At 47.0% G+C, this 288,358-nt stretch overlaps 5 protein-coding genes across 11 annotated transcripts; 3 read left to right on the top strand and 2 right to left on the bottom strand.

The window, feature by feature from the left end:
- Window positions 1-49,360: 49,360 nt before the first annotated feature.
- On the bottom strand, window positions 49,361-67,433 carry SEC61B (SEC61 translocon subunit beta). Its single transcript, XM_038770397.1, has 4 exons — window positions 67,339-67,433; window positions 63,985-64,082; window positions 61,589-61,690; window positions 49,361-49,721 (listed from the first exon to the last, which is right to left on the bottom strand). The coding sequence occupies exons 1-4, from the start codon at window positions 67,339-67,341 to the stop codon at window positions 49,634-49,636; spliced, it is 291 nt and encodes a 96-aa protein (XP_038626325.1). The 5' UTR covers window positions 67,342-67,433; the 3' UTR covers window positions 49,361-49,633.
- A 2,039-nt stretch (window positions 67,434-69,472) lies between these two features.
- ALG2 (ALG2 alpha-1,3/1,6-mannosyltransferase) lies at window positions 69,473-86,137 on the top strand. 3 transcript variants are annotated; one of them, XR_005457059.1, is made up of 4 exons: window positions 69,473-69,815; window positions 77,818-78,593; window positions 85,400-85,736; window positions 85,831-86,137. XR_005457059.1 is itself a non-coding variant. In XM_038770507.1 (3 exons), exons 1-3 carry the CDS (start codon window positions 69,486-69,488, stop codon window positions 85,443-85,445), a joined length of 1,152 nt encoding a protein of 383 aa, XP_038626435.1. In that variant the 5' UTR covers window positions 69,473-69,485; the 3' UTR covers window positions 85,446-86,137. The 3 variants fall into 3 exon arrangements, 2 of the variants coding, with proteins under 2 accessions (XP_038626435.1, XP_038626434.1); XM_038770507.1 differs by having other exon boundaries at window positions 85,400-86,137; XM_038770506.1 differs by lacking the exons at window positions 85,400-85,736; window positions 85,831-86,137 and having other exon boundaries at window positions 77,818-79,736.
- An 18,391-nt stretch (window positions 86,138-104,528) lies between these two features.
- GLIPR2 (GLI pathogenesis related 2) lies at window positions 104,529-167,525 on the bottom strand. Of its 4 annotated transcripts, none has more exons than XM_038770527.1 (6): window positions 167,483-167,525; window positions 138,054-138,131; window positions 115,186-115,294; window positions 113,397-113,500; window positions 107,011-107,088; window positions 104,529-104,755 (listed from the first exon to the last, which is right to left on the bottom strand). In XM_038770527.1, exons 2-6 carry the CDS (start codon window positions 138,064-138,066, stop codon window positions 104,595-104,597), a joined length of 465 nt encoding a protein of 154 aa, XP_038626455.1. In that variant the 5' UTR covers window positions 138,067-138,131; window positions 167,483-167,525; the 3' UTR covers window positions 104,529-104,594. The 4 variants fall into 4 exon arrangements, with proteins under 4 accessions (XP_038626455.1, XP_038626457.1, XP_038626454.1 ...); XM_038770529.1 differs by lacking the exon at window positions 167,483-167,525 and adding an exon at window positions 145,870-145,925; XM_038770526.1 differs by lacking the exon at window positions 167,483-167,525 and adding an exon at window positions 138,346-138,602.
- Window positions 138,065-192,710, top strand: LOC119948806. Its single transcript, XM_038770295.1, has 11 exons — window positions 138,065-138,149; window positions 138,260-138,403; window positions 152,028-152,207; window positions 159,001-159,120; window positions 160,738-160,881; window positions 163,453-163,671; window positions 167,088-167,164; window positions 171,902-172,073; window positions 182,070-182,231; window positions 185,386-185,458; window positions 191,937-192,710. The coding sequence occupies exons 1-11, from the start codon at window positions 138,065-138,067 to the stop codon at window positions 192,379-192,381; spliced, it is 1,821 nt and encodes a 606-aa protein (XP_038626223.1). The 3' UTR covers window positions 192,382-192,710.
- Window positions 192,711-194,462: 1,752 nt separating this feature from the next.
- Window positions 194,463-276,655, top strand: RECK (reversion inducing cysteine rich protein with kazal motifs). 2 transcript variants are annotated; one of them, XM_038770416.1, is made up of 21 exons: window positions 194,463-194,539; window positions 208,699-208,757; window positions 212,125-212,199; window positions 214,332-214,368; window positions 217,071-217,156; window positions 218,558-218,605; window positions 230,227-230,260; window positions 232,560-232,757; window positions 233,943-234,210; window positions 240,045-240,224; window positions 242,814-243,026; window positions 245,729-245,865; window positions 248,758-248,898; window positions 249,962-250,150; window positions 250,664-250,786; window positions 252,955-253,126; window positions 256,494-256,686; window positions 257,587-257,797; window positions 268,011-268,084; window positions 272,766-272,921; window positions 275,560-276,655. In XM_038770416.1, the coding sequence occupies exons 1-21, from the start codon at window positions 194,464-194,466 to the stop codon at window positions 275,758-275,760; spliced, it is 2,871 nt and encodes a 956-aa protein (XP_038626344.1). In that variant the 5' UTR covers window position 194,463; the 3' UTR covers window positions 275,761-276,655. The 2 variants fall into 2 exon arrangements, with proteins under 2 accessions (XP_038626344.1, XP_038626345.1); XM_038770417.1 differs by lacking the exons at window positions 194,463-194,539; window positions 208,699-208,757; window positions 212,125-212,199; window positions 214,332-214,368; window positions 217,071-217,156 and adding an exon at window positions 219,575-219,617 and having other exon boundaries at window positions 218,590-218,605.
- The last annotated feature ends 11,703 nt before the right edge of the window (window positions 276,656-288,358 follow it).

The raw sequence follows: 288,358 nt of genomic DNA, 5'->3' as shown, positions 1-288,358 counted from the left end.
ACCTCCTTCCCTTCCCCACAGCACCTGTATATATGTATATATGGTTGTACATATTTATTACTCTATTTATTTATTTATTTATTTATTTTACTTGTACATTTCTTTCTTATTTATTTTATTTTGTTGGTATGTTTGGTTCTGTTCTCTGTCTCCCCCTTTTAGACTGTGAGCCCACTGTTGGGTAGGGACTGTCTCTATGTGTTGCCAATTTGTACTTCCCAAGTGCTTAGTACAGTGCTCTGCACATAGTAAGCGCTCAATAAATACGATTGATTGATTGATTGATTGACAGGGGCTCTATCCAAGCTGATTAGGTTGTATCTACCCCAGCGGTTAGAACAGTGCTTGACTCCTCGTAAGTGCTTTAAAAATACCATCATTATCAGCATTATTATTATTATAATCCACAGAGTTGATTTTTGAGACGGAGGGGAAAAGGCTTTTTCCTGATGAAAGAATCGATGCTTTTAGAGAAACAGCTCCACCAGAGCAACCCTGGCCACAGATAATAATAATAACAATAATAATAATAATAATAATAATAATAATAATAATAATAATGTTGGTCTTTGTTAAGCATTTACTATGTGCCAAGCACTTTTCTAAGTGCTGGAGGTAATAGTAATGGTATTTGTTAAGCGCTTACCATGTGCAAAGCACTGTTCTAAGCGCTGGGGGGATACAAGGTGATCAGGTTGTCCCAGGTGGGGCTCACATTCTTCATCCCCATTTGACAGATGAGGTCACTGAGGCCCAGAGAGGTTAAGTGACTTGCCTAAAGTCACACAGCGGACCAGTGGCAGAGCCGGGATTTGAACCCACGCCCTCCGACTCCCAAGCTCGGTCTCTTTCCACTGAGCCACGCTGCTTCTCTGAGACTGAGTCTTTCGGCACCCTGGCCTCTCGCTTCTTCTCTCTGAGGGGACAAGCTGCCTGAGGAGCAGTGTGGCCTAATGGAAAGAGCACAGACCTGGGGCTCAGGGGACCTGGGTTGTAATCCTGGCCCTGCTACTTACCTGCTGTGTGACCTTGGGAGAGTCACTTGAATTCTGTGGGCCTCAGTTATCTCATCTGGAAAATGGGGATTCAATAACTTTTCCCCTTCCCTTTAGACTGCAAACACCATGAGGGACAGGGACTGTGCCCAACCAGACTATCTTGTACCCACTGTCCACTTTATTTCGAGTCTTCCAACCTTGAGATGACATCAGAGAAGCAGCGTGGCTCAGTGGAAAGAGCCCGGGCTTTGGAGTCAGAGGTCATGGGTTCAAATCCCGGCTCCGCCACTCGTCAGCTGTGTGACTTTGGGCAAGTCACTTCACTTCTCTGGGCCTCAGTTACTTCATCTGTAAAATGGGGATGAAGACCGTGAGCCCCCCACAGGGCAACCTGATCACCTTGTAACCTTCCCAGTGCTTTTAGAACTGTGCTTTGCACATAGTAAGTGCTTAATAAATGCCACAATTATTATTATTACCCATCCCGAAGTCTAGTGCAGTGCTCGGCACATAGTAAGCGCTTCACGAATACCACAGTTATGAGACGCTGCTTGCCTGTCTGCCGGCTGTCTCTTGCTTTTAATAGAGGAAGCCAACACCCACCACATGCTTTCTCCACGCTGCTATCAATCGTACTTATTGAGTACTTGCCGTGTGCAGAGCAGTGTACTAAGCGCAGTCTGAATGAATGAATCATCATCATCATCATCAATCGTATTTATTGAGTGCTTACTCTGAGCAGAGCACTGTACTAAGCGCTTGGGAAGTCCAAGTTGGCAACATATAGAGACAGTCCCTACCCAACAGTGGGCTCACAGTCTAAAAGGGGGAGACAGAGAACAAAACCAAACATACTAACAAAATAAAATAAATAGAATAGATATGTACAAGTTAGAGTAACAAATATGTACAAACATATATACATATAAACAGGTGCTGTGGGGAAGGGAAGGAGGTAAGATGGGGGGGATGGAGAGGGGGACAGGAAGGAAGGGGCTCAGTCTGGGAAGGCCTCCTGGAGGAGGTGAGCTCTCATCAGCTGGGCAAATCAGCTGGGCAAACTGGACTTGAGGGAAGAGAACTGGGCAAACTGGACTTGAGGGAAGAGAACTGACCCCCCACCATGCCTGGAGATGGGGGAGCAAAGCAGAAGGGGGAGAGGAGGTGGTGGAAGCACCCCTCTTCTTCTGCTCTCCCCACTACCATCCTTCCCCCTACTTCTTCCACCGCCCCCTCTCCCCCTTCTGCACCTGCTGCTTTGCTCCAGTTTGCCCAGTTCTCTTCCCTCAAGTCCAGTCTGCCCAGCTGATTCATTCATTCAGCCCGCTCCGTGAGCAGGCACCCACGCGCCTGCTTCTGCCTCCCCAAATAGACCGGCGCTTCTCAGGGATCAGTAACCAGAGACGGGGAATAAACTGAAATGGCTTCGGTCCCTGGGTCGCCGGCTGGAATTGGGGCAGGCCATTGCTGCTGACAGTTTTGATCACCTGCCAGAGGTCAGGTGGCCCCTGGGAAGTGAGTCAGTGGCCCCAGCCCTCCCGAACGGACAGGCGTCCGTCCTCATGCTCAACGCGGAGTCTCAGTTGGCAGGGATGGATTCTCGAGGACGCTGGAGGCAAAGAGCGAGCGGGAAAGACAGGGCCAACTGGTCATGGCTGCTCTCCCACTGACCCTTGTCTGGAGGCCAAAAGAAAGCTGTGGAGGCCTCCTCAGCCCCCATTTCTCCCTCTTTCTCTCTGTCTCTCCCTTCTTCGTTCTTTCTCTCACTCTCTTTCTGTATTTTCCTGCTTGCTTTTCTCTTGGTCTTGCTCGCTCCCTCTCTCTGGGACTCTCAGTCTCTGCCTCTCTCTCTTTTCCAGAAGCAGCATGGCCTACTGGACTCTATATTATATTGATGGCATTTATCAAGCGCTTACTATGTGCATTGCACTGTTCTAAGCGCTGGGGAGGTTACAAAATGAACAGGTTGTCCCACGGGGGGCTCCCAGTCTTAATCCCCATTTTACAGATGAGGTAACTTCTCTGGGCCTCAGTTAAGTGACTTGCCCAAAGTCACACAGCTGACAATTGGCAGAGCCGAAATTTGAACCCATGACCTCTGACTCCAAAGCCTGCACTTTTTCCACTGAGCCACGCTGCTTCTCTAGTTGCTTCTCCTCAAAGTCAGAAGGATCTGGATTCTAATCCCAGTCCACTCCGTGGCTACTGTATGACCTCGGGCAAGTTACTTAATTTCTCTGTGCCTGTTACCTCAGCTGTGAAATGGGGATGAAGATTGTGAACCCCATGTGTGATAGGGACTGTGTCCAATCTGATTTTCCTGTATGCACCCCGGTGCTTAGAACAGGGTCTGGCACACTGTAAGCACAAATATCCCAATTATTATTATTATGATTTTCATCTTGGTGCCTTCCTGGGCTTCTGTCCCTCTCTGTCCCTCTGCCTCTGACCTTCCCTCCCCATCTGAACTGTGACGTAAAACATGAACAGAGCAGGCAGGGAGGCTAAGTGACGGTGGAAACTTTCATAATAATAATGATGGCATTTGTTAAGCGCTTACTATGTGCAAAGCACTGCTCAACTTGCCAGTTCCTGGCATATGGACTTGTGCCTGGGGCTTTCTAATCATACCATCTCTCACCTGCTGCCCGGCCTCAGTGTCAAGGAAGCCGAGGGCCAAGCAGGGCAGCGATTCTGTCCTCTTTCAATCAATCGCATTTTTTGAGGACTTTCTGTGTGCAGAGCACTGTACTAAGGGCTTGGGAGAGTACAATATAACACCCTCCCTGCCCACAATGAGCTTACAGTCTAGATGGGGGAGGATCTCTGCTCTGACAGCTGGAGAGGAATGGCTATCAGAAAGAGGCTCAGAGGCCCCCAGGGAGTGAGTGGCTTCCCTATCGCACCTGGGGTTCACAATCTTAATCCCCATTTTACAGTTGAGGTAACTGAGGCACAGAGAAATTAAGCAACTTGCCCGAGATCATACAGCAGACATGGGGTGGACTGGGATTAGAGAGGCAGCATGGCTCAGTGGAAAGAGCCCTGGCTTTGGAGTCAGAGGTCATGGGTTCAAATCCCGACTCCACCCACTGTCAGCTGTGTGACTTTGGGCAAGTCACTTAACTTCTTTGGGCCTCAGTCACCTCATCTGTAAAATGGGGATGAAGACTGTGAGCCCCCCATGGGGCAACCTGATCACCTTGTAACCTCCCCAGTGCTTTGCACATAGTAAGTGCTTAATAAATGCCATTATTATTATTATTATTATTATCATCATCCTCAGGCCCTGGCCCACTCCCGTCAACCCCAGCCCATCCCATGGGCCCTGGAGGAGGTCCACAGGGCCTCTCATCTCTGACACTTTGACCCAACTGGTCCACCCGTCTGAGTCCAAGGCTGCTCCAGACCCTGGGGCTTGGACTGTGAGCCCACTGTTGGGTAGGGACTGTCTCTATATGTTGCCAATTTGTACTTCCCAAGCTCTTAGTACAGTGCTCTGCACATAGTAAGCACTCAATAAATACGATTGATGATGATGATGATGACTGGGCAGGCCCCAGAGCAGTTGGAAGAGTCTTACCTCCTTCCCTTCCCCACAGCACCTGTATATATGTTTGTACATATTTATTACTCTATTTATTTTACTTGTACATATCTATTCTATTTATTTTATTTTGTTAATATGTTTGGCTTTGTTCTCTGTCTCCCCCTTCTAGACTGTGAGCCCGCTGTTGGGTAGGGACTGTCTCTATATGTTGCCAACTTGTACTTCCCAAGCGCTTAGTACAGTGCTCTGCACACAGTAAGCGCTCAATAAATATGACTGATTGATTGATTAAGTGTTGGGAAATAAATGCCAAGATCCCCGGGATCATGCCGGCAGAGAGAAAACATGAGCACCCCGTAGACCAGGCTGGGATGACTTCAGTACAGGGAAGGCTCGGGCCCAAGTCAGGGAGGGCAGGGAGGACCCTACCCGGGCTCTGAAGGTGGGCTGGAGTGAGAATCCCCTGCCGTTTCCCCACTGGGGGCTAGAGTGAGAAAGCATCATCATCAATCGTATTTATTGAGCGCTTACTGTGTGCAGAGCACTAAGCGCTTGGGAAGTACAAGTTGGCAACATATAGAGACAGTCCCTACCCAACAGTGGGCTCACGGTCTAAAAGGGGGAGACAGAGAACAAAACCAAACGTACTAACAAAATAAAATAAATAAAATAGATAGGTACAAGTAAAATAAATAAATAAATAGAGTAACAAATATGTACAAACATATATACACATATACAGGTGCTGTGGGGAAGGGAAGGAGGTAAGATGGGGGGATGGAGAGGGGGACGGGGGGGAGAGGAAGGAGGGGGCTCAGTGTGGGAAGGCCTCCTGGAGGAGGTGAGCTCTCAGCAGGGCCTTGAAGGGAGGAAGAGAGCTAGCTTGGCGGATGGGCAGAGGGAGGGCATTCCAGGCCCGGGGAATGACGTGGGCCGGGGGTCGATGGCGGGACAGGCGAGAGCGAGGTACGGTGAGGAGATTAGCGGCGGAGGAGCGGAGGGTGCGGGCTGGGCTGGAGAAGGAGAGAAGGGAGGTGAGGTAGGAGGGGGCGAGGTGATGGATGGACAGCCTTGAAGCCCAGGGTGAGGAGTTTCTGCCCGATGCGCAGATTGATTGGTAGCCACTGGAGATTTTTGAAATCAATCAATCAATCAATCGTATTTATTGAGCGCTTACTGTGTGCAGAGCACCGTACTAAGCACTTGGAAAGTACAAGTTGGCAACATACAGAGACGGTCCCTACCCAACAGTGGGCTCACGGTCTAGAAAGCACCCACCCCCATCCACCTGGGGACTGAATGGGCTGGGACCCGTCACCCTCAGGGAGCTGCCTGCCGGCCTCCGGTGCCACCCTGCGGGTTAGAACGAGATGGGAAACTCGCTCGCTTCCCCAGTTGAATCAAGAAACAGAGATTCCTGACAAATGCCATCTGCTGCGTTTTCAAAGAGAAGTTTCGGTGGTTCGACCAGCAGGTGCTCAGCCTTTTCGAGCGTGCGGTTCCCTAATAATCCCCATGGCAACCCTTTCGGGGCCGTTTTCCAAACAGATTTATGGCGAGCAGGGAAAACAGGCAGCACTTCCAAACAAGAATGAAGCAGCTCGCGTGCGGGGCCCTGGCTGAAAGAGTCCGCGTGTCCCGCCTTAGACGACATGGCCTAGAAGAGAAACGGCCCGGCCCGGTGGATAGAGCACGGCCCCGGGAGTCAGGAGGTTGTGAGTTCTAATCCTGAATCCTCCACTTCTCTGCTGTGTGATCTTGGGCACGTCACTTAACTTCTCTGTGCCTCAGTTCCCTCATCTGTAAAATGGGGATTAAGACTCTGAGCCCCACGTGGGACAACCTGATCACCTTGTATCCCCCCCAGCACTTAGAACAGTGCTTCACACATACTAAGCACTTAACAAATGCCACTATAATTAATAATAATAATTCCACTTCTCTGAGCCAGTTACCTCATCGGTAAAATGGAGATTTAGATTGTGAGCCCGATGTGAGACAGAGATTGGGTCCAATCTAATTTGCTTGTATTCCTCCCAGTGCTTAGTACAGTTTCTGGCACTTAGTAAACCCTTAACAAATACCGCAATTATTATTATTACTTCTGCTCCCCATCAGTGACCCCCCTCAAGGTCAACTTGGCAGCATCGGGAAATATGCCTTCTAGGAAACACACCCAAGGGAGCATGATTGGCCTCTTATTGGAGGGAACAACCTTTTCCAGTCCAGGATTTCCAGGACAGACAAGCCATAGAGTATGGAAGGGGGGTGCCAGCTCCAGTTCTGGGACCAAGCTGCCCTGCAGGGTCCAACCTGGAATTTCTGGGGAGAAGCAGTCCCAGCTCCCAGTAATGCTGTTGATGATGATGATGATGGCGTTTATTAAGCGCTTACTATGTGCAAAGCACTGTTCTAAGCATTGGGGATATTACAAGGTGATCAGGTTGTCCCACGGGGGGCTCACCATCTTAATCCCCATTTTACAGATGAGAGAACTGCGGCCCAGAGAAGTGAAGTGACTTGCCCAAAGTCACACAGCTGGCAACTGGTAGAGCGGGGATTTGAACTCGTGACCTCCGACTCCAAAGCCCGGGCTCTTTCCACTGAGCCACGCTGCTTCCCTGACCGGTCCCGTGGCTGCACAGTGAAGGCCCTGCAGGCTGGTGATGGTGCATTTGAGCCGCTTCCCCCTGGGAGGGAAAGTCTGCGGTAATTTGGGAAGGTGGGAAGGGGAGGGGCTTCCAGATATTAACACGGGATGCCAGCCAGTGGACTTTCCGTTCAGGTCAGGGCAGCTAGGGGATGGCATTTCAGGCCAAACCAGGCAGACTCTGTCAGGGCCACCCAATCAGCTCCCCCATCAGGGCCCTTCTAATAATAATAATAATAATAATAATGGCATTTGTTAAGCGCTTACTATGTGCAAAGCACTGTTCTAAGCGCTGGGGGGATACAATGGGATCAAGTTGTCCCACTTGGGGCTCACAGTCTTAATCCCCGTTTTTACAGATGAGGTAACTGAGGCTCAGAGAAGTTAAGTGACTTGCCCAAGGTCACACAGCAGACTTGTGGTGGAGCCGGGATTCGAACCCCTGACCTCTGACTCCAAAGCCCGGGCTCTTTCCACCGAGCCACGCTGCTTCTCTGGGAGCAGACTGGGAGCCCACTGTTGGGTAGGGACCGTCTCTATATGTTGCCAATTTGTACTTCCCAAGCGCTTAGTCCAGTGCTCTGCACACAGTAAGCGCTCAATAAATATGAATGAATGAATGAAAGAGGCCTGGGGCCTTGCATGGGCAGACCAGTAGGCCGCTTGTAACTCTCGGGCACATATCTCTAAACTCTGTTTCTTCTCCCCACCTGTAATTGTCTTTCCCTCTAGATGGTCAGCTTCTTGAGGGCAGGGTTCAGGTTTATGAACTCTATTCTCCCAAGGGCTTAGTACAGGGGTCTGCAGTCAGCTCTCGATAAATGCAAATGAAATTGCTGATTGATAGGAAGAATGAAACTGAGGCACAGAAGAAGAAAAATTGAACATCTGAAAGAGCAAGTCAGACTTCCTCTTCTTTTTAGACTGTGAGCCCACAGTTGGGTAGGGACTGTCTCTGTATGTTGCCAACTTGTACTTCCCAAGCGCTTAGTACAGTGCTCTGCACACAGTAAGCGCTCAATAAATACGATTGATTGATTGATTTCCCCAGCCTTGCTTTATGCAACCGGCCTAGGTCTCAATCAATCGTTAAATCAGTCGGTTTTATTGAGCACTTACTGGATGCAGAGCACGATGCTTAGTACTTGGAAGAATACAAGTGAGTAGACACAATCCCTATCCTCGAGGAGTTTCCGGGCTTCTGGAGAAATCGGCCTCTCCATGGCAGGATGGGGAGATTCCCAGATCACTTGCTCCCATAGCTGTGATTAGAGAAGCAGCGTGGCTCAGTGGAAAGAGCCCGGGCTTTGGAGTCAGAGGTCATGGGTTCGAATCCCGGCTCCACCACATGTTTGCTGTGTGACTTTGGGCAAGTCACTTAACTCCTCTGAGCCTCAGTTACCTCATCTGTAAAATGGGGGTTGACTGTGAGCCCCGCGTGGGACAACCTAATCACGTTGTATCCCCCACAGCGCTTAGAACAGTGCTTTGCACAGAGTAAGCGCTTAACAAATGCCATCATTAATTAATTAATTAAAGGGGCATGTTTACAAGAACACTGGAAAGAAACATTTGCCGTTCTCATTTGATGAAGCCGGCAATGATATCCCGGCTTTATGCAACCTCTTAATCTTCCGATTCTCTCTTGAAGGGTGGTAATAGTCACGGTAACAGTATTTGTTGAGTGTTTACTGTGTATGGAAGTAGTGTGGCTCAGTGGAAAGAGCAAGGGCTCGGGAGTCAGAGGACATGGGTTCTAATCCCGTCTCCGCCACGTGTCTGCTGTGTGACCTTGGACAAGTCACTTCACTTCTCTGAGCCTCAGTTACCTCATCTGTAAAATGGGGATTAAGACTGTGAGCCCCACATGGGACAACCTGATCACCTTGTATCGCCCCAGCGTTTAGAGCAGTGCTTTGCATGTAGTAAGCACTTAAATGCTATTATTATTATTATTATTATTATTATTACCCCAGTGCTTTAGAACAGTGCTTGGCACATAATAAGTGCTTAACAATTATTATTATTATTATTATTATTATTATTATTATTGTTATTATTATTATTATTAGGACAGGGTTCTGTTAGGTAGTGGGACCTGTGTAGGATTTGTGGCAAGATTTGGGAGGTGCTAATCTCAGAGTTCAGTGGCCCTTGAAGGAATCCAGGAAAGTGAAGGGAAAAACGAAGTCGGCGTTTTTGCCTCCAGAGAATCGATGAAGTTGTCCTGGGACTGAGTCTTCCGGCCCGAGGCTGTGCCCTTCATTTCCACCCAGTGGGTGGCCAGACCTCTTATACCCTTGTCCTTTTCTAAAGGGATAAAAAGCAGGAAAAAATGAATTTAGTCCTCATTGTAGACACTAATTGCAGAGTAGAGGCCGCCTTCCTTTTCTCCCTTTCTTTCCCTCCGGTGTGACGCACGTCTTCCATAATGAGCTTCTGTAACTGGGAGCCACTGAGGCTGTAGAGTAAGTTGAAACGGCGGCTATATTTACCCCTTTCCCCATTGAGATAAAGGCTATTTTTAACCCGAGTTCTATTTGTGGGACGCCCACGTCACACGGGGGGCTCACGTGCACTCCGGCATCATATGCTTGGGATTTTTGTTTACCGCGCCGGTGCCAGCTTCCGTCTGTTTTCTCGGGGAAGGGAGGCTGAGGGAGCTTGGTCTGGGCCAGCCCCTGAAAGCCCTTTTGTGCCACCGCAGACGCGCAGATTAGCGAAGGGAAGACAACTCAACGGGACGTTTGGCAAACTCGGGCTCGCTGGCTGCCACCGGTTGTCGCCTCGTCATCCAACCGCCTGCCCAGCCCGACAAACCTCCCTCGGCTGGAGGTAGGGCTTGGAAGGGAGGAGGAGGCCCAAAATCCTGGTGACCAGGAGTCCCCTGGGTCTCAAGAGAGACGGGCTAGGGCTTTGCCGGGAGCCTGAGGATCTATCGCTCCCCCTTGGGCCATGGGTTTCTGTGGTAGGATGACCACCCGTCCGGTTTTCCGCTAGACAGTTCAGTGGCCCGTATCAGATCCCTTTGTGGTCGGGATCTTTAGACTTCCAAAAAAAATTGTACTGGGTAAGTAGTTTATTTCCAATGTCAAGCCTTCCTCTGCCCCAGCTCCTGCCTCAGAGTGCTTAGTACTGTGTGCTCTGCATACAGTAAATGCCCAATAAATACGATTGATCGACCGAGTCCCGGGGCTTGGAAGTGTTTAAGAAGACCTGATTGGGGAGTGTAGAATTCACCTAGTTAGACCATCCTCAGCACTCAGGCACATATTTCTGTTCCCTTGCACATTCGCTTGCTGATCAAGTACGGTGCTCTGCCCTTGGTAAGCGCCCGATAAATACCATGGATTGATTGTTACCCCTCCTGGAATTTCATCGTGGCCTATTCTATTCCTTATTGGGTATTTGTTCATCCTGCCGTCGCGCCTGTTGGTTAAGATTAAGTCTGTTCATCTTCTCCACTGGAGGGTTAGCTCTCCGTGGGCAGGGAATAAGTCTTTTCCAAGCACTCACTACTGTGTATCACACTCAGAAGGCACTCAATAAATATCAGTACTTATTATTATTACTGATGCTACTGCTGCTATTACTACTAGTACTACGACTACAAGGGAGGCCGTGTGGCCTAGGGGAAAAAGCACAGGATGAGAAGTTAGGAGATTAGCTAGCTGCAGTGTGACCTTGGGCAAGCCACTTAACCGCTCTGTGCCCCAGTTTGGGGATATGCTATCTACTCTCCCTCCCTCTTAGACTGTGAGGGTTAGGGAGGACTAGGACTGGGTTTGATCTGATTACCTTGTTTCTATCTGCCTCAGGACATAGGACAACACTTGGCACATTCTGTGGTATTGTACTCTCCTAAGCGCTTACTACAGTGCTCTGCCCATAATAAATCTGCCTGACTGATTCCCTGCTTCCCCTTGACTTTGGCCGGGAGCCATGGTGTCCTGGCCCCTCTTGTCTCCCTGACCACGTGTCTGAGCCACGGTGGGAAGGGTGGGGGTGAGATTGGGATTGGAAGGAGGATTCTGACAGGCCTGGTAGTCTGGGGAAATGGTGGAAACCCAGCAGAGACCCTCAATCAATCAATCAATCATATTTATTGAGCACTTACTGTGTGCAGAGCACTGTACTAAGCGCTCAAGGACACAAACCCAAGGGACTTCTTCTCAATGGCTCTCGCATTCACGTCCGGGGGTGGGCCGGAGAGGGATCACCGAGGAAACTCCAAAGCTGGGCCACTCGTCTTGTGGGAAAGGATTTCTGGTCCCAGGAAGAGAAGGGAAGGCCGGGAGTGAGGAGGGTCCTTCTGCATGTATTTAATCCAAGATTTATCAGCCCCTACTGAAAAGGCTCCAGTACGAGAAGCAGAGTGGCCTAGCGTCAAGAGCACGGGCTTGGAAATCAGATGACCAGCTCTGCCACTTGTCTGCCTGTGACCTCGAGCAAGTCACTTTGCTTCTCTGGGTCTCAGTCACCTCATCTGTAAAATGGGGATTGGGACTGTGAGCCCCATGTACGACAGGGATTTTGTCCAACCTGATTACCTTGCATTTACCCCAGTGCTTAGGACAGTGCCTGGAACATAGTAAGCACTTAACAGGTACCATAATTATTATTATTCAGTGTCCGGCCTGTTCTGCAAATAGCAGGCTGAGCGGGTGAACCCCCACGAAGGCCAGGAGGGAGCCTCTGGCTCCACTACAGTCACTTTATATTCAACTGGACATTTCCCCTGGCTGCCCCGCTTCCAGAAAACGCATTCCTCCGAGTCTGAATTCCGCGTGTCTTCCTCTTGCCAGGGAGCACTCAACTCCCTCTCACACCTGGGCCCAGGGACCTGATTTACCGCTGATTTAAGATCCTTTTCCCTTACCACACATGGATAGCACTTGCTTCCTTGCTGGCAGAGTTTGTCTGTGGCAGCCCGTGCTTCTTGCCCCTTTACCGCTTTCGGTTGGAATAGTGTTAGTTTAATAATTTCCCCGAGTCTAAGGAGTGAGCTGCTTTGGCCTCTGACTCTCCAGGCTGGAAGCTCATAGTGGGCAGGGAAGGTGCCTGCCAACTCTGCTGTATTGTACTCTCCCAAGTGCTTAGTATAGCGCTCTGCACACAGTAAGCGCTTAATAAATACGACTCATTGACCGATCGGTTCCTGGAGCGCTCGTGCTTCTTTCCACGCAACTTCCCTTTATTAAACATAGGGACCGTGGACAATTTTGGGTCCGTTTCCATCGCCATCATCCTAGTCCCAGAATCCGCGGCCTGGGCTAACAGTGGGTAACCGGTGCTCGTGAAGAACTGCGTTAGCCCAGGCCGTACAGAAGCCTGCCTCCTCGTCCATCCTGGCGGCCTGCCTGGCGTCGGCTTTCTTCCCGGTCGGGAGGAGCCGGGCCCGAAGGCGGCTGCTCTTTGTGAATCCTCCTGAGGAGCGGAGCAGATTGCCTGGATCTTCTGCTGTTGTCCTGGCTCCCGTTTCAGAACTGAATGCTCCTTCTGCTCCGTCTGTCTCCGCTGTGACAGCGTGCCGGTGGAGCTGGAGGGAGGCCCGTGGGGAAGGGGCTCCGGCTCCCTCTCCCCGCCGGGTTTCCATCCGCCACCGGAGCCGAGCTGGGTACGGTTATTGTTTGGAGGCGCGGGGGTCGGGGCTGCCTCTCCGAAAGCCTTTGAGCTACTCCTTTCCTACCTGTCTCCCACCAGAGCGTGTGGGTCAATCGACCAATAGTGTTTATTATTGTTAAAAATAGCAGTAACAATTATTATTATGGTATTTGTTAAGCACTTACTAATGGAGAAGCTGCGTGGCTCAGTGGAAATCAATCAATCAATCAGTCATATTTATTGAGCTCTTACTGTGTGCAGAGCACTGGACTAAGCGCTTGGGAAGTCCAAGTTGGCAACATATAGAGACGGTCCCTACCCAACAGTGGGCTCACAGTCTAGAAGGGGGAGACAGAGAACAAAACCGAACATATTAACAAAATAAAATAAATAGAATAGGTATGTACAAGTAAAATAGAGTAATAAATATGTACAAACATATATACATATATACAGGTGCTGTGGGGAAGGGAAGGAGGTAAGGCAGGGGGGATGGAGGGGGGAGAGGAAGGAGGGGGCTCGCACGGGCTTTGGAGTCAGAGGTCAGGGGTTCAAATCCAGGCTCCACCAATTGTCAGCTGTGTGACTTTGGGCAAGTCACTTCACTTCTCTGGGCCTCAGTTACCTCATCTGTAAAATGGGGATTAAGACTGTGAGCCCCCCCGTGGGACAACCTCATCACCTTGTAACCTCCCCAGCACTTAGAACAGTGCTTTGCACATAGTAAGTGCTTAATAAATGCCATTACTATTATTATTAATTTCCCACAGCACTTATGTACATATCTGTCATTTACTTATTTATATTAATGTCTGTCTCCCCCGCTAAACTGTAAACTCGTTGTAGCAGGGATCGTGTCTGTTTATTGTTAGATGGTACTTTCTCAAGCACTTATTACAGTGCTTTGCACACAGTAAGTGCTCATAAATACGAATGAGTCAGGCACTGTACTAAGAGCTGGGGTAGATACAAGTAATCAGCTTGGAGACAGTCCCTGTCCTACAGAGCTCGTAGTCTTAATCCCCATTTTCCAGACGAGGTAACTAAGGCACAGAGAAGTGGAGTGACTTAACCAAGTTAATTGTTGCCAACTTGTACTTCCCAAGCGCTTAGTCCAGTGCTCTGCACACAGTAAGCGCTCAATAAATACAATTGAATGAATGAATGAACCTAGGGTTACACAACAGATGTATGGCAGAGCTGGGTTTAGGAGCCAGGTCCTTCTAACCTGTACTCTTTCCACTAAGCCATGCTGTTTCTCTATTTATTGAGCACTTACTCTTTGCAGAGACAGTTGATGTCAATGATGGCATTTGGGACAGGTACACGATAATCAAATTGGACACAGCCCCTTCCCCATTGATTCATAAGCTAAGAGGGATGGAAAACACGGGTCATATCCCCATTTTTCAGATGAGGAAACGGAACCACAGCGAGGTTAAGTGACTCGCCCAAGGTCACCCAACGGGCAAGGACCTGGATTAGAATTCAAGTCTCCTGACTCTCAGTCCTGCGTTTTTTCCGTTAGATACCACTGCCCCCTTCCTGTAGTTGTTAGAATAATAATAATAATAATAATAATAATAATAATAATAATAATGGTATTTGTTAAACTCTTACTATGTGCCAAGCACTGTTCTAAGTGCTGGGGGTACATACAAACTAATCAGGTTGTCCCATGTGAGGCTCACAGTCTTAATCCCCATTTTACAGATGAGGGAACTAAGCACAGAGAAGTGAAGTGACTTCACATGGCAGACAAACGGTGGAGCCGGGCCCAGAACCCACGTCCTCTCACTCCCAAACCCGGGCTCTTGCTGCTTCTCATGGAATGATTACTCTATCTATTTATTTATTACTCTATTTATTTATTACTCTATTTATTTATCATTACTCTATTTATTTATTTATTTATTTTACCATTACTCTATTTATTTATTTATTTATTTATTTTACTTGTACATATCTATTTATTTTATTTTGTTAGTATGTTTGGTTTTGTTCTCTGTCTTCCCCTTTTAGACTGTGAGCCCACTGTTGGGTAGGGACTGTCTCTAGATGTTGCCAACTTGGACTTCCCAAGCGCTTAGTCCAGTGCTCTGCACACAGTAAGCGCTCAATAAATATGATTGATGATGATGATGATGATAACCATTCCGGAGACCTGACATAACCGGCAGGCCCTGCAACCGGAGCTTCCCCGCCTGAGAATAGACTGCTGAGGCCTCAAGGCAGGCTTCCTCTCGAATTGGGCACGGGGTGCCCTGGCCGTCCCCAGCCCCAGGGGGTTGGCGGAGAGTAGAGGCTCGCGTTGCTTGTGCCCAGGAATCTGGTTGTGTGGACAGAGGTCGCTCCCACCCTGGCATGGCGGAGACAGCTGATGGTCTCATTTTCATCCCAGGAGCGAGGAAGCCCGGGGTCTCTAATTACCAATCCTGTGATCGGCTGCCCCGTCCAAGAGCGTGGATTGGAGCGGGTGACGATTCATCACACCCCACTGAGTCCGTTTGGCTCAAAAATCTGGGCTGGAGCCGGGAGGCCCCCTGTCCCCCACGATATGTCCCCCCTCCTCTCTACCAGGCAGACAGAAAGCCTCAGCCTTAGGAGAGACAGCGATGCGGACACATCAAATGCTAACCTTCTCACTGTCCTTCCATCTCGTCTATCTCACCCCTGACCCCTGGCCCACGTCCTCCCTCTGGCCACGGTGAACGTCCTCCCTCCTCAAATCCAACAGACAATTATTCTCCCCCCGCCTTCAAACCCTTATTGAAGACCCATCTCCTCCAAGAGGCCTTCCCCGACTAAGCCCCCCTTTCCTCTTCTCCCTTCTAATATAAATAATAATGATGACATTTGTTAAGCGCTTACTATGTGCAAAGCACTGTTCTAAGCGCTGGGGGGGATACAAGGTGATCAAGTGGTCCCACGTGGGGCTCACAGTCTTAATCCCCATTTTACAGATGAGGTAACGAGGCTCAGAGAAGTGAAGTGACTTGCCCAAGGTCCCACAGCGGACATGGGGCAGAGCCGGGATTCGAACCCACGACTTCTGACTCCAAAGCCCGGGCTCTTTCCACTGAGCCACGCTGCTTCTGCGTTGCATTTGGATTTGCTCCCTTTTTTCACCCCTCCCTCGACCCCACAGCACTTAACGTACATATCCGTCATTTATTTATTCTTATTAATGTCTGTCTCCCCATGTAGACTTTAAATTCGTTGTGAGCAGGGAGTGTGTCTGTTACGGTGTTATACTGTACTCTCCCAAGTGCTTAGCACAGTGCTCTGCACACATCAAGTGCTCAATAGATATGACTGTTGGGTAGGGACTGTCTCTATATGTTGCCAACTTGTACTTCCCAAGCGCTTAGTACAGTGCTCTGCACACAGTAAGCGCTCAATAAATACAATTGATTGATTGATTGATTGAATGACCCAATGAATGAATGAAGGCAGGACCGCTAACCTCAGGGTCATCGGAAAGTTTGGCTTCTAATTGGTGGGAATCACCCTCCTCCCCGGTGTGGGCCTTGCTAGCGAAATCTGAGAGGATTTGAGGGTGAAACCAGTGGCCCTCAGCCATAGATCAATCAATCAATCAATCAATCAATCGTATTGAATGCTTACTATGTGCAGAGCACTGTACTAAGCGCTTGGGAAGTACAAATTGGCAACATATAGAGACAGTCCCTACCCAACAGTGGACTCACAGCCATAGACGACCTCGGACCTCACATATTATGACAATAATGATATTTGTTAAGCTCTTACTATCTACTAAGTGCTGGATATAGTGCCCATGGAAGGATGGGAGGCTCAGGCTGGCTCAGGCTGTCCCTTGGGGTGTCTACACGGCCAAAGTAATAATAATAAAAATAATAACTGTGGCATTTGTTAAGGACTTACTATGTGTCAGGCACTGTACTAAGTGCTGGGGTAGATACAAGGTAATTAGTTTGGACACAGTCCCTGTCCCACATGGGCCTCACAATCATTTATCTCCATTTTACAGATGAGGCAACTGAGGTACAGATAAGCAAAATGACTTGCCCCAGGTCGCACAGCAGACTTGTGGCGGAGCCAGGATTAGAACCCAGGTCCTTTTGACTGCCAGGCCCGGGCTGTAGCCACTAGACTTCACTGCTTCCTAAGTCAAAGTCGACCGGGGAGCTGAAGCAAATGTAGCTTTTATTTCAACATCCTGGGTATTTCAGGCTAAAGCCCTTTTCCCCTCAGATCTCTCTCCTCTTTGCCTCGTCTCTCCTTCCTCCCTCTCTCTCTCTCTCCTCTTTTATACACACACACACACACACACACACACACACACACACACACACACACGCACACAACTCTGCCTCCACTCTTAGAGTAACCACATTTCTGGCCACCTTATAATAATAAAAAAATACCTTGAATTTGGATTGCATTTTGGCCTCATGACCCTAGAAAATAGAGAGAAGAAAATATTGTTGTCCCCACTTTATAGGTGAGGAAACCAAGGTTCAGGGAGGTTAAGTGACTTGCCCAAAGTCACACAGTAGGCCAAGGGCACATTTAGAATGAGATTCTGGGCTTTTGACTCCCAGAGAAGCAGTGTGGCTCAGTGGAAAGAGCCCGGGCTTTGGAGTCAGAGGTTATGGGTTCAAATCCTGGCTCCGCCAATTGTCAGCTGTGTGACTTTGGGCCAATCACTTAACTTCTCTGAGCCTCAGTTACCTCATCTGTAAAATGGGGATTGACTGTGAGCCCTACGTGGGACAACCTGATCACCTTGTAACCTCTCCAGCACTTAGAACAATACTTTGCACATAGTAAGCGCTTAATAAATGCCATCATCATCATCATCATCATCAGACTCTGCATGCAGTGAGCGCCCAATAAATACCATTGATTCCCAGTCCCGCTGCTCCGGGTTCCAGGTCCTATCCCGGGAACCGGAGAAATTGATCCCTGCTCATTCATTCATTCATTCATTCAATCATATTTATTGAGCACTTACTGTTTGCAGAGCACTGGACTAAGCCCTTGGGAAGTCCAAGTTGGCAACATATAGAGACGGTCCCTACCCAACAGTGGGCTCACAGTCTAGAAAGGGGAGACGGAGAACAAAACATGTTAACAAAATAAAATAAATAGAATGAATATGTACAAATAAAATTAATAAATGCTCCTTTAAGGCAGGAAGTTAGCTCAACAAAGAGTTGGCTTATTAATCAATCAATCGTATTTATTGAGCGCTTACTGTGTGCAGAGCACTGTACTAAGCGCTTGGGAAGTCCAAGTTGGCAACATATAGAGACAGTCCCTACCCAACAGTGGGCTCACAGTCTAGAAAGGGGAGACAGAGGACAAAACATATTAACAAAATGAAATAAATATGCACAAATAAAATAAATAAATGCTCCTTTAAGGCAGGAAGTTAGCTCAGCAGAGAGTTGGCTTATTAATGTTCTAAAGATTAGAGCTGAGAGCCTCTAGCCGGTGGGGAGCTGAGGGAGGAGACAACTGTGGGCCTCGGAGCTGGCAGGAGGCGGGAAGTCCTGCTGACTGGACCTTTGAGGACACCCAAAGCAGCATCTGGAGGAGCTGGCAGGGAGTCCAAAGCACAGGCCTTGGGGTGGCTACTGTGTCCACGCTGCAGGGTCTGTTTCCCCGCTGGTCAGGGCAGCCCCGCTGGGCCGAGCTGGACACAAGGGTTTCAGGAGGGGTGCCCCGCTTTTTGTGCTCTGCTCTGTATCGTCTCCCTTGTTGGTCCTCTCAATCAATCAATCAATCGTATTTGTTGAGCGCTTACTGTATGCAGAGCACTGTACTAAGCGCTTGGGAAGTACAAGTTGGCAACACATAGAGACAGCCCCTACCCAACAGCGGGCTCACAGTCTAGAAGGGGGAGACAGAGAACAAAACCAAACATACTAACAGAATAAAATAAATGGAATAGATATGTACAAATAAATAAATAGAGTAATAAATATGTACAAACATATATACATCTATACAGGTGCTGTGGGGAAGGGAAGGAGGTAAGATGGGGGGGATGGAGAGGGGGACGAGGGGGAGAGGAAGGAAGGGGCTCAGTCTGGGAAGGCCTCCTGATCACCTTGTAACCTCCCCAGAGATTAGAACAGTGCTTTGCACAAGGTAAGCGCTTAACAAATGCAATTAGTAGTAGTAGTAGTAGTAGTATGATGATTATTTAGTTTGGTGTTGGTGACAGGGCCCAGAACGGGCTGGGCCACACTGAGCGCATGACGTCCTGTCCTCTCCTGTCTAGACTCCCAGATTAGGCTTTTACAGCAATGGGGAATCAATCAATCAATCAATCGTATTTATTGAGCGCTTACTGTGTGCAGAGCACTGTACTACGCGCTTGGGAAGTACAAGTTGGCAACACATAGAGATAGCCCCTACCCAGCAGCGGGCTCACAGACTAGAAGGGGGAGACAGAGAACAAAACCAAACATACTAACAAATAAAATAAATGGAATAGATATGTACAAATAAATAAATAGAGTAATAAATATGTACAAACATATATACATCTATACAGGTGCTGTGGGGAAGAGAAGGAGGTAAGATGGGGGGGATGGAGAGGGGGACGAGGGGGAGAGGAAGGAAGGGGCTCAGTCTGGGAAGGCCTCCTGATCACCTTGTAACCTCCCCAGAGATTAGAACAGTGCTTTGCACAAGCTAAGTGCTTAACAAATCATCGTCATCATCATCAGTCGTATTTATTGAGCGCTTACTGTGTGCAGAGCACTGTACTAAGCGCTTGGGAAGTACAAGTTGGCAACATATAGAGACGGTCCCTACCCAACAGTGGGCTCACAGTCCACTAGGCCAAGCTGCTTTCCATCCTTTGCAGGGGCAAAATTTTTTAAACCGAGTTCGCGCTTCAGGCTCTGTGAACGATCGAAGGTCAGAGTTTGGATCACGTAGAGGAGAAAAGTTTCTTAGAACATGGAAACCTTAAATTGCTCCATTACTATAAGAGACAAGCTAAAGGCCGCCAGGCTAAAGTGGTGGTGTGAGAGTCCTACTGAATGGACCATGATTTAAGGCAAAACTTGTCACTGGGTTCAGGCGTGTTTTGGGGGCTGCCTGACGTGTTTTATTTAATTTGTAAGTTTGACATCAAAGGCTTTTCCCAACAGATTTGAGTGATTGCAGGTGGGAAACTATCCAGCTTCCCCGAAAACTTTCAGAGCTAACAAATATTTAATGACACCCTACCTCGAAACAGTAAATAAATCTGAATCGCCTTTGGACCCCCGTGGAAAAGGAGGATGAAAATTTTATAAGGGGGGGATTAATAAATCATAACCTAGCTGTTAAACTGGGAACCGCTCAAGATGCCCGACACCCTTTTCCTCTCTCCCTAATTAGGACCTGAAAATAAAGAAATAAACAAATGAGCTGGCTGGGTTCGGTCTGAGGTCTCACTCTAGTGCGGAGGTGAAGCTAATAGAATCTGACATCACTCCGGCTCGTCGGCCTTCAGTTACAAATGATCGTTGCTCCCTGTTGCCTAATGTATGGGCCAGGCTGGGGTACCTGGGACGTGGGCAGGGATTATTATTATTAATAATAATGGTATTTGTTAAGCACTAACTACCTGTCAAATTCTAATCCTGGCTCTGCTATGTGCTTGCCGTGTCAAGTCACTTAAATTCTCCGGGCCTCTGTTTCCACCTTTGCAAAATGGGGATAAAATACCGACTGTCCTTCCCCTTAGACTGTAGACAGAGGACTGTGTCTGACCTGGTTAGCCTGTCTCTCCCCCAGTGCATAGCACAGTGCTTGGCACAGAGTCAGTGCTGAACGGACTCAGTGCAGGGAAGCAAAGAGCACGGGTTGGAGTCAGAGGTCATGGGTTCAAATCCCAGCTCTGCCAATTAATAATAGTAATAATAATAATGATGATGACATTTATTAAGCGCTTACTATGTGCTAAGCACTGGGGATGTTACAAGGTGATCAGGTTGTCCCACGTGGGGCTCACACTCTCAATCCCCATTTTACAGATGAGGGAACTGAGGCCCAGAGAAGTGAAGTGACTGGCCCAAAGTCACACAGCTGACAATTGGCAGAGCCGGGGTTTGAACCCATGACCTCTGACTCCAAAGCCCGTGCTCTTCTCCACTGAGCCACGCTGCTTCTCTTAATTGTCAGCTGTGTGACTTTGGGCAAGTCACTTCGCTTCTCTGTGCCTCAGATACCTCATCTGTAAAATGGGGATGAAGACTGCGAGCCCCCCGTGGGACAACCTGATCACCTTGTAACCTCCCCAGTGCTTAGAACAGTGCTTGGCACATAGCAAGTCATCATCAATCGTATTTATTGAGCGCTTACTGTGTGCAGAGCACTGTACTAAGTCCTTAATAAATGCCATTATTATTAAATACCACATTTATCATTAAAAATGAACAGGATTCCTCCACTGCTGCCGGCACGGCAGCCACCCACATATACAGACATCGGAGCCTCTGTCTGGGCCTTACAGACGTAGCTGATTCAAGGTCATTCGTGTGGATTAATCCGTGAATTTATAGTCGGTTGACACAGATGCTTTATCTCACTCCTATTCAGCGCTCCACAAAGCCCTAGGTGAGCACTCCTCGTAGGGACTGTTTCTATATGTTGCCAACTTGTACTTCCCAAGTGCTTAGTACAGTGCTCTGCACACAGTAAGCGCTCAATAAATACGATTGATGATGATGGTGAGGAATTCTCCAAGTCAAGAGAGCCTGCCCCTTGCACAGCTATGAGATCCTCTGTGTTCTCCGGAGCGGGTCAATTCATTCAATCATATTTATTGAGCGCATACTGTGTGCAGAGCACCGTACTAAGCGCTTATCTCCACACACACCCTCCCTTTTTAGAGCTATTACTTTCTCTTCTCCCACAAGGATATTGACGGGCATTTGTGGAATACATTTCCTCCAGGTCCTGGGATTCATTTCCAGCAATCCACACATTCTATCGGCTGTGTCCATCTCCTGTCGCTTTGGAGTTAATTAAAAATCCCAAGACTTGAAGTTTCCTCTCGGCTCCTGATAGGCAAAAAGATCTTAAAGTCCAGAGCCAGAAATGCTTGTCAGTAAAAGCGGCGTGAGAAATACATTGGCACAGTGGATAGAGCAAGGGCCTGGGAGCCCGGAAGGTCATGAGTTCTAATCCCAGCTCTGCCACTTGTCTGCTGGGTGACCTTGGGCAAGTCACTTTACTTCTCTGGGCCTCAGTTGCCTCATCTGGAAAATGGGGATTAAGACTGTGAGATCCACATGGGACAGGGACTGTGTCCAACCTGATTACCTTTTATCTATCCCAGTGTTTAGTACTAGGCATGTAGTAAGTGCTTAATAAATATTATTAATAATAATAACAATAAAAGGCATCTCTAGATGGTGAGCTCACTGTGGGCAGGAATGTATCTGGTTGTTGTTACAGTGTACTCTCCCAAGCTGTTAGTACAGTACTTAGCATGCAGTAAGCGTTCAGTAAGTACGATTGATTGAATGAATGAATCCAAAGAAAATCATCAAACGTATTTATTGAGCGCTTACTACGTGCAGAGCACTGTACTAAGCGCTGGGGAAGTACAAATTGGCAACATATAGAGACAGTCCCTACCCAACAGTGGGCTCACAGTCTAAAAATGTCATCTGGGTGCTTGTGACCCCAATTTCATGCCCTGCCTCTTTCTCACTCAACAAAGCAGTCCTGTTTCTGTCCCAAACACCCCAGGATTGTGGGATCCATGTCAGTGGGGCAGAATCCTTGTTCATTTGCTTCAGCATTGGCACGTGGGTCCAGGTCTGCAAATTCTGCAATGCATTGGCGAACCATACGATGAAATGACAGTGGATTTCGTTATAATGCGTGCTCCGTGTTCTCGCTTCCTTTAAGGTGAGGTGATGCGGGCCCCTCATTTATTCTCATGTCGTGCTCTGCTAGCTCAGCATGTCCCTCCATTGCTCTCACCGCAACACCAACTTATTTCTTGCGTGATGTGAGAGCCCCGTCTCAGAAGTCCGGCTCCAGTCAGGCTGGGTTAAAATAGGGCGCCGAAGTTACGTAGCCACCCGGGAGATGGGGCAGAGGATGAGATTGATGCCAGGGAATGGAGGGAGCAGGAACCCTCCTCACCCTGGCCTCCAAGCCCCACTGGCTCATTTCTGGGTTTTCAGATTTAGAAAAATGGGCTTTCAGGGAAGCAGCGTGGCCAGTGGATACAGCATGGGTCTAGAAATCAGTCAGTCAGTGGTATTTTTTGAGTGCTTACCATGCGCAGAGCACTCTACTAAGCGCTTGAAGTCAGATGTTCTAATCCTGGCTCTGCCACTTGTCTGCTGTGTGACCTCAGGCAAGTCGCTTCACTCCTCTGGGCCTCAGTTCCCTTAACTGTAAAATGGGGATTAAGACTGTGAGCCCTAAGTGGGACAGAGACAGTGTCCACCCCGATTCTATTTATTTTGTTAATACGTTTTGTTTTGTTGTCTGTCTCCCCCTTCTAGACCGTGAGCCCGCTGTTGGGTAGGGACCGTCTCTATATGTTGCCAACTTGTACTTCCCAAGAGCTTAGTACAGTGCTCTGCACACAGTAAGTGCTCTATAAATACGATTGAATGAATGAATGATTACCTTGTATCTACCTCAGTGCCTGGCGCATAGTAAGTACTTAACAAATACCACGATTATTAGTATTATTATTCCCAGTGTCTTCCCGATCTACAGTGCCCTGTCTACCCTTGAGCCATACTGGAAATGTTCGGGAGGATGGGAGGGAGAGAGCCCGCTAGAAAATAGCAGCCTCAGCCTCTCCCGGCCTCACCCTCTTCGCAGTAAAAATCAATGTACGTTGTGCCCCAGGGCTGGCTCTATTTAGGCTGGTATTTTCCACTCACTCCCGCAGCTGTTTAGAGTCACAAGCCTCTGGCATGGAGGACGGCAGAGAGGGCCTGGCAGAGAGGGAGGTGTGAAGAGAACACAAGGGTGCATGTGAGCTCTCCGCTGTCTTTCGGCAGTGTCCTTCCTGAATGGGGGTGGCCGGGGCCGTCTTGGGGTTCGTATTTATGGAAAGGGTACATTCCCGGGGCTAATCCCGGGATGGGGAGGCGGCAGGCGGTGGAACGGAAGGCCCGTCCGGACACTACAGTGGAAGGGGAGCAGAAAGGGAGGCTCTCAGACGCATCTTGCTCAGACTGATCTCAAACGATGGCAAGAGCTGATAGTAGGATGGCCACCAGTTGGCCTGCCAGGTGAACAAGGAGTGTAACATAATAATAATAATAATAATGGCGTTTGTTAAGCGCTTACTACGTGCAAAGCACTGTTCTAAGCGCTGGGGAGGGGAAACAAGGCAATGAGGTTGTCCCACGTGGGGCTCACAGTCTTCACCCCCATTTTACAGATGAGGGAACTGAGGCTCGGAGAAGTTAAGTGGCTTACCCAAGGTCACACAGCAGACATGTGGCAGAGCCGGGATTCGAACCTATGATCTCTGACTCCAAAGCCCGGGCTCTTTCCACTGAGTCACGCTGCTTCTCATTCATCCGTTCATTTGTTCAATCATATTTATTGAGCGCTTACTGTGTACAAAGTACTAAGAGCTCGGGAGAGTAAGATATAACAATGAACAGACGCATTCCTTTCCCACAAGGAGCTTACAGTCTCGGTTGCACCATTTTTGTGGAAGCGCTTAGTACAGTGCTTGGCACCCAGTAAGTGCTCAATAAATAAGACTGAATGAATGAAGTGTGTCAAGTTCGCCTTCCACCAGGCCCATCTTCACAGGTCTCCAGGCACTTGTCCGGGAAGCATTCCAGGATTTTAACTTCCACCATCCTGGGGCACGTTATCCCAACAGCCAAGCTCCCCAGCTATAAATATGGTGAGATGCTTAGTGCTTTTGTGTGTTTTTTCTTCCCCCTTCTCCCACTCTTTGTAAAAAACTGTGAATCTGCCTGTTTCTTCCATTCAATCTTTGGGATTGTGCGCTGGGTCTTGGGGTCTTAGCACAATGTGGATGACAATGGTCACCCCTGCTTTTGCAGGCAGGATTGATTGGTTTTTACCTATCTCCATCGGTTCATTCATTCAATTGTATTTATTGAGTGGATACCGTGTGCAGGGCACTGTATTAAGCGTCGGGAGAATACAACACAACAATAAACAGACACATTCCCTGCCCACAACGAGCTAAGTCTTCACGTCCTGTTCTCCCACTCCCTTCCATGTCTCCCTTGTATTTGGATTTGCTCCCTTTTTTCACCCCTCCCTCAGCCCCACAGCACTTACAGACTTATCTGTAATTTCTTTATTTACATTAATGTAAATCCACTCCCTCTAGACTGTAAGCTCGTTGTGGACAGGGAACGTGTCTGCTAATTCTGTCGCTCTGCACATAATAAGCACTCGATAAATATGACTGATTGATTGATTGAAGCCCAGAGAGCTAAAGTGACTTGCCCAGAGTCACACAGCCGACCGGTAGTACAACCGGGGTTTAAACCCTGGATTTCTGAATCCCAGATTTGTGACTGGAAAGACAAGCCAACAAACTTCAGTAACTCTATAACATTCATTGTTTCATCTGGGCCATTATAGAGGTCCACGGCCTGTTCATTCCCAGCTCAACTTCCTTGAGAGCAGAGGTCAGAGGGTATTTGAGTATTTGATCAAAGCACCATGGTATCATTATTAATGTGTCATTGCCGTTCAATCAATCAATCAATCATATTTATTGAGCATATTTACTGTGTGCAGAGCACTGTACTAAGCGCTTGGGAAGTCCAAGTTGGCAACATCTAGAGACGGTCCCTACCCAACAGTGGGCTCACAGTCTAGAAGGGGGAGACAGAGAACAAAACAAATTGTATTAACAAAATAAAATCAATAGAATAGATATGTACAAATAAAATAAATAAATAGAGAATAAATAGAGTTTCATCAGTCCCTACCAAATGCCATCAAACGCTTAACAAATGCCATCATTATTATTATTATCATTATTATTACCAATAACAATGTGTTTAACTCCCTCCCTCCCACCACCCCTGGTCAGGGAGTCTGTCAGTCAATCATATTTATTGAGTGCTGTATTAAGCCCTTGGATGAGTACAGTACAGTAATAAACACACTGCCCGCAACGATTTTACAGTCTAGATCCCAAGGGTCATGAACCTCACTTAACAGAGATGGAGAAACAGAAGTCTGTTCTTCCGGCAATGATGCCTGATTGTTTCTCCCTCCAGTCTAAAGCTCCAATCCTTCTACCCATTGAGCAGATGGAGAAAGGAGAGAATCCAGAGCCGAAATAATTAAACTGGGGTAGGAGCCTCCACCTTGTAGCAGGAATATGCCACTGAGGCTCCTGCTACCCCTGCCTCGATTTCTGAGTCACCCGGGCCGACCCTCCCGCTCGGTCTGTGGAGACCGGCAAGCCGGCTGGGTCACGGTGGGCTGTTTAATCAAGTCGCTTGCTATTTTTTGGGAAAGGCAAACAAAAGCTCCCTTTGATGAAATCCAAATTGCCCAAATTAGATTGCATTCTATTCACATGCGTGATTTCCCTTGTTTTTATTAAAATGAAGTTTGCTCACTTGCCATTTCCCAGCTAGCTTGAAATTAGGGTCACCTCGTCTCCAAGGGAACGCGGTGGGAGTTTGATATGTGATCAGATTTTCCCCACCTAATGAAAAAGCTGCTGTAATAAGGTGCATTATTCATAGGGAGAGTCTTTTGAGCACATTGTCTCTCCACCTCTGACTTGGGATAAGTTTGTATTTGTGCCTGTTGTAGTCTCTGAGTTAGCCCACCTGGATACAGGCTCTCATCCTTCAAGGCTCAGCTCTCCCTCAGATGCGGGAGACTCCATTTCCCGTGACGAGCACGCGTGGCATTCATTCATTCATTCAATCAGTAAAGCACCGTACTTTGGGCTTGAGAGAGTACAGCACAACGACAAACAGACACGTTCCCTGTCCACGACAAGTTTACAGTCTAGATCTCAAGGGGCATCAGCTTCGCCCAACAGAGGCGGAGAAACGGAAATCCGTTCTTCCGGCAGTGACCCCTTCGCCTCCAAGGCACAGGGCCATGGGACAGAATGAGCCAGTTGGATTCAGGTATCCAGCTAGTGTGGGTTTTTCAGAGGCCCCAAATCACGCTCCCCTTTACGCCGAGAGGAGTGGGAAGCTGACGGAACATCCCGGCTCACAAGTGGAGAACCAAGACAGGTCTTCACCCCGCAGGCCTGAAGCCAAATATGTCTTCCTTTTGGGAGCTCAGGGCTCCTTCCCTGGGAGGCAAGATTTTTGGCTCCCTGCAGGACACAGAGGAAGGGAGATAGCCGACAGTTGTGATCTTATTTGGATATGGATGAAAGAAGAACGTGATGTTTAGCTAATTAAAACCTTGGTGGCGTTGCTAAGCAGAGCAGTTTTTGGGAGGTGCCGTAACAATCCCAGGAAACCCGATTTTCAGAATCTGTGTCCATCCTAACCCCTCTCAGGATTGCACCTGGAGAGTTTCCAGGTACTTGAAGGAGAGTTAAACAATGTACCCATTCCATTCCTAGCTGGGCAGTGGCTAGAGAGTGAAAGGAAATCTGCTAAAAGTCAAAATTCACCTGTGCTGGGCAGTAGTGACTTGGGAGAGAGTCAAGAGCAGATATTCAGGTTTATTGCGTGGAAGGAGACAATGGTAAGCCACTTCCATAATTTTACCAAGAAAACTCTACGGATACATTACCGGAACGATCGCAGATGGAGAGCGGGGCGTTCTGAGAGAGCTATGTCCATGGAGTCGCTATGGGTCAGAATCGACTTGACAGCATAAGACAAGTTCATTCATTCATTCAATTGTATTTATTGAGCGCTTACTGTGTGCAGAGCACTGTACTAAGTGCTTGGGAAGAGCAGAGAAGCAGCGTGGCTCAGTGGAAAGAGCCCGGGCTAGAGAGTCAGAGGTCATGGGTTCAAATCCCGGGTCCGCCACTTGTCAGCTGTGTGACTTTGGGCAAGTCACTTCACTTCTCTGAGCCTCAGTTCCCTGATCTGTAAAATGGGGATTAAGCCTGTGAGCCCCCCGTGGGACAACCTGATCACCTTGTATCCTCCCCAGCACTTAGAACAGTGCTTTGCACATAGTAAGTGCTTAACAAATGCCATCATTATTATCATTATTATTGGGAAGTACAAGTTGGCAACAACTTGTACAAGTCTATCCTAAAGTCTATCCTAAAGAAGGTAAACTGCAGGTTGCAAAGCCTTTGTTCAGATTTGATAGCCAAAACAGATGATAATAATAATAATAATAATAAGGATGGTATTTAAGCGCTTACTATGTGCCAAGCACTGTTCTAAGCACTGGGGTTGATACAAGGTAATGAGATTGTCACATGTGGGGCTCACAGTCTTAATCCCCATTTTACAGATGAGGTAACTGCGGCACAGAGAAGTGAAGTGACTTGCCCAAAGTCAAACAGCTGATAAGTGGCATAGCCTGGATTAGAACCCATGACCTCTGGCTCCTAAGCCCGTGCTCTTTCCGCTAAGCCACACTGCTTCTCTAATGAGTGGCGTGGGGCGTGTGGGGCCTTGTCAAACGTGACAACACAAACTGCCCCTCTTCCAGATGTTAAACACCCCATTAAGCAGGGAGGACGATTCAAGTTTCAAGAGAAGCAGAGTGGCTCATTGTGGAAAAAGCCCGGGCTTTGGAGTCAGAGGTCATGGGTTCAAATCCCGGCTCCGCCAATTGTCAGCTGTGCGACTTTGGGCAAGTCACTTAACTTCTCTGGGCCTCAATTCCCTCATCTGTAAAATGGGGATGAAGACTGTGAGCCCCTCGTGGGACAACCTGATCACCTTGTAACCTCCCCAGCGCTTAGAACAGTGCTTCGCACATAGTAAGCGCTTAATAAATTCCATCAAAAAAAAAAAAAGCGGCACTGGGTGGCCAGCCACACTGACAGGTCAAAACCTTCCTGGGCAGCTGGATTCACTACCAACACCCTAACCTTAGTGCCTTTCCCTTCCCAAACCTCCTCAACAACTGACTGCCTGATGAACACACATAAGCCATTCCCTCCGACACACACACACTTGAGCACACATTCCTTCTTGCAGAGGAAATTAATCTCTCCAAGCCCTCCTTTCCACCTCCCTAGTGAGAGGTCTCAGGGGCTTGCGGAGAAACCGCGGATTTTCCTCTCGGCCAAACCAGAGTCAATTCAGCCCCAGAAGCTTCCCGGGGCTCGACTTAGCTGTGGGGGAAATCCCTGTGGCTTCTTTCAGGCTCTGGAGTTGGATCATAATCTTGAGAACGCTAAGGCAGGACTCAGAGAGGTTCATTTGTTCCACCAGGAATGTGAGTTTTTGAATTGCCCATCATCCACTGCTTCGGTTACCAACAGATGGGCTTCCGCCATCGGCGTAGATAACTGAGAGTCGATTGTGAAAACCGACCAGAAGTGCAAATGAATGGTTTACTCTGTTCCAGCCAAGGAATCAAAAAGGCTCAAGAATGAGAGTCTGCGTCTTTGCCTCCAAGGATTTGGGGGCAAGCTTGCTTCAGAAGAACAGATGCAAATCATGCGGACTTCTCTAATATTATTGTCATTATTACTATCGTTGCTTATGATTGTGTTAGCTACTTCCAAAGTACCAGGCCCGCGAATAAGCGCAGAGGAGAGGTAAGAGGATAATGATTTCGATACCACTTCTGTCCCTCAGGGAGCTCACAGTCACTTGGGGAAAGAAAATCGTGGGAATTTCAGGTGAACAACGTGACCAATATAACAGTCCATCACCATAGGAAGGGTAGAGTCCTCAGGGTCATCACTCCAACCACCTGATCTGGCCCAGTTTTCCCTGGGTGCCAAATGTTTTCCGTGGAATTGGAAGTGATTGAATAAAAACGGTCACAATTCAGAAGAACCTTAAGACGGAGACTGCCCTTTTGGGGTAAGTCTGGGACCTACCCCAGTCCAGAAAGCTTGACTAACGATAGAAGAACTGCAGTGGCCTGCCTTCTTACCCAGGGACATCCATGTTGGAACTGAAGTGCAATGCTATTTCTGGCAGCAAATTCATTTACACTCCTTCACCCCAAATTTAAGAAGGCTGCCCCGAAGACCTACAGGTAACGTCGATGTCTGTACACATAGCTCATCGCTAGCAACGCCCTCTGCAAAGCAGTCAGTTGGAATGAATAAGAATATGTGCTGGAGCATAAGTAGATTAATACGTAGTCATGGCTGCCAGAGCCCGAGAGGTCTGAAGCAATTAATGGAGAAATCACGCATCTCAGGAACCACACTTTAAAGAGGAAAGCACTGGGTTCCTCTCATCTGACTTGGAGGTAGGTCAACTGAAATAAGTCTTACCTTCATCTCTTCTAGGCCCCTTTTATGAAGAATAGACCAGACAACCTCGACATAGAAGTCAGAATTCGATTCCGATCCACCGACATGCGATGCTGCCCTGAATTCCGCTACTTGGAAGCTGCTTGAGATGCACAGAGGGACAAAGCGCTTTGTGTGGTGTTTTGCACACAGTAAGTGCTCCATCAATACGATTGAATGAATGGACAAAGAATCAGAAAACCAAATTGAGAAGGCCTTGGAAGTGGACAGACAAAAGGCGGCACAGGCAACTTCACACTTCATTGAAGGTACGGGGTTCTGTTCCGTCAGATCAATAATTATCATCATCATAATACTAATAATACTTGTTAAGCACTTACTTTGTGCCAAGCACTGTTCTAAACGCTGGGGTAGATACAAGTTAATCACGTTGGATACAGTCCCAGTCTCACACTCTTAATGTCGAAGTCAAAGTTGAAGATGTCCTGAAAGACTCTATTTGTATCTCCAAGGGAGTAAAGCAGGGCTGTGTAGGAGATCCTGTGCTCTTCAACTTATTCTATACCATCGTGCTTGAAAATGTGATGGCAATTCAGAAGATGGAGTCAGAAGGGGTTTCTGCACTGGAAAACTCTTTTAACTCAACAGATTATGAGCACCATCTGTGTGTATATATATATAATTATAATATATATAATATGATATAATGTAATGTAATATAATATATTCGATATATAATGGCATTTGTTAAGCGCCTACTATGTGCAAAGCACTGTTCTAAGCACTGGGGAGGATACAAGGTGATCAGGTTGTCCCACGTGGGGCTCACAGTCTTAATCCCCATTTTACAGATGAGGTAACGGAGGCACAGAGAAGTTGCGGCTTGCCCAAAGTCACACAGCTGACAAATTGGGATAGATCATCATCATCATCAATCGTATTTATTGAGCGCTTACTATGTGCAGAGCACTGTACTAAGCGCTTGGGAAGTACAAATTGGCAACATATAGAGACAGTCCCTACCCAACAGTGGGCTCACAGTAGATGCAAGCTAATCAGGTTGGACACAGTCCACGCCCCACAAGGGGCTCATCGTCTTAATCACCATTTTACAGATGAGGGAACTGAGGCAGAGAGAAGTGAAGTAACTTGCCGAAGGTCACTCAGCACCAGACAAGTGACAGAGCCGGGATTAGAACTCAGGTCCCTCGGGCTCCCAGGCTCACGGTCCATAACACTAGACCGTGCTGCGTCTCTGCTTCTTGAACTGAGGAGTATCGATCTCTGCTACCAGATTTTCACATCCTGGTTTCGGACGGGGGGAAGTCCTGGATGTAATGAGCCAGGTGGCCGTACCCACTTGTCATGAGGCAAAAAAAGATGAGTCCGGGAGCCGAATTTCTCCTCTCCCTTTCCAGTTCCTCAAACCTCCTGTTCAAACCACAGGCTCTTACGTTCGGCCTCCCTGGTGACCTCAGGCTGCGGTGGGCGAGACAGAAGTCAGCGCCGGGGAAAAATCCCCAATCCTATCCCTCCTCCAGCATTAACCGACTCAGAGAGCCTCCCCCAATCCTTCTTCCCCATCGCCCATCAACTCCCACCTGGCAGAAGCGGCTGAGGGGAGAGCAGGACGGGGAGCATCACACTTCCTGTGGGGACTGACCGGAAGAGAAGGACATAATAATAATTATTATTATACAATATAATAAGTACATATATTATTATATTATATATTATTATTATATTTTAGACTGTGAGCCCAATGTTGGGTAGGGACTGTCTCTATAGGTTGCCAATTTGTACTTCCCAAGCGCTTAGTACAGTGCTCTGCACATAGTAAGTGCTCAATAAATACGATTGGTGATGATTATATAATAATAAACAGTTATCATCATCAATTGTATTTATTGAGCGCTTACTGTGTGCAGAGCACTGTACTAAGAGCTTGGGAAGTACAAGTTGGCAACACATAGAGACAGTCCCTACCCAACAGTGGGCTCACAGTTATGTGCCAGGCACTGTGCGAAGCGCTGGGGTGAATACAAGCAAACCACGCTGGACACAGTCCCTGTCCCCGTCTCAATTCCCATTTGACAGATGAGGTAACTGAGGCACAGAGAAGTGAAGTGACTTGCCCAAGCCCACCCAGCAGTCAGGTTGAATACAGTCCGTTCCTCGCACAGTCTTAAATCTCAGTTTACAGATGAGGTAACTGAGGCACAGAGAAGTAAAGTGACTTGCCCAAGCCCACCCAGCAGTCAGGTTGAATACAGTCCGTTCCTTGCACAGTCTTAAACCTCAGTTTACAGATGAGGTAACTGAGGCACAGAGAAGTAAAGTGACTTGCCCAAGCCCACCCAGCAGTCAGGTTGAATACAGTCCGTTTCTCGCACAGTCTCAAACCCCAGTTTACAGATGAGATAACTGGGGTCCAGAGAAGTAAAGCGACTTGCCCAAGGTCACACGGCGGAGAAGCGGCGGAGCTGAGATTAGGACCCGGGTCCTCCCAACTCCCGGCTTTATCCGTCCGGCCGTGCCGCTTCTCCCTTGCTGGCGGCAGGGCACCGTGCCCAGTTTGGACTCCCAGGAGAGGGCTCGTCTGCCCAGTCCTAGACCGGGCTTCGGATCAGAGTGATGGCAGCAGAATAGTGTCATACTGTACCCTCCCAAGCGCTTAATACAGTGCTCTGTGCACAGTAAGCTCTCAAAAAATGCGATTGAACGAACAGAATTGAATCAATAACAATAATAATAATAATAATAATAATGGTGGCATTTATTAAGCGCTTACTATGTGCAAAGCACTGTTCTAAGCGCTGGGGAGTTTACGAGGTGATTAGGTTGTCCCACGTGGGGCTCACAGTCTTCATCCTCACTTTACAGATGAGGGAACTGAGGCCCAGAGAAGTTAAGTGACTTGCCCAAGGTCACACAGGTGATGTGGCGGAGGTGGGATTTGAACCCATGACTTCTGACTCCAAAGCCCGGGCTCTTTCCACTGAGCCGTGCTGCTTCTCTACCAGCCTGCCGCCCAGGCGAGGCGCTTTTTGTCTTTGGCCTGTTGCATCCCTTGCTCCCAACCCGTCTCACGGGCCTTCTCGGCACCCGGTGCTATCTCTTTCTTCAGTGGGGGCCTCTGGAAGAGGGACAGGGAGAGGAGTGTCCAGCCCTCATGGACTGTACTAGACAGAACAGCTGCACGGTCACGTGTCCCGGCCTCTAGAGCCCAGGGGACAGTCCGCCCTTTAGCTCCTGCTCCGGATCCCTGGAGACCACCCTCCCTTCCTCCAGGAAAACCCACCAAGGTGCTGCTCTGTTGCCATCTAGCTAACTTCGGCCGGAATTCTTACCCCCCGCTAACCCTGGCACCCTTTCCCTGCGTGGCCATTCCCCTGGCGCTACCCTTCCCAAGTATAATAATAATAATAATGGCATTTATTAAGCACTTACTATGTGCAAATCACTGTTCTAAGCACTGGGGGGGATACAAGGTGATCAGGTTGTACATAATAATGGCATTTGTTAAGCGCTTACTATGTGCAAATCACTGTTCTAAGCACTGGGGGGGATACAAGGTGATCAGGTTGTCCCACGTGAGGCTCACAGTCAATCCCCATTTTCCGGATGAGGCAACTGAGGCTCAGAGAAGTGAAGTGACTTGCCCAAAGTCACACAGCAGACATGCGGCGGAGCCGGGGTTCAAACCCATGACCTCTGACTCCAAAGCCTGTGCTCTTTCCACTGAGCCACGCTGCTTCCCTAATAATATAATAATGATGGTATTTGTTAAGCACTTATTTGGTGCAAAGCACTGTTCTAAGCGCTTGGGGAGGTCACAAGGTGATCAGGTTGTCCCATGGCGGGGCTCACGGTTTCAATCCCCATTTTACAGATGAGGGAACTGAGGCCCAGAGAAGTTAAGTGACTTGCCCAAAGTCACCCAGCTCTTTCCACCGAAAGTACCGCCGGCCATCCTCTCCTGGCTTTCTCCGGACTTGAAACTCCACACTTCCCCTCTTCCTTTCCTTCGCTTTTAACTCCGCGCATTGAGGGTGTCCTGGGATGAGGTGGTTGGATTTGGGGGCCTTGTCAGCAGGGATCCCGAGGAGGATTTAACGGGCTCAGGTGCGAATCACTGCTCTCAGGCATTCCCTCTTTCCCCTGATCCAGGGATTCACCAGACTGGGAATCCACCTGACGGTCTGGGTGGGATGTGAATGCTGGCCGAGGTTATCTGGGAATCAGTGCTGGAAAGAATAATAATAAGGGTAGCAATAATAATAATCTTTCATTCAATCATATTTATTGAGTGCTTACTCATCATCAATCGTATTTATTGAGCGCTTACTGTGTGCAGAGCACTGTACTAAGCACTTGGGAAGTACAAGTTGGCAACATATAGAGACAGTCCCTACCCAATAGTGGGCTCACGGTCTAAAAATTGAGTGCTTACTGTGTGTAGAGCGCTGTACTAAGCGCTTGGGAGAGTACAATCCAGAAAAAACAGGCACATTCCCTGTCCACAGCGAGCTTACAGTCTAGAGGCGGGGAAACAGACATCAGTAGAAATAAATAAATGACAGATATGTACGTAAGCGCTGTGGGGCTGGGAGGGCGGATGAATAAAGGGAGCAGGAATGGGAGAAGAGGAAAGAGGGAAAGGCCTCTCGGAGGAGATGGGCCTTCAATAAGACATTGAAGGTCAGGAGAGTAATGGTATTTGTTATGTGCTTCCTTTGTGCCAATCGGCCAAAGCCCCTGTCCCACATGAGGCTAACGCTATAATGGGGAGGGAAAGCCGGTATTGAAGCTCCATTTTCCAGCTGGGGAAACTGAGGCACCAGGAAGTAAAGCGATTTGCCCAAGGTCACACGTGGAATTAGAACCCACGTCCTCTGACCCCCAGCCTGTGCTCTTTCGACTAGGCCGCTGCGGGTCTCATTTTAGAAAGTCCACTTCCACTTAGCCTCCCGCACTTCACTCTGTGTGCCTGGAGGGTTTTTTGGTAGTCAATCAATCAATCGTATTTATTGAGCGCTTATTGTGTGCAGAGCCCTGTACTAAGCGCTTGGGAAGTCCAAGTCGGCAACACATAGAGACGGTCCCTACCCAGCAGCGGGCTCACAGTCTAGAAGGGGGAGACAGAGAACAAAACCAAACATGCTAACAAAATAAAATAAATAGAATAGATATGTACAAGTAAGATAAATAAATAAATAAATAGAGTAATAAATATGTACAAACATATATGTGTATATATATATATAGTCCCCTACAAGCCCCACAAATCCTGATGGCCACCAGGGAAATTGGGTGATCAGGAATGTTGTTTACTTCCTGTGATGTTGAGGCTCCTGCTCCTGAGTTGGGATGGACTTTCTCCTAAAGAGAAGCAGTGTGGCTCAGTGGAAAGAGCACAGGCTTTGGAGTCAGAGGTCATGGGTTCAAACCCTGGCTCTGCCACTTTTTTTTTTTGATGGCATTTATTAAGCACTTACTATGTGCAAAGCACTGTTCTAAGCACTGGGAAGGTTCCAAGGTGATCAGGGTGTCCCACGGGGGGCTCACAGTCTTAATCCCCATTTTACAGATGTGGAAACTGAGGACCAGAGAAGTGAAGTGTGTGACTGTGAGCACACTGTTGGGTAGGGGCCGTCTCTATATGTTGCCAACTTGTACTTCCCAAGTGCTTAGTACAGTGCTCTGCACACAGTAAGCACTCAATAAATATGATTGATTGATTGATTGATTGAAGTGATTTGCCCAAAATCTGTGACTGTGCGCCCACTGTTGGGTAGGGACCGTCTCTATATGTTGCCAACTTGTACTTCCCAAGAGCTTAGTACAGTGCTCTGCACACAGTAAGCGCTCAATCAATACGATTGAGTGATTGATTGATTAAAGTGATTTGCCCAAAATCTGTGACTGTGAGCCCACTGTTGGGTAGGGACCGTATCTATATGTTGCCAACTTGTACTTCCCAAGCGCTTAGTACAGTGCTCTGCACACAGTAAGCGCTCAATAAATACAATTGATTGATTGACTGATTGAAGTGACTTGCCCAAAATCTGTAACTGTGAGCCCACTGTTGGGTAGGGACCATCTCTATATGTTGCCAACTTGTACTTCCCAAGCGCTTAGTACAGTGCTCTGCATACAGTAAGCGCTCAATAAATACAATTGATTGATTGAAGTGACTTGCCCCAAATCACACAGCTGACAATTGGCGGAGCTGGGATTTGAACCCATGACCTCTGACTCCAAAGCCCGGGCTCTTTCCACTGAGCCACGCTGCTTCTCTAAGCCACTGAGCCACTTGTCATCTAGGTGACTTTGGGCAAGTCACTTAACTTCTCTGTGCCCCAGTTATCTCGTCTGTAAAATGGGGATTAAGACTGTGAGCCCCACATGGGACAACCTGATCACCTTGTCCCCTTCTAGACTGTGAGCCCACTGTTGGGTAGGGACTGTCTCTATATAATAATAATGATGGCATTTGTTAAGCGCTTACTATGTGCGAAGCACTGTTCTAAGCGCTGGGGGGGAATACAAGGTGATCAGGTTGTCCCACATGGGGCTTACAGTCTTAATCCCCATTTTACAGATGAGGGAACTGAGGCTCAGAGAAGTTAAGTGACTTGCCCAAGGTCACACAGCTGACAAGCGGCGGAGCCGGGATTCGAACCCATGACCTCTGGCTCCCAAGCCCGGGCTCTTTCCACTGAGCCACGCTGCTTCTCTATATGTTGCCAACTTGTACTTCCCAAGCGCTTTGTACAGTGCTCTGCACACAGTAAGCGCTCAATAAATACGATTGATGATGATGATGATGATGATGTTGCCGACTTGGACTTCCCAAGCGCTTGGTGCAGTGCTCTGCACACAGTAAGCGCTCAATAAATACGATCGAATGAATGAATGGATGAATAAAATGCCGAGCCCAGGAGCAGGCAGGCCAGGAGGCCCAGAAGGGGGACCGCTCCCACCCACCCCCGGGAACCCACCAGCTCCAGAGCCACAAATCCCGTCCAATTTCCCTGCCCTGAAGGAAAACTTGGGCCTTTTCCTGCTCCCTGGGAACTATCAGCCTCCAGGAACATCCCTGTCAGCTGTGGCCGGCAACCTGGGCTGGGGCGGCAAGTCATTGTGACACTGGCCTAGTCACTTAACCTCTCTGAGCCTCAGTTACCTCATCTGGAAAATGGGGATTAAAAATAAAAAAAATAATAATAATGATGGCATTTGTTAAGCGCTTACTATGTGCAAAGCACTGTTCCAAGCGCTGGGGAGGTTACAAGGTGATCAGGTTGTCCCACGGGAGGGCTCACAGTCTTAATCCCCATTTGACAGATGAGGGAACTGAGGCACAGAGAAGGGAAGTGACTTGCCCAGAGTCACACAGCTGACAATTGGTGGAGCCGGGATTTGAACCCACGACCTCTGACTCCGAAGCCCGTGATCTTACCACTGAGCCACGCAAGATTGTGAGCCCCACGTGGGACAACCTGATCACCTTGTATCCCCCCCAGCGCTTAGAACAGTGCTTTGCACATAGTAAGCGCTTAACAAACGCCATTATTATTATCATTATTATTATTATCCCGGCTCTGCCACTTTGCTGTGCGGCACTGTCACTTCACTTCTCTGGGCCTCAGTTCCCTCATCTGTAAAATGGGGATAAAGATTGAGAGCCCCACGTGGGACGACCTGATCACCTTGTAACCCCCCCAGCGCTTAGAACAGTGTTTTGCACATAGAAAGCGCTTAACAAATGCCATTATTATTATTATTATCCCAGCTCTGCCACTTTGCTGTGCGGCACAGTCGCTTCACTTCTCTGGGCCTCAGTTACCTCATCTGTAAAATGGGGATGAAGATTGTGAGCCCCACGTGGGACAACCTGATCACCTTGTATCCCCCGCAAGCAATTAGAACAGTGCTTTGCACATAGTAAGCGCTTAACAAATGCCATTATTATTATTATCATTATTATTACTATTATCCCGGCTCTGCCACTTTGCTGTGCGGCACAGTCACTTCACTTCTCTGGGCCTCAATTACCTCATCTGTAAAATAGGGATTAAGATTGAGAGCCCCACGTGGGACAACCTGATCACCTTGTATCCCCCCCAGCGCTTAGAACAGTGCTTTGCACATAGTAAGTGCTTAACAAATGTCATCATTATTATTATTATTATCCCGGCTCTGCCACTTTGCTGTGCGGCACTGTCGCTTCACTTCTCTGGGCCTCAGTTACCTCGTCTGTCAAATGGGGACGAACACCGTGGGCCCCATAGGGGACAAGGAGTGAGTCCAACCCGATTTGCTTGCTTAGTACAGTGCCTGGCAGTGCTTAACAGGTACCACATTTCTTATTATTTTTAGGTTGTGGAGAGGGGACGGGGGAGGCCGCTTCAGACCTGTCATCGGGTAGGACGAGCCAGGCTGGCATCCGCAGGGCAGCGTGACCGCTAATCCGGGCGAATGTCGGCGGCCTCGGTGCCCCAAACTTGCCCCGGGCAGTGACAATGTGACTGCCAGTGGTGGCTTCCTGCTGGCTCTCACATGATGCCCAAGGCCCCGGGACCCGGCGGGCACAGCCTGCTCCGGTGTCACCCACCCGACAGTCCCCGGAAAAATAGGGAGCCTTCGTTCCTGGCCCTGAGCCCCAGGGAGACCTTCCCGCTTCGCACGCGGTCTCTGGAATCCCCTTCCCAAGCGGGATCCAGGGAAGGCGGTCAGTCATGCCCCCTTTTTCCCTCTCACCCCGGACGGGAACACGATACAGGCCACATCTGATTCTCAGACCACTCACCTGCTCAAATCCCGGCTGGCAGGAGGGGACGGTCATTCTGCAAACGGCCAAGTTCACTCAGCAGATTCCCGGTGAGTGTGGGCGTGTACGATGTCCCCATATGCGTCGACGTGTGTCCGTGAGTCTGTCGTCGTGCCCACATATTTATGTGTAAGTCTTCATCTATATTTGCGAGTATGTGCGCTTATTTCTGTTATATGAGCCGGTGCCCGTCTTGGTTGGCGAACCAGATTTGGCAACTAAAACCACACCACCTGGAAGTCTGTGAGCTATATAGTCTGAAGGGGTTGTTTTTTACGGTATTTGTTCAACACTTACTACGTGCCAGGGACTGTACTAAGCACTGGGACAGATGCAAGCAGGAGACGAAGAAGAAGAGAAGCGGCGTGGCTCAGTGGAAAGGGCACGGGCTTTGGAGTCACAGGTCAGGGGTTCAAATCCCAGCTCCGCCACTTGTCGGCTGTGTGACTTTGGGCAAGTCGCTTCGCTTCTCTGGGCCTCAGTTCCCTCGTCTGTAAAATGGGGATTAAGATTGTGAGCCCCACATGGGACAACCTGATCACCTTGTATCCTCCCTAGTGCTTAGAACAGTGTTTTGAACATAGTAAGCGCTTAATAAACGCCATTATTATTATTATATAGTCTGAAGGGGTTTTTTTTACGGTATTAGTTCAACACTTACTACGTGCCAGGGACTGTACTAAGCACTGGGACAGATGCAAGCAGAAGAAGAAAAAGAAGAGAAGCATTATTATTATTATTATTATTATTATTATTTCGCTTGGGACCAAAGAGGAACTGAAGAGATTTTTCTCCGGCTTCCAAAGAACTATAAGAGCCCGGGCTTTGGAGTCAGAGGTCATGGGTTCAAATCCCGGCTCCGCCACTTGTCAGCTGTGTGACTTTGGGCAAGTCACTTCGCTTCTCTGTGCCTCAGTTCATCTGTAAAATGGGGATTAAGATTGTGAGCCCCAAATGGGACAACCTGATCACCTGGGATCCTCCCCAGCGCTTAGAACAGTGCTTTGAACATAGTAAGCGCTTAATAAATGCCGTTATTATATAGTCTGAAGGGTTTTTTTTTTACAGGATTTGTTAAACACTTACTATGTGCCAGGGACTGTACTAAGCACTGGGACAGATACAAGCTAATCAGGTTGGACACAGTCCCTGTCCCACATAGGGCTCACAATCTAAATCAGAAGGAGGGGGATTTAATCTCGGTTTTACGGGTGAGGTAGCAGAGAAGTGAGGTGACTTGCCTGAGGTCACACAGCAGACATGTGGTGGAGCTGGGATTCGAACCCGGGTCCTCCCATTCATTCATTCAATCGTATTTATTGAGCGCTTACTGTGTGCAGAGCACTGTACTAAGCGCTTGGGAAGTCCAAGTTGGCAACATATAGAGACGGTCCCTACCCGACAGTGGGCTCACAGTCTAAAAGATGGATCCCACCGCTCACCTCCCCTCTCTGACCTTTCAGGGAAGGTCTGTTTGGGCGTTTCATCCTGAAAATCCCCGCCCGAGCGCTTGAGCCGGTAAAACCACTGGACGCCCCATCACCTCAGGACTGACCAGAGGCCCCGTCCGGCCCTCGGGAGCGGGGAGAATAACTTGGCAGGGTTGTAATACAGACTACTATTGAAGTTGGCTGTTGTGATGAAGCTGGCAGTTGTGATGAGAGATGGAGGCCCTGACGGGGATGAGACTGAGGGGAAGATCATCATCATCAATCGTATTTATTGAGCGCTTACTGTGTGCAGAGCACTGTACTTAGCGCTTGGGAAGTACAAGTTGGCAACATATAGAGACGGTCCCTACCCAACAGAGGGCTATTAATCAATCAATCAATCGTATTTATTGAGCGCTTACTGTGTGCAGAGCACTGTACTAAGCGCTTGGGAAGTACAAGTTGGCAACGTATAGAGACAGTGGTCAGAGCCGCGATTCTTCCCGGTGCCTTTGCCAGGGCGGCAGAAGCCTCCTGGGATGGGACAGAGCAAGGCCCCTGGGAGCTGCTCCGTATTTTTTTTTATCCCTAACCGCGTGTTTGGACCAGAAAAATAACAGCTTTACTCTTGGCGGCTAGAGTTTACTTCTCCGGTGTTAGCAGCCAAGGCGTAAGCTGTCAAACCTCCTCCCAATCTTCACAGCTTTTCCTTTTCAATTAGAGCTAAATCTGTCCCTCCCGCGGGGAGAAGAGCCGTGGAATCGCAGGAGCGGTTTTGCCTTTGGAATCCGGCCTCCCCCAGTGACGCCTTCGGCTGTCGGAGACGTGGCTGGCTCTTCTTCTGTCCGATAACCCACTCAAACTTGGCTAATAACCCCTTCTGTCCCACCCTCCTCTAATAATAATAATAAGGGTGGTATTTATTAAGCACTTACTATGTGCAAAGCACTGCTCTAAGCGCTGGGGGGGATACAAGGTGATCAGGTTGTCCCACTCGGGGCTCACAGTCTTCATCCCCATTTTACAGATGAGGGAACTGAGGCCCAGAGAAGTTAAGTGGCTTGCCCAAGGTCACACAGCTGACAAGTGGCAGAGCTGGGATTCGAACCCATGACCTCTTTCCACTGAGCCACGCTGCTTCTCCCTTTCCATTCCCCTTTCCTCTGTCGCAAAGCGGTCCGCTAGGGCGCTTAGTACAGTGCTCTGGGCTAATGCATGACGTAATGGAGAGAGCACAGGCCTGGCAGTTAGAAGGTCATGGGTCCTGAACCCGGCTCCGCCACTTGTCTGCTGTGTGACCCTGGGCAAGTCACTTCACTTCTCTTCTCACCCCTCCTTCCTCTCCCCCTCGTCCCCCTCTCCATCCCCCCGTCTTACCTCCTTCCCTTCCCCACAGCACCTGTATATATGTTTGTAAATATTTATTACACTATTTATTTATTTATTTTACTTGTACATATCTATTCTATTTATTTTATTTTGCTAATACGTTTGGTTTTGTTCTCTGTCTCCCCCTTCTAGACTGTGAGCCCACTGTTGGGTAGGGACTGCCTCTATATGTTGCCGACTTGTACTTCCCAAGCGCTTAGTCCAGTGCTCTGCACACAGTAAGCGCTCAGTAAATACGATTGATTGATTGATTCTCAGGGCCTCAGTTCCCGCATCTATAAAATGGGCATTGAGACTGTGAGCTCCACGAGGGACAGGGACTGGGTCTTTTAGCCTGTGAGCCCACTGTTGGGTAGGGACCGTCTCTATATGTTGCCGACTTGTACTTCCCAAGCGCTTAGTCCAGTGCTCTGCAGACAGTAAGCGCTCAATAAATCATCATCATCATCATTCGTATTTATTGAGCGCTTACTGTGTGCAGAGCACTGGACTAAGTGCTTGGGAAGTCCAAGTTGGCAACATCTAGAGACAGTCCCTACCCAACAGTGGGCTCACAGTCTAAAAGGGGGAGACAGAGAACAAAACCAAACATACTAACAAAATAAAATAAATAGAATAGATATGTACAAGTAAAATAAATAAATAAATAGAGTAATAAATATGTACTAACAAATATACATATATACAGGTATATATATATATACATGTATATATATATATAAATACAATTGAATGAATGAATGAATGAATGGGTCCAACCCGATTTATATATATATTTTATATATATATATTATATATGTGTATATATATATATAAATACAATTGAATGAATGAATGAATGGGTTCAACCCGATTTTTTTTTAAATGGCATTTATTAAGCGCTTACTATGTGCAAAGCACTGTTCTAAGCGCTGGGGAGGTTACAAGGTGATCAGGTTGTCCCACTTGGGGCTCACAGTCTTCATCCCCATTTTCCGGATGAGGGAACTGAGGCACAGAGAAGTGAAGTGACATGCCCAAAGTCACACAGCCGACAGTTGGCAGAGTCGGGATTTGAACCCGTGACCTCCGACTCCAAAGCCCGGGCTCTTTCCACTAAGCCACGCTACTTCCCATCCCAGCACTTAGTACAGTGCCTGGCGCAGAGTAAGTGCTTAACAAATTACTATTATTATTATCAAGTGCTGTTGAGTCGTTGCTGATTCGTAGCGACTCCGTGGATGTATTTTCTCCAGGATGTCCCGTCTTCTGCCATAATCCTTAATCTTTCTATCAGTTCTTCCGCTTAACAAAAACCATTATTATTATTATTATTAGTGGCAGAGTAGGATGGGCCGCCAGGTGCTTCTTCCCACCCTCATGGAAAACTCCACTTCGACTTTTCTTTTAGTTTCACGGAGCTCACACGAGTGGAGCGCCAAACTGCAGCTTGGCAGGGCTGCGCAGAAGGAGAGGAGCCTCGTGGAGAAGCGCTTGTGGCAAGGCACCCATCCAGAGTATTTTTTTTTTTAAATAGCATTTGTTAAACGCTTACTATGTGCCAAGCACTATACTAAGCGCCGGGTTAGATATGTGGCGGAGTGGCTAGAGCACAGCCTTAGGAGTCAGAAGGTCTTGGTTCTGATCCCGGCTCCACCGCTTGTCCGCCGTGTGGTCTTGGGCAAATCACTTCGGTTCTCTGGGCCTCAGTTTCCTCATCTGTAAAATGGCAGGTTTTTTTTTAAATAGCATTCGTTAAACGCTTACTACGTGCCAAGCACTATACTAAGCGCCGGGTTAGAGATGTGGCGGAATGGCTAGACCACAGGCTTAGGAGTCAGAAGGTCACGGTTCTGATCCCGGCTCCACCGCTTGTCCGCCGTGTGGTCTTGGGCAAATCACTTCGGTTCTCTGGGCCTCAGTTTCCTCATCTGGAAAATGGCAGGTTTTTTTTTTAAATAGCATTTGTTAAATGCTTACTATGTGCCAAGCACTATACTAAGCGCCGGGTTAGATATGTGGCAGAGTGGCTAGAGCACAGGTTTAGGAGTCAGAAGGTCTTGGTTCTGATCCCGGCTCCACCACTTGTCCGCCGTGTGGTCTTGGGCAAATCACTTCGGTTCTCTGGGCCTCAGTTTCCTCATCTGTAAAATGGCAGTTTTTTTAAAAAAATAGCATTCACTAAACACTTACTATGTGCCAAGCACTATACTAAGCGCCGGGTTAGATATGTAGCGGAGTGGCTAGAGCACAGCCTTAGGAGTCAGAAGGTCACGGTTCTGATCCCGGCTCCACCGCTTGTCTGCCGTGTGGTCTTGGGCAAATCACTTCGGTTCTCTGTGCCTCAGTTTCCTCATCTGTAAAATGGGGGATTAAGACTGTGAGCCCTACGTGGGACAACCTGATTACCTTAATAATAATAATAATAATAATAATAATAATAATAATGATGGCATTTGTTAAGAGCTTGCTATGTGCCAAGCACTGTTCTAAGCGCTGAGGATTTTACAAGGTGATCAAGTTGTCCCACGTGGGGCTCACAGTCTTCATCCCCATTTTACAGATGAGGTATCTTGTATCTACCCCAGGGGTGTCTCCCCCTTCTAGACTGTGAGCCCACTGTTGGGTAGGGACCGTCTCTATATGTTGCCAACTTGTACTTCCCAAGCGCTTAGTCCAGTGCTCTGCACACAGTAAGCGCTCAATAAATACGATTGAATGAATGAACAACGCTTGGCACATAGGAAGCGCTCCGCAACTACCATACTAATAATAATTATTATTATGATAAGCCTTCCCTTTATTATACAAGCTCACCAGGTTGGATCCAGTCCCTTCCCAGATAGGCCTCCCACTCTTAATCCCCATCTTGCAGACGAGATAACTGAGGCACAGAGAAGTGAAGTGACTTTCCCAAGGTCACAGCAGCAGCCAAGTGGCGGAGCTGGGATTGGAACCCAGGTCTTTTGACTCGTGCTTTTTCCAATCAATCAATCAATCAATCATATTTATTGAGTGCTTACTGTGTGCAGAGCACTGTACTAAGTGCTTGGGAAGTACAAGTTGGCAACATATAGAGACGGCCCCTACCCAACAGTGGGCTCACAGTCCACTAGGCCAAGCTGCTTTCCATCCCTTTGGCTAATCTGTCCACAATCAACCAATCAATCAATCAATCGTATTTACTGAGTGCTTACTTTGTGCAGAGCACTGTACTAAGCGCTTGGGAAGTACAAGTTTGCAACATATAGAGACAGTCCCTACCCAACAGTGGGCTCACAGTCTAAAAGGGGGAGACGGAGAACAAAACCAAACATACTAACAAAATAAAATAAATAGAATAGATATGTATAAGAAAAATAAATAAATAGAGTAATAAATCCGTACAAACATATATACATATATACAGGTGCTGTGGGGAAGGGAAGGAGGTAAGATGGGGGGGATGGAGAGGGGGACGAGGGGGAGAGGAAGGAAGGGGCTCAGTCTGGGAAGGCCTCCTGGAGGAGGTGAGCTCTCAGTAGGGCCTTGAAGGGAGGAAGAGAGCTAGCTTGGCGGACATTAGCTTGGGAGATGGTGACATTCAGAGAACTTGAAAAAGGCATCGGACACCGAAACCAATAAATCCAGCTCTTCAACAAAAAAACGTGCAGAAAAGACTTTTGAAGTCTTCTCTTCCCCCCTTCCACACCCATGGATAAGATTTTTCCCCCTTTGGGCAAGTCACTTCACTTCTCTGGGCCTCGGTTACCTCATCTGGAAAATGGGGGGTTAATAATAATAATAATAATAATAATGGCATTTATTAAGTGCTTACTGTGTGCAAAGCACTGTTCTAAGCGCTGGGGAGATTACAAGGTGATCAGGTTGTCCCACGGGGGGCTCGCAGTCTTAATCCCCATTTTACAGATGAGGAAACTGAGGCCCAGAGAAGTCAAGTGGCTTGCCCAAAGTCACACAGCTGGCAATTGGTAGAGCCGGAATTTGAACCCCTGACCTCTGACTCCAAAGCCCGGGCTCTTTCCTCTGAGCCATGCTGCTTCTCCAAGGCTGCGAGCCCCCCGTGGGACAACTTGATCACCTTGGAAATTCCCCAGTGCTTAGAACAGTGCTTGGCACATAGTAAGTGCTTAATAAATGCCATTATTATTATTATTATTACTAAGTGACTCTCCCAAAGTCACACAGCTGACAAGTGGCAGGGCCGGGATTAGAACCCCCGACCTCTGACTCCTACGTCCGCGCTCTTTCCTGAAGATACTTGGCAAATTCAGCGCTTAGAACAGTGCTTTGCACATAGTAAGTGCTTAATAAATGCCATTAAAAAAAAAATTCGTGAGCAGTGGTGATAGGTCATTGCTAGCCTTTTTTGACCAGGGAAACTGAGGCAGGGACTCCTGGACAGCGAGGTGGAAGGTTTGGCCCCCTTTGCCTTCTGTCTCTCTCTCTCTCTCTCTATCTCTCTCTCCCCAGACTAGAAGCTGCCAGAATGCTAGCCTTTTTTGACCAGGGAAACTGAGGCAGGGACTCCTGGACAGCGAGGTGGAAGGTTTGGACCCCTTTGCCTTCTGTCTTTCTCTCTCTCTCCCCAGATTAGAAGCTGCCAGAATACTCATCCTCAAATAGCCTCCGGGACAAGGGGTGGCGACTTGCAATTCTCTCACCAGCTTAATGGAAAAGAAGAAAGGAAGTGACGGCGAGTGTTTCGAGCGAAAATAACTAGAATTAATCTCTGTGGGTTGGGAAGGGCTGTAAATTATGGGCAGGGACAAGTTTAAAGAGTTTAACCGCATCGGCGAGAAGTAAATTGAATTGAGAGAAATGAGAATTTAATCTGGAAAGAAGACGGTTTTCCAAACTGTGATGGTAAAGTGCAATTAAAACCAATACGGCTGAGAAATTAAGGGGGCTGGTAGGAGCCGGGGAAATGAACCCCGCAGGAAAATGCAGCAGGAACCAGGAACGAAAAAAAAGGGCGTCCATCCAGTTTGGAGCGGGGTCCCGGGAAAACAAAAATGGACTCCTCCCCGTCCCCCACTTTCCTCTGTTGCCCGTCCCCCAAATCCCAGTCCGATTGAGAGAGAAATGCCAACTGCATTCAACAAGTCTTCCCATGGATTTATGAGAAGCATGGTCCTGGGAATCAGAAGGACCTGAGTCCTAATCCCGGCTCCGCCACGTCTGCTGTGACCTCCTCCTCTTCTCCCTCTTCCCCATCCGGGCCTTTCTTTTCTTTATTCCAGGCCCGGTTGGCCCCTTCCCTGACTGCAGCCTTCCTTGGGACGTGCGTTCGAGTGCGGGCACCACGGATCCTCCCTGAATCGTCTTTCATTCAACACGCGGGTAAAATTTGACTTTGGCGAGCCCCGTTATCGCGACTATCTTCCCTCTGTATTTAGATTCCGTGGCACCTTCCCTCTGAGGAGCTGCCTGGACATTGGAAAATGGAATCGGCAACTTCCCCTCGGCCATGTGGCACGGGAGCAGCAAAGCGATTAGCTAATTCAATTGTCTGACCGGACAAAAGGCACCAGAAAATGTTTTTGGTCGGTTTTCGACTGGGCCGGAATGGAAATGCTATTAAATAAATGCAATCCAAGTCCCAGTCCATATCCTGTCAGGTACCGGCGGCTCTGGGACCCCCACAGATTTCCATTCAGCCCCAACTTCTGCCCTGATTTATCTCCGGGGTGGCTGACTTCTTCTCAGGAAGGATTCCCTGCCTGTGGCCCTTCCTTCACTGGGAAAGGGAGCGGGAGAAGAGGAAATGACTCCTGGAGGAGACATTTCTTTGGTGGAGATGTGGAAAGGGCAACGCGGATGCCCGGGAAATCCGCAGGGTTGCCCAGCCTCGCATGCCGGAGGGCAGAAAACACGCTCCGGTGGTTGGCATCTACTTCGAAGCGGCGATGGAGGTGTGGCAGCCGCCTTCCCTGTGGACGTTCGCCTCTTTGCCATCAGTTCGGACTTGGCTTTTCTCTTCGGGGCACCAGTTTTGCCCCCTTTAAAAAATATGTATTAATATTTAGTATTTTGGTCGGAATTCTCTTAGCCTTTTCTAGTGAAACTCAAGCCCTGTTTTCACGTGTTTTTAATCTGTGACAATAAGCCTTCCTAGACAGTCCAGTGAGACATTAAGAGTTTGTTGTTCCAGTTTGTACCTGATTAATAATAATGAGGCATTTGTTAAGCGCTTACTATGTGCAAAGCACTGCTCTAACACTGGGGTGGATACAAGGTGATCAGGTTGTCCCACGTGGGGCTCAGTTTTAATCCCCATTTTCCAGATGAGGTAACAGGCACAGAGAATAGTAATAATAATAATAATGATGGCATTTATTAAGCACTATGTGCTGGGAAGGTTACAAGGTGAGGAGGTTGTCCCAAGGGGGGCTCACAGTCTTAACCCCCATTTTACAGATGAGGTAGCTGAGGCCCAGAGAAGTTAAGTGACTCACCCAGCTGACAAGTGGCGGAGCCGGGATTAGAACCCATGACCTCTGGCTCCCAAGCCCGGGCTCTTTCCACTGAGCCACGCTGCTTCTCTACTTTTTCAACTAAGCAGCAGTGGGACCAAGTGAATAGAGCACAGGCCTGGGCGTCAGAAGGACCTGAGTTCTAATCCCGGCTCCACCACTTGTCTGCTGTGTGACCCCGGGCAAGTCACTTCACCGCTCTGTGCCTCAGTTACCTCACCTGTAAAATGTGGACTATGACCATGAGCCCTATGTGCTTAACCAGATTAATGCGTTTCCACCCCAGCACTTAGTACAGTGCCTGGCACGTAGTAAATGCTCAATAGCATCTATTAAAAACAAAAACTATCTAATAATGCCTCCAAGTGCCCTTTGTGTTTTTCCAGTTTTTGCCTAGAACATTTCACACTCTTGTGTTTTCCTCAAATCTTCCATTCTGACCGTGCTCCTGTGATTCCAGTCTCCTGAGCAGTGCATTTTTTTTGAGTAGGCGGTCATTGGGTGGAATTTGTGGAAATGAGTCAAAAACTGGAATACTCACTAGAATTATAAGCTCCTCAAGGGCAGGGATCATGTCATCAAATATTCTTCATTTTCTTTTTTTCCCCCACTATGGCGTTGCCCTGATTTGCTCCTTTTATTCACCGCCCCCCGCCCCACAGTACTTAAGTACGTTATCTGTAATTTATTGATTTATTTATATTAATGCCCGTCTCCCCCTCTAGACGGTGAGCTCACTGGGGGCACACAGTAAGTGCTCAATAAATACAGTCTGTTGATGGATTATTCAAAATAATCCTGCTTGGATTGTGAGCCCCCGCGGGATAGGGACTCTGTCCAACCTAATTAACTTGAATTTTTCTGGAAGCTGACAGTTTACTGGCCTCAGGAGTTCGGTGTGCATGGTAGCCCTACCTCAATTTAGCCTCACCAAAGGCTACACCTGAGGAGAAGCGGCTTTCGATGGTGCAATTTCCATCCAAATCTGCTCATTCAAAAATGATATAAAGATAGAAAAAGAGTCCTAGCATACAAAAAATACTGTTCTGTTCGGCGAGACGGAATTACGGGCACACGGTCCTTTTATGCTTTTATTACAATACGGGGAAGCTTACAGATACAGAGAAATGGTCAATAATTTGTCATCAAAAGGCTCCATTAATCGCGTTTGATATCGTGAGTTAGAAAGGTCATTTGCTAGAGTCAAATTAAAAAAAAAAAAAGATTTGGGGGGGGGGGGGGGTTGTTTGTTTTTAAAGACTCCCCTGCAACGATAGTTAGCGTTCAGAAACCTTCTTCATCTAAGCCCTGCTTTTGGTCCACGATGCACTTGTTGAGGATGAAGCCGGTCTACGAGCGCGTGTACTTGCCCCAGATGTGCAACATGAACACGGAGGCGATGAACAGAAGGCTCATAACCAGCACAGGAACGGGCCCGCTGAAAAGGCAAGAAGGCAGCCAGCGTCAGATCTGCAAGTCTTTTCGACAGGGACTGTCTCTCTATGTTGCCAACTTGTACTTCCCCAGCGCTTAGTACAGTGCTCTGCACACGGTAAGCGCTCAATAAATACGACTGATGATGAAAGTACGTAAGAACGCCACCGAGGGACTAGCTGGCTGTGAAAATCCACTGGGAATGTGCGGGAATAACCAGCACTGGAACGGGCCTGCTGAAAAGGCAAGAAGGCAGCCAGCGTCAGATCTGAAAGTCTTTTGGACCGTGAGCCCACTATTGGGTAGGGACTGTATATGTTGCCAACTTGTACTTCCCAAGCGCTTAGTACAGTGCTCTGCACACAGTAAGCGCTCAATAAATACGATTGATGATGAAAGTACGTAAGAACGCCACCAAGGGACTAGCTGGCTGTGAAAATCCACTGGGAATGTGCGGGAATAACCAGCACTGGGACGGGCCCGCTGAAAAGGCAAGAAGGCAGCCAGCGTCAGATCTGAAAGTCTTTTCGACTGTGAGCCCACTATTGGGTAGGGACCGTCTCTATATGTTGCCAACTTGTACTTCCCAAGCGCTTAGTACAGTGCTCTGCACACGGTAAGCGCTCAATAAATACGACTGATGATGAAAGTACGTAAGAACGCCACCGAGGGACTAGCTGGCTGTGAAAATCCACTGGGAATGTGCGGGAATAACCAGCACTGGAACGGGCCCGCTGAAAAGGCAAGAAGGCAGCCAGCGTCAGATCTGAAAGTCTTTTCGACTGTGAGCCCGCTATTGGGTAGGGACTGTCTCTATATGTTGCCAACTTGTACTTCCCAAGCGCTTAGTACAGTGCTCTGCACACAGGAAGCGCTGGATAAATACGATTGATGATGAAAGTACGTAAGAACGCCACCGAGGGACTAGCTGGCTGTGAAAATCCACTGGGAATGTGCGGGAATAACCAGCACTGGAACGGGCCCGCTGAAAAGGCAAGAAGGCAGCCAGCGTCAGATCTGAAAGTCTTTTCGACTGTGAGCCCGCTATTGGGTAGGGACCGTCTCTATATGTTGCCAACTTGTACTTCCCCAGCGCTTAGTACAGTGCTCTGCACATAGTAAGCACTCGATAAATACAGTTGATGATGAAAGTACGTAAGAACACCACCGAGGGACTAGCTGGCTATGAAAATCCACTGGGAATGTGTGGGAAAGAGTCACCGGAGCCACCCGAGAGACAATCTTAACGCCGCCTAACCCTCTTGGGGATGCAGACTACGCGGGGTTTTCAAAGGCTCGCCCATAAACAATCGGACTGGGGACACCACTAACCCGACAGGCTTTCGCTATTCACGGTGAGTACGCAAATTTTAAAACACCTGGGCACAATTTACTAGCTTTCTTAGAGGTGGAACCATCATCAATCGTATTTACTGAGCGCTTACTATGTGCAGAGCACTGTACTAAGCACTTGGGAAGTACAAATTGGCAACTCCCGCCTCTCCTCGCTCCTCTTACACTTCACTTCTCTGATGCTCACCTTCTCCCTGTACCTCCATCTCGTCTATTTCCCTGCCAACCCCTCCCTCACATCCCTCCCTCCTCGTATCTTTTAGACTGCGAGCCCACCGTTGGGTAGGGACTGTCTCTATATGTTGCCAATTTGTACTTCCCAAGCGCTTAGTACAGTGCTCTACACATAGTAAGCGCTCAATAAATACGATTGATGATGATGATGATGATATCCGACAGTCACTTTTCCCTCTTTTCAAAGCGTTACTCCGAGGCCTTCCCTCACTAAGCCTTCCTTCCCTCTTCTCCCACCCCTTTCTGTATCACCCTGACTTGCTCCCTTTACCCACCCCCTCTCCCATCCCCACAGCGCTTATCGATCAATCAATCGTATTTATTGAGCGCTTACTGTGTGCAGAGCACTGTACTAAGCGCTTGGGAAGTACAAGTTGGTAACATAAATGTTGGCTTATGTGCCTAAAAGTCATTTATTCATTCATGTGTCTGTCTCCCCCTCTAGACTGCAAGTTTGTTGTGGGCAGGGATTGTGTCTGTTATATTGTGATATTGCACTCTCCCAAACACTTAGTATTCATTCATTCATTCATTCAATCGTATTTATTGAGCGCTTCCTGTGTGCAGAGCACTGTACTAAGCGCTTGGGAAGTACAAGTTGGCAACATATAGAGACAGTCCCTATTCATTCATTAATTCAATCGTATTTATTGAGTGCTGCCTGTGTGCAGGGCACTGTACTAAGCGCTTGGGAAGTACAAGTTGGCAACATATAGAGACGGTCCCTATTCATTCATTCATTCAATCGTATTTATTGAGCGCTTCCTGTGTGCGGAGCACTGTACTAAGCGCTTGGGAATTACAAGTTGGGAACATATAGAGACGGTCCCTATTCATTCATGCATTCAATCGTACTGTTGAGCGCTTCCTGTGTGCGGAGCACTGTACTAAGCGCTTGGGAAGTACAAGTTGGCAACATAGAGAGATGGCACCTAGTCATTCATTCATTCAATCATATTTATTGAGCACTTCCTGTGTGCAGAGCACTGTAATAAGCACTTGGGAAGTACAAGTTGGCAACATATAGAGATGGTCCCTATTCATTCATTCATTCAATCATATTTATTGAGTGCTTCCTGTGTGCGGGGCACTGTACTAGGCGCTTGGGAAGTACAAGTTGGGAACATATAGAGACGGTCCCTACCCAACAGCGGGCTCACAGTCTACCCAACAATGGGCTCACAGTCTAGAAGGGGGGACACAGACAACAAAACAAAACATGCGGACAGGTGTCAAGTCCTCAGAATAGAATTAAAGCTAAATGCACATCATTAACAAAATAAATAGAATAGTAAATATGTACAAGTAAAACAGAGTACAGTACAGTGCTCTGCATCCAGTAAGTGCTCACTAAGTAAGAGTAAGCGCTCAATAGAGAAGCAGCATGGCTCAGTGGAAAGAGCCCGGGCTTTGGAGTCAGAGGTCAGGGGTTCAAATCCCAGCTCCGCCAATTGTCAGCTGTGTGGCTTTGGGCGAGTCACTTCACTTCTCTGGGCCTCAGTTCCCTCATCTGGAAAATGGGGATTAAGACTGTGAGCCCCACGTGGGACAACTTGATCACCTTGTATCCCCCCAGCGCTTAGAACAGTGCTTGGCACATAGTAAGCGCTTAACAAATACCATCGTCCCAGACTGAGCCCCCTCCTTCCTCTCCCCCCTCCTCCCTTTCCCCATTCCCCGCCCCCCCCCCTCCGCCTTACCTCCTTCCCCTCCCCACAGCACCTGGATAGATGTTTGTACATATTTATTACTCTATTTATTTTACTTGCACATATTTATTCTATTTATTTTATTTTGTTAATATGTTTTCTTTGTTGTCTGTCTCCCCCTTCTAGACTGTGAGCCCGCTGTTGGGTAGGGACCGTCTCTAGATGTTGCCAACCTGTAGTTCCCAAGTGCCTAGTACAGTGCTCTGCACACAGAAAGCGCTCAATAAATACGATTGAATGAATCATTATTACGTATGACTGACTGACTGGTCCTGGAGCGAAAACGTGAGATTTCCTCTGTCCCCTCCAAATTCAGATAATCCCAGGCTGGACCAGCTCTCCCCCTTCTAGACTGTGAGCCCGCTGTTGGGTGGGGACCGTCTCAAGATGTTGCCAACTTGGACTTCCCAAGCGCTTAGTACAGTGCTCTGCACACAGTAAGCACTCAATAAGAAGCAGTGTGGATCAGTGGAAAAGAGCCCGGGCTTTGGAGTCAGAGGTTATGGGTTCAAATACCGGCTCCGCCACTTGTCAGCTGGGTGACTTTGGGCAAGTCACTTCACTTCTCTGGGCCTCGGTCACCTCATCTGTAAAATGGGGATTAAGACTGTGAATCAATCACTCAATCAATCATATTTATTGAGCGCTTACTGTGTGCAGAGCACTGGACTAAGCGCTTGGGAAGTCCAAGTTGGCAACATATAGAGACAGTCCCTACCCAACAGTGGGCTCACAGTCTAAAAGGGGGAGACAGAGAACAAAACCAAACATACTAACAAAATAAAATAAATAGAATAGATAGGTACAAGTAAAATAAATAAATAAATAAATAGAGTAATAAATATGTACAAACATATATACAGGCGCTGTGGGGAAGGGAAGGAGGTAAGATGAGGGGGATGGAGAGGGGGATAATAATAATAATAATAATAATGGCATTTATTAAGCGCTTACTTTGTGCAAAGCACTGTTCTAAGCACTGGGGAGTTTACAAAGTGACCAGGTTGTCCCATGGGGGGCTCACAATCTTAATCCCCATTTTACAGATGAGGGAACTGAGGCCCAGAGAAGTGAAGTGACTTGCCCAAAGTCACACAGCTGACAATTGGCGGAGCCGGGATTTGAACCCATGACCTCTGACTCCCAAGCCCGGGCTCTTTCCACTGAGCCACACTGCTTCTCCAGCATGATGAGGGATGAGGGGGAGAGGAAGGAAGGGGCTCAATCTGGGAAGGCCTCCTGGAGGAGGTGAGCTCTCACTAGGGCCTTGAAGGGAGGAAGAGAGCTAGCTTGGCGGATGGGCAGAGGGATTGGGGGCATTCCAGGCCCCCCTGTGGGACAACCTGATCACCTTGGAACCTCCCCAGTGCTTAGAACAGTGCTTTGCATGTAGTAAGCGCTTAATAAATGCCATCATTATTATTATATTATTAATAAATACGATTGAATGAATGAATGAATGACCTCTGACTCCCAAGCCCGTGCTCTTTCCACTAAGCCACGCTGCTTCTAAATAAAGTATATATTCTAAATATAAATTTGTGGAGGCCTTCCCAGACTGAGCCCCTTCCTTCCTCTCCCCCTCGTCCCCCCGCCATCCCCCCCATCTTACCTCCTTCCCTTCCCCACAGCACCTGTATAGATGTATATATGTTTGTACGGATTTATTACTCTATTTATTTATTTATTTTACTTGTTCATATCTATTCTATTTGTTTTATTTTGTTAGTATGTTTGGTTTTGTTCTCTGTCTCCCCGTTTTAGACTGTGAGCCCGCTGTTGGGTAGGGACCGTCTCTAGATGTTGCCAACTTGGACTTCCCAAGCGCTTAGTCCAGTGCTCTGCACACAGTAAGCGCTCAATAAATACGATTGATTGATTGATCGATTGAATGGTGAAGCTTCAGAGCAGCAGAGCCCCCTAGTGGCCCAACAATTACACACCCACACACCAACCCTCTACCTTAATTTGCAGGCTCAGATTTACATTTCCATCAGTGCTATTTACTAAGCGCTTACCCCGTGCAGGGCACTGTACTAAGCGCTTGGGAGAGCACACTACGGAGAGAGCTGGTAGAAGCGTTCCCTGCCCACAACAATTGAGAGGCAGCGCGGCATCGTGGATAGAGCAGGGGCCGGGAGTCGGAAGGTCAGGGGTTCGCACTCATGATGATGACGGCATTTATTAAGCGCTTACTATGTGCAAAGCACTGCTCTACGCACTGGGGAGGTTACAAGGTGATCAGGTTGTCCCATGGGGGGGCTCACAGTCATTCAGTCATTCATTCAATCGTATTTATTGAGCGCTGACTGTGTGCAGAGCACTGGACTAAGCGCTTCGGAAGTACAAGTTGGCAGCATATAGAGATGGTCCCTGCCCAACATTCATTCAATCGTATTTATTTATTTATTTATTTTTTGATGGCATTTATTAAGCGCTTACTATGTGCAAAGCACAGTTCTAAGCACTGTTCTAAGCGCTGGGGTAGATACACAGTAATCAAGTTGTCCCACGTGGGGCTCACATCATCATCATCATCATCAATCGTATTTATTGAGCGCTTACTATGTGCAAAGCACTGTACTAAGCGCTTGGGAAGTACAAATTGGCAACATATAGAGACAGTCCCTACCCAACAGTGGGCTCACAGTCTAAACGGGGGAGACAGAGAACAAAACCAAACATACTAACAAAATAAAATAAATAGGATAGATATGTACAAGTAAAATAAATAGAGTAATAAATATGTACAAACATATATACATATATACAGGTGCTGTGGGGAAGGGAAGGAGGTAAGATGGGGGGGATGGAGAGGGGGACGAGGGGGAGAGGAAGGAAGGGGCTCACAGTCTTTAATCTCCATTTTCCAGATGAGGGAACTGAGGCCCAGAGAGGTGAAGCGACTTGCCCAAAGTCACCCAGCTGACAGGTGGCGGAGCCGGGATTTGAACCCATGACCTCTGACTCCAAAGCCCGGGCTCTTTCCACTGAGCCACGCCGCTTCTCTTATTGAGCGCTGACTGTGTGCACAGCGCTGTACTAGAAGGGGCTCGCGGGGCAGACGCAGCTGGGGACGCTTCGGGGCGCGCAGCCGCAGAGGAGGGGCTCAGGGAGTAGTCATGGCGGGCAGTAATAATAATAATAATAACGATAATAATAATAATAATGAATAATGTTGGAGACAGACAACAAAACTAAACCATAATAATAACAATGATAATAATAATAATGGCATTTGTTAAGTGCTTACTAGGTGCGAAGCACTGTTGTAGACAGGTTACTTTCTATCTCCCCCAGGGCTTAGAACAGAGCTTGGCACCTAGTAAGCACTTAACAAATGCCATTATTGTTATTATTATTATTATTATCGTTGTTATTATTATGTTTTGTTTAGTTTTGTGGTCTGCCTCCCCCTTCTAGACTGTGAGCCCCCTTTTGGGTAGGGACCGTCTCTAGATGTTGGCAACTTGTACTGCCCAAGCGCTGAGTCCAGTGCTCTGCACACAGTAAGCGCTCAATAAATACGACTGAATGAATGGGTAGGGACTGTCTCTATATGTTGCCAACTTGTACTTCCCAAGCGCTTAGTACAGTGCTCTGCACACAGCAAGTGCTCAATAAATATGACTGAATGAATGAATAAATACGATAGAATGAATGAATAAATGACAGGTCACAAAGCAAGTAGTGGAGTGGGGATTAGAACCCAGGTCTCCTGCCCTCCGTAACAGAATCCTTGTGGGTCTGTTGGTGCCTCTCATAGGGGTGAGAAGGAGCAGGGGGAGAAAGTGAGTAGGAGTCTCAAGAAGAATTTCCAAAAGCATTTTCCAGTGCAAGAAAAGTGAAGGACAAGGACATTTTTTCAGGTGTTGAATGTACCTGTTTCCTGCTGCCTACATAATATACACCTTGGATAAAATTCGTTAGGGCCTGTGAGCATCTTGGCTATATTAATGAGGGTAGCACATCTCTGAATTTGGTTGCTAAAGCTCCTTGTGTGAGAGAAAAAACAAGAAGCTTTACTAGAATATTATGCAAATAAAGAAATTTATAGTTTAAAACAGGGACTTTGGAACTAATGGAGTAAATTGCAGTTCAGGTACATCCATAGTCTGGGAGAATTTTATTTCTGAAGCAGGGTAAATTAGGTGCATTTTTAAAACTTAGGATCTCAGGCTTAATTATTTGTTCTGGACTAGGAAAATGGTCACACAGACCACTCCATGAATAGAGTTCTGAATGGTGTTAACGTGGGGTACGACAGCTTGGATTTATCTGCTAATGGCATGAGAGCTTATAAACTGAATCACAATTATTTGACTGGTTGTGTCTATCCAGCGGCCTCCCCATTCTAGGTATTCTCATTGGGTAGGGACTGTCTCTATATGCTGCCGATTTGTACTTCCCAAGCGCTTAGTACAGTGCTCTGCACATAGTAAGTGCTCAATAAATACGATTGATGATGATGATGATGAATGAATGAAGAAGGGGGAGGCAGACAACAGAACATATTAACCAAATAAAAATCAACAGAATAGTAAATTTGTACAGGTGAAACAGATGGACGAACCCCCATTTTACAGACGAGGGAACTGAGGCGCAGAGGCGTTCAGTGACTTGCCCAGAGTCCAAATCCCGACCACACCTGTGTGAGTGCGCAGGGTGTCAGGCAAAAAGATTTGTTGAGTGCTTACTGTGTGCGGGGCTTTGTGCCAAGCGCTTGGGAGGGTACAACACGACAACGAAGGGACACATTCCCCGCCCTCGGAGATCCAATTCCCAGTCGAGTGGTCACTCCCATCATTCACTCTCCCAGTGCGGCTTGGAGAAATAGAATCAAGGGCGGAATAATCGGATTACACCGTTTCCCCTGCAGTTTTCTGCCGCTCCCATTATTTACGGTGACACAGCTAGATGAGGGGCTCCTTCTCCCCCGCAAGCAGCACGAGATGCATGAGGAAATAAGCCAAAACCGTCTAATCTGTTGCTGTGCGGCCGCCCCGAGGATGCCATCCTGGATTATGGAGGAGGAGAGGGGAGAGAGGGCAAACGTGCCCTTCTATCCTATAATGATGGCATTAATCAATCAATCAATTGTATTTATTGAGCGCTTACTGTGTGCACAGCACTGTACTAAAAGCTTGGGAAGTACAAGTTGGCAACATATAGAGACAGTCCCTACTCAACAGTGGGCTCACAGTCTAAAAATGAAGCGCTTACTATTTGCACGGCACTCTTCTAGGCGCTGGGGAGGTTACAAGGTGATCAGGTTGTCCCACGGGGGGCTCACCGTCTTCATCCCCATTTTACAGATGCGGTCACTGAGGCACGGAGAAGTGCCCAAAGTCACACCGGCGGAGCCGGGAGTCTATCTTGTCTGACCCCAGGGTAAGGGGCAAGTTACCCGCCGGATTCATTCATTCAATCGTATTTATTGAGCGCTTACTGTGTGCAGAGCGCTGGACAAAGCGCTTGGGAAATACAAGTTGGCAATATATAGAGACGGTCCCTACAAAGTGATCAGGTTGTCCCACGGGGGGCCCACCGTCTTCATCCCCATTTTACAGATGCGGTCACTGAGGCACGGAGAAGTGCCCAAAGTCACACCGGCGGAGCCGGGAGTCTATCTTGTCTGACCCCAGGGTAAGGGGCAAGTTACCCGCCAGACTCATTCATTCAATCGTATTTATTGAGCGCTTACTGTGCGCAGAGCGCTGGACTAAGCGCTTGGGAAATAAAAGTTGGCAATATATAGAGACGGTCCCTACAAAGTGATCAGGTTGTCCCACGGGGGGCTCACCGTCTTCACCCCCATTTTACAGATGCGGTCACCGAGGCACGGAGAAGTGCCCAAAGTCACACCGGTGGAGCCGGGAGTCTATCTTGTCTGACCCCAGGGTGAGGGGCAAGTTACCCGCCGGATTCATTCATTCAATCGTATTTATTGAGCGCTTACTGTGTGCAGAGCGCTGCACTAAGCGCTTGGGAAATACAAGTTGGCAATATATAGAGGCGGTCCCTACCCAACAGTGGGCTCAGCGTCTAGAACATTATCTGATCCCCTGAAATGCAGGCTTTTCTGTCCTTGGGGACACTGAGGCAGGGTCAGAATGCCTAGTCTACTTTTCAGGAACTGATCTAGTGCTTGACATTGCTTGTGCAATGTGCAAGTCCATTGCAGGTGGGCTTAATGATCATAATTACCTCCTTACTTACCCATAATTACCCATCTTACCTCCTTCCCTTCCCCACAGCACCTGTATATATGTATATATGGTTGCACATATTTATTACTCTATCTATTTATTTATTTTACTTGTACATTTCTATCCTATTTATTTTATTTTGTTGGTATGTTTGGTTTTGTTCTCTGTCTCCCCCTTTTAGACTGTGAGCCCACTGTTGGGTAGGGACTGTCTCTGTGTGTTGCCAATCTGTACTTCCCAAGCGCTTAGTACAGTGCTCTGCACAAAGTAAGCGCTCAATAAATACGACTGATTGATTGATTGATAATTTTGGTATTTGTGAAGCGCTTACTATGTGCAAAGCACCGTTCTAAGTGCTGGGGAGGATACCAAGTGATCGGGTTGTCCCACGTGGGGCTCACAACCTTAATCCCCATTTTACAGATAACTGAGGCCCAGAGAAGGGAAGTGACTTGCCCAAAGTCACACAGCTGACAAGCGGCAGAGCCGGGATTTGAACCCATGACCTCTGACTCCAAAGCCCGGGCTCCTTCCACTGAGCCACGCTGCTTCTCTATGCTGTCCACATGTTTTGTTGTGTGTCTCCCTCTTTTAGACTGTGAGCCCGTTGTTGGGTAGGGATCGTCTCTAGATGTTGCCGACTTGGACTTCCCAAGCGCTTAGTAATAATAATGATAATAATAATGGCATTTATTAAGCACTTACTATGTGCCAAGCACTGTTCTAAGCGCTGGGGAGGTTACAAGGTGATCAGGTTGTCCCATGGGGGGGCTCACAGTCTTCATCCCCATTTTACAGATGAGGGAACTGGGGCCTAGAGAAGTGAAGTGACTTGCCCAAAGTCACACAGCTGACAACTGGCGGAGCCAGGATTCGAACCCATGACCTCTGACTCCAAAGCCCAGGCTCTTTACACTGAGCCATGCTGCTTCTCTTGGTACAGTGCTCTGCACACAGTTAAGCGCTCACTAAATACGATTGAATGAATGAATGAACTGCTGTTACCCAAACAGGTCGTCTCAAGCTAAAAATAGCTGGAATTTAAAAAAAAAAATAAGAAAAAAAGAAAATCAATCATGGGGGCAATGTTACTACCATTGGGGAAGCAGCGTGGCTCAGTGGAAAGAGCCCAGGCTTTGGAGTCAGAGGTCTGGAGTTCAAATCCCGGCTCCGCCAATTGTCAGCTGTGTGGCTTTGGGCAAGTCGCTTCACTTCTCTGGGCCTCAGTGACCTCATCTGTCAAATGAGGATGAAGACTGTGAGCCCCCCGTGGGACAACTTGATCACCTTGGAACCTCCCCAGCGCTTAGAACAGTGCTTTGCGCTTAATAAATGCCATCATCATTATTATTATTAATTATATGTGGCTGAACATTCTTCCCCAGTGAGCGCTTAATAAATGCCATCATTATTATTATTATTATTATTATTATGAAGAATTCTCTGTGGCCGAACATTCTACCTCAGTGAGCACTTAATAGATGCCATCATTATTATTATTATTATTATTATTATGAAGAATTCTCTGTGGCCGAACATTCTACCTCAGTGAGCACTTAATAGATGCCATCATTATTATTATTATTATTATTAATTCTCTGTGGCTGAACATTCTACCTCAGTGAGCGCTTAATAAATGCCACACTATTATTATTATTATTATTATGAATTCTCTGTGGCCGAACATTCTACCTCAATGAGCGCTTAATAAATGTCATCATTATTATTATTATTATTATGAGTTCTCTGTGGCCGAACATTCTACCTCAGTGAGCACTTAAAAGATGCCATTATTATTATTATTATTATTAATTATCTGTGGCCGAACATTCTACCTCAGTTAGCACTTAATAGATGCCATTATTATTATTATTATTATTATGAATTCTCTGTGGCCAAACATTCTACCTCAGTGAGCGCTTAATAAATGCCATCAATATTATTATTATTATTAATAATTTTCTGTGGCCAAACATTCTTCCTCAGTGAGCACTTAAGAAATGCCATCATTATTATTATTATTATTATTCTCTGTGGCCGAACATTCTACCTCCGTGAGCGCTTAATAAATGCCATTATTATTATTATTATTATTAATAATTCTCTGTGGCCGAACATTCTACCTCAGTGAGCGCTTAATAAATGCCATTATTATTATTATTGTTATTAATTCTCCGTGGCCGAACATTCTACCTCAGGGAATCCAGGACTTTGAAGGTATTTACGATCCCCGTGTCTTCGTGATGGGAGACGGCGCTCTCCCAAAACACGCCAATCTCCTTTATGCTTTATTCGTAGAGGACGTTGAGATTTGTTTGAAAGCTGCCTGTTTTTTTACTGCGTTCTCTGCTTCAGCTATGACTTACACTTTGAGTCCCGGGGAATCCTCGGTGTAGAATCTCCACATTCCCCCAGTTCCCGCCGAAGTGGTTCGACCTGTGCTTCTTGTTCCACAGCTGGCATTTTTCCTAGGAAAAGACATCGCAGTATGAGTTATGTCGAAAGGAAAACGTAAGCCCCTCGAGGGCACGTATTCTATCTTATTCCCACTCTCCCAAATGCTATGAGCTGTAGTTGGTGCGTCCTAATGGAAAGCGCCCAGAACCAGGAGTCGGGAGCCTTGGGTTCTAATCCTGCCTCCGCCACTTTCTTTGTGTGACCCTGGGCATGTCGTTTCACTCCTGGCCTCATCTGTAAAATGGGAACTGAGACAGGGAGCCCCAAGTGGGACAGGAACTGTGTCCAACCGACTTGCCTGTAATAATAATGATGGCACTTACTAAGCGCTTACTGTGTGCAAAGCACTGTTCTATCCACCCCAGTGCTTACATAGTAATTGCTTAACAAATACCAAAATTATTATTATTATTATACAAGCTTAGTCCAGTGAGGAGTACACAGTAAACTCTTAATGCCATTAAAAATAAAAAAAAAGCTTAGAGGGATCCAAGCTCAGCGGTCAGGGAGGTGAGGGGTGGAACCATCAGGGAGAGAAGGATGCAACAATCAGGGAGGAAAGGGATGCAACGATCAGGGAGGAAAGGGATGCAACGATCAGGGAGAATAGGGATGCAATGATCAGGGAGAATAGGGATGAAACGATCAGTGAGGAAAGGGCTGCAACGATTAGGGAGGAAAGGGGTGCAACGATCAGGGAGGAAAGGGGTGCAACAATCAGGGAGGAAAGGGGTGCAACAATCAGGGAGGAAAGGGGTGCAACAATCAGGGAGGAAAGGGGTGCAACAATCAGGGAGGAAAGGGGTACAATGATAAGAGAGATGAGGGGTGGAACAATCAGGAAGGAATGGGATGCAATGATCAGGGAGGAAAGGGACGCAACGATCAGGGAGGAGAGGGGTGCAACACGATCAGGAAGGAGAGGGATGAAACGATCAGCGAGGAAAAGGGTGCAATGATCAGCGAGGAAAGGCGTGCAAGATAAGGGAGATGAGGGGTGTAACGATCAGGAAGGAAAGGGATGCAGTAATCAGGGAGGAAAGGGGTGCAATGATCAGGAAGGAAAGGGATGCAACGTTCAGGAAGGAGAGGGGTGCAACGATCAGGAAGGAGAGGGATGAAATGATCAGCGAGGAAAGGGATGCAACGATCAGTGAGGAAAAGGGTGCAATGATCAGCGAGGAAAGGCGTGCAAGATAAGGGAGATGAGGGGTGTAACGATCAGGAAGGAAAGGGATGCAGTAATCAGGGAGGAAAGGGGTGCAATGATCAGGAAGGAAAGGGATGCAATGATCAGGAAGGAGAGGGATGCAACGATCAGTGAGGAAAAGGATGCAATGATCAGTGAGGAAAAGGATGCAACGATCAGTGAGGAAAGGGATGTAACGATCAGTGAGGAAAAGGATGCAATGATCAGTGAGGAAAAGGATGCAACGATCAGTGAGGAAAGGCGTGCAACATAAGGGAGATGGGGGTGCAATGATCAGGAAGGAAAGGGATGCAGTAATCAGGGAGGAAAGGGGTGCAATGATCAGGAAGGAAAGGGATGCAACGATCAGGGAGGAGAGGGGTGCAACGATCAGGAAGGAGAGGGATGAAATGATCAGTGAGGAAAAGGGTGTAACGATCAGTGAGGAAAAGGGTGCAAGATAAGGGAGATGAGGGGTGCAACGATCAGGAAGGAAATGGATGCAGTAATCAGGGAGGAAAGGGGTGCAATGATCAGGAAGGAAAGGGATGCAATGATCAGGAAGGAGAGGGATGCAACGATCAGTGAGGAAAAGGATGCAATGATCAGTGAGGAAAAGGATGCAACGATCAGTGAGGAAAGGGATGCAACGATCAGCGAGGAAAAGGATGCAATGATCAGTGAGGAAAAGGATGCAACGATCAGTGAGGAAAGGCGTGCAACATAAGGGAGATGGGGGTGCAATGATCAGGGAGGAAAGGGGTGCAATGATCAGGAAGGAAAGGGATGCAACGATCAGGGAGGAGAGGGATGCAACGATCAGGGAGGAGAGGGATGCAACGATCAGGGAGGAAAGTGATGCAATGATCAGTGAGGAAAAGGATGCAACGATCAGTGAGGAAAGGGATGCAACGATCAGTGAGGAAAGGGATGCAACGATCAGTGAGGAAAGGGATGCAACGATCAGTGAGGAAAGGGATGCAACGATCAGTGAGGAAAGGCGGGCAAGATAAGGGAGATAAGGGGAGCAATGATCAGGAAGGAAAGGGATGCAACGATGAGGGAGGAGAGGGATGCAGCGGAGGAGGATGGGGAGGGTGGAGGAAAGGGTGGCACCTCTGCCTCACGGTGGATCCGGCGGCCCGGGCGGCTACGGCTTTGCTGGGGGAGCGTCCGGAGGCCCCCACGTTGGTTCCGCTGGGCGTGGGGCCAGGCTGCGGAAAAATGCCAAAACATCAATCAATCAATCGTATTTATTGAGCGCTTACTGTGTGCAGAGCACTGTACTAAGCACTTAAGTGCTTTGGAGTCAGAGGTCATGGGTTCAAATCCCGGCTCCGCCAACTGTCAACTGGGTGACTCTGGGCAAGTCACTTCATTCATTCATTCATTCAATTGCATTTACTGAGCGCTTACTGTGTGCAGAGCACTGGACTAAGCGCTTGGGAAGTACAAGTTGGTAACATCTAGAGACGGTCCCTACCCAACAGCGGGCTCACAGTCTAGAAGGGGGAGACAGACAACAAAACAAAACATATTAACAAAATACAACAAATAGAATAGTAAATATGTACAAGAAAAATAGAGTAATAAATCTGTACAAACATATATCCAGGTGCTGTGGGGAGGGCAAGGAGGGAGGGCGGGGGGGATGGGGAGGAGGAGAGGAAAAAGGGGGCTCAGTCTGGGAAGGCCTCCTGGAGGAGGTGAGCTCTCAGTAGGGCTTTGAAGGCTTCATTCATTCATTCACTCAATCGTATTTATCGAGCACTGACTGTGTGAAGGCTTCATTCATTCATTCATTCAATCGTATTTATCAAGCGCTGACTGTGTGAAGGCTTCATTCATTCATTCATTCAATCGTACTTATTGAGCGCTGACTGTGTGCAGAGCACTGGACTAAGCGCTTGGGAAGTCCAAGTTGGCAACATATAGAGACGGCCCCTACCCAACAGCGGGTTCACAGGCTAGAAGACTTCTCTGGGCCTCAGTTCCCTCATCTGGAAAATGGGGGTGAAGACTGTGAGGCCCCATGGGGACAACCTCATCACCTTGTAACCTCCCCAGCGCTTAGAACAGTGTTTGGCACATAGGCCTCACTTTCATCATCTGTCAAATGGGGATGAAGGCTGTGAGCCCCCCGTGGGACAACCTCATCACCCTAGAACCTCCCCAGCGCTTAGAACAGTGCTTAGCACCTAGTGAGTGCTTAATAAAGGCCATTATTATTATTATTTTCTGGGCCTCACTTTCCTCATCTGTCAAATGGGGATGAACAGTGAGCCCCCAGTGGGACAACCTCATCACCTTGGAACCTCCCCAGTGCTTAGAACAGTGTTTGGCACATAGGCCACACTTTCCTCATCTGTCAAATGGGGATGAAGACTGTGAGCCCCCAGTGGGACAACCTCATCACCCTGGAACCTCCCCAACGCTTAGAACAGTGCTAGGCACCTAGTAAGCGCTTAATAAAGGCCATTATTATTATTATTCTCTGGGCCTCACTTTCCACATCTGTCAAATGGGGATGAAGGCTGTGAGCCCCCAGTGGGACAACCTCATCACCCTGGAACCTCCCCAGCGCTTAGAACAGTGCTAGGCACCTAGTAAGCGCTTAATAAAGGCCATTATTATTATTATTCTCTGAGCCTCGCTTTCCTCATCTGTCAAATGGGGATGAAGACTGTGAGCCCCCAGTGGGACAACCTCACCACCCTGGAACCTCCCCAGCACTTAGAACACTGCTTGGCACCTAGTAAGCGCTTAATAAACTCCATTATTATTCTTCTCTGAGCCTCACTTTCCTCATCTGTCAAATGGGGATGAAGACTGTGAGCCCCCAGTGGGACAACCTCATCACCCTGGAACCTCCCCAGCGCTTAGAACAGTGCTTGGCACCTAGTAAGCGCTTAATAAACACCATTATTATTATTATTCCCTGAGCCTCGCTTTCCTCATCTGTCAAATGGTGATGAAGACTGTGAGCCCCCAGTGGGACAACCTCACCACCCTGGAACCTCCCCAGCGCTTAGAACAGTGCTTGGCACATAGGCCTCACTTTCCTCATCTGTCAAATGGGGATGAAGACTGTGAGCCCCCAGTGGGACAACCTCATCACCCTGGAACCTCCCCAGCGCTTAGAACACTGCTTGGCACCTCGCAAGCGCTTAATAAAGACCATTATTATTATTATTCTCTAAGCCTCAGTTTCCTCATCTGTCAAATGGGGATGAACAGTGAGTCCCCAGTGGGACAACCTCACCACCCTGGAACCTCCCCAGCGCTTAGAACAGTGCTTGGCACATAGGCCTCACTTTCCTCATCTGTCAAATGGGGATGAAGACTGTGAGCCCCCAGTGGGACAACCTCATCACCCTGGAACCTCCCCAACGCTTAGAACAGTGCTAGGCACCTAGTAAGCGCTTAATAAACGCCATTATTGTTATTCTCTGAGCCTCACTTCCTCATCTGTCAAATGGGGATGAAGACTGTGAGCCCCCAGTGGGACAACCTCATCACCCTAGAACCTCCCCAGCGCTTAGAACAGTGCTAGGCACCTAGTAAGCGCTTAATAAACGCCATTATTATTATTATTCCCTGAGCCTCGCTTTCCTCATCTGTCAAATGGGGATGAAGGCTGTGAGCCCCCAGTGGGACAGCCTCATCACACTAGAACCTCCCCAGCGCTTAGAACACTGCTTGGCACATAGGCCTCACTTTCCTCATCTGTCAAATGGGGATGAAGACTGTGAGCCCCCAGTGGGACAACCTCACCACCCTGGGACCTCCCCAGCGCTTAGAACAGTGCTTGGCACATAGGCCTCACTTTCCTCATCTGTCAAATGGGGATGAAGACGGTGAGCCCCCAGTGGGACAACCTCACCACCCTGGGACCTCCCCAGCGCTTAGAACAGTGCTTGGCACATAGGCCTCACTTTCCTCATCTGTCAAATGGGGATGAAGACTGTGAGCCCCCAGTGGGACAACCTCACCACCCTGGGACCTCCCCAGCGCTTAGAACAGTGCTTGGCACATAGGCCTCACTTTCCTCATCTGTCAAATGGGGATGAAGACTGTGAGCCCACAGTGGGACAACCTCACCACCCTGGGACCTCCCCAGCGCTTAGAACACTGCCTGGCACCTAGTAAGCGCTTAATAAACTCCATTATTATTCTTCTCTGAGCCTCACTTTCCTCATCTGTAAAATGGGGATGAAGACTGTGAGCCCCCAGTGGGACAACCTCACCACCCTGGAACCTCCCCAGCGCTTAGAACAGTGCTTGGCACCTAGTAAGCGCTTAATAAAGGCCATAATTATTCTTATTACGATGGAATGAGTGAATAAATCCTATTAATGAATGAAGTAGGCGCTCAATAAATATTAAGGAATGAAGGAGAGTGAAACGGGGAGCCCCCCACAGGCCCTCAAAGCGCGCGCAGGCGCAAAAACGCGTGCGCGCGCGCCTTACCATGCTGCAGACCTCAGGCGGCGGGCGGCAGAAAGACCTCAGGCGGCGGGCGGTGACGTCACCCCCTCGCAAGGACCCCGCCGGGGCTGCCCGCCGACCCGCCCACCCCCAACCGCCCAATCCACGGCCGCGGAGGCCGATCAGGCAGCGCCGAGGGCAGCCCCGGGCGCTAGGCTGAGGTGGCTTTGCCGACGGACGGACGGGGGCGGGGCGAGGACCCCGAGCGAAGCCTTACGTGGCGGGAGAGAAGGAGCGACTGCGCAGGCGCGGGGGGGGGGGCGGCTGGAAGGAGCGCGCAGGCGCAGTGTCGCGGCCGGATTCATTCATTCATTCATTCATTCATTCATTCATTCATTCGTATTTATTAATAATAATAATAATGCTGGCAATACTATGTGCCAAGCACTGTTCTAAGCGCTGGGGAGGTTACAAGGTGATCAGGTTGTCCCACGGGGGGCTCACACAGTCCCCACAGCACCTGTATATATGTATATGTTTGTACATCATCATCATCATCAATCGTATTTATTGAGCGCTTACTGTGTGCAGAGCACTGGACTAAGCGCTTGGGAAGTACAAGTTGGCAACATCTTGAGACAGTCCCTACCCAACAGTGGGCTCAGTCTAGAAGGGGGAGACGGAGAACAAAACCAAACATACTAACAAAATAAAATAAATAGAATAGATCTGTACAAGTAAAATAAATAAATGAATAGAGTAATAAATATGTACAAACATATATACATATATACAGGTGCTGTGGGGAAGGGAAGGAGGTAAGATGGGGGGATGGAGAGGGGGGCGAGGGGGAGAGGAAGGAAGGGGCTCAGTCTGGGAAGGCCTCCTGGAGGAGGTGAGCTCTCAGTAGGGCCTTTAAGGGATTCATTCGTATTTATTATTAATAATAATAATGATGGCATTTATTAAGTGCTTACTATGTGCCAAGCACTGTTCTAAGCGCTGGGGAGGATACAAGGTGATCAGGTTGTCCCATGGGGGGCTCACACAGTCCCCACAGCACCTGTATAAATAATAATAAATAATGATGGCATTTGTTAAGCGCTTACTATGTGCCAAGCACTGTTCTAAGCACTGGGGAGGTTACAAAGTGATCAGGTTGTCCCATGGGGGGCTCACACAGTCCCCACAGCACCTGTATAAATAATAATAAATAATGATGGCATTTGTTAAGCGCTTACTATGTGCAAACCACTGTTTTAAGCGCTGGGGGGGATACAAGGTGATGAGGTTGTCCCACGTGGGGCTCACAGTCTTCATCCCCATTTTACAGATGAGGGAACTGAGGCCCAGAGAAGTGAAGTGACTTGCCCTGAGTCACACAGCTGACAATGGGCAGAGTTGGGATTCGAACCCATGACCTTCCTCTCCCCCTCGTCCCCTCTCCGCCCCCCCCCATCTTACCTCCTTCCCTTCCCCACAGCACCGGTATGTATGTATATATGTTTGTACATATTTATTACTCTATTTATTTATTTATTTTACTTGTACATATCTATTCTATTTCTTTTATTTTGTTAGTATGTTTGGTTTTGTTCTCCATCTCCCCCTTTTAGACTGTGAGCCCACTGTTGGGTAGGGACCGTCTCTATATGTTGCCGACTTGTACTTCCCAAGCGCTTAGTACAGTGCTCTGCACACAGTAAGCGCTCAATAAATACGATTGATTGATTGATTGATTGATTGATTGATTGATTGAGCAGTGCCGTCGGGGGCGGCCTCCTGCCGGGAGGAGTGCGCAGGCGCGGCGTCTCCGCGTTGGGGGGGGCCGCTCTTCGGGTGGAGCGCGCATGCGCAGTGTCGCCGGGTAGGGCGGCGACGAGTCGAGAGGGGCTGCCTGCCGGGCGGAGCGCGCAGGCGCGGCGTCGCCGAGTTGGGAGGGGCCGCTCTCCGGGCGGAGCGCGCAGGCGCAGTGAGGTCGGGAGGGGCCTCCTGCCGGGCGGAGCGCGCAGGCGCAGCGTGGCCGAGTTGGGAGGGGCCGCTCTCAGGGAGGAGCGCGCAGGCGCAGTGCGGTCGGGAGGGGCCTCCTGCCGGGAGGAGCGCGCATGCGCGGCGTGGCCGGCTTGGAAGGGGCCCCGTCCGCGAGGAGCGCGCGCAGGCGCAGCGTCGTGGGCGCGTGTCCGTCCGTGATGGCGGCGGGGGAGGCGCGGGCCCCGTCGGTGGTGTTCGTGCACCCGGACCTGGGGGTCGGGGGCGCGGAGCGTCTGGTGGTGGACGCGGCGCTGGCGCTGCAGGCGCGGGGCTGCCGCGTCAGCGTGTGGACGGCGCACTACGACCCGGGGCACTGCTTCGCCCAGAGCCGCCAGCTGCGGGTCACGTGCGCCGGCGACTGGCTGCCGCGGAGCCTGGGCCGCGGCCGCGGGGTGGCGCTGTGCGCCGCTCTGCGCATGCTCTATCTGGCCTGCTGCCTCGTGCTGCTCGGGGGCCTCGACGGCGTCGACGCGCTCGTCTGCGACCAGGTCAGGCGGAAGCCCCCTTTACCACAGAATAATCATAATCATAATAATGATAATAATAATAACATTTACTAAGCAATTACTATGGGCCAAGTACCGTTCTAAGCGTTGAGGGGGGTTCCAAGGTGATGAGGTTCTCCCCTGTGGAGCTCGCAGTCACCATCCCCGTTTTCCAGATGAGGGAACTGAGGCCCGGTGAAGTAAATTAATAATAATGATGGTATTTATTAAGTGCTTACTGTGTGCAAAGCACTGTTCTAAGTACTGAGGGGGTTTCCAAGGTGATGAGGTTCTCCCCTGTGGAGCTTGCAGTCGCCATCCCTGTTTTCCAGATGAGGTAACTGAGGCCCAGTGAAGTGAATTAATAATAATGATGGTATTTATTAAGCGCTTAGTATGTGGCAAGCACTGTTCTAATAATAATAAGGGTATTTATTAACCGCTTACTATGTGCAAAGCACCATTCTAAGCGCTGAGGGGGGTTCCAAGGTGATGAGTTTGTCCCCTGTGGGGCTCACAGTCGCCATCCCCGTTTTCCAGATGAGGGAACTGAGGCCCGGTGAAGTGAATTAATAATAATGATGGTATTTATTAAGCGCTTAGTATGTGGCAAGCACTGTTCTAATAATAATAATATTTACTAAGCGCTTACTATGTGCCAAGCACCATTCTAATAGTTGAGGGGGTTCCAGGGTGATGAGGTTGTCCCCTGTGGGGCTCACAGTCGCCATCCCCGTTTTCCAGATGAGGGAACTGAGGCCCAGTGAAGTGAATTAATAATAATGATGGTATTTATTAAGCGCTTATTATGTGCAAAGCACTGTTCTAAGCCCTGAGGGGGTTTCCAAGGCGATGAGGTTGTCCCCTGTGGAGCTTGCAGTCGCCATCCCTGTTTTCCAGATGAGGTAACTGAGGCCCGGTGAAGTGAATTAATAATAATGATGGTATTTATTAAGCGCTTACTATGTGCAATGCACTGTTCTAAGCGCCGAGGGGGTTTCCAAGGTGATGAGGTTGTCCCCTGTGGAGCTCGCAGTCGCCATCCCCGTTTTCCAGATGAGGCAACTGAGGCCCGGTGAAGTGAATTAATAATAATGATGGTATTTATTAAGCGCTTAGTATGTGGCAAGCACTGTTCTAATAATAAGGGTATTTATTAAGCGCCTACTATGTGCAAAGCACCATTCTAAGCGCTGAGGGGGGTTCCAAGGTGATGAGGTTGTCCCCTGTGGGGCTCAGTCACCATCCCCGTTTTCCAGATGAGGGAACTGAGGCCCGGTGAAGTGAATTAATAATAATGATGGTATTTATTAAGCGCTTAGTATGTGGCAAGCACTGTTCTAATAATAATAATATTTACTAAGCGCTTACTATGTCCAAAGCAGAGTTCTAAGCGCTGAGGGGAGGTTTCCAAGGTGATGAGGTTGTCCCCTGTGGGGTTCACAGTCGCCATCCCTGTTTTCCAGATGAGGGAACTGAGGCCCGGTGAAGTGACTTAATAATAATGATGGCATTTATTAAGCGCTTACTATGTGGCAAGCACTGTTCTAATCATAATAAGGGTATTTATTAAGCGCTTACTATGTGCAAAGCACAGTTCTAAGCGCTGAGGGGGTTTCCAAGGTGATGAGGTTGTCCTCTGTGGGGCCCAGTCGCCAACCTCATTTTCCAGATGAGGGAACTGAGGCCCAGTGAAGTGAATTAATAATAATGATGGTATTTATTAAGCACTTACTATGTGCAAAGCACTGTTCTAAGCGCTGAGGGGGGTTTCAAGGTGATGAGGTTGTCCCCTGTGGGGCTCACAGTCGCCATCACTGTTTTCCAGATGAGGGAAGTGAGGCCTAGTGAAGTGAGTTAGTAATAATGATGGTATTTACTAAGTGCTTACTATGTGGCAAGTACTGTTCTCATAATAATAATATTTATTAAGTGCTTACTATGTGCAAAGCAGAGTTCTAAGCGCTGAGGGGGGTTCCAAGGTGACGAGGTTGTCCCCTGTGGGGCTCACAGTCGCCATCCCCGTTTTCCAGATGAGGGAACTGAGGCCCGGTGAAGTGAATTAATAATAATGATGGTATTTATTAAGCGCTTAGTATGTGGCAAGCACTGGTCTAATAATAATAATATTTATTAAGCGCTTACTGTGTCCAAAGCAGAGTTCTAAGCACTGAGGGGAGGTTTCCAAGGTGATGAGGTTGTCCCCTGTGGGGCTCACAGTCACCATCCCCGTTTTCCAGATGAGGGAACTGAGGCCCAGTGAAGTGACAATAATAATGATGGCATTTATTAAGTGCTTACTATGTGGCAAGCACTGTTCTAAGCGCCGAGGGGGGTTCCAAGGTGATGAGGTTGTCGCCTGTGGGGCTCACAGTCGCCATCCCCGTTTTCCAGATGAGGGAACTGAGGCTCAGTGAAGTGAATTAATAATAATGATGGCACTTATTAAGCGCTTACTATGTGGCAAGCACTGTTTTAATAATGGTATTAATGGTATTTATTAAGTGCTTACTATGTGCCAAGCACCGTTCTAAGCACTGAGGGGGGTTCCAAGGTGAAGAGGTTGTGTCCCCTGTGGGGCTCAGTCGCCATCCCCATTTCCCAGATGAGGGAACTGAGGCTCAGTGAAGTGAATTAATAATAATGATGGCACTTATTAAGCGCTTACTATGTGGCAAGCACTGTTTTAATAATGGTATTAATGGTATTTATTAAGTGCTTACTATGTGCCAAGCACCGTTCTAAGCACTGAGGGGGGTTCCAAGGTGAAGAGGTTGTGTCCCCTGTGGGGCTCAGTCGCCATCCCCATTTCCCAGATGAGGTAACTGAGGCCCAGTGAAGTGACTTAATAATAATGATGGTATTTATTAAGCGCTTACTATGTGGCAAGCACTGTTTTAATAATGGTATTAATGGTATTTATTAAGTATTAATGGTCTTTATTAATGGTATTTATTAAGTGCTTACTATGTGCCAAGCACCGTTCTAAGCATTAAGGGGGCTTGCAAGGTGATGAGGTTGTCTCCTGTGGGGCTCAGTCGCCATCCCCGTTTTCCAGATGAGGTAACTGAAGCCCGGTGAAGTGAATTAATAATAATGATGGTATTTATTAAGCGCTTACTATGTGGCAAGCACTGTTCTAATAATAATAATATTTACTAAGCGCTGACTATGTGGCAAGCACAGTTCTAAGCGCTGAGGGGGGTTCCAAGGTGATGAGGTTGTCCCCTGTGGGGCTCACAGTCGCCATCCCCGTTTTCCAGATGAGGGAACTGAGGCCCGGTGAAGTGAATTAATAATGATGTTGGTATTTACTAAGCGCTTACTATGTGGCAAGCACTGTTCTAATAATAATAGGGGTATTTATAAAGCGCTTACTATGTGCAAAGCACAGTTCTAAGCGGTGAGGGGGGTTCCAAGGTGATGACGTTGTCCCCTGTGGGGCTCACAGTTGCCATCCCCGTTTTCCAGATGAGGGAACTGAGGCCCAGTGAAGTGACTTAATAATAATGATGGCATTTATTAAGCACTTACTATGTGGCAAACACTGTTCTAATAATAATAAGGGTATTCATTAAGTGCTTACTATGTGCAAAGCACTGTTCTAAGCACTGAAGGGGTTCCAAGGTGATGAGGTTGTCCCCTGTGGGGCTCAGTCACCATCCCCGTTTTCCAGATGAGGGAACCGAGGCCCAGTGAAGTGACTTAATAATAATGATGGCATTTATTAAGTGCTTACTATGTGGCAAGCACTGTTCTAATAATAATAATATTTATTAAGTGCTTACTATGTGCAAAGCACTGTTCTAAGCGCTGAGGGGTGTTCCAGGGTGATGAGCTTGTCCCCTGTGGGGCTCACAGTCGCCATCCCCGTTTTCCAGATGAGATAACTGAGGCCCAGTGAAGTGAATTAATAATAATGATGGTATTTACTAAGCGCTTACTATGTGGCAAGCACTGTTCTAGGCGCTGAGGGGGGTTCCAAGGTGATGAGGTTGTCCTCTGTGGGGCTCAGTCGCCATCCCCATTTTCCAGATGAGGGAACTGAGGCCCAGTGAAGTGACTTAATAATAATGATGGCATTTATTAAGTGATTATTATATGCAAAGCACTTGTCTAAGCCCTGGCGGGGGTTACAACGTGATGAGGTTGTCCCCCGGGGGGCTCACAGTCTTAATCCCCATTTTCCAGATGAGGGAACTGAGGCCCAGAGAAGTGAAATGACTTAATAATAATGATGACATTTATTAAGCGCTTACTATATGCACGGGGGGCTCACAGTCTCCATCCCCATTTTCCAGATGAGGGAACTGAGGCCCAAAGAATAGTAATAATAATGATGGTTATTAAGCGCTTACTATGTGCAAAGCACTTGTCTTAGCGCTCGGGGAGTTCCAAGGTGATCAGGTTGTCCCCTGTGGGGCTCAGTCTCCATCCCCATTTTGCAGATGAGGGAACTGAGGCCCAGAGAAGTGAAGTGACTTAATAATAATGATGGTATTTATTAAAACCTTACTATATGCACGGGGGGCTCACAGTCTCCATCCCCATTTTCCAGATGAGGTAACTGATGCCCAGAAGATAATAATGATGGCATTTATTAAGCGCTTACTATGTGCAAAGCACTTGTCTAAGCGCTGGGGGGTTACAAGGTGATGAGGTTGTCCACGGGGGGCTCACAGTCTCCATCCCCATTTTCCAGATGAGGTCACTGAGACAGTAATAATAATAATGATGGTTATTAAGCGCTTACTATGTGCAAAGCACTTGTCTAAGCGCTGGGGGGGTTACAAGGCGATCAGGTTGTCCCCCGGGGGGCTCACAGTCTCTATCCCCATTTTCCAGATGAGGTCACTGAGACAGAGAATAATAATGATGGATATTAAGGGCTTACTATGTGCAAATCACTTGTCTAAGCGCTGGGGGGGTGCGGTTGCAAGGTAATGAGGTTGTCCCACGGGGGGTTCACAGTCTCCACCCCCATTTTCCAGATGAGGGAACTGAGGCCCAAAGAATAGTAATAATAATGATGGTTATTAAGCGCTTACTATGTGCCAAGCACTTGTCTAAGTGCTGGGGGGGGGGGGGTTACAAGGTGATCAGGTTGTCCCCTGGGGGGCTTACAGTCTTTCTGCCCATTTTCCAGATGAGGGAACTGAGACACAGCGAATAATAATAATAATGATGATGGCATTTATTAAGTGCTTACTATGTGCCAAGCACTGTTCTAAGCGCTGGGGAGGTTCCAAGATGATCAGGTTGTCCCATGGGGGGCTCACAGTCTCCATCCCCATTTTCCAGATGAGGGAACTGAGGCCCAGAGAATAATAATAATAATGATGATTATTAAGCGCTTACTATGCGCAAAGCACTTGTCTAAGCGCTGGGGGGATTACAAGGTGATCAGGTTGTTCCCCGGAGGGCTCACAGTCTCCATCCCCACTTTACAGATGAGGGAACTGAGGCCCAGAGAAGTGAAGTGACTTGCCCAAAGTCACACAGCTGACAGTTGGTGGAGCCGGGATTTGAACCCCTGACCACCGACTCCAAAGCCCGGGCTCCTTCCACTGAGCCACGCTGCTTCTCCTGATAATGATGGGCATGGGATTTGTTAAGCGCCTAGCACAGTGCTGTGCACACAGTAAACGCTCAATACGATGGAATGAATGGAAATACCCTCATTTTCAGTGCTTAGAACAGTGTTGGGCTCTTCATCATCATCATCATAATAATAATGCTATTTGTTAAGCGTGCAGTGCTCTGCACACAGTAAGCGCTCAATACGATTGAATGAAGGAATGAAAAATACCCGCATTTTCAGCGCTTAGGACAGTGCTGGACACATCATAAGAATAATAATAATAATGGTATTTGTTAAGCGCTTAGTACAGTGCTCTGCACACAGTAAGTGCTCAATACAATTGAATGAATGAGGGTATCCTCATTTTCAGCGCTTAGGGCAGTGCTGGGCACATCATAATAGTAATAATAATAATGGTATTTGTTAAGCGCTTAGTACAGTGCTCTGCACACAGTAAGTGCTCAATACAATTGAATGAATGAAGGTATCCTCATTTTCAGCGCTTAGGGCAGTGCTGGGCACATCATAATAGTAATAATAATAATGGTATTTGTTAAGCGCTTAGTACAGTGCTCTGCACACAGTAAGTGCTCAATACAATTGAATGAATGAAGGTATCCTCATTTTCAGCGCTTAGACCAGTGCTGGGCACATAATAATAATGACAGTATTTGTTAAGCGCTTAACAAAATACCCTCATTTTCAGCGCTTAGACCAGTGCTGGGCACATAATAATAATGACAGTATTTGTTAAGCGCTTAACAAAATACCCTCATTTTCAGTGCTTAGACCAGTGCTGGGCACATAATAATAATGCTAAGCACTGGTCTAAGCGCTGGGGTGGATACAGGGTTATCAGGTTGTCCCACACGGGGCTCATAGTCTTAATCCCCATTTTACAGATGAGGTCACTGAGGCCCAGAGAAGTGAAGTGACTTGCGCAGAGTCACACAACAGACAAGAGGCGGAGGCGGGATGAAAACCCACGGCCTTTGACTCCCAAACCCAGGCTCTTGCCATTCATTCATTCATTCATTCAATCGTATTTATTGAGCGCTTACTGTGTGCAGAGCACTGTACTAAGCGCTTGGGAAGTACAAGTTGGCAACGTATAGAGACGGTCCCTACCCAACAGCGGGCTCACAGTCTAGACACTAGGCCCTACTGCTTCTAGGCAAGTGACAAAGTCAGAATCAGGGGAAGGTCCGTGGGAAAGAGTCGGTAAACTGTCAGAAGGAATTCATTCATACTTATTGAGCACTTACTGTGTGCAGACCACTTTCATTCATTCATTCAATCGTATTTATTGAGCGCTTACTGTCTGCAGAGCACTGTACTAAGCGCTTGGGTAGTACAAGTTGGCAACATATAGAGATGGTCACTACCCAATAGCGGGCTCACAGTCTAGAAGGGGAGAGTACTGTGTAATAATAATAATGATGATGGCATTTATTAAGCACTTACCATGTGCAAAGCACTGTTCATTCATTCATTGTCGTATTTATTGAGCGCATACTGTGTGCAGAGCACTGTACTAAGCGCTTGGGAAGTACAAGTTGGCAACATATAGAGACGGTCCCTATCGAACAGCGGGCTTACAGTCTAGAAGGGGGAGACAGACAACAAAACAAAACATATTAACAAAATAAAATAAATAGAATAAATATGTACAAGTAAAATAAATAGAGTAATAAATACGTACAAATATATATACATATATACAGGTGCTGTGGGGAGGGGAAGGAGGTAAGGCGAGGGGGAGAGGAAGAAGGGGGCTCAGTCTGGGAAGGCCTAATGATAATGATAAGTCCTCCTCATCATCATCCTAGTGCTGGGGAGTTTACCAGGTGATCAGGTTGTCCCAAGCGGGGGCTCACAGTCTTAATCCCCATTTTCCAGATGAGGTAACTGAGGCCCAGAGAAGTGACTTGCCCAGAGTCACCCAGCTGACAATTGGCAGAGCAGGGATTTGAACCCATGACCTCTGACTCCAAAGCCCAGGCCCTTTCCATTGAGCCACGCTGCTTCATAACAATAACACGCTGCTGTATAACAGTAAACAGACATATAGACAGGCTCCCCTGGCCAAAAATAGGGGAGGAGCTGAAACGAAGATCAGGCAGGGGACCTAAAAGCTGTGGGAGAGCCGACTTGAATGAACCTGTGGCTTTCCCCACCGCCCACGATTCACTTGCCGCGATATTGCACCCCAGCCACCTTTTCCACCGCGCCCGGTCCGGCCAGAAGGAACCAAATAAATCTTAATAATAATAATAATAATCTCCCTCCCGGAGAACCCCTACGGGACGAGCGATTGTGAAGGCACAGCAGCACACAGCCGGCGGCGGGTGCGATTTTCAGTGCCGTTGAAATAGGGTTAAAGGAACAGTCCACGTTCTCAACGGATTTCCTTTCTCCCGCCAGGTCTCCGCTTGCATCCCGGTGTTTCGGCTGACCAGACATCGGAAGAAGGTTGTCTTTTACTGCCACTTCCCCGACCTCCTCCTCACCGAGAGGAATTCTCTGCTGAAGCGACTGTACAGGGCCCCGTTGGACTGGTTGGAGGAGCGCACCACCGGCATGGCCGACCACGTTGTCGTCAATAGCCATTTCACGGCAAGCGTCTTTAAGAAGACCTTCAAGTCCCTGGCTCACATAACCCCAGATGTCCTCTACCCGTCTTTAAACTTCAGTAGCTTTGACGCCACGGCTCCTACGGGTATAGATGACACGATTCCCCGGGGCAAGAAGTTTTTGTTCCTGTCCATCAACAGGTACGAACGGAAGAAAAACCTAAGTTTGGCTTTGGAGGCCCTGGTTGATCTACGGGGAAGATTGGACGCCCACGAGCGGGACACAGTCCACCTTGTTATGGCAGGTGGTTATGACAAAAGGGTTTTGGAAAACGTGGAGCACTACGAGGAATTGGAAAGCCTGGCTACCGCATTTGACATCAGCCAGCACGTTACGTTCCTCAGGTCGTTCTCGGACCGGCTGAAAATCTCCCTCCTTCGTAATTGCACGTGCGTCCTGTACACCCCGAGCAACGAACATTTCGGCATAGTCCCCTTGGAGGCCATGTATATGCGGTGTCCCGTCATTGCTGTCAATTCCGGGGGCCCTCTGGAGTCCGTCGTGAACAACGTGACGGGATTTTTGCGGGAGCCCGATCCGGCGCAGTTTTCCGAAGCGATGGAAAGGTTCGTGAGGGACCCCTCCCTAAAACCCGCGATGGGAGCGGCTGGAAGAGCCAGAGTGAAGGAGAAGTTTTCCTCAGAAGCATTTACAGAACAGTTGTACCGATACATTAGTAACTGACTGAGTTCTCACGGGGAAAACCCTCGCTGCCTCCATCAGCTGCAGGGAGACAGTCCACCGTGCTTTTGAAAAATATTGCAGGACTCAGATATTTAGTGCAGAATGAGTGGGTCCTTACAGTTTTTACTTTTACTAAGGCACCTTTTTGAACTCGGGCTACTGTCGATGGGTCTTACCGAGAGGACTTCAGACGTGGAAAATCAGAAATCGATAAATGTAAAGCGCAGTGGAAAATCAGAAAGCGATGTTCTGATTGAGGAACTCTGATCGCTTTAAATGGGTTGCTCCCATGGATCGAGCACTGTACTAAGCATGCAGAGTGCCGCGTGTACCGTACTGTGTGCAGAGCACTGTGCCAGTCATATCGTCGTAACAGTATCAGTGGACCTTTTAAACTGCACGATCTTTATGTGGGAACTAGTGTCTGGTTTTGAAATTTACAATCTGAAGAGGCAGTTTGTCGTTGGGTAATTAGAACAGAAAATAGGGGCTATTTTAATCACACTGCGTCTTCGTATTTAATTTCACGATACCTTTTTGCTTGGACGCTTTCTCGGGCCCGGGTACCTCGTGACAGGTTACTTATATTTGTCCCAGCCCACGCACGCTACACTCTGTATTCCACCGACACAGAGCAGCCCCCAGGTGGGAGGGAACCCTCCTCGGATAATGGAGAGATTCCTCCCGGGGGGAATGAAGCGGTTTTAGCGCGCCTCTCTCAAACATCCCCTTCGGCTTTAGGATATCGGAAATGGGAGCCATCTCCAGCAGGACGGCTCTGGTTTGGCTGATGGGAAGACAGATCTTGAGAGCCAGAGAGGTGCCGATGAGATGGGCGGTTGGTAGGTTTGAGGCAGTTGACGACGAGTGACGAGAACTGCCCAGATAAGCGGGCAATAGAAAATTTCCCTGCCCTGGTGGAGCGATAAAGACTTGATTAAAAGAGGAAGTAACGGATGCAGAACAAATAAAGATGATTTGAAGAATTGAGTTCCACTTGCGTTTTAGGCTAACAGTAGCGTTTCTAGGAGGAGTTTGGCATGTCTGCAATAGCATTTTCCTGTCGAAAATGTGAGTCCTCCAGTTTCTGGTCCTCCCTACTCAAAGCCACATCGTCGGAGGCTTGTCTTTTCCGAATCTTTAAGTTCTTCTTCTCCCACTTTTTTCAGTAGCCCCGTTCCATACCTACAGAACCTGGGCAGCCCACTGTCATCCATTCTCCCGCAACCTACGCAGTTTCAGAAATAGGAGACGCTTGCCGAACAATGTTTTTGAAAGGTGAACTGTGAAGTATGGACTGGAGAGGAGAGGGAATGGAAGCCAGTAGATCAGCCAGGAGCTTTGAAACCGATTCATGCTGAGCTTCTGTTCAGCTGTGACACAGACTGCCTCCGTCTTGCATCGTCCCTAAATCCACTTTCCCGTGTTTTTATGGAACCGTTTTCCAGTTAGTCAAAATCACTTTGAATTCCCTTCTAAACTCCAAAATGCTAGCTGTGTACTGGATTCTTTGCTCTGGGATGTCACGAAAGCTATCGACTGGGGCCAATCCGGGAGATAGCAGTGTGGCTTAGTGGAAAGAGCACGGGCTGTTACAGAATGGCAAAGTAACCCGTTCCCTGCCAACGAGGAGTGGAGACTAATAGGTGGAAGGCTATTCCCTGGGGGATTCTCAGAGGAGCTTAGTACAGTGCTCTGCACACAGTAAGCGCTCAGTAAATACGATTGATCGATTGGAGCCTCTGGGTGAGACTTCCCAGCCAGCTCTGCCCCTCTAGCAGTACTGTATTGTAGACAAGCAGCGTGGCCTAGCGGATAGAGCACACAGGCTTGGGAGTCAGAAGGACCTGGGTTCTAGTCCCGGCTCCGCCACTTGTCTGCTGTGTGACCTTGGGCAAGTCACTTGACTTCTCTGGGCCTCAGTTACCTCATCTGTAAAACGGGGATTACGACCGTGAGCCCCATTGGGACACGGACTGTGTCCAACCTGAATAGCTTGTGTCTACCCCAGCACTTAGAACAGTGCCTGGCACATAGTAAGCGCTTAACAAGTGCCACAAACACAAAAACCTAGTCTGCACCTCACTGTACCCCGATTTCATCCATCTCACCCACTTCCTTCCTCTGGCCTCCCTCCTCGTTTCCAACAATGACTCCCCCACTTCAAAGCCTTACTGAAGGCACATCTCCAAGAAGCCTTCCCTGACTAAGCCCTCCTTTCCTCTTCTCCCTCCTGTCATCCTGACTTGCTCCCTTTATTCGTCTTCCCTCCGGTCCCCAGAGCACGACTGTACATATCTAATTAATTTATTCATTCATTCAATGGTATTTATGTTAATGTCTTTCTCCCCTTCTAGACTATAAGCTCGTGGCCGGGGAATGTGTCTGTGGTATAATTATATTGTACTCTCCCCACTGTTAGTACAGTGCTGTGCACACAGTAAGTGCTCGGTGAATACGATTGACTGAGCAACTAGTACAATCAAGATAACTTTCTCCTTTTTGGTAAAGGAGGTAGAAGGGGCAGAAGCTTCATGAAATGCAGCTTGGTCACATCCAGCCTAGTCCTGTCACTGTCCTAGAAGGACCTTGTACTTCCCAAGCACTTAGTACAGTGCTCTGCACATAGTAAGCGCTCAGTGAATACGATTGATGATGATGATGATTTGGTCACCATCTGCTCTTCCCAAAACCCTAAGCACTATCGGCTGGTTGCAAATTGATTATTTGCTTAGGTGTTCCACTGTCTTCCCCAGGTTCAGTGTCACTTGGGCCATAATTGACTTGAGTTGTCCTTTCCCCCTTTTAAAGATGGGCTCAATATCGGTCCTCTGGTCCTTGTAGTTGCCCTCTACAAGTTCTCCAAAATGCACTAACGTCCGCCCAAGCCCTCTAGGCTACCGGCAGGCCTCTCCTCAAACCCTGAAGATTGAAGTTCTGTATGCTTAGTTTCTTTTAATTCCCATTAGCGTTCAATTTAAATTGTTTTTGGAAAGGGAGATGCGAGAAAAGTTTCAAAGCCTTCATCAGAATCACGGGGTTGCCAGCTTTTCTTTCAGACAGTCATTTACTGAGCACCCAGCTCTTAGAACAGTGCTTTGCACATAGTAAGTGCTCAATAAATACGATTGAATAAATACTAGAACAGAATTGGACACAGTGAGCTTACAGTCCTGTCTAGTGGAGAGTCGGGAATGGAGGGGAGAGACATTCTCCCCTGGCCTCATCTTTGGTTTGTTGAAAAAAAGAGTTTGGGTTTCTTTTTATGTTAGGTACTAAGTGTTAGGCGTTTGTTTTGTGCAGCCTCTCTGGAGTGACAGGTAGGTAGAGGTCTTTCAAAGTGCTACCTCCCCCGAAGATGTGAAGCACGAGAGCATCTTTCAGATTATAAAGGAGTAAAAACAGAGAAATGAGAGTAAGGAAGACTGCAAGGTCACCCAAGGGTCGATCCAGCACTTAGAACAGTGCTTTGCACATAGTAAGCGCTTAACAAATACCAACACTATCAGAGATCTAGCTGCGTGTGGATGTGTGTGTGTGTTAACTTCCTTATAGTAAGGATTCCAAGACAAGGATTCCTTTTCCTTTTCCTTTTCCTTCTCGTCCCCATAAACACTCCTCCGTGGCCAGAGCCATGGAAGCCTTGAAGAAACGGAGAAAGGTAGGTTGAAACGGAGAGTCGTCATCCGTGAGCAGCCCCAAGGAGGAGGGGGAAAAAAATGAAAGGAGAAATGGGAAAGACTTGCTAATGTCATGGCCCAAATACACGTCGACAGTTCGCTTTAAATGGCAACAGGAAAAAAGCACAGTTTTTAAAATGTTTTTCTTCATCAATCGTATTTATTGAGCGCTTACTGTGTGCAGAGCACTGTACTGTCTTCACGTGAACAGAGAGAATTGGCCCATGAAGACTGTCTGCCCAGGGTTAATCAAGTTTCATAATGTGGCTTTAGTTTTTTTTATTTCTTTAAGTTGCTATTTTATGCAACTTCATGATATGCAAAATTTATAGACCAACATTTCCAGACAGGCTATAAAAACCTCATTCTATATTACCATATTGTTAAACTTTGTCTCCTTTTATTATGACTTTATTATTCACTTTTATGGGTGAAATTACTGATATTTTATTTCAGCCTGTAATTTATTATGCAGTTAATATCACAGGGGGATATTTAGTGAAACAGTGACCACAAAACGGAGAGAAAAATATGAAACCGGAATCCCCAGTAGACCAAATTGTACAGAGACGGGTAACTAGATATTAATTGTAGTCACCTCCATTTGCTTTTATAATTTAAAATCTTGTAGCTCCGTAAAGGAACGTGGTTAATTTACGTTGACCCATGAAAGCCTGATTATATATTACTGTGGTTTTTTTTATTAGAATCACCAGTTTGATTCCACTTTTACGACTTCAGCGTTTGCTCTGAGGAAATCGCCCCAGTTGAGTTAGGGATGTAAATGGAGATGACACGAGATGGGACGGGAATAAAATTCCAAGCGACTTAGATAAATGAGAGAAATAGGTGTGTTAAACGGGATGCAAATCCGTAGAGATGAAGCGACCTAATAAGCCGGGGCGGGAAACCAGCGAGCCAGACAACAAGAACAAAACAGAAAAGCTTGCGTGAGGGGTTGGGGCGGGGGTTGGTCATAGTGGACCATGAGCTCCAATCAATCAATCAATCAATCAATTGTATTTATTGAGTGCTTACTGTGTGCAGAGCACTGTACTAAGCGCTTGGGAAGTCCAAGTTGGCAACATATAGAGACAGTCCCTACCCAACAGTGGGCTCACAGTCTAGAAGGGGGAGACAGAGAACAAAACCAAACATACTAACAAAATAAAATTAAAATAAAATAAAATAAATAGAATAAATAATAAATAGAATAAACGAATCAAAATGATTCGTCTGTGAAATTGGGAAGAACTGAGAGTGCTCTGCACTCAGTAAGTGCTCAATAAATACGATTGATTGATTGAGAGTGAGAATGTCATTAGAAAACAGGAAAATGGAAAGCAGGATACATACTGATAATGCACCTGGGAAAGTCTCCCTTCTACTGCCCTAAGCCACCGATCAGAAGTATTTGTTGAAACCCTCAAAGTATGTAGAGCACCATACTATACTACTACTACTACTAATAATAATAATAATAATTAAACTGTGAGCCCACTGTTGGGTAGGGACTGTCTCTATATGTTGCCAGCTTGTACTTCCGAAGCGCTTAGTACAGTGCTCTGCACACAGTAAGCGCTCAATAAATCATCATCATCAATCGTATTAGTGCTTGGGAAGTACAAGTTGGCAACATATAGAGACGGTCCCTACCCAACAGTGGGCTCACAGTCTAGAAGGGGGAGACAGAGAACAAAACCAAACATACTAACAAAATAAAATACAATAGAATAAATAATAAATAAAATAAATAGAATAAACGAATCAAAATGATTCGTCTGTGAAATTGGGAAGAACTGAGAGTGCTCTGCACACAGTAAGCGCTCAATAAATACGATTGAGAGTGAGAATGTCATTAGAAAACAGGAAAATGGAAAGCAGGATGCATACTGATAATGCACCTGGAAAAGTCTCCCTTCTACTGCCCTAAGCCACCGATCAGAAGTATTTGTTGAAGCCCTCAAAGTATGTAGAGCACCATACTATAATAATAATAATTAGACTGTGAGCCCACTGTTGGGTAGGGACTGCCTCTATATGTTGCCAGCTTGTACTTCCCAAGCGCTTAGTACGGTGCTCTGCACACAGTAAGTGCTCAATAAATCATCATCATCATCAATCGTATTTATTGAGCACTTACTGTGTGCAGAGCACTGTACTAAGTGCTTGGGAAGTCCAAGCTGGCAACATATAGAGACAGTCCCTACCCAACAGTGGGCTCACAGTCTAAACGGGGGAGACAGAGAACAAAACCAAACATACTAACAAAATAAAAGAAATAGAATAGATATGTACAAATATGATTGATTGATGCAATTGATTGATAATTAGCGTGGCTCAGTGGAAAGAACGCGGGCTTTGGAGTCAGAGATCATGGGTTCAAACCCCAGCTCTGCCAATTGTCAGCTGTGTGACTTAGGGTAAGTCACTTCACTTCCGTGTGCCTCAGTTCCCTCATCTGTAAAATGGGGATTAAGACTGTGGGCCCCACGAGGGACAACCTGATCACCTTGTAACCTCCCCGGCGCTTAGAACAGTGCTTTGCACATAGTAAGCACTCAATAAATGCCATCATTATTATTTGTTAAGTGCTTACTATGTGCCAACTTGTACTTCCCAAGTGCTTAGTACAGTGCTCTGCACACAGTAAGCGCTCAATAAATACGATCGAATGAATGAATGAAAGTGGCAGAGCCGGGATACGAACCCATGACCTCTGACTCCCGAGCCTCTTTCCACTGAGCCATGCTGATAGTTGGCTGGAGCCCGGGGTTGGGAGTCAGAAGGACCTGGGTTCTAATCCCACCACCACCTGTCCGTTGTGTGACCTTGGGCCAGTCACTTCTCCGCGCCCCAGTTCCCTCACCTGAGGAAAAAAAAGGGAATTAAGAGCGTGAGCCCCATGCGGGACTGGGACCGTGTCCAACCTGATGAACTTAGGCTTGGCACCTAATAAGCACTTAACAAATACCGTTATTATTATTATTTTTATTATTGTTATTAAGCTCCTGCTCGGCTGGGAAGTGGAACCTGCTCCGGGACCCTACCTAGAATAATCATCATTCAGCGCCTCTCCTGACGTGCGAAACAACATCCAGATATTCACCGCGCATCTGTGCCAGGCAGATTAAGTATTAGCAATTCAAATCCAGGCCGGGCACCCGCGGCCCCCCAAAAAGGCGGCTGTTCGGGTGAAGCGCTTCGTCGTCTGGGACGGATAATAAGGGCACCTCGGATTAATCTTGGAGAACAATCGGCCCATCTTGAGAAGGTGACGGCCCACATTCACTCCTGCCCCGATGGCGCTGGAACAATGGCCCTGTGATGCGCTCGACTCAGCTGGTAATAAAATCTGCTTTTGATGAGCAGCCGTGGCTCGTGTCAATCACCGCCTGGCGTGCCACTGTCCTTTGGCCCAAACTCACTTTATTTACAGGGAAACAAAAGGCTTCGGGGGAATCCGGCCCCCGCTCGGAGATGGCAAAATAGATTGAGCTGTCAGCCCCGCGCGCTGGATGAAGATTAATGAGCGGCGCGGACAATAAATATGAAGCGCCGACCATAAATATGCTAATAGGTATTGTCCACATGCACTCTAATTGCTCCCCAAATTAAAAGGTAGTGTGAAGGAAGTGGGTCGGGGGTGACGGGTAGATAATCTCGGATGCCTGAGACCCTCAGTTCGGGTGGATTCTCTACAGGTTTATTTTCACCAATTAAACCCAAGAAAAGATTCATTGTTGAAAAGCCGCTGCAATAATCTCGCTTGGAACCGCGGTTTTGTGGAAAAATGTCTCCGCGCAAGTGCCGTGGGGTGGGAGTGTTATTAGAATGAGAAAGGTGACGATCAAAGGCAGAGATTAATATCGCAGAGTTGCCGTCGAGCTTAATTATGAGGCGGGGACGGGAAGAGGCACACTCAAAGGATCAATTGCTCTTCCTCCTAATTGCTCTTCCTCCTCCTCTCCCACCTTAAAAGCCATATTTAAGGCCCATCTCCTCCAAGAGGCCTTCCCTGACTAAGCCCCCCTTTCCTCTTGTCCCATTCCCTTCTGCATCGCCCCGACTTGCTCCCTTTATTCATCCCCATCATCATCAATCGTATTTATTGATGATGATCCCCACAGTACTTATGTACTCATTTGTAATTGATTGCTTTCTAACCATGTCCGACTCCCCCTCTAGACTGCAAGCTCGTTGTGGGCAGACAATGTGTCCGTTTATGTTATTCTCTCCCAAGCGCTTAGTATAGTGCTGTGCACACAGTAAGCGCTCAATAAATATGGCTGAATCTGGGTTGGCTACTTTGCGGGCCACCCTGTGGGGAGGAATATTCAGACCTTAGTGAAGAGCCCATTTATGGGTCACACTGGTATGGAAGGAACTTTTCATTCACTCATTCAGTCGGATTTATTGAGCTCTTACTGTGTGCAGAGCACTGTACTAAGCGCTTGGGAAGTCCAAGTTGGCAACATATCGAGACGGTCCCTACCCAACAGTGGGCTCACAGTCTAGAAGGGGGAGACAGGGAACAAAACAAAACATACTAACAAAATAAAATAAGTAGAATAAATATGTACAAGTAAAATAAATAGAGTAATAAATATGTACAAACATATATACAGGTGCTGTGGGGAAGGTAAGGCCGGGGGATGGAGACGGGGAGGAGGGGGAGAGTAAGAGTGCTGTAATGCGCGTGGCTCAGTGGAAAGAGCACGGACTTTGGAGTCAGAGGTCATGGGTTCAAGTCCCAGCTCTGCCAATTGTCAGCTGTGTGACCTTGGGCAAGTCACTTCACTTCTCTGGGCCTCAGTTACCTCATCTATAAAATGGGGATTAAGAGTGTGAGCCCCCTGTGGGACAACCTGATCACCTTGTAACCTCCCCAGCACTTAGAACAGTGCTTTGCACATAGTAAGCGCTTAATAAATGCCGTCATTATTATTATTATTCTCTGTGCCTCAGTTACCTCATCTGTAAAGTGGGGATTAAGACTGTGAACCCCATATGGGACAACCTAATTGCCTTGTATCTACCCCAGCACTTTGAACAGCACATAGTAAGTGCTTAACAAATACCACCATTATTATTATTATTACTACCCCAGCACGCAGAACAGTGCTCAGCCCGTTGTAAGCACTTAGCAAATACCATAATTATTATTATTATCTGTATTGTACTCTCCCAAGTGCTCTGCACACAGTAAGCACTTGATAAATGCGGTTGAATGAATGAATAATAATGGCATTTGTTAAGCGCTTACTATGTGCAAAGCACTGTTCTAGGCACTGGGGGGGATACAACGTGATCAGGTTGTCCCATGTGGGGCTCACAGTTAATCCCCATTCTGCAGATGAGGTAACTGAGGCTCAGAGAAGTGAAGTGACTTGCCCAAGGTCACACAGCAGACATGTGGCGGGGCTGGGATTCGAACCCATGACCTCTGACTCCAAAGCCCGTGCTCTTTCCCCTGAGCCACGCTGCTTCTCTAATTAATGAGTCCTGGAGTCCAAGAGTAGGGTTTTTATTGGGAGAATCCCCCCGTGGGCAGTGAACATCTCTTGGGTGCCTGTTCCAAGCGTCCAGTACAGCGCAGTGCACCCAGTGGGTACTCAGTAAGTGCTTCAGACCTTTGTTTCAGACTTTGTTGAATAGGCAGCCCATGTGCGCATCAGGCCCAGTGATAATTGGGATTTACCTAACTGAAACACGAGTAAGAATAAAGGGACACAACTACCAGAGAGTGTTCGAACCCCGTCCCTCGCCGCGATTGCTACCGTCTAAAGTTATCTATTTGAAGAGAAACTTTTGCCGATGGAAAAATCGGCAAAATCGGACACCTTTCAAACTGCGAGGGATCGGTTCGCCCTGGGAAATCAAAGTGAATGAGAAAACAGTGGGAATTTCAGCGGGGAAATCAACTGGTCCGAGTGAGGTTTGCGCCCGAAAAGCCCCAGGTTCAGGGCCACGTCATTTTCTGCGCGGGCCGAAGACGGACAGCTTTAATAGCATTTCAAACAAATCAATTCCCTCCCAGCCGTTCAGGGGAGCAATGCCTTAATCAAGTGTATTCTGTTAAACGAGCAAATATTTGTCACCCGCCGCGTCTTGATTTCTGAAAATGTCCGCTCCCGTGGCACGCGGCCCTTCGGAAAGACTCCCTCAGAGCCCGGCCTGTAGGATTTTCCAAAAAACCTCGAATTCCGTTTAACCCATTGGTGTGCTGGCCTCGGAAAGCCTCTTCTTTATAATAATAATAACTGTAATATTTGTTAAACGCCGGCTTTGTGGCAAGCACTGCTCTAAGCGCTGGGGAAGGGAAAAGGTAATCAGGTCAGACAGAGTCCCTGTCCCACACAAGATCCGCAGTCTAAGTAGGAAGGAGAACGGAGATTGAATCCCCGTTTTACAGATGAGGTAACCGAGGCACAGAGAAGGGAAGTGATTTGCCCAAAGTCACACAGCTGGCTTGTGGTGGATGCAGGATTAGAACACAAGTCCTCTGAGTCCTTGGTCTGTGCTCTATGCAATAGGCCATACTATTGACTATTCTATTTATTTTATTTTGTTAATATGTTTTGTTGTCTGTCTACCCCTTCTATTCATTCATTCATTCATTCAATCGTGTTTATTGAGTGCTCACTGTGTGCAGAGCACTGTACTAAGCGCTTGGGAAGTCCAAGTTGGCAACATATAGAGACGGTCCCTACCCCACAGTGGGCTCACAGTCTAGAAGGAGGAAACAGAGAACAAAAAAAACATATTAACAAAATAAATAGATAAATAAATAGACTAATACATACAAACATCTATACATATATACAGGTGCTGTGGGGAGGGGATGGAGGGTTCAATCGTATTTATTGAGCACTTACTGTGTGCAGAGCACTGTACTAAGCACTACACTGTGAGCCCACTGTTGGGTAGGGACCGTCTCTAGATGTTGCCAACTTGTACTTCCCAAGCGCTTAGTACAGTGCTCTGCACACAGTAAGCGCTCAATAAATACAGTTGAATGAATTGAATGCTCCTCAGCTGCTCCTCTTCATTCTCAGAGAGGTTAGCCCTTTCCTGCCTTTTCAGATTAATTTCCGAAATGTTAAGTAAGGGAAGTCTATGTTGCCAACTTGTACTTCCCAATCGTTTAGTACAGTGCTCTGCACACAGTAAGCGCTCAATAAATACGATTAAATGAATTGAATGCTCCTCAGCTGCTCCTCTTCATTCTCAGAGAGGTTAGCCCTTTCCTGCCTTTTCAGATTAATTTCCGAAATGTTAAGTAAGGGAAGTCTGTGTTGCCAACTTGGACTTCCCAAGCGCTTAGTACAGTGCTCTGCACACAGTAAGCACTGAATAAATACGGTTGAATGAATTGAATGCTCCTCAGCTGCTCCTCTTCATTCTCAGAGAGGTTAGCCCTTTCCTGCCTTTTCAGATTAATTTCCGAAATGTTAAGTAAGGGAAGTCTATGTTGCCAACTTGTACTTCCCAATCGTTTAGTACAGTGCTCTGCACACAGCAAGCGCTCAATAAATACTGAATGAATGAATAAGTGAGCTTCTCTGTGCTTTCCAAGCACTTAGTCCAGTGCTCTGCACACAGCAAGCGCTCAATAAATACAATTGAATGAATGAATTCAGCACTCAATAAATACGACAATGAATGAATGAATGAGTGAACTTCTCTGAGCCTCAGTGACCTCATCTGTAAAATGGGGATTGAGGCAGTGAGCCCCGTGTGGAACATGGACTGTATCCAACGTAATTGGCTTGTATCTACTCTTGCGCTTAGTACAGTGCCTGGCACATAGTAAGCACTTAACAAATACCATAAAAAACCCTCAGACATCTCTGAAGGCCCAGGATTTTGAAGGTTCCTTCTATCTAGCAAATCTAGAGAGGCTGGAGCCTCTCTTTGCTGTGCTTGGAGATAATAATAATAATAATAATGGTATTTATTAAGCGTTTATTATATGCCAAGCATTGTTCTAGGTGCTGGAGCCCACTGTTGGGTAGGGACCGTCTCTATATGTTCCCAACTTGTACTTCCCAAGTGCTCGTCCAGTGCTTAGTACTTCCAGTGCTCGTCCAGTGCTTAGTACAGTGCTCTGCACACAGTAAGCGCTCAATAAATGCGATTGATTGATTGATTGGGGTAGATACAAGGTAATCAGGTTGATTATAATAGCGTGGCTCAGTGGAAAGAGCCCAGGCTTTGGAGTCAGAGGTCATGGATTCAAATCCTGGCTCCACCAATTGTCAGCTGTGTGACTTTGGGCAAGTCACTTCACTTCTCTGGGCCTCAGTTCTCTCATCTGTAAAATGGGGATTAAGACTGTGAGCCCCCCACTGTGGGACAACCTGATCACCTTGTAACCTCCCCAGTGCTTAGAACAGTGCTTTGCACATAGTAAGCGCTTAATAAATGCCATTATTATTATTATTATTCTCTGTCTCCCCCTTCTAGACCGTGAGCCCACTGTTGGGTAGGGACTGACTCTATATGTTGCCAACTTGTACTTCCCAAGCGCTTAGTACAGTGCTCTGCACACAGCGCTCAATAAATACGATTGATTGATTGATTATTATTAATCCCCAATTTACAGATGAGGAAACTGAGGCGCAGAGAAGTTAAGTGGCCTGCCCAAGGTCACCCAGCAGACGAGTGGCGGAGCCAGGATTAGAACCCACGTCCTCTGACTCCCAAGCCCGGGCTCTTTCCATTAGGGCTGACCACCTCTAATTCCCACCTCACCAATGGGGAAGCAGCGTGGCTCAGTGGAAAGAGCCCGGGCTTTGGAGTCAGAGGTCATGGGTTCGAATCCAGGCTCTGCCAGTTGTCAGCTGTGTGACTTTGGGCAAGCCGCTTCACTTCTCTAGGCCTCTGTTCCCTCATCTGTAAACTGGGGATGAAGACTGTGAGCCCCCCTGTGGGACAACCCGATCACCTTGTCACCTCCCCAGCGCTTAGAACAGGGCTTTGCACATAGTAAGCACTTAATCGCATTTATTGAGCGCTTACTGTGTGCAGAGCACTGTACTAAGCACTTGGGAAGTCCAAGTTAGCAACATATAGAGACAGCCCCTACCCAACAGTGGGCTCACAGTCTAAAAGGGGGAGACGGAGAACAAAACCAAACATACTAACAAAATAATAAATGCCATCATCGTTATTATTATTAGTATTATTGTTGCCTTGATTGTGATTGAGTTCCCTCCCCGTGTTGGGGAAAGGAGAGCGGCAGAGAGGTCTTGATTGGATTCCGCCGCTGCAGGCCACGTCCTAAACGGGTTACAGGTTGGCAAACAGGGAAGGCGATCAATATGTCTCCTTGCCCGCACTGACAAGCCCATCATTTCAGTAAACATTTCATCAGGCCCTGCCACTCGTACACGTCCCCGCCATGGAGCTTGGGGGGCCGGGGGTCTGAGGCGGGGGCGGTAGAGCCTGGGAAAAGCCCACTTCTACAAACGGGTTGTTGATGCTTGTACATATTTGTTACTCTATTTATTTATTTGTTTGTTTGTTTGTTTGTTTGTTTGTTTATTCAGTCATTTATTTATTTATTTCTATTCATTCATTCATTTATTTTTATTTATTTATTTATTTTCATTTATTTATTCATTTCTTATTCATTCATTTATTTATTTATTTATTATTTTTTTGTTTGGTCATTTATATTTATTTATTTACATTTATTTATATTTATTCATTTATTTTTATTTATTGATTGATTGATGTTGTTGTTGATGTTTGTGCATATTTGTTACTCTATTTATTTATTCATTTTTTATTCATTTATCTATTTTTATTTATTTATTTTCATTTACTTATTCATTTTTCATTCATTTATTTATTTATTCATTTATTATTTTTATTTATTTAGCCATTTATTCATATTTATTTATTTATATTCATTTATATTTATTTATTTATTTTTATTTATTGATTGATTGATGATGTTGTTGTTGATGTTTGTGCATATTTGTTACTCTATTTATTTATTCATTTTTTATTCATTCATCTATTTTCATTTATTTATTTATTTTCATTTACTTATTCATTTTTCATTCATTTATTTATTTATTCATTTATTATTTTTATTTATTTAGTCATTTATTCATATTTATTTATTTATATTCATTTATATTTATTTATTTATTTTTATTGATTGATTGATTGATGATGTTGTTGTTGATGTTTGTGCATATTTGTTACTCTATTTATTTATTCATTTATTTATTTTCATTTATTTATTTATTTTCATTTACTTATTCATTTTTTATTCATTTATTTATTTATTCATTTATTATTTTTATTTATTTAGTCATTTATTCATATTTATTTATTTATATTCATTTATATTTATTTATTTATTTTTATTTATTGATTGATTGATGATGTTGTTGGTGTTTGTGCATATTTGTTACTCTATTTATTTATTTTTATTCATTTATTCATTTATTTATTTTCATTTACTTATTCATTTTTTATTCATTCATTTATTATTTTTTATTTATTTAGTCATTTATTTATATTTATTTACTTATATTTCTTTATTTATTTTTATTTATTTATTTATTGATGATGTTGTTGATGTTTGTACATATTTGTTACTCTATTTTTATTTATTTACTCATTCATTCATTCATTCATTTATATTTATTTATTTTTATATTTTTATTTATTTATTTATTTATTTATATTTCTGTATGTATGTGTTTATTTATTTATTTTGCTTGTACCTATCTATTCTATTTCTTTTATTTTGTTAGTACGTTTGGTTTTGTTCTCCGTCTCCCCCTTTTAGACTGTGAGCCCGCTGTTGGGTCGGGACCGTCTCTCGATGTTGCCAACTTGGACTTCCCAAGCGCTTCGTCCAGTGCTCTGCACACAGTCAGCGCTCAATAAATGCGATTGATGATGATGATGATGGCTAATGTTCTTTGGCCCTATAGCTCAGGGGTTAGAGCATCTGGCCTTGTAACATTATAATTAGTATTTATTCTGATGACACCGACGCCTGTCGACTTGTTTGGTTGCCTGTGTCCCCACTTCTAGACCGTGAGCCTGTCGTTGGGTAGGGACTGTCTCTGCTGCCAAATTGTACTTCCCAAGCGCTTAGTACAGTGTTCTGCACACAGTAAGCGCTCAATAAGTACGATTGAGTGAGTGAGAGTGAGTGGGTAAACCAGGGGTCATGAGTTCAAATCTCACTAGGGCCTTCTATACCATTTTCCTCTCCTTACCTCCTTCCCTTCCCCACAGCACCTGTATATATGTTTGGACGGATTTATTACTCTATTTATCCCCCCTTCTAGACTGTGAGCCCACTGTTGGGTAGGGACTGTCTCTATATGTTGCCAACTTGGACTTCCCAAGCGCTTAGTACAGTGCTCTGCGCACAGTAAGCGCTCAGTAGATACGACTGAATGAATGAATTGTTGTCTGTCTCCCCCTTCTAGACCGGGAGCCCGTTGTTGGGGAGGAACCAGCTCCATCTGTTGCCAACTTGTACTTCCCAAGCGCTTAGTACAGTGCTCTGCACACAGTAAGCGCTCAATAAATACGATTGATTGATTGAGAAGCAACGTGGCTCAGTGGAAAGAGCCCGGGCTTTGGAGTCAGGGGTCATGGTTTCGAATCCCGGCTCTGCCAATTGTCAGCTGGGTGACTTTGGGCGAGTCACTTAACTGCTCTGTGCCTCTCTTACCTCATCTGTAAAATGGGGATGAAGACTGTGAGCCTCCTGTGGGACAACCTGATCACCTTGTAACCTCCCCAGCGCTTAGAACAGGGCTTTGCACAGAGTAAGCGCTTAACAAATTCCATTATTATTATTATTATTATTATTATTATTGAGGCCCTGAGAAGTGAAGTGACTCGGCCAAGGTCACCTAGCCGAGAAGTGGAGGGGCCCGTGCTGCTTCTTTAAGGGAACGGAAGACTCAAACACCATTTACGGGGGCAGAACAAACTGGAACGGCAAATGAGCTATTTATGTTTATGAGCTATTTATGTTAGGAACATTTTCCTTAGTACAGTGCTCTGCACAGAGTAAGCGCCCAATAAATACGATTGATTGATCATCATTATCGTGAAACAGCGTGGCTCAATGGAAAGAGCCCGGGCTTTGGAGTCAGAGGTCACGGGTTCAAATCCCGGCTCCGCCACTTGTCAGCTGGGTGACTTTGGGCCAGTCACTTCACTTCTCTGGGCCCAGTTCCCTCATCTGGAAAATGGGGATGAAGACTGCGCGTCCCACATGGGACAATCTGATCACCTTGTATCCCCCCCAGCGCTTAGAACAGTGCTTGGCACATAGTAAGCGCTTAAGGAAGCCCCTTCCTTCCTCTCCCCCTCGTCCCCCTCTCCATCCCCCCATCTTACCTCCTTCCCTTCATCATCATCATCATCAATCGTATTTACTGAGCGCTTACTGTGTGCAGAGCACTGTACTAAGTCCAAGTTGGCAACATATAGAGACAGTCCCTACCCAACAGTGGGCTCACAGTCTAAAAGAGGGAGACACACACAGCACCTGTATATATGTTTGTGCATATTTATTATTCTATTTATTTATTTATTTTACTTGTACATGTCTATTCTATTTATTTTATTTTGTTAGTGTGTTTGGTTTTGTTCTCTGTCTCCCCATTTAGACTGTGAGGCCACTGTTGGGTAGGGACCGTCTCTATATGTTGCCAACTTGGACTTCCCAAGCGCTTAGTCCAGTACTCTGCACACAGTAAGTGCTCAATAAATGCGATTGATCGATTGATTAACAAATACCAAAATTATTATTATTATTATTGTGGTGCACAAGATGGACTCTCCTGTTTCCAGATGCAGGGAAGGAGGCTGTTGGGGTCTGCAGGGAGATTTTAAATAGAAGTGGGGGAGGGAAGGTCTTTGGGAGCTGCTGTTGGGAGCCTGAGGAACAGCCAGCTTATAGTTTGGGGGACGAAAAGAGAGAGGGGAGGGCAGGGCTAATTACCTAATTAGCCCCTAATTAGCCCCTAATTAGCCCAGAAGGTTGGATACTTTCCCGTCCGAGCTCCTAGCGCCCTCTGGCGGGAATCCTGGTTCCTTCCTTCATTCATTCATTCATTCATTCATTCATTCATTCATTCATCCATCCATCCATCCATCCATCCATTCATTCACTCAATTGTATTTATTGAGCGCTTACTGTGTGCAGAGCACTGTACTAAGCGCTTGGGAAGTACAAATCCATTCCTCCATCCATCCATTCATTCATTCCTATTGAGCGCTTTAATAATAATAATAATAATGGTATTTATTAAGCACTTACTATGTACAAAGCACTGTTCTTACTATGGCTCTATTTATTATTACTCTATTTAGTTATTATTACTCTATTTATTATTACTCTATTTATTTTACTTGTACATATTTATCCTATTTATTTTATTCTGTTAATATGTTTTGTTTTCTACCCCTCATCCCCCTCTCCATCCCCCCATCTTACCTCCTTCCCTTCCCCACAGCACCTGTATATATGTATATATGTCTGTACATATTTATTACTCTATTTATTTATTTATTTATTTTACTTGTACCTATCTATTCTATTTATTTTATTTTGTTAGTATGTTTGGTTTTGTTCTCTGTCTTCCCCCTTTTTGACTGTGAGCCCACTGTTGGGTAGGAACCGTCTCTGTATGTTGCCAACTTGGACTTCCCAAGCGCTTAGTCCAGTGCTCTGCACACAGTAAGCGCTCAATAAATACGATTGATTGATTGATTGATTGATTGTTTTGTTGTCTGTCTCCCCCTTCTAGACTGTGAGCCCGCTGTTGGGTAGGGGCCGTCTCTATCTGTTGCCGATGTGTACTTCCCAAGCGCTTAGTACAGCGCACTGCACACAGGAAGCGCTCAATAAATCCTGGCTCCACCGCTTGTCAGCTGTGTGACCTTGGGTAAGTCACTTCTCGGTGCCTCAGTTCCCTCATCTGTAAAATGGGGGTGCAGACTGTGAGCGCCACGTGGGACAACTTGATCACCTTGTATCTACCCCAGCACTTTGAACAGTGCTTGGCACATAGTAAGGGCTTAACAAATACCAACATTATTCTTATTTTTATCATTATTACTATCAAGCGATATCGACCCAAGCTCGAGGCCTTGCATAGTCAGCTTCTCCTGGCCCTGAAAAACGGAGAGGCCATGGGCGAGCAAATCGGATCACCCTGGATTTTAGCCACCTCGGTGCCTTAAAAACATACAAAAGTGAAGTTTAATTAACATTTACCAGTCCGAGGAAGGGCTTAACATGAAACATTTTCCCCATAATTAATGGCCTCCTTTGGGGTTATTCGGTTAGTAGGTGTCGGTCCGGAGGACTTTCATTTCATCGCCTTTCCAATTAAGAGCAGCTTTGTTTGGTGTAATGTCCACTTAAAGTAATTGGGAGCGCGGACTCGAATGGCACATTCGGGAGGGAAATGTTGTTCCCGAGGCTGGGGGTTAATTGCCGGGTACCGCTGCTCACGCAGGCTCCTTTCAGTTGATTAATGAGATCGGAGGACGGAAGGAAAACGTTTAGGGCCTCTGGTAATAATAATAATAATAATAATGGCATTTGTTAAGCACTTACTATGTGCAGAGCACTGTTCTAAGCGCTGGGGGGGATACAGGGTGATCAAGTTGTCCCACCGGGGGTTCACAGCCTTAATCCCCATTTCACAGATGAGGGAACTGAGGCTCTGAGAAGTTAAGTGACTTGCCCAAGGTCACACAGCGGACATGTGGCCTTCCTCCTTCCTCTCCCCCTCCTCCATCCCCCCCGTCTTACCTCCTTCCCTTCCCCACAGCACCTGTATATATGTATATATGTTTGTACATATTTATTACTCTATTTATTTATTTTACTTGTACATATGTTTGTACATATTTATTACTCTATATATTTATTTATTTATTTTACTTGTACATATCTATTCTATTTATTTTATTTTGTTAGTAGGTTTGGTTTTGTTCTCTGTCTCCCCCTTTTAGACTGTGAGCCCACTGTTGGGTAGGGACTGTCTCTATATGTTGCCAATTTGTACTTCCCAAGCGCTTAGTACAGTGCTCTGCGCATAGTAAGCGCTCAATAAATATGATTGATTGATTCTATTTATTTTATTTTGTTAATATGTTTGGTTTTGTTCTCTGTCTCCCCCTTCTAGACTGTGAGCCCACTGTTGGGTAGGGACTGTCTCTAGATGTTGCCAACTTGGACTTCCCAAGCGCTTAGTACAGTGCTCTGCACGCGGTAAGCGCTCAATAAATACGATTGATTGATTGATTGATTGATGTGGCGGAGTTGGGACTTGAACCCATGACCTCTGACTCTAAAGCCCGTGCTCTTTCCAATGAGCCACACTGAGGCCATTACATGTCTGAGTAGCTGGGTGGGGAGGGCGGAAGGGGATCCGGACGGGAGGTTTGGATCAGAGATGTGGGGTTGGGGCACAATAAATAATAAATAATTACGGTGCTTGTTAAGCGTTGACTATGTACCAACCACCGTTCTAAGCCTGCAGTAGATACAAGTTAATCAGGTTGGGCACAGCCCCTGTCCCACATGGGGCTCACAGTCTTATCCCTGTATATATCCCTGTATGTATATACCTGTATATTTGTATATATGTTTGTACATATTTATTACTCTATTTCTTTATTTATTTTACTTGTACATATCTATTCTATTTATTTTATTTTGTTAGTATGTTTGGTTTTGTTCTCTGTCTCCCCCTTTTAGACTGTGAGCCCACTGTTGGGTAGGGACCGTCTCTAAATGTTGCCGACTTGTACTTCCCAAGCGCTCAGTACAGTGCTCTGCGCACAGTAAGTGCTCAATAAATACGATTGAATGAATGAATGAATGAAAAGGCTCTGAGAGATTGGCACATAGTAAGCGCTTAACAAATGCCATCATTATTAAATCTGGGATGGGGCAGGCTGGGGATTGAATCCCCATTTTACAGATGAGGGAATGGACGCAGAGAAGCTGAGCGTTGCCCATTATTTAATGTCATTATATATTTTAATGATGCTATCATTTTGTTAATGATTTGCATGTTGCCTTAATTCTATTTGTTCTGACGATTTTGACACCTGTCTCCATGCTTTGTTTTGTTGTCCGTCTCCCCCTTCTAGACCGCGAGCCCGTTGCTGGGTAGGGACCGTCTCTAAATGTTGCCGACTTGTACTTCCCAAGCGCTCAGTGCAGTGCTCGGCACACGGTAAGTGCTCAATAAATGCGATTGAATAAATGAATGAATCAGTGAATGAATGAATGAATGAATGAATGAATGAATGAATGAATGAATGAGAAGCAGGCCCAAGTGCCCGGGAGAGAAAATGAACAAATGGGTTTTCCCGAGTTTTGCCACCGCTCCTTGGAGCCGAAAGGCAATGGTGTTGCTAATGGGAACTGGTGAAATGGCGGGGGTGGCTACTACATGGCTGAACCACAGAGACCCCCCTTTTAGACTTTGAGCCCAATGTTGGGTAGGGACTGTCTCTATATGTTGCCAATTTGTACTTCCCAAGCGCTTAGTACAGTGCTCTGCACGTAGTAAGCGCTCAATAAATACGATTGATGATGATGACTGGGGGTCAAAGGGGTGGAGGTTGAGGGCAAGGGAAATCCCACAACTGCCCATTCAGGTGGTAGGACAGGGTGGCCCACTGTTGCGTAGGGACTGTCTCTATATGTTGCCAACTTGGACTTCCCAAGCGCTTAGTACAGTGCTTGGCACACAGTAAGCGCTCAATAAATGCGATTGATTGATTGATTGATTAGCACAGAGACGGATAGGGACGTACACGCTCCTGGGCCACAGGCTTTGGCTGGTGGGATCCCCTCAGGCTCCTGCCGACCCCCTTCCCGTGGCCCTCGCCTTTCCGTTGACGACGGCCGGCGATCGCCGCCTCCAAATAATCAGGATGATTCAGTCCAAGATGTACTTTGGCTTCAGTTAACCATGTTGATTTTGCTTGCCTGCGGTATCTGGACGACTGAGGTCGTTTTCAGGGCTCAATGATTCCAATAATTTTCCCGGGAAGATTCAGGCACCACCCTTAGGTTGCGTCGGGAAAGACCGTGGCAAGAGAAAGGTCAATTTTAGTTCAGTTCCAAGTTTCACGACACGACGGAGGTGACTTGCGTCCCTCGGGGGCTTTCCCGGAGAAAAACACCTTGGACTTTTTCATTTTAATAAACCCCACATGTAGATTCGACTACTCCTCCTCAGATAATCAATCTGGAAAACATAGTGCAGATCAATGGCGATAGTCCACCCTCTGGAAAGTCCACTAGCTATGTCACATCTGAAAGAAATCCATCCCTCACCAGAGTCTACTCGGCACGAAACGAACGGCACTTGCAACGGCCTATCCGTTCTGCAACGTGGAGGACGCACGTGGCTGAGTTATTGGCTACTTATTGGACGGTTCAAGGGACGGGGTGAGCAAAGACCTCAGGTTTTCAGGTTTCACAGAAAGGTTCGGTTTGGAAACAGTCGCCTGCCCCTTCCTTGTTGGAGAATTTAATAATAAAACCAATGGGAGAACAGGGGAAAGTGGGCAGGCATGGGGAGATAGAGAAGCAGTGTGGCTCAGTGGAAAGAGCACGGGCTTGGGAGTCAGTGGTCATGGGTTCAAATCCCGGCTCAGCTGGGTGACTTTGGTCAAGTCACTTCACTTCTCTGTGCCTCAGTTCCCTCATTTGTAAAATGGGGATTGACTGTGAGCCCCCCGTGGGACAACCTGGTCACCTTGTATCCCCCCCAGTGCTTAGAAAAGTGCTTTGCACATAGTAAGCGCTTAATAAATGCCATTATTATTATTGTTATGGATGGATGGATGGATGATCGGTGCTCATTCAGCCCACAGTGGGTAGGCAATACTCTGGGCCCCTTGAGAGAGGAACTGACAGGTTTGTTTCAGCGTGGCTCAGTGGAAAGAGCCCGGGCTTTGGAGTCAGAGGTCATGGGTTCGAATTCCGGCTCCACCAATTGTCAGCTGCGTGACTTTGGGCAAGTCACTTCACTTCTCTGGGCCTCAGTTCCCTCACCTGTAAAATGGGGATTAATGTGAGCCCCCGCCGTGGGACAACCTGATCACCTTGTAACCTCCCCAGCGCTTAGAACAGTGCTCAGCACATAGTAAGCGCTTAATAAATGCCATTATTATTATTATTATTATTATTTGTTAAGTATGCTCGCTATGTGCCAAGCACTATACTAAGCACTGCACTAGACACAAGATAGTCAGGTTGGACACAGTTCCTGTCCCACATGGGGCTTACGGTCTTAATCCCCATTTTACAGATGAGGAAACCAAGGCCCAGGGAAGTATGTCAGAGCAGCCCCAGGGCAACCCTAGGAAGTAATAATGTTAAGAAGTAATAATTATAATAATAATAATGGTGTTTGTTAAGTGCTTACTATGTGCCAGGCACTGTACTAAGCACTGGGGTGGATAGGGAAGCAGCGTGGCTCAATGGAAAGAGCCCGGGCTTTGGAATCAGAGGTCATGGGTTCAAATCCCGGCTCCGCCACCTGTCAGCTGTGTGACCTTGGGCAAGTCACTTCACTTCTCTGGGCCTCAGTTCCCTCATTTGGAAAATGGGGATGAAGGCTGTGAGCTCCACGTGGGACAACCTGATTACCTTGTATCTACTCCAGCGCTTAGAACAGTGCTTGGCACATAGTAAGCGCTTAACAAATACCAACATTATTATTATTATTATTATTATTATTACAAGCAAATGAGAAGCAGCGTGGCTCGGTGGAAAGAGCACGGGCTTTGGAGTCAGAGGTCATGGGTTCGAATGCTGGCTCCGCCACATGTCTGCTGTGTGACCTTGGACAAGTCACTTCACTTCTCTGAGCCTCAATTACCTCATCTGTAAAATGGGGATTAAGACTGTGAGCCCCACATGGGACAACCTGATCACCTTGTATCCCCCCCCAGCGCTTAGGACAGTGCTTGGCACATAGTCAGCGCTTAACAAATGCCAGCATTATTTATTATTAAATGGGGCTAACAGTCTCAAACCCCATTTTACAGATGAGGTAACCGCGGCCCAGAGAAGTGAAATGACTGGCCCAAGGCCACCCGGCACACACGTGGCGGAGCTGGGATTAGAACCCAGATTAGAAGCAGCCCGTCTGTGTCCACTGTCGGTGCCTGCCCTCCGCTGACCCGAGCATCCTCTTGGTCTAGACCGAGCCGACCACCACCGGGCTCTGGGGGAGGAAAACAGAGCCCGGTGGGAGTCTCGGTGCGGGCCCACCTGAGAAACGACAGGGACTCCTCGAAGAAGAAGCTAGCCGTACGAAAATAGGTTTTATTTCACAAAACTCTCTAGGACGTGCTCAACCCCTGAATTACATTTGAGAACACACGAAACACCGCGGAAAAACCAGCTTGAGCAAGGCCGTCAGGAAAGCGGGTTCGACAACCCTCCCAACGGGAACTCCGGGGTCATTTCTCCGTCTCCCCCTTTTAGACTGTGAGCCCACTGCTGGGTAGGGACTGTCTCTATGTGTTGCCGACTTGTACTTCCCAAGCGCTTAGTACAGTGCTCTGCACACAGTAAGCGCTCAATAAATACGATTGATGATGATGATGATGATTTAGGGGGAGTGAACTCCCCCCGCCCCCCGGCCCCCAAGTTCCTATGACTGCTTCAGAGCAGGGGAAGGGATATTAAGGGAGAAAGCTGGGGGTGCCCACCATAAGCGCTTAGTACAGTGCTCTGCACACAGTGAGTGCTCAATAAATATGATTGATGATGATGATGATGATTTAGGGGGAGTGAACTCCCCCCGCCCCCTGGCCCCCAAGTTCCTATGACTGCTTCAGAGCAGGGGAAGGGATACTAAGGGAGAAAGCTGGGGGTGCCCACCATAAGCGCTTAGTACAGTGCTCTGCACACAGTAAGCGCTCAATAAATACGATTGATGATGATGATGATTTAGGGGGAGTGAACTCCCCCCGCCCCCCGGCCCCCAAGTTCCTATGACTGCTTCAGAGCAGGGGAAGGGATACTAAGGGAGAAAGCTGGGGGTGCCCACCATAAGCGCTTAGTACAGTGCTCTGCACACAGTAAGCGCTCAATAAATACGATTGAGGATGATGATGATTTAGGGGGAGTGAACTTCCCCCTTTCCCCGGCCCCCAAGTTCCTATGACTGCTTCAGAGCAGGGGAAGGGATACTAAGGGAGAAAGCTGGGGGGTGCCCACCATAAGCGCTTAGTACAGTGCTCTGCACACAGTGAGTGCTCAATAAATATGATTGATGATGATGATGATGATTTAGGGGGAGTGAACTTGCCCCTTTCCCCGGCCCCCAAGTTCCTATGACTGCTTCAGAGCAGGGGAAGGGATATTAAGGGAGAAATCTGGGGGGTGCCCACCATAAGCGCTTAGTACAGTGCTCTGCACACAGTAAGCGCTCAATAAATACGATTGATGATGATGATGATTTAGGGGGAGTGAACTCCCCCCGCCCCCCGGCCCCCAAGTTCCTATGACTGCTTCAGAGCAGGGGAAGGGATATTAAGGGAGAAAGCTGGGGGGTGCCCACCATAAGCGCTTAGTACAGTGCTCTGCACACAGTAAGCACTCAATAAATACGATTGATGATGATGATGATTTAGGGGGAGTGAACTCCCCCCCGCCCCCCGGCCCCCAAGTTCCTATGACTGCTTCAGAGCAGGGGAAGGGATACTAAGGGAGAAAGCTGGGGGGTGCCCACCATAAGCGCTTAGTACAGTGCTCTGCACACAGTAAACACTCAATAAATACGATTGATGATGATGATGATTTAGGGGGAGTGAACTCCCCCCGGCCCCCAAGTTCCTGTGACTGCTTCAGAGCAGGGGAAGGGATATTAAGGGAGAAAGCTGGGGGGTGCCCACCATAAGCGCCTAGTACAGTGCTCTGCACACAGTAAGAACTCAATGAATACGACTGAATGAATGAATTAATCAGTCCTCTCTGAACCGGAGGTAAATGCAGGCCCCAGCCCAGTCCTGTCTGCCCCCTCTTTGCCAAGCATCTGCCTTGGCCTCCGCCATCCTCGCTCCTGGCCTTCGGAAGAGCCGATGCCCGGACCTGCTGTGCTACTCTGGAGGCAACTGAACCCTTGACCCCCAAACCCACCCTGCCCCTGCTTCCAGAGGTTGTTCTGGAGCTGTGGAAGACCTCTAGATGGGAAAAAAGGGGATGGTGATCTTCCTCTCGCCGCCGGAAAGGGTCATTTTTCACATTCCAGCAGTCTCTCCCACTTCTTCCTGGCCGGGGGGAACATGTCATCATCATCATCATCATCAATCGTATTTATTGAGCTCTTACTGTGTGCAGAGCACTGTACTCAGCGCTTGGGAAGTCCAAGTTGGCAACATCTAGAGACAGTCCCTACCCAACAGTGGGCTCACAGTCTAAAAGAAAAGTCGGAAAAGTCCTTAGTGCGGAACGTGAGGTCTTGGGGCTTGGGGGTGACCCATTTCTGGTCAGAAAACACGCCAAGCGGACAAGCAGCCGGACTGGAGTCTCTCCCGGGAACCGCAGGAGGTTCTTTTAGGATGGTTCATGGAGAGTGGAAGGTTGAACTCCACTGTGATTTCACGTGTACCAAGGAGAGGGATGGTCTGAGGAGGCTATAATGGGATACTGTGATCACAGAAATGGGCTATTCTTCCAGTTAGAGTCCCTCAGCCTGTCTGTACGTTGTTTTGGCCTGCCGTCCAGTTTAGGGTGGGCCACTTTTATTCCCCAGGAAGGTAACATATGCCCCGGTCTCTAAGCAAAGATCCCACACGCTAGGGATTGAAAACCCGAATGACACAAGGCACCTGTGACTATTTTTGTTAGTGAAGGAAGTCTGTCTGTCAGAAAAACAGCTCTAAGAATCCAACGTCCTTTACAGACTTCACAGAATTACCGTTTCGCTTGTCCCAGATCAGACATTTCTGGTGTTGGTACTTCTGAAACGAATTAGGTCTAAACTTGTGTATCTCTCTCTTTCTCTCTCTCTCACACACACACACACACGAACGCAGAGAAAGGCTGCTGTCTTTGAAGCGACAGGCAATTAGTAGCACCAAGCCTTCGGTTTTGTATGCATTTTACTTCTGAATCCCTCCAGTCCAGCGCACTCCCTCGGGTCGGGGAAGTTACTTCCTCGGCGGCAGGACGTTGTCTTCGAAGAAGCCCTGGTTGACGACATTTCCGGCGGGCAGGTACCGGGCCACGACGAACGACGAGCCGTCCGAGGTGGAGGCCTTCCCGACGCCCATCTTCTTCGTGCTCTTCCACACCATGGCCGTGAAGTGGCCTGTGGGGAGGTCATCGCAATAATAGCGATCATAATAATGGTATCCGTTAAGCGCTTACTACGTTCCAAGCACCGTTCTAAGGTCTGGGGAAGATACGGGTTAATCATCAATCATCATCATCATCATCAATCGTATTTATTGAGCGCTTACTATGTGCACAGCACTGTACTAAGCGCTTGGGAAGTACAACTTGGCAACATATAGAGACAGTCCCTACCCAACAGCGGGCTCATAGTCTAAAAGGGGGAGACAGAGAACAAAACCAAACATACTAACAAAATAAAATAAATAGAATAGATATGTACAAGTAAAATAAATAAATAGAGTAATAAATATGTACAAACATATGTACATATATACAGGTGAATTCATTTTGTTTTGCTCGTTGGACTGTGGACTCCTAGGCTGGCACGGCCTGTACCCTTTTAAACACTTAATACTGCTGTTCTAGCCATATTCACTCATTCATTCATTCATTCAATCGTATTTATTGAGCGCTTACTGTGTGCAGAGCACTGGACTAAGCGCTTGGGGTGAGTCAGGGACCAGAGCTAAGCTCCGACGGTGCAGTCCACACGTCCACCTCTGCCGCCCTTCTCTACCATCGGCCTGTCCCTCGACAGAGTGAAGGGACTTGAATTGGCAGCCATAATAACAATAATAATGATGCCATTTATTAAGCACTTACTATGTTCTAAGCGCTGGGGAGGTTACAAGGTGATCAGGTGGTCCCACGTGGGGTTAATCAGGTTGGATACGGCCCCGGTCCCACATGGGGCTCACCCTCTTATCCCCGTTTTATGGATAACGGAGACACAGAGAAGTTAAGTGAGTTGCCCGAGGTCACTCAGCAGCTACGTGGAGGAGCCGGGATTACAACCTAGATCCTTCGGACTGTCAGGCCCGTGCTCTATCCACTAAGCCACACTGCTTCCCAAGTTGCGGTGACGCGGCCATCTCAGCTTCCTCAACCCAGCGGCACACCACGCGGCCTCAAACCCGCCCGACTCACTTCATTTCTTTCGCTTTTCAACTCCAGATTCTGAGCTGGGAAGGAGGTGGGGCCCACGACAAACGTTAGCCTTTTTTATGGTATTTGTTAAGCGCTTACTATGTGCCAGGCACTGTACTAAGCACTGGGGTAGATAGAAGCTAATCGGGTTGGACACCGTCTGTGTTCCACATGGGGCTCACAGTTTTAATTCATTCAGTCAGTCACCACATGGGGCTCACAGTTTTAATTCATTCATTCATTCAGTCAGTCATCACATGGGGCTCACAGTTTTAATTCATTCATTCAGTCAGTCAGTCATTCGGTCATATTTATTCATTCATTCAATCATATTTATTGAGCGCTTACTGTGTGCAGAACACTGTACTAAGCGCTTGGGAAGTACAAGTCGGCAACACATAGTGACGGTCCCTACCCAACAATGGGCTCACCGTCTTTATTGAGTGCTTACTGTGTGCAGAGCACTGTACTAATCAATCAATCAGTCAATCGTATTTATTGAGCGCTTACTGTGTGCAGAGCACTGGACTAAGCGCTTGGGAAGTCCAAGTTGGCAACCTATAGAGACAGTCCCTACCCAACAGTGGGCTCACAGTCTAAAAGGGGGAGACAGAGAACAGAACCAAAGATACTAACAAAATAAAATAAATAGAATAGATGTGTACAAGTAAAATAAATAAATAAATAGAGTAATAAATAGGTACAAACATATATGTATATATACAGGTGCTGTGGGGAAGGGAAGGGGGTAAGACGGGGGGATGGAGAGGGGCATAACCAACTCTGCCCCGGGACTGTAAGCATCTCCACAAGGTGTGGCCGCACTTGAACCTAGGCCGCTTTTCTTTCTCGACCGGGTGGAGCCCATTGTTGGGTAGGGACCGTCTCTATATGTTGCCAACTTGTACTTCCCAAGCGCTTAGTACAGTGCTCTGCACACCGTAAGTGCTCAATAAATACGACTGAGCGACGGGGCAATGGACACAGATTCAGTATTACTTGGCCATTACTACCGTGCTCTGCACATGGTAAGTGCTCAATAAATGCCCTTAGTTTGGAAAAGAACAAGAACCTATTTTCCTCAAAGTACCACTGCAAAAAATGGTGTCACGGCTGCCTTCTTCGATTGGAAAAGTAAAATCCAGGGAACCGGGAAATTGTATGACGGTTTTATCTATGGCCCCGTGACAAGAAAAGATTCCCTCTCCAGTCCCTTTGAGAAAGCCCCGGCAAGGTACTCACCTGTTCCGGAGGTAAATCCTGGATTTTGAAAGTTGTAATCTTTTATTTCATTGTACCACCTGTCAGCTACTTCCTTTCCTGAAAAAAAAAAGAGAACCAAATCATACTTAAACCCTATGAGGGAAGTCAACACAATGTATTCTTGACAATCCCCTTTTAAATCTCAGAGTTAAAAATATTAATAATTACTCACTGTGTTATTTGTTAAGCGCTTACTATGTGCCAAGAACCGTACTAATCTCTGGATTAGATAGAAGATAATCAGGTCCGACCTGGGGCTTACATTCGAAGTCGGAGGGAGAATGGGTGTTGCATCCCCTTTTACAGATGAGGGAAGTGAGGCACAGAGACGTCAAATGATTTGCCCAAAGTCTCACGGCAGACAGGTGGAGGAGCTGGATTAGAACCCAGGTCCTCTGACCCTCAGGCCTGTGTTGTTTTCACTAATAATAATGGTGGCATTTATGAAGCGCTTACTATGTTCTAAGCGCTGGGGAGGTGACAGGGTGATCAGGTTGTCCCACGGGGGGCTCACAGTCTTAATCCCCATTTGACAGATGAGGTAACCGAGGCCCAGAGAAGTGAAGTGACTTGCCCCAAGTCAGACAGCTGACAAGTGGCGGAGCCGGGATTTGAACCCACGACCTCTGACTCCAAAGCCCGGGCTCTTTCCACTGAGCCACGCTGCGTCTCTAGGTGCTGTTCTAATAATAATAATAATAATAATGGTAATGGCATTTATTAAGCGCTTACTATGTGCAAAGCACTGTTCTAAGCGCTGGGGAGGTTACAAGGTGATCAGGTTGTCCCACGTGGGGCTCACAGTCTCAATCCCCATTTTCCAGATGAGGTAACTGAGGCCCAGAGAAGTTAAATGACTTGCCCAAAGTCACACAGCTGACAATTGGCGGAGCCGGGATTTGAACCCACGACCTCTGACTCCAAGGCCCGGGCTCTTTCCACTGAGCGCCGCTGCTTCTCTAGGTGCTGTTCTAAGCGCCGGGGAGGTTACAAGGTGATCAGGTTGTCCCACGTGGGGCTCACAGTCTTCATCCCCGTGCCCAAAGTCACCCAGCTGAGAAGTGGCGGAGACAGGATTCGAACCCACGACCTCCCCCAAAGCCTGGGCTCTTTCCCGCTTCTCTAGGTGCTTCCCACACCGAGCCTGTCTTTAGTCATTCAAACAAGGATTGAGTAATAAGTTTAGATCACTCCACCTTAAGAGGACTATTAACAGCGTTACCCAACGTCCTGTTCTCGAAGGGAATTTCTCTGCAAATTTCCTTCCCAGTAGGAAACAGGCCCCGGAGAAATGGAGAAATGACCCAATGTTGTGAGTGATGAGTAGATGTTCTTGGTGAAATGCTAACGTGTTTTCCCTCTTCTAGACTGTAAGCCCACTGTTGGGTAGGGACCGTCTCTATATGTTGCCAACTTGTAATAATAATGATGGCCTTTCTTAAGCGCTTACTCTGTGCAAAGCACTGTTCTAAGCGCTGGGGAGGTTACAAGGGGATCAGGTTGTCCCCACGTGGGGCTCACGGTCTTCATCCCCATTTTAACAGATGAGGTCACTGAGGCCCGGAGAAGCGAAGTGGCTTGCCCAAAGTCACACGGCTGACAATTGGTGGAGCCGGGATTTGAACCCATGACCTCTGACTCCAAAGCCCGGGCTCTTTCCACAGAGCCACGCTGCTTCTGCTTGGGAACTTGTACTTCCCAAGTGCTTAGTACGGTGCTCTGCACACAGTAAGCGCTCAATAAATACAATTGATTGATTGTGTTTTAGCAACCCCATGTCATCATCATCATCATCAATCGTATTTATTGAGCGCTTACTGGGTGCAGAGGACTGTACTAAGCGCTTGGGAAGTACAAGTTGGCAACATACCCAACAGTGGGCTCACAGTCTAAAAGAAACTCTAGAAAGAAACGAGGCTTCGGTACCAAACAGCAGACGGAGAGCCAGAGCGAGGACCTTGATGGAAACTGGAAGACAGCCGGCCGCTCCCCTGCCGGCCCTGGTGTCTAGATGAGCAGCACACACTCTCAGGTGGGATTTTTTTTGTACTTCCAAGAGTGGCCGTCGTGGTTTTCCACCGGGAAAATCTTCCTTTCCCACCGCCTGCCTCTCCGCCCGCCCCGATCCCTCCGCTCCGACCGACTGCATCCACCCTGGAGCGCTCCCACTGTACGCCTTGGGGAGGAAATTCCATTCGCACGTGCCGTAAAATCGCCAAGGGTAAGCGGAGCGCCTGCTGGGATTCAAGAGGCGAAACCGGTCGGAGTTTCTGTACGATTTTCCTTTTTATGGCGGCAAAAATTCCCAACTCCGGTCGTCTCCCCCTCGTCCACCTCTCCATCCCCCCCATCTTACCTCCTTCCCTTCCCCACAGCACCTGTATATATGTATATATGGTTGTACATATTTATTACTCTATTTTACTTGTACATATCTATCCTATTTATTTTATTTTGTTAGTATGTTTGGTTTTGTTCTCCGTCTCCCCCTTTTAGACTGTGAGCCCGCTGTTGGGTAGGGACTGTCTCTATATGTTGCCAGTTTGTACTTCCCAAGCACTTAGTACAGTGCTCTGCAAACAGTAAGCACTCAATAAATACGATTGGTGATGATTTTATTTTGTTAGTATGTTTGGTTTTGTTCTCCGTCTCCCCCTTTTAGACTGTGAGCCCACTGTTGGGTAGGGACTGTCTCTATATGTTGCCAATTTGTACTTCCCAAGCGCTTAGTACAGTGCTCTGCAAATAGTAAGCGCTCAATAAATACGATTGGTGATGATTTTATTTCGTTAGTATGTTTGGTTTTGTTCCCTGTTTCCCCCTTTTAGACTGTGAGCCCGCTGTTGGGTAGGGACTGTCTCTATATGTTGCCAATTTGTACTTCCCAAGCGCTTAGTACAGTGCTCTGCACATAGTAAGTGCTCAATAAATACGATTGGTGATGATTTTATTTTGTTAGTATGTTTGGTTTTGTTCCCTGTTTCCCCCTTTTAGACTGTGAGCCCACTGTTGGGTAGGGACTGTGTCTATATGTTGCCAATTTGTACTTCCCAAGCACTTAGTACAGTGCTCTGCACATAGTAAACGCTCAATAAACACGATTGGTGATGATTTTATTTTGTTAGTATGTTTGGTTTTGTTCCCTGTTTCCCCCTTTTAGACTGTGAGCCCGCTGTTGGGTAGGGACTGTCTCTATATGTTGCCAGTTTGTACTTCCCAAGCGCTTAGTACAGTGCTCTGCACATAGTAAGCGCTCAATAAATACGATTGATGATGGTGATGATGATGAAGTGTCTGTGCAAAACTGGGGCCCATTTTAGTGGGAGGAAATGGAAAGGCCAGAAAAATCTACATTTTGTGGGATGTGAAGGGTTCCAGGCCAGGGTGAGTGCGAGCGAGAGGTCGCTGACAGGAGAGATGGGCAGGAGAGACGAAAACGAAACCCACCGAGTAGAACCAAGAGGAGCAAAGAGTGGAGAAAAGAGGAGAAGAAAGTAGCAGCTGAGAAGCAGCGTGGCTCAGTAGGAAAGAGCCCGGGCTCTGGAGTCAGAGGTCATGGGTTCAAATCCCGGCTCCGCCAACTGTCAGCTGTGTGACTTCGGGCAAGTCACTTAACTTCTCTGTGCCTCAGTTACCTCATCTGGAAAATGGGGATTAAATCTGTGAGCCCCACGAGGGACAGCCTGATCACCTTGTAACCTCCCCAGCGCTTAGAACAGTGCTTTGCACATAGTAAGCGCTTAATAAATGCCATTATTATTGTAGTTACATAGGTGGGAGACACATGATTGAGTGAGATGTTTCTTGTCTGTTGTATGGCCTTGGGCAAATCACTTTTAACTTCTCTATGCCTCAGTTCTCAGACTGAGCCCCCTCCTTCCTCTCCCCCTCCTCCCCCTCCCCATCCCCCGCCCTACCTCCTTCACCTCCCCACAGCACCTTATATATATATATATGCATATATATATATATATGTTTGTACATATTTATTACTCTATTTATTTTACTTGTACATATTTATCCTATTTATTTTATTTTGTTAATATGTTTTGTTTTGTTGTCTGTCTCCCCCTTCTAGACTGTGTGCCCGCTGTTGGGTAGGGACCGTCTCTATATGTTGCCAGCTTGGACTTCCCAAGCGCTTAGTCCAGTGCTCTGCACACAGTAAGTGCTCAATAAATACGATTGAATGAATGAATGAATGGATGGATGAATGAATTAATGAATGAATGAATGCATGAATGAATGAATGAATGAATGAATGAAAGAAAAATGGCATCAGGAAAGAAGGGGTGGGTGCGCTGCTGAAGAAATACCTTGCCACACTCTGTCTCAATCGGGCAGAACTTCCCGATTTAAGGTCAAACCACGTGCCGCCGCCTGCTCAGCGGGGCAACTGAGGAAACGTCCCCTTGTCCCCTTCGGCCCTCCCCATCCCTTCAAGCTGGGCCTTGCTGCCACTGAGTCCGGGCGGGCCTCGCCACCCGGTCCTTGGGGAGCCGCTGGGAGCTGGGGTGGCATTGAGTCCTCGCAGCCATTTTAGCCGCCCAAGGTCAGGCCGGAGATCATCATCATCAATCGTATTTATTGAGCGCTTACTATGTGCAGAGCACTGGACTAAGCGCTTGGGAAGTACAAATTGGCAACACATAGAGACAGTCCCTACCCAACCGTGGGCTCACAGTCTAAAAGGGGGAGACAGAGAACAAAACCAAACATACCAACAAAATAAAATAAATAGGATAGATATGTACAAGTAAAAGAAAGAAATAAATAGAGTAATAAATATGTACAACCATATATACATATATACAGGTGCTGTGGGGAAGGGAAGGAGGTAAGATGGGGGGGGATGGAGAGGTGGACGAGGGGGAGAGGAAGGAAGGGGCTCAGTCTGGGAAGGCCAGCGATGGGGGCTGGGGAGATGGGGGTCACTGAGACTCCTCAATCAATCAATCAATCAATCAATCAATCGTATTTATTGAGTGCTTACTGTGTGCAGAGCGCTGGACTAAGCGCTTGGGAAGTCCAAGTTGGCAACATATAGAGACCGTCCCTACCCAACAGTGGGCTCACAGTCTAGAAGGGGGAGACGGAGAACAAAACCAAACATACTAACAAAATGAAATAAATAGAATAGATAGGTACAAATAAAATAAATAAATAGAGTAATAAATATGTACAAACATATATACACACATATCCTCCCACAGAGACCTCCGCCCCAAGTCACATAGAAACACTCAGGCTCACACCACCTGCTGTCTTTACCGTCAATCAATCAATGGTATTTATCAACCAATCAATCAGTCGTATTTATTGAGCGCTTACTGTGTGTGGAGCACTGTACTAAGCGCTTGGGAAGTACAAGCTGGCAACGTATAGTGATGGTCCCTACCCAACAGTGGGCTCACAGAAGAGAACTAAGCACTTGAGACAATACAATGGAATCGGTAGTAGACAAGATCCCCGGCCTCGAGGAGCTTGGAATAACTTTCCAGACTGTGAGCCCCTTGTTGGATAGGGACCGTCTCTCTATGTTGCCGACTTTTACTTCCCAAGCGCTTAGTACAGTGCTCTGCACACAGTAAGCGCTCAGTAAATACGATTGAATGAATGAATGTTGCCAATTTGTACTTCCCAAGCGCTTAGTACAGTGCTCTGCACACAGTTAGTGCTCAATAAATACAATTGAATGAATGTTGCCGATTTGTACTTCCCAAGCGCTTAGTACAGTGCTCTGCACACAGTAAGCGCTCAATAAATACGATTGAATGAATGAATGTTGCCGATTTGTACTTCCCAAGCGCTTAGTACAGTGCTCTGCACACAGTAAGCGCTCAATAAATACGATTGAATGAATGAATGTTGCCGATATGTACTTCCCAAGTGCTTAGTACAGTGCTCTGCACACAGTAAGCGCTCAGTAAATACGATTGAATGAATGAATGTTGCCAATTTGTACTTCCCAAGCGCTTAGTACAGTGCTCTGCACACAGTAAGCGCTCAGTAAATACGATTGAATGAATGAATGTTGCCGATTTGTACTTCCCAAGCGCTTAGTACAGTGCTCTGCACACAGTAAGCGGTCAATAAATACGACTGAATGACTGAATGAACTTAGACTTGCCACTTGCCTGCCGCGTGAACTTGGGCACGGCAACTTCGTTGTACCTCAGCTTTTCAATCTGTAAATTGGGAATTAAATACCCGTTCCGTATGGGACAAGGACTCTGTCTGGTCTACCCCAGTGCTCAGAACAGTGCTTGGCACATAGTAAGCACTTAAGAAACACCACAATTAAAGAGGGGGGTGGGGGGGAAACAGAGACAGAGAAAGAGAGATACACCGTGTGTCCCACTCACCTGGTTGGTCATAAGAAGCCCATGCTAGGTTTTCACCGTATTGTCCCCTGCTGGATTCAGGACTGTGTTTGAGGACTTTTGTGCTGGCCAAGGCTTCCGCATACCTAGCCAAGAAACCCACAGCATTTACCCCCGGCCCACGTCATCCCCCGGGCCTGGAATGCCCCCAATCCCTCTGCCCCTCCGCCAAGCTCGCTCTCTTCCTCCCTTCAAGGCCCTGCTGAGAGCTCACCTCCTCCAGGAGGCCTTCGCACACTGAGCCCCTTCCTTCCTCTCCCCCTCGTCCCTCTCCATCCCATCTTACCTCCTTCCCTTCCCCACAGCACCTGTATATATGTATATATGTTTGTACATATTTATTACTCTATTTATTTATTTATTTATTTTACTTGTACATTTCTATCCTACTTATTTTATTTTGTTGGTATGTTTGGTTCTGTTCTCTGTCTCCCCCTTTTAGACTGTGAGCCCACTGTTGGGTAGGGACCGTCTCTATGTGATGCCAATTTGTACTTCCCAAGCGCTTAGTACAGTGCTCTGCACATAGTAAGCGCTCAATAAATACGATTGATTGATTGATTGATTGATTACCAAAAAGGGCTCGCCAAGGGAACAGAAACTGTGCCCATCACTGGAAACAGCACAACAGCCGAAACATCTCTGAAATGCGCACTGCCCCACGGTCAGTTTGAAAAATCAATTCTGATTCTGACCTCTCCCATTATGAAACTTTCCTCAACGGCTCCATGTCCTACCCGCTTGCCGCTTTTTACCTTCTGACCCCACCTGTCTTCCCACGAGCCCTACATTTGTTTCCCGTACACCCCCTGCTCCTCCTAAACCTCTGTGTCCGTAGCTCTGAGGCACACGCCCCATGCCTAAAATCCCCTCGGCACCATCTCCACGGTCCCCGGCAATCAGCTCTTCTTTTCCAACTTTTGCCTTCGACGACCCTGACCCAGTTCCCTCATCTGTAAAATGGGGGGATTAAGACCGTGAGCCCCGCGTGGGACAACCTGATCACCTTGTAAACTCCCCAGCGCTTAGAACAGTGCTTTGCACAGAGTAAGCGCTTAATAAATGTCATTATTATTATTATTATTATCCCCGACGCCCAGGGAGAGTCAGGCGAAGACTTACCTCCTTCCCTTCTTACCTTCTCCCCATCTTACCTCCTTCCCTTCCCCACAGCACCTGTATATATGTATATATGGTTGCACATATTTATTGCCAACAAACCAATTTGTTGCCAATGTGTTGCCAATTTGTACTTCCCAAGCGCTTAGTACAGTGCTCTGCACATAGTAAGCGCTCAATAAATACGATTGATCGATTGATTGATTACTCTATTTATTTATTTATTTATTTTACTTGTACATTTCTATCCTATTTATTTTATTTTGTTGGTATGTTTGGTTTTGTTCTCTGTCTCCCCCTTTCAGACTGTGAGCCCACTGTTGGGTAGGGACTGTCTCTATGTGTTGCCAATTTGTACTTCCCAAGCGGCTCAGTCCAGTGCTCTGCACATAGTAAGCGCTCAATAAATACGATTGATTGATTGATTGATTGATTGAGGAAAGAAAAATCACTTAAACGGCTTGTGTGGTGGAGAGACGGGGACCCCAGGAGGGATTAGCAACTCCAAAAAGCCTCTCTGAGCAAACCCTCCTCAACGAGAACCATTTCCACGGGCACGGGACAGATCCTCAGATGTATTCACCCTAGGCTAGGAAATCCAGCCATCTGCAGAATAAAGGCCTCAGCGCGGCCCGAGAGAAGACCGACTCACTGTTGAGCATCCCGGTTGAGTTTCTTGCAGAGCTTTAAGGAAGGGACTCCGTGCTTCTGCCTGTAGTCGTTGTGGGCGCGCAACACCTCGTCAGCGAATTGCTTGGAAGCTGAAACCGTTTGAAATGTTGGAGCGTTAGTGGGAAACAGAAATCGTCATCATCATCATCATCCATCGTGTTTATTGAGCGCTTGGGAAGGACAAATTGGCAACATATAGAGACGGTCCCTGCCCAACAGTGGGCTCACGGTCTAAAAGGGGGAGACAGAGAACGAAACCAAACATACTAACAAAATAAAATGAATAGAATAGATACGTACAAGTAAAATAAATAAATAGAGTAATAAATATGTACAAACATATATACATGTACAAACATATATACATCAGGAAACATATATACGTCAGTCTAAAAGGGGGAGACAGAGAACAAAACCAAACATACTAGCAAAATAAAATGAATAGAATAGATACGTACAAGTAAAATAAATAGAGTAATAAATATGTACAAACATATATACATGTACAAACATGTATACATCAGGAAACATATATACATCAGTCTAAAAGGGGGAGACAGAGAACAAAACCAAACATACTAACAAAATAAAATGAATAGAATAGATATGTACAAGTAAAATAGAGTAATAAATATGTACAAACATATATACATGTACAAACATATATACACCAGGAAACATATATACATCAGTCTAAAAGGGGGAGACAGAGAACAAAACCAAACATACTAACAAAATAAAATGAATAGAATAGATACGTACAAGTAAAATAAATAAATAAATAGAGTAATAAATATGTACAAACATATATACATGTACAAACATATATACATCAGGAAACATATATACATCAGTCTAAAAGGGGGAGACAGAGAACAAAACCAAACATACTAACAAAATAAAATGAATAGAATAGATACGTACAAGTAAAATAAATAAATAGAGTAATAAATATGTACAAACATATATACATGTACAAACATATATACATCAGGAAACATATATACAGCGGTCTAAAAGGGGGAGACAGAGAACAAAACCAAACATACTAACAAAATAAAATGAATAGAATAGATATGTACAAGTAAAATAGAGTAATAAATATGTACAAACATATATACATGTACAAACATATATACATCAGGAAACATATATACATCAGTCGAAAAGGGGGAGACAGAGAACAAAACCAAACATACTAACAAAATAAAATGAATAGAATAGATATGTACAAGTAAGATAAATAAATAAATAAATAGAGTAATAAATATGTACAAACATATATACATGTACAAACATATATACATCAGGAAATACACACGAATTTTTTAAGGCCATCCAACCAGTCTGAGCACGGGATACTCTCCCTCCCTTCCCCAATCCACGGAGGAGCCGGTGGCCTCCAGGACTCCTGGCAGCCCAAATCCCACTCTTTCCTCTCGGAGCGATGCGGAAGGAGCACCGAGGCTTTGCGGCCACGGGCATCACTACCAAGCGTGCACATTTCAGGGTGGACGGGTGCTACAATCAATCAATCAATCAATCGTATTTACTGAGCGCTTACTGTGTGCAGAGCACTGTACTAAGCGCTTGGGAAGTACAAGTTGCAACAAATAGAGACAGTCCCTACCCAACAGTGGGCTCACAGTCTAGAAGGGGGAGACAGAGAACAAAACAAAACATATTAACAAAATAAAATAAATAGAATAGATATGTACAAGTAAAATAAATAAATCTTTGTTTCCTTCCCTTGAAAATCGGCAATGGACTTCATCTTCCCAGATCACCCAACCGGCTAAATGGGAGGCAGGAACGGGGCTTCTTGAGTCTCTTCCCCTGCGGGTCTCGATCTCGGGGGAGAAGTTGGAACATTTCGAATATTTCCGCCGTTCCGTACCAGGCCGCTACCAGGCTGATCCATCACTGACATTTATTGAGCGCTTACGAGGTGCCGAGCGCCGTACTATGCGCTTGGGAGAAGACGAGGCAACGGAATAATAATAATAATAATAATAATAATGGCATTTACTACACCGCGGAGATGGGCACCTCAGATGCCCAGCAGAGACAGGTTCAAATCCCGGCTCTGCCAGTTGTCAGCTGCGTGACTTTGGGCAAGTCACGTCACTTCTCTGGGCCTCAGTTTCCTCATCTGTAAAATGGGGATGAAGACGGTGAGCCCCACGGGGGACAACCTGATCACCCTGTAACCTCCCCAGCGCTTAGAACAGTGCTTTGCACATAGTAAATGCCGTTATTATAAGGCGTGCCAAGGACCAGTGGGTTTCAGGCGAGGGTCCTCAACCCCGTCATTTCCCCCGCAACATCTCAAACCGATTTCTGACCTGGATTGGGGTCAAGGCAAGGTTTCCTCTTCTTCATTTAGACCGTGAGCCCACTGTTGGGTAGGGACTGTCTCTATATGTTGCCAATTTGTACCTCCCAAGTGCTTAGTACAGTGCTCTGCACGTAGTAAGCGCTCAATAAATACGATTGATGATGATGATGATGATTCCCACCTCCCAGAGTGCCCTGACTGAAATTTCGGGCTTGTAGGGTAGACTAAAGGGCATTTTGCTTCCCTTGCAGCCCCTCCAGTTAAGGGGGAGAACAAAGGGCAGAAACCAGGGATCGCTTCTGGAACTCTGACTCAAAAAGAAAATGTCAACAGGGTCTTCAGCTACACCCACCCCAGGGCTCTTGGGAAGTCTTACCCCATCCACTTTTTTCTTTTAAAATTGTACTTACTAAGTTCTTACTATGTGTCAAGCACTGTGCTGTCTGGACTGTGAACCCACTGTTGGGTAGGGACCGTTGCCAACTTGGACTTCCCAAGCGCTTAGTCCAGTGCTCTGCACACAGCAAGCGCTCAACAGATACGAATGAATGAATGAATTGTTGTCTGTCTCGCCCTTCTAGACCGGGAGCCCGTTGTTGGGGAGGAACCAGCTCTAGATGTTGCCAACTTGCACTTCCCAAGCGCTTAGTACAGTGCTCTGCACACAGTAAGCGCTCAATAAATACGATTGAGTGAATGAATGAATTGCTGTCCGTCTCCCCCTTCTAGACTGGGAGCCCATTGTTGGGGAGGAACCAGCTCTATATGTTGCCAATTTGTACTTCCCAAGCGCTTAGTACAGTGCTCTGCACACAGTAAGCGCTCAATAAATACGATTGAGTGAGTGAGTATATGCTGCCAACTTGGACTTCCCAAGCGCTTAGTACAGTGCTCTGCACACAGTAAGCGCTCAATAAATACGGTTGAATGAATGAATGAATGAGTACGGGGTAGGTACAAATCAACCAGGCCGGACAGAGTGCCGTCCGTCCCTCAAGGGACGCGCAGTCTAAGAAGGAGGGAGAACAGGTATTGAATTTTCATTTGACAGTTGAGGAAACTGAGGCCCAGAGAAGTGAAGTGACTTGCCCAAGGTCACACAGCAGGGCAGTGACAGACCCGGGTCCTCTGACCCCCAGGCCTGGGCTCTTTCCACTAAACCACGCTGCTTCTTCCAATTGCATCCTGTATATATGTATATATGTTTGTACATATTTATTACTCTATTTATTTATTTATTTTACTTGTACATATCTATTCTATTTATTTTATTTTGTTAGTATGTTTGGTTTTGTTCTCTGTCTCCCCCTTCTAGACTGTGAGCCCACTGTTCGGTAGGGACCGTCTCTATATGTTGCCAACTTGGACTTCCCAAGCGCTTTTAGTACAGTGCTCTGCACACAGTAAGCGCTCAATCAATACGATTGATTGATTGATTAGTACAGTGCTCTGCACACAGTAAGCGCTCAATAAATACGATTGATTGATTGACTGATCCCGAACCTTTGGTGACCCCTACCCTAAAATCCTTGACCCCACCGGGCCCCCTTGATTATCCTGATCCTGATTATCTTATATCTACCCCAGCGCTTAGTACAGTGCCTAGCACAGAGTGCTTAACAAAAAACAATTATTATTATTATTATTATTATTATTACTATTACTGTTGTTAATGGGGCCCTTCTCCAACCTAGCTAGGGCTCTGCTTCCTCCTCCTCCTCCTCCTTCTCCTCCTCCTCTTATGGCCTCCGTGTCCTTTCCGGAACTTGAAATGAACTGATCAATCAATCAGTAAATTAATCAATGGCATTTATTGAGCACTTACTATGTCCAGAACACTGTAATAAGCACTTGCGAGAGTACAATATAACAGAGTTAACAGATAGAGTCCCTTGCTCATGAAGAGCTTATAATCAATCAATCAATCAATCAATCAATCGTATTTATTGAGCGCTTAACAGTCCAGAGGGGGAGGCAGATATTGATATAAGTAGTTTATAATAGACAGCCACAGCTGGGCAGAAAACTTGTGAGGGGAATCAATCAATCAATCGTATTTATTGAGCGCTTACTGTGTGCAGAGCACTGGACTAAGTGCTTAATAAATGATAATGATAATGATAATAATGAATGGTAATAATAGCGTGGCTCAGTGGAAAGAGCCCGGGCTTTGGAGTCAGAGGTCATGGGTTCAAATCCCGGCTCCGCCAAGCGTCAGCTGTGTGACTTTGGGCAAGTTGCTTCACTTCTCTGGGCCTCAGTTACCTCATCTGTAAAATGTGGATTAAGACGGCGGGACAACCTGATCACCTTGTCACCTTCCCAGCGCTTAGAACAGTGCTTTGCACATAGTAAGCACTTAATCAATGCCATTATTATTATTCTGGTATTTGTTAAGCGCTCACTATGTGCCAGGCACTGTACTGAGCCCTGGAGCAGATCCAAGCAAATCAGGTTAGACACAGGCCCTGTCCCATGTGGGGCTCACAGTCTCCATCCCCGTTTTACAGACGAGGTTACTGAGGCCCCGAAAAGTGACTTGCCCAAGTTCGCACAGTAGAGAGAAGCAGCGTGGCTCAGTGGGAAAGAGCCTGGGCTTTGGAGTCAGAGGTCATGGGTTCGAGTCTCGGCTCGGCCAATTGTCAGCTGGGTGACTCTGGGCAAGTCACTTAGCTTCTCTGTGCCTCAGTTACCTCATCTGTGAAATGGGGGTTAGGACTGTGAGCCCCCTGTGGGACAACCTGATCACCTTGTAACCTCCCCAGCGCTTAGAACAGTGCTTTGCACATAGTAAGCGCTTAATAAATGCCATTATTATTATGTCCTTATCTGTAATCTATATTAAAGTCTGCCTCCCCCTCTAGACTTTAAGCTCGTTGTGAGCAGGGAATGTACCTGTTATATTGTGATGTCATGCTCTCCCGAGCACTTAGTACAGTGCTCTGCACACAGTAAGCGCTCAATAAATACGACTGACTGACTGACTGACATTGGGCCCATTTTCCTGGCAAAGGGATCACCACAACCATTCCTGCAGGAAAAATAGAAACATAGAGAGCACTCCTCATCGGGACATTATTAATAATGACTGTGGTATTTATTAAGCGCTTACTATGCGCCAGGCACTCTACTACGCCCTGGGAGGGACAAGCAAATCGGTTTGGACACAGTCTCTGTCCCTCATGGGATTCGCAGTCTTAATCCCCGTTTTACAGATGAGGGAACTGAGGCCCAGAGAAGCGAAGTGACTCACCCAAGGTCACACAGCAGAGCAGTGGGGGATTAGAACTCAGGTCCTGCTGGCTCCCAAGGCCAGGCTCTATCCACGCTGCTTTATAATGACTATTTGGGAAGTAGAAGAAATAGCCAGACGTTCCTGGATGTCAGTACTGATGTAAGTTTGCTCATAATTTCTGGAATTTTTTGAAGGAGCGTTGCTCGGTAGAAAGAGCCCGGGCTTGGGAATCAGAGGACCTGAGTTCTAATCCTACCTCCGCCACTTGGCTACTAGGTAACCTTGGACAAGTCACTTGACTGCTCTGTGCCTCAGTTACCTCATCTGAAAAATGGGAATTAAATCCTCCTCCTTCTGATTTAGACTGAGAGCCCTTTGTGGGCAGGGAGGGTGTCCAACCCACAGTGACTGGCACATAGTAAGCGCTTTACAAATATCTTTAGCGAAAATTACAAAGATCCTCTTCCTTTCACTGTGCTCAAACTTTCCTCATTGGGAGAGAGAGAAGAAGGGGGGAGAAGCAGGGAAGGAGGAAGGAGAGGGCAGATGTTGCTCTGTGTTTTTCATTCATTCATTCAATGGTATTTGTTGAGCGCTTACGGTGTGCAGAGCACTGTACTAAGCACTTGGGAAGTACAGTTCATTCAATCGTATTTATTGAGCGCTTACTGTGTGCAGAGCACTGTACTAAGCGCTTGGGAAGTCCAAGTCGGCAACATCTAGAGACAGTCCCGACCCAACAGCGGGCTCGCAGTCTAGAAGGGGGAGACGGACAGCCGAACAAAACTTATTAACAAAATAAAATCAATAGAATAGTATTCCTTCAATCCAATCTATCGTGGGCCTAAGATTCCTGAGCGGGGAACCTCCCCCTCCTTTCGGAAAAGCCCTCCGGATTCTCCCGCAGTCCTGGGGCGGATTGCGGAAAAGTCCCGTCCTCCCTAACTCATCTGCTTAAACAAATAGTATTTAAAAAAAAAAATCTGAAAATGAGACAGTGTAAAGAGGGCGTCCTTTTTTGTTATGGTATTTGTTATGTTTGTTATGATTATAACGGTGCTTCACACACAGTAAGCGCTCAATAAATACGATTGATTGATTGATTGATCTGCTGCCCCAGCGGGAGCAGAGAATAAGGGGAAATAACTAAGTCCATCTCCACTTTCCACTCAACTTCGTATTTCACCATTTCTCACCCAACCCATCTCTGGTCTCTGGGGTTTTGTGACTCACAGGAAACCCCTCCTGCCCTTTGCCTCCTGAGACCTTAACTCTGTTTTGGTGAGGGAGGATCATCTCCGCGGCAACCGGCTGGGCTCGAATCCAGGCCTGTGACACCGGGGATGCTTAAACAGCCAGAAGTCCTACAGCGGAGGCGGCCGAGGGGAAGACGGAGGGCCTCTCTGGAAATTGGAAGACAATGCCGTCCGCCCAAGCCCACGTGGCTTTTCCCCAGCAAAAACCTTCCTCTTCCATAAACTCCAAGAGCTCAGCGGGATGAGGCCAGGACCCCTCTAGACTGTCCTTTTTTGTACATATCCAGAATTTCTTAATATTAATATCTATCTCCCCCTCTAGACGGTAAGCCTGTGGTGGGCAGGGAACAAGTCTGTTATATTGTTACATTCAAGGCCCTATTGAGAGCTCACCTCCTCCAGGAGGCCTTCCCAGACTGAGCCCCTTCCTTCCTCTCATCATCATCATCATCAATCATATTTATTGAGCGCTTACTATGTGCAGAGCACTGTACTCTCTCCCCTTCATCCCCCTCTCCATCCCCCCATCTTACCTTCTTCCCTTCTCCACAGCACCTGTATATATGGATATATGTTTGTACATATTTATTACTCCATTTATTTATTTATTTTATTTGTACATATCTATTCAATTTATTTTATTTTGTTAGTATGTTTGGTTTTGTTCTCTGTCTCCCCCTTTTAGACTGTGAGCCCACTGTTGGGTAGGGACTGTCTCTATATGTGGCCAACTTGGACTTCCCAAACGCTTAGTACAGTGCTCTGCACACAGCAAGCGCTCAATAAATACGATTGAATGAATGAATGAATTGCCCTCTGTCTCCCCCTTCTAGACTGGGAGCCCGTTGTTGGGGAGGAACCAGCTCTAGATGTTGCCAACTTGTACTTTCCAAGCGCTTAGTCCAGTGCTCTGCACACAGTAAGCGCTCAATAAATACGACTGATCGATTGATTGATTGCATTTGACTCTCCCAAGCGCTCGATACGGTGCTCTGCACACGGTAAGCGCTCAATAAATACGATTGATTGATTGATTGATTGATTGACAGACACGCACCCTCTCCCCTCCCCACAAAAGGAGGCTGGCTCTGACCTTGGGAAGATTGGCTAGGAGAGGACGGGGCTGGAGAAGCAGTGTGGCCTAATGGATAGAGCACGGGCTTAGGTGTGACCTTGGGCAAGTCACTTAGCCGCTCTGGGCCTCAGTTCCTTCATCTGTAAATTAGGGATTAAAATTGTGAGCCCTATTTGGGCTCTGGACTGTGTCCAGCCTGATTTGCAGCTACACTTAGGACACATAGTGAGTGCCATAACAAAATAATATAATGATATTATTATAATTTGTTATAATAATATAACATGTTTGTTATAATATGTTATAATAATAATAATGGCATTTGTTAAGCGCTTACTATGTGCAATGCACTGTTCTAAGTGCTGGGGGGGTACAATGTGATCAGGCTGCCCCACTTGGGGCTCACAGTCAGTCCCCATTCTACAGATGAGTTAACTGAAGCTCAGAGAAGTTGTCATCATCATCAATTGTATTTATTGAGTGCTTACTCTGTGCAGAGCACTGTACTAAGCGCTTGGGAAGTACAAGTTGGCAACATCTAGAGACAGTCCCTACCCAACAGTGGGCTATAAGGGGGAGACAGAGAACAAAACCAAACATACTAACAAAATAAAATAAATAGAATAGATATGTACAAGTAAAATAAATAGAGTAATAAATATGTACAAACATATACAGGTGCTGTGGGGAAGGGAAGGAGGTAAGATGGGGGGGAGACTTGCCCAACGTCACACAGCAGACATGTGGCGGAGCTGGGATTCGAACCCATGACCTCTGACTCCAAAGCCCGTGCTCTTTCCACTGAGCCACGCTGCTTCTATGTTATATGTTATAATATGTTATAATATGTTTGTTATAGTAATAACAACCATAACAAATACCATAACAAAAAAGGACGCCCTCTTTCCACTATCTCATTTTCAGATTTTTTTTTAAAATATTTGTTTAAGCACTTACTATATTCCAGACACTGTACTGAGCACAGGGATAAGGAACTGGGGCCCAGCCAGCAAAGAAAAATGGGGATTAAGACTGTGAGCTCCACGGGGGACAACCTGATCATTTTGTATTCCCCCCAGCACTTAGAACAGTGCTTTGCACATAGTAAGCGCTTAACAAATGCCATTATTATTATTATTATCACGTGGCACTTTTCCCATTGATTTCAAATTGACTCCGGTCCCCCTCAGAGATGCTGCTTCCCCAGGACGTTTCTGGATTTATTTATTTCTTTACTTAATGTATATTAATGCCTGTCTCCCCCTCTAGCCTGTGAGCTCATCGTGGGCCGGAATGTGTCTGTTGTTACACTGGACTCTCGCAAGCGCTTACTACAGTGCATTACAGTACTACAGTACAGTAGTAGTCTCTTACTACAGTAATAATGATAATAATAATAATAATAATAATAATAATAATGGTATTTGTTAAGCGCTTACTATGAGCAAAGCCCTGTTCTAAGCGCTGGGGAGGTTACAAGGTGATCAGGTTGTCCCACGGGGGGCTCACAGTTTTAATCCCCATTTTCCAGATGAGGGAACTGAGGCCCAGAGAAGCGAAGTGACTTGCCCAAAGTCACCCAGCTGACAAGCTGCGGAGCCGGGAAGCAGCGTGGCTCAGTGCAAAGGGCCCGGGCTTTGGAGTCAGAGGTCATGGGTTCAAATCCCAGCTCTGCCAACCGTCAGCTGTGTGACTTTGGGCAAGTCACTTCACTTCTCTGGGCCTCAGTTACCTCATCTGGAAAATGGGGATTAAGACTGGGAGCACCCTGTGGGACAACCTGATCACCTTATATACCCCCAGCGCTTAGAACAGTGCTTTGCACATAGTAAGCGCGCTTAATAAATGCCATTATTATTATTATTATTATTATTATTGCACATAGTAAGCGCTCAATAAATACAATTGAATGAATGAATGGGACAGCACTTTAGTTTTCCATTGGGGCTTTTCTCCACAGCCCCTGAGCGCTCCGAAAGTAAGCACCCCAACATGGGTTTGAGTTTGGTGGAGGGTAATAATAATAATAATGATAATAATGGTATTTGTTAAGTGCTTACTATGTGCAAGCACTGTTCTAAGCGCTGGGGGGGATAGAAGGTTGTCCCACGTGGGGCTCACAATCTTATTCCCCATTTTCCAGATGAGGGAACGGAGGCCCAGAGAAGTGAAGTGACTTGCACACCGGCGACAAGCGGTGGAGTTGGGATTAGAACCCATGACCTCTGACTCCCGATCCCGAGCTCTTTCCAATCAATCAATCAATCATATTTATTGAGCGCTTACTGTGTGCAGAGCACTATACTAAGCGCTTGGGAAGTCCAAGTTGGCAACGTATAGAGACAGTCCCTACCCAACAGTGGGCTCACAGTCTAGAAGGGGGGGAGACAGAGAACAAAACAAAATACATTAACAAAATAAAATAAATAGAATAGATATGTACAAGTAAAATAAATAAATGAATAGAGTAATAGTAATAGAGCTAAGTTTTCACTTGGAAAGCCACGCTGCTTCCCAATGCCGTCCTGGGTTCCCTCCACTCAGGCTTCTCTTGCTTCTTTTTAGACCGTGAGCCCACTGTTGGGTAGGGACCGTCTCTATATGTTGCCAACTTGGACTTCCCAAGCGCTTAGTACAGTGCTCTGCACACAGTAAGCGCTCAATAAATACGATTGATTGATTGGTTACGAAAATTAGATGCGGATCTTCTTTTTCGACATCCACTCTGTCTTCTAGACTGTAAGCTCGTTAAGCGCAGGGAACACGTCTGCTAATTCTGCCGTAGTGTACTTCCCCAAGTACTCAGTAATAATAATAATAATAATGATGATGGCATTTGTTAAGCGCTTACTATGTGCGAAGCGCCGTTCTAAGCGCTGGGGGGGATACAAGGGGATCAGGTTGTCCCACGTGGGGCTCACAGTCTTAATCCCCATTTTACAGATGAGGCAGCTGAGGCACAGAGAAGTGAAGTGACTTGCCCAACGTCACACAGCTGACAAGCGGCGGAGCCAGGATTAGAACCCACAACCTCTGGCTCCCAAGCCTGGGTTCTTTCCGCTGATCCACGCTGCTTCTCTCGCGCCGTACAGTGTACAAAATGAGCTCTGTGGATGTGGAAGTGGGTCCACGTGGATATGGCTTCCCCCCCAGCGCAGAGAAGCAGTGTGGCTCGGTGGAAAGAGCCCGGACTTTGGAGCCAGAGGTCATGGGTTCGAATCCTGGCTCTGCCACTCGTCAGCTGTGGGACTTTGGGCAAGTCCCTTAACTTCTCTGGGCCTCAGTTCCCTCATCTGGAAAATGGGGATGAAGACTGTGAGCCCCCTGTGGGACAACCTGATCACCTTGCATACCCCCAGCGCTTAGAACAGTGCCTTGCACATAGTAAGCGTTTAATAAATGCCATTAAAAAAAAAAATCCCGGCTCCGACACTTGTCTGCTGTGTGACCTTGGGCAAGTCGCTTAACTTCCCTGTGCCTCAGTTACCTCATCTGTAAAATGGGGATTAAAATTGTGAGCCCCAAGAGGGACAACCTGATAACCTTTAGTACAGTGCTTGTACTTCCCAAGTGCTTAGTACAGTGCTCTGCACACAGTAAGCACTCAATAAATGCGAATGAATGAATGAATGCTAAGCACTTAGTACAGTGCTCTGCACCCAGTAAGCGCTCAATAAATACGATTGAATGAATTAGTGCTTGGCACATAACAATAATAATAATGATGGCATTTGTTAAGCGCTTACTATGTGCAAAGCACTGTTCTAAGCGCTGGGGGGGATAAAATGGGATCAAGTTGTCCCAGGTGGGGTTCACAGTCTTAATCCCCGTTTTTACAGATGAGGTCACTGAGGCTCAGAGAAGTGAAGCGACTTGCCCAAGGTCACACAGCAGGCTTGTGGCGGAGCCGGGATTCGAACCCCTGACCTCTGACTCCAAAGCCCGGGCTCTTTCCACTGAGCCACGCTGCTTCTCTGTGAGCCTATGTAGTAAGCACTTAACAAATACCATTGATTGATTGATTGATCTTTTAGACTGTGAGCCCACTGTTGGGTAGGGACTGTCTCTATGTGTTGCCAATTTGTACTTCCCAAGCGCTTAGTACAGTGCTCTGCACATAGTAAGCACTCAATAAATACGATTGATTGATTGATTGATTAACTGATTAACCAGCTCAGTGCCATTTCCTATTGCTTATTTCAGCTTCTCCTTGACCACATCCCTCTGACATAAAAGCAACTTGGGGCAGCGTTCATTTATTTTTTTTTTAGCGGTATTTGCTACGCGCTTACTACGTATCAAGCACTGTTCTAAGCGCTGTTCTAAGCAACTTAATCGGGCCAGTTTCAATCCCTGTCCCACATGGGGCTCACAGTCGAAGTAGGAGGGAGAACAGGGGGTTGAATCCTCATTTTGGAGCTGGGGAAACCGAAGCACAGAGAAGTTGTGTGACCTGCCCAAGGGCACGGAGCAGGCCTGTGGTAAAGTTGGGATTTTAGACTTTTAACCCCCTGTTGGGTAGCGACTGTCTCTATACGTTGCCCTCTTGTACTTCCCAAGCGCTTAGTCCAGTGCTCTGCGCACAGTAAGCGCTCAATAAATACGATTGATTGATTATTCATTCAATCATATTTACTGAGCCTTTTCTGTGTGCAGAGCGCTGGAAACAAATAGCATTTGTTAAGCGCTTAAATCCCGGCTCTGCCAATTGCCAGCTGTGTGACTTTGGGCCAGTCATTCTCTGGGCCTCAGTTATCTCATCTGTAAAATGGGGATTAAGACTGAGAGCCCCGCCCCGTGGGACAGCCTGATCACCTTGTAACCTTCCCAGCGCTTAGAGCAGTGCTTTGCACATAGTAAGCGCTTAATAAATGCTATCATTATTATTATTACTAGTATTGTGCCCTGCCCTTTGAGACAACCTGATCACCTTGTAACCTTCCCAGCGCTTAGAGCAGTGCTTTGCACATAGTAAGCGCTTAATAAATGCTATTATTATTATTATTATTATTATTATTGTGCCAAGCACTGACTAAGCTCTGGATACAAGCCAATTGGGTTGGACACAGTCTCTGTCCTGCATGGGACTCACAGTCTCAATCCCCATTTTACAGATGAGGGAACTGAGGCCTAGAGAAGTGAAGTGACTTGCCCAAGGTCACACAGCAGACAAGTGGAGGAGCCGGGATTAGAACCCATAACCTTCTTACTCCCAGGCCCGTGCTCTATAATAATAATAATAATAATAATAATAATAATAATAATAATAATAATAATAATAATAATAATAATAATGATGGCGTTTTCTAAGCGCTGCGGTGGGGGGGGATAGAGAAACAGCGTGGCTCAGTGGAAAGAGCCTGGGCTTTGGAGTCAGGGATCATGGGTTCGAATCCCAGCTCTTCCACTTGTCAGCTGTGTGACTTTGGGCAAGTCACTTCACTTCTCTGGGCCTCAGTTCCCTCATCTGTAAAATGGGGATTAAGACTGTGAGCCCCCTGTGGGACAACCTGATCTCCTTGTAACCTCCCCAGTGCTTAGAACAGTGCTTTGCACATAGTAAGCGCTCAATAAATATGATTGATTGATTGATTATTCATTCAATCATATTTACTGAGACTTTTCTGTGTGCAGAGCGCTGGAAACAAATAGCATTTGTTAAGCGCTTAAATCCCGGCTCTGCCAATTGCCAGCTGTGTGACTTTGGGCCAGTCATTCTCTGGGCCTCAGTTATCTCATCTGTAAAATGGGGATTAAGACTGAGAGCCCCGCCCCGTGGGACAGCCTGATCACCTTGTAACCTTCCCAGCGCTTAGAGCAGTGCTTTGCACATAGTAAGCGCTTAATAAATGCTATCATTATTATTATTACTAGTATTGTGCCCTGCCCTTTGAGACAACCTGATCACCTTGTAACCTTCCCAGCGCTTAGAGCAGTGCTTTGCACATAGTAAGCGCTTAATAAATGCTATTATTATTATTATTATTATTATTATTGTGCCAAGCACTGACTAAGCTCTGGATACAAGCCAATTGGGTTGGACACAGTCTCTGTCCTGCATGGGACTCACAGTCTCAATCCCCATTTTACAGATGAGGGAACTGAGGCCTAGAGAAGTGAAGTGACTTGCCCAAGGTCACACAGCAGACAAGTGGAGGAGCCGGGATTAGAACCCATAACCTTCTTACTCCCAGGCCCGTGCTCTATAATAATAATAATAATAATAATAATAATAATAATAATAATAATAATGATGGCGTTTTCTAAGCGCTGCGGTGGGGGGGGATAGAGAAACAGCGTGGCTCAGTGGAAAGAGCCTGGGCTTTGGAGTCAGGGATCATGGGTTCGAATCCCAGCTCTTCCACTTGTCAGCTGTGTGACTTTGGGCAAGTCACTTCACTTCTCTGGGCCTCAGTTCCCTCATCTGTAAAATGGGGATTAAGACTGTGAGCCCCCTGTGGGACAACCTGATCTCCTTGTAACCTCCCCAGTGCTTAGAACAGTGCTTTGCACATAGTAAGCGCTCAATAAATACGATTGATTGATTGATTATTCATTCAATCATATTTACTGAGCCTTTTCTGTGTGCAGAGCGCTGGAAACAAATAGCATTTGTTAAGCGCTTAAATCCCGGCTCTGCCAATTGCCAGCTGTGTGACTTTGGGCCAGTCATTCTCTGGGCCTCAGTTACCTCATCTGTAAAATGGGGATTAAGACTGTGAGCCCCGCCCCGTGGGACAGCCTGATCACCTTGTAACCTTCCCAGCGCTTAGAGCAGTGCTTTGCACATAGTAAGCGCTTAATAAATGCTATCATTATTATTATTACTAGTATTGTGCCCTGCCCTTTGAGACAACCTGATCACCTTGTAACCTTCCCAGCGCTTAGAGCAGTGCTTTGCACATAGTAAGCGCTTAATAAATGCTATTATTATTATTATTATTATTATTATTGTGCCAAGCACTGACTAAGCTCTGGATACAAGCCAATTGGGTTGGACACAGTCTCTGTCCTGCATGGGACTCACAGTCTCAATCCCCATTTTACAGATGAGGGAACTGAGGCCTAGAGAAGTGAAGTGACTTGCCCAAGGTCACACAGCAGACAAGTGGAGGAGCCGGGATTAGAACCCATAACCTTCTTACTCCCAGGCCCGTGCTCTATAATAATAATAATAATAATAATAATAATAATAATAATAATAATAATAATAATAATAATAATGATGGCGTTTTCTAAGCGCTGCGGTGGGGGGGGATAGAGAAACAGCGTGGCTCAGTGGAAAGAGCCTGGGCTTTGGAGTCAGGGATCATGGGTTCGAATCCCAGCTCTTCCACTTGTCAGCTGTGTGACTTTGGGCAAGTCACTTCACTTCTCTGGGCCTCAGTTCCCTCATCTGTAAAATGGGGATTAAGACTGTGAGCCCCCTGTGGGACAACCTGATCTCCTTGTAACCTCCCCAGTGCTTAGAACAGTGCTTTGCACATAGTAAGCGCTCAATAAATACGATTGATTGATTGATTATTCATTCAATCATATTGATTGAGCCCTTTCTGTGTGCAGAGCGCTGGAAACAAATAGCATTTGTTAAGCGCTTAAATCCCTACTCTGCCAATTGCCAGCTGTGTGACTGGGCCAGTCATTCTCTGTGCCTCAGTTATCTCATCTGTAAAACGGGGATTAAGACCGTGAGCCCCGCCCCGTGGGACAACCTGATCACCTTGTAACCTTCCCAGCGCTTAGAGCAGTGCTTTGCACATAGTAAGTGCTTAATAAATGCTATCATTATTATTATTATTATTGTGCCAAGCACTGACTAAGCTCTGGATACAAGCCAATTGGGTTGGACCTCATCTGTAAAATGGGGACGAAGACTGTGAGCCCCACGCGGGACAACCTGATCACCCTGTATCCTCCCCAGTGCTTAGAACAGTGCTTTGCACATAGTAAGCGCTTAACAAATGCCAATTATTATTATTATTATTATTTACCATCGGCTTTAAAACGTTCAAATAATAATAATAATGATAGCATTTATTAAGCGCTTACTATGTGCAAAGCACTGTTCTAAGTGCAGGGGAGGATACAAGGTGACATTATCTATTCTATTTATTTTATTTTGTTAGTATGTTTGGTTATGTTCTCTGTCTCCCCCTTTTAGACTGTGAGCCCACTGTTGGGTAGGGACTGTCTCTATGTGTTGCCAACTTGTACTTCCCAAGCGCTTAGTACAGTGCTCTGCACACAGTAAGCGCTCAATAAATGCGATTGATGATGATGCTGATCAGGTTGTCCCGCGCGGGGCTCAGTCTTAATCCCCATTTTACAGATGAGGTCACTGAGGCCCAGAGAAGTTAAGTGACTTGCCCAAAGTCACACAGCTGACAAGTGGCGGAGCCGGGATTTGAACCCATGACCTCCGACTCCAAAGCCCGGGCTCTTTCCACTGAGGCATGCTGCTTCTGATGCCCTCCCTCTTCATGTCTGGCAGATAATCGCTCTCTCCACCTTCAAAACCTTACTAAAAGCACAACTCCTCCAAGAAGCCTTCCCTGACTAAATCCTCATTTCCTCTTAATAATAATAATAATAATAATAATAATGGCATTTATTAAGCGCTTACCATGTGCAAAGCACTGCTCTAAGCGCTGGGAAGGTTACAAGGTGATCAGGTTGTCCCACGTGGGGCTCACGGTCTTCATCCCCATTTTACAGATGAGGTCACTGAGGCCCAGAGAAGTGAAGTGACTTGCCCAAAGTCACACAGCTGACAAGTGGCGGAGTTGGAATTTGAACCCAGGACCTCAGACTCCAAAGCCCAAGGTCTTTCCACTGAGCCACGCTGCTTCTCTTCTCTCCCTCCCTTTTGCGTTGCATTTCCTCCCTCAATGTCCCACCCCTCACCTCCAGCACTTAGTCCAGGGCAGAAATCTGTGCATTTAAGCGCAATTCCGTAATTGATTGATTTATTTTAACATCAGTAAACTCCTTGAGGGCAGGGATCATGTCTACCAACTCTGTTATGTTATTCTTTTAGACTGTGAGCCCACGTTTTAGACTGTGAACCCACTGTTGGGTAGGGACTGTCTCTATATGTTGCCAACTTGTACTTCCCAAGCGCTCAGTACAGTGCTCTGCACACAGTAAGTGCTCAATAAATACGATTGATTGATTAACTGTCTCTATATGTTGCCAACTTCTACTTCCCAAGCGCTTAATACAGTGCTCTGCACACAGTAAGCGCTCAATAAATATGATTGATTGATTGATTCTCTCCCAAGTGCTTAGTATAGTAATAATAAAAATAACAGTGACATTTATTCAGCACTTACTACGTACAAAGCACCGTTCTAAGCGCTGAAGTACGCTGCACACAGTAAGTACTCAGTAAATACAATTGATCGACTGATGATGATGGCATTTCTTAAGCGCTTACTATGTGCAGAGCACTGTTCTAAGCGCTGAAAACTGGGGATGCCGGGGATCGAACTCGGGGCCTTGTACACGCAAAGCAGGCGCTCTGCCACTGAATTATATCCCCAACACTGACATCAGCCACATAAGGTGAGAAAGATTGGCAGTCCCACTTGGGTTTTGTCAGCCACACTGATGCAATCTCACCGGCGGAAGCTTCATCTTCAAACGAAAAGTGCCGCTAGAAATATATTAAAAGAAGGCGATGCAAATACGCTTGTAAAATCACTTTAAAACAACCCCCAGCAGGAAAGACACGCTGCATTCTCATTCTTTGCAGGAGAAGCGGAAACAACGCGAATCTCAACTGAGGATTCAGCAATATGAGTTATTATCGAGTTGAGCTCCAATGGAAACCGTTTTCCTCTATAGAATAATAATTTTGGTATTTGTGAAGCGCCTACTATGTGCCAAGCACTGTTTTAAGCGCTGGGGGAGATACAAGGTAAACAGGTTGTCCCACATGGGGCTCACAGTCTTAATCCTCGTTTTCCAGATGAGGTGACTGAGGCACAGAGAATAATAATAATAATAATAATTTTGGTATTTGTTAAGCGCTTACTATGTGCAAAGCACTGTTCTAAGCGCTGGGGAGGATACAAGGTGATCAGGTTGTCCCATGCGGTGAAGTGTCCCATGTCCCATGAAGTGTCCCATGTCCGCATGTCCCATGCGGAGAAGTGAAGTGACTCGCCCAAAGTCACACAGCCGACAAGTGGCGGAGCCGGGATTAGAACCCACGACCTCTGACTCCCAAGACCGCGCTCTTTCCACTGAGCCGCGCCGCTTCTCTATATAACATTGTATTCAAACCAGTACAGATAAATAAGGTAGTTTTTTCTTAGCATTGGTATTTACTGAGCGGAGAGCAGTGTATCAAACACTCGGGAGAGTACAACGGCACCGTGGCTTAATCAATCAATCAATCGTATTTATTGAGCGCTTACTGTGTGCAGAACACTGTACTAAGCACTTGGGAAGTCCAAGTTGGCAACATCTAGAGACGGTCCCTACCCAACAGTGGGCTCACAGTCTAGAAGGGGGAGACAGAGAACAAAACCAAACATATTAACAAAATAAAATAAATAGAATAGATATGTTCAAGTAAAATAAACAATAATAATAATAATGGCATTTGTTAAGCGCTTACTATATGCAAAGCACTGTTCTAAGCGCTGGGGGGATACGAGGTGATCAGGTTGTCCCACACGGGGCTCACAGTCTTAATCCCCATTTTACAGATGAGATAACTGAGGCTCAGAGAAGTGAAGCGACTTGCCCAAGGTCACACAGCAGGCATGCGGCAGAGCAGGGATTCGAACCCACGCCCTCTGACTCCAAAGCCCGTGCTCTTTCCACTGAGCCACGCTGCTTCTCTGAGTCACGCTGCCTCTCTAAATAAATAAATAGAGTAATAAATTCGAACAAACATATATACAGGAAAGAGCTCGGGTTTGGGAGTCGGAGGTCATGGGTTCTAATCCTGGCTCTGCAATTTATCCTCTGGGTGACTTTGGGCAAATCACTAACTTCTCTGTGTCTCAGTTACCTCATCTGTAAAATGGGGATTAAGACTGTGAGCCCCACCTGGGGCAACCTGATAAGCCTGTGTCTCCCCCAGTGCTTAGAAGAGTGTTTGGCACATAGTAAGCGCTTACCACATACCATCTTTATTGTTAGTATTAAAAAATGCACCCCAGCCCTTGAGGGGTTTACAATTTAATAGGGGAGACACTCAGACCGAGATTACATACGGATAGTGGAACTATTCAAATTTTCAATAAATAATAATAATAATAATGATAGCATTTATTAAGCGCTTACTATGTGCAAAGCACTGTTCTAAGCGCTGAGGAGGCTACAAGGTGATCACGTTGTCCCACGGGGGGCTCACAGTCTTAATCCCCATTTTACAGACGAGGGAACTGAGGCCCAGAGAAGTGAAGTGACATGCCCAAAGTCACACAGCTGACAATTGGCAGTGCCGGGATTTGAACCCATGACCTCTGACTCCAAAGCCCGTGCTCTTTCCACTGAGCCACGCTGCTTCTCATACACATATATAAATACACTTTTTTACCTAAGTGCTGAGGTGTGGGCGTAAAATACCGAAGGGCAAAGTCAACACGCCCTGGGAGGATGTGAATTAATTTGTTGAAGACTTCCTGGAGGTGGTGGACTTTTCAGGAGGACTTTGAAGATGGGGAGAGCCGTGGGCTGAATGATGGGGTGGGGTGGGGTGGGGAGAAGAGGATTTCTAGGCCAGGGGGAATAAAAGGGGAAGAGGTGGGAGGCTAGAGAGAGATCGGTCCAGTTAAGGAGGTGAGCTATCGATGGTATTTACTGAGTGCTTACTATGTGCAGAGCACTGTACTGAGCGCCCGGAGCACGGTACAACAGAGGCGGCAGACACGTTCCCTGCCCACGGCGAGCTTACAGTCTAGAGAGGGAGCTAGGGAGTAAAGGGTGAGGAATTCATCATCAATCGTATTTATTGAGCGCTTACTATGTGCCGAGCACTGTACTAAGCACTTGCGAAGTAGAAATTGGCAACATATAGAGACAGTCCCTACCCAACAGTGGGCTCGCAGTCTAAAATTCTGATGTGTAAGTTCGGGAGAACCATTGGAGAATCCTGAACCCAACTGGTAAGGGGTTTTTATTTGACGAGGAGGACAATGGGCAGCTCTTTTAGGCTTTTGAGGAGTGCCGGGCTGTGTTCCAAGCAACATTTCGGGATGATCGATGGAGCGCTTTCTGTGCGCACAGTACTGTACTAAGCGCTTGGGTGGGCACAATACAACAGAGTTGGTAGATGTTGATGATGATGATGGCATTTATTAAGCGCTTACTATGTGCAAAGCACTGTTCTAAGCGCTGGGGAGGTTACAAGGTGATCAGGTTGTCCCACAGGCAGCTCACGGTCTTCATCCCCATTTTACAGATAATAATAATAATGATGATGATGGTGGCATTTATTAAGCGCTTACTATGTGCAAAGCACCGTTCAAAGCGCTGGGGAGGTTACAAGGTGATCAGGTTGTCCCACGGGGGGCTCACGGTCTTCATCCCCATTTTACAGATAATAATGGTGATGATGATGATGGCATTTATTAAGCGCTTACTACGTGCCAAGCACTATTCTAAGCACTGGGGAAGGTACAAGGTGATCGGGTTGTCCCATGGGGGGCTCACGGTCTTCATCCCCATTTTACAGATAATAATAATAATAATGATGATGATGATGGCATTTATTGAGCACTTACTATGTGCAAAGCACTGTTCTAAGCGCTGGGGAGGTTACAAGGTGATCAGGTTGTCCCACGGGGGGCTCACGGTCTTCATCCCCATTTTACAGATAGGTTCCCTGCCCAGGTAGCAGCATGTAGTTCCAATTAAAGCGGGGAGACTGTAAGCCCCCTGTGGGCACGGATCATCAACTCTGTTGTACTTTCTCAGGCGCTTAGTCCAGGGCAGAGTGCACAGCACAGAGTAAGCGCTCAATGGGTTGATCGCCCGATTGATTGAGAGGCTGATACGGCAGTCAAACTTTGGGGGACCCTGTGAGGGTCCCTTCCCCACAGCACCTGTATATATGTATATATGTTTGTACATATTTATTACTCTATTTATTTATTTATTTTACTTGTACATATCTATTCTATTTATTTTATTTTGTTAGTATGTTTTGTTTTGTTCTCCGTTCCCCTTTTAGACTGTGAGCCCACTGTTGGGTAGGGACTGTCTCTATGTGTTGCCAACTTGTACTTCCCAAGCGCTTAGTCCAGTGCTCTGCACATAGTAAGCGCTCAATAAATACGACTGATTGATTGATTGATTGATTGAGGGGAGCCATTCCATCCCGTGGGGAGATGTGTGGATAGAGAAGCAGCGTGGCTCAGTGGAAAGAGCCCGGGCTTTGGAGTCAGAGGTCACGGGTTCAAAGCCCAGCTCGGCCAACTGTCAGCTGTGTGACTTTGGGCGAGTCACTTCACTTCTCTGGGCCTCAGTTCCCTCATCTGTAAAATGGGGATTAAGACTATGAGTCCACCCCCATGGGACAAGGTGATCACCTTGTAACCTCCCCAGCGCTTAGAGCAGTGCTCTGCACGTAGTAAGCGCTTAACAAATGCCATCATTATCCAGCCCTTAGTACAGTGCTCTGCACACAGTAAGCGCTCCATAAATACGATTGATGATTATTAGAGTTTGTACTCTCCCAATCGCTTAATACAGTGCTCTGCACAGAGTAAGGGCTCAATAAGTGCGATCAAATGAATGAAGGAATGCACCCCTCCTCCCCCACAGCTCAGCAGGCTCCTTTGGGGGTTGTAAGGGCTTCCCGCCCTCTTCCTACAGCTCAGGAGTTGGGGGAGGGCGTCCGCAACAGGGAGGCCAGCTGCATCTGGCTTTTCCTCAGCGCCTTCCAAAAGCCTTTATGGAACAGCTGGGAAGGGCCCGGCCTTTGGCCGAGAGCGCTGCGGGGTCTCCTGATGAAATGTGACCTCATGTCCACGGCGGCGATGGAATTGTTCGCTGCAGAATCCCTCCCAACCCCCAGTCCTCCGGGAGCTCTCTCGGATGACAGCATCTCTGGCTCAGGGAAAGGCCATTCTTCCCTCCACAGCTGCCACACCCTGGCAACGACGTTGGGGTCCCTCTGCCCGTCCCCCGCTGAAAGATGCCCCCGGGGAAATATCATCATCATCATCACCAATCGTATTTATTGAGCGCTTACTATGTGCAGAGCACTGTACTAAGCGCTTGGGAAGTACAAATTGGCAACATACAGAGACAAATATAACTGGCTTCCCGCCCGGCCTGGCACCCCTTCGACCGTCCAAGACGTGAACCATTTCCGAAAACTGCCCCTACCGCCGTTTCAAACATCACCCCGGGCCCGCTCCGCAACTGCCATGAAATTTTCACACGTTCCTTTTTTACAAGCATTCGGATGTCATCCGTTGGCGGGAATCCGTCTCCAGAGCACTCTTGGTTCTTAGAACAGTGCTTTGCACATAGTAAGCGCTTAACAAATACCAACCTTATGAGAGTCAAAAGACTCTCCTAACAAATACCAACATTATGATTATTATTATTAAAAAGACTCGCCAAACAGTCCTGCCGGAGGGAGCCGTCCCCGTCGTCTCCCGGACAAGATCATCATCATCATCATCATCAATCGTATTTATTGAGCGCTCACTATGTGCAGAGCACTGTACTAAGCGCTTGGGAAGTACAAATTGGCAACATATAGAGACAGTCCCTACCCAACAGTGGGCTCACAGTCTAAAAGATAAGATCCCACGCTACGGTTGGGCCTCCCGCTCCAACCTCAAGCTGAGATTCCGGTCTGAAGCATCCCTTCTCCGGTTTGGGAAGTTGCAAGAAACCCAGCCCCTGATCTCCCTTTAAAGAAATCAGTGGCGGGGACCAGAGGAACAGGCCTCGTGCCAACAGTGTCGCTCACCTGATTTTCCCATGATCTCTTTGTTGCTCGCTTCGAGTTCTTCCTCCTGCTCGGTGAGCCGAAAGCTTTCAGAGCCGCCTGTGTGGAGAAGAGACCGTCTGCCGTTAGCTGGAGCTCACAACACAGTGAAACCGTAACCACCCATTCCGATCACTCCAACCGGCTCATGCCTTATAAGGAATAAAGAAACTATTTTTCTTAACAAGATGCCTGTTTCGGAACAAGGCTTATTTATCCTCCAGAGAAAGCGAGCGGATCGGGAAACTCCATATGGACTCACATTCCAACTCACTTTAGTAATTATCAGCGAGGTTGGGGCCGGCAGTATGGACAAAACAGCTTCGACCGCGGTACGTGAGCTGACAAAAGAGGAAAAATGGGGAAGGGGAGTTGGGAAATTCAGAGCTCGCCTTGCGGCTGTGACGAAGCTAACTTGGTCTGGGCCAGAGTGAACTTAGATTGCTAGGGGCTTTCTGGTTGGTTTTGTTTTCAATTACCGGCGCTAACATTTTGCAAATCTTTTGCTTTCCCTTGACTCTTTACGCTCTGTTGCGACGTTTAATGCGACGCAATTTGGATAAAGCCCATTTCAGGATGCTCAGAAATCAGAATAATGGAATCGCAGCCGCTTGGTGAAATTCAAGAGAAAGTGCTTCAAACTGTGAATCCTAAGTCCAAAGTGAACTGATTTTACTTTCTCTTCCGCGGAATCCCCCCAGATCCAAAAAAAAAAGGCATGCACTTTACTTTTATTTGATATAATTAAGGTTGCTATCAAGGATTTAAGATACAAGAGGAGCAGTTCAAAGGCGTTTTCAGGTTAATGACTTGAACCCTGGCATCCAACCTCAGGCAAAATGCCACAAGCTCGCCAAAGTTTCCCCAAGCACTGAAACTTCTGCCTGGGCCAAGCTGAAGTGGTGACTGTTGGCTTAGCGCTTAGAACAGTGCCTGGCGTATACTAAACGCTTAACAAATGCCATTTTTTTTTTAAAAAAAGGGACACATGGGAAGCTAAATGGGCCATGAGCTCCTTGTGGGCAGGAAATGTAATCAATCAACAAAGGAGCAGCGTGACCTAATGGGTAGAGAACAAGCTTGGGAGACAGAGGACTTGGGTTCTAATCCCAGCTCTGCCACTTGTCTGCTGTGTGATCTTGGGCTAGTCACTTCACTTCTCTGTTCCTCAGTGACCTCATGTGTAAATGGGAATTAAAACTGTGAGCCTGATGTGGGACAAAGGGACTGCGTCCAACCCGTTTAGCTTGCATATACCCCAGTGCTTAGAATAATGCCTGACACATAATAAGCGCTTAAAAAATGCCATAAAAATTGCTATTTATTGAGCGCTTAGAACAGCGCCTGGCACATAATAAGTGCTTAACAAATGCCATTAAAAAATCATTGATATTTACTGAGCACTTAGAACAGTGCCTGGCACATAATAAGTCTTAACAAATGCCATTTAAAAAATCATTGATACTTACTGAGTACTTAGAACAGTGCCTGGCACATAATGTCTTAACAAATGCCATTTAAAAAATCATTGATACTTACTGAGCACTTAGAACAGTGCCTGGCACATAATAAGTGCTTAACTTATGAGAAGCAGCGTGGCTCAGTGGAAAGAGTGCGGGCTTGGGAGTCAGAGGTCATGGGTTCGAATCCTGGCTCAGCCACTTAGCTGTGTGACCTTGAGCAAGCCACTTAACTTCTCTGTGCCTCAGTTACCTCATCTGTAAAAGGGGGATTAAGACTGTGAGCCCCCCGTGGGACAACCTGATCACCTTGTATTCCCCCAGTGCCTAGAACAGTGCTTTGCACATAGTAAGCACTTAACAAATACCATTATTATTATTATTAACAAATGCCATTAAAAAAATCATTGATACTGAGCGCTTAGAACAGTGCCTGGCACATAATAAGTGCTTAACAAATGCCATTAAAAAAAATCATTGATATTTACTGAGCGCTTAGAACAGTGCCTGGCACATAATAAGTGCTTAACAAATGCCATTAAAAAAATCATTGATATTTATTGAGTGCTTAGAACAGTGCCTGGCACATAATAAGTGTTTAACAAATCCCATTAAAAAAATCATTGATATTTACTGAGCGCTTAGAACAGTGCCTGGCACATAATAAGTGCTTAACAAATGCCATTAAAAGAATCATTGATACTTAACTGAGCGCTTAGAACAGTGCCTGGCACATAATAAGTGCTTAACAAATGCCATTAAGAAAATCATTGATACTTACTGAGCGCTTAGAACAGTGCCTGGCACATAATAAGTGTTTAACAAATGCCATTAAAAAAATCATTGATATTTATTGAGTGCTTAGAACAGTGCCTGGCACATAATAAGTGCTTAACTTATGAGAAGCAGCATGGCTCAGTGGAAAGAGTGTGGGCTTGGGAGTCAGAGGTCATGGGTTCGAATCCCTGCTCAGCCACTTAGCTGTGTGACCTTGGGCAAGCCACTTAACTTCTCTGTGCCTCAGTTACCTCATCTGTAAAAGGGGGATCAAGACTGTGAGCCCCCCGTGGGACAACCCGATCACCTTGTATTCCCCCAGAGCCTAGAACAGTGCTTTGCACATAGTAAGCGCTTAACAAATACCATCATCATTATTATTATTATTAACAAATGCCATTAAAAAAATCATTGATATTTACTGAGCGCTTAGAACAGTGCCTGGCACATAATAAGTGCTTAACAAATGCCATTAAAAAAATCATTGATATTTACTGAGCGCTTAGAACAGTGCCTGGCACATAATAAGTCTTAACAAATGCCATTAAAAAAATCATTGATACTTACTGAGTGCTTAGAACAGTGCCTGGCACATAATAAGTGCTTAACAAATGCCATTAAAAAAAATCATTGATACTTACTGAGCGCTTAGAACAGTGCCTGGCACATTATGTCTTAACAAATGCCATTAAAAAAATCATTGATACTTACTGAGCGCTTAGAACAGTGCCTGGCACCTAATAAGTCTTAACAAATGCCATTAAAAAAATCACTGATACTTACTGAGCGCTTAGAACAGCGCCTGGCACATACTGAGTGCTTAACAAATGCCATTAAAAAAATCATTGATATTTACTGAGCGCTTAGAACAGTGTCTGGCACATAATGAGTGCTTAACAAATGCCATTAAAAAAATAATTGATATTTACTGAGCACTTAGAACAGTGCCTAGCACATAGTGAGTGCTTAACAAATGCCATTAAAAAATAATTGATATTTACTGAGCGCTTAGAACAGTGCCTAGCACATAGTGAGTGCTTAACAAATGCCATTAAAAAAATTGATATTTACTCATTCATTCATTCAATCATATTTATTGAGCGTTTACAGTGTGCAGAGCACTGTACTAAGCGCTTGGAAAGTACAATTTGGCAACAAATAGAGACAATCCCTGCCCACAACCGGCTGAGCGCTTACTGTGAACTTACTGGTAAGTGAATCCAGGCCAAATCTAATGACTGTGGACTGTAAGTTCGTTGTGGGCAGGGAATGTGTCCGTTTACTGTTATATTGTACTCTCCTAAGCGGTTAGTACAGTGCTGTGCACATAGTAAGTGCTCAACATGTGATTGAAAATGTTGAATTTCACACACACTTGCCCAAGTCCTGCCGATCAAACAAGCAACAGCATTTACTGAGCGCTCACAGTGTTCGGCATGCTCAGTGAGTACAGCTAGACTGCACGTTTTGCCGGCTGTGTGACCTTGGGCAAGTCACTCAACTTGTCTGTGCCTCAGTCTCCCACCTGTAAAATGGGGATTTGATTCGTTCAGTTACTCAATCGTATTCATCGTGAGCTGGCTGTGTGCAGAGCACTGTACTAAATGCTTGGGAGAGTCCAATAGAACAATAGACAAGCCCGCAACAAGCTCACAGTCTAGACATTCAGTCCCAGAGTGAGTCTAGCCAGTAAGCCTTGCTTGCTCTGTGATCTCGGGCAAGTCACTTAACTTGTCTGTGCCTCATGTTTCCCACCTGTAAAATGGGGATTCAATCCTTGGTCTCCCTCCCATTCGGCCTTTGCTTTCCCTACATAGGGTGGCAGGGACTATGTCTGACTGTAATCAATCAATCAATCAATCATATTTATTGAGCGCTTACTATGTGCAGAGCACTGTACTAAGCGCTTGGGAAGTACAAATTGGCAACATATAGAGACAGTCCCTACCCAACAGTGGGTTCACAGTCTAAAAGGGGGAGACAGAGAACAAAACCAAACCTACTAACAAAATAAAATAAATAGAATAGATATGTACAAGTAAAATAAATAAATAAATATATAGAGTAATAAATATGTACAAACATATGTACAAGTAAAATAAATAAATAAATAAAGAGTAATAAATATGTACAAACATATATACATATATACAGGTGCTGTGGGGAAGGGAAGGAGGTAAGACGGGGGGATGGAGGAGGGAGAGAGGAAGGAGGAAGGCCACATGTCCGCTGTGTGACCTTGGGCAAGTCACTTAACTTCGCAGAGCCTCAGTTCCCTCATCTGTAAGCCCATTGTGGGCAGGGAATGCAGCTGTTGACTGTTGTGTTGTCCTCCCTGGAGTCCTTAGTCCAGTGTTCTGCACTCGGTAAGTCAATCAATCGCATTTATTGAGCGCTTACTGTGTACAGAGCACTGTACTAAGTGCTTGGGAAGTCCAAGTTGGCAACATATAGAGACAGTCCCTACCCAACAGTGGGCTCACAGTCTAAAAGAGGACTCGGTAAGTGCTTAATAACAAAAATTATTATTATTATTCATTAATTCAATTTTATTTATTGAGTGCTTACTGTGTGCAGGGCACTGCACTAAGCGCTTGGGAAGTCCAAGTTGGCAACACGTAGAGACGGTCCCTACCCAACAGTGGGCTCACAGTCTAGAAGGGGGAGACAGACAACAAAACAAAACATATTAACCAAGTAAAATAAATGGAATAAATCTGTACAAGTAAAATCAATCAATAAATAGAGTAATAAGTCTGTACAAACATATATACATATATCCAGGTGCTGTGGGGAGGGGAAGGAGGTAAGGCGGGGGGGATGGGGAGGGATGATTTGTCGATCAATCAATCAATCAATTGTATTTATTGAGTGCTTGCTGTGTGCAGAGCACTGTACTAAGCGCTTGGGAAGTCCAAGTTGGCAACATCTAGAGACGGTCCCTCCCCACCAGTGGGCTCACAGTCTAAAAGGGGGAGACAGAGAACAAAACCAAACGTACTAACAAAATAAAATAAATAGAATAGATATGTACAAGTAAAATAAATGGAGTAATAAATTTGTCCTGTCCCAAGCGCTTAGTCCAGTGCTGTGCACACAGTCGGCGCTCAGTGAATCCGGTGGAATGAGTGGATAAAGTAGAAATCCTCAGTGCGGGCTGGGTGGCGAGCGGCTGGGTCCCCCGGCGGGTGGCAGGGCGCCGGGCCCGTAGTGAGCGCCCAGCCGGGGGGCTGGGGGCTAACGGCTGGGGCTGGGGCGGGGTCAGAGGTCAGGGCGCGGGGGCCGGGAGAGGAGAGGAGAGGAGAGGAGAGGAGAGGAGCGGGCTGGGCGGGAGAGGGTTCCTGGGTCCCCGGGTCCCCGGGTTCCTGGGTCCCCGGCCGGCCGGCCTCTGTCGGGATGTTTTTCCTGCTGGCCGTGCTGCTGGGCGGGGGGACAACCGGTGAGTGGCCGGGGACGGGCCCGGGCCCGGGGGAGGGCCAAGGGGTTAGGCCTGCCGCCTCCTCCTCCTCCTCCTCCTGCTCCTCCTCCTCCTCCTCTTCTCCTCCTTTTCTTCCTCCTCCTCGTCTGTCCTCCTCCTTCTCTCCTCCTCCTCCTCCATTTCTCCTCCTCCTCCTCTCCTCCTGCTCTTCTACCTCCTCCTCTTCTCCTCCTTTTTCTCCTCCTTCTCTTCTATCCTCCTCCTCTTCTATCCTCCTCTCTTCCTCCTCTTCTCCTTTTCTCCGCCTCTTCTCTTCCTTCTCTTCTCCTCTCCCTCTTTCTCACCCTCCTCCTCCTCTTCTCCCCTCCCCTCCTCCTCTTCTATCCTCCTCTCTTCCTCCTCTTCTCCTTTTCTCCGCCTCTTCTCTTCCTTCTCTTCTCCTCTCCCTCTTTCTCACCCTCCTCCTCCTCTTCTCCCCTCCCCTCCTCCTCTTCTTCTCACCCCCTCCTCCTCTTTCTCTTCTCCTCCTGCTCTTCTACCTCCTCCTCTTCTCCTCCTGCTCTTCTACCTCCTCCTCTTCTCCTCCTCCTTTTTCTCCTCCTTCTCTTCCATCCTCCTCTTCTATCCTCCTCTCTTCCTCCTTCTTCTCCTCCTTCTTCTCCTCCTCTTCTCTTCCTTCTCTTCTCCTCATCCTCCCCTTCCTCTTTCTTACCCTCCTCCTCCTCCCATCCTCTTCTCCTCTTCCTCCTCCTCCTCCTCCTCCTTCTCTTCCTCTTCCCCCTCCTCCTCCTTCTCTTCTTCTCCTCCTCCTCTTCCTCCTCCTCCTCTCCCTCCTCCTCCTTCTCTTCCTCCTCCTCTTCCCTCTCCTCCCCCTCCTCTCCTCCTCCTCCTCCTCTTCTCCTGTTCCTCTCCTCTCCCTCTTCTCTTCCTCCTCCTCCTCATCTTCCCCCTTCCCCCTGATGGACCTGCCCCCACCCCCACCCCCACCCCCGGCCGGGGGGCTTCTGGCTTCTCCCTCCACTACCTCCCTCCTTTCCCGGCCTCCCCCCCGTTCTCACCCTTCCTGACCCCCCTTTTGGTTCCCCCCCCCCCTTAGTTCTCTCTCCCCTCCCACTAGCCTCCCTCCCCCTCTTCCTGGCCCTCCCTTCCTGCCCCCCCTTAGTTCTCCCTCCCCCTCTTCCTGGCCTCCCCCCGCCCCCCAACTGCCTCTCTTCCTCCTTTCAAAACCCTGTTGAGAGCTCACCTCCTCCAGGAGGCCTTCCCACACTCAGCCCCCTCCTTCCTCACCCCCTCACCCTACCTCCTTCCCCTCCCCACAGCACCTGGATATATGTTTGTACAGATTGATTACTCTATTTTACTTGTACATATTTACTATTCTATTTACTTTGTTAATGTGTTTCGTCGGCTGTCTCCCCCCTTCTAGACTGTGAGCCCGCTGTTGGGTAGGGACCATCTCTATATGTTGCCAACTTGTACATCCCAAGCATTTAGTATAGTGCTCTGCACACAGTAAGCGCTGAATAAGTACGATTGAATGAATGAATGAACTGGCAGACTCCTTCCCCCCCTTCCTGGCTCTTCACCCACCCACCCACCTGCTGGCCTCCCCCTCTCCTTCATTCATTCATACATCCTGCCCCCTCACTCCCCCTCTTCCTGCCCCCCACATGCCAGCCTCCCTCTCCCTCCTGGTGGTCCCCCCCCCCCCCCCAGCAACGTTGGCCTCCTGGCCTCCTCCCTCCCCCCTCTAACCTCCATCCAACATCAGCCTCCCCCCCAACACAGGCCTCAGGCCGGCACTAACTCAGTGGAGCCCACACCCAGGCCTTGCTGAAAGCGGGCATCATCAGCAGGCGGGCATCAGCGTGGCTCAGTGGAAAGAGCCCGGGCTTTGGAGTCAGAGGCCATGGGTTCGAATTCCAGCTCCGCCACATGTCTGCTGTGTGACCTTGGGCAAGTCACTTAACTTCTCTGAGCCTCAGTTCCCTCATCTGTAAAATGGGGATTAACTGTGAGCCCCACGTGGAACAACCTGATCACATTATATCCCCCCAGAGCTTAGAACAGTGCTTTGCACATAGTAAGCGCTTAACAAATGCCATTATTATTATTATTATTATTATTATTATTATCAACCTACCACGAGCTGTCGAGCTTCAGTAGGGGGCCGCTGGAGGAGGAGGAGGAGGAGGGAGGGGGACAGCGGAAGGCAGAGCTAGAGTTTGGGTGGACCGAATTATTTTGAAAACTCTTTGCAAAACTCCACCAGCTAAAATTAACCCAGGCTCCGTCCTTCCTCATTCTTGCCACTGAAGAAATGGAACACCCCCCCGCCCCACCCTCCACCCCTCCTTTTTCCTTACCTTATGACTTGTGGTTTGCCATTATCTGCTTATGGCCCCTGCCACACCTCAATATGCTTGTCCGCCGCTGCCCTCAGCTCTGGCAGCTTTTAACGTCTCCATGAGGGATCAAATTATCCTCTTTTGTGCCTACCGAAGATCACCATCGTCAATAGGAGCGAGAATAAGGTAGCTGTAACAGATGGCCAGCTGGCACTAGAAATGTCCATCAGTGGTATTTATTGAGCTCTGACTATGGGTAGAGCACTTGGGAGCAACAGAGTTGGTTGTTGTGATCGCCCCCCACAAGGGGATTACAGTCTAAAAGGGGGAGACGGATATTAATCAGTCAATCAATCAATCAATCAATCGTATTTATCGAGCGCTTACTATGTGCAGAGCACTGTACTAAGCGCTTGGGAAGTACAAGTTGGCAACCTATAGAGACAGTCCCTACCCAACAGTGGGCTCACAGTCTAAAAGGGGGAGACAGAGAACAAAACCAAACATGCTAACAAAATAAAATAAATAGAATAGATATGTACATACATCGAAGAGCCCCCTTCCCTCCAGGGCGCATGCGCGCTGCTAAATAGAGTAATAAATATGTACAAACATATATACATGTATACAGGTGCTGTGGGGAAGGGAAGGAGGTAAGATGGGGGGATGGAGAGGGGGATGAGGGGCAGAGAGTCACGTGCTCCAAAAAACCGTCGCCCCAACGCATCACCCACTATAATCTATATTAAAATAGATTAGGAATGGGAGAAATAGAGTATTCACTCCATAATAAATACGATTGATTGATTGATTGATGGTTAAGGTCTTTTTTCATGAGGCCTTTTCAGATTAGCTCAATTTTACTGTATATAAAATGCCCCAGAAGCCACCAGCCCTTGGGTAGATCTCCATAAACCATGAATATATCTGGGTAATCTGGGGGCAGTTATTTAGGCTTTTAGACTGTGAGCCCACTGTTGGGTAGGGACTGTCTCTATATGTTGCCAACTTGTACTTCCCAAGCGCTTAGTACAGTGCTCTGCTCACAGTAAGCGCTCAATAAATAAGTACGATTGACTGATTGATTGATTGAAGACGGGAAATGTGTCTACCAACTCTGTTCATTCATTCATTCAATCTTATTTATTGAGCGGTTACTGTGTGCAGAGCACTGTATTGTTGTGTTGTACTCCCCCAAGTGATTAGTACAGTGCTCTGCACACAGTAAGTGCTTCATAAATCCATCTATTGATTGAATGGAGGGACAGCCAAGCACCGTATTAAGTGCTTGGGAGAGTACAATACAGCTGCTAGATACAATCTCTGCTCTCAAAGAACTTCCAGTCAAACAGGGAGAGACAGACATTGGAATAAATTGCGGGTTAGGGAAGCACCTGGAGTAATGAGACAAATATCCTCTCAGCCTTGGTTTTCCTAAGACCTGAAGGGCTGTATCCATTTCTGTTTGTCCTCACATGAAACCGCTCCATTTCCCTAACCATCTTGGTCCCACTTCTCTGCACTCTCTCCTGCGGTATCATTTTTAAGTTATAATGAACGGACAACGAATACATGTAATAAAGAATGGACTCTCAATTCATTGGGTAAAGCCTCCTGGAAGAAGTGGGATTTCAGGAGGTTTTGGGGTTTTTTTGATGAGTTGAAGGGGGAGTGAGCTCTAGACAAGAGGAAGGCTACGAGTCAGGGGTCGTAGGACCCCCTGGGAGAACCGAGAGCAAGGTACGGTGAGAAAGCGAGTTTGGGCGAAATGGAGAGGGTATGCTGGGGTGTAGTAGGAGAAGAGAATTGATAGGTAAGAGAGAGAGAACAGGTAGAGTGCTTTAAATTTTCTGTTTGACGCAACGGAGTTTTTGAGGAGTGGAGAGGCATATACAGAATGACATTTTGGAAGCAGTGATCCGAACCGCAGATTAGGGGGAAGAGGGCAGAGGCTGGAGGCAGCAAGACCAGTGAGGAAGCTGATACAGAAGTCAATCAATCAATCAGTCAATCAATCGTATTTATTGAGCGCTTGCTGTGTGCAGAGCACTGTACTAAGCGCTTGGGAAGTACAAGTTGGCAACGTAAAGTCAACCCTGGATATCATAAGCACCCGGACCCTGAGGTGGTGGCAGTTAGGATGGAAAGGAAAGGGCAGATCTCGCCCATGTCCTGCTTGGAACACCCTCCCTCCTCATATCCTACAGACAATGACACTCCCCCCACCTCAAATCCTTACTGAAGGCCCATCTCCTCCAAGAGGCCTTCCCTGACGAAGCCCTCTTTTCCTCTTCTCCCAATCCCTTCTACATCACCTTGACTCACTCCCTTTATTCATCCCCCCCCCCCAGCCCCACAGCGCTTACGTACGCATCTGTAATTTTATTTATTTATATGAATGTCTGCCTCCCCCTCTAGGCGGTAAGCTCGCTGTGGGCAGGGAACGTGTCTGTTATATTGTATTCTCCCAAGTGCTTAGTACAGTGCTCTGCACACATTAAGCGCTCAGTAAATGCAGTTGACTGACTGCCCGGCTGGGAAATGTTGTGACGGGGAAACTGACAAGATTTAGCAACAGACTGGATGTGAGCTGAGAGCTAAGAATCAAAGATAATGCCAAGACTGTGGGCATTTGAACCAGGGAGGAGGCTGTTGGCGTCGGGAGAGAGATCGGTTTTGTGGGGAGAGAAAGGGATGAGGGTGAGATGGCTGGCCAGGAGGCTGTGATCGGAGAAGGGGATTTCAGAGTAGGTGAGTTTAGAAATGATCCAGGGGTGAGGGATGATGAGATCAAGTGTGCGCATCTAAGTTGGTGTGTGGGTGAGGTGGGTTGGAGCAGGAGGTCTGCGCATTAGAGGAAGCGGGTGGCTGAGAGGTTCTCGGGAATATCCATGTGGTTATCGAAGTCCCCAAAAATCAATATAGCAGAGAAGGAAGGAAAGAAAAGCATCAAAATGGTACCCATGTTCATTGCTTTCCAACCTTTTTGGCAAGGGCGCACACTCCCACGGATAAGTGATCTTGGAGTGGGGAAGAAGAATTGCCAGGCCATTCTGCATCATTCCTCTCACCCTCTTCCCCGCCCCTCTGGAAAACAGAGGGGAAAAGGTGGTCCTTTATCTGTCAGTCAGTCAATTGTATTCACTGTGCGCTTACTGTGGGCAGAGCACTGTACTAAGCACTTGAGAGAGTACAATATAACAGAGAAACATCGTGGCTTAGTGGATAGGGCTCGGGCTTGGGAGTCAGAAGGATCTGGGTTCTAATTCCATCTCTGTCGTGTGACAACTTCTCTGGGCCTCAGTTATCTCATCTGTAAAATGGGGATTAAGACTGGGAGCCCCATGTGGGACAGGGGCTGGGTCCAACCTGATTAACTTGTATCTACCCCAGTGCTCAGAACAGTTAAGCACAGTAAGTGCTTAACCACGATTATTATTATTACCATTATTGATAATAATAATGATAACAGACACATTCCCTGCCCTCAACGAGCTGTGCAGAGTCATGGTCCTCAGTTTGAGGTGCCGGCTTCTTTGACTTCACACATGCACGCGTGCAGTCCCCTAGTAAAGGAGCACACCTGCAGATTCATGGTGAAATCAAAGGTGATTGTGCACAAAAATCCTTGGGATGGACTCCAAGTTTTCTAAAAACTAGCTTTGAAAGGGAATCCATACTCTAGATTGAAAACTGGGGTGCCAGCAGAAGTAGCTCATTTACTTCCTGGGAGTAATTTGTGTACCAAGGGAGCCTGGCATCAGCGTCGTTGATAGGAAATCTGAATTTAAACTTGAATCACTAAACTCTGTCTTTAATTTACTGGCAAAAAAGTAGAGATTTTAGTATTGCCAAGTGCGGGGAGAAAAGCAAGTCAAAGAGTTTTGGAAAATCTGAATTTTAATCTGCTACAATTATTTTTTTCCCCAAGATAGTACTTCTTAGAAATAAATTTCCCTCAAAAGATTTTCCTCATATTTTCTTTTAAATCCTGTCTTTTCAAAAACGTGTAGACAATTAGGAAGTGCTGGTGTATTTGAAGACAGTACATAAAGCTTTTGTTCATTTGAAGCGAACTGGGTTTGTTCTTGGCTGCAATTTAATTTGCTGCCCACCTTTAAACCAGACAGGACCCATGCTAACATAGAAACAGCAAATCCTCAAGGCAGCCACTTTGCTGTGGATACCCACAAATCAGGTCAATTGTGGGCATGCCGGTCCTTAAATTTTTAAGGCATCTCTTCATTTAGAACATTATTATTTCCCTGCTAGGACTTGAGACTGGCAGATCAGGTATTGGTGAGAAGCCACAGGGTGAAAGGAGAGCTAAATGAGTTCCCAATCTTTTCCTCAGAGCCCCTTTTACTCTATAATAGTACCATATTAAAATAGCCCATCAGTTCCACAAGCAAGGCAAATCTTTGTGGGGTATCCATCCCACCCCTTGAGTCCTTTCTTCCTATTCCCAGCATCTTTTCCCTGTCTCCATCATCATTTTACAGTCATCTTCTCCTACCTTCTTTCCACCGCCTCATCTCTCCACCTTCCTCTGCTTTCTCTGGAGATGGGCTGAAGTCTTCATTATATAGGTTCATATAGGTACCTCGCTGTGTTTATCTCCGGCCTCCTTCTGCTACAGGCTCCGGCAATTAAGACTACTCTTAATCAGCAACCCTTCATGATCCCTGAAGTGAAAAAAAAAAAATCTCCAGGGTTTGGGGTTGCTTATTTACCAGGGACAGACTGTTCATAAAGATAACAGGGTTCATAGCTAGCCTTCCCTTTTATTTTGCAGCAGCTTTCCATCATGACCCCAGACCTGGTTTTGGAGAGGAAGGCAGAGGAAGAAAGCCAATCACCTGACTTTACTATTAACTCCAAAATCTCAGAGTTTTTCCATAGGGAGGAGTTCCAGAACTCAGCCGGAATTAATCGAGCCCAGACACCGGGCAGGTCTTTGCTATGGGAGAGGAATGGGGTTATTTAGACTCTGGAGAGAAATAATCAGATCTATATACTAATCGAGTGAAACGTCAATCAATATTATTTATTGAGAACCTTTTGTGTGCAGACTGCCGAGACTTAAGGAAGAGTGGCAAAAATGATTTAGGTGTCTTTAATTTCTCATCTCGTTGTGGGCAGGGAATGTGTCCATTTGTTGTTACATTGTAATAATAATAACGGCATTTGTTAAGCGCTTACTATGTGCAAAGCACTGTTCTAAGCGCTGGGGAGGATACAAGGTGATCAGGTTGTCCCACGTGGGGCTCACAGTCTTCATCCCCATTTTACAGATGAGATAATGAAGGCCCAGAGAAGTTAAGTGACTTGCCCAAAGTCACACAGCTGGGAATTGGCGGAGCTGGGATTTGAACCCATGACCTCTGACTCCAGAGCCCGGGCTCTTTCCACTGAGCCACGCTGCTTTTCTCCCAGGTGGTCAGTACAGTGCTTTGCACACAGTAAGCGCTTAATAAATGCAATCGAATGAATGAATTCATCTATATGGACAGTTTTATGCAATTTGTAATGCTACTATGTTGAAAAATATGGATAAGGTTTTTGTGTGAAGTGCATTTTAGAACTGGTTTGTGGTAGTGAGTTGAAAGTGACTGGTCCCTAAGTTTGGAAATCTTAGGAGATTGCTCAGAATCCACTCTATCCCAACTGTCTTCTGAATAGGATACTGCCCTGCTCCCCCCGAGAAAACCCCCCACTATTTTTCAGATTTACAGCTTTATAGGATTCACAAAAGGTAATTTAATCTGGCAAGTTCCGTTGTCATGAGCAGTTGGAGGTGCAACTCGCCAATGTGACAAGTGACAGCGCATTTCATTTTCCAGACCAGCAGCTGTTTTCATGCAGAACTGAAGTTTGTAAGTAAACGGAGTCTGATATTCCAGGGGCGTATGTGTGTTTCATCGCTTCTTTCTTTTTTTTCATAACCGTCTAGATGGAAGCCTCTGTTTTTTGAATCCCTCTCACTGTGCAAAAAGCAGAGTGGCACTCGCAAAGCGGGAAAGTACAGACAAGGTGGAAGCACCTTCAGAGGCGGAGGAGATTGTGATGGTCACACCTATACCAGATTCCACGCCACCCCCTCAACAAATATTAGGAATAGAAGGATCAACAGGTAAGCCAACAAATACCTTGAGGATTAGAATTAGCCCGAGGAACCCTTAGAGTGGTGTTTCACGCACAGTAAGTGCTCAATAAATATGACTGAATAAATGAATAGACCCTGATTTCTCTTTAATCCAGACCCCTCAAAGATCCCTGTCTCCCTTCCCTGGGATTACAATGGCCATTCCCAAAGGGGAGGTCCAAACCGGCCTCGAAGCAGTCCGCCCCTGTGAACGGGAGAGTTGGTGGTCGGATTTGAGGCTGATGGTATTTGTTAAGCGCTTACTGTGTGCCAAACACTGTTCAAAGTGCTGGGGTAATAATAATAATAATAATAATAATAATGATGATAGCATTTATTAAGCACTTACTGTGTGCCAAACACCGTTCTAAGCGCTGGGGTAATAATAATAATAATGATAGCATTTATTAAGTGCTTACTGTGTGCCAACCACTATTCTAAGCGCTGGGGTAATAATAATAATGATAGCATTTAATAATCGCTTACTATGTGCCAAGCACTGTTCTAAGCGCTGGGGAGGTTACAAGATAATCGGGTTGTCCCACGTGGGGCTCACAGTCTTAATCCCCATTTTACGGATGAGGTAACTGAGGCCCAGAGAAGCGAAGGGACTTGTCCAAAGTCACACAGCTAAGTAGCGGAGTCAGGATTAGAACCCGCGACCTCTGACTCCCAAGCCCGGGCTCTTTCCACTATGCCACGCTGCTTCTCTTGGAAAAGCAACATTTGCCCTTCAAAGAACTGCTGTGGTACATTAGTGGAGCTGTTTCTACACAAAGCGTTGGCAGGAAATGCAAGTAGGGCAAATAATGTAATCATCGGTGGTATTTATTGAGTGCTCCCTATGTGCAGACACTGTCCTAAGCCCTTGGGAGAGTACAATCCAACGGAATTAGCTCACATGCTCTTTTTCTTTTCTCCGACTCCTTTCTATGTTACCCTGACTTGCTCCCTTTGTTCATTTCCCCGACCCAGCCCCACAGCACTAATGTCCATCTCTGTAGTTTATTTATTTATATTAATGCCTGTCTCCTCCCTTCTGGACTGTAAGCTCACTGTGGGCAGGGAAAGTATCTGTTTATTGTTGCCTTGTACTCTCCCAAGCGCTTAGAACACAGCTCCGCACAAAGTAAGTGCTCAATAAGCACGATTGAATGAATGAATGAATGAATGAATTTACCGTCTAAAGGGAAAGACCTACATTGATATAAAGAAATGCATTCATTCATTCAATCGTATTTATTGAGTGCTTACTGTGTGCAGAGCACTGTACTAAGCGCTTGGGAAAGAAATGATTTATAGTAGCGAGTTGAAAGATAGGTACAAAAGTGCCGAGAGGCCGAAGGTGGGGGCAACCATCAAATGTCCAAAGGTCACAGATCCAAGTGAATGGAGGATGCAGAAGGGAGAGGGAGGGCTTAATTGGGGAAGGTTTCTTGGAGGAGATGTGACTTTAATATGCTTTGAACCTAAGAGGTGTCACTTTAGACTGTGAGTTCCCTCTAGACTGTAAGCTCCTCGTAGGCAGGAATGTGTCTGTTTATTGTTATATCGTATTCTCCCAAGCACTTAGTACAATGCCCTGTATGCAGTAAGCGCTCAATAAATACAACTGAATGAATGAAAGTGGCAGGCCCAGCTTCTCGGGGACATTGTCTTGGATGTGGTCACCTTAGTCGGCCAGTTTTATTTATTGAGCGCTTACTGTGTGCAGAACACTGTACTAAGTGCTTGGGAAAGAAATGATTTATAGTAGCGAGTTGAAAGATAGGTACAAAAGTGCCAAGAGGCTGAAGGTGGGGGCGACCATCAAATATCCAAAGGTCACAGATCCAAGTGAATGGAGGATGCAGAAGGGAGAGGGAGGGCTTAATTGGGGAAGGTTTCTTGGAGGGGATGTGATCTTAATAATGCTTTGAACCTAAGAGGTGTCACTTTAGACTGTGAGTTCCCTCTAGACTGTAAGCTTCTCGTGGGCAGGAATGTGTCCGTTTATTGTTATATCGTATTCTCTCAAGCACTTAGTACGATGCCCTGCATCCAGTAAGCGCTCAATAAATACGATTGAATGAATGAAAGTGGCAGGCCCAGCTTCTCGGGGACATTGTCTTGGATGTGGTCACCTTAGTCGGCCAGTTTTATTTACTGAGCGCTTACTGTGTGCAGAGCACTGTACTAAGCGCTTGGGAAAGAAATGATTTATAGTAGCGAGTTGGAAGATAGGTACAAAAGTGCCGAGAGGCCGAAGGTGGGGGCGACCAGCAAATGTCCAAAGGTCACAGATCCAAGTGAATGGAGGATGCAGAAGGGAGAGGGAGGGCTTAATTGGGGAAGGTTTCTTGGAGGAGATGTAACTTTAATATGCTTTGAACCTAAGAGGTGTCACTTTAGACTGTGAGTTCCCTCTAGACTGTAAGCTCCTCGTAGGCAGGAATGTGTCTGTTTATTGTTATATCGTATTCTCCCAAGCACTTAGTACAATGCCCTGTATGCAGTAAGCGCTCAATAAATACGACTGAATGAATGAAAGTGGCAGGCCCAGCTTCTCGGGGACATTGTCTTGAATGTGGTCACCTTCGTCGGCCAGTTTTATATATTGAGCGCTTACTGTGTGCAGAGCACTGTACTAAGCGCTTGGGAAAGAAATGATTTATAGTAGCGAGTTGAAAGATAGGTACAAAAGTGCCGAGAGGCCGAAGATGGGGGCGACCATCAAATGTCCAAAGGTCACAGATCCAAGTGAATGGAGGATGCAGAAGGGAGAGGGAGGGCTTAATTGGGGAAGGTTTCTTGGAGGGGATGTGATCTTAATAATGCTTTGAACCTAAGAGGTGTCACTTTAGACTGTGAGTTCTCTCTAGACTGTAAGCTCCTCGTAGGCAGGAATGTGTCCGTTTATTGTTATATCGTATTCTCCCAAGTGCTTAGTACAATGCCCTGTATCCAGTAAGCGCTCAATAAATACAGTTGAATGAATGAAAGTGGCAGGCACAGCTTCTCGGGGACATTGTCTTGGATGTGGTCACTTTAGTCGGCCAGTTGTATTTATTGAGCACTTACTGTGTGCAGAGCACTGTACTAAGCACTTGGGAAAGAAATGATTTATAGTAGCAAGTTGAAAGATAGGTACAAAAGTGCCCAGAGTCTGAAGGTGGGGGCGACCATCAAATGTCCAAAGGTCACAGATCCAAGTGAATGGAGGATGCAGAAGGGAGAGGGAGGGCTTAATTGGGGAAGGTTTCTTGGAGGAGATGTAACTTTAATATGCTTTGAACCTAAGAGGTGTCACTTTAGACTGTGAGTTCCCTCTAGACTGTAAGCTCCTCGTAGGCAGGAATGTGTCCGTTTATTGTTATATCGTATTCTCCCAAGCGCTTAGTACAATGCCCTGTATCCAGTAAGCGCTCAGTAAATACGATTGAATGAATGAAAGTGGCAGGCCCAGCTTCTCGGGGACATTGTCTTGGATGTGGTCACCTTAGTCGGCCAGTTGTATTTATTGAGCACTTACTGTGTGCAGAGCACTGTACTAAGCTCTTGGGAGAGTACACTTTAACAATATAACAGACACATTAGCCCTTCTGGGCCAGGCCTGAGTTTCCAGAACTGTTTTCTGTAGCAGCTGACAATCAATCCATCAGTGGTATTTACTGAGTGCTTACTGTGTACAGAGCGCTGTATATCAAATGCTTGGGAGAGTAAAATACACCGAGTTCGTAAACTCTACCTCCTGACACTGCCTTAGTACGATAACGCTCAGTCCTCAAATCAATCAATCAATCAATTGTATTTATTGAGTGCTTACTATGTGCAGAGCACTGTACTAAGCGCTTGGGAAGTACAAGTTGGCAACATATAGAGACAGTCCCTTCCCAACAGTGGGCTCACAGTCTAAAAATGACAGGAGTGTCCACCCCACAAGCCCACTGTGCCCCGTCGGGAGTGAAAAGCCAGAAACGCAGCCGTGTGAGTTGACTTCTAACCCTGCAGCGGAAAAGAAAAATAGAGGCAACATTGTTCGTGAGCATCAGAATTATTTCCTGAGAGCTTCCGTTTCCATTACACCGTGCCAAAACGCTAGGGGATGTTCAGAGAAGAAAATAATTTTAGATGAGCCCTGTCTTTAAGGAGCCCTCAGATGAGGGAGAAAGGCAAATTTCGGACTAATTAACTGTTGAATATTACGGCTTCCCGTTCCAATAATTACACCCGGGCTTCCTGGCGAGTGAACCACATCCCAGCAGTCCATAAGCAGCATGGCCTGTTGGAAAGAGCTTGGGCCCAGGAGTCCGAGGATCTCATCATCAATCGTATTTATTGAGCGCTTACTATGTGCAGAGCACTGTACTCTGGATCTGGGTTCTAAACCCGGCTCTACTACTTGTCCGCTGTGTGATCTTGGGCAAGTTACTTCACTTCTCTGAGTCTCATTTCCCTCATCTGTAAAACGGGAATTCAATACCGGTTCTCTCTCCTACTTAGACTGTGAGCTCCACGTGGGCTCTGATTACTTCGTATAAACCCCAGTGCTTTGAGTGCTTGGCACACAGTAAGCGCTTTACAAATACTATTGTTATTTATAATAGCAATAATAATAATGTTTATAGACTATCTGAACATTTTAAGCTTAATCAAGTCTAAAGCCCAGCTCCACTTGCCCTCTGCTCCTTTGGGGGAATTTGGGCATTGCAATAATAATAATAATAATAATAATAATAATAATGGCATTTATTAAGCGCTTACTATGTGCAAAGCACTGTTCTAAGCGCTGGGGAGGTTACAATGTGATCAGGTTGTCCCATGGGGGGCTCACAGTCTTAATCCCCATTTTACAGATGAGGTAACTGAGGCACAGAGAAGTGAAGTGACTTGCCCAAAGTCACACAGCTGACAACTGGTGGAGCCGGGATTTGAACCCCTGACCTCTGACTCCAAAGCCCAGGCTCTTTCCACTGAGCCACACTGCTTCTCTAATAATAATAATAATAATGATAGTATTTGTTAAGCACTTTCTATGTGCCAAGCACTGTTCTAAACACTGGTTGCAGATACAAGGTAATCAAGTTGTCCCACATGAGGCTCACAGTCTTAATCCCCATTTTACAGATGAGGTAACTGAGGCCCAGAGAAGTTAAGTGACTTGCCCCAAGTCACACAGCTGGCAAGTCAGATAGCCTGAGATCTCAGAGCCTCTGTGTACCCCAGCCCTCAGGGGAAGGCTGAATGTCAATCAATCCATGACATTTATTAAGTTAATCAGTTAATTAGTCATATTTATTGAGCACTTACGGGATGCAAAGCACTGTACTAAGTGCTTGGGAGAGCTCAATGGCCTTATAGTGTAGAGGGGAGACAGGCATTAATATAAATAAATTGCAGATATGTATGTAAGTGCTGAGGAGTTGAGGGAGGGATGAATAAAGTGTGGAATGGGAGAAGAGGAAATGAGGGGTTAGTTGGAGAATACCTCTTGAAGATTTGCTTTTAATAAGGCTTTGAAGGTGGGGAGACTGATCATCTGTCGGATATCAATCAATCAATCAATTGTATTTATTGAGCACTCACTGTGTGCAGAGCACTGTACTAAGCACTTGGGAAGTACAAGTTGGCAACATATAGAGACAGTCCCTACCCAACAGTGTACTTCCCAAGCACTTAGTACAGTGCTCTGCACACAGTAAGCACTCAATAAATACGATTGATGATGATGATGATAAAAGGGGGAGACAGAGAACAAAACCAAACATACTAACAAAATAAAATAAATAGAATAGAATAAAGCAGATAGAATAAAATAAAGAGGGAGGGCGTTCCAGGCCAGAGGCAGGACGTGGCTGAAAGGGTCAGCAGCGAGACAGACAGAATCGAGGTAACAATGATAATATTAATAATAATAATTGTGGTATTTGTGAAGCACTTGCTCTGTGTCGAGCGCTGCGTTAAACGTTGAGGTAGATTCAAGATCATCAGGTCCCCATGGGGCTCACAGTCTAAGTAGGAGGGATAACAGGTATTGAAACCCCTTTTCACGGATGAGAGAACTGAGGCACAGAGAATAATAATGGTGGTATTTATTAAGTGCTTACTATGCGCCAATCACTGTTCTAAATGCTGGGAGTGAAATGACTTGCCCAAGGTCACACAGCAGGCAAGTGGCGGAGCCGGGATTAGAACCCAAGTGCTTTCGACGCCTAGGGCTGTGATCTATCCATTAGGCCACACTGCTTCTTGAAGTTGGGGATCGAGGCTTCCAGGGCTCCCAGAGAGGATATTTTCACCGACAGGAAGGAGGAAAAACAGCCTCATCAAGCCCAAAAAGAAGTGACTGTTTCAAGGATGATTCCAGTGAAAAAATATATATCATCATCATCATCATCATCAATCGTATTTATGGAGCACTTACTGTGTGCAGAGCACGGTATTAAGCACTTGGGAAGTACAAATTGGCAACATATAGAGACAGTCCCTACCCAACAGTGGGCTCACAGTCTAAAAGGGGGAGACAGAGAACAAAACCAAACATACTAACAAAATAAAATAAATAGAATAGATATGTACAAGTAAAATAAATAAATAAATAGAGTAATAAATATGTACAAACATATATACATATATACAGGTGCTGTGGGGAAGGGCAGGCTCAGTCTAGGAGGTCCAGCCCCAGATAAAATGTCCCGTGTGAAATCTAAGGTTTTATTTTGAAACGATGTACCCACGTGAGCAAAGCCCGTGGATCCAGCCTTGAATTATTGTAACGTTTTGCTTTCCATTTTCGTTTCAGTCCTGGTCCTGATTCATTCCAAGGAGCTCATTCTTAAATGTTTGACTGAAAAGCTGAAGGGGCAGAGAATGCTGGATCCAAAATACCAATGGACCGGTCCCGTCGGCTTGATAACCCCAGGTATATCCGCATCGAGTTTGTCACAGAAATTTCCTTTATGGGACTGGGGTTGGGGCACCGCTGAGCCTGCTGGTGAGGGCACAACCAGCTTAGCTTTTTGTTTTATGGTATTTGTTAATAATAATAAATTTATTTATTTATTTTACTTGTACATATCTATTCTATTTATTTTATTTTGTTAGTATGTTTGGTTTCGTTCTCTGTCTCCCCCTTTTAGACTGTGAGCCCGCTGTTGTGTAGGGACTGTCTCTATATGTTGCCAATTTGTACTTCCCAGCGCTTAGTACAGTGCTCTGCACATAGTAAGCGCTCAATCAATACAATTGATGATGATGATGATGAATAATGCGGGCATTCATTAAGCGCTTACTATGTGCAAAGCACAAAGCACAAAGGAGAGAAGCAAACTGAAGAAGATGCCAATAATAATAGTAAATAATTGTGGTATTTGTCAAGTGCTTACTGTGTGCCAAGCACTGTTCTAAACCCTGGGGAGGTTACAAGGTGATCAGGTTGTCCCACGGTGGGGGGCTCACAGTCTTCATCCCCATTTTACAGATGAGGTAACTGAGGCGCAGAGAATAAGAATAATAATAATAATGATGGCATTTGTTAAGTGCTTACTATGTGCAAAGCACTGTTCTAAGCGCTGGAGAGGTTACAAGGTGATCAGGTTGTCCCACGGCGGGGGGCTCGCAGTCTTCATCCCCATTTTCCAGTTGAGGGAACTGAGGCCCAGAGAAGTGAAGTGACTTTCCCAAAGTCACACAGCTGACAATTGGCGGAGCCGGGATTTGAACCCATGACCTCTGACTCCCAAGCCCGGGCTCTTTCCACTGAGCCACGCTGCTTCTCTTACTTTCCAAGCGCTTAGTACAGCGCTCCGCACATAGTAGGTGCTCAATAAATATGATTGAATGAATGATGGAATGAACGGTCAACCCCCAAACTGCTGCGTGGAGTCATGAGAGCCCTGTCACGATCCAGCTGGGCGTTGGTATCCATTTTATTATGGTATATGTTAAGCGCTTACTATGTACCAGGCACTGTACTAAGCATTTCGGTAAGTACGAGTTAATCAGATCGGACACAGTTCCTATCCCACGTGGAGTTCACAGTCTAAGAAGGAGGGGAAACGGACATGGAGTCCCCATTTTACAGCTGTGAAAGCTGAGGTCCAGAGAAGGTCTGTTAGCATTTGGCAGAGGCGAGATTAGAACCCAGGCCTGGCCTCTTGCTACCAGGCCAAGCTGCTTTTCTAGGATAATGTCATCAATCCTGTCAATCACCTCCTCCTGTCAATCATGCAGGCAGGTTGACATCCCAATTCCCGGGGCAAACTCCGAAACCCTTTGGGGTTTTCAGGCTGCAGCTGGAAAATGATGGCTTTACCCCTCAAACGTTCAGGAAAAACAGGAAATTCTCTTCAGAAACCATTCCTGGTCTGAGCACAATCCGTCCTTCCCTTCAAAGAAGCAAACTGAGATGAGGCTTTTTACCTTTAAGCAATTACCGAGGCTCCATGAAAGTTTTCAGTCCTTTTTGAACAAGGGTTTACTTTACAGTTTTAAAAGGCTTTGTAGTAGGATCATTGCAGTCTTTTATATATCTTTCCAGAATCACAAAGATTTATTGTAACCGATGAAGGAAATCTGGAGTTTTTTAACATTCGTGGAAGTGACTCAGGGAATTATATTTGCACTATTGCCTATACCCATGGAGATGTGCATATAACCACAGAGATTCATTTCCTTGTCTATGGTAAGGGATGCTTTCACTTGGCTGTGGCTTTGAAAAGTTCCTATTTTCCTGCTGTTTTGCCGGTCTGGTTAGAGGGAAAATATTTGCTTAATCCATCAGTGGTATTTATCGAGCGCTTACTACGTGCAGAGCACTGTGCTAAGCACTTGGGAGAGTACAAGTGCTTAGTACTTAGAGAAGCAGTACTTCTCTAAGCAGCACTTCTCTAAGAGTACTTAGAGAAGCAGCGTGGCTCAGTGGAAAGAGCCCGGAAGTCATGGGTTCAAATTCCAGCTCCGCCACGTCAGCTGTGTGACTTTGGACAAGTCACTTCACTTCTCTGGGCCCCAGTTACCTCATCTGTAAAATGGGAATTAAGACTGTGGCCCTGTGGGCCAACCTCATCACCTTGCAACCTCCCCAGCGCTTAGAACAGTGCTTTGCACATAGTAAATGCCTAATAAATGCCATTATTATTATTATTATTCTTATTATTATTATTACAATGTAACGGACTTAGCGGACATGTTCCCTGCCCGTAATGAGCTTAGAAAAATCGGGGCTACAAGTTAGGTAGTTCACCAGATTTGCCCACTTACTAGTAAAGCCACCGTGGGCACCAACTTCATCGGGAAGTAGCCACCAGGGCACTCAAGCTGTGGTGCAGAGTGTATGAAGGTAATCAGGTTGTCCCCCGTGGGGCTCACAGTCTTAATCCCCATTTTACAGATGAGGGAACCGAGGCCCAGAGAAGTTAAGTGACTTACCCAAAGTCACACAGCTGACAACTGGCGGAGCCGGGGTTTGAACCCGTGACCTCGGACTCCAAAGCCCGGACTCTTTCCACTGAGCCACGCTGCTTCTACTGCCTGAGGACAGGGACTGGGTCTTTATCGTACTCTTCCAAGCACCTATTGTAATGCTCTGTGCAAGCCCCTAATATTCATTCAGTCATATTTATTGAACGCATACTGTGTGCAGAGCACTGTAATAAGCGCTCGGGAGAGGACAATATAAAAATAGACACATTCCCTGCCCACGACGAGCTTACAGTCTGAGTTGACAGGGAACGTGCCTGCTAATTCTCTTGTATTGTGTACTCTCCCAATTGCTTGCACATAGTAAGCACTCAATAAATACCACTGATGGATTGTACTCAGTAGGTGCTCAATAAGTACTATTGAGTGATTGAATGAACTTTTCCCCAACTAAGCCCTCATTTCCTCCTTTCCCACTCCTTTCTATGCCACCTTTCTATTTAGATTTGCACCCTTTATTCAACCGTCCCTCAGCCCCACGGCACTTATGTCCATATCTGTAATTTACCTATTTATATTAATGTCAGTTTCCCCCTCTAGACCGGCTCGTTGTGGGCAGGGAACGTGTCCACCAGCTCTGTTATATTGTACTCTCCCCAGCGCTGAACACAGCGCTCACCACACAAATAAGTGCTCAGTAATTATGATTGATTGATTGATTGCTTGATTGACAATCCAACACCCCAGCTTTTCCCTCTATATTCCTAACTTTTCCTCCAGGGAACGCCCCAATGAGGCTTATCAATGGCTTCCTTGACTTTCCTGATATTTTCTGCCTGGCTCACTAAACTTTCCTTTACTTTCTTAATAGTTTTCCGCCTGAGACACTTCCTGTGGCTTTGAATTTCATACACCTACCATCTGCAGGTTGAAGAAGTTGTTTCTTTTTATGTGTTTGGACTACGCCTTTCAAGCTCCACTGCCTGCCTTCCCCGGGTGTCTCCTTTTCCTGCTGATGTGGGATTGGTGATAACAGTTCTCTGCTCTCCCAGATTACACCGTTCCCAGATAAACTTGGAAACTAGAGGCTAAATCTAAATTTCAAGCAGTTATGATTCTTAGCAAATAAGAGCAGATAAGGAGTGGCCCCAGTCGAATCACCCTGACCCATTCGAGGACACAGTCTCACAGAAAACCGAACAAAAAATTCTTGAAAGACCGTGGGCACGGACCTCAACCTGATTATTTTTAGTTGGTCAAACGGAGCCATGCCTCAGATGAAAATCCCTCATTTTGGTATTGAAAACAAAGCTTCTCTCACCTGAAGGAGACATCAATCAATCAGTGGTATTTATTGAGTGCTTATTATGTGCAAAACACTGTACTAAGCATTTGGGAGAGTACAAAACAGCAGATTTAGCAGACACATTCCCTGCCCACAACAAGTCTACAGGGTCTGTGATGCCTATTCGGGGTGGAGGAGGGCAGTTGAAAACACTGTGATCAAACAGTGTTTATGACAAAGCCAGGTCTACAGTGAAGTTAATTTCCAGTTAATTCTTTTTCCAAGTGTTTGTTTACTGTCGTACAGCCATGATGATTTTGTGCCATCGTAATCGACCTGACAGTATGTTGTCAACCAACTTTAATAGATGTAGTTTGCAGAATTACTTCCCCAGGGAGAGATGTGGAATAAAGGTACATTTATTTGAGCAAATGAAAACATTTTCTCAATATTATATTCACTCTTTACATTGTGTTTGTGGAAAAAAAGGTCCCGAGGAAGTCTCTACCGTAAATAAATGAAGCGATCCTTTCTTTGCTTCCGTGGTAGTGTATCACACCCCAGAGAAGAGCATAAATCTCTCGGCTGAATTTGAAACGGACACATGTGAAAACAACGTCATTGCCTCGTTTGAAAAACGCCTGTTGAAAAACTTAGAGGCCCTGGTCCGCGACTTGCACTGTGAGATAAGAGAGTGGAATTCCCAGTGCCATTCTGCTTCAGACGCGATGTCTTTGTTAACCCACAAGCTGACATTTATGTTTGTAGGTGAGTCTCAAGTGGATATTTTGGTATTTTGAAGTACAACAGAATGGGATGTTTGTACACGGTCATGGAGGGCAATGTGGGATAAGAATAATAATAATAATAATGATAATGGCATTTGTTAAGCGCTTACTATATGCAAAGCACTGTTCTAAGCGCTGGGGGGGGATACAAGATGATCGGGTTGTCCCACGTGGGGCTCACAGTCGTAATCCCCACTTTTCAGATGAGGGAACTGAGGCTCAGAGAAGTGAAGTGACTTGCCCAAGGTCACGCAGCAGACGTGGCAGAGCCAGGATTCGAATCCATGACCTCTGACTCCAAAGCCGGTGCTCTTTCCACTGAGCCACGCTGCTTTGGTAACCCTCTCCCAGGCTGATTCTGATTCCCCAGATCTCAAAGCAGCGTGGCTCAGTGGAAAGAGCCCGGGCTTTGGAGTCAGAGGTCGTGGGTTCGAATCCCGGCTCCACCAATTGTCAGCTGTGTGACTTTGGGCAAGTCACTTCACTTCTCTGGGCTTCAGTTACCTCTTCTGTAAAATGGGTCTGAAGACTGTGAGCCCCCTGTGGGACAGCCTGATCGCCTTGTAACCTCCCCAGCGCTTAAAACAGGGCTTTGCACATAGTAAGTGTTTAGTAAATGCCATTATTATTATCACTCCTGCATACCAGCCCCCAGCTAGCGAAGGGCACTGTGACCACTCTCTTTGTGCCAGTGGATTGGCGAAGGAGTGAACCAGAACCACCTTCCTATGTGCAACCCCGTTTGAAGAAGGTGTAAGCTCGTATCATCTGTAGGTAATAATAATAATGGCATTTATTAAGCACTTACTATGTGCAAAGCACTGTTCTAAGCGCTGGGGAGGTTACAAGGTGATCAGATTGTCCCATGGGGGGCTCACAGTCTTCATCCCCATTTTACAGATGAGGTAACTGAGGCCCAGAGAAGTTAAGTGAGCTTCCCAAAGTCACACAGCTGACAATTGGCGGAGGTGGGATTTGAACCCATAACATCTGACTAAGCGCTTAGTACAGTGCTCTGCACACAGTAAGCGCTCAGTAAATACGATTGAATGAATCTGACTCCAAAGCCCGGGCTCTTTCCACTGAGCCACGCTGCTTCTCCTGCTTCTTTTAGACTGTGACCCCATTGTTGCGTAGGGACTGTCTCTATATGTTGCCATCGTGTACTTCCCAAGCGCTTAGTCCAGTGCTCTGCACACAGTAAGTGCTCAATAAATACGATTGATTGATTGATTGATTCTCCAGGTAGTCCCTGTTCCTTGAGACTGGAGGTAAATCGGACCAATATTGAGAAGAAGTGTGGCCTCATTATTATTATTAATAATGCGGATAAACCTCTCCTCCTTGATTTTCTCCTAGCTTTTCTTGAAACTACTGACGTTTCAACGTGGAATAATAAATTCCATTCATTACCACATAATTCCATTTGCTTAACCAATGAAGGTTGGGATGATAGAAGGTGTTTTTTTTTTTAAAAAGAAAAATCTCAGTTCTTTAAGGATAATTCTGATAACCCTCTTTCATGCTGACAACAGTGATTTGTTCTGTTGTCTTGGAAAGTGACTCGAGTCTGCTAACCTGGACAAATGATCTTTTTAAACCGTAAATCCCATTATGGATCTTGGACTGCTAGATACTAATGAATCATACTGATAAAGGTTTTAGAGGTCCTTAGAATAAAGGTACGTAGGTATATGTCTATAAAGAACTATAGCATACCCGGTGTTATATTTTAAAAGTCATTTCACTGAATAAAATCTGGGTCATTTGATCTACTTCATTAAAAAAAAGATCATTAAAAATCTTTCTGGCAAAGATAGTGATTTCTTTTTAAGCTTGTTGAGATCCGGTAGAAATGATAGAAGAGATCCCTAATGGTCTCTGGTTGTTCTGAAGAAGATTAACAGGTCTCCTGGAGGGGTAAAAATGTTGGTTCTTAGGGAAGGTAAATATTGAAATGTCAATTGAATGAGTGAGAACACATTAAATTAAGCAAAATGCAATTTTAAAGAAATGTTCACTTTCAATCTTGGAAATGTCTATTGTTGTTATTTAAAAGATGCACTTCAAGAGCTCCGGCTGTCCTAGGGTGCACTGTCATTTCCAGAGCTTGTTTTGAAGTCAGGGGAGGGAGAAAAAATGGAAATGGGAGAGAGGATGTGGGGGAAGGAGAGAAGCAAACTGAAGAAGATGCCAATAATAATAGTAAATAATTGTGGTATTTGTCAAGTGCTTACTGTGCGCCAAGCATAGTTCTAAGCGCTGGGGTAGGTAAAAGGTAATCAGATTGTCCCGCGTGGGGCTCACAGTCTTAAACCCCATTTTACAGATGAGGTCACTGAGGCACAGAGAAGTTAAGCGGCTTGCCCAAGGTCACACAGCAGACAAGTGGCAGAGCCGAGATTAGAACCCACGTCCTCTGACTCCCAAGCCCGGGCTCTATCCACTAGGCCATGCTGCTTCTCACGTGCATGGCAAGGTATATCATAAGATTTGGAGGCTTTCCTGTCTGTCTGATTGGTTTAATTCCAGGTGGATTAGTACAGTGAGGTTTTCGTCAAAATCATTAGCCCAGGATATTTGTATTTTGTAGTACAATCAGGTGGTGACTGCCCCATCTCAGATTAAATGATACCAAAATTCAGATAAACGATTGAAGCCGTTTCCTTTTCCGGTCCGGCAAACAAGCAGCACGGCATAGAGGATAGAACCAAGGCCTGGGATTCTGAAGGTCATCATCATCATCATCATCATCATCATCAATCGTATTTATTGAGCGCTTACTGTGTGCAGAGCACTGTACTAAGCGCTTGGGAAGTCCAAGTTGGCAACATATAGAGACAGTCCCTACCCAACAGTGGGCTCACAGTCTAAAAGGGGGAGACAGAGAACAAAACCAAACATACTAACAAAATGAAATAAATGGAATAGATATGTACAAGTAAAATAAATAAATAGAGTAATAAATATGTACAAATATGTCATGGGTTCTAATTCTGGCTCTGCCACTCGTCTGCTGTGCAACCTTGGGCAAGTCACATCACCTCTCTGGGCCTCAGTTACCTCATCTATAAAGTGGGGATTGAGACTGTGAGCCCCGTGTGGGACAGTGCTCTGCACATAGTAAGCACTCAATAAATACGATTGATGATTGATGATGACAGGGATGGTCTGTCCCCCCCGTCGTTGGGTAGGGACCATCTCTCTACGTTGCCGACTTGTACTTCCCAAGCGCTTGGTACAGTGCTCTGCACACAGTAAGCGCTCAATAAATACGATTGAATGAATGAATGAATGCTTGGCACGTAATAAGCGCTTAACAAATACCGTCCTTATTATTACTAGTACTAATATTAGTCATAAAGCATTCAGCTCCATGGAATTCTCTCTTTGTAGTTTTTCCTTTTTCACTGGCCTACGAAGATTTCTGTGAGACCTCTGACTGTTCCAATTCGGCCAACTACGTCAAAAAGGTAGAGTGATTTTTATGCTCCCAAGGAACTAGAAGCCTTCTCCTCCTGCACTTTAAGGTGCAAAACCATAAGAGTAGTGGCGAAACCTCGGATAATTCAGTCCCCAGCACCCTCTGGCAAGAATATTTGGGGATTTGGCCTCGGAACTCCGGCCTGTTTGTCACCTGGGCCTGAACTCTGCCCGTTTCCAATCGTTCCCGAGCCCGAGTGTCCCGGTCAAGCGTCAGAGGAGTCTCCATAGATTAGGCGTCCCCCTCAAGGAGAGCAGGGAAAAGACCAGGAACAAAGCCAGACATGAAGAATTTGTTGGACTCTTACCTTCAGCTCCGTAGCCTTTCCCGATGAAGCCCTCATTTCCTTGGCTCACTCTCCCTTCTGCGTCGTCAGTGCACTTCGATCCGTGACCTTTGGACGTTTGATATCGCTCCACCCCCAACCCAAGACACTTATGTACACATCCATAAATTATAATAATAATAACGATGGCATTTATTAAGCGCTTACTATGTGCAAAGCACATATATAATGAATATATATTATATAGAATGTATATATCTAAGACTTTTGTTTTCAAATAGCCATCAATTAACTTTCTCTTCACTCTTTTCTTTTAAAGCACTGGATTCCATGATATCTCAGTTAATCTTTCATTTTCTTACCTTTTATCCCTCCTAACACCTCTTCGGCACTTTCACCTCACCTAATCCCGTGGGTAGTCCCTCCCTCTCCCCCCCCAGTCAATCAATAAATGGTGTTTATTCAGCACATACTCTGCATAATAATGAATTAAACACTTGTAAAAGTACAGTACAATATAACTAGTAGATATAATCCTATTTTACCACTCATCTATAGAAGAGTGTTAAGACTAGACTGTGAGCCCGTTGTTGGGTAGGGACCGTCTCTATATGTTGCCAACTTGTACTTTCCAGGTGCTTAGTACAGGCCTCAGTTCCCTCATCTGTAAAATGGGGATGAAGACTGTGAGCCCCCCATGGGACAACCTGATCACCTTGTAACCTCCCCAGCGCTTAGAACAGTGCTTTGCACATAGTAAGCACTTAATAAATGCCATCAGTATTATTATTATTATTTTTTCATTCAATTGTATTCATTCATTCATTCATTCAATTGTATTTACTGAGCACTTACTGTGTGCAGAGCACTGTACTAAGGGCTTGGGAAGTACAAATCGGCAACAGATAGAGACGGTCCCTACCCAACAACGGGCTCAGTGCTTACTAGGTGCCAAGCACTGTTCTAAGCACTGGGATAGATACAAGGTAATCAGATTGTCCCCCGTGGGGCTCACAGTCTTCATCCCCATTTTACAGATGAGGTAACTGAGGCACAGAGAAGCAGCGTGGCTCAGTGAAAGAGCACGGGCTCTGGAGTCAGAGGTCATGGGTTGTGAGCCCACTGTTGGGTAGGGACCGTCTCTATATGTTGCCAACTTGTACTTCCCAAGCGCTTAGTACAGTGCTCTGCACACAGTAAGTGCTCAATAAATACGATTGAATGAATGAATGAATGAATGAATGGGTCCAAATCCCGGCTCCGCCAACTGTCAGCTGTGTGACTTTGGGCAACTCACTTAACTTCTCTGTGCCTCAGTTCCCTCATCTGTCAAATGGGGATTAAGACTGTGAGCCTCCCGTGGGACAACCTCATCACCTTGAAGCCTCCCCAGCTCTTAGAACAGTGCTTTGCACATAGTAGTCGCTTAATAAATGCCATTATTATTATTATTATTACTATTTACTTATTAATGGCACTTATTAAGCGCTTACTATGTGCAAAACACTGTTCTAAGCGCTGAGCACTGTTCTATGCGCTGAAGTGACTTGCCCAAAGTCACACAGTTGACAAGTGGCAGAGTCGAGATGAGAGCCCACGATGTCTGATTCCCAAGCCCGGGCTCTTTCCACTAAGCCAAGCTGCTTCCCTAAGCTGCTTGGGAGTGTGCTATATGCGTACTAAGTGCTTAACAAATACCGTAATCATTATTATTGTTAATATTATTAATCTCCAGATGGATTTCTCCCTCCCTAAATCTCTTCACCTGGCCTGCATGGCCACCTACTGCCCCCCTTGGATAATTTTCGGGGGGTCCAGGCATCTTCTCATTCATTCATTCAGTCGTATTTATTGAGCGCTCACTGTGTGCAGAGCACTGGACTAAGCGCTTGGGAAGTACAAGTTGGGAACATATAGAAGCGGTCCCTACCCCACAACGGGCTCACAGTCTAGAAGCCCTAGGAGCGCTTACTCTCACCTCCGCAACATTGCCAAGATGCGCCCTTTCCTCTCCATCCAAACCACTACCCTGCTGGTTCAATCTCTCACCCTCTCCCGACTGGATGACTGCATCAGCCTCCTCTCTGATCTCCCATCATCATCATCAATCGTATTTATTGAGCACTTACTGTGTGCAGAGCACTGTACTAAGTGCTTGGGAAGTACAAGTTGGCAACATATAGAGACGGTCCCTACCCAATAGTGGGCTCACAGTCTAAAAGGGGGAGACAGAGAACAAAACCAAACATACAAACAAAATAAAATAAATAGAATAGATATGTACAAGTAAAATAAATAAATAAATAGAGTAATAAATATGTACAAACATATATACATATGTACAGGTGCTGTGGGGAAGGGAAGGAGGTAAGATGGGGGGATGGAGAGGGGGCCGAGGGGGAGAGGAAGGAAGGGGCTCAGTCTGGGAAGGCCTCCTGGAGGAGGTGAGCTCTCAGTAGGGACTTGAAGGGAGGAAGAGAGCTAGCTTGGCGGATCTCCCCACTTCAATCTCTACTTTCATTCATTCATTCATTCAATCGCATTTATTGAGCGCTCACTGTGTGCAGAGTGCTGGACTAAGCACTTGGGAAGTCGAAGTTGGCAACATCTAGAGATGGTCCCTACTTGACAGCGGGCTCACAGTCTAGAAGGGGGAGACAGACAACAAAACAAAACATATTAACAAAATAAAATAAATAGAATGTGTACAAGTAAAATAAATAAATAGAGTAATAAATCCATACAAACATATATACAGATGTAGAGGTGCTGTGGGGAAGGGAAGGAGGTAAGGCTGGGGGGATGGAGAGGGGGAGAGGAAGGAGGGGGCTCAGTCTGGCTACTGCCTGGATCGTCTTTGTGCAGAAATGCTCTGAGTACGTTACTCCCCTCTTCAAAAATCTCCAGTGGCTACCAATCAATCAATCAATCAATCAATCGTATTTATTGAGCGCTTACTGTGTGCAGAGCACTGTACTAAGTGCTTGGGAAGTACAAATTGGCAACGTATAGAGACAGTCCCTGCCCAACAGTGGGCTCACAGTCTAGAAGGGGGAGACAGAGAACAAAACCAAACACACTAACAAAATAAAATAAATAGACTAGATATGTCCAAGTAAACTAAATAAATAAATAGAGTAATAAATATGTACAGACATATATGCATATATACAGGTGCTGTGGGGAAGGGAAGGAGGTAAGACGGTGGGGATGGAGAATCAACCTACGCATCAGGCAAAAACTCCTCACCCTGGGCTTCAAGGCTGTCCATCACCTCACCCCCTCCTACCTCACCTCCCTTCTGTCCTTCTCCAGCCCAGCCTGCACCCTCCTCTCCTCTGCCGCTAATCTCCTCACCGTTAGGCCTCGTTCTCGCCTGTCCCGCCATCGACCCCCGGCCCACGTCATCCCCCGGGCCTGGAATGCCCTCCCTCTGCCCATCCGCCAAACTAGCTCTCTTCCTCCCTTAAAGGCCCAACTGAGAGCTCACCTCCTCCAGGAGGCCTTCCCACACTGAGCCCCTTCCTTCCTCTCCCCCTCGTCCCCCTCACCATCCCCCTCATCTTACCTCCTTCCCTTCCCCACAGCACCTGTATATATGTATATGTTTGTACATATTTATTACTCTATTTATTTATTTATTTTACTTGGACATATCTATTCTATTTATTTTATTTTGTTAGCATGTTTGGTTTTGTTCTCCGTCACCCCCTTTTAGACTGTGAGCCCACTGTTGAGTAGGGACTGTCTCTATATGTTGCCAACTTGGACTTCCCAAGCACTTAGTCCAGTGCTCTGCACACAGTAAGCGCTCAATAAATGCGATTGATTGATTGATTGATTGATTGATTTCGGACTGTGAGCCCACTGTTGGGTAGGGACTGTCTCTATATGTTGCCAACTTGGACTTCCCAAGCACTTAGTACAGTGCTCTGCACACAGTAAGCGCTCAATAAATACGATTGATTGATTGATTGATTACCTAAAGGGCATCTCTACAGCCCGGTGGGAACCCGGGAAGGCTATTTTCAAGGGTCTGACCACTACATATTGTGAGCTCAAGGGCAGCTGTATGGGAAGGACCAGTGTCACCTTCGGGCCATGCTCTAAACTAGCTCACTGTCTACTAATTCCGTTATATCGCGCTCTCCCAAGCAGCGTGGCTTAGCGGAAAGAGCCGGGGCCACCGGGCCGCTTGCTGACTTTACCGCGTTGATCATCATCATCATCATCAATCGTATTTATTGAGCGCTTACTGTGTACAGAGCCCTGTACTAAGCGCTTGGGAAGTACAAATTGGCAACATATAGAGACAGTCCCTGCCCAACAGTGGGCTCACAGTCTAAAAGGGGGAGACAAAACCAAACATACTAACAAAATAAAATAAATAAATAAACAGAATAAATTTGATCTGTCCTCTTGGGTGATTTTGCTCTCTAGGCCTACGCGAGGATTGAAAAGTCCCTTGAGGACCGGGCTTTGGACTCCGTGGGTGGTCCCAAGATAAGTTATGTTCTCGGATCCCTAACTGGCACGAGGGTGGATCACTGCAAACCGGGATTTGGAAAAAACACCAAGGCAAACGTCAGCAGAGTGTGTCCGGGATGCTGTGGTGAGTTGGCGGCGTTTTTCTTTCGCTCTCCTAGCCTGCCTGGGCTGGCTGCAGTTCTGGGGCAGAGTGGGACTTCTCAGAGCTTCAGCGGGTCTGGAAATGCGCAGAGCAATGGGGGGACAAATCAATCAATCAATCAATCAATCGTATTTATTGAGTGCTTACTGTGTGCAGGGCACTGGACTAAGCGCTTGGGAAGTCCAAGTTGGCAACATCTAGAGACAGTCGCTACCCAACAGTGGGCTCACAGTCTAGAAGGGGGAGACAGAGAACAAAACCAAACATACTAACAAAATAAAATAAATAGAATAGATATGTACAAGTAAAATAAATAAATAGAGTAATAAATATGTACAAACATATATACATATATACAGGTGCTGTGGGGAAGGGAAGGAGGTAAGATGGGGGGGATGGAGAGGGGGACGAGAAAGAGAGGTACTAAACTTTCCTCCTCCCCCCTCTGCCCTCCTCCTTTCCCTCTTCTGCCCTCTTCCTCCCCCTCCTCCTTTCCCTCTTCCTCCTCTTCCTCCCCTCTCTCCTCCCCCCTCGCCCTCCTCTTCCTTTTCCTCAGCCACTAAAAGGTATTTATTGAGCGCTTACTATGTGAAGAGCGCTATATAATAATAATGATGATGGTATTAATAATGATAATGGCATTTATTAAGCGCTTACTATGTACAAAGCACTGTTGTAAGCACTGGGGAGGTTGCAAGGTGAGCAGGTTGTCCCACAGGGGGCTCACAGTCTTTATCCCCATTTTACAGATGAGGGAACTGAGGCCCAGAGAAGTGAAGTGACTCACCCGAGGTCACACAGCTGACAAGCGGCAGAGCAGGGATTTGAACCCATGACCTCTGACTCCAAAGCCCCATGCTTTTTTCCACTGAGCCACACTGCTTCTTCACTGCTACTACTATGTTACTATGTTCCAAGCGCTGTTCTAAGCACTGGGGTAGATACAAGCTAAATAAGTTGTCCCATTTGGGGCTCCCAGTCGTAATCCCCATGTTCCAGATGAGGTCACCGAGGCACAGAGAAGTTAGATGGCTTGCCCAAGGTCACACAGCAGACACATAGCGGAGCCAACATTAGAACCCACGACCTCTGACTCCCGAGCCCGGGCTCTTTCAATCAATCAATCAATCAATCAATCAATTGTATTTATTGGGTGCTTACTGTGTGCAGAGCACTGTACTAAGCGCTTGGGAAGTACAAACTGGCAACATATAGAGACAGTCCCTACCCAACAGTGGGCTCACAGTCTAAAAGGGGGAGACAAAACCAAACATACTACAAAATAAAATAGAATAGATATGTACAAGTAAAATAAATAAATAAATAAATAGAGTAATAAGTATGTACAAACATATAATATACAGGTGAATAAATAAATAAATAAGTTACAGATATATACGTACATAAGTGTCGTGGGGCTGGGAACGGGGAAGAACAAAGGGAGCAAGTCAGGGTGAGGAAGCAGCAAGTGGGAGAAGAGGAAAGGTGTGTGTGTGCGCTTTGGAGGGGGCCTTTGGGAAGGCCTCCTGGAGGAGAGGTTTCCAGAGAAGCAGCGTGGCTCAGTGGTGAGAGCCCTTGTCAGCTGTGTGACTTTGGGCAAGTCACTTCACTTCTCTGGGCCTCCGTTCCCTCATCTGTAAAATGGGAATGAAGACTGTGAGCCCCCCCCCGTGAGCCAACCTGATCACCTTGTAACCTCCCCAGTGCTTAGAGCAGTGCTTTGCACACAGTAAGCGCTTAATAAATGCTATCATTATCATTATTTTTATTATTATTATCAGGCACTGTCCCTGTCTGGCCCAGGCCTAGCTCTGTCTGTCTCCCCCTTCTAGACTGTGAGCCCACTGTTGGGGAGGGACCGGCTCTAGATGTTGCCAACTTGGACTTCCCAAGCGCTTAGTACAGTGCTCTGCACACAGTAAGCGCTCAATAAATATGATCGACTGACTGACCGACTCTGGCGTGGCACGGCTCTCAAGTGGCACCGCTGAGGGGGCCCTGAGCTGGGCTCTGTTCGCCTCCCACCTTGGGTCCCAAACCTAGTTGCCCACGGCTACAGGTGGCCCTGAGGCCTTCCCAGACTGAGCCCCTTCCTTCCTCTCCCCCTCGTCCCCCTCTCCATCCCCCCCCATCTTACCTCCTTCCCTTCCCCACAGCACCTGTATACATGTATATATGTTTGTACATATTTATTACTCTATGTATTTATTTTACTTGTACCTATCTATTCTATTTATTTTATTTTGTTAGTATATTTGTTTTTGTTCTCCGTCTCCCCCTTTTAGACTGTGAGCCCACTGTTGGGTAGGGACTGTCTCTATATGTTGCCAACTTGGACTTCCCGAGCGCTCAGTACAGTGCTCTGCACACAGTAAGCGCTCAATAAATACGATTGATTGATTGATTGATTACTCTATTTATTTACTTTACTTGTACCTATCTATTCTATTTATTTTATTTTGTTAGTATGTTTGGTTTTGTTCTCCGTCTCCCCCTTCTAGACTGTGAGCCCACTGTTGGGTAGGGACTGTCTCTATATGTTGCCAACTTGGACTTCCCAAGCGCTTAGTACAGTGCTCTGCACACAGTAAGCGCTCAATAAATACGATTGATTGATTGATTGATTACTCTATTTATTTATTTATTTATTTAACTTGTACCTATCTATTCTATTTATTTTATTTTGTTAGTATGTTTGGTTTTGTTCCCCGTCTCCCCCTTTTAGACTGTGAGCCCACTGTTGGGTAGGGACTGTCTCTCTATGTTGCCAACTTGGACTTCCCAAGCGCTTAGTACAGTTCTCTGCACACAGTATGTGCTCAGTAAATAGGATTGATTGATTGATTGATTGAGGCCCGTGAGATGTTTGTTTTCTTGTCTTCTGGCTCCCTCTTCTGCTTTGTAAGAAAAATAACTCCCGGTTGAGAAAAGCCACAAAATCCCTCAGTGGAGCTTGACATTCCTCCTTCTCCTCCTTCTTTTCCCTTCCTTCTCCTCCACCCTTCTTCCCCTGCCTTTCCCCCTGTCCTGACCATCCTGGAGGGTGGGGTATTTTGGGGGCTAGCACACTGCGATCAGTAAATCGTATTTATCGAGCGCTTACCGCGTCCTGAATGCTGTACTATTCTATTTTATTTATTTTTATTTATCTATTTATCTATTCTATTTTATTTTGTTAGTATGTTTGGTTTTGTTCTCTGTCTCCCCCTTTTAGACTGTGAGCCCACTGTTGGGTAGGGACTGTCTCTATATGTTGCCAACTTGGACTTCCCAAGCGCTTAGTACAGTGCTCTGCTCACAGTAAGCGCTCAATAAATACGATTGATTGATTGATTGATTGTACTGAGCACTTGGGAGAATATGATATCCCAATATCACAGTGCTGTTAGATATGCCTCCCCCTTCTAGACAGTGAGCCCACTGTTGGGTAGGGACCCTCTCTGTATGTTGCCAGCTTGTACTTCCCAAGCGCTTAGTACAGTGCTCTGCACACAGTAAGCGCTCAATAAATACGATTGAATGAATGAATGAATGAATATGTCCCCTGCCCACAACGAGCTTATAGTCTAGGGGGGGAGAGTGACATTAATATAACGTCAGTCAATTGAGAAGCAGCGTAGCTCAGTGGAAAAGAGCCCGGGCTTTGGAGTCAGAGGTCATGGGTTCAAATCCCGGCTCCGCCACTTGTCAGCCGTGTGACTTTGGGCAAGTCACTTCACTTCTCTGGGCCTCAGTTCCCTCATCTGTAAAATGGGGATGAAGACTGTGAGCCCCACGTGGGACAACCTCATGACCTTGTATCCCCCCAGCGCTTAGAACAGTGCTTTGCACATAGTAAGTGCTTAATAAATGCCATTATTATTATTATTATTATTATTATTATTATATAAATAAATCGACTGTGGACTTGAACATAGAGAAGCAGCGTGGCTCAGTGGAAAGAGCCTGGGCTTTGGAGTCAGAGGTCATGGGTTCAAATCCCGGCTCCGCCAACTGTCAGCTGTGTGACTTTGGGCAAGTCACTTCACTTCTCTGGGCCTCAGTTCCCTCATCTGGAAAATGGGGATGAAGACTGTGAGCCCCATGTGGGGCAACCTGATCACCTTGTAACCTCCCCAGCGCTTAGAACAGTGCTTTGCACATAGTAAGCGCTTAATAAATGCCATTATTATTAGGCGCTGAGGGGCTGAGGGAGGGATGAATAAAGGGAGCAAATCTAGGTTTAAGGGTGATACAGAAGGGAGAAGGAAAAGGGAAAGAGCACGGGATTGGGAGTCAGGAGGGCTGGGCTGCCACTTGTCTGTTGTGTGACCTTGGGCAAGTCCCTCTCTGTGCCTCAGTTCCTCATCTCTAAAATGGGTATTCAATACCTGTTCCCCCTCCCCTTTAGACTGAGAATCCCGCACAATTCCTGTCTGATCCAGTTGGATTGCATCCACCCCGGTGCTTTCTACAGTGCTCCACATAGTAATAACTTAACAAATAATAATAATACTAATGATGGCATTTATTAAGCGCTTTCTACGTGCAAAGCACTGTTCTAAGCACTGGGGAGGTTACAAGGTGATCAGGTTGTCCCACGGGGGGCTCACAGTCTTCATCCCCATTTTACAGATGAGGTAACTGAGGCACAGAGAAATTAAGTGACTTGCCCAAAGTCACACAGCTGACAATTGGCGGAGCCGCGATTTGAACCCATGACCTATGACTCCAAAGCCCGGGCTCTTTCCACCGAGCCACGCTGCTTCTCTATATTATTATTATTATGCTGGGAAGCCAGCAGTAGCCTTTGCTCACTCCAGGTTGTGAAGCAAAGTGTTGTTGGCATTGTTGTTAAAAACGAAATTAAAAACAGAACGAAATTTTGTTTTTAACAACAATACCTGGGAGTAGCAGAAATCACACTTGAGGCCTCAGTGAAACACCCGTGGAGTTCAAGTGTTTATGCTTGAGGGACCGAGCCACGCTCATTCTCTATATTATTATTATTATTATTATTATTATTATTATTATTATTATTATTATTATTATTATGCCAGGAAGCCAGCAGTAGCCTTTGCTCATTCCAGGTTGTGAAGCAAAGTGTTGTTGGCATTGTTGTTACAAACGAAATTAAAAACAGAATGAAATTTTGTTTTTAGCAACAATACCTGGGAGTAGCAGAAATCACACTTGAGTCCTCAGTGAAACACCCGTGGAATTCAAGTGTTTATGCCTGAGGGACCGAGCCACGCTGCTTCTCTATATTATTATTATTATGCCAGGAAGCCAGCAGTAGCCTTTGCTCACTCCAGGTTGTGAAGCAAAGTCTTGTTGGCATTGTTGTTAAAAACGAAATTAAAAACAGAACGAAATTTTGTGTTCAACAACAATACCTGGGAGTAGCAGAAATCACACTTGAGGCCTCAGTGAAACATCCGTGAAATTCAAGTATTTATGCCTGAGGGACCGAGCCACGCTGCTTCTCTATATTATTATTATTATGCCGGGAAGCCAGCGCTAGCCTTTGCTCACTCCAGGTTGTGAAGCAAAGTCTTGTTGGCATTGTTGTTAAAAACGAAATTAAAAACAGAACGAAATTTTGTTTTCAACAACAATACCTGGGAGTAGCAGAAATCACACTTGAGGCCTCAGTGAAACATCCGTGGAGTTCAAGTGTTTATGCCTGAGGGGCTTTTTGGAAAAACAGGAATGTTTATGAAAACGTCAACGATTTACACATGTAATGTGCCCATGGCGGTGCCACCTGTCTCTCACGGCTGTCTGAAGAGCCGTTCTTTTTAATGTGGTTGACAGACCGTCAGAGGTGGGTTTGGAAATGATTTTTTGGCAACTGCCGTGTTTCCTAGGAAAGATGTAAAAAGGCGGCCGCCCCTTCTTCCTTGCCTGCGCTCTTCCATTCGGCTGGGTTTTCCAACACCCGAATCGGCACGCTCTGTTGGGGTTCCCAGCCGCCGTGACGGGTCTCCAAAACAAAGTAAGGATGAGCCAAATAACGAAAACCAGACACGGCTCGTCTTTCCTTCCTAGTCTCATTTCGGTAGGATTTCTTGGGAATCTGCGTCTGAGATGTGTGGTATTGGAGAAGCGCTTACTAAGTGCCAGGCACTGTCCTAAGCGCTGGGATAGATACAAGGTAATACAGTTGGACGCCCCATCCCGCACAGGGCTCGCAGTCTTAATCCTCATTTTACAGAAGAGGGAACTGAGGCTCGGAGGAGTGAAGTGACTTTCCCGAGGTCGCCCGGCCTACGAGTGGCTGAGCCGGGATTCGAACCCAGGTCCTGGGCCTGTGCTCTACCCACTGGGCCACGCTGCTTCTCCAGATGTTGGTTTTCTCTTATCCCCGTTGGGATGGTATGAAGTGGCAGAAAGGGTGTCAGGGTGGAGGAGCAGGGCGGGGGATTTGGGGTGAAGCCAAACCAGATTTTGAATTTCCATCCAGTTGAACTTCCGTGGACTTAAATAATAATAATAATAATAATAATGGCATTTATTAAGCGCTTACTATGTGCAAAGCACTGTTCTAAGCGCTGGGGAGGTTACAAGGTGATCAGGTTGTCCCTCGGGGGGGCTCACAGTCTTAATCCCCATTTTACAGATGAGGGAACTGAGGCACAGGGAAGTTAAGTGACTTGCCCAAAGTCACACAGCTGACAAGTGGCGGAGCCGGGATTCTGCCATTCAGTCAGTAGTGTTTACTGAGGGCTTACTGTGTGCAGAGCAATGTATTAAGCTTAGAGAAGCAGCATGGCTCAGTGGAAAGAGCCCGGGCTTTGGAGTCAGAGGTCATGGGTTCGAATCCCGACTCCACCACATGTCTGCTGTGTGACCTTGGGCAAGTCACTTCACTTCTCTGAGCCTAAGTTACCTCATCTGTAAAATGGGGATTAAGACTGCGAGCCTCACGTGGGACACCCTTGTAACCTCCCCAGCGCTTAGAACAGTGCTTTGCACATAGTAAGCGCTTAATAAATGCCATTATTATTAAGCACTTGGGAGAGTATAGTCCAACTTGTACTTCCCAAGCGCTTGGTACAGTGCTCTGCACACCGTAAGCGCTCAATAAATACGATTGATTGATTGATTGATTGATTGATGTAGTACAACAATCAACGGACACATTCCCTGTCCACAACGAGCTTACAGTCTCGAGGGAAACTATAGTCAGGGCTGGTCTGTACTCACTGGTCTGTACTGTACTCACCTCCTCCAGGAGGCCTTCCCAGACTGAGCCCCTTCCTTCCTCTCCCCCTCGTCCCCCTCTCCATCCCCCCCATCTTACCTCCTTCCCTTCCCCACAGCACCTGTATATATGTATATATGTTTGTACATATTTATTACTCTATTTATTTATTTATTTTATTTGTACATATCTATTCTATTTATTTTATTTTGTTAGTGTGTTTGGTTTTGTTCTCCGTCTCCCCCTTTGAGACTGTGAGCCCACTGTTGGGTAGCGACTGTCTCTAGATGTTGCCAACTTGGACTTCCCAAGCGCTCAGTACAGTGCTCTGCACATAGTAAGCGCTCAATAAATACGATTGATGATGATGATGATGATGGTCTGTAGACCTTTCTGGGCGAGAAGGTTTCGGCAAGCAGAGGTGAGACCCTCCTCTCGGGAGATTTTTGTTGCCGTTGGGAGAGAGGCCCCGCTATGAGCTGAAATGCCTGTGGACCATTCTTGTCATCACTGTTATCATCCCTGTCTTAAACGCGCAATTGAAGGAGAGAGATTGAGGGGAAATGGGGGAAAGAAATGACTTCTGCTTCCCGAACTAACTAGCCTTAAAGGAAACATTTTCGGAATTCATTCATTCATTCAAGCGTATTTATTGAGCGCTTACCGTGTGCAGAGCACTGGACTAAGCGCTTGGGAAGTCCAAGTTGGCAGCATAAATCCGCCAAGCTAGCTCTCTTCCTCCCTTCAAGACCCTACTGAGAGCTCACCTCCTCCAGGAGGCCTTCCCAGACTGAGCCCCTTCCTTCCTCTCCCCCTCGTCCCCCTCTCCATCCCCCTCATCTTACCTCCTTCCCTTCCCCACAGCACCTGTGTATCATCATCAACCATCGTCAATCGTATTTATTGAGCGCTTACTGTGTGCAGAGCACTGGACTAAGCGCTTGGGAAGTCCAAGTTGGCAACATATAGAGACAGTCCCTACCCAACAGTGGGCTCACAGTCTAAAAGAATATAAAAGTCTAAAAGTCTAAAAGAAGTATATATGTATATATGTTTGTACATATTTATTACTCTATTTTACTTGTACATATCTATTCTATTTATTTTATTTTGTTAGTATGTTTGGTTTTGTTCTCTGTCTCCCCCTTTTAGACTGTGAGCCCACTGTTGGGCAGGGACTGTCTCTAGATGTTGCCCACTTGGACTTCCCAAGCGCTTAGTACAGTGCTCTGCACACAGTAAGCACTCAATAAATACGATTGATATAGAGACGGTCCCTACCCAACAGCGGGCTTGCAGTCTAGAAGGGGGAGACAGACAACAGAACCAAACCTGTGGACAGCTAAGTCATCAGAATAAATAGAAATAAAGCTAGATGCACATCATTAACAAAAAAATAGAATAGTAAATGTGTACAGGTAAAATAAATAGAGTAATAAATTTGTACAAACATATATACAGGTGCTGTGGGGAGGGGACGAATGGTTTTAATAGTAATTAATAATAATTGTGGTATTCGTTAAGCACTTACTATGGGTCAAGCACTGTTCTAAAAGCTGGGGTAATCAGGTTGGACAGAGTCCCTGTCCCACAAGACTTCCAGACCGTGAGCCCGCTGTTGGGTAGGGGACCGTCTACTTGTACTTCCCAAGCGCTTAGTACAGTGCTCTGCCCACAGTAAGCGCTCAATAAATACGATTGAATGAATGAATGAAGGAGCTCACGGTCTAAGTTGGAGAGAGGGGGATTTAATCCCCGTTTTACAGGTGAGGTAACTGAGGCGCAGAGAAGGGAAGTGATTTGGCCCAAGGTACCACAGCAGGCAACCAGCAGAGTCAGGATTAGAACCCAGATCCTTCTGATAACCGTGCTCTACCCCCTAAGCCACACTGCCTGCTTCTCCAATTATACAGAAGGGTACAGGCATCCATCATCAGGCATCTTCTAGACTGGGAGCCCACTGTTGGGTAGGGACCGTCTCTATATGTTGCCAATTTGTACTTCCCAAGCGCTTAGTACAGTGCTCTGCACACAGTAAGCGCTCAATAATTACAGTCGAATGAATGAACAGTTGAATGAATGAATGAATCAATCAATGATATTTATTGAGTGCAGAACACTGTGCTGAGCGGAGGGAGAGCGCAGTCTAGCAGAGTTGTGGTAGACACGTTCCCTGCCCACAGCGAGTTTACAGTCTAGTCTAGCACTGGGGAGGTTACAAGGCGATCAGGTCGTCCCACGTGGGCCTCACAGTCTCAATCCCCATTTTACAGATGAGGTAACTGAGGCACAGAGAAATTACCCGGCTTGCCCAAAGTCACACAGCTGACAATTGGCGGAGCCGCGATTTGAACCCATGACCTCTTTCCACCGAGCCACGCTGCTTTGTGGTAGACACGTTTCCTGCCCACAGCGAGTTTACGGTCTAGAGGGGATGGGTTAAACCGGAGGGTCAGGGCTCCCCCCATCTTACCTCCTTCCCTTCCCCACAACACCTGTATATATGTATATATGTTTGTACGTATTTTTTACTCTATTTATTTATTTATTTTATTTGTACATATCTATTCTATTTATTTTATTTTGTTAGTATGTTTGGTTTTGTTCTCCGTCTCCCCCTTTTAGACGGTGAGCCCACTGTTGGGTAGGGACTGTCTCTATATGTTGCCAATTTGTACTTCCCAAGCGCTTAGTACAGTGCTCTGCACATAGTAAGCGCTCAATAAATACGATTGATGATGATGATGATGACTGAAATCGCATTTTTTCCTGGACTTCCTATTCCCGAACAGTGGCCTGTCCTCCTGGTAGCTACAGTGCCAGGCTCGAAACCACTTGTACTCCGTGCGCTGTCGGATCGTACAACAAGAACTATGGGCGGACTTCGTGTAAGCCCTGCCCGGGTGAGCAGTCTAGTGACGGAAGAGGATCCCAGACAGAAAAAGAATGCCACAGTAAGTTCAAAAGTTACCTTTATTTATTTATAATGGCATTTATTAAGCGCTTACTACGTGCCAAGCACCGTTCTAAGCGCTGGGGAGGTTACAAGGTTGTCCCACTTGGTGCTCACAGTCTTAATACCCATTTTACAGATGAGGTGACAGGTCCAGAGAAGTGAAGTGACTTCATCATCATCATCAATCGTATTTGTTGAGCGCTTACTATGTGCAGAGCACTGTACTAAGCGCTCGGGAAGTACAAATTGGCAACATATAGAGACAGGCCCTACCCAACAGTGGGCTCACAGCCTAAAAGGGGTGACAGAGAACAAAACCAAACAGACTAACGAAATAAAATAAATAGAATAGATATGTACAAGTAAAATAAATAAATAAATAAATAGAGTAATAAATATGTACAAACATATATACATGTGCTGTGGGGAAGGGAAGGAGGTAAGATGGGGGGATGGAGGAGGGGGGAGAGGAAGGAAGGGGCTCAGTCAGGGAAGGCCTACTGGAGGAGGTGAGCTCTCAGCAGGGCCGTGCCCAGACTTGCCCAGAGTCACCCAGCTGACAAGTGGCGGAGCCGGGATTTGAACCCATGACCTCTGACTCCAAAGCTGGTGCTCTTTCCCCTGAGCCACGCTGCTTCCCCAAGCACTACCTTCTGTTAGTCTGCCAGAGGAGCTCTTGGACAGGGTGCAAATTAATTCATTCCTTCAATTGTATTTGCTTACTGTGTGCCAGGCATTCATTCATTCATTCAATCATATTCATTCATTCATTCATTCAATCGTATTTACTGAGAACTTACTGTGTGCAGAGCACTGTACTAAGCGCTTGGGAAGTACAAGTTGGCAACAGATAGAGCTGGTTCCTCCCCAACAACGGGCTCCCAGTCTAGAAGGGGGAGACAGACGGCAATTCATTCATTCATTCAATCATATTTATTGAGCGCTTGCTGTGTGCAGAGCACTGTACTAAGCGCTTCGAAAGTACAAATTGACAACAGATAGAGCTGGTTCCTCCCCAACAACGGGCTCCCAGTCTAAAAGGGGGAGACAGACAGCAATTCATTCATTCATTCAATCGTATTTATTGAGCGCTTGCTGTGTGCAGAGCACTGTACTAAGCGCTTGGGAAGTACAAGTTGGCAACAGATAGAGCTGGTTCCTCCCCAACAATGGGCTCCCGGTCTAGAAGGGGGAGACAGACAATTCATTCATTCAAGCGTATTTATTGAGCGCTTACTGTGTGCACAGCACTGTACTAAGCGCTTGGGAAGTCCAAGTTGGCAACATCTAGAGCTGGTTCCTCCCCAACAACGGGCTCCCAGTCTAAAAGGGGGAGACAAACAACAATTCATTCATTCATTCAATCGTATTTATTGAGCGCTTGCTGTGTGCAGAGCACTGGACTAAGCGCTTGGGAAGTACAAGTTGGCAACATCTAGAGCTGGTTCCTCCCCAACAACGGGCTCCCAGTCTAGAAGGGGGAGACAGATAGCAATTCATTCATTCATTCAATCGTATTTATTGAGCGCTTGCTGTGTGCAGAACACTGTACTAAGCGCTTGGGAAGTCCAAGTTGGCAACAGATAGAGCTGGTTCCTCCCCAACAACGGGCTCCCGGTCTAGAAGGGGGAGATGGACAACAAAACAAAACATGGAGACAGGTGTCAAAGGGGCTTGTGTGGGGGGCGGGCCTGGTTTGGCCGCCCCTGCCCCCCGCGCCATGTTGGAGAAAGGACCGACCCTTCTCCTTGGCCAAGCAGCGTGGCTCAGTGGAAAGAGCCCGGGCTTTGGAGTCAGAGGCCGTGGGTTCTAATCCTGACCCCCTCCACCTGTCAGCTGGGTGACTTTGGGCGAGTCACTTCACTTCTCTGGGCCTCAGTGACCTCAGCTGGAAAATGGGGGTGAAGACTGTGAGCCCCCCGGGGGACAACCTGATCACCTTGTAGCCTCCTCAGTGCTCAGAACAGTGCTTGGCACATAGTAAGCGCTTAACAAATACCAACATTATCTTTAGACTGTGAGCCCATTGTTGGGTAGGGACCGTCTCTATATGCTGCCAACTTGGATTTCCCAAGCGCTTAGTACAGTGCTCTGCACCCAGTAAGCGCTCAGTAAATACGATTGAATGAATGAATGACCGAATGTTGCCGACTTGTACTTCCCAAGCGCTTAGTACAGTAAGCACTCAATAAATGTGCTTAGAGAATAAGTTAGAGAAGGAGCGTGGCTCAGTGGAAAGAGCCCGGGCTTGGGAGCCAGAGGTCATGGGTTCGAATCCCGGCTCTGCCACTTGTCAGCTGTGTGAGCTTGGGCAAGTCACTTAACTTCGCTGAGCCTCAGTTCCCTCATTTGTAAAATGGGGATTAAGACTGTGAGCCCCCCGTGGATCAACCTGATCACCTTGTATCCCCCCCCCTCCAGTGCTTAGAACAGTGCTTCGCACATAGTAAGCACTGTTGGGTAGGGACCGTGTCTATATGTTGCCAACTTGTACTTCCCAAGCACTTAGTACAGTGCTCTGCACACAGTAAACGCTCAATAAATACGATTGAATGAATGAATGAACAAATGCCATTATTATTATTATTATTAGTAGTAATAATAATAATAATAATAATAAATTTGATTGAATGAATGAAAGTGTGTTGGCCTTGCCCGTTCTGGCTGCTAGGGAAGCTGGTATAAATGCTGGAAAGTTTGGCAGCGAAACCAATAAAAGTAATAAGTAATAAAAATAAAATAAAATAAAATAAAAAGTAATAAGTAATAAAAGTCTTTTAGACTGTGAGCCCACTGTTGGGTAGGGACTGTCTCTATATGTTGCCAACTTGTACTTCCCAAGCGCTTAGCACAGTGCCCTGCACACAGTAAACGCTCAATAAATACGATCGATTGATTGATTGATTGATTAATAATGAACTTTTCTGGCCCTGGGGGGGGGCAACAGGATGGCTCAACAGAAACAAGAAGGAGAAGCACTGAAAAATGTGGGGAGGGCTCCGGTTCAAGGGATTTGGGAAAGGGGAGGATTTTGCTTCTCCCTAGGAGCCCAGAGCCAGTATCCAGGGCCCGAAGGAGGGAATTCATTCCTGGAGGCGTGGGCCAAAACTTGGGTTTTCACTCACCCGTGTCTAATGGTTTTTATCTTTCAGGAACTCTGCCCATCTGGGCTGTGGTCTTAATTTCCTTTCTGGGGACCAGCCTTATCTTAGTGGCATCTTGGATGTAAGACTCTAAATGGCTTTATCGGTCACTTATTTTACCCCCGGTCCACATGCCTGCGTGGGAGAGGTGCTTAGGGTTGGAAGGGGTCGCGGCACAGAGGTCAGATCCCGAGCATCCCCCCGCATCTTACCTCCTTCCCTTCCCCACAGCACCTGTTTATATGTATATATAATAATAATAATAATGGCGTCTATTAAGCACTTACTATGTGCCAAGCACTGTTCTAAGCGCTGGGGAGGTTACAAGGTGATCAGGTTGTCCCACGTGGGGCTCACAGTCTTCATCCCCATTTTACAGATGAGGTAACTGAGGCCCAGGGAAGTGAAGTGACTTGCCCAAAGTCACACGGCTGACAATTGGTGGAGCCGGGATTCGAACCCATAACCTCTGACTCCAAAGCCCGGGCTCCTTCCGCTGAGCCACGCTGCTTCTACTATGTTTGTACATATTTGTTACTCTATTTATTTTACTTGTACCTATCTATTCTATTTATTTTATTTTGTTGGTATGTTTGGTTTTGTTCTCCGTCTCCCCCTTTTAGACTGTGAGCCCGCTGTTGGGTAGGAACTGTCTCTCTATGTTGCCAACTTGGACTTAGTCCAGTGCTCTGCACACAGTAAGCGCTCAATAAATACGATTGATGATGATGATGATGAGCTGGCCCGGCCCAAAGGGTCCGGGCGGGAAAAAACCTCCTTAAATCCAAGTTTTGTGGGGAGGGGGACGGGGGGGGGGGGGTTCAGGCACAGTTGCAATGCCCAAATTGCAGAAGCTGTCATCTGCCCAGCGGACACTTAAAGGGGCCACTCCTGCCTTAAAGAGTAAAGCTTTTAGAGAAGCAGCGTGGCTCAGTGGAAAGAGCCCGGGCTTTGGAGTCAGAGGTCATGGCTTCAAATCGTGGCTCTGCCAATTAATAATAATAATAATAATGGCATTTATTAAGCGCTTACTGTGTGCAAAGCACTGTTCTAATAATAATAATGGTATTTATTAAGCACTTACTATTTGCAAAGCACTGTTCTAAGCGCTGTGGAGGTTACAAGGTGATCAGGTTGTCCCACGGGGGGCTCACAGTCTTCATCCCCACTTTCCAGATGAGGTCATTGAGGCCCGGAGAAGCGACTTGCCCAAAGTCGCGCAGCCGACAGTTGGCAGAGCCGGGATTTGAACCTGCGACCTCCGACTCCGAAGCCCAGGCCCTTCCCACTGAGCCACGCTGCTTCTCTAGTTGACAGCTGGGTGACTTCGGGCAAGTCACTTGACTTCTCTGGGCCTCAGTTCCCTCATCTGCAAAATGGGGATGAAGAGTGTGAGCCCCCAGTGGGACAGCCTGACCACCTTGTAACCTCCCCAGCACTTAGAACAGTGCTTTGCATATATGCCATTATTATTATTATTATTATTATTATTATTATTATTATTATATATGTACCTGTATATATATACCTGTATATATGTATATATGTTTGTACATATTTATTACTCTATTTATTTATTTATTTATTTTGCTTGTACATATCTATCCTATTTATTTTATTTTGTTAGTATGTTTGGTTTTGTTCTCTGTCTCCCCCTTTTAGACTGTGAGTCCACTGTTGGGTAGGGACTGTCTCTAGATGTTGCCAACTTGGACTTCCCAAGCGCTTAGTACAGTGCTCTGCACACAGTAAGCACTCAATAAATACGATTGATTGATTATTATAGGGACTGTGACTGATCTGATTGCATTGTATCTACCGCGGTGCTTAGTACGGTGCTTGACGTGTAGCAGGTAGTTAACGAACAGTGAGGCCTAGTTATATATTTGTACAGATTTATTACTCTATGTATTTTACTTGTACATATTTACTATTCTATTTATTTTATTTTGTTAATATGTTTTGTTGTCTGTCTCCCCCTTCTAGAGTGTGAGCCCGCTGTTGGGTAGGGACCGTCTCTATATGTTGCCAACGTGTACATCCCAAGCGCTTAGTACTGTGCTCTGCACACAGTAAGTGCTCAATAAGTACGATTGAATGAATGAATGAATGAATTGAGCACAGGCTGGAAATCCAGGGACCTGGGTTCTAATCCTGCCTCTGCCACTTGTCTGCTGTGTGACCTCGGGCAAGTCACTTCTAGAGTGGGAGCCCGTTGTTAGGCAGGGACCGTCTCTATATGTGGCCGATTAGTACTTCCCAAGCGCTTAGTCCAGTGCTCCGCACACAGTAAGCGCTCAATAAATACGACTGAATGAAGGAATGAATGAGCTGAACATCCCTGTGCCCTTATCTGTTCATCTGTAAAATGGGGATTAAAGACTGTGAGCCTCATGCAGGACAGGGACTGTGGTATTTGTGGTACAATTGTGGCAACAAATTGTGGTATTTGTTAAGTAAGTGCTTAGCAAATACCGCAGTTATTATTATTATTACTAGACTGAGAGCCTCATGTGAAATAGGGACTGTGTCCAATGTGATTTTCTTGTATCTACCCCAGCACTCAGTAATAATAATAATAATAATGAGGGCATTTATTAAGCACTTACTATGTGCAAAGCACTGTTCTAAGCGCTGGGGAGTTTACAAGGTGATCAGGTTGTCCCACAGGGGGCTCACAGTTTTAACCCCCATTTTCCAGATGAGGTAACTGAGGCCCAGAGAAGTGAAGTGACTTGCCCAAGGTCACACAGCTGACAAGTGGCGGAGCCGGAATTTGAACCCACGACCTCTGACTCCAAAGCCCGGGGTCTTTCCACTGAGCCACGCTGCTTCAATACCGTGCCTGGCACCTAGTAAGGGCTTAACAGACACCACAGTTACTATCATTACATGTGCCTCGGTTACCTCACCTGTAAAACGGGGATAAAGACTGTAAGCCCCCTGTGGGACAACCTGATCAACCAATCAATCAATCAATCGTATTTATTGAGCGCTTACTGTGTGCAGAGCACTGTACTAAGCGCTTGGGAAGTACAAGTTGGCAACATAGAGAGACAGTCCCTACCCAACAGTGGCCTCCCAGTCTAAAACCTGATCGCCTTGTAACCTCCCCAGCGCTTAGAACAGTGCTTTGCACGTAGTAAGCGCTTAACAAATGCCATTATTATTGATTATTACCACCGCTGAACAAATGCCATTATCATTATTATTACCGCCGTATTTATTAATAATAATAATAGTACATGCTTTTGGCCAACTTTAAAAATTAGGAAAGGAGAGAACAGGGAGAAGGGGGAGCGGAAAAGGATGGGGGTGGAAAGGAAGAGAAGGGGAAGAGGAGGATATTTTTGAGGGGGAAGAATTAAGGGGGTTGGGGGGCACTGCCCTCCTGCTCGAGTGGTATTGCCGCCGCGATCTAGGCGGTGGAAGCTCTGCCCCTGGGTTTTAGGGGCTCCAGTCTTAATGCCAAAGCAGAATGCCCACCCACCCAACCGGGTGGCCAAAACCCACCCCTTGGGCTGTTCATCATCATCATCAATCGTATTTATTGAGCGCTTACTAGGTGCAGAGCACTATACTAAGCGCTTGGGAAGTACAAATTGGCAACATCTAGAGACAGTCCCTACCCACCAGTGGGCTCACAGTCTCAAAGGGGGAGAGAATGGGGTACCCTTCCCATACATCCAGGGAGGGTGGGCTCAGGGCATTGCAAACTGGCAGACCCTGGCCCTTTTTTATGATATTTAAGAGCTTGTATTTGTCAAACACCACTGGAAGCGTTGGGGTAGGCACAGTCAATCAATCAATTGTATTTATTGAGCGCTTACTGTGTGCAGAGCACTGGACTAAGCGCTTGGGAAGTCCAAGTTGGCAACATATAGAGACAGTCCCTACCCAACAGTGGGCTCACAGTCTAGAACAGGTTAATTAAGTGGACACAGCCCCTGTCCTGCATGGGGCTCACAGTATTCATTCGTTCAATCGTATTTATTGAGCGCTTACTGTGTGCAGAGCACTGTAATAATAATGATGGCGTTTATTAAGCGCTTACTATGTGCAAAGCACTGCTCTAGGCACTGGGGAGGTTACAAGGTGATCAGGTTGTCCCACAGTGGGCTCACAGTCTTAATCCCCATTTTACAGATGAGGGAACTGAGGCCCAGAGAAGTTAAGTTGTACTTCCCAAGCACTTAGTACAGTGCTCTGCACACAGTAAGCGCTCAATAAATACGATTGATTGGTTGATTGATTGATTAAGTGGCTTCTCCAAGGTCACAGAGCTGACGTGATGGAGCCGGGATAAGCGCTTGGGAAGTACAAGTTGGCAACATATAGGAAGGGAAGCAGCGTGGCTCAGTGGAAAGAGCCCGGGCTTTGGAGTCAGAGGTCATGGGTTCGAATCCCGGCTCCACCAATTGTCAGCTGGGTGACTTTGGGCAAGTCACTTAACTTCTCTGGGCCTCAGTTCCCTCATCTGTAAAATGGGGATGAAGACTGTGAGCCCCATGTGGGAAAACCTGATCACCTTGTAACCTCCCCAGCGCTTAGAACAGTGCTTTGCACATAGTAAGTGCTTAATAAATGCCATTATTATTATTATTATCCCCATTTTGTACTTGAGGAAACTGAGGCACAGAGAAGTTAAGCGGCTTGCCCAAGGCCACACAGCAAGCAATTACTAGAGCGGGTAACGCAGGTCCTCTGACTCTTAGACCCATGCTCTTTCCTCTAGGTCATGCTGCTTCCTGTGGCCTTCTCTCCTTGGAGGGAGAATTGAGCTCATTTACCAACGGACCCACTGTTAAATAGGGACCGTCTCTCTATGTTGCCAACTTGTACTTCCCAAGCGCTTAGTACAGTGCTCTGCACACAGTAAGCGCTCAATAAATACGACTGAATGAATGGACAGCACGGAGAACCTTCTAGAAAATTGCCGGAAGCCCTGAAGAGTACCTTAAATGAAATTCCAGGAACCACCCTCACCACACGGCGTGGTCGTCGAGAAGGGAATGAGTCCCAGCAATCTGGCTCTCTCACTCCATCGTTGTAGAAGTGAGCCAATCAATCAATCAATCAATCAATCAATCGTATTTATTGAGCGCTTACTGTGTGCAGAGCCAGTCTCCAGCAGTTCCCGTTTGGTTGGAGGCTCCCAGATCCCGCAGAAATCAACTTCACATTTCACAGTGCGAACGCAAAGAAGCCAAGCGGAACTGTCCTTTTGACAGTCGTTGGACCGGGAACAACTTTTTTTCCTTTTCTGGTTGTTTCAAGTCTGCCATCCTTCACTCATTCAGTTGTCGATCAATCAGTCGTATTTATTGAGCGCTTACTGTGTGCAGAGCACTGGACTAAGCGCTTGGGAAGTCCAAGTTGGCAACATCTAGAGACAGTCATCATCATCATCATCACCAATCGTATTTATTGAGCGCTTCCTGTGTGCAGAGCACTGGACTAAGCGCTTGGGAAGTCCAAGTTGGCAACATCTAGAGACGGTCCCTACCTCAACAGCGGGCTCACAGTCTAGAAGGGGGAGACAGAGAACAAAACCAAACATATTAACAAAATAAAATAAATAGAATAGATATGTACAAGTAAAATAGAGTAATAAAATAAATAGAGTAATAAAATAGAGTAATATTTTTTGAGTGCTTACTGTGTGCCAACCACTGTTCTAAGTAATAATAATAATGATGGCATTTGTTAAGCGCTTACTATGTGCAGAGCACTGTTCTAAGCGCTGGGGGGGGGGGACACAAGGTGATCAAGTTGTCCCACGTGGGACTCCCAGTCTTAATCTCCATTTTACAGATGAGGTAATAATAATAATGATGATGGCATTTATTAAGCGCTTACTATGTGCAAAGCACTGTTCTAAGCGCTGAGGAGGTTACAAGTGATCAGGTTGTCCCACGGGGGGCTCACAGTCTTAATCCCCATTTTCCAGATGAGGTAACTGAGGCTCAGAGAAGTGAAGTGACTTGCCCAAAGTCACACAGCAGACATGTGGCGGAGTCGGGATTCGAACCCATAACCTCTGACTCCAAAGCCTGTGCTCTTTCCACTGAGCCACGCTGCTTCTCTAAAAAAATAATTAAGCGCTTACTATGTGCAAAGCACTGTTCTAAGCGCTGTGGAGGTTACAAAGTGATCAGGTTGTCCCACGTGGGACTCACAGTCTTCATCCCCATTTTACAGATGAGGGAACTGAGGCACAGAGAAGTGAAGTGACCTGCCCAAAGTCACCCAGCTGACAAGTGGCGGAGCTGGGATTTGAACCCATGACCTCCGACGCCAGAGCTCGGGCTCTTTATTAAATGCTCACCAGGGGCCAGTCGCTGGTGTCGATACCAGCTAATCGGAAAACCAGCCCGGAAGGGATGGGGAATGGATGATTAATCCCTTTTATACGGATGAGGAAACCGAGACACAGAAAAGTGACTTGCCTAAGGTCACACGGCAGGGAGGTGGCAGACTAGAACTCGGGCCCCCCGATTCCCAGGCTGTTTCCGCTAGGCCCTGCTCCGGAAACGTCCACCTTTGTCTCCCTTTCCCAGAATGGTGCGGAAATGCTGCAGAAGAAAACTAATTCCCCAGGACGTCGAAGGAACGGGACCTGAGCTTAAAAATCGGCGGAAGACGCTTGCGCACGTCGCCAATGACGCAGCCATTCGGGAACAGAGCAAGAAATTGAGGGAACCCCCGGGCCGCTACAAGAGAAACCAGCCTCTGAAACGCTCTGCCAGCTCCCTCGTGGAAGAGTCCATCGGTCTCCTCGGCCACGAGAAGGAAGAAACAAGCCCCAGTCCGGGTTCAAGTCCCGATCTTGAGTCCAGGCTCTGGCAAGGCCCGCAGAGGAGCCTTGAGGAAGCCGACACCTTGGGGAAAACCTCCCGCTCCGTCTCCAAAGGGACGTCTCCGGGGCATCGGACTCCCGGTGGTCCACGGGACCCCCGTGGTCGCCATGGCCACCCGGGTCGCCATGGCCGTCGAGGGCCTTGACCGAGAAATTCCCAGATCCCGTCTGGGAAAGGGATTCGCCCCGCTCCGCCCTTCGCCGTCTCACAAAGTCTCCCGCTCAAGGCCGCCCAGGCCGCGTCCCCGGGGACCGATTTCCAAGAGCGTTCTCGCTAGTGGGAAAAAATCACATTGTTTTGGTTTAAAAATGAAAGGCATCAGAATTCAAACCAGTCATGGCGACCCTACTTCAGACTGATGGAAATGAGGTTGTTTATTCAACAACTGGGTCTGTTTCAGGACGATGGCTCCCACCGATGTTAAGTAAGTAACTCCTACTTTGTGATACTACTAGAAAGTTTAAATGACAATAGCGCGACATGCTTTTATTCCTGTGAAGTGGATATAAAGCTAATTTTTGTTTTATAACTCGGCTGTTATTTCTTTCATAACACACAGGCATTGACGTGACAAGGTCTCTAAAAGAAACGGGTTTTCCCCTCAGTTTCTGCACATCTTTCATTTTCTTTCTCCGGCTCCTCATCCTTTGCCCAGGAATTCCTTAAGCTCCCTCCTCCCGCTGCCATTCATTCATTTCAATCGTATTTACTGAGCCCTTACTGTGTGCAGAGCAATGTACTAAGCGCTTGGAAAGTACAATTCATTCATTCATTCATTCGATCGTCTTTATTGAGCGCTTACTGGGGGCAGAGCACTGTACTGAGCGCTTGCAATTCGGCAACAGATAGAGACGATGAAGAAGGGGGAGAAAGACAACAAAATGAAGTAGACAGGCATAAATAGCAAATTAAAGGGGGCGGGGCCGGGGGAGACCAGGGGCGGAGCATATGCAAATAGGGGGAGGAGCAAATGCAAATAGGGACATATGCAAATAGGGGGCAGGGCCAGGGGAGACCAGGAGTGGAGCATAAGCAAATAGGGGGTGGGGCAATAGACAAATGGGGGAGTGGAATATGCAAATAGGGGGCGGGTATATGCAAATAGGGACGGGCTCTGGCCTATTGGGGTGGGGCCAGGGAAACCAGGGGCGGAGCACATGCAAGTAGGGGCGTGGCTATATGCAAATGGGGTGGGATGTGTGCAAGTAGGGGCGGAGCGTATGCAAATAGGGACAAATGCAAATAGGGGGCGGGCTCGGGACGGTTAGGGGCGGGGCCAAGGGAGGCTAGAGGAGAAACATATGCAAATAGAGGGCGTGGCTATATGCAAATAGGGGCGGGACATGTGCAAGTAGGGGCGGAGCATATGCAGATGGTGGCATATGCAAATGGGAGGCGGGTTAGGGGCGGGACTACAGGAGAGGGGCGGGGCCAGGGGAGACCAGGGGTGAAACATATGCAAATGAGGGGCGGGTTATATGCAAATAGGGGCGGGACATGCAAATAGGGCGGGGCTACATGCAAATAGGAGCGGGGCATATGCAAATCGGGGCGGGTTAGGGCGGGGCCACGGGAGACGGGGCGGGGCCACGGGAGACGGGGCGGGGCCAGGGAGAGCAGGGGCGGCACATAGGCAAACAGGGGGCGGTGAATATGCAAATAGGGGACCGTGCATATGCAAACAGGGGGCGGCTTCGGGGCGGTTATGGGCGGGGCTACGGGAGACGGGGCGGAACACATGCAAAGAGGGGCGTGGCACGCGCAAACAGGGGGCGGGACCATATGCAAATGGAGGCGGGCTGGGGGCGGGGCTGCGGGAGATGGGGCGGGGCATATGCAAAAAGGGGCGGGCTATATGTAAATATAGCCGGGCTATATGCAGGCAGGGGGGCGGACCCCGGGACGGTCAGGGGAGGAGATACGGGAGACCAGGGGGCGGGGCCACATGCAAATAAGGGGCGTGACCGCGTGCGGCGAGGGGGCGTGCCTCCCACCGAGCACGGGGACCCGGGCGGCCAATGGGGCGCGGACACGTCAGGAGTGGGCGTGTCCGTGCGGGACAGGGGGCGTGGCCTGCGCCGGCGCGTGGGGGGGGCCGAAGCGTCCGCGGGGGCGTGGCCGGAGTTCAGGAGCCAATGAGAGGCGGCGGCGGCGGCGGCGGCGGCGGCGGGCGGGCAGAACCGGCGCGGACCGGCGCGGACCGGATCGGAGCGGAGCGGAGCGGGCCATGGGGCGGCCGCCGCCGAGGACCCGGATGTTGGCCGCCCTCCTGCTGACGCTGGCCGGGGTTGCCTGGGCCGCAGGTGAGTTACACACACACTCACTGACTGTCTGACTGACTTTCTCCACAGATTTATTTTATTTTGTGAATATCTTTGGTTTTAGCGTCCGTCTCCCCCTTCTAATAATAATAATAATAATAATGTTGGCATTTGTTAAGCGCTTACTATGTGCAGAGCACTGTTCTAAGCGCTGGGGGAGATCCAAAGTGATCAGGTGGCCCCACGTGGGGCTCACGGCCTTCATCCCCATTTTGCGGATGAGGGAAGTGAGGCCCAGGGAATAATAATCAATCAATCAATCAATCGTATTTATTGAGCGCTTACTATGTGCAGAGCACTGTACTAAGCGCTTGGGAAGTACAAATTGGCAACACATAGAGACAGTCCCTACCCAACAGTGGGCTCACAGTCTAAAAGGCACACAGTCTATAATGATAATGATGATGATGATAATAATGATGTGTCAGGCACTGTGCTAAGCGCTGGGGGGAATCCAAGCCAATCGGGTTGGACCCACGTGAGGCTCACACTCTTCATCCCCATTTTACAGAGGAGGGAACTGAGGCTCCGAGAAGTGAAGTGACTTGCCCAAGGTCACACAGCACACAGGTGGTGGAGCCGGGATTCGAACCCACGACCTCTGACTCCCAAGCCCGGGCTCTTTCCGCTGAGCCACGCTGACTGTGAGCCCACTGTTGGCTAGGGACTGTCTCTATATGTTGCCAATTTTTCCTTCCCAAGCGCTTAGTCCAGTGCTCTGCACACAGTAAGCGCTCAATAAATACGATTGATGATGATGATGATGACTGTGAGCCCGCTGTTGGGTCGGGGCCGTCTCTCGATGTTGCCAACTTGGACTGCCCAAGCGCTTAGTCCAGTGCTCAGCACACAGTAAGCGCTCAATAAATACGATTGAATAATAATAATAATAATGATGGCAGTTATTAAGCGCTTACTATGTGCAAAGCACCGTTCTAAGCGCTGGGGAGGTTACAAGGTGATCAGGTTGTCCCACGTGGGGCTCACAGTCTCCATCCCCATTTTACAGAAGAGGGAACTGAGGCCCAGAGAAGTGAAGACTGTTAGACTGTGAGCCCACTGTTGGGTAGGGACTGTCTCTATATGTTGCCAATTTGTACTTCCCAAGCGCTTAGTCCAGTGCTCTGCACATAGTAAGCGCTCAATAAATACGATTGATGATGATGAAGCGACTTGCCCAAAGTCACCCAGCTGACAGTTGGTGGAGCCGGGATTTGGTGATGCGTCGCCCTGGATTGAATGACTGACTGTATATATTTATTCTATTTATTTTATTTTGTTAATATGTTTTGTTTTGTGGTCTGTCTCCCCTTTCTAGACTGTGAGCCCGCTGCCGGGTAGGGACCGTCTCTTTTGGTTGCCAACTTGGACTTCCCAAGCGCTTAGTACAGTGCTCTGCCCACAGTCAGCGCTCAGTAAATACGATTGACTGTACACATTTATTCAATTTATTTTATTTTGTTAAAATATGTTTTGTTTTGTTCGCTGTCTCCCCCTTCTAGACTGTGAGCCCGCTGCTGGGTAGGGACCGGCTCTAGATGTTGCAGACTTGTACTTCCCAAGCGCTTAGTCCAGTGCTCTGCACACAGTAAGCGCTCAATAAATACGATTGACTGAGTGACTGTACATATTTATTCTATTTATTTTATTTTGTTAATATGTTTTGTTTTGTGGTCTGTCTCCCCTTTCTAGACTGTGAGCCTGCTGTTGGGTAGGGACCGCCTCTAGATGTTGCCAACTTGTACTTCCCAAGCGCTTAGTCCAGTGCTCTGCACACAGTAAGCGCTCAATAAATACGATTGAATGACTGTACAGATTTATTCTATTTATTTTATTTTGTGAATATGTTTTGTTTTGTGGTCTGTCTCCCCCTTCTAGACTGTGAGCCCGTTGCTGGGTAGGGACTGTCTCTACATGTTGCCAACATGGACTTCCCAGGCGCTTAGTACAGTGCTCTGCACACAGTAAGTGCTCAATAAATACGATTGACTGACTGTACACATTTATTCTATTTATTTTTTGAATATGTTTTGTTTTGTGGTCTGTCTCCCCCCTCTAGACTGTGAGCCCGCTGTTGGGTAGGGACCGGCCCTAGATGTTGCCAACATATATCAATCAATCAATCGTATTTGTTGAGCACTTACTGTGTGCAGAGCACTGTACTAAGCGCATGGGAAGTACAAGTTGGGAACATATAGAGACAGTCCCTACCCAACAGTGGGCTCACAGTCTAAAAGGGGGAGACGGGGAACAAAACCAAACATACTAACAAAATAAAATAAATAGAATAGATATGTACAAGTAAAATAGAGTAATAAATATGTACAAACATATAGACATATATACAGGTGCTGTGGGGAAGGGAAGGAGGTAAGATGAGGGGGATGGAGAGGCACACAGTAAGCGCTCAATAAATACGATTGACTGACTGACTGTACACATTTATTCTATTTATTTTATTTTGTGACTATGTTTTGCTTTGTTGTCTGTCTCCCCCTTCTAGACTGTGAGCCCGCTGCTGGGTAGGGACCGGCTGTATATGTTGCCGACTTGTACTTCCCAAGCGCTTAGTCCAGTGCTCTGCACACAGCGCTCAATAAATACAATTGACTGACTGACTGTACAGATTTATTCTATTTATTTTATTTTGTTAATATGTTTTGCTTTATTGTCTGTCTCCCCCTTCTAGACTGTGAGCCCACTGTTGGGTAGGGACCGACTCTATATGTTGCCAGCTTGGACTTCCCAAGCGTTTAGTACAGTGCTCTGCATGCAGTAATTGCTTACTAAATACAATTGATTGATTGATTTCTATGTGTCAGGCACTGTGGTAAGCGCTGGGGGGGAATCCAAGCCAATCGAGTTGGACCCACATGGGGCTCACACTCTTCGTCCCCATTTTGCGGATGAGGGAAGTGAGGCCCAGGGAATAATAATGATAATGATCGTTAAACGGGAATAATAATAATAATAATGATGATGATAATGATGGTGTTTGTTAGGCGCTTACTATGTGTCAGGCACTGTGCTAAGCGCTGGGGGGAATCCAAGCCAATTGGGTTGAACCCACGTGGAGCTCACACTCTTCATCCCCATTTTGCGGATGAGGGAACTGAGGCCCAGGGAATAATAATGATAATGATTGTTAAACGGGAACAATAATAATAATAATAATGATGATAATGATGGTGTTAAGTGATTACTATGTGTCAGGCACTGTGCTAAGCGCTGGGATGGATCCAAGCCAATCGGGTTGGACCCAGTTCCTGACCCACGTGGGGCTCACACTCTTCATCTCCATTTTGCAGATGAGGGAACTGAGGCCCAGGGAATAATAATAATAATAATAATGGTGTTAGGCGCCTACGATGTGTCAGGCACTGTGCTAAGCGCTGGGGGGGGGGGAATCCAAGCCAATCAGGTTGGACCCAGTCCCTGACCCACGTGGGGCTCACACTCTTCATCCCCATTTTGCGGATGAGGGAAGTGAGGCCCCGGGAATAATAATGATAATGATTGTGTTTGTTAAACGGGAATAATAATAATAATTATGATGATGTTTGTTAAGTGATAATAATAATAATAATAAGTGATAATAATAATAATAATGATGGTGTTTGTTAAGTGATTACTATGTGCCAGGCATAAGACTCACACTCTTCATCCCCATTTTGCGAATGAGGGAAGTGAGGCCCCGGGAATAATAATGATAATGATTGTGTTTGTTAAATGGGAATAATAATAATAATGATGATGTTTGTTAAGTGATAATAATAATAATAATAAGTGATAATAATAATAATAATGATGGTGTTTGTTAAGTGATTACTATGTGCCAGGCACTGTGCTAAGCGCTGGGTGGATCCAAGACAATCGGGTTGGACCCAGTCCCTGACCCACGTGGGACTCACAGTCTAAACCCGTTTTGCAGATGAGGGAGCTGAGGCCCAGAGAATAATAATAATAATAATAATAATAATAATAATAATGATAACGGTTGTGTTTGTTAAGTGCTTACTATGTGCTGAGCATTGTTCATTCATTCAGTCGTATTTGTTGAATGCTTACTGTGTGCAGAGCACTGTACTGTACTGTGAGCCCGCTGTTGGGTAGGGACCGTCTCTAGATGTTGCCAACTTGGGCAGTACTCTGCACACAGTAAGCGCTCAATACATACGATTGAATGAATGACCAGGGGACATTTATAATTCTATTTATTTATATTTGTGATGTGTATAGATCTAAAACTCTATATTGTTCCTACTGACGCCTGTTTACTTGTTTTGATGTCTGTCCTCCCCCGTCTTGACCGTGAGCCTCTGTTGCCGAATTGTACTTTCCAAGCGCTTCATATTTGAGATGTGAAAGGAGAAATTAGCTTCATGCAAACCACCTCCAGCTTTTATTTCCCTACCAGGGGTCTTCAAGGCGAGAAAAGAGAATGTTTGAGGTGAAAAAGGGAGAAATTTGCTTCATGCCAACAACCTCCCACTTTTATTCTCTGCCTGAGGCCTTCGAGGCCAGAAAAGAGAATATTTGAGGTGGAAGAGGAGAAATTTGCTTTATGCAAACAACCTCCAGCTTTTCCTTCTATGTCCAAGTTCTTCAAAGGCACAGAAGAGAATGTTTGAGCCGAAAAGGGGGCAGTTTGCTTCACGTCAAAAACCTCCAGCTTACATTTTGCTAACTGAGGTGTTCAAGGCCAGAAAAGTGAATATTTGAGATGTGAAAGGAGGAATTTGCCTCCTGCCATCCACCCCCAGCTTTTATTTCTCTAGCAGAGGTCTTCATTGTGTGCTGTGCACACAATAAGCCCTTAATCATCATCATCATCATCAATCATATTTATTGAGCGCTTACTATGTGCGGAACACTGTACTAAGCGCTTGGGAATTACAAATTGGCAACATATAGAGACAGTCCCTACCCAACAGTGGGCTCACAGTCTAAAAAGTCCTTAATAAATATGATTGATTGAATGAATGAATGAGAAGAGGGCAAGGGGCAGAAATGAGGGCAGGGAAGCCCAGGGGCAGGGGGATGGTGATGATGATGATGATGATTATGGTCTTTGTTAAGCGCTTACTATGTGTAAAGCACTGTTCTAAGCGCTGGGGGGATACAAGGTGATCAGGGTGTCCCACGGGGGGCTCACAGTCTTAATCCCCATTTTACAGATGAGGTCACTGAGGCTCAGAGAAGGGAAGTGACTTGCCCAAGGTCACACAGCAGACATGTGGCGGAGCCGGGATTCGAACTCATGACCTCTGACTCCAAAGCCCGGGCTCTTTCCACTGAAATAAGTACATATTTATTACTCTGTTTATTTATTTTACTTGTACATATCTATCCTATTTATTTTATTTTGTTAGTATGTTTGGTTTCGTTCTCTGTCTCCCCCTTTTAGACTGTGAGCCCACTGTTGGGTAGGGACTGTCTCTAGATGTTGCCAATTTGTACTTCCCAAGCGCTTAGTACAGTGCTCTGCACATAGTAAGCGCTCAATAAATACGATTGATGATGATGATGATGATGAAACACACTGGGATGAGGACCAGGGCCCGATTTGACCCGCGACTCCTGAGAGTTGGGGCGCACGGCTGGGTCAGCAGAGCAGGGCTCGACCTGACCAACATTGTGGCTACTATTGTACTCTCCCTTGCACTTAGTAAAGTGCCATTTTGTAAATTGTAATTTGCCAATTTGTAAAATTGCCAATTTGTACTTCCCAAGCGCTTAGTACAGTGCTCTGCACATAGTAAGCGCCCAATAAATATGAATGATGATGATGATGCCATGTCCCCAGGAGGCGCTTAGCCAATAATAATAATGCTATTAAATAAATAATAATAATGATGGCATTTGTCAAGCGCTTACTATGTGCAAAGCACTGTTCTAAGCGCTGGGGGGGTATACAAGGTGATCAGGTTGTCCCACGTGGGGCTCACAGTCTTCATCCCCATTTTACAGATGAGGGAACTGAGGCTCCGAGAAGTGAAGTGACTTGCCCAAAGTCACACAGCTGACAATTGGTGGAGCCGGGATTCGAACCCATGACCTCTGACTCCCAAGCCCGGGCTCTTTCCACTGAGCCACGCTGCTTCTCTATTAAGCGCTTACTATGTGCCAAGCACCGTTCTAAGTGCCGGGGTCATCATAATGGCATTTATTAAGCGCTCACGATGTGCAAAGCACTGTTCTAAGCGCTGGAGATACATGGTAATCAGGTTGTCCCACGTGGGGCTTGCAGTCTTAACCACTGTTTTGCAGATGGAGAAACTGAGGCCCAGAGAAGTGAAGTGACTTGCCCAAAGTCACCCAGCGGACAAGTGGCGGAGCCGGGATTAGAACCCATGTACTAGAGAAGCAGCGTGGCGTAATGGCGAGAGGTCGTGGGTTCTAATCCCGCTTCTGCTGCTTGTCCGCTGTGTGACCTTGGGCAAGTCAATCAATCAATCAATCGTATTTATTGAGCACTTACTGTGTGCAGAGCACTATACTAAGCGCTTGGGAAGTACCAGTTGGCAACATATAGAGATGGTCCCTACCCAACAGTGGGCTCACAGTCTAGAAGTCGCTTTACTTCTCTGTGCCTCAGTTACCTCATCTGGAAAGTGGGGGTTGAGGCTGTGAGCCCCATGGGGGATAGGGACTGGGTCCAACCTGATTTGCTTATATTTACCCCAGTACTTAGTACAGTGCCTTGGACGTAGTAAGCGCTTAACAAATACCATAATAATAATAGTTATTAACAACTGTCAACAGTAGTTATTTTTAAGTTGTTGTACATATTTATTACTCTATTTTATTTGTACATATCTATTCCATTTTATTTTGTTAGTATGTTTGGTTTTGTTCTCTGTCTCCCCCTTTTAGACTGTGAGCCCACTGTTGGGTAGGGACTGTCTCTATATGTTGCCAATTTGTACTTCCCAAGCGCTTAGTACAGTGCTCTGCACATAGTAAGCGCTCAATAAATACGATTGATTGATTGATTAAGTGATGACTCTCAACAATCTCCTTGCCAGTCAGACCCCTTCCCTCCCACCTAAGCCAGAATAAGCTTCTCTCTCTTCCTTTTTTCCTTTCCCTTTATCCCTTTGCTGTCATCAGTCAGTGATATTTATTGAGCGCTTCCTATGTGCAGGGCACCGTTCTAAGCGCTTGGGAGAGTCCAGTATAAGATAATTTGCTTAATAAGACACGTTCCCTGCCCAAAGTGAGTTTAAAGCCTCCCAGCCCCCTCCCATCCAGGCTTAACGGACCCCAGGCCTGGTGCGGATCCTTGCTGTGGAGCTTGAAAGTCAAGGCAGCGGGTTTCAACCTGAAAAAATGGAAGAAATAAAAGAAAAAAGAGAGGGCGGGGAAAAAGAACAGCAAGCAGGGAGTAATAAGAAACACATTCTAACCAAAGGAACTCGCAGACTAGGGGGTGAACAGTAAACGAGACACGGTATTTACTCAGAGGCTAGTCTGTTACTAGTTGGTTTTAGATTTTCCCCCCCGGGAACTCTCCCGATTCCCACTGGAAACTGGGAGGGAGTAGAACCTTCGGCATTCCTGCAAATTTTAGGGAAAAGCCTGGAAAGCAAGTCCGGCAGACTCCCTTTTGTGTAAGGCTAAAGTCAGGCTTTCTTTTTAAGATCAAAGCTTTGACCTTGGCCCAGCCAAAGATATTAAGAAAGGAGAACAAACAGAAGAAGTTTCATTACCATTCTCCACTGGTCAGACTGTATTGTGTCCCGGTGGGGAATTTGGAAAGATCCCTTTTCTTGAGAGGATGGTGGAAAGAAAAAATGAGCTCCACGTTTGCCTTTGGAATGATCAGCTCCGTAACATGAGATTTTAGCTGTCTGGAAGAAAGGTGCTGTGGAAATTCAAATGGCATCATGTATTATTACTCTTATTTCTGCTGTGGTACTTTAGATGAACAATAGATTCAGAGAAAGTGAACTAAAATAACCACGATAAACTGCCCAAAAAGCAACTAAACCATCTCAGAAACCATACCCGCTGACTAAAACACCAGTGTGCCATTCACTAACAGGCATCCGAATTCCTCTAAAAGTTTCCAGTGATTGTGAAGTGGAATTTGTTCAGACTGGCTCTTCGCGCAGAAAACAAAAAGATTGCCGTTTTGAAAGCAAATTGCATCTGTCAACTCAAAATCGAATTGTCGCCCGATCAGTGCTAAGCGCTTAGTAGAGTGCTTTGCACCCAGTCGACGGATTGAGGTATTAGGAGAAATCCACTATTTCCTTACAAATCAAGTTAGTCAATCTTATTTTTTGAGTTCTTACTGTGTGGAGAGCACTGTACTGAGTGCTCTGGAGAGTACAGTATAACAGTAAAACAGGCACATTCCCTGTCCGCAACGAACATAGGCTACCCTGCATTTCTGTGGAAGGGAAATTTGCGGAAATTCAGGCCTTGGCAAGCTAGTCTTTTCAGAATGTGGTCTAGGGGTGGGGGAGCGGGTGGGAGTGGCGATGGCACAGCGCTCAGTACAGTGCTGTGCACGTAGTGAACGCTCCGTAAATACCATTGGTTGATTGATTGATGGAGGGAATGGGAGGAAGCCCTGAGCAAGCTTGTCGGCGTGGCTGCAGTTTTCATGCTTCCTGATTCCTGGGCTTTTGGCACCGCACATTCCTCCTAACCCTCTGTACACATGTGGTTGGACGCTACAGAGTCCAAGCCGGGCCAGCCGGGTCCCCTGCTATTATTTCATTACTGCCCACAAAGAAAGACACATCCACTCTGTTTCTGAGCAGGGTCGAACAATAGACTTAGAGAAAATGAACTAAAATAACCGCGCTAATTTTTATTTTTTATTTTTTAATGGCATTTATTAAGCGCTTACTATGTGCAAAGCACTGTTCTAAGCGCTGGGGAGGCTACAAGGTGATCAGGTTGTCCCACGAGGGGGCTCACAGTCTCAATCCCCATTTTACGGATGAGGGAACTGAGGCCCAGAGAAGCGAAGTGACTTGCCCAAAGTCACACAGCCGACAGTTGGCAGAGTCGGGATTTGAACCCGTGACCTCCGACTCCAAAGCCCGGGCTCTTTCCGTTGAGCCACGCTGCTAAACTGCCCAAAAAGCAACTGACCATCTCAGAGGCCATACCCGCCGACTAAAACACCAATGCGCCATTCGCTACCAGGCATCCGAAGTCCTCCAAAAGTTTCCTTCCAGTGATTGTGAAGTTGAATTTCAGCCCGCTGTTGGGTAGGGACTGTCTCTATGTGTTGCCGACTTGTACTTCCCAAGCGCTTAGTACAGTGCTCTGCACACAGTAAGCGCTCAATAAATGCGATTGATTGATTGATTGAATTTGTTCAGACTGGCGCTTCACGGAGAAAACAAAAAGATTGCAGTTTTGCAAGTAAATTGCATTCGTCAACTCAACATCGAACCGTCTCCCGAGAAGTATTTTTCGTCTTTTCGACCCCGAGCAGGGTGAATTTCAGGGCCCAACCTGACTTAATCTGCGTCCTTCCCAAGTCAGGCGTGGCTGGCCTGGAGAAATTCGTGGTTAAGCCCACCGAATCCCTAATTCTTTTCCATCCTGTTGGTGGTGAGGCCTTTTAGGAGGAGCAAATGGCCCAAGAGCTTGCAGGCAGAGCTCCAGGTGGTAGCCCCTGACTCTCTGGGAAAGGTAAACATCATTTAAATGCTTTCTGCTTAAGGCCTGAACAAAGGAGCACATTTAATATGCATCCAAATTCCCTCCTTCCTGTGCCTGCCAAGTCTGGGACCCCGAATCTGGGCAGGAGTGGATCCAAATGGGGTCAGAAGCATCGTGGCGTAGCCTGGGATTCGGAAGATTGTGGGTTCTAATCCCGGCTCCTCCACTTAATAATAGTAATCATGATGATGATGTTATGAGCCCACTGTTGGGTTGGGACCATCTCTATATGTTGCCAACTTGTACTTCCCAAGCGCTTAGTACAGTGCTCTGCACACTGTAAGCGCTCAATAAATACGATTGAATGAATGAATGAATTAAAGGCACAGTCCTTGGCTTGAGGCTTTGTAGTACATATTTATTCTATTTTATTTTGTTAATATGTTTTGTTCTCTGTCTCCCCCTTCTAGACTGTGAGCCCGCTGTTGGGTAGGGACCGTCTCTATATGTTGCCAACTTGTACTTCCCAAGCGCTTAGTCCAGTGCTCTGCACACAGTAAGTGCTCAATAAATACGATTGAATGAATGAATGAATAATAGTAATGATAATGTTGGTATTTGTTAAGCGCTTACTATGTGCCAAGCACTGTTCTGGGGGAGATACAAGGTAATCAGGTTGTCCCCCGTGGGGCTCACAGTCTTCATCCCCTTTTGACAGATGAGGTCACTGAGGCCCAGAGAAATGCAGTGACTTGTCCAAGGTCACACAACTGACAAGTGGCCAAGCCGGGATTAGAACCCACGGCCTCTGACTCCCAAGCCCGGGCTCTTTCCATTAAGCCACGCCGCTTCATTTGTTGTGTGACCTTGGGCAAGTCACTTCGCTTCTCTGGGCCTCAGTTTCCTCATCTGTAAATGGGGGATTGAGACCACGAGCCCCACGGGGGACAGGGACTGTGTCCAATCTGATTTGCTTGGGTGTACCCGGGCGCTTAGCACAGTGCCTGGCACATAGTAAGCGCTTGACAAATGCCACGATTATTATTATTCTCACCCAGCCAGTCTCCAGGGGGTCAGCAACTGCCGGCCTGGGCCAGATATCTGGTGGGGGGCCGAGGCGGGAGTTGGGGGAGGCCTCAGCGTGGCAAGCCACTGCTTCCTTGGAATGCCCATTAAATTTACAATCACGGCCTCGCGAGGCTCTGGAAAATCATCTGGTCCAAGTCCGGGTTGCGCTAGTGGTTTGGAGCTTTCCTGTCGGACTCAGGCTCGGTTTGAGCCACTTTAAAACCTTACCCGTCGAGTTGCATTTCACAAGAAAAAGAGCATCGGATATTTCTGTTGAAAGATAGCAGCCAGGCGCGCTGGCTTACGATTTCGTTTTTGGAATCCACTCGGTCTTAACTTTGGACTGCAGAAAGTACTGGTGCAGTTCAATTTGCAGTCACTATTGCATGCAGTAAGGGTGGCTAATCAGCTCTAAACCATTACTGATGACTGCATCGGTCATCAGTATTATTTTAAGAGGAGAAGTTTCTTTAATGGTCAGAGAGTGGGTTTTTTTTGAAAGCGGCATTTTTGCGGTTAAGACGTTTTATTTGTGTGCTTTTTCTACGGCCAAAGAGACGGTATTTCAAGTTTTACGTTTCTTTATTTTTGTTTAATTAGTCTGTCAGTCAGATCAAGATATTTGGCCACATAACGCCGGCTTACGTTGTAGGTCCGTAGGCTGCCATCGTGGCTTCTAACTGCATGGTTTTGAGATAACAGTCTTTTAGACTGTGAGCCCACTCTTTTAGACTGTGAGCCCACTGTTGGGTAGGGACTGTCTCTATATGTTGCCAATTTGTACTTCCCAAGCGCTTAGTACAGTGCTCTGCACATAGTAAGCGCACAATCAATACGATTGATGATGATAACAGCACATTATGTTTCCGGTCATTTCATCTGCCTGTTACCTGCTCCAGTGAGTGACTTTCCTCAGCCAGAAAACACTGAGCATTAACAGCTTATTCGTCTCGGGCATTGCCTAGTCTTTCCTCAAGACTCCCTGGAGTACGGACCATTCCCTTTTGCAAAAAAAAAAATCAGTTTTCAGGTCAGTGCTGGGCAGAAGGCACCCCCCCAGTCTGTCTGGGAAATGCAGATGCTGGCCATAGTAGGAGAGAGAAGCAGCGTGGCTCAGTGGAAAGAGCACGGGCTTTGGAGTCAGAGGTCATGGGTTAGAATCCCGACTCCGCCACATGTCTGCTCTGTGACCTGGGGCAAGTCACTTAACTTCTCCGAGCCTCAGTTCCCTCGTCTGTAAAATGGGGAATAAGACTGTGAGCCCCACGTGGGACAACTTGATCACCTTGTATCCCCCCCAGCGCTTAGAACAGTGCTCTGCAGATAGTAAGCGCTAAACAAATGCCATTAAAAAAAAAAGAGAAAAGTGGCACTGCTCTCAACTAGCACTTTTTAAATTAATCAATCCCCTTACCCCCTCCTTCTTCAACTCACTACTCTCCTACTATAATCCAGTCTGCACACTTTGCTCCTCTAAATGCCGACCTTCTCACCGTACCTCGATCTTGTCCATCTCCCTTCTGACCTCTCGCCCACGTCCTGCCTCTGGTCTGCAATGCCTTCCCTCCTCAAATCCAACAGACAGTTACTCATCAATCATATTTATTGAGCGCTTACTGTGTGCAGAGCACTATTCAAAACCTTATTGAAGGCCCATCTCCTCCAAGAGGTCTTCCCAGACTAAGCCCCCCTTTCCTCTTCTCCCACTCCCTTGTGCGTCGCCCTGCCTCGCTCCCTTTGTTCTCCTCTCCTCCCGGCCCCACAGCACTTATGTACATGTCTGTAATTAATTTATATATATCAATGCCTGCCTTCCCCTGTAGACTGTAAATTCGTTGTGGTCAGGGGATGTGTCCGTTCATTATTATATTGCACTCTCCCAAGCCCTTAGTACAGTGCTTTGCACACAGTTAGTGCCCAATAAATATAATCTAGTGACTGAATAGCGAAAAGCCGGACGGGGGAAACGAGCCATTTCTTGCCTGCCAGCTGCAGGAGAGCTCCTTGCGGAACAGGCAGCTGCTAGCCAGAGTCACCCTGAAGCATTTCTCATTTCTGCCCACAAGCAGGGCCCCAAAATAACACCCCCACTGAGAAATCCCGCTTACCACAAAGCGATATTTTTTTTGCCTAATCTGCTTTCTAATTCGGACTACATTTGTGGGTTTTTGATTTTTCCTACGTTGAACATCTAGTCTAGCCAAACCCGAAATTGTGGAAGCCACTAAATGATTCATCCCGGAAAAGAGATGGAGCAGGTCCGTGAGGCTTCTCAAGTTCAGCACATTTTCTCGCGCCTCAGCAGTTCTTCCCAACCAAAGACTAGGGCCCTCGCAAAAATGCCCCAAGAATATCCACTCACTTTTGTTGCCCCGGGGCTGTGGGTACGTTCTCCAGCATCCACGTGGACCTGTGGCATCCAGAATCGGGCACTTTGCTGCCATTCAGGGGCCTGCTGCTTTGATTTCACAGTCCGCTGAACCCTGCCGAGCTCTTAGGAAAGTGCTCTGCCCCATGGAAACCCTCAACAAATACCATGGATTGATCATTTATGGACCTTCCTAAGACTCTGCCCTTCCCCTACCCTGTAGGTTCTCCTGTTGATCGAAGGCAAGCATCTCTAGAATTTCTGCAGCAAAAGTTGTTCCAGCAGTATTCCCTTCTTTTTTTGGAATGGTATTAAGCACTTCTGTGTGTCAAACAGGCACTTTTCGGCACTTTGGTTTCCTTTTTTAACAATAATGATAATAATTGTGGTGTTTAAGTGCTAACTTTGTACCAAGACTGACTTTGTATATGTTGCAAACTTGTACTTCCCAAGCGCTTAGTACAGTGCTCTGCACACAGTAAGCGCTCAATAAATACGATTGAATGAATGAATGAATACCAGGCACTGTACTAAGCGCTGGGATGGATACAAGTGAATCAGGTTGGACACAGTTTCTATCCCACATGGGGCTCAGAGTCTTAATCCCCGTTTTACAGAGGAGGTCGCTGAGGCACAGAAAAGTGAAGTGACTTACCCAAGGTCACACAGCAGGCAAGGGGCGGAGCCAGGACTGGAACTCAAGTCCTTCCGCTCCCAGGCCTGTGCTCTAGCTGCAGGGCCACACTGCTTCTCCTGTGTGTTCTGCACACAGTAAGCGCTCAATAAATATGATTGATTGATTAATAATGTGCGTACTTAGGTGCCACCTTGCCATAGAGACCCCCGCTACCCTCAGCTCACCTTGCCCAACCTTGAAGTTGTGGGGTTGTCGTGTAAGCAGACTTCCTTTGAGGTACCGGTTGTTTCGGGATGCTGAGTACTTGGGAAAGTCTCTAATCACTGTGTCTGCATGTTCTGGGACGCGAAAACATGTTTGACATGCCGGGGGAGACTAAGCTAATCACTTCACCTCCGGGTACTTGAATTGACCGTTCCACTTTTTCCCCCCTCTTAGGTGCGTCGTGTTGTTACCAAGCAAAAGACAACTTAATGTGTCACGATGTTTGCGAACAGGTAAGTTTCTTTAGACCTGGGCCAGGGATTTGACCCGCTTGCTGCGTTTAGCAAGTTCCTGTGGCTGGCAGGGCAGATTTCTGTTTTTGAGTGGGAAAACAGATGGCTGCGCTTGCCGTCTGTACAGATTTAGTTTCTTCCTGGTCCAGAAAAGATGCTTAGAATAATAATAATAATAATAATGATAATAATAATATAATAGCTGTTGAATGTGTTAAGCGCTTACTGTGGGCCAGGCACTATACTAAGCGCTGGGGTAGATACAAGCAAATCGGGATAGACACAAGTGTCTCTGTCTTACATGGGACTCAGAGTCTTAGTTCCCATTTTGTAGGTGAGGTAACCGAGGCACAGAGAAGCAAAGTGACTTGCCCAAGGTCGCCCAGCGGGCAAGTGGCCGAGCTGGGTTTAGAACCCAGGCCCGTGCCCTATCTGCTAGGCCACATTGCTTCAGTCGAAGCCTGCCTTGGAAGCGTAGAGGAAACAGTTTGGAATGAAAAGAAAAGCTAAATCATTCAAATGATTCTGTTTCTAGTTTGTTACCCGTCTACTCCCCAAAATGCCTTCACGGTCCCTGACAACAGGGGCAGGCAGTCGTAACCTTTTCCCTCAGTTGCTTTGAAATTAGGAGCTGGAATGTTCTCTAAGATCCCTCTCTGACCTTCTAGAAGCCTCCTTCCTCCTCCTCCCAGCCAGTCCCTGGAGTCATTCCCGCTGTCCAGACATTGATTTCTAGCCCTTCTGGAGGCGTGGTGATGCCTCCCACTGAAGGGGCCTTTCCAGAGAAATGCCTCTAGTCCTCCCCATCATTTTTCAAAGCCCCGTCACCGAAGACACCGTGAACATGGAACATTCTGGGAATATGAATTACCCTAGGAAGGGCAGGGATGAGAGGAGTCACGTCCTTGAGGTCTCTCGAAGGCTGGGTCCCTATCCCTTCTTTTTTTCATCCCCACCGGAACGTGTCTCAGGCATTTTGGGCAGCTGAGAACCAGGCCCCCTGAAGCAGACCCCCTGCCTCCCCATTTCCTTCCGTGTTTTTCCCCCGAGACAGCCCTGCTGCCCGGCTACAGCTCCGAGAGGGCCACTCTAATGACGTCCACACAGTAGGGCAGCGTGGCGAGAGATCTGACTGCCAGAGAGTCGCCACGGGGCAGTGATGCCCTGGATGGAAGGAACGGTGTGATGTGTACTAGGGACAAGTGCGGGGAAAAGCTTTTTTTAAACTGGTACTTGTTAAGCGCTTACTATGTGCCAGGCACTGTTCTAAGCACTGGGGTAGATACAAGCTAATCCGGTTGGACTCCGTCTCTGCCCCTCATGGGTCCCAATTCCCAGTTTGTAGATGAGGTAACTGAGGCACAGAGAATTTAGGTGACTTGCCCAAGATCACACAACACACAAGTAAGTGGAGAAGCCAGGATTAGAATCCAGGTCCTTCTGATTCCCGGGCCATTGCTGTAGCCTATTTTTCCGGCCCTGTGTCTCCTGGCACCTTTCTTTGAGGAGGGCACCATCAGAGTTCCCTTGTCTTCCTCCTGCCACGAGTGCCCTAGTCTCAGGAAAGGGAATTCATTCATTCAATCGTATTTATTGAGCGTTTACTGTGTGCAGAGCACTGTACTAAGTGCCTGGGAAGTACAAGTTGGCAACATATAGAGACGGTCCCCACCCAACAGTGGGCTCACAGTCTAGAATTGAAACTTAAAGAAACCTCGGCTCCTAAACCCTTTGACCGTGTTGCTGATAACTGACAGGGTTGGATTTATCTGCTATTTGGGGCTGGCTGTTTAAGTTTCAGTGCCCCTTGTTTTGGCCTTTTGTTTCTTGAAGGTAGTTTTTTAAAGCATCCACCGCCCCCATAAAACGTCCCATCTTTTCTTGTTGGTCGGGACTCCCCAGCCAACTCCCATTTGGCCAAGCAGTCACTCCGTGACTCGAGACTTATTTTTAGTTGCCAGGGTGGGAGAGCGATTGCATATTTCATTCAGTACCCCAACTCAGTGGAATGAAATGAAATGCATTCCTGGCCTGGATTAAGCGCACGCATTGAATTTGAAAGGTACTAAAATTCCATTTGCTAATTCTTTGTGGGCTTTTCTAAGTACTGGAGGGTTTCTGGAGCTCTGGGAATCTAAAACTCCCCTTGCTCACTGCTGTCGGGTTCCTTTTTTTAAAAAAAAAAACAAAAATTCATTTTCTCCACCAGTTCAATTCAGTTCAGTTGTATTGACCACTTACTGTGTGCAAAGCACTGTACTAAGCCTTGCCACTTGTCTGCTTTGTGACCTCGGGCACGTCACTTTATTTCTCTGGGCCTCAGTTACTTCATCTGTAAAATGGGGATTGAGACTGAGCCCCAAGTGGGACAGGGACTGTGTCCAACCCGATTAGCTCCAACCAGTGGTTAGTACAGTGCCTGGCACATAGTAAGTGCATAACGGATACCATAATTATTGCATATTATTATTATTATTATTACTAAGCACTTGGGAGAGTACAGTAGAACAATAAACAGAGACATTCCCTGCTCACGGTGAGCTTACAGTCTACAGTTCTTGAAAGTTTATTTAAAAACATAGTTGGTGACCATCTGGACTGGGCCGGCGGTCCAGGAAAGGTGGACCCTCTTGTTTCCACTATTTCATTTCATGGGCAACTTGTACTACCCAAGCGTTTAGTACAGTGCTCTGCACACAGTAAGCGCTTAATAAATATGATTGATTGATTGGGCATTTGGAGAGGATGGAGTAGATGTCTATGGGATGAGCATTTCCGTGCCTAGTCTTCCTGTCTGGCGTCTGCCACAGTGTTTTACCCTCTTGCTCCATTTCTGACCCTAGGACACCTGATGTAAGAAAAAAAAACTGTAATTTAGGAGCTGGCAGAAATCCAGTCAGCACAAGAGTAAACTGGAAACTATCAAGTAATAATCAAGGGACTTGCATGCGCTGCCTTTCTCATTCTGCCAGTTGGTCAATCCGCACAATATACTGAGTACCCAAATCGGTAGCTTAGATAAGCTGGGACTTTCACAGGAAGAATCCAATATAGGCCCAATACTAGGGTTGCTTCTAAGCCCCATGGGTAAGAAAAGTGCAGACACCCAGATCCATATCTATAAACCACGAATAAGTGGCATATAGAAAGATCCCCGCGATTTCCCAAGATAAACTAATGAACTAACTAGCTCAGCTGGGATTAGTTTGGACAGGATTCCCGAAAAAGGAGGTTGGTATCTAGAAGAGGCAAGGGATTTGGTTTGAGGGGGAGAGGGGAAAGCAGTGCAGGTTGGGGACTCGAAGAGCAAGGATTGCTTTCCTAGGGTATTCTACAGTATTCTTTGTTTCACTTTTTTCTGAATTAGATCTTGTCCTCCAAAAGTGAATCCCGTCTAAAACATCTCCTGCAGCGTGCACCCGAATACTGTCCAGAATCAATGGTGGGTCTAATATTTGTTTAAACCTAGCTGTGTAAGTAGCCATTTTCTGATTTATCCAAAAGGAAATGAGAAGGAATTTTTAATTATAAATATAAATGTATATATATATATATATAACACATATTTATATAAATATATACATATGATGTAAATACAATTTAATTATAAATATGTTTATATTAGCTGTTGAAGGTAATGGAAAATTACTAGGAATGTCACATGTATGTTGTATGATTGATGTAAATGCAATTTAATTATAAATACGTTTATATTAGCTATTGAAGGTAATGGAAAATTACTAGGAATGTCACATGTATGTTGCATGATTGATGTAAATACAATTTAATTATAAATACGTTTATATTAGCTATTGAAGGTAATGGAAAATTACTAGGAATGTCACATGTATGTTGCATGATTGATGTAAATACAATTTAATTATAAATACGTTTATATTAGCTATTGAAGGTAATGGAACATTATTAGGAATGTCACATGTATGTTGTATGATTGATGTAAATACAATTTAATTATAAATACGTTTATATTAGCTATTGAAGGTAAGGGAAAATTACTAGGAATGTCACATGTTGTATGTTGTATGATTTTACTGTGGAAAATAATCACATTAAGTGCTGCTCTAATTTGAACACCCACCTATTTGACGTGTCTTCCATTGTGCTTTAAAACGTCATTTACCTTTTTCAACCCACAAAAGGGGCCATTTAAAGTATTTAAAACAGTTCTCCTGATCACTGTTTCCGTGCTTACTCCATTCCACGTAGCTTACCATAGAGCAGTTGTTCAGTCTTTGCTGTCATCCATAAAAACGGGGGAGATTAGGAATTAACTGGGGAAGGTCTCCGAGAGGAGATGATTTCAGAAGGGATTTGGCAAAGGGGAGAAGAGTGGTTTTTTGGATATGGAAATTTGTATCTTAACGAACCTCTAGATTGTAAGCTCGTTGTGTGCGGGGAACGTGTCGATCAACTCTGTACTTTCCCAAGTGCTTAGGGCAGCGCTCTGCACAAAATGCTCCGTAAATACCATTGATTGATATGAAGGAAGAGGGAATTCTAGAGGGGAGGGAAAGATGAGAAGGGGGCAGAGTGAGTCTCTTACTTTGAGAACAACAAAGAGCAAGAGCTGAGGGCAAGTGAGAAGGAGGGTAAGTAGTCCGGCAGTCAGTTGTATTTATTGATAGCTTATCGTGTGCAGAGGAGAGTAAAGTATAACAGACACATTCCCTGCCATTAATGAGCTTACAGTCTAGAGGAGGAGACAGACGTGACTATAAGTAAATGACATCTACGGACATTAAAATAAGTGCTGTGGGGCTGGGACAGAGGATGAACAAGTTAGGGTGATGCAGAAGGGAGCGAGAATAGGAAAGGAGGAGGGCTTAGTAATAATAATAATAATAATAATAATGGCATTTATTAAGTGCTTACTATGTGCAAAGCACTGTTCTAAGCACTGGGGGGGTACAAGGTAATCAGGTTGTCCCACGGGGGCTCACAGGGTTCACCCCCATTTTACAGATGAGGGAACTGAGGCCCAGAGAAGTGAAGTGACTTGCCCGCAGTCACACAGCTAACAACTGGCGGAGGTGGGATTTGAACCCATGACCTGTGACTCCAAAGCCCAGGCTCTTTCCATTGAGCCGCGCTGCTTCTCCTTCTAGTAGGAAGGAGGAAGCTGATTGAGTGCCTTAAAACCAGTGGTTGAGTGTTTCTACGTGATACAGAGAGGAATAGGTAGGCATTTGAGATTTTGGAGGAATGAGGAGACGTGTTCACAGTGATGTTGTAGAAGAACGGTCATCTTAGAATTTTAGAGCTGTGTCTTTTTAGGCAGACTTGGGGCATTTTGAATATAGTTATGGTTGGGAATGCTCCTGTCCTGCCAGAAGGATTAAACCGCTTACCGAAAAGCCCTGAGGTATTTTTTATTTTCCATTTCTCTGCTTTCATGTTGCGTAGGTGACAGTGTGTTTTTTCTCCACTCTATTTGCTGAGAAACTGACCGGAACCAGTTTCTCATTCCTTATGATTGTGTGGTACCCCTCTCATTGAAGTTAAAGATATCGTTCATTGATCGGCACTAAATCTTTTTATAATCACATTTTTTAGGTTGAAGTTTGGAGTTGTATGAACTCTTCCTTACCAGGTAAACAGTGTTAGCGTTTTGCCCGAATGTGTCTGTTTATCGTTGTATTGTCCTCTCCCGAGCATTTAGTACAGTGCTTTGCGCACAGTAAGCACTCGAGACGTATAATTGAATGAAGGAAGAACCATCACCAGTCGTTAGTTCTTGGCCGCTCTTTGGGTGTAAAATGACTAGAGGAGGAAGGGGTTTGTAAAGGAAGAATTGTAGTGGATGTAGTTAATAATAATAATGATGGTATTTGTTAAGCCAAACACTGTTCTAAGTGCTGGGGTAGGTACAGGGTAATCAGGTTGTCCCACATGGGGCTCACAGTGTTTTAATCCCTATTTTGCAGGTGAGGTGACTTGCCCAAGGTCACTAGTTCTTGCCCTTCATGACTTTATACTGAGGAGCATCCTGGCCTAGTGGAAAGAGCACTAGGAGTCAGAAGGGCTTGGGTTTTAATGCCGGTTCTGCCACTTGCCAGCCGTGGGCCTTGGGACAACTCACTTCACTTCTCAGCGCCTCAGTTTCCTCATCTGTAAAGTGGGGATTAAATCCTATTCACTCCTACTTAGACTGTGAACCTCAAGTGGGAAAAGGACTGTGTCCAGCCAGATTAACGTGTATGTACACCAGTGCTTAGAACAATGTTCGACACATAGTGTTTAACAAATGCCATTAAAAACAATAGCTGTCAGTGTTAAGTCAGTTAAAACAATAAGAATTTGGAAAGCAGTGTTGGTTAGAGCTAGTTGTAATAATGATAATAATGGTAATTGTGGTATTTAAGTGCTTAATATATGCCAGGCACTGTACTAATCGCTGGGGTGGATAGAGAAGCAGAGCGGCTTAGTGGAAAGAGCACGGGCTTGGGAGCCAGAGGACGTGGGTTCCAATCTCAGCTCTACCACGTGTCTGCTGGGTAACTTTAGGCAAGCTACTTAACTTCTCTGTGCCTCAGTCACCTCATTTGTAAAATGGGGATGAAGACTGTGAGCCCCACGTGGGACAACCCGATTACCTTGTATCTACCCCAGCGCTTAGGACAGTCCTTGGCACGGGGTAAATGTGTAAAAAATACCATAATTAGTATAATTATTATTACAAGCAAGTGAGGTTCCCTTGGTCCCTGTCCCATATGGGGCTCATAGTCTTTATCCTTATTTTACGGATGAGGTGACTGAGGCCCATAGAAATGAAGTGACTTGCCCAGGGTCACCTGGCAGACAAGGGCAGAGTCAGGATTAGAACCCAAGTCCTCCTGATTCCCAGGCCTCTGTTGTATCTACTAGGCCCTGCTGTTTAGGCTTGAGTCTACCCCCACTCCCCAAGGTTTCCCTTTGAGTGTCTCCCCTCAGTTCACCCAGATATGCCTTCAGCATTTAAAAACCTAACAAATTGAGGTTTGCTCTTTGCCAGCTTACCTTATTCCCTTAGTTATTACCCGGTGGTTTAAAGCAACTAATTCACAAATCCTTCCAATTCATTCCTTCAGTCATATCTATTGAGTGCTTACTGTGTGCAGAGCACTGTACTAAGCGCTCGGGAAGTACAAGTTGGCAACATATAGAGACGGTCCCTACCCAACAACGGGCTCACAGTGTAGAAGGGGGAGACAGACAACAAAACAAACGATGTAGTCAGCCCTAGCCATTTGGCTCAAAATCCAGGCAAAATAATAATAATGACATTTGTTAAGCGCTTACTATATGCAAAGCACTGTTCTAAGCGCTGGGGGGGATACAGTGTGATCGAGTTGTCCCATGTGGAGCTCACAGTCTTAATCCCCATTTTACAGATGAGGTAACTGAGGCTCAGAGAAGTTAAGTGACTTGTCCAAGGTCACACAGTAATAATAATAATAATAATGATGGCATTTATTAAGCGCCTGCTATGTGCAAAGCACTGTTCTAAGCGCTGGGGAGGTTACAAGGTGATCAGGTTGTCCCACGGGGGGCTCACAGTCTCCATCCCCATTTTACAGATGAGGTAACCGAGGCCCAGAGAAGTTAAGTGACTTATCCAAAGTCACACAGCTGACAATTGGTGGAGCTGGGATTTGAACCCATGACCTCTGACTCCAAAGCCCGTGGTCTTTCCGCTGAACCACGCTGCTTCCCAATTGTCCTGAAGTTTGGAGCGGTACACTTCTCAGGCATTGAGTGTGGAAGGGCCTTACCTTGTACTTCCCAAGTGCTTAGTACAGTGCTCTGCACACAGTAAGCGCTCAATAAATACGATTGATTGATTGATTACCTGAGGCTTGCAAGATGGGCAGATTCACGGCCAGGTTTTATCTACCTGGCTTTGGCTGATGTCCACTTTGGCGGGGAATTAGTACTGATTGGCTCTGAGTGCATTTTGTGGGAGAACAGACTGTGTCTCGGGAGCACAGTAATCATAATCATAATCAATCATATTTATTGAGCGCTTAGTGTGTGCAGAGCACTGTACTAAGCGCTTGGGAAATACAAATTGGCAACATATAGAGACAATCCCTACCCAACAGTGGGCTCACAGTCTTTTTAAAAGACTGTGACGCAGTAAAAGACACAGTACATCTCTCTCGATAGTAGACTCCTCACGGGCGGGGATCGTGTCTACAACTCCACTGTAGACATTCTCTCTTATTCGCTCCTAAATGCTTAGGAAAATGCCCCGCACAGAGCATGAGCCCAATAAGTACCATTGTTTGATTAATGCTGGACTTTGTTTTTAAGGTGTATTGAGGAAATCCGATGGCTGGGTTGGCTTAGGTTGTTGCGAACTGGCTATTGTGTTGGAATGTCGACAGGCGTGCAAACAGGTGCGTTTTGTAACTCCTTTCTGAATTAACGTTTGATTGGAGAAAATTGGGGGATGAGTCCAATTCAGTTATTGCCTTATCCTAGCTACCTGTTCAATCTCGAGATTGTTTCTCCCCCGAGGGATCCCCAAATTAAAGCATCCAGACACCATTTCAGGGAACCCTTGGCCCATTCGTCGGGAGCGCCTCAATAGTCTGTTTTGCCCTGGCAGTTGGAAACGGCAGCATGGCCTCTCGTAGAGAGTTCCTTTAAAGAGGCTCCTGAGAAATACCAGCTGTAAAGAAAATCCTAATTCTGCCCCCAAAAGGAAGGACCGTTTTTCAGAAGTGAGTGAGATAGCCAATGAGCCCACTTATTCCCCCTTCCCCGGCCTTTTCCACGGGGTGCCTTATTCCATTCCAGCACCGTGGCCCCTGTTCGTCCCTGGAATAAAGTGCCGTGGCAGGAATGAACTGGGACCGAGCAGAACAGAAGCGGGCGGGTGGCTTCTTCGATTCCTTTGGGCGCTCAAGCAGACGAAAGTATTCGTCGAGCGCTCCAGAGACCTGTCTGAAGAGCTGTGAAGAAGACCCGTCCCTGCCCTTGAGGAGCTGATAATCTAATCGGCAAGACAGGAGAGGCACACAAAATACCCCCAAGGAACAAGATTCCTGGAGCCATGGGCAAGACCGGAGCAAGAGGGATTGGTGGCAAAGGGGGGAAGGTGTGGCCGGTGGAATAGGGAGAGAGAAGTTTCCGAGAGGTATTGCCCAGCTGGATGCTGCCAAGAGTTGGTTTGGGACAGGGATAGTGAGGGAAATTCCATTCTAGGTGCCCTCTTTCTTGGTGGATAACTCCCCTCCGGGATTCCTCCCAGCCCCAAGCTAATATGGGACCCAACAACCTCTACTTTGTTGGGGAAATGGCAACCGTTTTGTAAAGTCCACTGTGGAAAGATGAGAAATTCACTTGAAGAGAGCTCAGTAGCAGGTGGAAATAAGTGATTTTGAGAGAGACGTACGGTGTCTTCCTTTCTTTGACTCGCTTATGAAATTCTTTCCATCGTCGCTGACGAAAGCTTGAGTCCAGAAGGCATTTAGGAAAGTAGGTTTAAATAGGCAAAGAGAAATACCAAATATTTGCCACCTTTCACCCCATTTCTAATCTCCAGGTCACGCAGCAATCATCCCACTTTTGTGCGTGATCGAATGATTTGATGGAAGACTATCTGGAGTGTATCCATAGTGTTTTCATCTTTGAATTCTCTTAGTAAGAATTATTTCCTTGCAGAAGCTAAGGGGATAAGTAGGTTATTTTAAAGAAAATTGGCTAATTGTGTTACAGTCACTATTCAAATGCAGTATTCTCTGACAAGTCAATTCGTTTGTGCAGCACATTCATAAACAATCTTGATTTTTCAGGCGTCTTCAAAGAATGACATTTCAAAAGTTTGCAGAAAAGAATATGAGGTATGCATTTTAACCTAAAAGACTTAGAAACTTTATGCATTCAAATTATGTTGGAATTTTGGTTTTGTAAAGAGTCCAATTATAATTTTGGGGTTCCTAGTTGTGTTGTTCCATATAGAAATAATGCACAGCCATTTGCCTCTTAGAAATTGTTGCATGTTCACCATATTTCAGTTCACAAAAAATGCTTCACTTAGGTGATAAATTAGCCGTACAGCTATTACACTCTGATACCTATTGAAAGTAAGTATTAATTTTACAAAGATAGTGAAAGCTAGATATTCTAAATATCTAAAAGAAAGAGGTTATTGTAAGTGATATATGGAAGTTGGACATTTTTAGTTCAAAAAATTCAATTTTTAAATACCAATACCAGGACTTTGGGGTTGGTACTGTTCTGGAGACCAAAATCAAAGACACATGGAGAAGTGTGCTTTCTCAACTTCCTTCCTGGGACGTGAACGTTAGGAGACCTCTTTTAAAAATCAGTATTCCCTCTCGAGTAAATAAAAGGTGATCAAGTTTGGACTTTTCTCTTTTTTCCATCTACTTCCAAAATAGAGCCCAGATATTTCTCTTTAAAAATGAGAAAGGCTGATATTTCTACTGGCCAGTGTTCCTATGAAAAGATGTACACACTTAAACTGCCAAATGATGTTCATTTCTCATCCATTCGAACATTTGGCCAGTTAAAAAAAAGTCTTTTCCCGAGTCTCCAGAAAGTGTTTTTCAAATTAACGACATCTTTCTTCTATTCTCTTTATTGAGTGTGCTTAGAATAAAGTAAGATTCCTTTCTATTTCCTATATTCTTTACTTTAGAAATGACTGCAATTCAGTTTCTTTTAAAGTGGCTTATTTTAATAATCCCATCTTCTCTGCCACGTTATGTATTATACTGTCTGTCTTCTGTAACTTTTCCTCTTTGCGTATGTTTCCTTCTCTTTTCTGCATTTCTGCCTTGCTCTAGGAAGTCTGCCAGTATGTGTTGATGGAGCACGGGAAAGGGAAAGGTAAGAGCGATTAAAACCTATCTCTGCTAGAACTTCTGAGAATAGCTTGCTCCACCTGGTTGTTTTCCTCTCTTTTCCTCTGGGCCTAAAAAAACATTTTCTAGAATTCCCAAGTACCTTTCACATTTAGATTAACGTTTCACCTTCTAAGCTCTGTTGTGCATTTTGAGACCCTGTTGCCTAATCTCACCGTATTTGGGGCTAGTGTAGGATTTTTTTCTGGGTGGCAGGCTGGCTTCTAAAAGCTATCAGCTTTGGAGGACAGAATTTGGGATTTTTTTTCCAATCCTGCTCTGAAGCTCTTAGCTCTCGTCAGAGATCTGTATCAAGGAAGGCCAGGAGCTCAACTTAAAGACCGTGGGGTGGAGAAAGAAGAATGGTTTTTGCCCCTTCTGCTGTATACCCCAATGTCCTAATGCCAATCGATGGAGGAAATCAAGGAAGTTTCAGGAAATAATAAATTAGAACCTACATCTTAGCCGTGCAGTCTCCACTGGGCTGTGGGGGCTGCCCTCCTTCTGAGAGGCTGTTCCTTCCAAAATAGTGGATTCTGGAGGTTATCTGTTGTCTCCAGGGCCACTGAGTCTCTTGTCACCCTGGCCCTGCTCCCTGAGCCAAGTTTTGGACAGACCCAAGAAAGGGGGAATTTCCCAGGGTGTAGCAGGGGCCTGGAAGCAGAGTTGAAATCAGACAAAGCCTTGGCATGACAGGAAAAGCTGCCAGCACTGGCACCCATACTAGAGGTTAAATCAATCAATCAATCAATCGTATTTATTGAGCGCTTACTGTGTGCAGAGCACTGTACTAAGCGCTTGGGAAGTACAAGTTGGCAACATATAGAGACAGTCCCTACCCAACAGTGGGCTCACAGTCTAAAAGGGGGAGACAGAGAACAAAACCAAACATACTAACAAAATAAAATAAATTGAATAGATATGTACAAGTAAAATAAATAGAGTAATAAATAGGTACAAACATATATACATATATACAGGTGCTGTGGGGAAGGGAAGGAGGTAAGATGTGGGGGACGGAGAGGGGGACGAGGGCCCGGTGGCTCAGACTTCTGTGAGCGATCAGGAGTTGTTGACACCCCCCCGCCCCTAATATGGAATATTTTCTCTAGTAATATAGTGCTTTCGTTCACTGTGTCTCGCTGAGGCCTGCGGACTTTTATTGCGTTGTGACAAATGCTGGACATTTTGCCCAGAAGTAGAATCTTGTGAAGGGCGTTTAGTCAACTTCCAGTTCTTTAGCAGCTTCGGTGTGTGGCCCCGTGCGTTTTCTCCTTCTGCTGCCTGCTTTGGCGTTACCACTATGAGTGAACACTTTGGCCAGGTAATAGGCAAGGGAAGGGTCTGGAGGTTATTCAGCCATTAGTTCTACCTGCAAGTTCCGTAGCGTAGGACAGCGAAGCTCTTAGCTAAATTAATTGAGTTTCTGGATTTTATTTCTCATTTTGCCCTGATCCACTTTACCGAGGAGGAAATGTTCACCATCGATGCAGAGTTACTTAATGAAACATGTGTTATGTGGGAAAGTTATCTTTGGCATGAAACTTTTCCCCTTAAAAATAAAGGATTGAATTCTCTAATGGCCCTGGAGGTTTCTCTGGTAGAGAGTACACAGGCATTTGAAGCCGCCCCAGAAGCGTGAAGTGTCAGGTGTCTAATCACTATGGGAAATGGGAGTGGAAATCAGATCCTTATCGTGGATTAATCCATCTGACTCCTTGATTGTATGAATAATGTCTTTTCCTTCCAGGCTTATTGTGCGATGTATGACCCATGCACTTGTGGGCACAGGATCAGTTACAGACAACTAGTATCGAGGCCGACACAAAAATGTAATACACTTCACGTTGGCATCATAACAGAGCCCTGGCCCTCAGTGAAACTCAGTAAGCCCAGGGATGCAGCTTAAATCTAGTTTAAATCTCACTTGTCCTCTAGGGAGAGGAATTAATTTTAAGACTGTTCCTTAAAAAAAAAAAAGCTTCTAGGCTTATACTGTTCCTTTATTACTTTATTAGTATTTATTACTCTATTTATTTTACTTGTACATATCTATTCTGTTTATTTTATTTTGTTAGTATGTTTGGTTTTGTTCTCTGTCTTCCCCCTTTTTAGACTGTGAGCCCACTGTTGGGAAGGGACCGTCTCTATATGTTGCCAACTTGTACTTCCCAAGCGCTTAGTACAGTGCTCTGCACACAGTAAGTGCTCAATAAATACGATTGATTGATTGATTACAATATTTAGTTCTGGAGTTTTAAGGTAAAAGCTTCTCTGAGCCCGTTCAGAGCCTTGCTATGACTGCAGGGTTGAGCATTCTAGTAATGTCATAGGACTTTGCAAAGTCACTCATTCAGTCAGTCGTGTTTCTTGAGCGCTCACCGTGTGCAAAGCACTGTACTAAGCACTTATAACAATAAAGAGACTGATTTCCTGCCCACAGGGAGCTTACATCAGTGCACTCATTTGTCAGGAGACTTCACATTTCTAGAAGTGAGCATCGTAGTCAGTCGTATTTATTGAGGGCTTACTGTGTGCAGAGCACTGTACTGAGCACTTGGGAGGGTACGGCGTAACAATACAACAGACACGTTCCCTGCCCACAACGAGCTTCCAGTCTAAAGGGGAGTATTGGACATTCCAAACTTGGGAAGGCGAAACGCTGACCGGTTTCTCTTCAGTTCTCTCTGCTGCAACTTAGGTGCGGAGAACCCAAGGTAAAAAGTGGAGCTTCTTCCCAAGCTTCTCCCAAGCCTAAGCCCAAACCTAGCCTTAAATTTCAGGAAGAATGTAGTAACTGTGTTTTCAGAGCATGGATGGGATTTGGGGGGAATGTGCTGATTGTGGGAGGGCCCTTGCAGAATCCGTCATTTAAATGTTGCCTCCAGCTGGAAAAGCCGGGAGCGTTTCAGGTAGTATTCCGGGCGCGTGGGCGCTGGGGTGTTGGTGTCAGGCCTCAACCATGGGATGCCCAGGAATGGGATCTTACAGTTTTCAAGCCCGGCTCGCCTCAGGGGCCACTGAGAGACGGTTTGCCCCAAGGAGGCAAGGAGGTCGTTCATGAGATTTGAATTATACAAGGTGGAGGTCAGAGCTTGAATTTGATACTGTTAAAAAAGTCTGTTTCAAAATGGAAGTAAAGTGGCTTTTTTTACTTTAAGGGTATTTGTTAAGCGCTTCCTATCTGCCCGGCACTGGGGTAGATACAGGCTAATCAGGTTGGACAAAGTCCCTGTCCCACATGGGGTTCACACTCTTGATCCCCATTTTACAGATGAAGTTAAGCGACTTTTTTTGTTGTTTCTTTTATAATAATAATGATGGCATTTATGAAGTGCTTACTATAATCATAATAATAATAATGGTATTTGTTAAGTGCTTACTATGTGCAAAGCACTGTTCTAAGCACTGGGGAGTTTACAAGGTGATCAGGTTGTCCCACGGGGGGCTCACAGTCTTAATCCCCATTTTTTTACAGATGAGGTAACTGAGGACCAGAGAAGTTAAGTGAGCGTGGCTCAGTGGGAAAGAGCATGGGCTTTGGAGTCAGAGCTCATGGGTTCAAATCCTGGCTCCGCCACTTGTCAGCTGTGTGACTTTGGGGAAGTCACTTAACTTCTCTGTGCCTCAGTTCCCTCATCTGTAAAATGGGGATGAAGACTGTGAGCCCCACGTGGGACAACCTCATCACCTTGTATCCCCCCAGCGCTTAGAACAGTGCTTTGCACATAGTAAGCACTTAATAAATGCCATTATTATTATTATTATTATTATTATTATTATTGCCCAAAGTCACACAGCTGACAAGTGGCGGAGCCGGGATTTGAACCCCTGACCTCTTTCCACTGAGCCACGCTGCTTTATGGTATTTGTTAAGCACTTACTATGTACCAGGCACTGTACTAAGCGCTGGGGTTGATACAGGGCCATCAGGTTGGACACAGTCATGGGGCTCCCGGTCTTAATCCCCATTTTCCAGATGAGGTAGCTGAGGCCCAGAGAAGTGAAGTGACTTGCCTAAGGTCACCTAGCAGATAAGTGGCAGAGCTGGGATTAGAACCCAGTCCCTCTGACTCCCAGATTTGGGCTTTATCCACGAGGCCATGTTGCCTCTCTAAGCATCAGAGCATCCTCTTTATCTGCCAGCCACTAGAGTAACTTTTTATGCGGTCCATGATCTCCCCCTTTTTTCCCCTCAAATTCCAACAGGATCAGAGGGAATTATTTCGACTGGGCTTGCAAAGTCTCAAGCTGTTAAGCTCGTCGCAGAGTATCATAGCTCTAAGTTTTCCCCAAATATAAGTGATCTTTTTCACGTCCCTGTTGGTCCTTCTCGCGCTTTCGCTTTCCTGGTGGTCTTTGTGTGTCGTCTTTGCCTTCTTGCTCAGCTCATCCTTTTTCCTCCTCCTCAGAGGCTCAGTGCTGTGCTGAACTCTCTGCACTTGTACCTAGGACATTCATGCACTCACTTGGCTCCGGTTGCCTCCCAAATCCACATTCATTCATTCATTCAATTGTATTTATTGAGCGCTTACTGTGTGCAGAGCACTGTACTAATCAATCAATCAATCGTATTTATTGAGCCCTTACTGTGTGCAGAGCACTGTACTAAGCGCTTGGGAAGTCCAAGTTGGCAACATCTAGAGACGGTCCCTACCCAACAGTGGGCTCAGAGTCTAGAAGGGGGAGACAGAGAACAAAACAAAACATATTAACAAAATAAAATAAATAGAATAAACATGTTCAAATAAAATAAATAACTGTAACCACTCTCTCACCACTCCAGTCCCATATTCCTCGCTGCGTGCGGGGGTATCTCTAGGTGGCTGGTTGGCTGACACTTGCACCTAAGCATGCCTTCAGTTGAACTTCTACCTTGCCATCCAAATTCTCTTCCCCACCCAATTTCTCCACTAGAAAAAAAAAATTAAAAAAAAAGTCATGGTACTTTTTTTTTTAAAATAATGATGGCGTTTATTAAGCGCTTACTATGTGCAAACCACTGTTCTAACCACTGGGGAAGTTACAAGGTAATCAGGTTGTCCCACGGGGGGCTCACAGTCTTAATCCCCATTTTACAGATGAGGGAACCGAGGCACAGAGAAGTAAAATGACTTGCCCAAAGTCACACAGCCGACAATTGGCGGAGCCGGGATTTGAACCCGTGACCTGTGACTCCAAAGCCCGGGCTCTTTCCACTGAGCCACGCTGCTTCTCTGCTAAGTGCTTACTACATGCTAGGCACTGCTGTAAACTCTGGGGTCGATACAAGTTAATCAGGTTGGACACAGTCCCTGTCCCATGGGGGCTCACATCTTAATTCCCATTTTATAGATGAGGGGATGAGGGGAACTCCTCATCCTGGGCTTCAAGACTCTCCATCCCCTCGCCCCCTCCTACCTCACCTCCCTTCTCTCCTTCTCCAGCCCAGCCCGCACCGTCCGCTCCTCCGCCGCTAATCTCCTCCCCGTACCTCGCTCTCTCCTGTCCCGCCATCGACCCCCGGCCCACGTCATCCCCCGGGCCTGGAATGCTCCCATTCCCTCTGCCCATCCGCCAAGCTAGCTCTCTTCCTCCCTTCAAGGCCCTGCTGAGAGCTCACCTCCTCCAGGAGGCCTTCCCAGACTGAGCCCCTTCCTTCCTCTCCCCCTCGTCCCCCTCTCCGTCCCCCCCATCTTACCTCCTTCCCTTCCCCACAGCACCTGTATATATGTATATATGTTTGTACATATTTATTACTCTATTTATTTATTTATTTTATTTGTACATATCTATTCTATTTATTTTATTTTGTTAGTATGTTTGGTTTTGTTCTCTGTCTCCCCCTTTTAGACCGTGAGCCCACTGTTGGGTAGGGACTGCCTCTATATGTTGCCAATTTGTACTTCCCAAGTGCTTAGTACAGTGCTCTGCACATAGTAAGCGCTCAATAAATACGATTGATGATGATGATGATGATGATTGAGGCACAGAGAGATGAAGTGACTTGCCCAAGACCTTACAGCAGATACCCGGCAAAGCCGGGATTAGAATCCAGGTCCTTCTGGCTCTCAGGCCCGTGCTGTATAATAATAATAATAATAATAATAATGGCATTTGTTAAGTGCTTACTATGTGCAAAGCACTGTTCTAAGTACTGGGGGTGATACAACGTGATCAGGTTGTCCCACGTGGGCTCACAGTCTTAATCCCCATTTTGCAGCTGAGGTAACTGAGGCTCCGAGAAGTGAAGTGACTTGCCCAAGGTCACACAGCAGACATGTGGCAGAGCCGGGATTCGAACCCATGACCTCTGACTCCCAAGCCCGGACTCTTTCCACTGAGCCACGCTGCTTCCATATGGCTGTATCCACTAAGCCATATGGAATGGTGAAGGGGGTAGATCCCGGGAAGTTGGACGAGAACCTCAAAGCTTAAAGTTGCAGAGTTCTCAGGGTTGGTGACGGAAGTGGGAATAATAATCTCTAAATTACCTCGTATAGACGGTGTGGTTTGGAGCCGGCAGGGACACCAAGAAGGACAGGTTCCAGGCCAGAACTGTAACAACGGAGAGGAAGGGGGGAAACTGAGGAAAAAATACGGAGAAAGAAATGACTGGATTTAGCCACAGATCAGCTGTGGAGCTGAAAGGGTGACCTGGGTCAAAGGTTGAGAGCCAGGGAAACTGGAAAAGAGTAATGAATGGTAATGACAGTAGTGAGAAGTGGCATATAATAATAATAATAATAATAATAATGGCCTTTATTAAGCGCTTACTATGTGCAAAGCACTGTTCTAAGAGCTGGGGGGGATACAAGGTGATCAGGTTGTCCCACGTGGGGCTCACAATCTTCATCCCCATTTTACAGATGAAGTAATTGAGGCCCAGAGAAGTGAAGTGACTTGCCCAAAGTCCCACAGCTGACAATTGGCGGAGCCGGGATTTGAACCCCTCACCTCTGACTCCCAAGCCCGGGCTCTTTCCACTGAGCCACGCTGCTCGTGTGGGCAGAGAATGTGTCTGTTCACTGTTCTGGTGCACACTAAGTACGTACAACACGTACAATACAATAAATACGATTAAATGAACGGGTGACCTTGGACTAGTCCCTTAACTTCTCTGTGCCTCAGTTCCCTCATCTGTAAAATGGGAATTAAGACTGTGAGTCCCGTGTGGGACATGGACCTGAGTAGCTTGGGTCTACCCCAGCGCTTACAACAGTGCTTGACGCATAATAGGAGCTTAGCAAACACCCTCCTTCAAAACATTCATTCATTCATATTTACTGAGCACTTACTGTGTGCAGAGCACTGTACTAAGCGCTTGGGAAGTACAAGTCGGCAACATAGAGAGGCGGTCCCGGCCCAACAACGGGCTCACAGTCTATCCCAGCCTCTTTGCCTGCAGTAAGACGTCCCAGATTAACTAATCGATAAATTATTCTACTTTTTATTTATGATTGTCCCATCGCTCTCACTGAACTATACGCCCTTCAGAGGTAGTGCAATACCTCGTTCTTCTTTTTAACACGCCCAACAACTAGTAGAGCGGTCTGACTGTGCTAGACCCCCAGAGTTTAGAGGCACTGATGATGACGATGGTGCTTTGTTCTAATAGTTCACCCTGCAACTTCTTCTCTCCCTTCTTCCTTCCTTCCTTCTTCCTTCGTCAGTCCCGTACCTCACTTTCTTTCAGCAAGGTGGGTGAAAGCACAATAATAATAATAATTATGGGACTTGTTAAGCGCTTACCGTGTGCCAGGCACTGTTCTAAGCGCCGGGGTAGGTACAAGTCAGGTTCATCGGGTTGGACACAGACCCCGTCGCACGTGGGGCTCACGCTGAAAATTCCCATAAGGGAAAACCGGGCATTTCCGCAAGAGGCTATGGGCTCCGTGGACAGGTGAGGTTCAACGCGAAGGTGGATCGAGGGCCGGGGGAGAATCAGATCCGTCGGAGCGTCCTGCCGTTACCTGCAGCTGATGAGCTCCAAAAAGAGCGAAACCATCGAGGTCCTGCAGTACTGGCGAAAGGAGCTTTAGGGGGACTTTCTATTTGTTGCAGTCGACTGGTAATTCAAGTCTGAGGTAGGGTTGCGATGCCGAATTCTTTCAGGTTGGATAAAGTACTCCTTATTTCCGCCACTAGACCGTAAGCTCATTGCGGGTGGGGAATGCGGCTGCCAGTTCCGTTATATTGTACTCTCCTGGGGTTTAGTACAGTGCTCTGCACGTAGTAAGCGCTCAGTAAATGTGTCTGTTATATTGTACCCTCTCAAGTGCTCAGTTCATTGCTCTGCACACGGTAAGCGCTCAATAAATATGATCGGCTGACTGACTAAATTCAGTTGATTGTGCCAAAAAGCCATCTGAAACTGAGCAGGTATGCTCAGGGTCTGTGGGGCAAGGACTGTGACCTTTCAGGTTCTTTGTAATCAAGATCCAGGCGTAATTGTGATGCCGGATTTCACACTCCCCCACCGCTAGATAATCTCCACATCTTCTCCGCATGAAAAAAAGGGTCTATTTTTGTTTGCAGGGAATGTGTCTGCTAATTCTCTTGTATCGTAGTCTCCCAAGCAATTAGTACAGTGCTCCGCTCATAGTAAGCGCTCAGTAAATACCTTTGGTTGATTGATTGTGCCTCGGGGTGCCAGTTGCTTCCAGGTGATAATCCATCCTGAAGTGGTAATGGAAAAATCTTAGTTAGAGTGGGATTTCAAGCTTGGTGACAGGTTGTCTGCTCAAAGCCACCCTTACCAGGAACCCAGGCCCTCCCAAGCGATCCGGGGGCTACTTAGGCCTGACAAGTAGCAAGGCACCAGCATAATGAAGAGTTCACTTTTTACCATATGGAGTTCAAGCGCTTAGTACAGTACTCTGCACACAGTAAGCGCTCAATAAATGCGATTGAATGAATGAATGAACATGTGGGCAGACCAGAAGTGTGGACATATTGTGGAGGCAGGAGGAAAATCAATCAGTCAATCAGTCGTATTTATTGAGCGCTTACTGTGTGCAGAGCACTGTACTAAGCGCTTGGGAAGTACAAGTTGGCAACATATAGAGACAGTCCCTACCCAACAGTGGGCTCACAGTCTAAAAGGGGGAGACAGAGAACAAAACCATACATACTAACAAAATAAAATAAATAGAATAGATATGCTCAAGCAAAATAAATAAATAAATAGAGTAATAAATATGTACAAACATATATACATATATACAGGTGCTGTGGGGAAGGGAAGAAGGTAAGATGGGGGGATGGAGAGGGGGACGAGGGGGAGAGGAAGAAAAATCAAGATTGTAAGACAGTTGAGAGACCGGTTGGAACTGGAGAAGGTAGATTTGGGAGCCATCCCAGCGCTTAGAACAGTGCTTTGCGTGTAATAAGTGCTTAACAAATACCATTATTATTATTATCTGCAGTGTAGATGCCTTCTAATGTCTTTCATGACTTCTCCGTGATTAAAGCATATTCAGAGAACACCAACTTGGCTCAGTAGCTTGAAATTACCTTCAGCGAATACCTTCCGGAGCCTAATTCTGTTGCTCTTTAAAAAACTTGTCTCGTGCAACTGAACTCTGAGACCACAGACCAGATCAGTTTGCGAGCCAGGCAAATAGCGCGATGAGCGTTACTCTGAAAAGTTAGTAAAGGTTTTAAAATGATGCGAGAGACCTCTCAGAGGTACAGTGCTTAGAACAGTGCTTTGCATATAGTAAGCACTTAATAAATGCCATTATTATTGTTATTATTACATGTTTATGAGCATAGCTTGTGATGTTTTAATACGCCTGAACTTTGGGGATACCATTCAAGTTGTCATTTTGTTTCAATTTGTGACATTTTGATTCTTTTTTTTTCCATTTTGGTTCTTTAATAGCACTCGGTCTTTCTGCCTTCCTTTCGGTTGCTGTTGTTTCCAAACCCCAACCTCTCATGAAATGGTTCTGTGATAGTCAAGTGACGTTTTCTAGAAATCTGGGCCCAAGAATCTGCTGTTTTAGTTTATTCTTCCCAATCAAAAACCTGCTCCTGCTGTCTGACTCATCTCCAGTGATTCTGCAAGAAATAACTGGAAGTGACTATCTGCTCGATGGGGGAAAAACGTAACCCTAATGGCACCCAGAGAAAATCTAGCGGGAGGGGTCGACGTGTGTCATTCAATAAGTCTTTCTCGAGAGCGTATTGATGAAAAACATGTATTCTAGAAATCCTGGGGCTTCTCCCTTCTTTGTGGCTCTCTTTCTTTCTGCCCGGTTATGGACTGTATGCTAAGCATCTCTAAATTTCCGCAGATATCCTTGGGCTTGATTATCTTCTTTAACAGTCTCCAGCAGCAGCATTTATGAAGTTCAATCATGCAAACTCAATTGGGAGACTAGACTGTGATTCCCTTGAAATAGCTGCATTTCTACTGCCTCTTTCAGATCAGTTTTCAGTGTTGTGACTATGGAGAATTAGGGTGAATCTGGTTTTTTTTTTTTTTTTTGGGTTGTTAACGGTTTTCACATTAAGGGTAGACTCAAGATGTTGTGAGAAAGTGTGGCATTTACTTGGGGAATTCCCTTCTATTTCCAAATTAATTACTGGATGTTTATTTTTATTCACAGAATGCTCTTTTCAGTTGCATTAACAGAAATGAAAGTAAGTATGTTGTTGTTAATTCAAAAGCAAATAACAGCTGAAATAAACACTTCAGAAGAAAGCATTTGTCGGGGCCCTAACTTCACCCTGGGTGTGAGTTGGAATTGGATCATCAAAATGAATTTGGAATCCTCACCATTTATATGAATGTGCCCCGAGATTTATGTGGGCCTTGTTCTATCTCAACAGTTTGGGATTTCTAGCTAATGAATCTTGTATCTACCCCAGCGCTTAGAACAGTGCTTTGCACATAGTAAGCGCTTAAGAAATACCAACGTTGTTGTTATTATTAATGAGGGAACGTGGTGAGAATTGGAATTAAGACTGGAGAAAGCCATGTTTCCTTGGTAGCTTCCCAGTCTGGGGGAGGCCATTAATCACTTTTGTATTCCGGGGTTGGCAGGGGAAGGATGGAGAGGTGGAGGAGAGGAAGAGGGGACAGAGGTAGGAACCTGAATTTTGATCCTGAAGCAACAAGTAAAATAAATATTACACTTTTATCTGCCCCTCAACTCCCAAATAAAGCTGTCTGAGGGAAGGCATCTAGTCAGCTGGAAGTGACCTTCAGGTCACCCAGTTAATCCATGGAATCAGAACATGCAGGATCCCTGAGACCGCTTTATTTGGGAGTTGAGGGGCAGAGACAATATTTATTTATTATATTTATTTATTATTAGTATTATTAGTAATATTTATTTTACTTGTTTTTTGGGCACAGAGGCCCACTTTCCCAATCGACTGGGTAGGTGGGAATTAAGTGCCCATGACTTGCTGCAGGATGGTGAGAGTAGAGAGGAGAGTGGGTGGGTAAGAGGGAGAAGGGATCAGTAGAGATTATGACACGAATCAGCGTGGGAGTAATTCATTCATTCATTAGATCATATTTATTGAGCAGTTACTGTGTGCAGAGCACTGTATTAAGAGCTTGGGAGAGTACAGTATAACAATCAACAGACACACTCCCTGCCCACAACGAGCTTACAGTCTAGAGGGGAAGACAGCCATTAATATATACATAAATAAATGACAGATATGTACGTAATTCATTAATCAATCAATCAGTCGTATTTATTGAGCGCTTACTGTGTGGAGAGCACTGTACTAAGTGCTTGGGAAGTACAAGTTGGCAACATATAGAGACAGTTCCCTACCCAGCAGCGGGCTCACAGTCTAGAAGGGGGAGACAGAGAACAAAACCAAACATACTAACAAAATAAAATAAATACAATAGATATGTACAAGTAAAATAAATAGAGTAATAAATATGTACAAACATATATACATATATACAGGTGCTGTGGGGAAGGGAAGAACATGTGCATAGAACATGAGACTCACTAGGTCTGTAGGGATACCACACTCCATCATCATCATCAATCGTATTTATTGAGCGCTTACCGTGTGCAGAGCACTGTACTAAGCGCTTAAGCACTCCATGAGCCTCCTGTAAAGCAGGGACTTGTGTTCAACCTGATTAACACGTATTTACCCCAGCGCTTAGAACGGTGTTTGACACGTAGTAAAAACTTAACAAATACCATTTAAAAAAAAAGACCAAATCCTCTTAGTGTTAGTATTATGTGTGGTTGGTTTTTTTTTCTTTTTTTTCCTTTTCTTGACTATCCCATGCAACAACAGTCTTTAAAAATCAGCAAGGTTTTGGGCTTTCCTAAGATTTTCCACCCAACCTAACATGGAGTTGTCTGGACAGGACAGTAGGACAGTAAAGGCAGAGTACGGCATTTTATTAGTTTTATTTTCATCATTTCAAAAGGTCTTCATTTATTATCTGAAGAACATCCCCCGATTGAGAAAGTGGGGAAAGTAAGAATACTTGCCCCAGTATCTGCTGGGGATGAGGAATCAACCTGGGGATTGTTGGGTGCAGTACAGATACTCAACAACAATCAACAGTGGTATTTATTGAGCGCTTATGGTGTGCAGAGTACTGTACTAAGTGCTTGGGAGAGTAAAATACAACAGAATCAGCAGACATGTTCCCTGCCCGTGGCGAGCTTAAGTATTTCATCAATCATCAATCGTATTTATTGAGCGCTTACTGTGTGCAGAGCACTGTACTAAGCGCTCAAGTATTTAATACAAATATGCCTTTTACAGATGTAGAAATTGAGGCACACTCATTTATGACGTGGTTCGGTTCCAGACTGGGGAATGTCGTCCTGTTTCTACCACCCCAGGCCTGCGTGGTCTCTGAAGTTCACCGGCCTGCAGGGTCGTTATCAATTTCGGACTGATGGGCTTTTAACTCCAATTTAATTCGTTTTTTTTTCCCCCCCAGTGGGCTCGGTCTGTTGCAGTTACGCCGGCCGTCACACCAACTGCCGGGAATACTGCCAGGCGATTTTCCGAACCGACTCGTCTCCCGGCCCATCCCAGATCAAAGCGGTTGAAAACTATTGCGCGTCCATCAGCCCTCAGTTAATACACTGCGTGCACAACTACACGCAGTCCTACCCGATGAGGAACCCATCAGATAGTAAGTAAGAGGAAAGTGCTGGGTTTGACTTCAGAATTTGAGAGAAATTCTCTATCTGTGAGAGAGAAATGTGTCTTTTACCTTATTTGCTTGTACAGTACTTTGCACTCAGCAGGTACTTAATAATTACCGTCAAATGAATAGCGGATAGAGGATGGACCTGGGTTCTAACTCCGGCTCCACCCGTACCTGCCGTGTAACCTTAGGCAAGTCATTTCACTTCTTTGTGACTCAGTTGCCTCATCTATAAAATGGGGATTAAGACTCTGAGCCCCATGTGGGGCAGGGACCGTGTCCAACCCCATTACCTTGTATCTATCCCAGGGCTTAGTACAGTACCTGGCACGGAGTAAGCACTTAACAAATGCCCCAATTATTATTATAATAATAGTAATGATGGCATTTGTTAAGCGCTTACTATGTGCAAAGCACTGTTCTAAGCGCTGGATTATTATCATAACTGAAGTCTGTGTAACATTTGGACCAGTTGATCAATATTATTCTGTCAGGCTTCAAGTCAAGCGATCAGTGGTATTTACTGAGCATTTACTGTGTGCAGAGCACTGTACTAAGTGCTTGGGAGAATCAGTATAACAATAATTTCATTCAATCATATTTATTGAGCCCTTACTGTGTGCAGAGCACTGTGCGAAGAGCTTGGGAAGTACAAGTTGGCAACATAGAGAGACAGTCCCTACCCAACAACAGGCCCACAGTCTAGAAGGGGGAGACAATAAATGGACACATTACTTGTCCACAGTGAGCTTACAGTCTAGAGGGGGGACAGACATTAATAGATATAAATAAATGACAGATGCGTACATAAGTGCTGTGCATCTGGAAGAGGGGATGAATAAAGGGAGCAAGGCAGGGCGACGGAGAAGGGAGTGGGAGAAGAGGAAAGGAGGTCTCTTGGGGGAGATGTGGCTTTAGTAAGGCTTTGAATTGGGGGAGAGCAATTGTCTGTTGGATATGAGGAGGGAGGGCATTCCCGGCCAGAGGTGGGAAGCGTTTAGTACAGTGCTCTGTACACAGTAAGCGCTCAGTAAATACGATTGAATGAATATGGGCAAGAGGTCGGCAGTGAGATAGACGAGATCGAGGAACAGCGGGAAGGTAAGAGGGAGGGCTGCGGTCTGCCGGGTTCCCGTTGAGGTATTTGGTTCTGTGCTTTTGAAAACGTAGGCCTATACTGCTGTGACAGAGCCGAGGACTTGGCTTGCCAGAACGCCTGCAGGAGAATTTTGATGTCGATGAAGAGCGAGCTGGAAATTGTCGATGGCCTGATTGAGGGCTGCAAGACGATGCCCCTGCCTCAGGACCCGCTGTGGCAGTGCTTCCTCGAGAGTTCCAGATCTGTCCACCCGGGCGTCACGGTGCACCCCCCTCCCTCCACAGGCCTCGACGGCGCCAAGCTGCACTGTTGTTCTAAAGCAAACACATCCACGTGTAGGTAGGTGTCTTTTTTCCCCTTTACCGAGGCAGTGAAACACAAAATAACCCAGTGGAGTATCTCCTCCTATTCATTCCGTCGTGTTTCGTTTCATCGTATTTATTGAGCGCTTACTGTGTGCAAAACACCGTACTTAACACTTGGTTATAACAATAGGGGTTAACTGCCAGAAGGAGATTGGGGGTGGCACTTTTTTGGACCCTCCTCCAGTGTCGGGGCATAGCTATGGCAATCCATAATAATAATGGCTTTTATTAAGCACTGTTCTAAGCGCTGAGGAGGTTACAAGATGATCAGGTTGTCCCACGGGGGGCTCACAGTCTCAATCCCCGTTTTACAGATTAGGTAACTGAGGCAAAGAGAAGGGAACTGACTTGCCCAAAGTCACACAGCTGACAATTGGCGGAGCTGGGATTTGAACCCCTGACCTCTGACTCCAAAGCCCGGGCTCTCTCCACTGAGCCATGCTGCTTCTCATCAATCATGAGGGAATAGAGGGGGAAGACTGACCTTAAAGTAAATATATTCCAGATGTGTCCTTAAGGGCTGCGGAGCTGAAAGTTGGGTGAATAAAGGGTAAAGATCCAGTGCATAGGCGACACAGGAGGGAGAAGAAGTGGGGAAAAAGAGGGCTTAATCAGGGAAGGCCTTTTGGAGGAGATGTGCTTTTATTAAGGCTTTTAAAGTTGGGAGAGTGGTGGTCTGTCATGTATATTCATGCGGTCGGATTTTTTTGAGCACTTACTGTGTGCCGAGCACGGTACTAAGCACTGGAAAGTACAATTTGGCGACAGAGGCAATCCCTTCCCAACAATGGGCTCACAGCCTAATAATAATAATAATAATGATTTTGGTATTTGTTAAGGGCTTACTCTGTGCTAGGTATCGTACTAAACGCTTGGGTAGATTCAAGATAATCAGGTTGGATATAGTCCATGTCCTCCATAGGGCTCCCAGTCTTAATCCCCATTTTGCAGAGGAAGAAACCGAGGCACCGAGAAGTGAAGTGACTTGCCCAAGGTCATACAGCAGACAAGTGGCAGAGCCGGGATTAGAGTACTGTACGCCAGCAGGGACTTGGGCGGCAGGGTGAGGGAGGTGGGTTTGGATGCAACTCTTTGTATTTAAGTTTTCCTGTGTACAAAAGCAGCAAGAGGCAAAGTAAAGTTGTATCTTGTATTCTGCCCTGAAGATCAAGACCCGAGATTTTTGTCAGAGAAGGGTATTTGTAGATCTAATAATAATAATTATTATTATTATGGTGCTTGTTAAGCATTTACTCTGTGTTCTAAGTGCTGGGGTAGATACAAATTAATCTGTCCCACCTGGGGCTCTCACTCGTAATCCTCATTTTGCAGATGAGGGAACTGAGGCCCAGAGAAGTGACTTGCCAGGGTCACACAGCAGAAACGTATCAGAGCCGGGATTAGAACCCAGGTCCTCCTGATTCCCAGGCCCGGGCTCTAACCACTAAACCACACTGGCTCTGAGGGTCCTACCCAGTCAACCCACTGTGTGTCTTCCTGATGGTAAAGCGTTCTTACTGTTGTGTTTAGACAACAGAGCGTCATGGAACAAGGTCTAGGTGGCTAATCACTTGCAGCCTTCTTCTATAATGGCCCTAGTTTTGCGGTTTCCAACTGTGGCGCACAGGGTTTTAGAAGGCGGATTTTGGAACGCGTGGGTCGGAAAAAATGCGAAAACCGAGATTTAGAAAGTCCAAACTCTACCAATAAAGTACAAAAAAACGTTTCTGAGGCTTTGAATATTTTTGTCTTTGTACGTCCCCTCTCGGAAGTTTCTTTGTTCCCAGCTGAGAGCTTTTAGAAAGCCACGAAAGCCTCCTGGCGCTCCTCTAAATCCCTTGCTAGATTGTAAACTCTTTGGGGGCTGTTACCCTATTGTACTCTCCCAGGCGCTTAGCACAGCGTTCTACACACAGCAAGAGCTTAATGAATACCATCCAAGGATTGATATGGAGGAAGGAGAACTTGACGTTTTTGATTTTAGCTTGAGGGGGAAAGCAGGAATACTGGAGCGTGCAGTTTGAGAGTTCGGTGCCCGGGCTTTGGTCCGGCGAGGGAGGCAGAATCTTGATGGCTTGGAAATTGGGCTTCCAAAAGAGGAGGGGAGGTTTGAGTGGTCCCAGGCCCTGTTTTGGGAAGTCTAGAGGAAGCCAGTTTCCCCTTGGCTGTGTATCTGAGGATGGATGATTTGAGGTAATCCCTGTGGATTATGCATTTTGGAGGAAATTGAAGGTACTTTCCAGGCCAGTTGGAATGACCTAGGCGTCCCTCTGTGCTCAAATACAGGATCATTGCTGTCCCTTTGGAGCCCAGCAGCCTTCAGCGCTTTGGGGGATGTGTTTGGGAGCCCTCATTTGACTGGAGAAAATTGGCTCAGCTCTCCCTTCGGACTCAATGGGACACTCAGGACGGACGTGTTCTCCGCCGAGCACTTTATACTTCTAAAGTCTGTGAAATGTAGAACTGCCACTGCAGTGTTTTCAGTGGAATGAAAGGGAAATCAGGCTGACAGCCACCTTAATGAGGACGTGAAGAAAAGATTCTTTACTTCTGCCAGATTGAGAGGAAAATCCCGCTAATGAATCAGGACTGAGTGATCTTAGGCCTTTTGGCTCAGAGGAATGTTTTTCCTGATAACCCAGAACATATGTGTTTTGCATGACTGAACTCTTGACCCCATGTGAGGAAACTGTTGAATTCCATTTGAGAACCTAGTCCCTGAGTTAACAACAATCTCCCTTTCATTTTCTAGCCATATTGACTAATGGCTTTTATACTGGATTACCATCAAGTAGCTTTTGTTAAAGCAAGATGTTTACTACTCTAATATTGAATAGGAATCTCTGGTATTTAGGTTAAACTCCTCTCTGCTCTAAAATAATGTCATGTTTATCTTTTGTTTAGAGACTCACTGATTGCCTTCTCCCCCATTCCTTTTCCTCCCCAACAGTAGACTGGTAGCCCTGTGTATCTACTTCGAAGCTTAGTACCTTGGTGCATGGTAAGCTCTTAACAAATACCACCATTATTATCCTGCCCCTTCCTCTGGCTTGTAGGGGTATTGATGGCAACTTGTACTTCCCAAGCACTTAGTACAGTGCTCTGCACACAGTAAGCGCTCAGTAAATACGATTGATTGATTGATTGCAAGCTGAACTGCCAGGCTGTTGAGTCAGCCTGGACAGAAACTGGCCAGTGACTCGGTTAAAGGAGCTGTCAGTTTGGCTTCAACCGGTTGTGGCTGTGGTGACTCTTCCTCATTGAACGATCACATCGTAAGGAATGTTGCCGACAGATTTATCACAATATTTGATTTGCATTTTAGAAAGTGTCTGGACATGACGATCAGGCTGTTATCCCCTCCTTTTAGATCCCAATGATGTGGAATTTTTCGGCAGTGGCAGGGCAAACAGTTGGACTAAGGATCTCCTAAGTTATCTCCTCCTTTTAGATCCCAACAGACGTAGAATTTCTCTGCACTGAATTTCTCCAGGGGCAGGGCGAACAATTCTGGGTATTTCTAAATTCTGTGTCAAGACCATCCGGCAAGTTAAAATTGCTGAAAATGAGTGTGGGCCACATCTTGGAGGCTGTTGTTTTGGCCAGTTAGTTGTATGCGGGAAAATGGGAAATTCTAGAAAGGGCTTTCAGATGTACCCTATCTCACTATTCTTCCAAACTGCTACCACTTATCCTATCCCATCTTGATGACCGCATTAGCCTCCTTGCTCATGTCTCTTCCCTCTCCTGTCCATACTTCACTCTGCTGCCCTGATCGTTTGTCTAAAAAAAAACAACCAAGTTCAGTCCATGTTCCCCCCGCTTCTCAAAAACCCATCCATCTCTGCATCAAACAGAAGCTCCTTATCACTGGATTTAAAACACTCAATCGCCTCCTATTTTTACCTTCCGATTTCCTACACCCCAGCAGGCTAACTTTGCTCTCGAATGCAAACTTATATGCCCATATTTCTGGGCTATTGATGGAGAGCAATCAATCAGTTGTCTTTATTGAGAACTTACTGTGTGCAGAGTTCTGGACTTGCACACTTAGGAGAGTACAATATAATACCGTTGGTAATAATAATAATAATGGCATTTATTAAGTGCTTACTGTGTGCAAAGCACTGTTCTAAGCACTGGGAAGGTTACAAGGTGATCAGGTTGAGCCCACGGGGGGGCTCACAGTCTTAATCCCCATTTTCCAGATGAGGTAACTGAGGCACAGGGAAATTAAGCGACTTGCCCAAAGTCACACAGCTGACAATAGGCGGAGCCGGGATTTGAACCCATGACTTCTGACTCCGGAGCCCGTGCTCTTTTCCACTGAGCCACGCTGCTTCTCTACAGTGTACCCTGCCTACAATGAGCTTACAGTCTAGAAGGGGAGATTCATTCATTTTTTTTATTCAATCGTATTTATTGAGCACTTACTGTGTGTAGAGCACTGTACTAAGCGCTTGGGAAGTACAAATCGTCAACATAAAGAGACAGTCCCTACCCAACAATGGACTCACAGTCTAGAAGGGGGAGACAGACAACAAAACAAAACATGTAGACAGGTGTCAAAAGATCCGTGAGTTAATGTAAGGTCTGCTAGTTGCAGCTCGTATATAGCCTTGGCAGTCTTCATGGTTTTTTGCTAATTTCCAGTGCTCCAGAATTATTGAATAGGAATACCTGAATGGCTGATTGAAGAATATTCTCCGATGTTCTTAGCCTCTTGCATTGGAAAAGTTCCCAGAGGATTAGAGTCCGGTTCTGACGCTAGCTTCTTGCTTCCCCGTTGCATCTTTCAGTCCACCTGTATACAATTGGCTGCACGAGACTTAACATACTACAAACTCCGACGAACTCCGGTGATGATGGGAAACGATCAGACCGGGCCTCTTCCAATTCTCATGCAGCCACTCGCATCATTGTCGCGTGACTTTAGAATTTTGATCAATTTAGGGAAACTAAACCCTTTCAGCAAATAGCAGAGTCTCCGTCAACATTTAACACTTCAACCAATTTAAAAGTTTCAGTGCGATTTGTTACGTGAACTGAATTTTCCTTTCCCCCCTCTCCATCTCCCCCATCTTACCTCCTTCCCTTCCCCACATCACCTGTATATATGTATATATGTTTGTACATATTTATTACTCTATTTATTTTACCTGTACATATCTATTTTATTTATTTTATTTTGTTAGTATGTTTGGTTTTGTTCTCTGTCTCCCCCCTTTTAGACTGTGAGCCCACTGTTGGGTAGGGACTGTCTCTATATGTTGCCAACTTGTACTTCCCAAGCGCTTAGTACAGTGCTCTGCACACAGTAATCGCTCAATAAATACGATTTGATTGATTTTGAAGCATCAGGTTTTGGTGGCTGTCCTGGGATCGCCTTGTTTGTTCCGTGAGATAATATTCACATTTAGAAATCAGTCCTCAAATTCAGGATCACGGGGCTATAATTCTTTATTACATAGGCTTTGTTTTCCTCATCTGTGTGTTTTGTTACAAAAGAAATCTTCTTTTTGGTTTCAGGTGAGCTAGGTTTTTATTAATTGGACTTATGTGACATATGTACGTGGGCCCTGATATTTAACTTGACTGGTCATTTCATCTGTAAAATGGGGATTAAGATTGTGAAAGCTCTGTGGGACAGGGACTATGTCCAACCCGATTAGCTTGTATCTGCCCCAGCGCTTGGAACGGTGCCTGATACGTAGTAAGTGCTTAACAAGTGCCGCAAGTAGTATTATTATTATTATTCTGAAGTATTACTTCTAATTGTCCAAATGTGTTTGTCTCTTTGTGTTACAGGGAATTGTGCACTAAACTTTATAGCACAAGCTGGGGCAACACACAGAGCTGGCAAGAATTTGATCGCTTTTGCGAATACAATCCAGTGGAAGTTTCCATGCTGACCTGTTTAGCAGATGTTCGAGAACCTTGCCAGTTGGGCTGTAGAAATCTTACTTTCTGCACTAATTTTAACAACAGGTAGGAAAGAAGCATTGTGTGTTCCATAAATCCATTCTTAGTCTCTGACTGAAAAATAGTCCTTTTTTGCCAGTTCATTTTTTGCACTTGGCATGGTTAGTATTTTTCACGATTTAAAAAACTAAATCTTAGTCGGATTGAATCCTCATTCCATTTTTCAAGATTTCCATTTTAGCTCCACAGTTCAAGCTGGCAGTTATGGGAAAGCCCATTCTCTGCCGGAGATACCGATTTCATTATGTTCTGATATCTCAAACTTGTACCTCAGAGGCTTTGGGGGTACGGCTAGATCCAAAAATAGACGGTTGGCTGTGGGAATCGGTGTAACTTACCAAGTTTGGGGGGGTGGCTTATATTTTTAAAAAGTTTGTTTTTTTTTTGAAATCCTCTATCTAGTTCCACACTTAGGAGTACGAAAAGCTCAACCAGGCATACTTAGACGTGCCCCAACTGCAGCAAGTGTAAGTAACTCCTGGGCAGATTTTTATTTTGCCGGCGTGCTTCGCAAATTGCAGTGGGGCAAGAGTGAAAATCACTTCGCCGAGCACTCTCTCTTCTCCATAATAATAACAATGATGACAATTTATTAAGCGCTTACTATGTGCAAAGCACTGTTCTAAGCAACAAGGTAATCAGGTTGTCCCACGGGGGGCTCACGGGCTTCATCCCCATTTTCCAGATGAGGGAACTGAGGCCCGGAGAAGTGAAGTGACTTGCCCAAAGTCACACCGCTGACAGTTGGCGGGGCCGGGGTTTGAACCCACGACCTCTGACCCCAAAGCCCGGGCTCTTTCCACTGAGCCACGCTGCTTCTCCATATCGTATTGTGAACCCTATGATTATTGTGTTGAGCTTTAAACCAAACAATCGGCCAATCAGTGATATTTTTTAAGCGCTTACTGTGTACAGACCACTGTTATATTGCAGAGTTGGCAGACACATTCCCTGCCCACAGCAAGCTCGCAGTCTAGCACAGGTTTTCTTTAGTAAGCACGGTTTAAAAACCCCGGTTTTGGACCCCCACACTTAGCATTTGGGCTGTTTCCACCGGTGGGTTTGGAGTTGATACGGGGACCGTGGATGCCATTTCAGGTTAGCAGCACTTTCCCTCTGCACCCCACGGCTTCCATCGTGCTGCATCTTGAGATCCCATCACCTCCACATTTTTCTCAAAATTTCTGTACCTTCAGAGCGGAACGTGGGCGAGCCACCTGTGAAGAGGGCAAGGCGAAGCTGTAGGATTGCTTAGCAGGTGGAGACAGAGCGGAGTCTACCATTGAACCATTAAAAAAACTAAAGATTCCCGGTGTGACTGAAGCCATGATTCCCATTTGTCCCCCAAGTCCTGTTTTCTTTTTTTAAATGATACCTGTTAAAGGGACTGTCTCTATATGTTGCCTAATTGTACTTCCCGAGCGCTTAGTATGGTGCTCTGCACGCAGTAAGCGCTCAATAAATGCGATTGATGATGATGAAGTGCTTACTATTTATCCAGAACTGTTGTAAGAGCTTTATCAATATGTTTGTACATATTTATTACTCTATTTATTTATTTATTTATTTATTTTATTTGTACATTTCTATTTATTTTATTTTGTTAGTATGTTTGGTTTTGTTCTCTGTCTCCCCCTTTTAGACTGTGAGCCCACTGTTGGGTAGGGACTGTCTCTATATGTTGCCAATTTGTACTTCCCAAGCGCTTAGTACAGTGCTCTGCACATAGTAAGCGCTCAATAAATACGATTGATGATGATGATGATGATGAAGAGCTAGATACAAGTTTCTCAGTTTGGACACACTCCCTGCCCCACGTGGGGCTCAACGTCAAATTTGGAGGGAGGAGGATTGAACCCCCGTTTTACTGCTGAGGAAACTGAGGCACGGGGAAATTGTGACATGCCCAAAGTCACATGGCAAGCCGAGGCAGAGCTGGGATTAGAACCCAGGTCCTCTGAGTCCCAGGCCCATGTTTTAGAGAAGCGAACAGGCCTGGGAGTTAGAGGCCCTGGGTTCTAATTCTCCCTCTGCCTGCTGTTTGATCTTGGGCAAGTCACTTAAATTCTCTGTGCCTCAGTTACCTCGTCTGTAAAATGGAGATTAAATCCTACTCCTTCCTACTTAGAGTGTCAGCCCCCTGTGGGGCAGGGACTGTGTCCAACTGGAATGACTGGTATCTGCCCCAGCACTCAGAGCAGTGCATGGCACTTAGTAAGCGCCCAATACCGTAATTATTATTTATCCACTGGACCACACTGCTGGTTCTGGGGCAATGATGAGAGTTAGATCGCTGAATGCTACAACAAAAAGGTCCAATGAAACTTGGGTTTTAAGCCCTGAATTTTAATATTATGGCTTGTCATTGGGGCCGTTTGGTGATACTGGGAATCAAATTAGCTAAAAATTTCTTTCTGACCATCTAAGTTGTCATTTTATGGCTTGTCACTGGGGCCGTTTGGTGACACTGGGAATCAAATTAGCTCAAATTTCTTTCTGACCACCTTAGTTCCCTGATATTGTCACCGTTCTACAGAAATAGTTTTTGATCCCCAGTATGTCCCATTTCCTGACTTCCGACCCTTTCCTCTTCAGGCCCACAGAGCTCTTCAGGAGCTGCAATGCTCAGTCGGACCAGGGAGCCATGAACGACATGAAGCTCTGGGAGAAAGGAAGCATCAAGATGCCATTTATCAATATCCCGGTCCTGGATATTAAAAAATGCCAACCAGAAATGTGGAAGGCCATCGCGTGCTCGTTGCAGATTAAGCCATGTCAGAGTAAATCAAGAGGGAGTATCATCTGCAAGTGAGTATCTTAGTCACAGTCACTTTGAAGTGAGGGTAGATAATCGTCGTCACCCAGTGCTTTGATCATAGTAAGCGCTTAATAAATGCTATTATTATTATTATTATTATTTATTGAGTGCTTACTATGTGAAGAGCACTGACTAAGCGCTTGGGAGAGTACGATACAAAAGAGTTGGCTACACATTCCCTTCCCGCAAGTTTACCATTCAGAGGTTCGTGGGTCGGGGGCTTATAATTTGGTGAACTGAGTATCCCCCCGTAGAGCTGGTTTGGTGTGTTGTAGACTCTTTCGGGATTTTAGACAAATTATGAGAGTCCAGTAATTAGGACTGCCCTAGGTAAATGGGTCAACCTATGTGGCTCCCTGCCCCAACAGCTCTGGTTCACTTTAATCAATCAATCAATCAATCGTATTTATTGAGCACTTACTGTGTGCTGAGCACTATACTAAGCGCTTGGGAAGTAGAAGTTGGCAACATATAGAGACAGTCCCTACCCAACAGTAGGCTCACAGTCTAAAAGACTTTATGTAGGAACCTTTGCTTCCCATAAGGAGCGTGCTCACTCTTTTTTTCAGTGGTATTAAGCGTCTGCTGGGTGCCAGGCACTGTACTAAGCGCTGGGGTAATTCGCTAATCAGGTTGGATACAGTCCACGTCCCACATGGGGCTCATAGTCTTAATCCCCATTTTACAGATTGGAGGTAACTTGAGGCACCCGCCCAAGTCACCGCACCAGGCAAGTGGCAGAGCGGGATTAGAACCCAGGCCCTTCCGACTCCCAGGTGTGTGCCGGACTGTTGGCTTAGCTTGGGCCCCGGGCCAGTCTGGTATTTTCCACAGCCGTTTCCTCCGCTCTCTTGTTTAAAGGGAAGAAAGCCCGCAAGCTAGCCATGTCCCCGTTGGCAACAGAAACGGCGTGGGTTGGCTTTGTTCAAGTCCGACGTCGCTGGGGTTGATCTCTGGCTCATTTTTGAAGAAGGCCCAGCACTGGGCAAGCACAGTATACGATATTGTAGCCGAGTTAATGAGCCCTTCCCAAAATACTACTTTCCCGACCCATTTCGGAACTTCTGGAGAGGGGGACGAGGGGGAGACCTTCCCTTCCCCACAGCACCTGTATATATGTCTATACATATTTATTACTCTTTATTTATTCTACTTGTGCATATCTATTCTATTTATTTTATTTTGTCAGTATGTTTGGTTTTGTTCTCTGTCTCCCCCTTTTAGACTGTGAGCCCACTGTTGGGTAGGGACTGTCTCTATATGTTGCCAACTTGTACTTCCCAAGCGCTTAGTACGGTGCTCTGCACATAGTAAGTGCTCAATAAATACGATTGATGATGATTTCGGAACTTCTGCAAAATTCCCTTCCCCACCCAAAGTTGCTCCTGGAGATCCACTGCTTCTGGGTGTCTTGTTTTATCAATCAATCAATCAATCGCATTTATTGAGCACTTACGGTGTGCAGAGCACTGTACTAAGCGCTTGGGAAGTACAAGTTGGCAACATATAGAGACAGTCCCTACCCAATAGTGGTTGTATCCCAAGGAGTATGTCCTAATGGGTAGAGCACTGTCTCTATATGTTGCCAACTTGTACTTCCCAAGCGCTTAGTACAGTGCTCTGCACACAGTAAGCGCTCAATAAATATGATTGATTGGAGTCAGAAGGACCTAGATTCTAACCCTGGCTCTGCCACATGTCTGCTGTGTGACTCTGGGCAAGTCACTTCACTTCTCCGGGCCCCAGTTACCTCAACTGTAAAATGGGGATTAAAGTGTGAGCCCCACGGGGGGCATTCATTCATCCATGCAGTTCAGTCGTATTTATTGAGCGCTTACTGTGTGCAGAGCACTGGACTAAGCGCTTGGGAAGTCCAAGTTGGCAACATATAGAGCCGGTCCCTACCCAACAGCGGGCTCGCAGTCTAGAAGGGGGAGACAGACAACAAAACAATACATATTATCAAAATAAAATAAATAGAATATGTACAAGTAAAATACATAGAGTAATAAATACGTACAAACATACAGGTGCTGTGGGGAGGGGAAGGAGGTAAGGCGGGGGGAGGAGGGGGAGAGGAAGGAGGGGGCTCATTATTATTATTATTATTATTTATTCATTCAATCATATTCATTGAGCGCTTACTGTGTGCAGAGCACTGCACTAAGTACTTGTGTCCAACCTGATTAACTTGTATCTACCCCAGTACTTAGACCAGTGCTTGGTACAAAGTAAGTGCTTAACATTTCATTCATTCATTTTAGACTTTTAGACCGTGAGCCCACCGTTGGGTAGGGACTGTCTCTATATGTTGCCGCCTTGTACTTCCCAAGCGCTTAGTACAGTGCTCTGCACACAGTAAGCGCTCAATAAATACGATTGATGATGATGATTCATTCATTCAATCGTACTTATTGAGCGCTTACTGTGTGCAGAGCGCTTGGGAAGTACAAGTACCATATTATTATTATTATTATTATTATTATTACTATTATTAATAAGTCTCTTCTTCCTCCTCCTCCCACCTCTGGCATTTCCGGGGACTGAAGACTTGGGGAGGGACTGAGCTGGGGGGGCAGAGGGAAAAGAAGCAAGTGGAAAACTCCCTCCCATCCCTGTCAACTGGGATTTGTTGTTCTTGCCTCAAACCGCCGATCCCAATAAGCTGTTCACCGTTCTCTCCCTTCTCAAGATCAGATTGTGTGGAAATCCTCAAGAAATGCGGGGACCAAAATAAATTTCCAGAAGGCCACACGGCTGAAAGCATCTGTGAACTCCTGTCTCCTGCCGATGACTTGGAGACCTGCATTCCCCTGGATACGTATCTGAGTAAGTGACGGTCCCAACTACTTGGAAGGATTTTTGGAACGCCGTATCCCGATTCCTGTCACTTCCCTCTGAAGTGAACGTACGCTTGTTGGGACCGAGCCATTTTTCCGAAGAGCCACGGGTCGAGGTCGTTCTTCTCCCGTTCGGCTCGGGTTGTTTGATCCGGGACTTCCGAGAAATGACTTCATTATCCTCCTTTTGCTTGCCACGCGGGGGTCTGGCAGGAGCGCTTGAGAGGCCGGGACAATCAGCAGGGATGGAGCAGGGCGCTGCTTTAGCACGTTTCCTAGCCGCACTTGGATCCAGATGCTGGTGGGAAGAGGGCGTGACCCAGACGGAAACGCGTCGTTGGTTTTTCTTTTTTTAAGGTGGAGCTAGAGCTGGGATGCTCCCTGGAATCTGGTTCACGGCTGGTGCAGGAACTTTGGGCCTTCGTGGCCCCAGAGAGAAGGTGTGGGAAGGGGGCTCAGCCGGGACCCCTCCCCAAAGAACACTTAGTCAACCAGTTGTATTTATTGAGCACTTACTGTGTACACAGTGCTGTACTAAGTGCTTGGGAGAGGACAGTAAAAGGATAATAATAAATAATGTTGGCATTTGTTAAGCGCTTACTATGTGCAAAGCACTGTTCTAAGCGCTGGGGGGGGATACAAAGTGATCAGGTTGTCCCATGTGGGGTTCACAGTCTTAATCACCATTTTACAGATGAGGTAACTGAGGCTCAGAGAAGTTAAGTGACTTGCCCAAGGTCACACAGCAGACATGTGGTGGAGTCGGGATTCGAACCCATGACCTCTGACTCCAAAGCCCGGGCTCTTTCCACTGAGCCACGCTGCTTCTCAAGGATATACAGACCCGTTCCGTGCCCACAACGCGGAATAGAATAGTGGTGGGGGGGAAAGGGGAAAAGTGCCTAAAAGTGGGAGGTTTGCTATCCCCCCCTTCCTTTTCCCCCTCCTCTTCCTCCCTCCCTCCTTAACATGGTGTTTGCTAAGCGCTTACTATGTGCCAAGCACTGTGTACACAGGTCTGGGGTTGATACAGGCTACTCAGGTTGGGCGCAGTCCGTGTCCCACGAGAGGCTCAAGGCCTTAATCCCCATTTTGCAGATGAGGTAACGGGTAAAGAGAGGCAGAGTGACTAGCCTAAGGTCACACGGCAGACAAGTGGCAGAGTGGGGGTCCTTCCGACTCCTGGGCCAGGGCTTTCTCTATTCATTAGGCCACGCTGCTTCTCAATTCGCTTCTCTACTTTGCTTCCTCTTTTCCTTTCACTCTTCCCTCTTCCCACTCCCCTCTCCCATCTCTTTCCCAACTCATCCTCCCATTGCCTTTCCTAGTTTCCCCCCACCCCTTCTGTCCCACTGCCTGTCTCCCCCCCAACACCTCACACCCCGATCCCAAGTTAAGATTATGGGTGTCTTGTTTTCGTTTCTTCTTCTGCGAGGAGAGACCTTAGAGGGGTCACGGCACACCCTGCGTATGTGCTGCTCCTTGTCTGCGTCTTGTAGAAATGCCCGTGAATATGTTGTAAGCGCTTGGCACACAGTAAGTATGACTGAATGAATGAATGTTGTAATCTCAGTTGAGTAATGTTTGGCTCAACTGAAAGCACAAATTGAAGTCATCGTCATCAATGGTATTTATTGAGCGCTTACTATGTGCAGAGCACTGTACTAAGCGCTTGGGAAGTACAAATTGGCAACATATAGAGACAGTCCCTACCCAACAGTGGGCTCACAGTCTAAAAGGGGGAGACAGAGAACAAAACCAACCATACTAACAAAATAAAAAAAGTCATGTTGTTTTGAAGTCTGTTCATTCAGTTGTATTTATTGAGCGCTTACTGTGTGCCGAGCACTGGACTAAGCGCTTGGGAAGTTCAAGTCGGCAACATATAGAGACGGTCCCTACCCAACAGCGGGCTCACAGTCTAGAAGGGGGGAAAAAAGTAAAATGTTTAAATGGTTCAAAAGTAAAATGAACATAAAAGGTGAATTTCTAAGAAACAGGCTATATCAGTCGCATCTATATAGGCGGGGGCCAGCTTTCTAAACCTCAATCTGATTGATCATATTTGGTAGAATGAACCCAGAAAAAGGATTTTAAAGGAACAAACTGGCATCCCGCATGGTGAGCTCTTGGGCAATTCTGTGGGGCGGTAGAGCTAGTAAAAGGCGGGTTTGTACATATTTTTTACTCTATTTATTTATGTATTTTATTTGTACATATCTATTCTATTTATTTTATTTTGTTAGTATGTTTGGTTTTGTTCTCTGTCTCCCCCTTTTAGACTGTGAGCCCACTGTGGGATAGGGACTGTCTCTATATGTTGCCAATTTGTACTTCCCAAGCGCTTAGTACAGTGCTCTGCACATAGTAAGCGCTCAATAAATACGATTGATGATGATGATAGTAAAAGGCGGGTGGAGCTGGAATTCATTTGTTTGTTCTTTCAATCCAGTCATATTTATTGAGTGTTTACTGTGTGCAGAGCACTGCACTAAGCGCCTGGGAGAGTACAGTGTAACAGTAGACAGACACGTTTCCTGCCCACAGCGAGCTGACAGTCTGGAGGGAGCTTGAAAGAGGCGAGAAGTTTAGACTCGTGTGGAGCCTGGCCGGTATTCAAGCATCTATCTCTGTCTCCCCCTTCTAGACTGAGCCCACTGTTGGGTAGGGACCGTCTCTATATGTTGCCAACTTGGACTTCCCAAGCGCTTAGTACAGTGCTCCGCACACAGTAAGCGCTCCATAAATACGACCGATTGATTGATCTGGGACTTAAGAGAGCCCAAGACTTGGTTATTGGGTCCCAGCCCAGGTCCTTAGGGGATTGGGGGACCGGTCACTTTTCTGAGCCCCGTTAACCGACCTCCAATTGACCGCCCAGGGCCCAGCTCCCTGGGGAGCGTCGTCGAGGACGTCACGCACCCGTGTAACCCAAACCCGTGTTCTGCCAACCAGCTGTGCGAGGTCAACAGGAAGGGGTGCCAGCCCGGAGAACTCTGCCTTCCCTATTTCTGCGGGCAAGGTGAGTGCCGATCGGTTTCGGGTCGGCCTCCCTCCTTTTGCGGAAGCCCGCGTCAGCGTCTCGAGCCCAGCCTGCCCCGGCGAAACGTGCCGCCGGGGATCACGTCAGAGAGGAGTCGTGGCTAACTGTCGGACCTTGCGGGGGCTTGGTAGGGTCTCCCTGCGGTGTCAGATGGATGAGGCACCCCAAAGTGGGCTGCTTCCCGCACTTCAGGGTTGATTTTTGGAATTTGTCGGGATAGCGCTGGCCTTAATGAGGACTACGTCCCCCCCCCCGCCACCGAGGGAAGACCCGTTTTCAGTCTGAAAATGAGTCGCGTGGAGCAGAACAATTTGGAAGCGTCATCTGCATTAGATTCTCTAAGACTTTGTTGTTTTAATAGGAAAAAGGAAGCATTAAGCGCAAGTTTCTCTCCCAGATGGCACAAACCATGTGGGATCTGTCCCAAGGTCAGAATCATTCTGAATCCCAATGCGTTTTGTCTCCGTACGGCCCCCGTTGGGGGGGAGGTTCATCTGTGCCTCAGTTTCCTCATCGGTAAAAGGTGGATAACATGCCTGTTTTCCCTTTTTGTTCTTGTTCCACTTAGCACAGTGCTTGGGACAGTGTACTTCCCAAGCGCTTAGTCCAGTGCTCTGCACAGAGTAAGCACTCAATAAATACGATTGATTGATTGACATAGTAAGTGCTTAGTAAATGCCATCATGCTCATGAAAGGGCCTCCATGAGTTTTGAGGGTTTTTTTGATGGTATTTGTTAAGCACTTACTATCTGCCAGGCACTGTCCTAAGCGCCGGGGCGGATACCAGCTAATCAGACTGGACACAGTCCCTGTCCCACGTGGGGCTCAAGTTCTTAATCCCCATTTCACAGAGGAGGGAACTGAGGCCCGGAGAAGTGACTTTCCCAAGGTCACACGGCAGGCAAGTGGCGGAGCTGGGATTAGAACCCCGGTCCCAAACCCGTAGTCCATCCCCTAGGCGATGCTGCTTCTCCGGTTGCCTTCTGAAATGCCCAATTCTGCCCCATTTCCATTCCGCCAAACCGCATTTCCTCTGCCTAGGCTGCAAGCTGGGAGAAGCTTCCGACTTTATTGTCCGCCAAGGGACCCTGATTCAGGTACCGTCATCCGCAGGAGATGTTGGCTGCTATAAAATATGTACGTGCGGATCAAGCGGACTGTTAGAGAACTGTTTGGAAATGCACTGTGTTGACCTGCAGAAGTCCTGTGTAGTTGGAGGAAAACGGAAAAGTGAGTATCCTGTTCCGCGTGCCCGTGGTTGGGGAATGGTTATTCTGCGGGATCGTGAAAGGCCCCGTTTGCCAAGGGGCAACTTGGTGGAGCATCATCATCATCATCAATCGTATTTATTGAGCGCTTACTGTGTGCAGAGCACTGTACTAAGCGCTTGGGAAGTACAAATTGGCAACGTATAGAGACAGCAAAAAAGAGCAGCCCCGGAAATCTCCTGACTTCCAGCCCAGCCTGACCTCTTTTATCTGGGAGTGAACGGCATAGACGCACGTGTCCCTCCTTAATAACTGTTTGGTAAGCGCTTTCTATACGTGGGGCTCACAGGGAGAACGGGTGCTGAATCCCCATTTCGCAGATGAGGAAACTGAGGCCCAGAGACGTGAAATGACTCGTCCACGATCGCCCAGCAGGCGAGCGGCAGAAGCGGGATTAGAACCCAGGTCCCCTGCCTCTCCAGGCTCGTGCGCTCTCCCCGAGGCCGTGCCACGTCTCGTTTCTTCTGCCCCTCAGGTCACGGATCCTCTTTCAAGATAGACTGCAACGTCTGCTCTTGCTTCGCGGGCAACTTGCTGTGTTCCTCCCGCCTGTGCCTGAACGAACACAGCTCCGAGGACGACCGCCGCACTTTCACAGGTGACCCCTGGGCCCTTCCTCCCTTCATTCATTCAGTCGCATTTGTTGAGTACTTTGTGCAGAGCACTGTGCTAAGCGCTCCCCTTTGGCCCAGCAGCCCCTGATCGGCTCACACCAGCCCGAGACCCGCGCAGGCCAGGGGCAGCTTTTCTTTTTTATGTGCGTAACAGAACAACTCGCATACCTCACCAACTCCTCGCTTACCTTACCAACTCCCGCTACTGAGAATAGTTCACGAATCAGAATCCGGGAATTCACGGAGAACTGGGAATTCACGGGAGCAGCCGATGTTCATTTGCAGTGCCGCCCTCAGAGGAAACCTAAAAAAAGGAGGAATTCTGGGGCAGCGATTTGGCCCATCCCTCCTCCCGGATTCAGGGATGGGGCACCCCTGGCCAATTAGCTGTCTACCGCTCTGCCCTGGGTACTGGTTTAGCCTCCTTTTTACTGCCTAAATGTCCCCTCCTCAGCATAATTTCACCGATTCCCACAGCCACTTGCAGAGATAAAGATGCCTTTGTTAGCCAGAGGCCAGGGGAAATATTTTTTTTCTTTTAAATGGTGTTTGTTAAGCGCTTTACTCTGTGCCAGGCACTGTACTGAGCGCTGGGGTAGCTACAGCTAATCGGGTTGGGCAGTCTCTGTCCCACATCGGACCTCAGTTTAACCTCACCGATTCGCACAGCCACTTGCAGAGATAAAGATGCCTTGGTTCTCAGCTGGAGACCAGGGGAAATTTTTTTTCTTTTAAATGGTATTTGTTAAGTGCTTTACTCTGTGCAGGGCACTGTACTGAGCGCTGGGGTAGCTATAGCTAATCGGGTTGGGCAGTCTCTGTCCCACATCGGGCCTTAGCGTAACCTCACCGATTTGCACAACCACTTGCAAAGATAAAGATGCCTTGGTTCTCAGCCGGAGACCAGGGGAAATTTTTTTTTTCTTTTAAATGGTATTTGTTAAGCACTTTACTATGTGCCAGGCACTCTACTGAGCGCTGGGGTAGCTACAGCTAATCAGGTTGGAGAGTCTCTGTCCCACATCGAGCCTCAGCTTAATCTCACCAATAAGCACAGCCACTTGCAGAGATAAAGATGGCTTGGTTCTCAGCCGGAGACTGGGGGAAATTTTTTTTTCTTTTAAATGGTATTTGTTAAGCACTTTACTATGTGCCAGGCACTGTACTGAGTGCTGGGGTAGCTGCAGCTAATCGGGTTGGGCAGTCTCTGTCCCACATCGGGCCTCAGCTTAACCTCACCGATTCACACAGCCACTTGCAGAGATAAAGATGCCTTGGTTCTCAGCCGGAGGCCAGGGGAAATTTTTTTTCTTTTAAATGGTATTTAAGCGCTTTATTCTGTGCCAGGCGCTGTACTGAGCGCCGGGGTAGCTACAGCTAATCAGGTTGGACAGTCTCCATCCTTCATCGGGCCTTAGTTTAATCTCACCGATTTTCACAGCCACTTGCAGAGATAAAGATGCCTTGGTTCTCAGCCGGAGGCCAGGGGACATTTTTTTTTCTTTTAAATGGTGTTTGTTAAGCGCTTTACTCTGTGCCAGGCACTGTACTGAGCGCTGGGGTAGCTACAGCTAGTCGGGTTGGGCAGTCTCAGTCCCACATCGGACCTCAGCTTAACCTCACCGATTCGCACAGCCACTTGCAGAGATAAAGATGCCTTGGTTCTCAGCCAGAGACCGGGGGAAATTTTTTTTCTTTTAAATAATAATAACGATGGCATTTAAATGGTATTTGTTAAGCGCTTTACTACGTGCCAGGCACTGTACTGAGCGCTGGGGTAGCTACAGCTAGTCGGGTTGGACAGTCTCTGTCCCACATCGGGCCCAGCCTTAAATCCCCATTTTCCAGACGAGATATAAAACACGGACATGCAAAAAGCGGCACTCCCAAACCGTCGCAATTTATCCCTTGCTCCAGCTACTAGACAGTAACCCTGCAAATGCAGACGTGGGGTTTGTCATCCGTTTTGTCATTTAGCCTCCGCTCCTCCGCGTGCCGGGCCTGGGGTGAAGGGCTCCAACCCATGCGGTTCCTCCTAGGGACCGCGTCTCTAGATGTTGCCAGCTTGTCCTTCCCAAGCGCCTCGTACAGTGCTCTCTGCGCACGGTAAGCGCTCAATCAATACGATGGATTGATTGATTCCTCCCGGCAGGTCTGCCTTGCAACTGCGCGGACCAGTTCGTCCCGGTGTGTGGCCAGAACGGGCGCACGTACCCCAGCGCCTGCATCGCCCGCTGCGTCGGTCTTCAGGACCACCAATTTGAGTTTGGATCGTGCGTCTCGAAGGACCCCTGCACCCCGAATCCCTGTCAGAAGGCCCAGAGGTAAGTGCCCCCGCCGGCCTCTCACTCTTCAGGTTTCTTGGGGTTTTTTTTTTACAGTATTTGTTAAACGCTTACTATGTGCCAGGCAGCGCTCTAAGCTGTGGGGTAGATACAAGGTAATCCCGTCCGTTGTAACCCCCATTTTACAGGTGAGGTCACTGAGGCGCAGAGAAGTTAAGTGACTTGCCCCGGGCCACACAGCAGGGACGGTCCACTGTTCTAAGCACTGGGGAGGTTACAAGGTGATCAGGTTGTCCCTCGGGGGGCTCACAGTCTTAATCCCCATTTTACAGGTGAGGTCACTGTGGCACAGAGAAGTTAAGTGACTTGCCCAAAGTCACACAGCTGTCAACTGACAGAGCTGGGATTTGAACCCATGACCTCTGACTCCAAAGCCCGGGCTCTTTCCCACTGAGCCACGCTGCTTCTTACCGATTCCCCACAGCACCTGTATATATGTTTGCACGGATTTATTTTACTTGCACATGTCTTATCTACTATTCTTGCGTCTGCCCCAGTGGAATTGAATCATTGTTCTGAGCCCCTTCCCTTCCCCACAGCACCTGTATATATGTTTGTACATATTTATTACATTTATTTATTTTACTTGTACGTATCTATTCTATTTATTTTATTTTGTTAGTATGTTTGGTCTTGTCTCCCCCTTTTAGACTGTGAGCCCACTGTTGGGTAGGGACTGTCTCTATACGTTGCCAATTTGTACTTCCCAAGCGCTTAGTACAGTGCTGTGCACACAGTAAGCGCTCAATAAATACGATTGATGATGATGATGATGACTCCGCTGGGCCATGCTGCTCCTCGGCACTGACAGCTGAGAAATGATCCGGTCACCAGCCGCGTTGTCGCCTGTGTTTCTCTCTCCCCGGAGCAGTCGGTCAGGCAGCCGTATTGATCGAGTGCTTACCGTATGCGGAGCACTGTACTGAGTGCTTGGGAGAGTGCAGTCTAACAAACGCATTTCTGCCCAACCAATCAATCTCTCCCCCTTTTAGACTGTGAGCCCACTGTTGGGTAGGGACTGTCTCTATACGTTGCCAATTTGTACTTCCCAAGCGCTTAGTACAGTGCTCTGCACATAGTAAGCGCTCAATAAATACGATTGATGACGATGATCAGTCGTATTTATTGAGCGCTTACTGTGTGCAGAGCACTGTAGTAAGTACAAGTTGGCAACGTATAGAGACCGTCCCTACCCAACAGTGGGCTCACAGTCTAAAAGATAATAATGGTGGCATTTATTAAGCGCTTACTATGTGCAAAGCACCGTTCTAAGAGCTGGGGTAGATACAAGGTGATCAAGTTGTCCCACGGGGGGGCTCACAGACTTAATCCCCATTTTCCAGATGAGGGAACGGAGGCCCAGAGAAGTGAAGTGGCTTGCCCCAAGTCACACAGCAGGGAGGGGGCGGAGCCGGGATTCGAACCCACAACCTCCGACTCGCCACTGAGCCACGCTGCCCAGTTTCCCTCTGTTGTGGGTGAGTGGTTGGGCCACCCAAGGGCCACCTGACTTCTGCCCCAAATAAACTGGGCGTAGGAACAAGGTGAACGCCCTCCCCATCACCCCACCCTACCTCACCATCATCATCATCATCAATCGTATTTATTGAGCGCTTACTGTGTGCAGAGCACTGTACTGAGCGCTTGGGAAGTACCTCTCCCCCAATTCCCCGGACAGCCCCCGGTGCATCTTTTTTCCCTTCTTGGGGAGACTCACTCTGCTCTCCCAGCTCCACAGCACTTACGTCCACGGCTATTTCTTTTTATTAATGTTTGTCTCCCCCTCGACTGTAAGCTCATTGTGGACAGGGGATGTGTGTGTTATATTGTCGTCTCCCAGGCACTTTGTACAGTGCAATGCAAAGAGCGCTCAGTAAATAGGATCGACTGCAGCTCCCGTGGCCAGCGTGGGGACAGGAGGGGGCTGCTGCCCTTTTCCCCCATCCGGCTCGTTGGCGGTGGGGGTTGCGGGGAAAGGTTATTATTCTAAAACTCCACGGGGGAAAATATTGCTTTTGGACAGATGTCTTCTCAAGCGCAATCTAGGATCTGAGGTGGGACGGGAGTTCGAATCCCGGCTCCGCCACATGTCTGCTGTGTGACCGTGGGCAAGTCACTTAACTTCTCTGAGCCTCAGTTCCCTCATCTGTAAAATGGGGATCGACTGTGAGCCCCACGCGGGACAACTTAATCACCTTCTGTCCTCCCCAGCGCTTAGAACAGTGCTCTGCACATAGTAAGCGCTTAGATGCCATCGTCATCATAAAAATGGGACAGAGAAAGGACTCTTAGTTGCATGATAATGATGGTATTTGTGAATTGCGTACTGTGGGCCAGGACTAAACCCCGAACCTCGTTCAACCTGGAAATCTTGGAAACCTTGCAGAGGTAGGGAAGCCCGAGCGCTGGAATTGAACGTCCCCGTGTTCCCCTTTTTCTCCCCCTTGGTATTAAAAGTAAATTGGTGCGTCCAAGACCTGGGGGGGTTTAGAGAACGGCTGGAGGATCTACCCCTGCTAATTCTGCCACCATTCTGGGATGACCACTGTCAAAGATGAACTGTGTATAAAATATAAAATAAATATAAAATAAAATATAAAATACATACAATTTATATAAATTTATCAATAAATTAAAATAAATTAAAATTAAATACATTTATTTAAATATAAATCTATATAAATATAAAAAATAGATAACCATAACAATAATCATCATAATTATAAATTTATATTGCATAATCATATAATTATAATAATGATATTATTATTATAAATTCGTAGATAAATCAAAATAAATTAAAATCAAATAAATTCATATAAATATAAATTTATATAAATATAAATTTATACATATATAAATTTATATAAATGCAAATTCATATAATATAAATTTATATAAATATAAATTTATATATAAATACAAATTCATATAATATAAATTTATATAAATACAAATATATATATATAAATTTATATAAATTCATACAAATACAAAAATAAATAATAATAATAAATAACAATGCCAACGATAATAATTATTACAATCACAATTACATAATTACATTATATAATTATATAATCTTATAATTATAACAATGGCATTATTATTAATAATAATAAATAATAACAAAAAATAAATTTATATAAATATAAAAATAAAATATAGATAAAATGAATAGAACAGTGCTTTGCACATAGTAAGCTCTTAATAAATGCCATCAAAAAAAAAAAAAAGAGCACAACGTAGCATTCTGGGAAATTCCCCGGGTATCCGGGGCCCGGTCCGGCAGGAAGGTGCCCCGGTCTTTCCTAGGATGCCCCAGTGCCTCGTGTGTCTTCTGCAGGTGTATCCCCAAGCCCCAGGTCTGCCTGACGACGTTTGAAAAGTTTGGATGCAGCCAGCACGAATGCGTGCCGAGACAGCTGAGCTGCGACCAGGCCCGGGATCCCGTCTGCGACACGGACAACGTGGAGCACAACAACCTGTGCGCCTTGTACCAGAGAGGGAAGAACCTGTCCTACAGAGGCCCTTGCCAGGTACGTGCCCTCACCTCGTGTGGCGTTCATTCAGTCGTATTTATGGAGCGCTTACGGTGTGCAGGGCACTGTACTAAGCGCTTGGGAAGTACAGGTTGGCAGCAGAGAGAGACGGTCCCTCCCCAACAGCGGGCTTACAGTCTTGATGTTGGCAGGGGCAATAGTGGCCTGCCACCTTGTACCCCAAAGGACCAGGATGAGTCTAGGATGGCATAAGTGTAGACAGCATTTCCCTGAATCCCGGTCCCCTAGTCCTTGGAGTTAGAGCAAAATCTATTTCCTCTGCCTTTCCAGGGCAGGGCCTGGTCCTGGGATTGTGGGGGAGCTTCTGCCCTCATCTGTATATATGTTTGCACATATTTTTTTTTTACTCTATTTATTTATTTAATTTATTTCTACATATCTATTCTATTTTATTTTGTTAGTATGTTTGGTTTTGTTCTCTGTCTCCCCCTTTTAGACTGTGAGCCCACTGTTGGGTAGGGACTGTCTCTATATGTTGCCAATTTGTACTTCCCAAGCGCTTAGTACAGTGCTCTGCACATAGTAAGCGCTCAATAAATACGATTGATGATGATGATCTGTCACTGTGCCTGTCTTTTTTAATTGTATTTAAGTGTGTGCCAGGCACTGTACTACATGCTGGGGTAGATGCATGGTAACCAGGTTGCACACAGTCCCTGTCCCATATGGGCCCTCATTTTTAATCCCGATTTAAAGATGAGGTAACTGAGGCACAGAGAAGTAAAGTGACTTGCCCAGGGTCCCACAGCAGGCAAGTGGCGGAGCCGGGATTGGAACCCAGGTCCTCCTGCATTCCAGACCTGTGCTGTCCATTGGGCCACGCGGCTTTTCGAGTTAGATCGCTTGAACCCCAACCAGAAATGTTTTTCCTTTCAGCCCTTCTGCAAAGCAGCGGAGCCAGTCTGCGGGCACAACGGCGAGACGTACGGCAGCGTGTGCGCGGCCTACTCTGAGCGGGTGGCGGTCGACTACGTGGGGCCGTGCCAGGCGGTGGGCGTTCTCTCCGACCCCAGCGCCTTCCCCGAGTGCGCGGCCGTCAGGTGCCCCCCGCTCTCCGCCCCAGGATGCAAGCCCGTCGTCGCCCCAGGTAGGGAGCTGCCTGCCCGCGGGGGCTCGGGTCAGAGCAGGGTAGAGGGGTGAAGAGAGGGTTGGATTATTCAGGGGGGAGAGATTCCTGGTCAGCGGAGTCATTGGACTTATGCCTAAAATGGTTCCTGAAAACTGTCTCCTCTAACTTTACACGTTGGACATCGGGACCAGTTTTCTCAAAGGAACAAGCTTATAAATGGGGGAATTGGTTCCTGACACCAAATCTGATAGGAAAGTGCACCAGGGGGTGGGGAGAGATGGGAGCGAGAGGAAAGGGAGAGGCGGGAGCGAAAGGAAGGGGAGAAGATGAGGGAGTGAGGAGGGAGAGAATAAAAGGAGAAAAAGGAGTGAGAGGAGGGAGCGAGAGGAAGGGGAGAAGCGGAGGAGAGGAGGGAGCGAGAGGAAGGGGGAGAAGCGGAGGAGAGGAGGGAGCGAGAGGAAGGGGGAGAAGCGGAGGAGAGGAGGGAGCGAGAGGAAGGGGAGAAGCGGAGGGAGGAGGGAGCGAGAAGAAAGGGAGAAGGAGAGGAGAGGAGGGAATGAGAATGGGGAGAAGGAGAGGAGGGAGCAAGAGGAAAGGGAGAAGGAGAGGAGGGAGCGAGAGAATGGGGAGAAGCAGAGGAGAGGAGGGAGGGAGAGGAGAGAAGGGAGCGAGAGAAAGGGGAGAAGCAGAAGAGACGATGGAGGGAGAGGAAGGGGAGGAGAGGATGGAGCGAGAGGAAGGGGAGGAGAGGGGAGAAGGGAGCGAGAGGAAGGGGAGAAGGAGAGGTGGAGAGAGAGGAAGGAGTGGAGGGAGCAAAAGGAAGGGGAGAAGTAGAGGAGAGGAGGGAACGTGAAGGGGAGAAGGGGAGAAGCGGAAGAGAAGAGGAAGGGAAGAAGGAGAAGAGAGGAGGGAGCGTGAGGAAGGGGAGGAGGAGAGGAGGGAGCGAGAGGAAGGGGAGAAGCAGAGGAGAGGAGGGAGGAAGGGGAGAAGGAGAGGAGCGAAGGGAGTGAGAAAAAGGGGAGAAGCGGAGGAGAAGAGGGAGCGAGGAGAGGAGGGAGCAAGAAGAAGGGGAGAAAGAGAGAAGGAGAGGAGAGGAGGGAGCACGAGGAAGGAGAGAGGAGTGAGTGAGAGGAAAGGGAGAAGCAGAAGAGAAGGAGCAAGAGGAAGGGGAGGAGAGGAGTGACGGGAGCGAGAGGAAGGGGAGAAGCAGAGGAGAGGAGGGAGAGAAGGGAGCAAGAGGAAGGGGAGAAGGAAAGGAGAGGAGGGAGCGAGAGGAAGGGGAGAAGCAGAGAAGAGGGAGCGAGAGGAAGGGGAGAAGGAGAGGAGGGAGAGAGAGGAAGGGGAGAAGCGGAGGGAGTGAGAGGAAGGGGGAAAAGCAGAGGAGAGGAGGGAGAGAAGGGAGCGAGAGGAAGGGGAGAAGGAAAGGAGAGGAGGGAGCGAGAGGAAAGGGGAGAAGGAAAGGAGAGGAGGGAGTGAGAGGAAAGGGAGAAACAGAGGAGAGGAAGGGGAGAAGCAGAGGAGAGGAGGGAGCGAGAGGAAGGGGAGAAGGAGAGGAGGGAGCGAGAGGAAGGGGAGAAGCGGAGGAGAGGGAGCAAGAGAAAGGGGAGAAGTGGAAGAGAGGAAGCAAGAGGAAGGGGAGAAGCAGAGAAGAGGGAGTGAGAGGAAGGGGAGAAGGAGAGGAGGGAGAGAGGAAGGGGAGAAGCGGAGGAGAGGAAGCGAGAGGAAGGGGAGAAGGAGAGGAGCGAAGGGAGCAAGAGGAAGGGGAGAAGCAGGAGAAGGAGCAAGAGGAAGGGGAGAAGGAGAGGAGCGAAGGGAGCGAGAGGAAGGGGAGAAGCAGAGGAGAGGAGGGAGAGAAGGGAGCGAGAGGAAGGGGAGAAGGAGAGGAGGGAGCAAGAGGAAAGGGAGAAGCAGAGGAGAGGAAGGGGAGAAGCGGAGGAGAGGAGGGAACGAGACAATGGAGAAGGAGAGGAGAGGAGGGAGCAAGAGGAAGGGGAGAAGCAGAGGAGAAGGAGCAAGAGGAAGGGGAGAAGTGGAAGAGAGGAAGCAAGAGGAAGGGGAGAAGCAGAGAAGAGGGAGCGAGAGGAAGGGGAGAAGGAAAGGAGAGGAGGGAGCAAGAGGAAAGGGAGAAGCAGAGGAGAGGAAGGGGAGAAGTGGAGGAGAGGAGGGAGCAAGAGGAAGGGGAGAAGTGGAGGAGAGGAGGGAGCGAGAGGAAGGGGAGAAGGAGAGGAGGGAGCGAGAGGAAGGGGAGAAGCGGAGGAGAGGGAGCAAGAGAAAGGGGAGAAGTGGAAGAGAGGAAGCAAGAGGAAGGGGAGAAGCAGAGAAGAGGGAGTGAGAGGAAGGGGAGAAGGAAAGGAGAGGAGGGAGCAAGAGGAAAGGGAGAAGCAGAGGAGAGGAAGGGGAGAAGTGGAGGAGAGGAGGGAGCAAGAGGAAGGGGAGAAGTGGAGGAGAGGAGGGAGCAAGAGGAAGGGGAGAAGCGGAGGAGAGGAGGGAGCAAGAGGAAGGGGAGAAGCAGAGGAGAGGAGGGAGAGAAGGGAGCGAGAGGAAGGGGAGAAGGAAAGGAGAGGAGGGAGCAAGAGGAAAGGGAGAAGCAGAGGAGAGGAAGGGAAGAAGCGGAGGAGAGGAGGGAGCGAGAGGAAGGGGAGAAGTGGAGGAGAGGAGGGAGCGAGAGGAAAGGGAGAAGCAGAGGAGAGGAGGGAGCAAGAGGAAGGGGAGAAGCAGTGAGGAGGGAGCGAGAGGAAGGGGAGAAGCAGAGGAGGAAGAGAAGGGAGCGAGAGGAAAGGGAGAAGCAGAGGATAAGAGGGAGTGAGAGGAAAGGGAGAAGCAGAGGATAAGAGGGAGTGAGAGGAAGAGGGGGGAGCGAGTGGAAAGGGAGAAGCAGAGGAGAGGAGGGAGCAAGAGGAAGGGGAGAAGGAAAGGAGATGAGGGAGCGAGAGGAAGGGGAGAAGCAGAAGAGAGGAGGAAGCGAGAGGAAGGGGAGAAGGAGGAGAGGAGAGAACCAGGGGAGAAGCGGAGGAGAGGAGGGAGCGAGAGGAAGGGGAGAAGCGGAGGGAGGAGGGAGCGAGAAGAAAGGGAGAAGGAGAGGAGAGGAGGGAATGAGAATGGGGAGAAGGAGAGGAGGGAGCAAGAGGAAAGGGAGAAGGAGAGGAGGGAGCGAGAGAATGGGGAGAAGCAGAGGAGAGGAGGGAGGGAGAGGAGAGAAGGGAGCGAGAGAAAGGGGAGAAGCAGAAGAGACGATGGAGGGAGAGGAAGGGGAGGAGAGGATGGAGCGAGAGGAAGGGGAGGAGAGGGGAGAAGGGAGCGAGAGGAAGGGGAGAAGGAGAGGTGGAGAGAGAGGAAGGAGTGGAGGGAGCAAAAGGAAGGGGAGAAGTAGAGGAGAGGAGGGAACGTGAAGGGGAGAAGGGGAGAAGCGGAAGAGAAGAGGAAGGGAAGAAGGAGAAGAGAGGAGGGAGCGTGAGGAAGGGGAGGAGGAGAGGAGGGAGCGAGAGGAAGGGGAGAAGCAGAGGAGAGGAGGGAGGAAGGGGAGAAGGAGAGGAGCGAAGGGAGTGAGAAAAAGGGGAGAAGCGGAGGAGAAGAGGGAGCGAGGAGAGGAGGGAGCAAGAAGAAGGGGAGAAAGAGAGAAGGAGAGGAGAGGAGGGAGCACGAGGAAGGAGAGAGGAGTGAGTGAGAGGAAAGGGAGAAGCAGAAGAGAAGGAGCAAGAGGAAGGGGAGGAGAGGAGTGACGGGAGCGAGAGGAAGGGGAGAAGCAGAGGAGAGGAGGGAGAGAAGGGAGCAAGAGGAAGGGGAGAAGGAAAGGAGAGGAGGGAGCGAGAGGAAGGGGAGAAGCAGAGAAGAGGGAGCGAGAGGAAGGGGAGAAGGAGAGGAGGGAGAGAGAGGAAGGGGAGAAGCGGAGGGAGTGAGAGGAAGGGGAAAAGCAGAGGAGAGGAGGGAGAGAAGGGAGCGAGAGGAAGGGGAGAAGGAAAGGAGAGGAGGGAGCGAGAGGAAAGGGGAGAAGGAAAGGAGAGGAGGGAGTGAGAGGAAAGGGAGAAACAGAGGAGAGGAAGGGGAGAAGCAGAGGAGAGGAGGGAGCGAGAGGAAGGGGAGAAGGAGAGGAGGGAGCGAGAGGAAGGGGAGAAGCGGAGGAGAGGGAGCAAGAGAAAGGGGAGAAGTGGAAGAGAGGAAGCAAGAGGAAGGGGAGAAGCAGAGAAGAGGGAGTGAGAGGAAGGGGAGAAGGAGAGGAGGGAGAGAGGAAGGGGAGAAGCGGAGGAGAGGAAGCGAGAGGAAGGGGAGAAGGAGAGGAGCGAAGGGAGCAAGAGGAAGGGGAGAAGCAGGAGAAGGAGCAAGAGGAAGGGGAGAAGGAGAGGAGCGAAGGGAGCGAGAGGAACGGGAGAAGCAGAGGAGAGGAGGGAGAGAAGGGAGCGAGAGGAAGGGGAGAAGGAGAGGAGGGAGCAAGAGGAAAGGGAGAAGCAGAGGAGAGGAAGGGGAGAAGCGGAGGAGAGGAGGGAACGAGACAATGGAGAAGGAGAGGAGAGGAGGGAGCAAGAGGAAGGGGAGAAGCAGAGGAGAAGGAGCAAGAGGAAGGGGAGAAGTGGAAGAGAGGAAGCAAGAGGAAGGGGAGAAGCAGAGAAGAGGGAGCGAGAGGAAGGGGAGAAGGAAAGGAGAGGAGGGAGCAAGAGGAAAGGGAGAAGCAGAGGAGAGGAAGGGGAGAAGTGGAGGAGAGGAGGGAGCAAGAGGAAGGGGAGAAGTGGAGGAGAGGAGGGAGCGAGAGGAAGGGGAGAAGGAGAGGAGGGAGCGAGAGGAAGGGGAGAAGCGGAGGAGAGGGAGCAAGAGAAAGGGGAGAAGTGGAAGAGAGGAAGCAAGAGGAAGGGGAGAAGCAGAGAAGAGGGAGTGAGAGGAAGGGGAGAAGGAAAGGAGAGGAGGGAGCAAGAGGAAAGGGAGAAGCAGAGGAGAGGAAGGGGAGAAGTGGAGGAGAGGAGGGAGCAAGAGGAAGGGGAGAAGTGGAGGAGAGGAGGGAGCAAGAGGAAGGGGAGAAGCGGAGGAGAGGAGGGAGCAAGAGGAAGGGGAGAAGCAGAGGAGAGGAGGGAGAGAAGGGAGCGAGAGGAAGGGGAGAAGGAAAGGAGAGGAGGGAGCAAGAGGAAAGGGAGAAGCAGAGGAGAGGAAGGGAAGAAGCGGAGGAGAGGAGGGAGCGAGAGGAAGGGGAGAAGTGGAGGAGAGGAGGGAGCGAGAGGAAAGGGAGAAGCAGAGGAGAGGAGGGAGCAAGAGGAAGGGGAGAAGCAGTGAGGAGGGAGCGAGAGGAAGGGGAGAAGCAGAGGAGGAAGAGAAGGGAGCGAGAGGAAAGGGAGAAGCAGAGGATAAGAGGGAGTGAGAGGAAAGGGAGAAGCAGAGGATAAGAGGGAGTGAGAGGAAGAGGGGGGAGCGAGTGGAAAGGGAGAAGCAGAGGAGAGGAGGGAGCAAGAGGAAGGGGAGAAGGAAAGGAGATGAGGGAGCGAGAGGAAGGGGAGAAGCAGAAGAGAGGAGGAAGCGAGAGGAAGGGGAGAAGGAGGAGAGGAGAGAACCAGAGGAGAAGAGTGGAAGGAGTGAGCAGAAGGGGAGAAGCAGAGAAGAGGAAGTGAGAAGGGGAGAAGGAGAGGAGGGAGCGCGAGAGGAAGGGGAAAAGGAGAGGTAGAGGGAGCAAGAGGAAGGGGAGAAGCAGAGGAAGAGGGAGCGAGAGGAAGGGGAGAAGCAGAGGAGAGGAGGGAGTGAGGAAGGGGAGAAGCAGAGGAGAGGCGGTAGTGAGAGGATGGGGAGAAGGAGAAGAGAGGAGGGAGAGCGAGGAAGGAGAGGAGTGAGTGAGAGGAAGGGGAGAAGGAGAGGCTGGCTACCAGAGAGTGAGAGGAAAGGAAGAAGGAGAGGAGAAGAGAGGAAGGAGCGAGTGGAAGGGGTGAAGGAGAGCAGTGGAGGGAGAAAGAGGAAGTAGAGAAGGAGAAGAGAGAAGAGGAGGTTGTGAGAGGAAGGGGAGGAGAGGAGAAAAGGGAGCAAGAGGATGGGGAGAAGGAGAGGGGAGGAGGAGGGAGCAAGAGGAAGGGGAGAAGGGAGTGAGAGGAAGGGGAGAAGGAGAGGAGGGAGCGAGAGGAAGGGGAGAAGGAAAGGAGAGAAGGGAGCGAGAGGAGTGAAGGGAGTGAGAGGAAGGGGAGAAGCAGAGGAGCGAAGGGAATGAGAGGAAGGGAAGAAACAGAGGAGAGGAGGGAGCGAGAGGAAGGGAAGAAACAGAGGAGAGGAGGGAGCGAGAGTAAGGGGAGAAGCAGAGGAGAGGAGGGAGCGAGAGGAAGGGGAGAAGCAGAGGAGAGGAGGGAGCGAGAGGAAGGGAAGAAGCAAAAGAGGAGGGAGCGAGAGGAAGGGGAGAAGCAGAGGAGAGGAGGGAGTGAGAGGAAGGGGAGAAGCAGAGGAGAGGAGGGAGTGAGAGGAAGGGAAGAAGCAGAGGAGAGGAGGGAGCGAGAGGAAGGGAAGAAGCAAAAGAGGAAGGAGCGAGAGGAAGGGAAGAAGCAGAGGAGAGGAAGGAGCGAGAAAATGGGGAGAAGCAGAGGAGAGGAGGGAGCGAGAGAATGGGGAGAAGGGAAGGAAGGAAGGAGAGAAGGAGAGGAGAGAAGGGAGCGAGAGGAAGGGGAGAAGGAGAGGAGAGAAGGGAGCGAGAGGAAGGGGAGAAGGAGAGGAGAAGAGAGGAAGGAGCGAGTGGAAGGGGAGGAGGAGGAGTGGAGGGAGCAAGAGGAAGGGGAGAAAGGAGAAAAGGGAGCAAGAGGATGAGGAGATAAGGGAGCAAGAGAAAGGGGAGATGATGGAGTGAGAGGAAGGGGAGAAGGAGAGGAGAGGAGGGAGCAAGAGGAAGGGGAGAAGCAGAGGAGAGGAGGGAGCGAGAGGAAGGGGAGAAGGAAAGAAGGGAGCGAGAGGATGGGGAGAAGGAGAGAAGGGAGCGAGAGGATGGGGAGAAGGAGAGAAGGGAGCGAGAGGATGGGGAGAAGGAGAGAAGGGAGCGAGAGGATGGGGAGAGCAGAGGAGAGCAGGGAGCGAGAGGAAGGGAAGAAGCAGAGGAGAGGAGGGAGCGAGAGGAAGGGGAGAAGGAGAGGAGAGGAAGGGGAGAAGGAGAAGAGAGGAGGGAAGGGGAGAAGGAGAGGAGAGGAGTGAGAGGAAGGAGAGAAGAGAGGAAGGAGCGAGTGGAAGGGGAGAAGGAAAGGAGAGAAGGGAGCGAGAGGAAGAGGAGATGGAGAGGAGCGAAGGGAGTGAGAGGAAGGGGAGTAGCAGAGGAGAGGACGGAGTGAGAGGAAGGGGAGAAGGAGAGGAAGGGGAGAAGGAGAAGAGAGGAGGCAATGCGAAGAAGGGGAGGAGAGGAGAGGATTGAGCGAGGGGGAGAAGGAAAGGAGATGAGTGAGCGAGAAGAAGGGGAGAAGGAGAGGTGAATGAGCAAGAGGAAGGGGCAAAGGAGATGAGAGGAAGGAGGAGTGGAGGGAGCAAGAGGAAGGGGAGAAGAAAAGCAGAGAAGGGAGCGAGACGAACGGAAAAAGAGAAAAGGGAGCAAGAGCAAGAGGATGGAGGAGAAAAGGGAGCAAGAGAAAGGGGAGGAGAAGAGCAACGGGAGCGAGAGGAAGGGGAGGAGAAGAGCGAAGGGAGCGAGAGGAAGGGGAGGAGAAGAGCGAAGGGAGCGAGAGGAAGGGGAGAAGGAGAAGAGCGAAGGGTGCGAGAGGAAGGGGAGAAGGAGAAGAGCGAAGGGAGCGAGAGGAAGGGGAGAAGGAGAAGAGCGAAGGGAGCGAGAGGAAGGGGAGAAGGAGAAGAGCGAAGGGAGCGAGAGGAAGGGGAGAAGGAGAAGAGCGAAGGGAGCGAGGAAGGGGAGAAGAAGACAGCAGGCAATGAGAGGAAGGGGAGAAGGAGAGGAGAGGAGGGAGTGAGAGGAAGGTGAGAAGGAGAGGAGAGGAAGGGAAGAAGGAGAGGGGAGAAGGAGAGGAGAGGAAGGATCAAGAGGAAGGGAAGGAGGAGGGAGCGAGAGAAGGGAGAGGAGGGAGCAAGAGGAAAGGGAGATGGTAGGAGAGGAGGGAGCGAGAAGGAGGAGAGGAGAGGAAGGAGGAGGGAGTGAGAGGAAGGGAAGGAGCAGAAGAGAGGAAGGGGAGAAGGAGGGGAGGGAGCGAGAGGAATAGAAGGAATGGAGAGGAGAAAAAGTTGGGAGAGAGCATAAGGGATCCAGTAAACAGGGGAGCACATTTAGATGAAGTCCAAAGAGGGGTAGGTGTTGGTGTCCGGGGGGAGAGATTGGCTGGAGAGCAGGGAAGGGTAGGGTTACATACCTCATCAGCAGAGAGGGTTGACAATGGCCAGCTTTCCTGTGATGAAGCACCGTCCTACCAAAGGCGGGAAGTGGAACTGGAGCTGTCAAGGAGGCTAGGGTGGATTCATTCTATCATATTTATTGAGCGCTTACTGTGTGCACAGCACTGGACTAAGAGCTTGGAAAGTACAGTTCGGCAACAGAGAGAGACAGTCCCTACCCAACAGCGGGCTCACAGTCTAGAAGGGGGAGACAGACAACAGAACAAAACAAATCATAGGTCAAATCAATGGGATTTATTGGGTGTTTACTCTGGGCAGGGCACCGTACTGAGCGCCTGGGAAAGTAAAGTACAATAGAGTTGATAGACCCAATCCCTGCCCAGGAGGAGGGTACAGGCACAGTGATGTTTGCTGGAATCCACAAAGTAATAAGTTGTGGCCAAGCCTGTAAAACGGTACAACAAACATTAGGTAGTAAGAGAATGTATTTATTAATTGATGCACAGTGCTCTGCTTGGGGGATTGCTGAAATAATACCCTCATTAGCCATCCTCCAGTCAGCCTCATCTGGTTGAGTAAGGTGAGTAGGGAATAAAGGACACTCAAAATGCTCTAAAACAAGATCTGCTGATCAGCGGAGACTTCAATTCCCCATCCCCTCAGGTGAGCTGGCAAAATGAAAGCAAAGGTTTTTGGATAAGCTAAACGGGTTGTTTTTTTGGGAATGAATTCTAGAACCCAAGGGAAATATCATGGACTGGATTTAATTTGGCGCAGGAATCACTGTGGGTAAGCCCCAGTGTACAACAGTGATCACAACTTGATTAAATACCTAAGCGCTTAGTACAGTGCTCTGCACATAGCGCTCAATAAATACGAATGAAATGGAACTTAGGGCTGGGAAGGGAGGGCCCACCCCCCAAAAAAAAAGATAGTTGTAGAAAAATGCACCTTCATAATTATGAACCTTTTTTGGAAAAATGCTGAAAGGAGAGCTAATAACCTCCCCAAAACCAAAATAAGCCAGGTGATCGAACTTGTATTCAGAACTCATATGGCACTTGATATTCACCCCACCATATATTCCATAGCACTTCCCAAGCGCTTAGTACAGTGCTCTGCACACAGTAAGCGCTCAATAAATACAATTGATTGGTTGATTGACTTGTGTACATATCCATAATTGATTTTAATGTAAATGTACAGTTTCCCCCTCTAGACTGTAAACTCCTGGTGGGCAGGGACTGTGACCACCACCACCTTGGTACTCTCCAAGTGCTTAGTACAGTGCTGTGCACACAAGTGCTTAAATACCACAATTATTAAATCCCATTGATTGGGTGAGCGATATGGCTAATTCATTCAATCGTATTTATTGAGCGCTTACTGTGTGCAGAGCCCTGTACTAAGCGCTTAATTGGCAAGGTTACCTGAGAAACGTAGTCGTCATCATCATCATCAATCGTATTTATTGAGCGCTTACTGTGTGCAGAGCACTGTACTAAGCGCTTGGGAAGTACAAATTGGCAACATATAGAGACAGTCCCTACCCAACAGTGGGCTCACAGTCTATAAGGGGGAGACAGAGAACAAAACCAAACATACTAACAAAATAAAATAGAATAGATATGTACAAGTAAAATAAATAAATCATTGGTCACAAACACCAGTGCTCACCTAAGGGTGGTTGGCTTTTCTTTTTATGGTATTTATTAAACGCTTACTGTGTGCCAGGCACTGTACTAAGTGATGGGGGAGATAACAGCTAATCAGGATGGATACAGTCCGTGTCTCTCAGGGGACTCAGTCTTAATCCCCATTGTACAGATGAGGTAACTGAGGCTCAGTGAAGTGGACGCGCCCAAGGTCACAGAGCAGAAAAGTGGGGAAGCCGGGAAGAGAACGCAGGTCCTTCTAACTCCCGGGCCCGGGCTCTCTTTTTGATGTTTTCTTCTTCCGTTAGGTGCTTGCTGCCCTCTCTGTGCAGGGATGCTAAGAGTGCTATTCGACAGAGAAAAGCTGGACACCATTGCCAAGGTAAAACTATAAAACTATTAAAAAAACTATTTTTAAAAAAATAAAATAAAAATAAATAAAAACTAAACTATTAAAAACACAACCCTTCACTCCCTGGAAATTTCAGAAAAGATTTCTTCGGTGGAATTTTTAGAAACCTGATATTTTTTTTACCATTAAGGTTTGGTTCTGGGGAATTGGGGAGGGACCAAGGTGACGGAATTGGCTTTTCCCTTCAGCCTCACATGCTGAGGCGGTGGGTGTCGTGGCTGGGAGCAGAAGACTCAGTGGGCCTGGGCAGGATCCGAGCCGGGGGGGCCTGGTCAGCGCGGGGGCTTCATTTGCTGTTATCTTCAATCAATCATATTTATTGAGCATTTACGATGTGCAGAGCACTGTACTAAGCGCTTGGGAAGTACAAATTGGCAACATATAGAGGCAGTCCCTACCCAACAGTGGGCTCACAGTCTAAAAGGGGGAGACAGAGAACAAAACCAAACGTACTAACAAAATAAAATAGATATGTACAAGTAAAATAGAGTAATAAATATGTACAAACATATATCCATATATACAGGTGCTGTGGGGAAGGGAAGGAGGTAAGATGGGGGGGGGGGATGGAGAGGGGGACGAGGGGGAGAGGAAGGTAGGGGCTCAGTCTGGGAAGGCCTCTTGGAGGAGGTTGAAGGGAGGAAGAGAGCGAGCTTGGCGGATGGGCAGAGGGAGGGCATTCCAGGCCCGGGGCATGACGTGGGCCGGGGGTCGACGGCGGGACAGGCGAGAGCGAGGTACGGGGAGGAGATGAGCAGTGGAGGAGCGGAGGGTGCGGGCTGGGCTGGAGAAGGAGAGAAGGGAGGTGAGGTAGGAGGGGGCGAGGGGATGGACGGCCTTGAAGCCCAGGGTGAGGAGTTTCTGCCTGATGCGCAGATTGATTGGTAGCCACTGGAGATTTTTAAACCACATCATTATCAATGGTAATTATTGAGCACTTACTGCGTGCACGGCGCTGTACGGAACGCTTGGGAAGAGTACAAAGCAGCAGAGTGGGGAGGCACGTTCCTTGTCCACAAAGAGCTGACAGGCTGGAGAGGGAGACAGACATTAGTAAAAAAACAGATTCATTCATTCATTCATACAGAGAAGCAGTGTGGCTCAGTGGAAGAGCCCGGGCTTGGGAGCCAGAGGTCACGGGTTCGAATCCCAGCTCCGCCTCTTGTCAGCTTCACTTCTCTGTGCCTCAGTGACCTCAGCTGGAAAATGGGGGATGAAGACTGTGAGCCCCACAGGGGACAACCCCCCACCCCAGCGCTTAGAACAGTGTTTCACACATAGTAAGCGCTTAACAAATGCCATTATTATTATTCATTCATTCAATATTTACTGAGCGCTTACTGTGTGCAGAGCACTGTACTAAGCGCTTGGGAAGTACAAGTTGGCAACATCTGGAGATGGTCCCTACCCAACAGCGGGCTCACAGTCTAGAAGGGGGAGACGGAGAACAAAACATATTAACAAAATAAAATAAATAGAATAAATATGTACAAATAAAATAGAGTAATAAATACGTACAAACATATATACAGGTGCTGTGGGGAGGGGATTAGATTAGATTAACTACTATTAACAGATTACTATTAACAGATTAGATTAACTACTTCCAAAACGTCAGTCAGGCAGACCTGGGGCTTGGGAATACGCCCGCAGAGAAGACTCAAGTTATGTAGCATCCCAGGAAAAACCAGGGTAGCTATGTGTTGGACCTGCCCCTGAAAGTGTCCCGAGATACCCAAGGAATTCCTTGGCAATTGCCCAGAAGGCCGTTTGGCATTCCTTGACAGTGGTCAACCAAGGATGACGGCCGAAGAAGCCGGGAGAAATTCCCCGTTGCTCAGGCCGTTCTCTAAACCGCTCAGGTTCATTCATTCAATTGTATTTATTGAGCACTCACTGTGTGCAGAGCACTGTACTAAGCGCTTGGGAAGTACAAGTTGGCAACATAGAGAGACGGTCCCTACCCAACAGCGGGCTCACAGTCTAGAAGGTTGCAAATTACATAATTTACAGATGAATATAGAAGTGCCGTGGGGCGAATCCAGGCAGAGAGATCATCACCATCATCATCAATCGTATTTATTGAGCGCTTACTGTGTGCAGAGCACTGTACTAAGCGCTGAGGAGGGCTCCACTCCTTCCCCACCTGTCGGCCCCTGTGGATCTCGGCGTTGATTCAGGGAGGGATGCTGGGGAGAGCAGCGTGAAGCGGCTCTCTTAGAGAGCTTCTTAATAATAATAATAATAATGATAATAATAATGGCATTTGTTAAGCGCTTACTACGTGCAAAGCACTGTTCTAAGCGCTGTTCTCTAAGCTTCTTCTCTTAGAGAAGCAGCGTGGCTCAGTGGAAAGAGCCCGGGCTTGGGGAGTCAGAGGTCATGGGTTCTAATCCCGCCTCCGCCACTTGTCGGCTGTGTGACTTTGGGCAAGTCCACTTCTCTGGGCCTCCATCACCTCATCTGTAAAATGGGGATGAAGACTGGGAGCCCCACGTGGGACAACCTGATCACCTTGTATCCCCGCGGCGCTGAGAACAGTGCTTTGCGCATCGTAAGTGCTTAACCAATACCATCATCAGCATTATTACCTCACCGACGGGTTTCCCCAACCCTGCTGTTGGAGTTGTGAGGATACGGGTGGCAACGGGAGAGGTTTGATACCTTCCTCCGTGAAGCATCCGTGAGAACCGCCAAACCAACGCCTGCAAACCCAGGACAAAAATCAGTGAGCAGTTTGAACCCTGACTGTGTGCAGAGCACTTGTACTTAATCATCATCATCATCATCAATCGTATTTATTGAGCGCTTACTGTGTGCAGAGCACTGGACTAAGCGCTTGGGAAGTACAAACTGGCAACGTATAGAGACAGTCCCTACCCAACAGTGGGCTCACAGTCTAAAAGGGGGAGACAAGACCAAACGTACTAACAAAATAAAATAAATAGAATAGATACGTACAGGTAAAATAAATAAATGTAATAAATATGTACAAACATATATACAGGTGCTGTGGGGAAGGGAAGGGGCTCAGAACAATGATTCAATTCCGCTGGGGCAGACGCAAGAATAGTAGATAAGACATGTGCAAGTAAAATAAATAGAGTAATAAATCCGTGCAAACATACATACAGGTGCTGTGGGGAATCGGTAAGAAGCAGCGTGGCTCAGTGGGAAAGAGCCCGGGCTTTGGAGTCAGAGGTCATGGGTTCAAATCCCAGCTCTGTCAATTGACAGCTGTGTGACTTTGGGCAAGTCACTTCACTTCTCTGGGCCTCAATGACCTCACCTGTAAAATGGGGGTTAAGTGTGAGCCCCCCACCGTGGGACAACCTGATCACCCTGTAACCTCCCCAGTGCTTAGAACAGTGCTTTGCACATAGTAAGCGCTTAATAAATGCCATTAAAAAAAAAAAATCGGGAAAGGACAATACAGTAGAGTCAGTAGACACATTGTAGCTCACAGTCTAGAAGAGTTTCTGTTTCCCCAAAATGCACCACTCGGTTCTGTGAACTGAGGCTTCCTCTATTACCGTTTCCTGTTTTTCCTGCTTCCAGTCCTTCCATCGTCATCATCAATCGCATTTACTGAGCGCTTACTGTGTGCAGAGCACTGTCCTAAGCGCTTGGGAAGTACAAATTGGCAACATCTAGAGACAGTCCCTACCCACCAGTGGGCTCCCAGTCTGAAAGGGGGAGACGGAGAACAGAACCAAACATACTAACAAAATAAGATAAATAGAATAGATATCCAAACAGCTGAATGCCAGGCTTCAATCCTTCTTGGAGAGAGACTGAGAGAAGGAATCCCCAGGTCAAATCAGCACCTTTTGCCATCTTGTCTTTCACCCACCAGTCGTGGGGCCCCGTTTTTCCCTCGACTGACCCCCAGGAATCAATTGATTACCCCGGGCCTGGAATGCCCCCAATCCCTCTGCCCATCCGCCAAGCTAGCTCTCTTCCTCCCTTCAAGGCCCTGCTGAGAGCTCACCTCCTCCAGGAGGCCTTCCCACACTGAGCCCCTTCTTTCCTCTCCCCCTCGTCCCCCTCTCCATCCCCCCGTCTTACCTCCTTCCCTTCCCCACAGCACCTGTATATATGTATATATGGTTGTACATATTTATTACTCTATTTATTTATTCATTTATTTATTTTACTTGTACATTTCTATCCTACTTATTTTATTTTGTTGGTATGTTTGGTTCTGTTCTCTGTCTCCCCCTTTTAGACTGTGAGCCCACTGTTGGGTAGGGACTGTCTCTATGTGATGCCAATTTGTACTTCCCAAGCGCTCAGTACAGTGCTCTGCACATAGTAAGCGCTCAACAAATACGATTGATTGATTGATTGAGCGCTAAGTGCAGAGCACTGTACTAAGCGCTTAAAATGAAAGGCCCCGCCGGGATTTGAACACATGACCTCCTGTTTATTAGGCAGGCACTTCAACCAACTAAGCCACAGTGCCACAGCCGTCCAACGGACCATTCTTGTGTTCCTAGAGGCCCCGAACGCCGACGGCGCGACGCTTCTCGGCTTGTTAAAAACCAAGTCGGCCAGGAGCCGGAAAGGCCCGCGAACCCCCCAGCGCCGGGCGGGCGGGGGGAGAGAACGACACATCTTAACGTCCCCTCCGTGTCCCCCCCCTTCCCAGGTAACCAACAAGAAGCCCATCACGGTGCTGGAGATCCTCCAGAAGGTCCGCCTGCACGTCTCCGTGCCTCAGTGCGACGTGTTTGGGTACCTCAGCATCGAGTCGGAGATCGTGATCCTCGTCATCCCCGTGGACCAGTCCCCGAAGGCGCTGCAGGTGGGGCGGAGGGAGGGGGGTCCTCCTTGACGGAGCCGCCGGGCCCGCTGTGCGCGGAGCACCGTATATTATTATATTAAACGGCCTTTGTAAAGCGCTTACTGTGTGCAAAGCACTGTTCTAAGCGCTGGACTGTACTGAGCGCTTGGGAGAATTCAGTACAACAATACCACAGGCACGTTCCCCGGCCACGGCAAGCTTACGGTCTTGGGGGGGTGGTCCAGCTGTGAGAGGCCGGTTATCAGCGATGCGATGGGCGTGCTCTTTCCACCGAGCCACGCTGCTTCTTTACTTCTCTGGACCTCAGTCTTCTCCTCTGCAAAGTGGGGATTAAGACTGTGAGCACCACGCGGGACAGGGACGATGTCAAACCTGGTTAGCGTGCATCTGTCCAACGCTTAGAACATTGCCCGGCACGTAGTAAGCACTTAAATACCATTATTATTGTTATTAAGTAGAGAAGCAGTGTGGCTCAGTGGAAAGACCCCGGTATTGGGGGGTCAGAGGTCACGGGTTCTCCTCCCGGCCCCGCCACATGTCTGCTGTGTGACCCTGGGCAAGTCACTTCACTTCTCTGAGCCTCAGTTACCGCATCTGGAAAATGGGGATTAAGGCTGGGAGCCCCGCGTGGGACAACCTGATCACCTTGTATCTCGCCAGCGCTTAGAACAGTGCCTTGCGCATAATAAGCGCTTAACAAATGCCGTTATTATTATTATTAAGGACAGCGTGGCACAGTGCCCGGCCCATTATAAGTGCTTAACAAATACCATGAAAAAAACCAAGTGAGTTACTGTGTTGAGATAGCATTGGTTGTCTTGAGAATCAGCGTGGCCTAAGGGGAAAGAGCATGGGTTCTGTGTGGCCCGGGGCAAGTCACTTGACATCTCTGTGCCTCACTCACCTCATCGATAAAATGGGGATGCTCCCGCCTATAGCCCACGGGGAATCCGCTCCAGCGCTTCCAACAGTGCGTGTCCCACAGTAAGCGCTTCCAGACCGCGATTCCCGTCTGTCTGATCTGTCTGCTGGGTGTCCTTGGGCAAGTCGCTTCACTTCTCCGGGCCTCAGTGCTCTCCTGTAAAGTGGGGATTGAGACTGTGAGCACCACGTGGGACAGGGACGATCAATCAATCAATCAATCACTGAGCGCTTACTGTGTGCAGAGCACTGTACTGAGCGCTTGGGAAGTACAAGTTGGCAACACATAGCGACGGTCCCTACCCAACAGTGGGCTCACAGTCTAGAAGGGGGAGACAGACAACAAAACAGATTAACAAAATAAAATAAATAGAATAGATCATCATCAATCGTATTTATTGAGCGCTCACTGGGTGCAGAGCACTGTACTAAGCGCTTGGCAACGTATAGAGACAGTCCCTACCCAACAGCGGGCTCACAGTCTAAAAGGGGGAGACAAGACCAAACATACTTACAAAATAAAATAAATAGAATAGATATGTACAAGTAAAATAAATAAATAGATGTAATAAATATGTACAAACATATATACATATATACAGGTGCTGTGGGGAAGGGAAGGGGCTCAGAACAATGATTCAGTTCCGCTGGGGCAGACGCAAGAATAGTAGATAAGACCTGTGCAAGTAAAATAAATCCGTGCAGACATATATACAGGTGCTGTGGGGAAGGGAAGGGGCTCAGAACAATGATTCAGTTCCGCTGGGGCAGACGCAAGAATAGTAGATAAGACATGTGCAAGTAAAATAAATACGTGCAAATATATATATATATATATATACAGGTGCTGTGGGGAAGGGAAGGGGCTCAGAACAATGATTCAGTTCCGCTGGGGCAGATGCAAGAATTGTAGATAAGACCTGTGCAAGTAAAATAAATCCGTGCAAACATATGTACAGGTGCTGTGGGGAAGGGAAGGGGCTCAGAACAATGATTCAGTTCTGCTGGGGCAGATGCAAGAATAGTAGATAAGACATGTGCAAGTAAAATAAATACGTGCAAACATATAGACATATGTACAGGTGCTGTGGGGAAGGGAAGGGGCTCAGAACAATGATTCAGTTCCGCTGGGGCAGACGTAAGAATAGCAGATAAGACATGTGCAAGTAAAATAAATCCGTGCAAACATATATACAGGTGCTGTGGGGAAGGGAAGGGGCTCAGAACAATGATTCAGTTCTGCTGGGGCAGACGCAAGAATAGTAGATAAGACATGTGCAAGTAAAATAAATACGTACAAACATATATATAGATATATATAGATCTGTATATATCTCTATATATGTTTGCATGTATTTATTTTACTTGCATAGAATATAGCACCTATATATATAGATATATATATATCTATATATCTATATATATAGGTGCTGTGGGGAAGGGAAGGGGCTCAGAACAATGATTCAGTTCCGCTGGGGCAGACGCAAGAGTAGTAGATAAGACCTGTGCAAGTAAAATAAATCCGTGCAAACATATATACAGGTGCTGTGGGGAAGGGAAGGAGGTAAGGCGAGGAGGGGGAGAGGAAGGAGGGGGCTCAGTCTGGGAGGTGAGCTCAGTTGTCAAACCTGATCAGCGTGCGCCTACCCAACGCCTAGAACATTGCCCAGCACGCAGTAAGCACTTAACCAGCGCCATTCTTACCGCACCCCGACAGATCGAGGCCTGTAACAAGGAGGCCGAGAAGATCGAGTCGCTGATCAACTCGGACAGCCCCACGCTGGCGTCCCACGTCCCGCTGTCGGCGCTCACCATCTCGCAGGTGCAGGTGTCCAAGAGCCTGCCCTCGTCCGGCCCGTTGGGCCGCCCCCTCCGCGGCCTGGCCCTGGCCCTGGCCCTGCTGTCCCTCCGCCCCTAGCCCCCCCGGGGACCCCCGCCTCTCCCCTCCCTCGCCGCCGCCACCGAATCCGAGCACTGGGGCACCTCCGCCACGCAGTATTTCCTTCGGGTTCGGAGCGGCGTTCGATTCCCAGCCCTAAGCGTTTCCTTCCCACCCCCCCGAAAAGCTCGGAGACGGTTGGGCCGTCCCCTCCCCGTCTGCCAGGCAGTGAGAGCGTTCAGCGTGGGCTTCTCCCTCCACCACGTCCCCTCGACGGGCAGGAAAAGGAAGTCACAAACGGGAATCCCGCGCTCCTGGACCGCTACGCGACGGGCCCGGGGTCGTCCGAGCGTTTCCTCACCCGTGCAGGAACGGTCAGCTACGGTTCTTCAGAAGAGTCTGGCTTACGACGAATTGCTGCTAGTTAAAGGATGGCCAAAAACCGACGTGTAAATAACACCCGATCCCTCTATTTTATTACCGAGATAGCCATGTTTATGAAGTGACAATCATGTGTTAATCGAGCCTCCCCCGCAGATGCATCCGCAGTGCAAAGAGGCCAGTGTCGTACGTAAGATTATAAGGAATTCCCCCCTATATTTATAAATGTCATTCTATGTATTCTACCTGCATGCTGCCTTAATGAATTTACACTTTAATGAGTTTAATGGGTTAAGCTTTTCTACGGCTTTTAAGCTATAACGTTTCCTGTGATTTAATACTATTTGTATTTATGCACCTGAACCTAGACTACATGAAGTATTTTGTTTCAGTATTATCGTAGCCGCCTTTTGAAGTATAAGAGGGGACACCATTTTTTTTTTTTTGCCAAAAATGCTTGATTTTGAAAGTAGGCACTTCGACGTGGAGGTGGCAGCGTGATTGTAGCAACTGCTCTTCTGTACAAAAAAAAAAAAAGTCTTGAATGCAACGTATGGAAAACTCTATTTTAATAAAAATTATTTCTATTTTCTTACGGGTCCAGTCAATTGACGGTACTTATCGAGCACCTGTGCAGAGCGCTGTGCGAAGCACCCGGGAGAGTACAACGCAGAGGAGGGAAGAAATGGCCACAGAACTGTGGGATTTGGGGTGCAAGAAAGCAGCATGGCCTCGCGGGAAGGGCACAGGCTTGGGAGTCTAAAGGATCTGAGTTCTAATCCTGCCTCCACCACTTGCCTATTGTGGGACCTTGAGCAGGTCACTGAACTTCTCTGTGCCTCAGTTCCCCTGAACGTAAAATGGGGATGCAACGTCTGTTCTCCCTCTTACTTAGCCCGTGAGCCTGATTAATTCCTAGCTACCCCAGCGCTTAGAACAGTGCTTGACACTTAGTAAGTATTTAAATGACATTAAAAAAAGAAGCTGAAGATGGGTTGTGTGTTGGAGTTGTTTTTCCATTAGTACTGCAGGTGTCTTGAAGAGCGGGAGTCCCAAGCTAACTCTTTTCTGGGTTAACCTGGAGGTGGAGATGGAGGATCGAATTTCCTCCCAAAGCTCCCCTTTTCCTGGCTCAAGAGGGTGCAGGGCCACGGAAGGCAAAGAAAAAAGCACAAATATAGGAGTGAAAAAGGCTTACCTTTTTGCTTGCTGCCCTCCTGCTGCTATCTGGACCTGTATGGGGAATTTACGGAGTCCTCCGGAACGAAGGGCCAAGACAAGAGATCCATTTCACCAGGCTTGGAGCAATACTGTAGTCCCATAATAATAATAATAATAATAATAATAAATAATAATAATAATGGTATTTGTTAAGCGCTTACTACGTGCAAAAGCACTGTTCTATGTACCCAAATCCTCCAATGGTTCCCCCTTCTTTACCCAAACAAAAACTCCAGACAATTGATCTCAGGGCAATTGGCTCTCTCCCCTCTAATTATCCACTCTTTTCTCCCATGACACCCCACCTCCCTTTCATTCATTCAGTCGTATTTATTGAGCGCTCACTGTGTGCACAGCACTGGACTAAGCGCTTGGAAAGTCCAAGTTGGCAACATCTAGAGCCGGTCCCTACCCAACAGCGGGCTCACAGTCTAGAAGGGGGAGACAGACAACGAAACAAATTAACAAAATTAAATAATTAGAATAAATAGGTACAAATACTCCCCCTGTTCACTCCTCTGTGCCTCATTCTCATCACTCCTGCCACTAACCGCTTGCTCAGTCCCTTCCCCCTGCCCTTTCATATCTGGCAGATTCACCCAGTCGTATTTCTTGAGCGCTGACTGTGTGCAGAGCACTGTGCTAAGGCTTTGGGAAGTCCAGGTTGGCAACATAATAATAATGATGGCATTTATTAAGCGCTTACCATGTGCAAAGCACTGTTCTAAGCGCTGAGGAGGTTACAAGGTGATCAGGTGGTCCCACGGGGGGCTCACAGTCTTAATCCCCATTTGCAGATGAGGGAACTGAGGCATAGAGAAGTGAAGTGACTTGCCCAAAGTCACACAGCTGACAATTGGAGGAGCCAGGATTTGAACCCATGACCTCTGACTCCAAAGCCCGGGCTCTTTCCACTGAGCCACGCTGCTTCTCTCTCTCTCTCTCTCTACATATATATACACATATAGAGACGGTCCCTACCCAACAGCAGGCTCACAGTCTAGAAGGGGGAGACAGACAACAAAACAAAACATATTCACAAAATAAAATAAATAGAATAGTAAATATGCACAAGTAAAATAGAGTAATAAATCTGTACAAATATATATACAGGTGCTGTGGGGAGGGGAAGGAGGAGAGGAAAAAGGGGGCTCAGTGCGGGAAGGCCTCCTGGAGGAGGTGAGCTCTCAGTAGACTTCTAGACTGTGAGCCCACTGTTGGGTAGGGACCGTCTCTGTATGTTGCCGACTTGGACTTCCCAAGCGCTTAGTACAGTGCTCTGCACACAGTAAGCGCTCAATAAATACGATTGATTGATTGATTGAGTAGGGCTTTGAAGGGAGGAAGAGAGCTAGCTTGGCGGATGTGCGGAGCTGCGCAACACTTCCGAAGTCACATCTCCTCCAGGAGATCTTCCCTGATTAATTTCTACTCTCCCCACCTTACATGGCCCCCAGATCCCCTCAAGGGCACATTTACACAGTGCTCTGCACACAGTGAGCGCTCAATAAGTACGATTGAATTTACACCCGCTAAGCATTTAAATACTAGTAATTTCCATAGCACTCATGTACATACCGTTATGCTCTCTCATTTCCTCCTACCTGTAATTTACTTGAGTTTGTCCCCTTGGTTGTTAGCTCCTTGAGGGCAGGGATCATGTCTATTAATTCGACTCCACTAAGTCCTTAGTACAGTGCTCCGCACACAATAAGCACTCAATAAATATGATTGAATTTACACCCACTACGCATTTAAATACTTGTAATTTTCACAGCACTCGTGTACATACTGTTATGCTCTCTCATTTCCTCCTACCTGTAATTTACTTGAATTTGTCCCCTCGATTGTTAGCTCCTTGAAGGGAGGGAACATGTCTATTAATTTGACTCCACCAAGTCCTTAGTACAGTGCTCTGCACACAGTAGTTGCTCAGATCCTTCTACAAACCTACTACTAGAGGAGCAGCGTGGTTCAGTGGAAAGAGCCCGGGCTTTGGAGTCAGAGGTCATGGGTTCAAATCCCAGCTCCACCAATTGTCAGCTGTGTGACTTTGGGCAAGTCACTTCACTTCTCTGAGCCTCAGTTACCTCACCTGTAAAATGGGGACTAAGACTGTGAGCCCCACGTGGGACAACTTGATCACCTTGTATCCCCCCCCAGCGCTTAGAATAGTGCTCTGCACATAGTAAGCGCTTAACAAATGCCATTATTATTATTATTATTTGTGTAACTTTGGGCAAGTCACTTAACTTATCTGTGCCTCAGTGACCTCATCTGTAAAATGGGGATTAAGACTGTGAGCCCCACATGGGACAACCTGATCACCTTGTATCCTTCCCAGTGCTCAGAACAGTGCTTTGCACATAGTAAGCGCTTAATAAATGCCATTATTATTATTATTATTATTATTACTAGAGAAGCAGCATGGCCTAGTGGAAAGAGCCCGGGCTTCGGAGTCAGAGGTCAGGGGTTCAAATCCCGGCTCCGCCAATTGTCAGCTGTGTGACTTTGAGCAAGTCACAACTACTCTGAGCCTCAGTTCCCTCATCTGTAAAATGGGGATGAAGACTGTGAGCCCCACCTGGGACAAGCTGATCACCCTGTATCCCCCCCAGCGCTTAGAACAGTGCTTTGCACATAGTAAGCACTTACTGTGTGACTTTGGGGCAAGTCACTTCACTTCTCTGGGCCTCAGTGACCTCATCTGTAAAATGGGGATGAAGACTGTGAGCCCCACCTGGGACAACCTGACCACCCTGTATCCCCCCCAGCGCTTAGAACAGTGCTTTGCACATAGTAAGCGCTTACTGTGTGACTTTGGGGCAAGTCGCTTCACTTCTCTGGGCCTCGGTGACCTCATCTGTAAAATGGGGATGAAGACTGTGAGCCCCACCTGGGACAACCCGATCACCCTGTATCCCCCCCAGCGCTTAGAACAGTGCTTTGCACATAGTAAGCACTTAACAAATGCCATCATCATTATTATTATTATTATTATTAATTATTATTCGACAGACTGTGCAGATATATTTGAAATTAAGTCCTCCCGCCTTAGGGTGAGGTCTGATTTCAGTCACTAGAAGGCAGCAAACTCACCTCGCTAAATCCTTCTTGCGGCGAAGTTTTCCGTTTATTCTCCATCCAGTAGAGGAAATTCAAAGGTTGATCCGCGGGGCGAAGAATTGCGTACCGCATTCCTGGAGAAAACAGTATCAATACTGAAGGATCTGCTTTTTGAACGCCTGAGTGAGGACGGCCTGAAAACTCGGCTTTTTAAAGCCAGATCCACGCCCCCGCAAAATGACCGATTCAAATTGACGGCAGGGCTTTGCTACTTGGCTCGTATTTTCATCGCTTTAAATCATCATCAATCGTATTTATTGAGCGCTTACTGTGTGCAGAGCACTGTACTAAGCGCTTAAATAATAATAATACATTAACATAATATTAATTAATAATATTAAATAATAATAATGGTGTTTGTTATGCGCTTACTATGTGCGAAGCACTGTTCTAAGCACTGGGGGGATACAAGGTGATCAGGTTATCCCGCATGGGGCTCACAGTCATCATCCCCATTTTACAGATGAGGGAACTGAGGGTCCGAGAAGTTAAGGGACTTGCCCAAGGTCACACAGCAGACACGTGGGGGAGCTGGGATTCGAACCCATGACCTCTGACTCCAAAGCCCGTGCTCTTTCCACTGAGCCACGCTGCTTCTCTAAAGGCAACATTCATTCTTAAAAATAATAATTGTGGAACTTGTTAAGGAGGGTTTTGCTACTTGGCTCATATTTTCATCACTTTAACTAATAATAACAATAATAATAATCATGGCATTTGTTACACGCTTACTATGTGCAAAGCACTGTTCTAAGCACTGGGGGGATACAAGGTGATCAGGTTATCCCGCGTGGGGCTCACAGTCATCATCCCCATTTTACAGATGAGGGAACTGAGGGTCCGAGAAGTTAAGTGACTTGCCCACGGTCACACAGCAGACACTTGGGGGAGCCGGGATTCGAACCCACGACCTCTGACTCCAAAGCCCGTGCTCTTTCCACTGAGCCATGCTGCTTCTCTAAAGGCAACATTCAGTCTTAAAAATAATAATTATGGAACTTCTTAAGGAGGGTTTTGCTACTTGGCTCATATTTTCATCGCTTTAAATAATAATAATGGCGGCATTTGTTACGCGCTATGTGCAAAGCACTGTTCTAAGCACTGGGGGGATACAAGGTGATCAGGCTATCCTGCATGGGGCTCACAGTCATCATCCCCATTTTACAGATGAGGGAACTGAGGCTCCGAGAAGTTAAGTGACTTGCCCACGGTCACACAGCAGACACGTGGGGGAGCCGGGATTCGAACCCACGACCTCTGACTCCAAAGCCCGGGCTCTTTCCACTGAGCCACGCTGCTTCTCTAAAGGCAGCATTCAGTCTTAAAAATAATAATTATGGAACTTGTAAAGCGCTTACTACGTGCCAAGCAAGCGCTGGGGTAGATACGCGGTAATCAGGTTGTCCCACTTGGGGCTCACAAGGCTTAATCCCTTTTTTCCAGCCGAGTCACTTAAATTCTCTGGGCCTCAGTTACCTCATCTGTAAAATAGAGATTAAGAGCGGGAGCCCCACTTGATTAACTTGAATCTACCCAGTGCTTAGAACAGCGCTTGACACATAAGATGCATTTAACAAGTACCATAATTACCGTTATGATTATTACAAGGAGGGACGATGGCCACAAGATTCAGATTGTGCTTCCGAGACACCAGGAAAACCTTTCCGCTCAAAAAAGGCTTCGGGACAAGCTGCTCTGGAACGGGGGAAAAAAAAGGATCAGAAGGCGGTGTGGTTTGGGGAAGACAGACATTGTAATAATAATCATCACCATCCTTATTATAAGCACTCTGGAAAACAAATGAGAACCACCTTCTGCTTTCTGGGCGTTGTCTTTGTTTCCGCAACTATGCCTTTTGTTTGCATTATTTGAGGCTTATTTCCATTTCAAACTGTGCACTCTCCAATACGGAACATCTTCTAGACATTAAAAATTGTGATATACACCGCTATATAATATACTGCGCATTATGGTAAAATGTATATATAATGGAAAAGCTGCAAATAGCAGCGTTGGAAACCAAAATCAATTTGAATGCGACGAAAAATGCTGTTAGGAAAGCGGTCAGGGAACACGCAGACATTTTCCTTTTGTTTGGAAAAGCAAAATTTGACCTAAGTGTCGTCCACAGGGTGTCTGGCTTACCCACAAGCAGACAGACTACTGAGGTACAGGATGCCAATCCCATGTATTTTTACAGTATTTCTTAAGTGCTTACTATGTACCCAGCGCTGTGTTAGACACTGGGGAAAACACGATAATTCCACACGGTCTGAGGAGTTGTCGGTAAATGGCACAACAAATATTTTCATTTGTTAGGAAAATTCGCTATCGACTAGATTAGCTGAGAAAAAAGGACAGTCAAAAATATTTACGCCCGAGCCTTTCACTGTTTACCGGCTTGCAGATTTCATTTCGTTCCCCGCATCTGTTGAGTTAGTGTCGAGTAGCTCGGGCTCGAAAGACACCTAAAAAAAGAAAAATAATTTGGCACATCATCTGATGACTCTCCTCTTCCTGGCAGCAGCCTCTTTGCAACGGTTGTTAGTGCTGAAAAGTGACATTTCCCACTATTTTAAATCGATCATCAGCGTCATTTATTCATCATCATCATCAATCGTATTTATTGAGCGCTTACTGTGTGCAGAGCACTGTACTAAGCGCTTGGGAAGTACAAGCTGGCAACATATAGAGACAGTCCCTACCCAACAGTGGGCTCACAGTCTAAATTTATTGAGCATCTACTGCCTGCAGAAGTGCACTGTAGTCAATCGTATTTATTGAGCCTTTACTGTGTGCAGGGCACCGTACTGAGAGCTTGGGAGAGGACAAGACAACAACAGACACCCACAACGAGCTGACGGTCCACACTGTACTGAGCACTTGGTGGGATACAAACAGAGTTGGTAGATCAATCAGTCATCAATTGTATTTATTGAGCGTTTACGATGGTAGATGCGGTCCTTGCCCACAGTTTTTAGAGAACTTTGCCCCGGATTTTAACCCTCACCTTGCTACTCTCCTACTCCAACCCAGTGTGCACAATTTGATCTTCTAATGCCAAGCTTTTCACCGTACCTCCATCTCTCGTGTCTCTCCGCCAACCCCTCGCCCACATCCTGCCTCTGACCTGGAACGCCCTTCCCTCTGACAAATCCGACAAAAACTCTCCCGGCCTTCAAAGCCTTACTGAAAGCCTATATCCTTCAAGAGGCCTTTCCTGACTAATCCCTCTTTTCCTCTTCTCCCACTCCCTTCGGCGTTGCTCCCTGATTCATCCGCCCGCCCAGCCTCACATTACCTATGTCCATATCTGTCATTTATTTCTCTTCATGTCTGTCTTCCCCTCTAGCTCGCCAGCCCGCTGTTTGCAGGAAATGTGACCGCTTATTGTTATCATCATCATCATCAATCGTATTTATTGAGGGCTTACTATGTGCAGAGCACTGTACTAAGCGCTTGGGAAGTACAAATTGGCAACATATAGAGACAGTCCCTACCCAACAGTGGGCTCCTCTCCCAAGCGCTCTGCACACAGTAAGCACTCAAATGATACGACTGAGTGAATGAGGAATCTGCCGGTGATACCTCTCAGACCCATAGAGAAGCAGCGTGGCTCAGTGAAAACAGCCCGGGTTTGGGACTCAGAGGTCGTGGGTTCTAATCCCGGCTCCGCCACTTAGCTGTGTGACTTTGACCGAGTCGCTTCACTTCTCTGGGCCTCAGTTCCCTCACCTGTCAAATGGGGGTGAAGACTGTGAGCCTCACGTGGGACAACCTGATCACCTTGTATCCTCCCCAGCGTTTAGAACAGCGCTTGGCACATAGTAAGCGCTTAACAAGTGCCATCATTATTATTACTATTATTAGACCCTCACGGGGAGCGGTCTGGGGAAGGACCTGCCGAGAGCAGGACAGAGGGGAGAGGCTGGGTGGTCTCTTTCCCAGCCCCCCGCCTCCCCACTCCCCCAGGCTGAACTCCTCTGGAGGGGCAGGAAAGGATTAAGAGAGGACACTCATGCCAGCTCTTCCACCGCTATCTCACCTGGACGTTAATTCCAGCCAGCGCACACCAAACCGCCCACTCTTCCACCACCGGCACTCCGTGACTTCATCGATTTGGATCCCGGGAGGACCTGGAAGCCGGAAACCAATCAATTGTATTTACTGAACGCTTACTGCGTGCGGAGCCCTAAACTCGGTGCTCGGGAGCGTACAAAGTAACAGAGTTGGTAGACGTGTTCCCTGTCCACAGTACAGAAGGGGAGACAGACATTAATATAAATAAATTAGGGTAAAGGACATAAGTGCCGTGGGGCTGAAGGAGGGGTGAATAAAGGGTGCAAATCCAATACAAGGGCCACTCATAAGGAAGTTGGAGAAGCGGAAGAGCCTAGCTGGGGACGGTCTCTTGGAAGAGATGAGCCTTCAATAAGGCTTTTAAGGTGGGAGTCGTCGTCTGTTGGATATGAAGAGGGAAGGAATTCCAGGCCAGAGGCAGGACGAGGGAGAGAGGTTGGTGGCGAGAAGGATGAAATCGAGGTAACAGTGAGTAGGTTGGCGTTAGAAGAAAGCCAGTTTCCAGCCCCTTCCCCAGTAGAGTAATAATAATAATGGCATTTATTAAGCGCTTACTATGTGCAAAGCACTGTTCTAAGTAGTGGCAATAAACAGACCCCTTCTTACACAGAAAGGGCTATACAGGCTTTTACAATATAGACGGAAGCATCAAAGCCAGAAACTTACGTTTCCCTTGGCAGGGAATGTGCAAGCCGATTTTTACAGTAGTTAGGCAACACGGACTTTAAGCCAAAATCCTGGATTTACCGCAAATGGACCCAGGTCTGGTACAAATCCTTGACTTGTAGTAATAATAACGGTGCAAATATTTGTTAAGCGCTTACTGTGTGCCTAGCACTGTTCTAAGCGCTGGGGAAAATATACGTTCCTTAACTTGTAGTAATAATAACGTTGCAAATATTTGTTAAGCGCTTACTGTGTGCCTAGCACTGTTCTAAGCACTGGGGAAAATATACGTTCCTTTAACTTGTAGTAACAATAACGCTGCAAATATTTGTTAAGCGCTTACTGTGTGCCTAGCACTGTTCTAAACGCAGGGGAAAATACACGTTCCTTTAACTTGTAGTAATAATAACGTTGCAAATATTTGTTAAGCGCTTACTGTGCCTAGCACTGTTCTAAGCACTGGGGAAAATATACTTTCCTTAACTTGTAGTAATAATAACGTTGCAAATATTTATTAAGTGCTTACTGTGTACCTAGCACTGTTCTAAGTGCTGGGGAAGATATACGTTCATCAGGGCGGACACAGCCCCCATCCCACGTGGGACTTATGGCCTATGCAGGAGGGAGAACAGGAATTAAATCCCATTCTAGAAACGACAAGGCTACCCAGCAGACAAGTCGCAAAGTTGGGATTAGAACCCAGTCCTCTGACTGCTGCTCTTTCTACTAGGTAACATCCTTTTTTTTTAAAAAAAAAAAGGGAAAAAGAAAGGTATTTGTTAAGCAATTCCTATGTGCCAGGCATTGTAGTAAGCGCTGGGGTAGTCATACAAGATAATCAGGTTAGACACACCTCCTGATTCACTAGGGGCTGTCTTAATCCCCATTTTACAGATGAGGTAATCGAGGCAGAGAGAAGGTTAAATGACTTGGCCTAGGTCACGCAGCAGACAAGAAGAACAGCTGGGATTAGAACTCAGGTCCTCTGACTCCCAAGCCCTTGCTCTTCCCACCAGACCACACTGCTTCCCCTTACCTAGGTTATTACCCGCAAAACAAATACCATTAACTTATTTTTCATCCTCACGGCAGGCCTTCCACACCGAGCCGCTCCGCCGCCTACGAAAGGCCAAGGCCCCGGCTTCTCCGCTCCGAGTGGGGAAGAGGAGATTTCCTCGGTAGACTAGATGGAGCCATCGTTTTCTTCCCTTTGCCTCGGAAGAGTTTCTTCTGTCCTCCCTGTTTATGGTTTCCGCGCGTCAGTTGGCCACGGAGCAGCTGTTTGAAGGTTTCCCGCTGTTGTCTGTCTTCTTTACCGTTTCCAGGTAGCGGAGGGACAATGTGATGGGTGATGCCTGTGGTCTGCGTTGCGCTCCGGGGCCTCACCGCTTGCGGCTTCTTGGTCCCAAGACCGTTCCGGGCCAGGCCGGCCCGTCCGCTGTCGCCGTCTCCCCCGCGGGCCCCTGCTTCGCCTCTCCGTCGGAGACCGGGTCCCCCGGGTCTCAAAACGTTGGCTCCGACCCGCTGCTTGGGAGACAGTGCCCCATTTTCAGCTCAGTCGCTGGCCGGTGAAGCCCCGTGGGACGTGTTGAAGCAGGAGCGGTTGACCCCACCTCCGGTCTGCCAAAACCCCGCTAAAGAGACGCCTCCGCCGAGAGGTAGTCCCTGACTGGGCCAAGGCCATCCGTCGGCCACCTTGGCCTGCCGCTGTTAGTGACAAAAACGTAAGGCTCAATGCACCAACTCTGTCTACCACACGCTTGCAATTGCTGGCCCACAAACTTCCCGAAACTCCCAGACCAACTGCTGGTTCCCCCCTCTAGCCCCGTTCTGCAGCCCCTCCTGATACGTCTTAAAGAAGTAGCGCTGATGATGCTTTTGAAAAAAAAGTAAATTTATTGCATTGCTTTAACCCCCTACTGTAGTGTTAGCACTTAACATAAGCATCACTCTTCTACTCTCTGTTTACACTCCATTGTAGTGTATGCTCTACAAAATACAATAGTACATCATTTTCAGAAACTCATGGGGAAAACGCAGAGTTCTGTAAGTATTTTATAAAAAGGAAACTCATCTGTACAGGCTTCTCGAATGTATCACCCCAAATGTAAAATTTACTCTGGAAGGGCAAATGCTACACTGACGAAGCAGCCGACGACTTGCAAAAATACAATAAAATACAGAAAATAGAAAGTATAGACAGTGTTATATCTGGGCACAATAGAAACAGACAGTACCATTGAAGTTGTCAATTTAGCGATGTAATGTCCATTTTGGATAGAGACACAACTGCAAACCTGGAGAATACTCTGACAAATATCAAACATTATGTACACAATGAGGTAAATGTACCTTGGTCGTTTGAGAGGTAATTTAAGTTTAAAGCAATAGACAAACTGAAGCTTTTCTTTTCCGTACGGAGTTATTCCAGACACCCCTGGGGTCGGTTCAATGGCACATTGAAACAAAGGGAATAGTTAAAAAATAATCGGTCATGGCACTTGATTTACAGATCTTATTAAAGATTCACGATCGTTTACGCGCTAGCTTTGCTGTGCCCCCAAGGCCAACCCCGAGGTGGCCAGTCCCGGCCGAGATGAAGAAGGGGATTTTCTTCTCACGCTGGGGACGTGGTTCTAGCTGGGGTAGGAGTCCGGCTGCCCAGCCATCTCCAAGATCCCAGCGAAGCTTGGCGTACCAGGGCAGAACCGTTGTTTTTGAACCCCCAAACGAGCCCTCACACATCTCTCTCCCAACTGGGCAGAATAATGATTTTGCCTCCCAACTGAACTGGAATTGAAAGAGCAACGAGCCCCCCCACCCACCCCCTTCAATCTTCAGTTCTTGGAATGGGAAGTGGGGAGAGCCACGGCAGATAGGGAACTCTTCCAACTGGGGTGAGGATGGCAGCCACCACCGGCCAATTCAACCGGAGTCCAGACCTGGTGCAGGAAACACAACCGTTTCTGTGCCGTCTGAGCTTTGGAGGACGGCCTTCCCCCACCCCAATCACGGCCACGGGCCGTCCGGCCTCTCCGAACCCCGTGGCCGTCAGGGTGGGGACTAGGGCCCGCAGGGACCGGATCTGGGTTGCCCTGGCACTGCAGTGGGCATATTTAATAATAACAATGGCATTTATTAAGCACTTACTATGTGCAAAGGC

Source organism: Tachyglossus aculeatus, chromosome X3 (assembly GCF_015852505.1).
Source record: "Tachyglossus aculeatus isolate mTacAcu1 chromosome X3, mTacAcu1.pri, whole genome shotgun sequence".
Classification (NCBI taxonomy): Eukaryota; Metazoa; Chordata; class Mammalia; order Monotremata; family Tachyglossidae; genus Tachyglossus; species Tachyglossus aculeatus.
The sequence above is the reverse complement of the archived record's forward strand: the minus strand, read 5'-3'. Positions and strand labels throughout refer to the sequence as shown.

What these genes read in the sequence shown, in the direction of transcription:
- SEC61B (XM_038770397.1), bottom strand. An exon ending in GGATCCACCGTGAGGCAGAG is followed by an intron (nt 61,691 to 63,984) that starts GTGCCACCCTTT and finishes GTCTTTTCCTAG; the next exon opens with GAAAAATGCCAGCTGTGGAA. An exon ending in GATTCCCCGGGACTCAAAGT is followed by an intron (nt 49,722 to 61,588) that starts GTAAGTCATAGC and finishes TTGCCTTTTCAG; the next exon opens with CGGGCCCGTTCCTGTGCTGG.
- ALG2 (XM_038770506.1), top strand. Translation starts at nt 69,486, where the DNA reads ATGGCGGCGGGGGAGGCGCGGGCCCCGTCGGTGGTGTTCGTGCACCCG. An exon ending in ACGCGCTCGTCTGCGACCAG is followed by an intron (nt 69,816 to 77,817) that starts GTCAGGCGGAAG and finishes TTCTCCCGCCAG; the next exon opens with GTCTCCGCTTGCATCCCGGT.
- LOC119948806 (XM_038770295.1), top strand. Translation starts at nt 138,065, where the DNA reads ATGATCTCTTTGTTGCTCGCTTCGAGTTCTTCCTCCTGCTCGGTGAGC. An exon ending in GCCTGTGTGGAGAAGAGACC is followed by an intron (nt 138,150 to 138,259) that starts GTCTGCCGTTAG and finishes TTTCTTAACAAG; the next exon opens with ATGCCTGTTTCGGAACAAGG. An exon ending in GACAGAAAAAGAATGCCACA is followed by an intron (nt 182,232 to 185,385) that starts GTAAGTTCAAAA and finishes TTTATCTTTCAG; the next exon opens with GAACTCTGCCCATCTGGGCT.
- GLIPR2 (XM_038770527.1), bottom strand. An exon ending in CTCAACCGGGATGCTCAACA is followed by an intron (nt 113,501 to 115,185) that starts GTGAGTCGGTCT and finishes TTTCTTGGCTAG; the next exon opens with GTATGCGGAAGCCTTGGCCA. An exon ending in GGCTTCTTATGACCAACCAG is followed by an intron (nt 107,089 to 113,396) that starts GTGAGTGGGACA and finishes TTTTTTTTTCAG; the next exon opens with GAAAGGAAGTAGCTGACAGG.
- RECK (XM_038770416.1), top strand. Translation starts at nt 194,464, where the DNA reads ATGGGGCGGCCGCCGCCGAGGACCCGGATGTTGGCCGCCCTCCTGCTG. An exon ending in TGCACTAATTTTAACAACAG is followed by an intron (nt 240,225 to 242,813) that starts GTAGGAAAGAAG and finishes TTTCCTCTTCAG; the next exon opens with GCCCACAGAGCTCTTCAGGA. An exon ending in TCCCCTGGATACGTATCTGA is followed by an intron (nt 245,866 to 248,757) that starts GTAAGTGACGGT and finishes TTGACCGCCCAG; the next exon opens with GGCCCAGCTCCCTGGGGAGC.